Source organism: Peromyscus leucopus, chromosome 6, assembly GCF_004664715.2.
Source record: "Peromyscus leucopus breed LL Stock chromosome 6, UCI_PerLeu_2.1, whole genome shotgun sequence".
Classification (NCBI taxonomy): Eukaryota; Metazoa; Chordata; class Mammalia; order Rodentia; family Cricetidae; genus Peromyscus; species Peromyscus leucopus.
The window spans coordinates 32,132,906-32,421,263 of NC_051068.1; the positions used below are offsets into that span (position 1 = coordinate 32,132,906).

The 288,358-nt window shown below is 44.9% G+C and overlaps 1 long non-coding RNA gene across 1 annotated transcript; it reads left to right on the forward strand.

Annotated features, from left to right (window-relative positions):
• Positions 1-116,490: 116,490 nt before the first annotated feature.
• On the forward strand, positions 116,491-133,377 carry LOC119088161. Its single transcript, XR_005091755.1, has 3 exons — positions 116,491-116,959; positions 119,116-119,223; positions 132,943-133,377. It is a non-coding gene; the product is annotated as an uncharacterized LOC119088161 (long non-coding RNA).
• The last annotated feature ends 154,981 nt before the right edge of the window (positions 133,378-288,358 follow it).

A 288,358-nucleotide genomic window follows, 5' to 3' on the forward strand; every position in this document is an offset into this window, starting at 1 on the left:
AGGCCACGGAGAGCAATGGTAATGGCCTATATTGTTTGGAGGGTGTCTTTTGAATCCCCCCCAAAACTTTAATAAGCTCAATTCATTTGCCAAGTTATTTTCATGAGGGAAGAAAAGTTTCACTTTGTTTGGCAGTGGGAACTTTCCAGTGCTTGGCACATAACAGTTATTCAACAAGTTTTTATTAAATGAAAAAAAAAGCAATATTAAATGATGTGAGCTCCTTTCTAGGCCTGATATTAAAATGAATGTCTCTGTCCCCAACACTGTTGCTTACAGAGTCCTTAGAAAATCCTATTCTAATTTGTTCCTTTATCTCCTTTTCTATTTAGAAGTTAAAGTAAAAAAAAATTATGGGTCTTTTGTTGTTGTTTATTTTTTGAGACAGTTTTGCTGTGTAGTTAAAGTGGCCTTGAACTTACCATGTAGCCTGGACTCGTCTCAGAGGCACGTTAGTCATCCTGCCCCAGCCTCCGAGGTACTGGGATTGCAAGCCTGTGCTACTATGCCCAGTAGGGACTGTGCCTTGTTTTCGGTGTTTAGTCCAGTTCTGGGCATGTATTAGGTGCTCAGTGAGTAGAGCAACTATATAATTTGTTACTCACATCAGGACCCTGTGAGGATACAGGGATGCTGACTAAGATGAGAACAGGGAACCTGACACTGGGCCCTGATCAGTAACTGCTTGGGGAATGAATAGGAACACGTGAGCTGACAGAGTCCACAGAGGCATGCTGCCCTAATGCTTTTCCTTATCTGGAGATTAAAAACTGCTCTCTGAGGATTCCACCCTCTGGGCTCGAATCTATTCGACTAGACATACACAATGCAACGAGATTGCCTTTCTTTCATGTGGCATTTAATATTTGAATTCTCTGGCTGCCACTCCTCTGCTAAACTTTATCGTTTGCAGCCTAAACATCCCCTTTCTTTAGCATTCTGTTTGCCTTGGGGGGTTTGCTGTCTGCACATGGTTCTGCATGGGGGTGGGGTGGGGGGTGGTCTGTGTAACAAGGCCGGCTTGCTTACTATAAGTGTTAACTTCTAGAAACCACACTCTCCACCATTGTCAGCCTTGATGGTCTCTGAAAGCAGTCATGACCATGGACATAAAGTACTATTCACGCAGCCTTGACCTGGTGGCCTGAGTCTTGTCCACGTGCTCTGACACAGCTCCAAAATCCAACTCCCTGTTTCCCAGTTCTGGCGACTGTGCTTCTGATCCAAAACTGGCCTCACTTCCCCTGGAGGTCCTGTAGAAATGTTCATCTTGTTTTTTATTATTGTTTCTTTCCTGCTCCAAGGAGGAAGTCATAGCCTATAAGGATTTATGACTGCAGACCCAGAACCTACCTGCCTCCCCAGAAGACTGGAGCTTCCTGTTGTGTTGGAACATCTGGAGAGGAATTCTCCTAGCTGACTTGTATGCCTCCTTGGATTTGTGTGTTGTTTTGGGCATTGCTTGGATGCAGCACCATCGCCTCATCTACCACGCTGATCTTCCCTCTCCTCACCTTTGCTGGTTTATTTTCGCTATCTTTTATTTATATCTTTAGTTAATCTTGAAGAATGCAGAGAACTCTTTTTCTGTTGTTTGCTTTTGAGAGAGAGGGGAGAGGAGAGGAGAGGAGAGGAGAGGAGAGGAGAGGAGAGGAGAGGAGAGAGAGAGAGAGAGAGAGAGAGAGAGAGAGAGAGAGAGAGAGAGAGAGAGAGCAGTCTTAAGGATCCTAAGCTGCTCACACCAAAGGTTGAGTTTTATGTTAGCATTCCCTCATGGAGCTTCCCACAGGCTCCCCTGGGCTGAAATCCCAGCCATCCACCCATAGAAAGATCTATCAGTCACTTCAATAAATAACTGAGAGACAACACATTTTTAGCCCCCTGCTCTCCTAGTAGAAAAGGTTCCATATAAATGTACAACAATTATTATAAAATTGCTGGAATGCCCTGCAGAGGGAACTGACCTTTTTCAAGTTAAGCCACATTATACCCTTGAGCTACATGTTTCATAAATTCTAGAATAAAAGTTAAAAGCCTCTTAAAGGTTAATAATCACTACTGCAAAGGGATTTTATTTTTCTGACTAGGATGCTGCTTTTCATCAGCTTCTAATATCAGGTTACTAGAACAAAAATCACGTATTTAGAAAAAAAAATTGGGAGTAACTAGAACAGCATCCTATTTTGAACTCTAGGGCATAACTCCTTTCTCTGCCTTCTAGCTTAGTTGTGGGAGCCTGGGCAAGACATGTCTTCTCTGTAGCTCCTGTGTTCTCGTTTGTAAAAGAAGGTTTAGCTGGACCGCCTCTAAACGTCCCACAGTGCTAGGATTTTGCAACTCAACACAAATGCTAAGAAGCCAGTGTGGTGTTGGGCTTACAGTGCAAGTCATTGCAGTGTTTTCTGTGATGGTGTGTGCCTCGGGCGTCCTGGAACGAGCGGCTGTGGTCATAGTCTCGGGCGGACTTCTGCAGTCGGTAAGTGTCTACAGCCTTGTTAGTCGAACAAGAGGTTAATAAGTTGCAGCAGTTTAGAGCACAAGGGCTATGGTGGAGATACGGCCGAGGTGGGACGTTGGCTGCGTTACTTAGCTACTCATAAAGCTTCATGTGTTAAATGGGAACCATAAAAGAACGTGAGGAGCCGAGGCAGAAGGGAAGGATGATGTGAATACGTGTTGTGGCTTTTGGCGCATAGATGTGGTCAGTAAATGCTGGTTACCGTCCTTGCTTTATTAGTGATACCATGGACTCAGCATAGTTGACCTCTAAGGTTCCATCCAGTTCTAACTGGCTCTCACTCTATGGTTTTGTTTAAAAAAAAAAAATGGTCATTGACCTCCAGGATGTTTGGTTAACTAGAGCTTGGGAAATTAGGCCAAAGTGCACATGGGATCTCAAAGCCTATGAGGATTTTAAAAACTGCTATTCTAGGGTTATGTAACATGAGCTGCTATCATGGGCCTTTTTGTTCAGTGCACTTCTTGGAAAGATTTCTATTTTTTCATTCTTGAACTTTCTTGGGATCTGAGGGAACAGATGTCCCTCTTGAGGTGTTGGAGGTATTAACCTCCCAGAGAGGTTATAGGAGGATATAGAGCCTGAGGGGGATGCTCCCCGAGGACTGGACATGCTCACAGAGCAAAGAAGGCCGTCTCTGGTATGGGCAGAAGGTGCTGTCTCAAGCCTGTGCTGCTCAGCTCACGACACAGCGTGGTGCAGACTCCTCCAGCCTGAGGATCAGAGGCTGGATCTGCTTCAGAGAGGCCACCCTGGACCTGTGTGGACGGTTGATGTCTGGGTGCCTTGTAAGCAGACTAGGATATCATTGCAGACTTCTGTCATTTTCTCTTTCGCCAGTGATGCACTTCTGATGGTGGACCCAGCCTCACACCACAGGGCTGAGTCGGGAAGGTGAAAGGCAGCTAACATGGTGGACGGCCACGGTTGGGCTAAGCAGGCCCCTTAGTTCAAGTTGTCATTGTGTCCCACAGCGTGTCTTGAAACTGGGAGATGAAGTCACAACCTAGTAAGGGACTCTTAAGTTTTAAAATTTAAAAGTAGAGAAAAGTTACTTTTAAAACAAGGAAAATTGTGTAGCTGGGTCTGTTGGAGGGGCCCCTAGCAGTGGGATCAGGATCTATCTCTGGTGCACGAGCTGGCTTTTGGAGCCCATGGCTGGAATAGCCTTGTTCATCCTTGATTCTTGGTCCTGCCTCAAATGAATGTACCAGGCTTTGCTGACTCCCCATGGGAGGCCTTACCCTTTTGGAGGAGGGGTAGGGGTGGGTGGGGGAGGCTTCGGGGAGCAGGAGTAGGGGTGAGGAGGGTTGTCTGTGGTTGGTATGTAAAATGAATGAAAATTTTTTCTTAAATAAAAAAAGGAAAACAGTAAATTGTTGAGAAAAAATACACACCAATTCAAATGCCTTTATACTTAAACAATAGAATCAGAAATCCAAATTCAATTGTCTATGAACTGTATATAAAAGTAAACTGGAGGCTAATAGATCCAGAGCTCCTTTTTCTAGGTGGACTAGGTTCCAGGATCCTCAGTAGATGCTTGAAACCTGGGAAATGTGCTTAATGAATTTCTTTCTATGCATATATACCCTTGTTAATTTATAAATTAGACACAGGAGGTTAATAACAATTAAGACTGATAAATAAGTTTAGTACTAATAATAAACAGAACAGTAGGCAGAACACGGTCAAACAATTGTGTCATTACTGGATTTTGTGGCTATTGTAAAAATACCATCACAGAGAAACAATTGTTAAGCAAACCAGGTCACACACTGAACCAAGAGCACACTGGTCCTGGCAGGTAGGGATAGCCTATCAGAGATCAAAGATGGCTGCTAACAGGCGGGTGATGCATACAGTGTGGACACACTGGACAAAGCGTTGATCCACATCCCAGATGGGCCACACTTCATAGAATGAGACCAAATTGAAAAGTTATGAGTTGTTTTCTACTGGAGTTTTTCATGTCGAATTTTTAAGCAGTGGTTGACTCCGGGTAACTGAAACCTTGGAAAACCAAAGTGAGGCTAGAGGTCACCACTGTAGGTTTAATTGGAGACATTCAATTTTAGAAACACTTCACGTTACCTTTCTTGTTGTCAGCACAAAATACTTTATGAAAGCAGCTTAGAGAAGGCGGGCTTGTTTTGGCCTATGGTCTGAGAGTGCAGTGCGTTATGGTGGGGAAGGCCTGGGCCGGAGCTTGTCTGCCGTCAGGAAGCAGAGAGAGGCGAGGCCACTTTCGTTTGTGTGCGGTTCTGGACCCCAGCCTGAACCGAAGGTGTGTCTCCTCACCTCAGTTAACCGAATTATAAAAAGTCTGCAGAGGCTTGTCTCCCCTCTTGATAGACAATGCCAATTTTCTTATGGAAGAATGACAAAATAATTTTATTTCAGGTTTAGGGATCCATCTAGTTATTGACTTGGCCTGGACCTTCTGTTATTTTTAGAATTACTCCAGGATTTTTATAACACTGTAATCAGGTAAACAAAACAAAAGAACAAAACAAAACAAACAAACAAAAAACCCCAACCAACCAATCAACCTACCAAACCCTGAAGAGTGTTGGTTGATGAGATCAATGTCATGATTTAAGACATTGACATGAGATTTTAAAATCTGGCTATTCATTTTGAGACTATTCAGAGTACAATTAAAATAAAAATTGAGAACAAAAAAGTATGAAAGTCAAATTAATCACATGTTGACTCTCAATCCTATCAGTGACTTTTAGGTTTGTTTCTTCAAGAGCAATTGAATGTCACTTTCCTGGAGTGACATGTAAAAAACTGCTGTTCATCCATCTATCCTCCAAAAGGTGCTTGGTGGCTGGGTATGGCGCCTACTTTCTTAGTTTTGCTCAGTTTAATGTGATGTGTATGTGTATGTATATGTGTGGTATATGTATATATGTGTATTATGTGTGTTTGTGTGTGTGGTGTGTATGGTGCGTATGTATATTTGTGGTGTGTGTGTATGTGTACACGTGTATGAGGTGTGTGTGTGTAGGTGTGTGGTGTATATGGCATGTATGTATGTGTGTGGTGTGTGTGTATGGTGTCTGTGTGTGTGTATACGTGTGAGGTATTTATGTATATGTGTGGTGTGTGTGTATGTGTGTGTACACATGTGTGGTGTGTTTGGTGTGCATGGTGTGTATGTATGTGTGTGGTGTGTGTATGTGTGGTATGTGTGTGTATGTGTGTGTACATAGGTGTGGTGTGCATGTTGTATATGCATGTGGTATGTGTGTGTTTGGTGTGCATGGTGTGTGTGTATGTGTGTGGTGTGTGTATGTGTGGTATGTGTGTGTACATAGGTGTGGTGTGCATGTTGTATATGCATGTGGTATGTGTGTGTTTGGTGTGCATGGTGTGTATGTATGTGTGTGTGTGTATGTGTGTGTGTGTATGTGTGTGGTGTGTATGCATGTGGTATGTGTGTGGTGTGCATGGTGTGTATGTATGTGTGTGGTGTGTATGTGTGTAGTCATGACTGTCTCTACTGTGGTTCTCAGGCTCCCCTCTTTCCCCGGAGCTCCCCCTCTTTCCCTGGAGCTCCCCTTCTTTCTCCAGAGCTCCTCTTTCCCCAGAGCTCCCCCTTTTTCCCTGGGGCTCCCCCTCTTTCCCCGGAGCTCTCCTTCTTTCCCTGGAGCTCCCCCTCTTTCCCTGGAGCTCCCCCTCTTTCCCTGGAGCTCCCTTTCCTGGGCCCCTCTTTCCCGGAGCTGGCTTCTTTATCTGTGTGTGATGCTAAGTCTGCCACATTCTGCAGCTAATTCAATTTTGAAAAAAGAAAAGTCCTTTTTTTGGAGACAGTTTTCACAGTGCCATTTTTTAAACATGTCTACATTTAATTCACAAATAGAAATTACATACATTTCTCATGAATTGTCTGTTGTCTTGCAATTCTATACATATATCCTGGAACGGCTATGTAACTATTTAACTCACACACTACTTCACACACCAGCCATTCTAAGGAGTGGTGTGGTGTGGTGTGGTGGTGGAAACACAAACTCTTAGCATTTAAAATGACATGTTATAGTGCACTGAGTGAATGTATGCACAAGCATTGCATTGTGCTGTTGTACTCTTAAATTTATTCCTTTTATATGGAATTTTGAACCATTTGACCAGAATCTCCTCCATATCTCTTCCCCCAGCCCTTGGTAACCAGCATTCTACTCACTGCCTTCATGTGTAGTTCAGCCATGACCTCTGCAGCATGTCACTTGCCTGGTGTTGACCTTCTGAAGCACACTGACCTCTGGCACATCTTTCCCATCTTCACTATGTCCCAATCTGTCAGCATCAAGTGCTCTTGGATCAGCATGTTCTGGTCCTGGTTTGCTTAGCCATTCCTGAATTCTCACCTTACCCGTGTGCACATTGTTGCACCTCTTGGGTGACTCCGACACATGTCCGATCTCTAACTCTTCTCCCAGAATGTTGCTCTAGAATTACGGAAGGTTCTTACAGTACAAGGTATGCCGTGGCAAAACACTGAGCTAGAGATGAGGCTCAAGCACAGACTTTCCATTGGCCGGTTAAACCTGTCACCAGAAGCCCTTTGATTTCTGTAAGTCTGTTTCTTCATCTGCAAAATGGGAGTAACAATGATACTTGCATGGTCTACATTCAGAGTGATGCTAACAGTAGTGATGTCGGGCATGCATGTTCTGTGTTTTGATTTATAATCAATCTTTGGTAAAATGTCTGTTCAAACATTTTTCTTATTAAAAGTGATTGGATTAAGGCATGGGCGGGGGCAGGGGCCAGTAACAGGTGGTCAAACACAAATTTCTCTCTCTCTCTCTCTGACTGTTGTTACCTCTTCCCGGAGCACGGGGCCTGGGGCTGGGAGTTCCAGCTTCTCCTTGTGCTGTGGTCTTTGGGTGACCAGTTCCTATGCAACAGCATTCCTCCCAGCAAGAGAACAAGAGATCCTCTTCCTGCCCAGGAAATTAACGGTAAAGGATCAAGGCTAAAGATCAAATTTGAGAACAAGAACTATCATCCTTATTGCTTAAGGATTTTAAGATTTCTGTACCAGCAGCTAGGGATTTATACAGCCTAACTTTTTTTATTTTTATTTTCCAGTGCTAGGAATTGAACCCTGGTCCTTTGCATATAAGCAGGAATTTATCATTAAGTGACATCCTGAGCATGTTCTTAACATAAATAGAAATGTCATAACGTGAAATGGAAGGTGAAGTTTATTGTTGGCCATTAAAGGAACTAACCTGCAATGAGATGTCACTATGACCCTCCAAGAGTGGCTAAATTAAATAGACTTGCTGTACCAACTGTTGAAAGACTGGCACGTGAATGTTTACCTACTGAGGTATGTGCAATAACTCCAAATTGGAAAGAATTCAATTCAACTGTTTTCTACAGGAGAACAGATACCCACAATAGGATAGTAATTAATATACAGCAACATGGATGAATTTCAAAATAATTACGGTATGTGAAGGGGGACAATCCCTATATAATTATATTTATATAAAATTCCAGACAATGTAAACTATTAGTAATAGAAAGCATGTTGCTAGAGACGGTGGGGATGACATGGAGTGACTATAGAGGGCCCTAAAGTTTGTAGGAATTGTGGGTACATTCACTTCATCACCTCCTGTAGTGATGTCTTAATGGGAACTTAAATATCAAAATATATCACTTTGTACACTTAAATTTGTGCAATTTTTTGTATGTAAATTATAAGTCACTGAAGTTATGAAAAGGGAGAAGTATTAGAATAAATGTCCATCAATGTAAGGAAAATCAAAGCAAAACACAAGAAAAACAAAGAGCGTTCGAAGGCCCCGGTGAGGTAATGCTCAAGATAGCTGCCCTCTGCTTTTGAATGTCTGTCATCACTGCTATCTATCTCTGCAGCATGGAGACAAGGGAAAGTTCCAGAAAGGGAACTAGTCAGCTTCTAGGGGCTTCAGACTTGTTGTTTTCCCACTCCACCCGTTGGAAAGTGCCAAGTAAAGATTGTAACACACCTCACTGGGCAAAGGTCCTTCGTAATCTAGCACCTCCTAATCCAGGTTTCCTTTAGGGCTTGACCACGTTCCAGCCCCCCACAGCAGCCCACTGAGTGAAAGTGCCATGACTGGCCTCATGTCTGGAGGGTGTTCCCTGTGTGGCTGCCCACAGGGGTTTCCTGGGAGGCCCTGGGAAAGGGATAATGGTTGGACCTAGGCTGTATCTGGCAATTCTCACTTCATCTGTGACAGGGTCCCCGAGAGGACCACCCACCCCACCCCTGTGCCAGGTCGTCTCTTGTCTCCTCCTCATCTCTCGCTTGCAGTTCAACTAGCGGTGGCAAGCCGCCAGACAGAACCCTGACATTCAAATGGTGGTTGGTTTTTTTCTCAAAGGGTTTCTATGGGAACCTTCCGTTTCCTTATCAAGTCTTACGGACAGCATAGGAAATATGTAAGGCAGGGTGATTTTGCTTATACCATTTTTTTTTCTTTTTAACAATTATAAATACAATGAATGGGCATTTAAGGCTATTTCAAAGAACGAGTATGGAAAACTATCAAGAAAAAAAATCATCTTAAACTCAGTCTCCAACTATGATCAATGTCTGGTCCTTCTAACGCAGAGTATTATTAATTAATTTTCTTTTTAAGCAACACCGAGCACAAGCTGTACCAATATTTTGCAACTTGTTTTTTTTTTTTTAACTTAGTACAGAGTAGTCATTTCTTCATACCCTTAAATATGCTTTGAGAATAATATTTTTAAATGGCTGTTTCCTAGTCCACTGCATGGGAACACACGATTTGTTTAACTAATTTCCTATCGTTTGGCAGCTTGTTTCTAAGTTTTTGGTCTGAAATGTAACTGTAGCCTTTCTGGAGTAGCTGGAAGTCTTGTGCACCTTTGGAGGACCTGTGCATTCACACACAGGCTTTAGATCATGTTGGACAGCGACTGCACCATCGACCGTCCGACGTCCCTGTGAGTCCGCAGCAGCTCTCCTCCCAGGCGGTCAGCAGAAGGAGCTAAGATAGTGTTCACAGTGGCAGTCACGGTCTTTATGAGGGCTAGTATGTGTACCAGCCAACAGTCAAGGGCACGGATGAACTATGGAACGCCATGAAAACTAACTACCTCCAACAATACGCAACTGTACGGATGACTCCCATAAGCATGACATCGAGTGAGCAAGGCCAGCTGCAAAGGATTGATCCATTGATCCATTGAACCATTGATCCATTGTGCTGGGTGATGGCGGATCCTCCTGTAGAAGAAAGCAAAGGGGTGCTCTGGGGTTTTCACATTCTATTTTATTTATTCTGTATTTTAACTAAAAATGATTCTTTGACAGTTTCATACATATGTACAATGTGTCTTGATCATATCTGTCCCCGGACCCCTCCTCCTCCTTCCCTCAGACCTCCCTAGTATGTGCCCCTCCCCCCTTCGTGTTTTCTTCATTTGTTTTCATAACCACTGTAGGTCCAGGAGTCTTGTCTGCATGAGCATAACAACCTATCATCGGCCACAGCCTGGAAGGAAAATGACTCCTTTGTCCATAATACTCATCAATTGCCCATAGTTCCTCAGCTATGGGAGCCCCTCCTCAATCCATGCTGGGATGCTGACTGGCTTGATCTTGTATAGGTCTCCTATAGGTAACTATGGTGATATATTGTATACCCTAATAAAATTTACCTGAAGATCAGAGAACAGAACAAGCCACTAGATTAAACATAGAGGCCAGGCAGTGGTGGCACATGCCTTTAATCCTAGCAGTCAGGAGGCAGAGATCTATCTGGATCTCTGTGAGTTCAAAGCCACCCTGGACTACATGAAATTGACTCAGTCTAGGAGAGAAACAGAGGCAGGCACCTTTAATCCCAGTACTTGGGAGTCATATACCTTTAATTCCAGCACTAGAGAGGTTGATATAGGAAATGATATGGCTGGGTGGAGAAAGGTATATAAGGCATGAGGAGACAGGAGCTAGAAGGCCTTTTCAGGCCGAGGAGTCCTAGAGGTAAGACATGGCAGTGGCTTGTTCCTTCGTCTCTCTGATCTTCAGGCAAATTTTATTAGGGTACAGTATATCATCACAGGCAACCACAGCCACTCTGAGTTCATGAGGGCGACAGTGATGCCCTGTTGAGATGACGGTATGTCACAGCACTCTTCCCCGTCCTCTGGGTCTTCTGCTCTTCTGTCTCCTTCTTCCTTATGTTCCCTGAGCCTTGTAGCTGTTGATGTAGATGTTTTGTGTAGAGCTGAGCCCTAAACATTCGCTTAGTCTAGGCACTCTGGCAAGTTCTGGGTCTCTGCATTGACTGCTGCCCACCATGAAAAAACAGCTTCTCTGAGGGAGACTGAGAGCAGCAGTTATCTGACCCCAGTATTTAGAAGACAGTTGAGAACATAACCATTTAGTGAAACAACCACAATAGGTTCCCCTCCTAGGGCTTAAAACCTCTCCAGCCATGGGCTGCTGACTGCTTTTCCCAGTCATGAATTCCCCATTGCGGGCAGGTCTCAGATCTGATCAGAAAACAATTGGGTATCTCCATTAGAGTCAGGCCATTATTGTACCAGTGACACTTTGAGGTTTTAGCATTTGGTGCTGTGGGGTGAACCCAGGGCCTCGTGCATGCTAGGGAAGTTCTCCACTAGAGAGCTGCAGCTCCTGCTCTGCTTTGGTGAAAGTTTAATCTGCATGCATTCTTTTCATGAAAACTCACTGAACTATGTATTTATTTGAGAGAGAGAGAGAGAGAGAGAGAGAGAGAGAGAGAGAGAGAGAGAGAGAGAGAGAGTTTTGAGATGGTCTCATTATGTGGCCCAGGCTGGCCTTGAACTTATGATTATCCTGCTTCAACCTCCTGAGCGTTGAGATTACGGATTTGCACCACTGTGGCCAGCAGAGCTATGTGATTTTATGACCTGTATGCTTGAGAACCACTATGGGAGGAATTGCGTCCTCCCTAAATTTACCGGTTGAAGTCCTAACTCCTCATGTCTTAGAATGTAGCTGGGTTTGGAGATGGGACTTGGAAAGAGGATGATTAGGGTGAGCTTTAGTCTTTATAAGGATTGGCATCCAATCAGAAGAAATCAGGACACAGACACACACTACAAAAAGATGATGCCATGAAGACACAGTAAGACACAGAAGGTTGTTGTGGGAATTTGATCCGGTCATCCGATGGCTTCAGGGTAATACGCCCTAGGGCGTGGTCTTGTCTGTGTAAACTTCAGAGCAGAGGAAGAGGGGTTGCGCGTGAGTGCTCTCTGGGGTGGTCGTGGTCAAACACAAGTGAAGAAGAGAGGCCTTGAGGAACCCTAACTTGACAACACCCCGGTCTTAGATTTCTAACTTCCAGAATGGGAGAAGGTGGTTGTTACTGTTTAAGACAGTCAGTCTGTGGTGCATGGTCGTGGCAACCCTAGCAAACGAACAAAAACTGAGCCGGTTATTTCTTTCACTACGACACTTGCAGTGAGTGGTTGAGCAGGACTTGAACCACGGTGTTAGGCTTGTTTCCAAAGCCTACTTTTCTGTTTTTCCACAAGAGACTGGCATCAATACTCTGAGACCTCGAGAGAGCCTTTTCTGTGGGCCAATGACTGTTCTGAAGAGGAAATGTGTATGGCCGCTTTTCAGAGCGAGTCATGCTTCTCTTTGTGTGTGGTGGTCTGACAACTGTTGCTGCTTGAAAAAGAGATTGCTAGAAGGTTCTTGTCTTTGAAACCTGAACTTTTTAGTGTGTGGTGGTGGTCAGCAAATAATGCACCCTGGTCATGAGAGGTCTCGCTAGTCTTTGATATATCCGAAAAAGAAACTGTGGGTGATTGATTCTATTCCAGTTCCTCTTCTACTTCCATCCCTAGATTTAGACTCCCGACTGAAACATTATGTTTTTACATTTGTCTGTTCCCAGTGATATTGCAATTGTCTCCATGTAAGGATGTTAAAACATGTTTGTAAATAACACATGTGACTTTAAATTCTAAATACAACAAAATAAAGTGCATGTGAACCCAAATACCTTTAGGGACTCTCCCAAGAAGCAAATGTACTAAAAAATGCATGTAAGAAATCTTTTCACCTCAGTAAAATCAGTAGGGATCCTACCTGCTTTAGGATGTCCTATCCAGGGGGAGAGTACCCAGGCACTCTCTTATATTTCAAATGTGTGAGCTTCTTATGGAGGTGTGTAGAAAGATATATCTGGATATTGCTCACTGCCTCAAAGGGTAGTCAAGCTATCTCTCACTTGTATAAAAAAAACCTAGGAAAAGACTGGTGAGTTTCTTGACTTGAGGAGACAGAGTTGAGGGATCTCCATGATGACTCCAACAGCTAGACAAGCAGACAAGAGAGAAGACTGCTGCATGGGAGAAGTCCAGAAATCTTCAGAGGTTCTCCTCAGGATTATATAGCTCAGTGCTGATCAGGATGTGCTGAGGAGAAAACTACCTGAGCTGGGCAAGAACCAACCAAGGAATGAAAAAGGGCAACAACCACTGTGCACACAGTACCAGTCTGCACCCTCTGGACCTGAGGAACCCAGGATACTCCAGACACTGAGTAGAATCCAAAAGCTATCATTGCTAGCAGAATCGTAATCTGAAGCTTGAGAACTGCTCTGTCCTGACAAATATTAAAGCAAGATCCATAAAGATAAATACTTTTATAAGTAACACAGCTGTGCCGGAACAATGTAAAAAGTATTTACAGATTACAAAGAGCAATGCTGAAATCCACTATGTGTGGAGCCATCATGATAGACAAAAGCCTAGCAAACTTGTCTGCCAGGTTGTCTGGACAATGTTTTCTGAGTACACACAGAGAGACACAGACACACAGAGACAGAGACAGAGAGAAAGAGAGAGAGAGAGAGAGAGAGAGAGAGAGAGAGAGAGAGAGAGAACTATGTAATCCCAGGTGGCAGATGCAGAGAAGTGTGGATTTCTGTGAGTTCGAGGCCAACCTGATCTACAGAGTGGGTTCCAGGACAGCCAGGACTACATAGAGAAACCCTGTCTCTAAAGGGTGGGGCCAGGAGGAATGCTTAAGTCCTTTGTATAAAATGGTATAGTATTTGTATTTAAATTTTGGAGATACTTATATGTAGAATAAATTAAAGTAATGATGTAAATAGTTAATTTACTATATTGTTTAGGGAGTAATTGCAAAAGAAGTCAATGCATATTCATTCCAGATACAAATCCCCCCCCCCCAATGTTCTCAATCTTCATTTGGTTTAATTTATGATAGTGAAAACTTTAGATGTGAGAGTTGACTATATCTCAGGAAATGTCTTTAAGATATTGGTAAATTAATGACCTATTGTTGGCTATTTTACTCTTTGCTCTTTTGGGGAGCCTACCACCCAGCTCCCAAATAAATCATACACAGAGGCTTATTCTTAATTATAAATGCTCGGCCCTAGCTTGGCTTATTTCTCGCCAACTTTTCTTAACTTTAAGTTATCCCATCTACCTTCTACCTCTGGGCTTTTTCCTTTTCTTACTTCTATAATCTTATTGGCACTCTTACTCTGTGACTGGCTGTATGGCTGTGTGGCTGTGTGGCTATGTGGCTGGGTGGCTGGGTGGCTGGGTGGCTGGTGCCTGATGTCTTCCTCCTCCTTCTCTTGCTTTTCTTCTTTTCTTCCAGATTTCTCCTTCTATATATTCTCTCTGCCTGCCAGCCCCACCTATCCTTTCTCCTGACTTGCTATTGGCCAGTTTTTTTTTTTTTAAATTAGACTATCAGGTGTTTTAGACAGTCCCAGTAACATAGCTTCACAGAGTTTAACAAATGCAACACAAATGAAAGTTACACACCTTAAATTAATATTCTACAATGATCTCTTCAGAAATTAAGGCATGAGGACAGCTTATTATGCACACACTCATATTAGAATAAAATGTAAAAGAGTCCTTCATGTAGAGGGGAATGATGATGGAATGATGATGAGTGTCTGGCAGAGGGAAGTAATGGGAGCCCTTCATGCAGAAGAGAATGATGGCAGGTGGAAATCTAACTCAACCCCGAGGAGCGAAGAGCTCCAGATGGTTACAAGGGCAAATGTGTAAGGTTTTCAGTCTTCCTTATTAAAATCTCTTCAAAAGAAAATTTGTTGTTTAAATAATAGTAATAATCAAATACAGAGTTTCTTGAAGACATAAGACTAAAACATGACAGCAAATTGAAGTAAAAACAAGCCAAGAAAATAATAAAGGTGAGAACCGAAAGTCAAGAGAGTAAAAGTCAAAAACAGTGGAGAGAACAATGAAACTGAAGGGTTCTTTGAGACAGTCAACTAGACTGATAAACCTGTAGTCAGACCTAGCCAGAAAAAAAAGTGGAAGGCCCGAATTACCAACCCCAAGGAGGGCGAGGGTTGTAGCAGTAGAGATATTAAAAGGACACTGATATTATGAATGACTTGATGCCAATAAATTTGACAACCTAATTAAAACAGAGCCACAAGAAGGTAGATAACCTTCACAGTCACCTGCATGTCCATTAAAATATTGACTTTGTGAGGACAATTCTAGATTTAAATGGCTTTGAGGGAATTCTCTTCAAATCAAATCAAAACCAAACCAAATACCAATGTTGTACAAACCCTTCTAGAATGCCACGGTGAAGGTGTACCATCTCAGTCAATAAGACTAGCATTATCCAGATACTAAACCAGAGAAGGTAACTCAAGAAAAGGGAGCTATACCAATACCGCTCATGAATACGGGTGCAAAGTTATTTGAATCAAATCTTAGAAAATCGAATCCAACAATGTCTAAAGAGAATAATAATCACAGTTAAGCAAACTTTATCTCAAGTATGCCGGTTTAGCATCCAATAATCAACCAATGTAATTCAGTATATTAATAAACCCAAAAGGGAAAACCATATTATCCTCCCCACAAATACATAAAAAGATGAAACAAAAGCAAACAAAACCATGAAAAACACTGGATCTAATCCAGCATCCCATTTGGGAAAAAAACAATTCTTTGATAAGTTAGTGTTAGAATGAACCTATAGTTATCATAAAAAGTTAATTTAAAATGAATTACAGATCTCAGTGCAAAGCCTAAAACTGTAAACCACAGGAAATAGGAGAAAAACCTTTGTAGGTGACCTTAGAACAGGAAGCAGTTGGGACCACAGTGACCTCTGGAATAGAAAGGGTCAGAGGCAGTGAGAGCAAGTCAAGTTGGCATTCCTTGTGTCCCTCCTTCACAGGGGCCCTTGAAAACTAGTCAGTCATGGACAGTCATCGGGTTCTCAGCAAGGCACCCCTCTAAGTGCACGTCATCCTCAATGAGACTGTGAGGTAGAGAGAATGAGACACTGGCAGCATTGTACATGGGCTAGAGCAGACCCAGCAGCCCAGCCAGGCAATCTGCCTGTGCCCCATTTCCTGAGGTGAGACAGAAACGTCACATTTGAATCCCAAGTAAGGCCAGAGTGCAACAGTCTCCATGTGGGACATAGCACTTGGGAGGCAGAGACAAGCAAAGCCTGCTAGCCTGGTCTACAGAGTGAGTTCCAAGACAGCTAGAGATACACAGAGAAACCCTGTCTTGAAAAACCATACACACAAACAAACAGACAAAAACCAACCAAACGAACATTTCTTAACAAATCACAAATCTTCTAAATGTTTGGGGGAGAGGAGAGGTCTGCATCTGCCTATGTGAAAATACCTGGAATGTGTGGCTATGGATGTTTCTTAGCAGAAAATGTGAGCGTGGTTCCAGTTTTATCTGAAAAAATAGAAACAAACCCCCAATCAAGTGATTTATGAGTTAATATGGTGCTGGTGTTCCAAAAGGACTCGACACAAGGCTTGGAAGAGGAAATGAAAAACCAACAAATGATGCCCCACGAGAATTCTGTGACTCTCAAGAGCCCGTTTCTGATCACAGCTTGTCTTTTGGACAAGTTTACAGTGACGGAAGATGTCTCCTCTGGCATCGATTGTGAAGTTAACCGTGCCCCGCATAGAGCAGGAGCAGTCAAGTGTCGTCTTATGCAGAAGCCCGCACAGCTCCTGCAGGAGTAATGCACAAGGTCCCATGAAGTCACACCTTTGGGGAAGGCTGGCATTGTCCTGGAGTTTCCTGTGTGGAACCGCATTTGCTAATTGCTTTTATGAAGCTAATACATGAATGGACAAAAACATTTTTCCCTTATTGGATTTATCAACTAATGCATCTTGTGATATTTTAATGAGAGATTTGTCAAGGGTCTTAAATATCTTTAAACACCCCCCCTCCCACCAAACTTTTAAAAATCATTAAATCTTAAAATAAAAATGCATTAGACAGGGGTTCTATCCAGATTTAGTGATTAGTAAGATGTGGGCATATTTGTTTCAATTAGCTTCTCTTTTTTTCCCTCGTTGATAATGGGGTGAACTTCCTCATTTTGAAACCCCCTTTAAATCCTATATTAGATTCCCAGCAATTAGGGTGAGCTTTAGATGCTCACCAGGAATTTGAATCTCTGCTCATTCTTTATTTAGTTTCCTTTTATAGGTTTTTCTCCTGATGCATGCCTAGGTAAGTTCAATGTCACAGACGATTTTAATTACTTAAAGTGTTTGGATGCTCAATGAACATTTCTGCCCTCGCTCATGTTGTTCCTCAGACCTGACCGCCTTCTCTCACAAAGAGAGTTTTGCTCAATGACCAGACCCTGGGTACCAGCTCCTCTTGTATCTAGAAGACAGGTAGACTGCATTTCCCAGTCTCCCGTGGGCTGGGTTAGAGGTTCTCAAGCCACCACTGTAGGTCTTGTGCATAGAAATCCAACTCATTCATTCTTCCCTTGCTTTCTTCCTTTGTGCAGAGACTCAAAGCAAACCCAGGAGCACCCAAGCTGTGTGAGCTAGCTGCTGCTGCTGATAGCGGAGTCTTCATCAGGTCCTCTCCCTGATATGAATAGCATAGCTCTCCTGTGGTTCAGAACTTCTCATAGTCCAAAATCTCTATTGAGTCAAGCTGCTAACACTTTGGGCCTTTTTCCAATGGTAACTAGTATCATCTTAGAAACATAACTGTCCTTCAGATGTGGCTCAGAATGAATCTCTGTCTCTACAATCAGACTTCTTTTATATTTAATTTTTTATTATTTAAAAAAAATTTAAGTTTAAATATATTTTGATCATATTCTTCCCCTTCCCCAAGTTCTTCCAGATCCCCTCCCCCTTCCTACCCACTCAATTTTAAGTTCTTTCTCAAAAAACAAAACAAAATGAAACAACAACAACAATAATAATAATAAACCCCAAACCAAACAAAAAAAAAATGCCAAAACCTGGGGGAAAAAATACAGCATCACCCAAAAGAAAAAAACTCAAAAAAACAAAAAATTCCCACCAAACTGTAAGCAAATAAAAGCGTGTGTGTGTGTGTGTGTGTGTGTGTGTGTGTCTGTCTGTCTGTCTGACTGCGGGCTCTACATGGCCATACTTCTTTGTTCCCTTGAGTACAAACAACCATTTTTCTATATATTTAATTACATGGTGCGATGATTAACATTAATTTTCAATTTGATGAAGTTTAGGATCACCTAGGAGATAGATGCTAGATGTGTCTGAGAGTATTTCCAGAGGGATTTAACCAAGGAGGAAAAATCCAGCCTCAATCTGAGTAGTAGCATGCCATGGGCAGGGTCCCAGACTGTGCTCTGGTACTCATTTGCCCAGCTTCAGAATGTGGATGTACTGTTACCAGCTTTCCCATTGGCCATGCCCTCCTTGCTGCGACTGGCCATACCTTCATACTGCCAGTCAAAATATGCCGTTCCCTTTCAAATTGCCTTTGTCAGGAATTTTGTCCTCGCCGCTGGGAAAGTAACAAATACAGATGGTATTATGGGTTAAATTCTGTCTTCGGGCCCCCAATATTCATATGCTGATATCCCAACTTTCATCACTTTGAAATACAAATACATTTATAAATAAAGTCTTCAAAGTGGTGGTTAAGTTCAAATGAAATCCCTAGGGTAGGGCCTTAGCCCAAAATGACCTGTGTCCTTGAGAGGAAGGTAAGAGATGCCAGGGAGTGTTCACAGGGGAAAGCCCAGTGTGAAGTCAGTGGGAAGGCAGCCATCTGCAAGCCACAGAGGCCTTAGACAAGGCATAGTGCATGTGTCTCAAAGTCCTGCTTTCTATTCCGCCATCTTCGTCCGTTGCAAGAGTATCTGCTCTGCTGCCTGGAGACTTTGTCCTGTCCGTTAACCTCCACTCGTAGGCTCCTTTCTGGCCCGATCATCCTCATTCGATTCCTAAGCACCACATTCGACATGGTTCTCTTGTTGCCTGGATGCTAATGACTAATGTCCCCAGCTGAGCACAGGTGCGCACAGGTTGAAGGCACTGGAAACTACCAGGCCTTTTTCTACTCCGACAGGCAATTTGCTTCCTATGAAAGTCCTTTCATGCTGTATCTCTGGTTACAGAAAAGCCACCCAGCCTCTTGGACTCCAGGACCCTCTAAAGAATGTAGCCGGCAAGCTTACTCCCTCCTTGCCAAGTCTGTTCCTGGTTCAGGTTTACCTAAATGTGCTGTGTGTGTAGGAAAAAAAAAACTTTTCCACTTGTCACGCAGATGTTCCCAGATATCGTCAGATTTGTGAGCTGGGGACATCTGGACGTCTGGCTGACCCTAACCCTCCATTTGTTTTTGTTTGTTTGTTTGTTTTTTCTCCTGAGTTCTTGACTCATGGCACTCAAGAGCATCCTGAGACTAGATTACATAATACTGCTATTCCCATCCATCCATCCATGCATCCATCCATCCTTTATCTATTTGTCCAATATTTATTGACTATCTCCAGTGATTAACAATTATACTAATGTGTGGGAGTTTAATGTAAGCTTCAAGTCTAGAGGATACAGAGAAAATAAACATCACAATAGCAGGAGAGGTCTGATAGTAACTCAAATGCTCCCCACTTCCTGGAAGTGGTGTCCATATGAAGACCTAAAGAAGAGTGGACAGAAAAGGAGAATGACAGATGAGAGGAGAAGATAATGGCCGTGCTGTTGCTCTGCGTAAGACTCAGTTCAGAAAGGCTGGGTTCCTTGGAGAAATGAGTCAGAAGGCAAAAACGGCGGAGGCTGAGTGAGAGGGTAGACAGAGTATGTGGTGCCGAGGCCTAGAACCTGTTCCTGGGTGGGAGGTAAAGATTTGGGAATCACCACGTACCACATTTACTCCACGGGCAGATCTGCAGGGATCCTCCAAGTTAGTTAGGGTAAACAGGCAGTGAACAATAAAGGTTGCTACAGGAGCCGCGGGATTCAAGAACGAGGCCATCACCGACTGTGTAAACGGGGCTGAAAACCAAGATCATAACTGAAAACCAGTGCCTACTCAGCAGGTCAGGGAAGGTCAGCGACCTCTGTGAGCCGAGAGGCTTCCTGGCGGTTCAAGTGTGGGAAAGGTGTGGGGGAGTGAGGAAGAGGCGAGGCAGTCACGTCAGAAACTTGCTGAAGTGGTTTGGCCGTGAGAGCAAGATGGGAGCACATTTTAAGAAGGAAGCAAAGGCAGCATATTCAAATATGGTGAACTGGAGGGCCCAAACATTCCCTTATGGGTGGATTGGCCGGCTTTCCAAGGGGGGGCAGTGGGAAGTGCGGCCCACTCAGCTGTGATGTGGCGGCAGTGACTGACCTCTAGACCAGACTGATGAGAGTAGAATTGTACCCCTTCCACATTCTGGGTGTGACCTTCAGCAAGGGCTGAACCTCGCTGAGCCTTGGCCTGCAGCAATAGAACCTATCCCACTGAACTGTTTTAAAAGTCCAATGAAATGATTTGCCTGAAGCAACAGCCCCGCATCTGTCAATTACTAATGTGGAGTTCCTATCATACTGCAGGAGGGTGGCTGTAGTGCTTAGGTGGTCTGCTGGGAGTGCAAATGTTCCCTTCTGCTCTGATAGGGCCTATTTCCCTGCACGCCACACCACATACAGCCCCTGCTGATCTCTGTTCTCTAGACTGTATTCACCATGTGGAGAGCCCACAGCGTAGACCAGCAGCAGGGCACACCTACAGGAAACCCAGCTTGTCTGAGCGGGCGACTCAGGAAACCACAGCTCTGTGACTTCGGGAAAGCCCAGCCTCCCTTTCTCTGAAGGCAGAGCTGTGGTTGAGGACTGTCAACGGAGCTACTGGGGCATTGCATTCAGCATCTGAGATTCTTCAGTTGTGAACATCACTACAATGTTTGATGTGCTGTAAGAGAGTGTGTGTGTGGAGGGGAGAGAAGGCAATTCCTCACTTTCCAAAGCTGATGCTATGTTTTGCTTCCTACTTGCTTCCAGGGGCCATGGCTGTCCTCCAGTGGACTTTTCCCCATTGGAATTTGTTAAATTAAATTTGGCTCAAGGTGAGCCTCTAAGTAAGGAACTGAGCCCTAACTGTATTAGGAAACTAGCTGATAAGCTCACTTCAAAGCAATCACCAGCTGAACCCCATCCAGTTACAAAATGGGGACTTCCATCAATCACAGGTGGCTTACTCTTGAAACTTTGTTCAAAAATGACCAATGTCAGACTATAACTGGCCAGTGAAACTTCCATTTCTGTATTCTGTTCCTTCTGTCCTTCCGTCCACAAATGCAGTCAGACTCCCTTGCAGCTCAGGACCTCTCTGAATCTCCCAAGAGATTGTGGATGCTACAATTGCAAAGACATGAGCTCTATAAAAACAAACTGGTCATAATTTTGACTAATAACATAATAACTAATAACATAACATGTTGGGTCAAGATGCAGGTGTATAAGTGAAACTTTGTACTACATGGCCACCAGAGGGGAGAAAGACCCTCAGGGTCACACAGAAAGTCTCTTTGTGGTCAACTGAAGACTTAAGCTCAGGCCTTTTGGCCTCATGTTCGTCTCCAGTCTTTTCCCCATAAGATATGGGAGTTTAGTAGTCTATCTGCTTCTTTCACTTTCCATGAGTGTGACCTACATGTTCACCCAAGATAACTTGCATTGCCTGTGGGGTGGGGGCGACAAGTCCTTCCTAGATGTTGGAGACTTAGCAAGATAGAAATACATCTCTGTCCTTGTAGGGCTTATCAAAGTGAGGGCAGACAGATAATAAACTTATTGAACAAGTAAGATAGTTAAACCTCTGTAGGAACCATTTTCTCCATAGAACATTTCTTTTCTTCTTTTTTTTTTAGTTTTTCTTTTCTTTTCTTTTTTCTTTTTTTGGTTTTTCGAGACAGGGTTTCTCTGTGTAGCTTTGCGCCTTTCCTGGAACTCGCTTTGGAGACCAGCCTGGCCTCGAACTCACAGAGATCCGCCTGCCTCTGCTTCCCGAGTGCTGGGATTAAAGGCGTGCGCCACCACCGCCTGGCTCCATAGAACATTTCTACATTTGTATAAAATTCAACTTCATAGACTATGTATCTTTCAGTAGAATTTTTAAGCCAATAGCTACACATGAAAAAAAAATGTATATTTTTGACTGAAAAGCTCAACACGATATGAAAAGCTCAAGAAAGATATTTAAACAAAATGACTTCCAGAGATAATCTTGAGTTACATTTCTGTACGATAATAGGAAGCCTGATTCAGGCAGGTTTCTGAAAAGAAAGGCTTGCACTTGGTCTGTGTGCACTATTCATGCTAGGCTAGAAGAGCTCCAGCACATTAAATCTGACTCTGTGGACATTAGGAAACAGTGTTGCAAATGCTCTACACTCAAACACCACAGATTATTATTTATATACGGGTATACGGGCCGCTTATTGGATTGTTCCATTTGAAGAAGTTGATTGGAAGGCTCAGATGGATGGAACTACATTGCAGCTTTTTGCAAGACTCAGAGGAACCAGGCTCTCGTTTATGAACACTTCTATGCAGATGGATGACTTTCCACATCTGTGTCTGATGGTAAGAATGCCAGAGGGTGAGGAGAGTTATGAAACTCGAGGTTCTGTTGTCCCAACAATGCCTGGAGACTCTGCTTGCACTCTCCTCCTTCCCGTGGATGACAGGTCCCCTTTGTGGGGGAGGAAGTGCAGAAAATGGGTGAGTCAAAGACATTTAGGGGGGCACTGTGGCTCTGTCTTGATGATCACTGCTACATGGAAAATAACTTTTGAACAAGAAGTGTAAAATGATGCCCCATTAAGATTAAGTTCAGTCAACATGTTTGCCAGATGAGGTGGCCCAAGCATATGAGGTTTTTTTTTTTTTTTTTCCTTCTTGAATGGTAACTATGGAATTGTAGGAAGTGTCCCACAGAGGATTTCCTTTGGTCATTGTTGTTTTTTTCTCTCAGTTAAAAAAAATGTGTTTGGTGCTGAACTAGAAACGCTCTCTTTGAGTTCGGCAATGCAGAGTTTAAAAGGCCAGGGCAGGATCTAGGTCACAGCCTTGGTTTCCTCCTTGATTTGGGCCTCATGCTTCATAGCCTGTCTCTTTAAATATTGGGAACAGAGCTCGGCATTCCTTCCGGCGTCTTCATTCTTGGTTATATGAGTGAACAATGCTTCCCTCGGAGCTGCACAAGGGACATTTTACGCAGTGGGGCAACCGCAGCTCAAACTTGATCTTCATGGGGTACTCTGAGTCACCTAGTCCTGCCCTCTTTTCAAAGCTGTCTCCTCCCAGTGGTGGCTCAGTGAGGCCCTGTGGGTCCCGAGTCTGTCTGGCTGGAGGAGGTGTCACACCTCAGAGGTCACCAGGAGACAGAAACCATGGGAGGCACCGATCTATGAAAATCGTTACAGTCCGAGGAAGTGGCTCCGGGATTATGGAGGTCTGCAAATCCAAATCCCACAGGACAGACTAGCACGATGAACACCCAGGCGGAGCAGATGTTGGAGGGCAGGTGGAAGGCCCATGCTTTAGAATCCCCTCTGTTCAACAGTCTTTGCTCCCTTTAGGGTTTCAACTGCTTGTGTGAACCCTGCCAGCACGAGGGAGAACCATCTCTTCTACTCAGAGTAAACCAGTTCCTATTGGGAAATGTCATCCCAAACCTCTGTCATAGAAACATCTGGAGTCTGGTTTGTCAAAGGAACTGAGTGACTATGGCCTAAGCAAACTTGACATAAAATTAGCCAGCACTGTGGGGTGCAAGATCTAGGATGTGATATATGCTTATTAGTGTGCAGAGAGTAGACAGCTCACACACATACACACACACACACACACACACACACACACACACACACACATCCTGACACAGACTCACAGACACACACACACACACACACTAACACCAACACACATATACACACATGCACACAGACACGAATACTCACACAGATACACAGGCATACACACACATACACACTGACACAGGCATACAGACATAGACACACAGTCACACAGATACAAACAGCTACAGATACAGACAGACAGACAGACCAGTCCATGGAAGGAAAGGAAAAGCAAGCTTTGGATGAAGACATTTTCTCCTTCCTTTATGCCCTGGGAAACCAATAGGGAAAGTACATGGCACCTGGGCTTCAGTGACTCATTAAGAGAGACCCTGGCTACAGACCTTTCAAATGCTGTGAGCCAGCTTCAGATTTCCTGCATTCCTGTATTTGCGTAGGGACAGGAAGAGGCAATTAACTACTGTGTACAGATGAAAAGTCTACACATACACAGAGGAGGCAGTGTGGCAAGTTGTCAAGGTGAAATCCCAGTTTGCTGTGTAACTGGGAAAGTTACTTAACCCCTCTGTGTCCAGTTCCTTTACTTAGAAAACAAGAAATAAGGAAACCTATACTTCAGAGGTTGTAAGCACTGAATGTGGTAATTGTAAGACACTCCCTTACAAGATCACTTGGTGCCTAAGTCCTGACAATATGAAATATTACATTACCATCAGTACAATGCATTTGAACTGTGCATATGCACACATCACATATGGTTATTAAGCCACAAAAGGCAACCTGGACTTATGGCAAATAAATTAAAAGCAGGAATCCTACATCAAAATCCTATGAAGGTACCATTCAGAGCCCATGCCAGATACTGCCTATAAGAGTATCTATTTTCAATATGGTGGTGGCACATGCCTTTAATCCTGGCACCTGGGAGTGGGGTGCAGAGGCAGACAGATCTCTGTGGATTCCAGGCCAGCCTGGTCTACAAAGTGAATATCAGGAAAGCCAAGGCTACATAGAGAAACCCTGTCTCGAAAAGCCAAACCAAATCAATCAATCAATCAATCAATCAATCAGAATAATTATATTCTATGGTACTTCATTAATGGAACTTCATTGGATAGAATCCAGGCTATACCTGCTTTAGGTTAAATTAAGGCATTTGAATGTGTTACAGAAGATGCTGGCCTCACATTGCAGTCAGTTCAACATAATGGGCTTGTGAAGATGAGCAGCAGCAGGATGCCTTCTACTTGGGAGAGGCGTGTAGGTGGTCTCTACCCTCCCAGGCTCGCACAGGAGGCAATGGCCGCTTGAGGCTCAGGTGCCTGTCAGCCTGCTGGAATGAGAGCCACTGCACAGTAATGAGAGCTGGCTGGCCTGTGTGAGATCGGCCCCTTCTCTCAGATAAATGACTTCACACACGCTGCCAGCTTCATGCTCAATTAATCTCAGTCGAATTGATCACCCGGTTATAAAGAAAACCATTAGCAACAAAGCAAAACTTCCCAAAGAGCTTTTCTGGGAGGAGGAGAGGAAGTGAATTGGTTTTTTAAAGAGATTAAGATGATGAACGGGGTTTGAGGAGAACTGAGTGGCAGCCTTCTACCTGCTGGGCGGACTCGACACTCAGGGGGAGGGGCAACCAAGCCATTTCTTTTCCACCTATTTATCTCAGGAATCGTTTAAAAGAATAACATTTTTAAAGAGGCAAGTGCTTATAAAGTTTAGCCTATGCTAGACTTGACTGTAAGCTAAGAACCGTTATGCACATGGTATCAACTTATTTAGGTACCTGATGGCACATGAAGATGGGTAATATTAATTTTTCTGTGATTGCAGCATTCATTTCTTTATTGTCATTGGTATGGGAAAGCACATGACGTGTGTTTGTGTACACGTGCCATGGCACATGATGGAAGTCAGAGGACGACCATGGAGCTGGTTCTCTCTCGCACGGGTTTTGGGGATCAAACTCTGGCTCTTACCCACTGAGCATGTCACTAGTCCGCTGTTATTTTCTGGGTAAAGGAATGGAAAACAGATGAAGCAGTTGCACCCTTATTACCAATGGCCGAGCTGAGCCCAAAGCTGTGGTCGTGACCTTGACTCTGTGCTAGGTGCTGCGTGACTTTCAGGACCTCAATCCTGACCATTACCTCGGTTCAGGTGCCCTTGGCTTAATTTAAAATCTTACTTTCATATTGAAAACACCATGTGCGTATTCTTTTAAGAGAGAAATTTGGTAGAGCTCATTTATTTTAGAGTAGAAAAAGCATTAGAAGGCAATACTGAAGGAATAATACAGAAGGAATAAGAATTATTTTTACCTCTTCACCTACAGGAATGCTTTCTAGCACTGTGCCTGTCCTTGATTTCTTCTTCCATGGTACCCTTTCTTGTTAAGCAACAATAAACCCAAATGAGACACGATATATCCAACAGTGAAGTGTAAATGTCTTCCTATTTACATAGATTCATTTCCACAGTACTATATTTCAGCTCTTAAAAAGTAGTCCACCATATGGGTAAGCTACAATTTACTTCACTACTTCTTTCTTTTGGACGATTGTTTCCAAATTTAGAAATGAGAAATAGAACTACCATGCAAATAACTGATAAATATGTGGAATAATGCCAATGTTCCCAAATGTATATTTGTTTTAAAACACCATGTTGCACATTAAAAATGTATTTAATTTTTATTTGACAAAAAATAAAAATAAAGAGAACTAGGGCTGCTATAAATACCTCATAGCATAACTCGTATGCATATTAAAATATCTTAATTACATTGTTAGTATTAGTTTTTAGTTATTACTAATTTCTATTGATTCAAAGTGTTTATTTAAAAAGTATTACCATTTATCCATTCCAGATACTTATCTATTAAGGGATGTGATCAAATCATTAGGCTAATATAACTATGTAGTTATTTCTAAATTTCCCATGAACATGAATCTTGACTTCATTAAAATTCTATGCATTCAACATTGACACAGTTATGAATAACTTCCTAATTTTTGAGAAGATAATGGTAGCATACAGATAAATAAAAGGGAGACGGCATGCTCCTATACATTCTCACCAGACCTCCCTGTAACTTCTACTCAAGATGCCAGGGTTCAATGACCGCAGCACTAAAGGGCATCGGTTTCTACGTCCACGTGTGCTTCCGGCTAGGATGACACTGCTCTTCCAGACAAGTTTTCTGTCCTTGGGGTGTAAGCATTCATTGACCTTTTTAGGCAATCCTTCCTCAGTATCTTACATGGCTTTTCCATCTTCTGGAACTTCCCCTCTAAATATGTTTGCACATTGTTTGAGATTTAGCTCTCTGAGATTGCCCAGATACCTGAAAACCTTTTGCCCTTAAGGATTAGCAGTAAGAAATTAAACTACAACCAAAGACTAGCTAAGCTCCACAGTGTTACCATTCCTGGACACCTGTCTTCTTTTGTGGTGCAATATAGACCCTTGTCCCCTGTCTTTGGTTCTCAGTGGATAGGAAAACCCCCATCCAGGACAAAGGGTGTTTCTTGCTTGCAAATCTCTTTCCTGAGAGATTTGGTGGAAGTCCCCTGTGGGTGGCAGCTAATCTCCTCTGTATTCACAGACCTGCAGTCTTGACACGTGCTTGGGGCTGTCAGAGGCAGGAGAATATCCGATTCAAGGAGAGCTAGGGCTGCAGAGTGAGTTTGAGACAATCCTGAATCACATACTGAGAACCTCTCTCAGAAAGAAAGATCCCTTTCCCACGCTGGTTGGAAAGTTCAGTAGCTGCGATGCGGGTGTTTTCAATGCTTTCGGTCAGGGAGGCCAGAGTGGAGGGATTTTATAGCCAGGTCAATAGACAGCATGACACCTACCTGTCTTCTGGTCAACAGGGCCCTGCAGGGGTTTAACTTGACTAATGTGGTGTGTATGAATGAAACCAAGCCTGAAGTAGAGGGATTGATGGTATGATGATATACTCTAAGGATGGTGGACTCTGGGGGGTGGGCTTGCTTATCACAATTTTACATAGTTTACATAATGTAATTCCAAAATGCCATCCTTCTTTTTATTTCCCTCGGTTGGTCACATAGACCAGAGCATAGAGAACCTATGGACAGCATCAAAATTCCAGGGCTTTGCTCCGAGAGGCTGAACAATTATGTCAAAACAACTGAATGGAAGATAGAGGCCCCGAGTGTAGACAATCCCAAACAGCGTTACTAAAATGAAAAGCCAGAGACCCAGAGCCACAGACACGTTCCCTAACTGCTGTGTCTTTATCTAAGTCTTTTAATTTGCCTCAGAATCCAACTCTTACCACTTATATGTGGTGTCTTTTGGTAAAATATATTTCTGGGCTATTTTTCATTGCCTTTACATGTAGATTTATTTAGTGTTCTGGAGTTACTAATTAAAATGACAGAGATTAAGTTTTGATATGAATCCTCAAAATCTTACCCAATACAGACATATTTGGAGAAATGGCCTGTGGCCTGGGATTTGGGGAAACACTGGTAATGGAAGAGAAAGCCTTCCCTAAGTCATGACATTTTTCATCATCTCTTAATGTCAAACTTGTGAGTCCAGTGAATGTCCGTGAAGTAGCTTTCCAGTCCCAGAAACTTGTGTTTTTCTGAGCATCACTAGCTTTCCCTATGATATCAGATGGAAGTGAATGTGCCTAGTAATGACTTAGAATCCAGGATCCACAGTGTGTCTAGTAATGACTTAGGATCCAGGATCCACAATGTGCCTAGTAGTTACTTAGAATCCAGGCTCCACAGTGTGCCCAGTAATGACTTAGAATCAGGATCCACAGTGTGCCCTGTAATGACTTAGAATCCAGGATCCACAGTGTGCCCTGTAATGACTTAGAATCCAGGATCCACAGTGTGCCCTGTAATGACTTAGAATCCAGGATCTATAAAAAGCTATGAGGTAGAGAGCCCAGGACACTGACCACAGTTAAAACCAAAGACTATTCAATGCCATGAACATTGAATAGATTCTGAGACTTCTAAAATTTGTGCTAATTATACCTTGATTCTTTATTTTAAAAATTAAAGAAGCTTGTTTTTTTATAAAAAGGATATTACATAAGTTTGAGTGAAATAAAAGAGAAACCTTCTAAATCTAAGAAAATGAGTATGTATATGGTAATTGTAAGTCATTTGCCTTGATTGAGACTTAATTTGACTGTAGGCTCCATGGAAGGTCAGACAAAAGTAAACAAGACGTTACACCATGCTTCGCATTGGAAGAGGCAGATCCGACTGGCCCCAGGGAGGATTTTTACAGGGTGGTACTAAGCTTTGAGTCTGAGGTCCACCTGTAACCCTTCCTGGAAGAATGATCCAAGGCAAATTACTAGCCCTTTGTATCACAGTTCGGAATCCTCCTTATTGTCAAATGGGGTCCACAGCAATGCTTCTTCAAGGTTGTTCTGAGGACCAGACGGGAAGCTTGGCAGAGTGTGTATTGTGTGAGGAATAGTCGCGATCATCTGAGTTCTTTGGTCAGGGACATGGTTAAGTCAAGCATGGTTTCCACCAGGCCGTACTGTGGTCTTCCTTGGGCCTTGTCCTAGCCACACTTTGTCAATGACCTTGCAGCTCTCATGTGGTGGTGTCTTCTCCCAAACTGCTCCTATGGTAATGGCCACATGGTTTGCTTTGGCTGTGACAGACCTGTGGACAGAAGCCTGAGCCTTGAGGCTCAGTTGCTACCTACACCACCTCTGCCTTGTTATCATTGTAGGAATGTGGACCCTTGCCCTCTGCTCCGAGGAAAATACCAGATTCTGAAACAAACTGTATCCACTCTAGATACTATGGACTTCTGTGTATTTTCTATGGAAAGATACATGTAATAAGTGAGAATTAAAGTTTAAAAACAGTAATAAAGCTGAGCATGAGGGTGTTCATGTGTAATCTTAGCACTCAGAGGCTAAGGCAGGAGGATTTCTGGGATTTTTGAGGCCAGCCTGGGCTAGATATGAATACTAGGCCAGCCTGGGCTATATAACGAATACTAGGCCATCCTGGGCTATATAATGAATATTAGGTTAGCCTGGGCTATATAATGAATACTGGGCCAGCTTGGGCTATATAATGAATACTAGGTCAGCCAGGGATACATAGTAAGGCCTTGTCTGAAAGGAAAAAAGAGGTATAATAAGAATAATATAAGTTCTGGTTTTGTTGAGTAATATAAATATCTAGTCTGATTTTTTTTTGAAATAAAGAATATGCTTGCACATCTGAACATTAAAAGCATAGTATTCACATCTTTCAAAGTATAAATTTAAAAAGTATACCCATTAATATAAGTGGTATTTTTTTGTGTGCTTGTGTGCACACCAAAACCTGGGTTGGTCCTCGTATAACTGGTGGCTCTACGTTAGAAGAGTATGGCATCTCACATGGTACAAATACAAAGATGTCCCACCCTGGACCCTGGGTTGGGCTGAGGCTCAGTGGACGGTACAGGCAGTTAACAGAAGGGACACTGGCCTGGCAGGTCAAATTCCCCTTTTAGATTTTCAGACTTTTGGATTGAGTGACAGTTAGCACGTCGTCCACACTGAAGAGTGTGAGAGCCAAAGAAGCTGTTAGTCATTCTGCCAGGAACGCAGGCACAAGAGCAAGCATATGGCCACAGTCCTTGTGGAGCCGTCCAAAGGTGGATTGCCATTGTTTGTGGATTTGCATAACTTGTCTTCATTGAGAAACACCCCCTGCGGCCCCCCCACTCTCCCACCCCCCATCCCCCACAGTCTCACAGCACAAATGCAAATCTCCAGGTTGGTCAACCTCTGGCAATCTTTGCTGTGTTTGTTTCTCCTTTGAGCATTTTATAATGCAATTTTTTCAGCAAAGGAGCATTACAAAGCTATAGAATATAAATCTCTCAAGCCTTATTAGATGCTTGGCTTGTGTCCAGTCACCTATTCAACGAGCAAAAAGATAGTCATGGCTCATATCTCAGACAGTTGATGCGAGCCTTAGCTGAGATCATGCATGCAGAATGCGGTGGTAGTCTCGGGCCAGAGCAAACACCTGCATAAATTTTTGTAATCACTTAAAATATCAGTGTAATTATTGCCCAACAGTAAATGTTGATAAGACAGAGCTCTTCTTTCTAGAATCCTGGCAATGGGAATGGGGCACACAGAAATAATAAGGTAGAGCGAGATCAGTGTTAATAAAAGAATTTTTGAAAGAAGGAAGTATTTACAACAGAACTTACAAAAAAGTGCACGTTATAAGCTTGCGCACACCAAGGCTACACTCAGGACTAGTTGTACTCAAAGGTGGAAGGGGCAGAGGGGGGTGGGACACAAGAATAAGAGGGCTGATTCTTTGATTACCTTAAGCAATAGCAAGAAGCATGAGTCTTGTCTCCAAGGAAGAAATTCTTGTGTTTTGATTTTCTGTTCTTGTGTTTTAATAAGAGACTTTTTGTTTTGCCTTGAAAGAAATCTAGTACATAGATAATTGCATTCTATGACAGTAAAAGTGATAGTTATTACAATTTTTTTAAAATAGTTTATTATAGTAGTTAAGGGCCTCACTTTTAGAGCTCAGGGCCTAAAGTTCAGTTCTGGTTTTACTCTCGCTGGGGATGTGACTTCAGGGAGCTGACTTCACCTATTTGGGCCTTAGTTTCCTGATCTGTCAGGAAGCTATTAGCTCGATTCCTTCAAGGACTTCACCTGAGAGGTAAATAATCGACTCAGTGTAAGTAGCCCTCAGTAGAGCTTGGCACAGTGAGTACCCCATAAGTGCCACAGAAGCTGGGTAGCTGGGTAGTGTTGACTACTCCATCGCTCATCAGGTATTACACCAAGATGTCTGAGCACAAGAAGGAAAACATCCTTTGCGATGTGCCTTTGACCAACAGATAATCGCCAAATCTTAGCTCATCCCAGAAGAATCAACACAAATTCATCTTTGCTCACTTTGCCTGCCTGTTTCCACCGCTGTTCTATCCCTTTGGCTCCAGGTGGCATCGGCCGGCTCACGTTAAATTCTCCACAGAGTCTTGCCTGTCTTGTGACGCTACAGCTTGGTCTCGTTTCTACTGCCAAGCTTTCTGTCTCGTTTTAAGCCCTTTTGGGGAACAATCTTAGTCTCCAGTGGAGGAAGAGTCAATGTTTTCAGCGAGCGCAGCCTTCACATTTCTGAAAAGTAGTCAAGGCAACTGTCGTTTTTACCTGCATCAGAATTGTCGCACCCAGGGACCTCCAGCAAGCCAGTGGGAAAACAGTGTCTCGGCCAGCTTGCTGTGTGGCTTCCAAATCAGTGATTCTAAAGTCAACTCAGAGCAAAGGCTGAGATTTTGAGCTGCCAGATTGGCATCTGAGTTGATTTTGGGACAAACTAAGGGCATTTTATGGGGCCAGATTTTTTTCCCCTTGTCGTTGTTTGTCATTTGTGTAGCCATCTTGTGCCCACTAATTTTAGCTTATTGAGTCCAGTTATTGAGACTTCTTGGTCTGGAAACATCCTGGCCTTGTGGTCTGTCTGGAGCTCAGGGACAGCTCTGGTGAACGTTCGTTTTTGATGAGTGACTAACTGAGGACCCAGAGTTCACTCTTCTTTCGTCTCCTTGAGGTGCCTCCTCCCAGTCGTTTCTCTCCAATGCCCTTCAAACATCCACAAACACTCTGAGGTTGGCTTTTCCTCGGATGGCTCTAGAGCTCTTCATTGTGTTGAGTGGTTAATGCTGGGACTGTGACCCTCAAGTCTCTTCCTTACATGATGCAACAGAGGGTTTTTTTTTGTGTGTTTTTTTCTTTTCTTTTTTCTTTCTTCTTTTTTTTTTTTTTTTTTTTTTTTTTTTTTGGTTTTTCGATACAGGGTTTCTCTGTGTAGCGTTGGAGCCTGTCCTGGAACTCACTCTGTAGCCCAGGCTGGCCTCGAACTCACAGAGATCCACCTGTCTCTGCCTCCCGAGTGCTGGGATTAAAGGCGTGCTCCACCACCACCTGGCAACAGAGGGTTTTTGTTGTTATTGTTGTTTTCTGTTTTTTAAGGTCACTGTCTCCCACTGTCAATGAGCCATTCTATTTTCTTATGATGAAATGCCTTTTAAATGAAGTTATTTGTGTGTGTGAGGTGTGTATGTGTTGCATTTAATTGGCTGTTTTTGATGAACCAAGCTTGAAGTAGTTTTTACTTTGCCTTTCAGACATCTTTGCCTTAGCTGAGTGTGTTAAAATGCTGGGCTGTATGGTATAAGGGCAGTATTTGGCACAGTGCTTAGGCAAGCAGTGGTACTTAATTACTGCTGGTTTTTCAGAGACTCTGGTGTTCTCCTCTGTCGAGAGGCAGTTAGAATAGGGCAGAGCCAAGCCAACAGGATGTTCATTCTCTCCCTGCGAGCTTACTGTCAAGAGGCCCTCAGACAAGATACAACATGACTCTGCAAATGTAAAGTAGGCATGGTAACAACATGTAGTACATAAAGCTGTCATGAAGATGAAAAGTTTAGTAGATAAAAGCACTTACAACCGCGTGTGACATGTCAAACAACTCACTACATACATCATTGTCAACATTATTTGTGTGACAGGTACCACGTCAAGTGATTTCTGTGCAACCAACTCAGCTCATCACTGGGGGAAAATTGATCTGCTTACTTTTGTGTCTAAGAAAGATAATTTGGGGGAAAATTACTGTTTTTACTACTTAAATTTATTTCTAAAAACATTTCTTTGACACTAACATTTCACCTATCCTGTGGATCGAAATCCTTAATGCCTCTGTCTCAAGTCTTTGCTTTCTCTGATTCGTTTGTCCCCATCAGATCAAACATGTTTAGAAGATGTCGTCTCTGGGGCATCTTTGCCACCTCCTTCTCTCTATCCTGCTTCTGGCTCAGGTGACTTTTGATACAATTTCTTTTTCTCCATCCAGTCCGCTCTATGTACCACTTTCCAAAGCAGCTTCCTGTGCAGAGTTCCAAATACAGTGCTTGCTCTATGACTTGGAACTTAAGATCTTTTCTTTCTGGTCTTAACTGTGATCATTCCCTTTCTTGCTCTCCTGTGTGTGTTATTTCTTCTCACCTGCTCCAACCCTTCATTTTCACACAAATATTCGTTCTTTTCCTTTCTCTGGAAAGCTGTTTTTACTAATTCACATGACAGTCTCTCAGTAAAACATTGAAACAAATATATGGGGATACTTGGAAGCCCTCTTGCTTGTCTTCAGAGATCACCACCATGGTTAGCTCAAGTATGCTTTTCCACATCTCGGCATTTATATATCCGCTTGTGAACTTACAAAGCGTGTGCCTTTTTATTTGCTGTGGATGTCTATGACATAAATAGCATCAACTGTACATATCATTCTGCACTTGCTTCCTGTCTCTCCCACCCCCCCCCCCCCCCCCCCCCCCAGCAATCTGTCCTAGTGATCTGCCCATCACCATGCATCCTAAACACCACCACTGATTCTCCAGACTTTACAAGACCTCATTTATGGGATGTGGTTCCCTCCACTCATTGTCACCCAACCCGAACGTAACTGTGCAACTCTAGACAGCCCTCTAAAGTCGAGGCTTCAGTTTCATTGTCTTTAAAACGGAAGTGGTTATTTTTCTGCCCTTCTTGTAGAACTGTGGGGCCCAAACAAAGCAATGTGTGTGAGAGAACTTCCCTATTTGCTTATATAAGAGACTATTGAACTGTAGCAATGTAAGATGTTACAATTCAATTGTGTGGCTTCTTAGAAGTTTAAATGGTATAGAATTTAAAGTTAATGAACAAATTATTAATTAGACAAAAAAAAAAAACAATTGAGCTTTCCTTTCCCAAATTTTTCCCACATCAATTATTTGTATTTTCCTCATTATTATTGGCCTTGTAATAAAGTGGCATAGACATAACTTATACTTCATTTTTAAATGGGAAGTAAAAGGACATCAAACATTTATTAGATCATGCATGTATGGTATACTATTCCTTCCTACTATGAAAACTTTCAGATATCTGTAAAATTGAAAGAATCTACTAAGATACCTGTAAACTAGTGTGTAGCTGACATCTATGTTTTGCTGTTTGTTTTATCATAAATCTGTCTGTTGATTCATCTTCTCATTCATCCATTCGTATATGTAATTTGGGGGATATATTTTCATATAATCATATAAAATGTTAGTAAACTTTCTGGGCTGGAGAGATGGTTCATCTACTTAAGGCTAGACTCACAACCAAAATATCAAGTCGAATTCCCCTTAACTGGCCCCAAATCATATGTATCGACTAACCAGACTTTAATGTCTGCCCATAGTATATTTTTCCTTGATGAAAATGGGATTCAATTTAACATCACAAAAATCTTGGTACATTATAGTGTTTTTGCATGCTTTTCTTTTACTGAAATGGTGAAACTCTCTTTTCAAACTAATTTTCACATTAAAAAGCTGGAGTGTAAAATGGCCTGAAGCAGAGCTTCGGTGGATGAAAGGGACATGGGAGCCTCAGCTTTTACTCCCTAAGGTGGTCTCCAATAGCCCTTCCTTGGTGGTTCCAGTGCCATGAACTATTCAAATTGGGTCAGTGTGTTAACCTCAGGAGCCTTGGTGTCATCGATGAAGCAGGGCTGTATATGTAGCTCTTTCCTAACTATTTGCTCCTCTTTTCTCGTGATGCCAAAGCACGGAGTCCTTTGCAGACCCTTTCCTCTCCAGCCCCACAACACAAAGCGTTCTTTTGTTTTAATGAGTTCAGTACAAGAAGTTACATTTGAGATTGCGATATGAATGCCTGAAGTGAAAACCGCAATTGGAGGGGCCGTCTGCGAAATGGAGGAAAAGTGGAAAACAAGAATCTGACCTCAACAGAGAGCAAGGTACCGGAGCCTGGGTTAGCATGCCAGCATGCACGTATAGCTACGCTGCCCATCTGCCAGGACTCAAAGTATCCCCAAGAAATTCTGTGTCCTGTCGGGAGCAATCTGCTTAGTGCCTCCCGGGGACATGATGCTGTGTGTGTGAGAGAGGACAGAGCCCTCACTCTCAAGGGTGAGAGGGCTCTGTCCAGTGGGCTGCACCAAGCAGCCGCCTGCGCAGATCGGGGACTCTTGGGTGGGAGCTAAGTCTGGATCAGGTTGAGCCAGAATCATGTGAGCCAAGTGAACGTGTTGGAGGATAAATATTAGAGCTATAGGAAGACCACAATTAGTCATCAACATCTGAGGAGAAGCGTGAGTCTGGAAAATAGAAGGAGAAAGCAGCGCTGGGTTTGGGGTTCGGCTGTGAAGCAGAAAGAGAGTAGAATGGGCCCAGGCCTGAAGTATGAGGGGTCTCGGTACTCAGAGGCTATCCTAACTACGTAAGAAACACTGCACTGTGTCTAGCTCAGCTTTGTGCCCTTAACCTAAAGATGTGAATGGCAAGTTGCAGATGGCTACTCAGCAAATGTTTATTAAAGGAAGAGGGGATGAAGAGAAATGAGAGAGAGAGAGAGAAACAGAGACAGAGAGACACAGACAGAGACAGACAGAGACAGACAGAGAGAGAGACAGAGAGAAGACGGATGAGTTTAACCTGAGTTGTAGAAGTCTGGCATGGGTCTATTATCATTGCTGTGAGGTTGTTATAGAGAGTTTGAATGTAATTTCTTCATCAACAACTATTATTTTAAACATATTTTAACCACAATTTACACTTTAAAAAGGGAGGGGGAAGGCATTGCATGAGGATTCGAACAAACCTGTACTCACCGACACTCACATACCAAGAGTCTTCTTTTTTTTTTTTTTTTTTTTTTTTTTTTTTTTTTTTTTTTTTTTGTTTTCGAGACAGGGTTTCTCTGTGTAGCTTTGCGCTTTCTGAGCTCACTTGTAACCCAGGCTGCCTCGAACTCACAGAGATCCGCCTTGCTCTGCCTCCCGAGTGCTGGGATTAAAGGCGTGCGCCACCAACGCCCGGCCGAGTCTTCTAAAACATATTGTGTTCTAATGATTTTCATTCCATTCTGTCCCCTTCCTAAAATACTGTTCTCTAACCTCCAAGCCTAAACATTTCTAGGTCCACTCTCTTTGATCTTTCCTAGGACAGTATTTTTTGCGATGATCTCTTTCCTTTCCAGAATTCTCAGTCTGGTGTGTTCTCTCCCTCCCTCTCTGTCTCCTAAATGGGAGTTGATGGTTTTCGAGGAACATCAGACTCCTCCGGTCTCATGGGAAGCAAATACAAATCCTGCTTTTGCTGTGACAGCCCCCACAGTGCCCCGTTCACAGCAGTGGCCTCAGGAGTGCCGTCAGTCCTTAGCTGTCCCTCTTTCCTTTCTCACCTCCTGCATCTTCCTTTACCTTCCAGACGACAACCTTTCTCCATTTTCCTTCAGAGGAAAGGGTCTCCTCATGTCGCTTGACTGCACAAATCCAGAACCAGTCTCTTCCTCCTTCTCCTCTTGCTCCTCTGTATTCCTTCCACTTTTGACCGGGTATTTTTGATCTGTCCTTCCTTAATAAGAACCCCTTTCTTCATTTATTTTATGCTTGGATGCATTCATTTATTTAATCAGCCTTTTACATCTAGCTTAAGGAATGTTTTATGGAGTAAAACATAAACTCAGCTGCTTAAATGGAAAAAAAAAAAAAGACATATAATTCCCGCTCTCAAACACCTTGAGGAGTAGCTAAAGGCTTGGATTTGTCCGGTGAGTTGTCCAGGGCTCGCAATGACAAGGTCGCTGGATTGTGACGTGTGGGTAAAAGGTCAAGCTTTGGAGCTTTGTAGACCTGGAGTTAAATTTTGGCCCTACCAGTCTCCCAATGTCAGTTTCTCTTTAGTGAAATGGTCGCTTTGGTATTTGTGGTATGTGATAGTTCATTTTGACCGTAATCTTGATTGACTTGAGAAGTCCCCGGAGATGGTAAAACACACCTCTGCATATGCCTGTGAGGATTAACTAAGTGGGGTGAACCCATCCTGAACATCAGTCATATCACCTATGGACGGGAGACCTAGATGGGATAAAATGGGTAGAAGGAGAGAGCCTAGAAGCACAGATGTTCTTTTTCTGCTTTCTGGCAGCCGTGACATGAATGGTTCAACTTCACCATCTCCCCTAGCTATCCACAATGGACTGAAACCTCTGGAGTCCAAATGAGCTCTTTTGTTCCCCAAGCTCTTCCCTCTGATGTTTGTCTCCCTGGAGCAGTGGTGTGAAGGTAACACGATCTCACTTAATCCCACAAGGTCCTGTGTGTGTGTACTGTGATTGGCCCAACAGATGGGGAACCTGAGGCTCTGAGATAAGAACTCAGACATTCTCACTCGAGAGTCTGTGATCCTGCACATAAAGCTACCTTACTGCTCCGAGAGTCTTATAGAATGTGGGTCTCATCCTTAATATCACAGACTAGACCCTAGTTTTAGGGATTAGTTGCAGGAGTTATCACACACTCAATAGGTTTATTGCTAGTTCTAGAATGTCACCATGCCAATTTCCTGCTCAAGAGATGAGACTGTATCTGCATGCCACAGACAATGCAGAAACCGAGGCCGTCAACAGATCGTAATTACCATTGAGACTGGGTTCCTGCTCTGTGTGGTGAAGTTTATACACATGGGCTCCTGGTACCTTACAACACTGTGAAGTAAGTGTTATCAGTCGTGTTTCCAGATAGGATGACTGTGTACTACTGGTAGATGGTAAACACATGCTTTAGCTGCTTCTGCTCCAAGTATTCTCATTAGTAGGAGTAGCAGCAGTAATGGTGATAAAATTACTAGAAGCTAGACATGAATCCAGGTCTGTTTGGTTCCAGGGAGATTTTCATCATGAACCTAACAAAAATCTTGGGCTCAGAGCAGCTTTATACAGAGACTGGTTTTTCTGTGGAGTGTTTCATCTGATCTAAAATGCTTCCACTCTAGAAACTACAGCTCTAGTCCTTGATGCTCCTCCAGACACACTAGGTCTGTCACTCTCTTTGCAGTGGTTGAATCCAGGTGTTTCCTTCAGTGACGATGCCTCTGTAACAAGCCCCGAGACCTTAGCACAACTGATGCTGTGCTGGAGGCACCGTCCTGACCTTAGGACCCAGCACACAGGTCCCGACCCTCGTCAAAACAGGAGCAAAGACCTAATCCATAAGAGACCTGGTCCGAAGCTCCCGGGTCTGGAGCAGCCCCTGCATGTACTGACCTTGCTTTTTGGCTCTTGCCGTTTTGCGTCTTGGTAACTGTTCTTGCGAACTGAAGTGTGTCAACCAGGATGTGGGTTTTGTGCATAAAAGGCAAAGAATGGCACAGCTTGGGCTACACCATTTGGGCAAGTTCCCTGTGCAGTTGTTGGCGGGCAATCCCGTCTGTATTCGTCGTTAGGAGGGTCTATGTGTGTTCTTTGGTGGCATCCCCTTGCAGCACCCCAGTCCTGCTGCCTGGACTCAGAGCACATCATTCTCTTCTGCGGTGTGTTGGTCACTTACGTGACACAAATGATTTACAGGAAGAAGGGTTTGTTTGGGGGCAATGATGTCAGAAGATTCGGTCTACCATGGCAGGCGCAGCTCACCGCAGAGCAGAGAGGGAGTGGAGGGCGGTACTGTAGGAAGGAGTGAGGGCAAAAAGGAGTCCCTTACATGTCACCGCCTCTCAGTGACTCTGCCTTACCAGTTTGTCAATGGAATAATCCATCCATTAGGTCAGAGGCATCAGGACTTAACTGTGTCTGGGAACACCAACTCGGTCTCTCTAACTCTCTCTGTCTTTGTCTGTCTGTCTGTCTCTGTCTCTCTCTCACACAGACACACAGACACACAGACACACAGACACACACACACACACACACACACACACACATACACCTAGAGATATGCTTCATTAATGGTGTAGGTGAGTCTTAATCCAATCACATTGACAGTCAACACCACATCTGGATCTCGGATGAGCCTTAAACAATGTGAGGTGAGCTTAGAGAGTAAAAGGCAATGGACCTCAAAGAGCGTTCTGTAGACATTCTTCTTCAGGAAATCAGCAGATGCTCAGCAGGCGGGGAGCAGGGTGTCTACTCTCTTACGCAGTGAGGCTAGTCCTCTCTGCTCTTCAGGAAAGGAATGATCCATGTCTGCTTTCTGCTTTTTAAACAGTAGACTATAGGTTCTGCATCTCCAGCCTGGAACTCACTCTGCAGCCCAGGCTGGCCTCCAACTCACAGAGACCCATCTGCCTCTGCCTCCCGAGTGCTGGGATTAAAGGCGTGCGCCACTGCTGCCCGGCTTATCTTTTATTGTTTTGAGACAAGGTCTTGCTTTTTATGTAGCCCGTACTCGAACTCCTGATCTTCCTGATTCGGCCTTCCCATCATCTTTGTGTCTACCTTTGTACTTGGCTCTTTTATAATTTTCTTGCTATATATTTTACTTCATTGCTCGGCATATATGGTTCAGAGAAACCTGTCTAAGATGGTCTTCAGTGAGCTTTTTGGACCATGTGTGCTAGGTTGAGTCTCGTACTGCAGGATGTGAGGGGGCTGCGTGTTCTGTGGACTAGCCTATGTCCCTTCCCTGATTCATAAGGCGGGCTGGGGAGCTCAGCTTGCTGCTGCTTCTGCCTTTGAATCCGTGGAAATCGCTTTGGAGAGCTTGTCAGCGAGACTGGAAGTGACAGGAAGGCCCTTTAGAGGAACTAAAAGGTATCTGGGTTGAGTGGGAGGAGGGACGGCTGCTTGAGGAGCTCCTCATGGCCAAGTGCTCATGGATGACAGGTGCTTCTGGAACCAGGGAGCACTTTCAGCTCTGCCGTGCTAGGAAGTTTCCAGGGGGTTGCCAAAATCTCTTCTAGAAATGTGACTGATAAGAACGTAAGCTTCTTGGGTTGGAGAGACGACACAGAGTTAAGAGCATTTGCTGCTTTTCCAGAGGACCTGAGTTCCATTCCCAGCACCCACTGAGGCCCAGGGGACCCCTCAGGAAGATGCCATAAGGGTTATCCAGGGGTGGTCAAAGCCCTGATGCCAGGGACACTTGTGGCAGATAATATGAAGTCCAGACATACAGTCTCTTGGCAAAGGACAGAAGGGTCAGCCTTGTGTAGGGAGACTTTTTTTTACTAGACCTGGGATCGTGAGTGCAGACATCAGAAAGACACAACTTTCCATGGATGTCAGAACACACTCACACTTGAGAGCCTGGGATGCATCCAACTTCTGCTGGTTAACGACAGCAAGAGAGCCTGACCCAGGCCTCACCTGGATGTGGAGCTCAGAGCCTCCCTCTGGGGACAGGAAAAATCTCTGTCAGAGAAAGAGTAACTCTGTTCTCAGCTATGTCCATAGCCTTTATCTACACTTTGAACTTTGCTGCCTAGTGAACTGTTCTTCATTTTGCTCTCTGCTCAGAAGTCACCTCCTCAGGGAAGTCCTCCCGGCTCTGTAGGCTAGGGGTATTACTTCCTGCCTCTGGTGCTAACTGAAGGATTAAATGGGTACTTGTTGCGAATCTACCTCTACCATTGTCCTCTACCAGACAATGAACACAGTGAGGACAGGGATGTCTCCTTCTAACTATTCTCTTGGACTGTTTAGAACCTTCCACTTCCACTGTGGACGCCCACCAAGGGAACAACAGCGTCTGTTGGAGGGATGAATAAATGAGCCAAAGGCCTTCAGGACTTCAGCTAGATGACTATTAATTGTCACTTCCACAAGTTCAAAAACTGTGCGCATTTTTTTAACTAGGCTCTTGATCTCAGTCAAAAGAAAAGGGTTGGAGAGATGAAAAAAAACGATATGGGACTATTTAAAAGCAAATCGGCACCCCCCATGTCATTTGGGGCCAGCTACGTGGCAAACATGAAATGCACTTTGAACATGGTCAGCTCACGAAGCTGGACAGAGGGAGTCATCAAGCTCTGCTCTCTGCAAAGTCACCCTTGGGCATACATGTGCTGCCTGCCGCCCAGGGGTTTGTCCGTCTAGCCAGGTGGAGGTGACGGTAATGATGCAGGTGACTCTGCCATCACATCTGCGAGGAGCAATCTCCTTGATAAGTCGGCAGAGTGTGTCAAGATGCATACGGAATCCAGGTCGGTGAGGAGTAGTCGCTGTGCTGTGAGAGCTCTTTGTTTCTCTCCGGCATGTGGGTGCACAGCCTTTGATGTTAGCATTTTGGCTCATTAATAACTAATTTACATTTCCCAGACAGCAAATTGTGATCTGACACAAATTCATAAAAGAATTCCAAATGGTGAAACTCTTTCATACAATGAATCCTTTGTGGGCTTTTCTCTCTCTCTCTCTCTCTTTCTAACTTAAGGAGTTTGTGATTAAAATTTTAATGCAATCATTGAAATCTCCCGGGCTACTTGAAACTAAAGTACCATCTTCCTTCCTCCTTCTCAGAGATCATGACAACTGGCTGCTCCTCGGTAGATGCTGTAAATGGTACAATTGCTTTTTCATCTGCCCTGAGCCTCAGATAAAACAGGATGTCCTCGGTGAGCAGAGGAATAACCCAGTAGAGCGTCTGTCTGGTCTGTCCGGAGGCAGTGATAGCCAGTGATGGCACCTCCTCCTTTGACTTTGGGTGCTTCTCTCTAGGTTACCAGCAGATTGCATTTTGCATAAGATTGTCTCATTGGCTCCTGGGACTCCCAGGGGTGATGCTCACTGCTCCAGATGTCTAAAGCCCCAATCTGAATTATTCTAAAAGCCCAGCTAGGCAGGCCAGAGTTACTTACGGATCCTGTTGGTGACATTCTTGGAAGGCCACTTGCCTCATGGAAAACATGGTGGGTTTTGATAGCTAGCTTTTAACTTGATATAACCTAGGGTCACCTGAGAAGAGTCTTAATGAGGATCTATCTGGATTTGGTTGGCTGTGGGTATGTCTGTAGGAAATTGACTTAATTGCAGAGATCAATGGAAGAAGATCCAGTCCACTGTGGGAAGCACCAATCCCCTAGGCAGGGGGCCTTGAGTATTTATAAGGGCAGAGAAAGTTAGCTAAGAGAAAACTAGGAGGCAGGGATCTATGCGTTTATTCTCTTTTCACTCTTAACTGTGGGTGATGCTTTAACGGGATTAACTCCCCCAAACAATGGACTGTAACATGGAATTGTGAAGCAAATAAGCCCTTCCTTCACGGAGTTGCTTTTTATCACAACAGAAGTAAAGTATGGGTTTTACATGCCTTACTCTGGGTTTCTTCGGGGCATATGGAGGCCAAGAGGAGTCGAGCTGGCTCTTGGAAGGCAAAGTTAGATGCATCCCCCCCCTCTCTCTCTCTCTCCTCCTCCTCCTCCTCAGCTCCCCAATCACTTGTCCCTGAGAAAGACTTTGTCTCCCAGTGTGCTGATGACTAAGGGCTCAGTGGGGGAGGCAGGGCAAGGCTCCCCTTTGTGCCAGGATAAGAAAATGCCACGTTCGTCCAGCCACCTGGAAATACCTTTCCTGGATGACAAAAGGAGGTTTGTGCGCGGACAGAAAGGAGACAGACCAGAAAAATGCATCTGTCACCTGGCTGTGGGCAGGGGAGTAGGGCGGGGCTATGGAACAAGTCAAGGGGTGCTAGCTTGTGTCACCTCTGGCACAGGACTTGGTTCTGCTGAGTTACTCTTTGCTTGGAGAAAGAGTTTCTCCAGCAGCCATAGGCTTGTTGTGCAGTGGAAACAGCCAGGATGGACGGTCTCAACTGGAACCCTTGAGGTCAGACTGTAAATGGTCCCACAGCAGGAGCCAAATGGACAGCATGCGGGGAAGCAAGGAGTCACTACTGGCTCCCTATATTATTGTAATAACAGAAAGAATGCAGTAGGGATTCTAGGCAAGATTTCTACCTGGATACAGTCCCAGATTCAGATTCATCTGTGCATGTCTTTAAACAAGTCTTTCCCAGGGAGGCTTTTTTTTTTTCCTCTCCAATTTCTTCCTTACCTTTGAAGGAATCTGAAGTTTGTCCTCCCCGCTTTGGTTGTAAAAAGCAAATAAATAAATAAATAAATAAAATAAAAATCAGAGAGCCCACTTCAATGAGTGTAATTCTGTAGAGAGTGAAGAAGGTCTCATCGTCTTTGGGGGTGGTCTTTAATTCAAATAAACTTATCCCAGGAGGGGCAGGAGCCACACGGGGCCCTTTTCTGTGGCTTGGGCATGCGGGCTGGGGAACAGAGGGGGATTGGATTGGCTCCTTCTTTCCTTCTTAATTTATGCTCTGGTCTATCTGACTCTAAGTGATGTTTGGAGTCCATCTCCTGTGAGGAGGTGGCAGGGACTGATTGTGGTGTCTGCAGAGCACTTGAGACCACAGGGACTGAAGGAACAGTTTGGACATTTAAGATTTCGCACTACTGTTGTACTTATAGGTTTTATTCTCTTGGGTCCTGAATAGCTTAGGGGACACCTGGTTTTGTGTGTGTGTGTGTGTGTGTGTGTGTGTGTGTGTGTGTTTGTGCAGGTGTGTGTGCATGTATGTGTCTTTGCATGTGGAAACCAGATGTCAACTTTGATTGCCATTCTTTGGGAATCCTCCACCTTGTTTTTGAGACAGGGTCTTTTCCTGGGACACAGTGCCTGCTCCTCGGGCTAGGCTGGCTGTTTTAATGGAAAACTCCATACCTTTGGCCACTTCACTGTCTGTAGCTTCATCTTTTCAGCCTTAGAGGGTGGCCGAGTGGGAGGGGTGACTGTTGATTTGTATCTGTTTGAACTGTTGATTTGAGACCCAGGAGGGGCTGTAGTAATTAATGACAGGGGTAAAGGAACACAAGGAAAAGCTTTGGTCTCTGCATATCTGCTTTGTCCTTGACCGGTGATCTCTGCTCCCAGAAGGACCCAGACCATGGGAAGGCTCTGGAAGGGTGCCTGTGAAGAACAAACACAGCACCTGTGACTTGCCCAGTATGCTCAGAGCATGATTAAAAAAAATCTGGTGCTGTGGTGGTGACGGAAAATCTTCTGGGTGATAGCTAAAACCATCACACTTGTTGAGTTACACCGAGTACCTGGTATGTCCAGGCCTAGAGAGCATATGTCTTGCTGCGTGGGTCATTTGGTTAGTGCTGAGGAGTTGGTACCTGGAAGTCAGCCCACAGCGTCAGAGGGGCCCTTCTGCCAGACCTCTGCCTAGTGTCAAGACTGCGGAGGGTCAAGGCTGCACTTCAGGTCTCGGGGCTTCCAGGATGCTTACGGACTGTTTAACCCTGGGGTAGGTGGAGCCCAGTAGAGAATTCTTCTTGGTGCTCTTTGAAAACGTGGGGCTGTGGCAGGCCAGGCTTTCCATTCCCAGTTTGGATTGCTTTGTCAAGATAACTCGGCGCTGCAACTCCTTCTTCACTTGGGCATGTGAGGCACATGCGAGGCTTGTGTTAGCATCAGTAGCTCACCTATCTGGGGTTCCTGGTGCTCTGCTCAGTGCCTGGGCATAGCTGTATGCACACACCAGGAGATCACAGGCTAGTTCCTATGTCATCATTGAAGGGGACGCTCATGTAGCAGGGGCTCCCTTCCAGACCCTGGATTAGGCACAGACCACACCCAAACACCCATTTTCATAGAGAGAAGTGGGGAAGAAAAGTTAAAGTGGCTGCTTTCTGACTCAGACAGAAAAACAGCAGCAAATGACCTTGCAGGTGTCATTGTTAAGAGAAGAAGAAGAGGATGATGATGAGGAGGAGCAGGAGCAGGAGGAGGTTTGTGTTAGAATTTAGAATGGGCTCAGATGTGGTGGTAAAGGAGACAGAGGATGAGGGAGAAGAGGACAAGGGAAAGGGGCAGGGATAGTTGTCCTGGAGGGACAAAGGACAGCCTCTGGATAGAGAGGAGACAGATGTGGCCTGCCTCTGGATAGAGAGGAGACACAGATGTGGCACATGGGCAAATGGCGGTTTATAAAGGTAAAGGGGAAAACCCTGTGCTAGGATGCGGTGTTTAATTTTAATTGGACATGTTAATCAGGTGAACCAAAGGAGGCTTCTGATCACTGGACTTTGGTAGTCAGTCTCAAGGGAATAGACTTGGTGTCTAGCTTCAGGAATGTAATCTAATGGTTTAGCAAGGCAGACGGAATGGGGAGAAGGGTAAGGCCCCCAGAGACACATGCTTCAGTGGGCTGGTGTCCCTTCAATCATCAAGCCCATCTATGACATCAAGTTGGTTCCCTCATAATTACATCCTCATCTCCTCTTTGCCTGATATGAAATTTAGGTAAATAATCAGGCCATTTTTTTTTTTTAATTTGGTGCCTTTAAAACAAATCTGCTTAGCCATTAATAAATGGAGCATTTTGTTGTGTGGACTGGGTGTTCCATGCTATCACACAGTGGTGGGCACTTCTGTAGAACAGTGGTTGGCTCCTCTCCTGAACCTTGGGGGCCTGTGTGAGAGCCATTGGGGCTCCCCTTTATCCAGCTTCTGTCTAGAGCTATGATTTGGTAAGGCAAACTCAGGGAATGTCTAGCAGAGGCTTCCCCGAGGACTTCAGTATAGTTTTGGAAAGGCTATTTCTTCTTGTTTTTGTTATTACACCAAGTCTAGCCTTGATTCTGAAAGGAGGTTTCTGAGGTAGTCGAGAAGGACCTGATAATGATTTCTGAGTAGATATGCTTTTCCATGCAGCCATTCTGGTAGATATTCCTGAGCACCTCATGTATGGTGAGGAACAGATTGGACTGATGGAAAAATGCCTAGTTGGGAGTCACACGGCTCTGGATTTGGAAGACAATATGGTGTAAGAAGAGTGTGGGCTTCAGACCCAGATACCAAGAAACAAGTCTTAGTTAAGCAGCCATGTGACTGGACCAGCTTTGGTCTTCTTGGCTTTGAAACGAGGCTAGTGGCTGCCCCACAGACTGGCTTGTAGAGGTTTAACAGGGTCATATAGCTGTTGACGCTTTCTAGATAGGTATCTGGTATCCCTAGTTCCAACCTATCTCCTGAATTTCAGACCTCAGTTTCCACCAGCTGGCTGCATGTCCTTCCTGCCCACCATGTTTCACACTGCAGCTACCTTTTCTATCAGTCACCCTTGAATAGTCCCCCTCCTCCTCCACGCTCGCTTTAGAGAAGGGCTTTGTCATTCTCCTTTGTCCAAACCAGATGCCGCTGTCACACTCACATGTCTCTCCATCTTTCAACCTGGAATATCCTCCACGTTACCTAATCTTGTGAATTCTGCTTTCCCAGATGGTATCATTCTCTATTTCATCCATTCCATCTACGGCCACCTCCTCACTCCAGCTTTTCATTTTTTGTGCAGGTTACAGAGCTATGTACCATTTTAAATTCTATGCTACCACCAGAGTAAATTACCTTGTGTTGGAGAGCTATCAAAAAACCTCAGCATTCCTCCATACATTTCCATGGGAAGTTCGCTTTTCTTGATCTAAAAGCTGATCTGCATGTGCAGAATTCCTTCATTCTTTCTATGTTTTTGTCTTCAGCTACCCCCAAAGGAAGCACTTCATGTTAGACCAGAGAGCCAAGCTCTGACTTCTGTCTAGAAGGATCTCTTCTGTACTTGAAATACTTCCTCACACCCTCTGAACTCTTAGCAACTCCCCAGGTGGTAGCTCCGGTGTCAGCTCTTCATGGAAGAGCTTCCTGAACCCTCCAGTCTGAGTTACAGCCCTTCTCTCTGGTCTACCATTTCATAGACTTGTGACCTTTGTTTTCTGGTCTGCATGCCATTCAGGTTAGGGACTGCTTTGATCAGCTTGGCTACATCAGATGCTAGTACAGTGCCAAGCCGAGATGAACTAGATGGACATCTAGCGTGTCTTTATGGAATGAATGACCAGACAATATGGAAAGTGACCAGACAATATGGAAAGTGACCAGACAACATGGTATAGATTCTGGTTTGTGGGAGGAACTCCTTCAAAAGTTCCTTACTTCGACCTTGTCACTGAATAGCTAGCTCACTCGGGTAAGGTCCATTGTTCTCTTGACCTCAGGTTTTTCATATGAAGTAATATTCATAGATAATTTGATAAGAAAACACACACACACAGCTTCAAATAAATGCAAATCTGTAATAGAAAGAACTAAAATGAATGAAAAGTGATTTATTATAAAATTGCTTATATTCAGTAAGTAAGTACACAAAAGTATGTAACGAAGAAGCCAGCTGCTTACACCACCCTCTAGGCTGACAGTTTGGTTTTCAGAACAGTATGACAGAATCGTTTTTGCGTGCTTTCTTTCAGTGTCTCATTTGGAATACTGGGTAAATGAAAAAAATTAATTTACAGAAACCAGTTTGGCCAGAATACTATTCCCTGACCCTTGGCCTAAAGAATGGTGCTAATGACCCCCTTCCCCCTTGGGAGGAGCCATGGTGGATGAGGGCCAGAAGAAATGTAAGATCCAGAGGTTGTCGAGGAAAGAAACAGTGTCTTCAGACATGACAGGACCACGCACCATGAGCTGACTCATGGCAGCTGTGGTTACCTGCACAAGACCCGCATGAGAGCGAGCCAATCAACATTTCCACTTGTGCGCCTGGGGATTAGGAGCTCACACCTCGAGCTGAGGAACCATTGGCAACTGATGGCTTATGGAGAAGGATAAGTCAGTTTTCTTTAGGGGTGTGGCTCTTGGTGGGCCAACCACATGCCAGCAAATGGCCCCACACCCATGAGTGTGTGGCCAGCAGTGATTGGACTCAGTGGTTTATAAAGAGTAGAAAAGAGGAACACGAAGTGGGGAGCGGGTGGTGAGTGGATCTAGGAGGAACTGGGGGTGAATATGATGAAATGCATTGTATGCATGTGTGAAATGTTCAAAGGATTAATAAAATTATTAGTAAAATATTGTAACTTAATAAAAAATAAATTAAACAAGAATGGTGCTAGTGAGACTCCTGTATGGATCTCTTTACGTCTCTAAGTCAGCTTAGTTGCAATCCTGAGAACTCTTAGCATAGCCAATAACTTCACAAGAGATGCATTATCACTACTGGGGAACTGATGGAGGCAGGGGGTCACCAGCACAGCTACTCCGCGAGGAATCACACAGCTCACAGAAGCCTAACATTGGGTATCTGCTGCTTGCCCAACACCTCTCTCATTGTATTTGGTTTCATTGAATACAATGATCCGTTTTTCAGGCGTAGGATGTGGTGATGTGATTGGCAGAAGATCACAGAGAAGCCGTAGTGGATCTTCTTTTCTCTCACGCTGTGATCTCTCCCCTCTACGGCCATGTTTTTACAGTAACTCTGGTGCTGGCGAGGACAAAAACTAAAGAGAATGCCACGTTCCTGGCAAGACAGACTCAAGCAGTAAGATGGCATTTGTGGTCTTATAATCTCAGTTAAGTTTGTACACACAAGTTTATTAATTATCACAGTTTGTCTCTGACGGTCATTTCGGCCCATGAGTGAATAATACTGTGAAGTCCAACCAAGCCTCAGGGACCTTTGCAGAGAGCCACTTGCCAGAATAGCAGTATTTGTGCATGGTAATAATTCATGTCAATTACAACCTCACATTCACATTTAAGTGGAATGTCAACCTTCTTCTTCTTCTTCTTCTTCTTCTTCTTCTTCTTCTTCTTCTTCTTCTTCTTCTTCTTCTTCTTCTTCTTCTTCTTCTTCTTCTTCTTCTTCTTCTTTTTGACTATTGTGATGAACCAGAGTGGATAGTGCTTTGTTACTGAAACATGGTCACCCCATCTCTGCACTTAAGCCGCCCTCAGGGGAAAACTCGCTGTTCCGGGCAGATTATAGCGACCGTGAAGTCCTTGGAATCCTCTTGTGTTCAGGCCATGTCACTTAGGCCAGAGAGAATGGCAGAAGGGCAGCGCCACAGCATCTTTTTATGATTTTTTTTTTTGGTTTTTCGAGACAGGGTTTCTCTGTGTAGCTTTGCGCCTTTCCTGGAACTCACTTGGTAGCCCAGGCTGGCCTTGAGCTCACGGAGATCCGCCTGACTCCGCCTGGCTCTTTTTATGATTTCTAAACTTAAAGGCCCAATGCCTGGATTCACTATTTGTTTCATCTTCTTGCCAAACCGAAGTATAAACTCACGTTCTCTCTCTCTCTCTCTCTCTCTCTCTCTCTCTCTCTCTCTCTCTCTCTCCTCTCTCTCTCTCTCTCTCGACGTTTTCATTATCTTCTCTGTTTTCCTTCTCTTTTTCTCACCCTCCATCCTTCCTTTTCTCATTCTCTCTTGCTCTCCGTCTATCAGTCCAGCTAAATCCCAGGCTTCAATACTACTTTATGCATCAAATGCATCTACTTTTGTTGTGTCTATGTTGTGGTTTTTCTCCCTCAGTACTTTCTAATAGATAACTGAATTGTCTAAAAGTCATGGTTGTTATTCTAGAAGGAAACAAAGGCAAACATACAGACAGCTTACCTTTTGTAGTCATATCTACTGTATGCTGACTTATTTATTTACTTATTGGTTATTAGATTTTCATTTCCTGCAGGTATAGAAGAGTGGGAAACCAATCTGATTGAACTTGGCACCTTATGCAGCGGTTTCCCAAAATACAGATTAGACAGCCATCACTGCCATCACCACATGAATGAATCAGGCTATCCTCAGCCATAGATGTCTCCAGACTCGAAAGAGTGCTATCTACTCAGCACTGAATACACATGAATGCATTGTGCTTTTGAGCGTGCAAAAAACCCCCAGAGGCTTGCTGGGAGATGCTTCAGCTTGGGACTAAAAGGCTTCAAAGGCTTACAGTCCAATCCACAGGCTTTGAAGTGAGTTGGTGTGGTGATAAGAAGCAGCTTGGCCCGCCATGGGGTACTGTATTCTTCCAGACTTTTCATTTCCAGCTGCAGAGCAAACACAGCCCCTGGTGCTCTGACTTATGCAGGTTATCTTTGCATCCAGAGAGAACCTCATTCCCATGAAACCAAAGACAGACAGCACTGGTTCAGTTCATTCTGTATTTGGGAAGCTTCTCCCCACCACCCCCATTTATAATCACAATAACTCTTATCATTGTTTTTGTTGTTGTGAAATTGAATTCTAAGAAGTGTACTAGTGTAATTATATACTGTGGTTGAAGCCATTGAGTAGTTAGCTTCATAGCTATTTGTCCTTTCTGTTTTCTGCAGCAGATGAACTGGAAGATGTGTATCCTGCTTTACCATTCACTACCTGATTAGACAGAGTCTCTCACTGAACCTGGATCTAGGCTGATGAGAAGCAAGCCCCAGGGTGGCTCCTGTCCCATGCTCCCATTTCTACACACTCCAGGCTCACACGTTGTGATGAGGTTATAGGGGTGTATGACTATTCCCAACCCAACTTTTTACATGGGTGATGGGGATGTGAACTCAGGTCTTCATACTTGCACTGACTTTCTCCCTAGCACAGGAAGCAAGTTTGGCTTTCACCATGTGATCATGGCAAGTCATTTTTGTAAAATTTACTTGACCAATAAATATGTCTATAAAATAGGAAATCCGACTTCAGAAAAAGTGAACTCTGACCTTTGTGATCCTTGTAGGAGAGTTAATGCCTTGTTCACGAACGACGATGTCATCAAACTCTACAAGCAGGTGCTGCGTTTTAGCTGAATTCTTTCTCAGGAACTTCCAAAGAGAAGCTTGTTTAATAGAGTACATCTTCTGTCTTCTCTTTCTGGGAACACCTTTGCTATAGGAAAAGCACCCTCCCCCGGGGTTAAAGGAATTTTGTAGGAAATATTTTATAACCCAATGTTGATATTGCTGAGGGTTAGTAACACAATAAACAAGAAGCCATTGGAGCAGTCAGAGTTGCGGACGTAGACACAGTGTTATTGGGATTATGTTCAGCTTTGCTCTCCGAGTCAGAAGGGTGACTTCCGAGAGCCAGTCTCTCAGTGTCCGCTCTTCACAGTCTGGGAAAGATCTGGAGGAAATGCCAGGTTTTAGGGGAAGCTGGGAGTTGGCCCCAGCCGGCCTGCTTACTGTCTTCTCTCCCCTCTGTGTTCTTGGCATGGGCAGAGGACTTCTGCTTGTGTCTCCTTCTCCAAGGAAAACAAGAAACCAAGTTACCAGTCCGGTTTTCATTTTACCAGAGGGAAGAGAGCTTGGTTACTTTTACCTCATATTCCCAGAAGAGAAACTAAATACAATCAATGTGCAAACTTAGGAATTAAAGAAAGTAGTTTGCCAGTTTCTTCTTTTTTACACGCTTGTGTTCTGACGAACCAGTGACCTAGTTTAGAAACCAAATAATTCTCCTTAATAAGAATGAAATATAACTCTAAGGAGTTACGCACTGGTGAACAAGTTAAAGTCCGTGGACATTTATGGTCTTTTGTGATCTTATTTCCAGGGCCAAGCTCCTTCCAATGCCCTTGTTTTCCCCCGAAACCTCAGTTCTAGAACGATGTGTTTTTATTAAATTTTTTTTTATTGTGTGTGAGCTCTGCGTGTAGATGTCATAGCATGTGTGTGTAAATCAGAGGGCAACGGTGTGGAGTTGACTCTCTCAGTGTTTACGTGGATTCCAGGGATTGAAGTCAGGTCTTTAGGCTTGCACGTGGAAAGCTTTCCCGCCTGCGCGACCTCACCAGTCCCAGTTCTAGAACTTTCGTCAGGATTAAAGTTGTGTGTACATGTGCCTGCTTCCCCTTTGCAGATGATATCTCGCTAGAGAGAATGTGTGATCTCTCACCTCACTACTGCACGATTTCATTGTCATGATTCTGTTAACTCTGTGGAAGTGAGTTGTGGCCAGGCCGCAGCAGCTGTAGGCTGGGTAGGTGATACTGAGTTGCACACTGAGATGACTCCTCACTACACTGCTGAGGTGCTGTCTTGAAGGTCAGTTTGCTAAGGACACTGGGCTCTGACAATTGTTACATACTCATGGTGCGATAAAACTAAAGATAAGCCGAAGCTTGAACAGTTCTAGCTGAAGCGAGGTGACCACGTGACTCACGCAGATGTCTCTGTCCGGTTAACAACATTAAATGCACCTTTAGCAAAGGTTGCATTTTCCAAATCTGACTAGCCCCTGTTAAGACAAGCATGCATATGGGAAATTTGGATTGATGTGGATTGGTAAAACTAGGGCACTGCATTTTCCCTGTTTAATGTGCCTGTGAGTCACATGCCTATAAAGTCTAATACAAGTTTTAAAAATCTAATGATAGCCTATGACAAAAACACATAATAAGAAGCTTTTAAATTTAAAATTTTCTTTATTTACTTTGAGCGTATTATGAGGGCCTGTGTGACAAGTATGTAGGCAGGAGTGTACCTGTGTGACATTTGTATGGGTGTCAGAGGCCAGCCTCAGGGGTCAGTCCTGGCCTTCTACCTTGCTGGTCTCTGTGTTATTCACCACAGCATATGCCCGACTAACTGGTCTGGAAGCTTCCAGGGCCTCTCCTGTCTCTGCCTCCCGACTGACTGTTGGAACATGAGTATTGTAGACAGGTAGCGTTGTATCTGCCTTTTTTACACGAGTTCCGGAAATTTGAACTTGGAGCCTCATGCCTGAGCAATAACTGTTTAATCCACCAAGCCGTCTCTCCAGGCCCAAGAAACTTTGAAAAGAGGCCTGACCGAGCATGGAGACCTGGGTGCTGAGGAACTAGGAATGGCATGATACACCTGTTTGTCAGCACTTAAGATTAAATAAGACATAACTAAGCAAACACATACATTTGAAAACCATTTTGGAAGAAGACCAATACAGGAAAACTTGTACAACTTGACCTGGAGACTTACCACACAACTAAAATAGTCAAGATCATCAAAGACTGGTGTATGGACGCTTATCAGGAACAAATGTAGACTCCAGAAATAGAAGAACAGATATATGGTTAATTGCTTTATGATGAAGATACCAGATTAACTTACGTCATCCACTACTGTGAAAAGACGGACTAACGTGATGCATCAAAATTAACTCAAAAATGGATCCTGGACCTAAACATAAAAACTAAAATGATAAAACCTGAAAGAGAAGACAGGAGAAGATCATTTGTGACTTTAGACAGTCAAAGATTTCTTAGGTTAGACACCAAAATTAAAACCATAAAATAGAAACTGATAAAGTAGATTTTACCAAAATCAAAACTTAGGCTTTTAAAAAGACAGTGGGGCAGGGTGACCCAGGCCGGGAGAGCACACCCATGAGACATAGATCTTGTGGAGACATTTTGTCCAAAACTGTAGACTAAAAGAATCTTTTACCGAGATACACCAATGGCTGACAAGCAAACGTATGCTTAGCAGGACAGTCATCGGTGAAATGTCACCAAACCCGTGATGAAGAATTAAGATGGGATGATCCTAAGCAGGGGCGAAGCTCTGGGGCAGCACAGGTAGCTGGAATGTTGGGGGCGCTGTACTTACACAAGCCACACACCCCAGCAATCCCACCCTCAGGCAGGTATACAAGGGAAATTGAAACACACCCACTACAAAGGTGTGTACATAACTGCTGTGTTCCTGTCCCAGAGGTGCCATTACAAATGATGAGCAAAACAACACAAAACACCCCCGCCCCCCAAACTGATTGATTTTTGGTGGTAGATGCAGAAAATGTATACATTTGCCAAAAACTCTTTGAATTGAGAGCTACTGAATTTACTCATTTTGTGTAGATTATACTTCAATAAGGTCTATTTAAGACTATCTAACAAGTCCTTATCAATCTATGGTATAAGGCAAGCCCTGTCCTTGTGAATATGCTTACTTTCTTGTATTTGTTTAAATGAAAGTTTCCTTGTTCCAGTCACGGAAGATGTCAGTTTCTACCTTTCACCCCAGGGCATGCTGAAGCACTCCTTCATCCTCACTGAAAAAGACCTCCTCTCTTCCTTTTCATGGTAGACTGCTTCTTCCAGACACATGTCTGCGGTGACCTCCAGTTGGGATGGACTTCTTGTGTACTCCATAGTAACTGTCCTCCCTCTGACTCTGCATGGGGAATTCTGACTGAGAGGGAAGCCTAAGGGCGCTGGAAGAGTGAAGCCTCATGGGAAGGAGGAAGAGGGTGAATGTTCATAGCGTGTTGTCTCTGACTGGATATTAGCCGAATATTTGGTACCTCCTCATTCCTGGTTTTGGGCCAATAAAATAAAAGAATTTCTGTTTTGCTTAAGTGTGCTAAAAGGAATTTTCTTTTGATTCTACCCCACACAATCTCAACAAATTAAAAATTCTATTGGCCCCATCATGCTCCCTCTGGCATGCTGGGGCGGGGGGCGGGGGGGTAGAGTTTCCCCAAGAACCTTCCCTGAGCTGTACAGTATTTTCAAGTTGTCAGTGTCCCATGTTAGTCAGATTTACATCACTGTGACAAAGTACTTGAGCTGTAAATGGCTCTTAAAGAAGGAAGGTTGATTTTTGAGACCCTGGTTTCAGAGATTTCAAGTCCACTGTCAGCGTGGTGGGGCATCAGGACAGGAGCATGCAGTGTAGTTTCTGCTTCCCGGGAGTAGGCAGGAATCAAAGGGAAAGGTAGAAAGGAGACAGCATGCCTGTCAACTTCCTTCCATGAGGCCCCACCTTCCAGGGGTCCCATCACCTCCCAATAGTTCCTATCCTGGAACCAAGTCCTCAACGCATGAGACTTTGGGGTACACTGAGGATCCGAAAGACAGCACCTGTCTGTCTAAATGAAGATGCCCTGGGCAGTGGACTCCAGATGTAGGCTTGCCAGAATATGGGGACTCTGATCTACTTTCATTTGATTGATTGTCTTTGATATACTTTATTTGATTTTCTTCGATATTGATTTGTGTGGCAGAATTGGGATAGACATTTTGGTAACTACCTTGTTTCCCGCCTTATATTGACCACGAAGGCAAAAAAACATAAACCAACTTAGATTTTAAAATATAAATTTATCATCAGGATGGCTCCCCTCTCTCTAATAAATATATAAATTATCATCCACATGGCTCTACTTCTTCTAGTAAATATAGAAATTATCATCAAGATGGCTCCCCTCCCTCTAATAAATATATAAGTTATCATCCACATGGCTCTACTTCTTCTAGTGCTTTTGCTGATACAGAGGTGATTATCTCAGCACCTTTATTTATTTATATTTATTGATATTTGATTTGATTCTGTTTTTTAAAAAATCCTCTTTTGGTATTTTAGAATGTAATTGAATCCTTAGTGTGTCAACTAAAGTATACTTCTGTTTTGTTTTTACCTATTAGCTTAATAAGCAAACAACAAAGTGGGAAAATCATCCTCTTTTAAATGTATATGGTCATGGTGTGCTTTTAAAGAAACCCCTGAAGTATGGTCGATATCCATTAGGAACTTCCAAACGGAAGTGTGTGGATGGGCCATTGTCTGCCTTGCTGTGGACAATTCTCTTTCATGACCACCAGGAAACTGTTCACTGTGGCTGTTTGGCACCTCCTCCGTTCTCCAGGGTACAATGAGGACAATTAATGCTCTTCTCGATCACTCTTCAGTGCTTTCGGTGGTGATCTGGGGAGTGCCCAGAGGCTTCTCCTCATTTGAAGCTGCTTAACGTTCCCTGTGTGTCTCTGAATCTCCCCAGGCCTTCAGCTTCTTCTAGTTTGAATCGCATTATCCTTGATGCAGAAGATAGAAACAAAATAAAATCATAGTTATTAGTTTTGCCCCACATTTACACGACTGAACTCCTCCCCGGGGTGCCCTCTTCCCTTGTGGGAGACAAAATGAGAGAGCGTGGCTCCTCAGGTTTGCTTTCTACTGCTGCTATAAACACCCTGCCCAAAAGTAGCATGGGAGAGGAAAGGCTTTGTTTGGCTTACATTTCTAAGTTGGAGTTCTTCACTGAGGGAAGTCAGGGCAAGAACCGAAGCAGGAACCTGGAGGCAGGAACTGAAGCAAAGAGCACATAAAAATGCAGGCTCCCGGGGCTGGAGAGATGGCTCAGAGGTTAAGAGCACTGACTGTTCTTCCAGAGGTCATGAGTTCAGTTCCCAGCAACCACATGGTGGCTCACAACCACCTGTAATGAGACCTGGTGCCCTCTTCTGGCCTGTAGTCACATATGCTGTATGCATAATAAATAAATAAATCTTTAAAAAAAATGCAGGCTCCCAATCACTTACCTGTAATGGCTGAAGCCCACCTGTCTAGAGATGGCACTGCCCACAGTGGACCGGGCCTTACTACAGCAGTCAACGATCAAGAAAATGCCCCACAGACATCCCCATAGGCCAGTAGGACAGATGCAGTTCTTGAATGGTGAGTTTTCACTCTTTCCAGGTCTGTCAAGGTGATAACAAAATGAACCAGGCCAGTGGGAAAGACGCACGGCATCGGGTAAGACAGTCATGAACATTCGGCACAGCGCCAAGTCTGCCGTTGAGACAGGTAATCCCCGGGATGAGCATCACCAGGAGCAGAAGTTTGGGCAATGTTCAGCAAATGCTGTCTCTGCACAGGTCTCTAGCACCTGCCCTGCTGCTCCCTCCACAAGAGGAGAAGGGCAAGGCATTGTCTCCAGAGAAAGAGAATCACAAAATCCTAGAGCCCGAGGGCTTCGTGGCAAGAATTCCTGAGTGGATTCCTGGATGCCGAAGGAGTGTAAGGGGGGCATGGGAACTGAAATTCAAGGAGACCAGTAGTTAGTGGCAGGCCGTTGCACCCTTAAACAGACGAGTCTGGGTGAGAATTGGTAGGCACCGGGATAAGAATATTGAAGAGAGAAACTCCTGGAGGGAATGACTCCTTCCAACACCGGCCCCTCCCCAGGAAACTGGACCAAAGTTCATCTTGCTCAACTTCTCTTAGCAGAAGGCCATGTGATCGTTAAGCCCTTAAAAACGCTTGCCTGAGAAAGTGCAATCAACTGTTTATCTCCCCCCCCCCGCCCCCCACAACCTAGCTGTGTGTCCCTGAACTCATCCTTTCCCATCACGTTCACACAGGAACACTGAGTTGTAAGTTTTTTTCTTCTGTCCCTTTGAAGCACATCTCCTAGTCTAACAGTCTTTCTTCAGGCCCTGCAGTATAATCCTCCGGTGCAGGATGCCTGCTGCCAAGTCTCGATGGGCAAGTGAGGTCCATTAGCAGAAGCCCAGAGGGCCTAATCACACTGTCAGTCCCTCCTCGGGCCTTCCCTTCAGCCCATTCTAATGTTTGGAAGGCTTCTTGGCTTCGTTCTAGCGGAGCTGAGCAGGGTGGGCTACATGTATTTCTTTAGGCTACTGAAGTATCTTAGACGGAGTCATTCATGACAACAGACATTTACTGCTCAGTGCTCAGGAGACTCAAGGTCAAGGTACAGTAGACTCGGTGCCTGCTCAAGACTGCTCTCTGCTCCAAGAGGACACCTTTCATATGTCTCAGGTAGTAGAAGACCCAAGCTCCTTTATAACTTAGTCACTTCCCAAAGTCCTTAGATTTCAACATGAAAGTTTTAGAGGCACACAAATGTTCAACCCATAATGCTACAGAATTCCAGGACCTGATATAAGTGGAAAGTATGGGACCACAACCAGTACCAGAGAAGGAATCTTCTCCTCAGAGAAGCCCACTTCTCCAGTCCACAGCAGTTGCTGAGCTGTGGGACTGAGTGCAGATTTCACTCCAGGGTGCCTCCTGTAATTGGAGAGATAAGAGGTGAGGTGCAGTGACCCTGAAAGGCCAGGGCAGGACAGCCTCCATCTTCCACATCCTCAGTTGTCATGTGCAGCCTGAGCTGCAGCTATTGGCGGAAGGAGACTGAGGTGGGACAAGGAACCCATCTCAGGAAGTGGGGAGGAAGCAGGAAGCAGGGCTGTGGGAAGTGAAGCTCCGAGATTCTCTCTTAGGACTCACATCCTGTGGGTGAATGCATCATAGCTTCAAAAGCAAACTTATTATGAACTGCGACACTCTGGAGGCGGAGGCAGGAGGATAACAGTGAGTCTGAAGCTACACAGTGAGACTTCTCAAAACAACAACAACAACAACAACAACAACAAGACATAAAAGCCCAACAGGTGAGGAGCTAGAGAGATGGCTCATAGGGTAAAGGTGCTCACTGTGTGAACCTGATGATGTGAGTTCAGTCCTCAGAATCCATTCAAAGAGCCAGAAAAGACGGGTGCGTGCCTGTCATCCCAGCACTCTCCTGGGGAGATGGGAAGGAGACAGGACACCTGCCTGGAAGCTCACTGAGCAGCATGCAGCAGGAAACACAAGTGAGCCTATCTCCAAAGCAGGTGGAGGGAGGGAACGGATGACTCCCCAGAAGTTGTCCAGGGACCTCCGCATACGCGTTGTGGCAGGTGCTTGCCCCTCACCTACTAAATTTGAAAATTCAGAATGGGTCTGGAGAGATGATTCAGCGGTCAGGAGCACTTGGCTGCTTAACTCTACCCAGGTTCAGTGCCCAACACCCACATGGTGGATCACAACCACCTATAACTGCAGTTCCAGGAGATCTGGTGCCCTCTTTGGACCTCACATACACTAGGCATGCATGTGGTGCACATATGTAACATGCAGGCAAGGCACTCATCCCCATAATCAAATACATCCAAAATTAAAAAACAAAACAAAACAATAGTTCAAAATAGCAAACACTTGTGTAAACAGACCTCTGTGCAACGGCCCTGGCCACAGGTCCGCAGAGGGCCAGCTTCAAGGCTAAGAAATAGTGCCAACTAGGAGGAAGGAGTCTCTTACACAAGCTGGTTCGAGTAGACAGCAGATCCTGTAAGGTAGGCTGAGCACTAGCAGGAGAGGGCCCTGAAAGGCAGCCGAGGAGGCAGACATGGCTCCTGCAGGAACTGGCTGAGAGCAGAGACAAGGTGAACTTGGCCTCTTAGGAGGATTAATTTCCACTGAGTTGTCTTTCAGAAGGCGATGCTTTTCAGCTCTTCCTTTTTTGTTGTTTTTCAGACGTAAAACTTGAAGAAGCGCTCTTTTCGCATCAAAGCGGGGCCTTGCCTGGGAGGCCTCCTTCACCGGCTTTTCCCGACTGTCCCCAGCACAACATCTGCTGCTGGAACTTTTGACATTTTGCTCTTCCTTGCTTCTGGATTTTTAATGCCAACAAATTAATGTGTAAGATGTCGGCAGCAAATGACTTTCACAGGGCAGAGTGACCTTGCGTTTTTTGGTCGCGAGGAGAGGAAAGCTAATTGCTGAATTATAATGAACCTTTCTATGATCCTTTGAGGCTCTCAGAGGAATCAAAACAAAATGGAATTAGTGCAGTAATATCAAGCAGCCAGCTTTGCAGGGGCACAACAGGTGGAGACAGAAGCCAAACCTCAACTTCCCTGAAAGGATGGGGACAGGGGATGTGATTTCTGAACCAAAGGCTCTGTTCAAGATTTTTTTTTATCGGTTTTCCTCTTATCATAGCAGTTTATGAAAATGGAAATTTTCATGGGGGCACACATATGTGCAGGCATACATTCATGATCACAGGTGCGTGAGTGCACACACCCCCACAGACACATAAACACATACACACACACACACTCACCTCCACAGATGCACACATGCACAGATATACAATGAACTCTTTTTGAGGGTTATTTTTTTAATTCTTACATAATTTCCCACTTCTCTTTCTTCCCTCCAAACCCTCCCCTGCTCTCCTCACTGCTTTCTTTCCAATTAATGAATTCTCTTTCATTACGTGTGTGTGTGTGTGTGTGTGTGTGTGTGTGTGTGTGTGTATCCCTAAATATAGAAATACAATTTTCTCAGTCCATACAATGCTATCTGTATGTATATATTTTCAGGGCTAGTCATTTGGTATTGGATAATCAGTTGGTGTGCTCTTCCCCGGGGAAGGCTGTTTCTCCTGCTCTCGTCATTCCTTACTTGCCTGTAGTTTTTTTTTTTTTTTTTTATCTAGCGTTGAAACCTAGACAATGAACTTTCCCACCTCCACATCAGCATGTCTATTGATGGTGTCTTCATTCAGGTCATATTCAGGTAGCCGTATTAGTGAGACTTCATGGGTATAGCTTGTGACATTTCCAGTGGACACAATCTCTACCTATTCAATCTCTCTACTCCTTCTTCTGATACGATTTCTGAGCCTTGAGTGCAGATGTGCTGCAGCTGTGTCAGGTGGGACTGGGCTCCATCAACCTGCATTTCCATCAGCTCTGGTTTTCTCTAATGGTCTCCATCTGTTGCAAAGAGAAGTTTCTTTGATGAGGGTGAGAATTACATTTATCTTGTTATAGGGACCCACCAGAGATGACCTCCAGGCACAGTTTATGGTCAATTGAAAGTCTTTATTGTAACCAGCTGAGACTACACTCAGATATTTGGTACTAAGTGGTGTCAAGTGTTTAGGGTAAGGGGTTTTTAAAGGCAAACTCTACATCCTGATATCTTACTTGGCAGCTGCAGGGGGAGTTTTGTGCAAGCAAGCAGTTTAACATAAGCTAAGAAAAGTTAGCTGGGGCATCTTGACCTCAGGTTCCTAATTAGAGTTGGGTAATCTTCCACGGAATTCTCCATCAAGGAGATCAAATTCTAGTTAAACCCAAAATGGCCTGAGCAAGAATACAAGATGGAGGAACCCCTGCACTCTCTTACCCTGTCATAATATGTGGATATAAATATTTAGAATGTAGTTAGGAATGATGTTGGCTTATGTAGGTTGTCCTCTAAGATCCATGACTTCACTAGCCCTGAAAGTTGGCTAGGTTTCCAGTACCAGACGTGATCTCCCTGTTGTCTTAAGTTGGACTAGAGAGCTGTTGGTTAACGTCAGGTGTGTGTGCCACTACTTTACCCTTAGGGTTGTTGTATCATGCTGGTCATAGATACCATGCCTGGGTAGGTCTTTTGGTTATTTCTCTCCTTTGGAAGCTTGCATGGTACCTTGTGGTACCACAAAAGCTTGTCCTCAGAGTACACTTTCGAGCCAGAACCAGCTTGGGTTGTTTATGTCCCATATCTGACATGCATGGTGTCTTCAGCAATAGGAAAGTTACCTTCCTCATCTGGGGAGGTAACCAAGGGCAACAGCAACAGCCTACAATGTTTGGAGCACTTCTTGAACCATCTTGACTGACTCGAAAGAGGGCTTCCATATGTGCTAAGCACAACCTCAAACTCACATCTGCTCAATCACTAATACAAATGTAGATAAGGAGGCAGCTGGAGTATAGTTCATTGCTCTGAATACAGTCATAGCACTGTACCATCACCCCTCATCCTTTAGTCATTATTGTTATTTTAAGTCAGGATCCTTCCATGTCACCACAGCTGGCCTGCACCTTCCTGGCCTTTTGTCCCAGCCTGCTAGCTATTTCTTTTCTTATGCTAAGACTCTCCAGTGACCTTTCCTGAGATGGGGCATAGGGAGCTGCAGAAAGATTACAAATAGATTTGCAATATCGCTTCACTTCAGTGAGTATAAAGGGCATGAGGGATGTGTCTGGTGTAACCACACACTTTCTCCTGCCTCCATAGGGAAGAGGGGTCCCCCATGGTCTGGTGCTCAGCCCCCTCCTAGTTTCCATACTTTCATTAGTCCGTATGTGCCACCTGAATTAGGAAGACAGGAGTTCTCTCCCATACTCAAAGGGTGGCTACTGTCACCCACCTTGAGGTTTTCATCAAGATGAATGCTTTTTGTTATCTTTACCTTTATTAGTCAGGACTGCAAATCAAGACCTTGCAGGTCAGTTCTCATTGCTCAATCTTCTGACCTCAGGGTCGTTTATCTCCTTTTCTGACCTTGTCTCATATCCTAAGCACCTTCTGTGTTCTTCCACCAGGTCCTGTGGAGTTCTGACTAGTTACTAAAAAGACTGCCCATATCTCTATCACTCTAGAGTCTTCGATTTATTTCTTTACCTGGAACTTGGCTCTTTACTGGAGTCAATATTTTCTATGCTGAAGTGGGGGCTGTTTTGTCTCTGATAGCTTAGTTTTGGAGGAGGGTGCCTTCTTACTCCACGTTCTATTAGACCACTCTTACCTCTCCTCCCTAACCTACAGTTTTAGTCAGCATTTTCCAGATGAGCAGACCAAGATTCCTGGAGTCCTGCTGTTCTTCAGTCTACATTAGCAGCTGGGAGAAGCCAGTTTTAATATTGGTGAAAAATGCAACAGCAACAGTATAGATGAGCTTGCCAGCAAGAACCAAGGCAAGTGTGCAAAAAAGCAAAAGTCATCCTTCTTCTGTATCCTTTCACCTGGGCTGCCACAAGAAGGTGCCACACACATTTTAGGATGGATCCTCCTATATCAAATAACACTATCAGGAAAGCCCCTCTTAAAAGTGCCTAGTGACTTGTTTTTAGCTGATTCCAGATCCAGTCATGTTGATAATCAAGATTAGCCATCACAGCTACCTATGTGGCTGCTCTGGTTCTCACCCTTGCTTCATTTAGTCCATGTTCAACACAACGACCTTCTCCTGCTTTGAACCTTCCAATGGTGACTTCTTGCCAACATTGACCAAGTTCTTACTTTACCCAGGACCTCTCAGGCACAGTTACCGTTTCCATTCAGTTCCAACCCTACCATCAGTTGGCTGTGTCATGGACTTGCCAGCCATCTTCTTACCACATGGAAAATTTTTGTACCTGATGTTCAACCCATTCTTCAGATCATGGATTGACTTAGTCTGTCTCCTTGTAGTTTCTGCTCTGTCTTGGTGTTCTATTGCTGTGAAGAGAAACCATGACCATGTCAACTCTTATAAAAGAAAGCATTTAATTGGTGCTTGCTTACAGTTTCAGCTTAGTCCATTATCCTCATCATGGGGAGCATCACGGCATACAGGCAGACATGGTGCCGGAGGAGGAGCCAAGAGTTCTACAAACTGATCAGCAGGCAGCAGGAGAGAGAAAGAGCACTGGACCTGACTTGAGCACCTAAAAACTCAAAGCTCTCTACCAGTGACAGACTTCCTTCAACAGGGCCACACCTACTGCAACAAGGCCACACCTACTGCAACAAGGCCACACCTCCTAATCCCTCTCAAGTAGCAACACTCTCTAATGACCGTGTGTAAACAGATGAGCCTATGGGGGACATTTCTGTTCAAACCACCACACGTTCATATGCTGTCTTCTCCCGAGGCTCGGGGCAGCTCCATCTAAATTACTTACCACCCCTCATTCTCATTCCCTATTTCGTTTTTCGGACTGACACATATCTATTACACAATGTTTTGCTTGTTAACACTCTTTTTTCACCCATGAGTACAGGGGATTTGTCAGTATTATACCCCTATTCTTAGTTTTTTCCCACATGCATTTCTGTGTTCATCTCCTTAAGGATTGAAAGTATCTTCAGAGGCGTATTTCTTCTTGATTCGTAGCGTGACTCGACTACTTACAACAAAATGGTTTCCTTTGAATTGAGTTTCTACGACTGAATCTCAAACAGGACCTTTAATCAACTGGGTTTCAGGGAGCAACAAATTCCCTAATTCTTGATTCCTAAGTGTATATTAAAGTTTGAGACTGAGAATTATTTCTCACCCCTCGGTTGCTTATTGTTTGGGGTAAATTATTGGGAACATTAGCTTCCCACTGTTTCTCCGTCTGAGACGGATGCTTGCTTGCTAGGGTATCAAGTCGGAGCTCTTGCTCCTTCCTGCTCTTCTACGTCTGCTTCACACTCCCTCTGTTCACTCCCCATCAGAGTATTCTGCTGGCGTCTTCAAATCCTTTACCTTGGAAGCTGGGGAAAGAAGAGATGTTGAAGCCTGGCACCACTAGAAGTCTTCATGGATAGGGTAAACCAATTTTGTATTTTTATGGATTTGACGACCCAGTTTTCAAAGAAGAAAACTTGTGAAACATCACATATTGGAAGTGTATCGGTGGAGCCCATGACCTGTCTATGAGAGACCCCATTATTAACTATTTTACCTGGCACTTGAGGATTTGAAAGTGTATGACAAAGGTGTTCAGACCTGATTCAAGACAGTTTGCATTTACACACAGTTTAAAAGCACATTCAGAATGCCTCCCACCTTTCAAATGTGTCTGTTATTATTCTATGGTGTGTCACAGTGTGGAAAGAATGACATGGTTAATGTAATAATATGACCTTCAATCATTTTTATGAGACATTTGCATCCTTTTATGCAGCACCTAATTGACAGTTGGCCCTGCAGTCCTCTCCAACTGGAACCGCCTATTAAATGGAATTTATGGCCACGGCTTTTTAAGTGACATGAAATGAAAATCTACTTTAAATGATACTCAATGAAATCTTGCTCTGGTTGGAAGAATCACATTTCAGAAAACAGCATGCTGGCTTCCTCATCTGATGGCTTCCTCATCTGATAGCCCTTACTTCCTGTCCTTCTCTTGCAGTGTCAGCTCCAACGAGAAAGTGATCCTAGCTTGTTTGTGGATCTAGCCCTTGGTAAGCACTGAACAAATCCTGGCTGGATAAATTAATGAACCAATACACTGATTATCTTGGCCTTATTCTGACTGTGATTTTGATATAATTTTTTACCATCTGAAACCTGTCAAATATTTAGTTTACAAATCAGTGCATTCATAATGAAGCTCAAGAATAGGTGCTCATTTATGTTCAGTAAGTGACGGAGCCATTGCAGGCTAAGCACTGTCCCTCTCTGCAGCCAATTACCAGACAGCATCATCAGATACCATGTCTTGGCAGCCTCCAGGATCCTACCACAAGGTTGCTAGCAGATCAAGCCTTAGGCAATTGCAGAGCTGAATGTATTCCCATGCTCTCTGATCTGTTCATCAATAATAGATGAGGATAATGTAAGATTGGTTGTTCTTTCTCTGTATCTCTTTTTCCACATCATTTTATTTTCTGTCTTCTCACAGAAGTGAGCAATGTATGGATATTTCTGCCCCTTGTTTTCTCTCTGGCACCTAAAACCGAGTCTCTGGATTCATGTACAAGAGACTGGACTAGTTTATCCAAGTTCCTGGTTAAGCTCTTTATCCAATGCTATTCAGATTTACTGAATTCATTTGATCCGCATGATTTCAACTCTAGGTCTTTTATTTTAGAAATAGTATGGAAAAAAAGTAGAACCTCACATGTGTGGTAATATTGGTCTTAGAAATCTGTGAAGGAAGCAGAGAGGCCTTCCAGAGAACACATGTGAGTAGCAGACAGAGGAAGAGGACTACATGTTGTTGTAATGTTCTTTCTCTGTCCCTTTCTTTTTCTCCTTCATTTTATACCTGTAAGTGAAAGTAGAATTCAATGCTGTATCAGGAGGGAAATGTAAAAGGGGCCAGGGTAAGAACCCAAAGGGAAAGGAACACCTGAGTTCAGTTCTCTCGCAGAGGGGACATTACAGTCTACGGAATTTCTGGGTGGAGCAGGAATTTTAACACACATTGATAGATGAGCTATTGGGAAAAAGAAATGTCCAAGGTGATTCGCACATCTGCAGCGTGTAGCTAGAGTTTTCCTGCCTTGCCCACAGTCAGGACAAATCTTTGTTACCCGCCAGTCCCACAGCCGCTCAGACCCAACCAAGTAAACACAGAGACTTATATTGCTTACAAACTGTATGGCCATGGCAGGCTTCTTGCTAACTGTTCTTATAGCTTAAATTAATCCATTTCCATAAATCTATACCTTGCCACGTGGCTGGTGGCTTACTGGTGTCTTCACATGCTGCTGGTCATGGCAGCAGCTGGCAGTGTCTCTCTGCCTCAGCCTTCTGCTTCCCAGAATTCTTCTCTCTCCTTGTCCCACCTACTTCCTGCTGGCCACTGCCATCAGTGTTTTATTTATTGACCAATCAGAGCAGTGAAAGAGAGGGTTAAATGGAGTGCAGGGCATAATCAAGGAGATGTGGGTGAAACTGCTGTCGCGTGGGGATTATGTTGAAAAAAGGTTTAAGATGAGGGAGGGAAAATTAGATAAAAGTGATAGGTGGACTGAATACTTGATACGAGAAAATGATGTTGTGGGATAATTGTACACTGTGTGAAGGTGTAGCATTGTGATTGGTTTAATAAAGAGCTGAATGTCCAATAGCTAGGCAGGAGAGATTAGGCGGGACTTCCAGGGAGAGAGAGGAACTCAGAGTTAGAATCTAGGCACACAAGAGATGCCAGTGAGACGGGTTAATTTGAGTTATAAGAACTAGTTGGGAACAAGCCTAAGTTAAAGGCCAAACTTTCATAAGTAATAATAAGTCTCTGTATTATTATTTGGGGACTGGCGGTCCTACAAGAAAGACTCACTGCAAAGCGATATATGAGTTGTGTTATAATGTTATAATTTACTAGTTGACTAACTCTGGACAAACTACTGAACACTGGAAAATTCTCCAGCAGAATGATGGGGCAGTGCTGGAGCTAGTGGTCATTGCATTCAGGTCCAAAGTACAGGAAATGATGTTCTCCACCAATTCTTTCAAGAAATACTAATCCAGTGCCCAGATTATGAGAGTGCTGAGGGAGCCAGGGCTCTGGTCTCTCAGGCAGTGAGGGGTTCTCAACCTGTGGGAAGCGACCCCTTTGGGGGTCACATATCAGATATCCTATGTATCAGATATTTAAATTAAGATTCATAACAGGGGCTGGAGAGATGGCTCAGAGGTTAAGAGCACCGACTGCTCTTCCAGAGGTCCTGAGTTCAATTCCCAGTGCCCACATGGTGGCTCACAACCATCTGTAATGAGATCTGGCAACCTCTTCTATGTACTTAATAAATAAATAGATAAATAAATAAATAAATAATCTTTTAAAAAAAGATTCATAACAGTAGCAAAATTACAGTTATGAAGTAGCCACAAAATAATTTCTTGACCGGGGGTCACCACAACACTGTATTAAAGGGTCACACTAGGAAGGGTGAGAACCGCTGCTCTAAGAGTTGACGAGTTAGTGCCGAGAACTTGATAATACATGCGCATACCAGCCCAAAGGAAACGAGGTGATTCCAGGCAGTGCTAATTGCTGTGGAAGGGAAGAACTAGATGAAGACCAAGTAGCCGGGTTTTAGAGAGCAAGGCTGGTGCTTTAGCTATGTCAGCTCGGGAGCAGACAATGACAAAAACTGGGAGGAGTCAGGCCAGAGACGTCAAGAGCCAGAGATCTAGCCTTCCAGACAGGTGGAGCAGCAACTCCTTGTTTGTGGGGTTGTGTAAAGGCCAACATGGGTGAAGGGCCAAGAATAAGGAGCTTCGCTCTTTGAAACAGTCAGGGCAATTTAGTGAGAGGAGGGCTTTTTGCTGTATTTTTTACTTATTTTATTATTATTATTTTTTTGTCCTAAGGACAATAGGAAACATTGCCTCATTTAGAACAGGGTGGGGACGCAATCCAGTTATTCTTTGAGAAGACAATTGTTGCAATACAAGAATGGGGGGCCAGACAGGCGACGGTTGCAATGATTTTCGGCAAGCGGTGGTGATGGTTTCGCCAGGATGGTTGCTGAGAAGCAGCAGTACATTCATGATGGTATATTATGTGTAGCTATTTGATGAGAAAAGGATGCCCAGACAGTTGGTAAAATGTTCCTTCTTAGAGTGTCTGGAAAGCTGTTTTCAGGAGTTAGCATTTGAATCACAGACTGAGTGAGGAACATTGTTCCCTCAGCAATGGGCCTCATCCGTCCTGTTGAGGGCCTGGATGGAGCAATGTGGTGGACAATAAGTGAATTTCCTTCCTGTTTAATCTAGGACACTCAGCTTCTCGGTCCTTCCTGGGGACACCCCTCCCCAAAAAAAACTCCTTTAAACTCAGACTGTGACATATGCCATTGGATTTCTCTGGTTTTCAGGCCCGGGGCTCAATCAGGTCAGACCATACCACTGGCTTCCATGATTCCTGTTTGCACAGATGAGGAGTCTTCATGGCTTCTTTTATTTTGTGAGCCAATTCCTGTAATAAACCTTCCTCTTCTTTTTCCCTCTGTATTTATCCCATACACACACACACACACACACACACACACACACACACACACACACACACACACACACACACTATCTCTAGAAATCTCTAGAGATATTTAGATATCTAGATATGTGGTTCTTTTTCTTGAGAGAACTCTGACTAATTTACTAATATATGACTGGATTAGGATATTTGGAGTGTCATCATACAATGATAATTAATTACGAGAGTGATCTTAGCTAAAACGCTAAATAAAAGTGTCTCATGATTTGCAAAGTCCCAAGCACATTCATAATAAATACTAACATTTCAGCAGGGAAGGTTGAAGGTTTTGGTGTTGGAAATAGCATGAGATAGTACTCCAATAAGTTAATTAGGCCGTGCCATTTACATGGGGAGATCATGTGTGCCTAGTGCTTCTCAACTTAAATATCAACATGAATCCCCTGGAGACCTTGTCAACACAGATTGGATCTGCAGGTCATGAATGAGACATAGTAGTCTACACATTCAAGAAGCTTCTAGGTGTTTCCAGAGTTGAGTTGCTGGTCTGTAAACCATACTTCTTGTAGCAAAACATTCAGGGGAATACACCTGGAGAAAGTTAAGTGTGATTTATACTGACTGGGGGTGTGAGTATAGAGAAGGTGAACTTTTCTTTCACAGTGGAGGTAGAGTTTGGAAAACAAAGGGGAACCAAGAAAAAAAAAATGAAGCATAGAATCAAGGTGTAAAAGAAATGATGGAGTCAGTAAACTAAAGACACTAAAGTCAAGAAGGGAAGGAATTTTCTAGTCACAGGCATTTTTCCTGGGCAGGAGTTTGGTATCTGATGAGAGCTCAGAGGGTACGAAATCCCCATGACCTATTATTCAGTTGTGTCTGAAAGGATGGAGCGTCAAAGTTTCCATCCTTGACTTTTGTGTCTACCGAATGCTGGAACACAGAGTCAACAAGTATTTAAAGAGCCTCATGGTGAAGGAAGGGTGACCTATACCAGACAATGTGGTTAGACCTGAAATCAATAAATCATTTTGGAAGTGAGGAGTGTTTGTGCCTTCTTCGACCCTGGTATCCTAGCCAGTTCCTGCGTGGTTCCTCTTCTGGCTTCAGATATTAATGATTCAAAGCCCAGAGACTGGCACGCAAACTGTCACGGTACCAACAACAACAGTGGCCCACATTACTCCACATTACTGAGTATTATGTACCAAGCACTGTGTTAGGCATTTAAAGAATATCGTTCTACTCAAACTCACAATTCTGGGTGAAAGATCATATTATTATTGTCCCTCCTCAATCAGAACACCATGTCCTCCAATATCCTACTTTTAGAATCAAGGGACATGAGGGTTTTTTTGGGGGGGAGGGCAAAGTTTAGGGGTTTATCAAGGTCTCAGTAATGTGACAGACTGGATTCAGATCAAAGCAATTATTTCAAGTAGCAGACCCAGGAGGCCATCTTCCTGCAGGTCCCCTCTCCACCATTTGTAAAATGGCTTCCCAACAGAGCATCTTCAAAATCAGATACTTCTATTTCCCCTTAGTTAAAACAGTGTCTCTGGGCAGCAACAAGTATAAATGAGTGGTCTCTAGTAATATGAGTGACCTTAATCACGGGTCTTGAATGTTTGGGCTGAAATACTTCCACTTGGGGGAAAGGGAAAGGGGAGGACTAGATGAGATTAACAGAGTCTTAGTTCCAGTCAATGTTTGTGAAGCTGCAGAAGCCTCCTCCCAAATATGGATGCTTGAAGAGCCTGCAGAGCTCAGCTCACACAGGTTGGTGAAGGGCTCAGATACTGGAGATTCTTACAAAGCTTCCAAGGGATTCTGGTGAGCAGCCAACGACACATCCCCAGGTATCTGGCCGGTCCTTAAGGAAGGCACACATCTTCTTCTGCCTCTTAAGACTTCCTCATGTAAACATCCACATGACATAGTCATGTGACTCTAGTGACTACCAGTATTGTTTTCCTGGTGACTTTGTTCTAGTCATGGAACTCAAATGGGATTCTGTGGTCTGAGATACTAGCTATAAATCCACGTCTCCACGGAGGATACAAAAAACCCCTGGACTTTACAGGTGAAAAACACGAATGTGGAAAAGATGAGCTTTTAAAAACCAAAGAAAGAAAGAAAAGAAGTTGCCGCTGCGGACATTTCCCAGGAGCCTGAAGCAGGCATGGTACTCTGTGTGCTGAGAGATAACCAGGAGTTAGGAAATGTACTAAAGGCTAGCAGGATCCGCCTCAATCTGGCTGAGGAAGTGCAGTCACTAGATGTCTGAGATATTACGCAGGGATTTTGAACGCTGGGTGCAAGTGCAACATGGAAATTATTTCAACAGTAAGTTTGAGTGTCAAGTGTCCTGCTGGGCCTCTGGGACCTGATACTCTTGTGAGGGAATGTAGCAGCAGCTGGATCCCCAACCAGCCCCGCTGCGTGGAGGTGCCACTGGGACCAGTCAAATTTGCCCTAGGGTTTTGCAGCTGGTTTCTCCCCACAAACATTGCCAGTACACCTTTATTTTCAGACGCTTCAGTTGGAAGACTGCGTGCGTGTGTCCAAGCGGTCCAGATGGCGGCCAGCCTGGATGTATGCCCTTCTGATCCTCATCTTCTCTCACTTCTGCTCCTGAACTGCTGAACCCAGAGCTGTTTGCCTTTCCCTGGCAGAATGACATCAGCAGGGAGGCAGTTCCTGGGCCAAGAGAGCCAAGTCCTCAGACACCAACTCGGAAGTAGGACAAGTACATTTTGTTTCTGCGATTCAACCCAGAGAACTGCTTGGTCCCTGAGGCCTGCGCCAAATGTGTTTGCGCAACCTCGGCAGCGGTGCCCAAAATGCAGCGCAAGACTTGGCCAGAGGTTTCGTTTTGTTGTTGTGGAATGAAGTTGTGGAATGAAGTTGTGGTGAGGCTAGGTTGGTGGCCATGTCTATGTGAACTGCGGGCGCAAACCTCAGGAAAGGTTAGGGTGCTAGAAGGCATGGTACTAGGCCTCTGGCTAGGCTTGTCATGGCCCATTGCCTCAGTACATAGCCTAGCCAAGGCACACAAGCCTTGGGGAGCATTGAGGTGGAGCTGGCCAGGGCACGGTGCCATCTTGTTTTGGCCAGGAGCATGTTCCTGGGAGGGAGTGGGGGAGTCGGGGAGGAGAAAAGCTACCAGTTTGGCTGTTGCTTCTGAACATTTGCTCTGCACTCTTGAATCCTCTTAGTTAAAGTACCTATACCCTGGGCAGTGGGACAAGAATACACTCAGTCTACACATGTGAATGCATGCATACACAGAGAGACCCAAAACATCTTAGCAGATAAAAACTAGCTACCGTGTATGCGCCTATATGTGTATATTCCTGTGAGGAGAAATTAAGGACTCTAAAATATGTGTATACATAAGTGGCCAACATTTGAAGGTGAATGCTGGTATCTTTTAAAGGTTAATGTAGTAATACACTTGTATATTTTATAGGACCTTACAGACCATGGTAAATTCCATGTCTCACTCATCTGACGGGCTTAACCACGCTGTAGAGCATGTGTTAGTTTCTTCTCTAGTTTAATACTTCAGGAAATCAGGGAAATAACTTGCTCAAGATTTCTATCTTCATATTAAGTCCCAGGATCAAGATTAAAAAGCATAGGTAATTGTGGTGGTATTGTGTTCCCCAAAATATTGTGTACTCTAATAAATTTATCTGGGGTCACCCCAATAACTCTTCTCGGGTTTGATTTTATTAATAAGAACTTTTAAGATTCCTGCTACAGGTCATCTCCATCCACTTTCCTTATCATAGTGGCCCCCTAAGGTCAACAGGCCTAGAACCCACTCATCTATTTGTAGAACTAGACAACAGCTCTCAGTGTCTGCAAGAGTGGTCAAGAGACCAGCAGCAACATCTATTTCACTTGGGATTTTTAAGAAAATACCGAGTCTCAAGTCCATTCCTGACCACTTGAATCGTAATCTGCGCTTCGATAGCATCATCTGTGTGATCAACCACATCTGGGATGGTGTGGGGGGATGAGATTAGGGTTGCACTCTTTTCTGCCGTACTCACCAGCTCCTGAACACCCAAATCACAGAATCTAAGGAACAAAGAACAGGAAGGAGGAAGAGGAAGAGGAAGAAGACGAAGGAGGAGCAACAGCAGCAGCAGAACCAGCAGCTGCAGCCAGCTCACGTTAGGATCTCATACCCACCATTCCACTAGAGCATACCCACAAAGCCGGATAGAGCAGCTCATGCCTTCAAAACTCTCCAGGTAGCTTTCCTGCAGCCAGGCTCGAACACTGTTGGAATAGACCAACTGGGCAGGTGTTTTTCCATCTTCGCTGAGTCTGTGAGTCCGTCCGCAGGGAAGAGTCTACACATGTGTCACCCCTACCTCGTGACTGATGGGCATGTCAGCACTCAGAGAATGCTTGATTCTATTGATTCTAAACTTTCCTCTTGCTCAGAGACCCAACTTTTAATAAGCACTCAAGAGTGGGCCATTTGCTCTATGTGGTAACAATCCCAAGGACACAGTAAAGTTGAGTCCTTTTTCTCTTCCAGGAAAAAGAGTCAAAATTTCAAGAGAGCTGCCAGCTCCCATAGCTAACAGAGGAGATGTGAACAGCTTTATGGTGTGTTAGGAGTGTTTCAAAGCATTAGAATCCTCAGGGTAAGGAAAAATTAATAGTCCAGAACATTTGCAATTCAGGAAAAGCTCTTGGGGGTGCCTCAGGATGGCCAGGATGGCCAGCCCCTCTGTACATGCCACCTGGAGCACCAGCGACAATGTCCAGGTCTCAGGAATGACCTGGCCATCTGGAGAGGCACTGAGAGCTCTGAGGACAGTGTGTTTATTGCACCTCTTCTGATTTTTTTTTTTCTTTTTTAAAGAAGCAAAGCTCCAAACAACCTCTACATTTCCCCCGTATCCAGAGTCACACTGTCAGCTTTGGAACCATGCTCACGCTGTTGTGGAGCCATCTGTTTGAGATAGCAAGACAAATTCGCCAGGGAATGCTTACGTCTAGGTCAAGACAGGACAGCTGTGTGGCTCAGGCCACAGACCCAGCCCACGCAGGAGCTTGTAACTCTAGATGGCCCATATCCAGTGGGACCCACTTATTTACTAGGCCTGCAAAACAGTCCGGAGACAGATGGGATTTCTTGTGGAGGCCTGCCCTGCCGCTGATAGGCAAGCCTGGGCATTTGTATTGTCAGCCGACAGATCAGCTTGTCAGGCCTTGCACTGGATAGGCGAGGGACATGTGCTCCGTCTGGGTGCTACACACAGAAAATGGGCAGCTGTTGCCTTTCCTGGCTGCCTCCCTTGTGCCGGGTCACGTCCCGCTCTGCTCACAGCCTCTCCCCTCTCCTCTGCTTTGGTTTCATGGCTTAAGAGCTGCATGGCTAATTATTTTATTTTCCTTTCCCAAAACTTCTTGGATTGCTCTCATCCCTTCCTTTTCATCTGTCTCTTCCTGGCCCACATACAGGGTCCTATAGCTAATTCTCCACTCTCTCTCCCAAACAGGATCCTAGGGGAGGGGGAAGTCACGTGGAGATGGCGTCTCTTATGCCTTGGGCTAGAGATCGAGTAAGTTCTGGGTTCTTGGCACCTGAAGTAATCCACGTCCACTCGCTGCAAGTGATTGATTGGTGCTCTTGTGACTGACTACTGGCTGTCTCATGACCACCACGAGACAAGCCAGGGCTGTGACAATCCACCGAACGAGGAGGCTGAGACAGAGAGAGTTTGTGTTTTCCTACAGACCAGTGAACAGCTAGATACAGTCGATACGGCTGAGGGGCTTTCCATTCTTTTACAACTTAGAATTCTCCAGAGCATTTATTTTTATATTTAAAATTTTAAATGAATTAACTTTCAGTTTTATTTTGTATTTATGCCATGACTGATACATAGGGTTCAGTGATATTTTGAGACATGTATATGTTATACAATGATAAATTTCAAGCAATTACATGTCATCACTTCAAATATTGATCAGTGAATATCCCCGCCCTCACCCACTCTTGGAACTCTGATCTAGCTAGCGTAGGTTGAGTAGATATGAGTATATTTTACAAGCTATGGGCTAGGTTGGAAAGTCTTGCCATTCCTCTCTCCTTGAGTAAGTTACATCTTTTTTCTTTAACTATGTGTTTGATGTATGTACATGTATGTATATTCACATGTATGTGTGTGGTAGCTGTGGAGAACTCAAGTTGGCATTAAGTATATTCCTTGATTACTTTCCACTTTGTTTATTGAGACATCTCTCATTGACCCCTGAGCTCACCTATACTGACTAGCCTGGATAGTCAGCTTGCTTCAGGATCCCATGCCTCTGGCTCCTGAATGCTAGGATCACAGGCAACCACTGCCTGGTTTTTATGTGGGCTTTTGGGGGGATCCGAACTGTGGTCTTCACGCTTTGCCAGCAAGTACTTTACCCATTGATCCACTGAGCAAGTCCCACCCCTGCCCCCAATGCTTTGAGACAGGGTTTTGTGTATCTCAGGGTGGCCTGCCTATGTTTTTCTGCGTAGCTGACAATGGCCTTGAACTTCTGGTTTTCCTGTGTCTTTACCAGGGATGAACCAGCATACCCATTTTTATGAGATGCATTTGCATGCTAGGAAAGCAATGGAGTTATATCCCCAGATTGCTGGGCCTTAACTAATGTCAAACTGGCAAATCCCCCCTTCCAAGATGCTGGGCACCATATCTTTCAAATTTCCAGAATCCCTGTAAAAGAGAAGTAAGAGGGTAATCTCACATTTGCTAGCTAGTAGAGGGAAAGCGGCAGGGAAAATGCAATTCCACTGCTCCCTGCCATTCAGTGGCTTATTAGCTGCTAACTAAGTGTTGTCCTCTAGCTGTCCCGGAGGGGCTGGCTGTAATGAGCAAGGTGGAAGAATCAGGCTCATTTGTAATTACACATTAGCACCACTGAAGTGCTGTTCACAACCACCCTTTCCTTACAGGGATCTCTCTGAGGCCAGTCTCTGTGCCCCAGGGCCAAACTTTCCATTGTTTATTCAATTATGTTGTGTCCATAGCTAATCATTCTTGCATTTCCCTAATTCTTCTACAATGAACTGCCTCTGGAATGGGGGCCATTTGCATATCTGTGCCTGAGAAGAGGATGGGAAATACCATGCTCACTGCCCTGCAGCTGGACTGATGCAGGCTGGGAGTGGAGGGGCTGAGGTTCCACGCTGGCTGGAGATTGTGGAGCTCCAGCATCTGCTGACTTCCAGGCCCCCCCCCCTCTGTTTACTGTTAAGTCACAGCAGCATGTGTGTCCTTTCCTGTGGAAGCCACTTGCATTCTTGGCCCAAGAATGTACAGCTCAGTGGTATAGATAGCACTTGCCTAGCATGTGTGCTGAGACCTTGAGTTTGATCCACACCACGCCCCCCCCAAACCAAACCAAGCAAAGTCCCAAACCAAACCAAACCAAAACACCAATTCAACCTAATGCAAACCAAAACAACAATAAAACCAAGCAACAACAAAACCCTAAGCAAACCAAAACCAACTAAAGTCCAAACCAAAGCCAATTCTCTCCCCTCAAAACCAAAGCCAACACAAAAACAAGAGAATGTACCTCCTTCAGGCAGTTCCTCCAACCATGGTAATATATGGGGAAGGGAAAAACATGTTTTTTTTTTCTATAAATATTTACTTTAAAGATGTAAATCAATGTGTGAACAATGGAGCATGCATGCCGCAGTGCGAGTGTGTATATAGATGTTAGAGGGAACTTTTCAGGAGGCTGTTCCCAACTCCACCGGTCGTTATCTTTCTTGTTTCCAGTAGAGCTTGATGCAGGCTCTTGTCCTGTCTCGGCCTCCCGCGCTGTCTTAAGAGTGCTGGCGTCATTAGTACTCACCACTGCATCCAGCTTTTGTGTGGGCTCTGGGAATCAAACTCAGGTCTCCAGGATTGTGCAGCAAGAATTTCACTCACTGAGCCGTCTCCCCAGCTGCAAGAAAAGCTATTTTAAGCTGGCCCTTACAGGATAGCTTTATTATGTTAGTGAGGTTTCCCCACAAAGAAATGGAATCTCAGTGTGGAACCATCCAGCTTGGGGTTCTAATGTTATACTATGCATGTGTAGTCCTGCTGACCGGAACTTCCTTTAATGATGGAATGTTTTGTCTTCATGATGCCCAGACTGACAGCCACTACCTGTCACAAATGGCTGCCGAACACTTAAAACTGGTTATTGTGACTGAAAACCCACATGTTCCAGTGTACTTGATTTTGTTCTTGATTTTAACAATTTGCAATTACAATTAAGTCACTCCGTTTGTCTCAGGGCTACTGTTTGGAGTCAGGCAAGGCAGGGCAATGTGAGGAGCAATTGGGCCCGGAAAATCCCTAGGACATAATGGGGGCACACTGTCTGCTTAAAGAACGACTCTGCTCTGCTCTCCAGCTACTGTGGGAAACCTCAATGGACTGTGCACAGGTGTTCCTCCACTTACCATGGGTTTTGTCCTGTTGAAGACTATGAAAACTTGGAAATATAAACCCACCCTGCATTTAATGCATCCTGCCTGCAGAATGTTGTCTCTTACCTGCTCAGAACATGGAACCACGGTGGTTGCTTCCGTTCCTGATCAAATGGCCGGATGGGAGCTGCCGCTATGACCAGAAATGACTAGGAAAAGCAAATTCAAAATCTGAAGCATGATCTCTCCTGAATGCGCATCACGATCACATGATCTTAAAGTCGGAACATCATCATTCAAATGGCTGGAAACCGGGACTCCTATTCTTATCCGATTTTATCCTCTGGACATTGTTATGCCAGACTGACGTGGGAATTTCTTCACTCCTCTTACTCTTCCAGATTGCAAGAATTATCCTCCAGGCGTCTCAAATATCCCTGTGGGAGAAAAGAGGGAATCTGTCTCATGGCTTCAAGTAGCTGGAACAGTTTGTCTAGAGGGCTGCAATATCTTTAAAGTATCATATTTTATCTCTAAAAACTGCATGAAACTGTGGCAATCTATCCTTCAATATATTTGTGCTTACTTAATATTAAGACAAAATCGCCTTTAAGGAAAACTTAACAGCAGTTTCATCTCGCGGTTTCATCAGTCATCTTGCCTGTGGTCTGTTGCTGGGAGCCTCACCCCACAGGTAGACAAGTGCTGACATGTGCGAATGACTTAGACAGTCGATTTAAACTTCCCTGTCATCCTTACTTCTCACTAGTTAACAGGATATTTTTGTTTGACAGCATGGAGATTCCTAGTATTTTCTAGAAAGGAGCATATGAGTAGGTCAGGGGGGGGGGAAGACCCTGGTGCTGTCTCATTATTTTTTAATTTATTTCAAGGTGTTGCATACAGTTTCCTCCAAGACTACAACATTCTGTCCTGCAAGAAGCACCTTGCTTAGGAAAGTGAGCAACTCAAAACAGCTTCAGGAAGTCCCTGAAACTGACTAGACTCACTAGGTTCCTCCTCCCTGCTGGAGGAAGTAATCAAAGCGGAGAGTTGCTCTCAGAGGAAAGGGAGCTGAAATGCAAAGAAGACTCTGAAGCTAACCACAAGACAAGCTGCAAAGAAGACTCCGGGACTAGACGAGCTGCCTGGAAAGTATCTGGACCCGAGTCACAAGGAAAGGATGCTCCCCAACATATAATCGAGCTGCCTGCAGGCTGTGCAGTGCGCTCCAGGTTCCCAGCTTTGTGAGCTGACACCCATGCTGGGGTGGACCTTTGTGATACGGATGTTTTTGAGTTCTTTCTGCTCCGTAAGTAACCCCTCAGCCACACACACTCTTGTAAATCACCCCAATAAAACTCGCTGGTTCACCAAGCTGGACTTTGGTAGTATCCATACTTCAGTCTGTCATGGGATCCCTGTCCGGGGTGAGCAGATGGGTGTGCTGTATCTTCCCAGAAGAAGTTTTGTCACACAACAGGAGGTAAAAAATACAGACATGTGGTAACGCAGAACATACAACAAAGAGTAAAGAATTCAGCAAGGTGTGGTGGAACACACCTTCTGTAGTAGCACTTGGGAGGCAGAGTCAGGCAGATTCTCTGTGGTTTTGAGGCTACCCTGATCTATGTAGCAAATCCCAGGTCAGCCAGACCTGCATAGTGAGACCCTATCTCTGGGGAGAGGGGCTGGGAGAAAGAGACACAGTGAGAAGGAGAGAAGGAGAGAGAGAGAGAGATAGAGAGACAGAGAGATATAAATTCAAGGTCACTTGCTACTAAGAATGCCCTTGTTTTCTGGGCTACATTTGTCTACAAAGAGAAAGACACCAAGGATCTTATAGAACTTCCGAGAGAGGAACTCAACTCGTCCTGGGGATTTAGTGAATGTGGTTCTTTTAGGAAAGCCACTGTGAGGGAGGCTGCAATGGATGCTCAGTGCCCAGACACATACTTGGAATGGGGAATGTATATTATACAAGAGGTACAGATCACACAAAAGAAGTCACAGGTTTTTGGTCCTCGATTTTTTTTTTTTTTTTTTGAGACAGGATCTCATACAGTCCAGGGTGCCCCCAAACTCAATATATAGCTGAGGATGACCTTGAACTTCTGATCCTCCTGCCTGTTCCTCTGTACCTTTTTAATGCTGAGATCACAGGCATGTACCACCTTGGTCAGTCGATGTGATTGGTTGGACCCAGTGCTTCTTGAATACTAGGCAAGCGCTCTCTTCACTGAGCTGTATCCATAGTTTCCTGGATGAGTTTGGGGACTCTGGCTTCCCCACACACTACCTTGTTTTCCTTGCTTCTGGTCTATCCCATCTTTTTTGCTAAGGCTTCCAGGTGGTTGGAGGACGTCGAGGAAAGTTAGAGAATTCAGAAAATGAATTTTTAGCTGGCCATGGCTTAGTAGATGAGACATGGAACAGTTCTTGGGTATTTTTAGTTATGTAAGTGTTGGGAAAATTCAGGATTCTTTGCACATTTGCTGTTAGCCCCCGCAGGAACTATAGCAGGATATATTGTGAGTTCTCTTCTATGGGAGTGGTCTCACTGAGAGCTTTGGTTGTTTTTTGTTTTTTTGTTTTGTTTTTACAAATCTTTGGGTAACTTCAGTTTTCTGTACTTTGTGGGTTTGGCTTTTGCTTTTCAAACCTCAAATTCACTTCATTATATCCATGCTTTTACTTTTCATCTCACTTAATTTTTGTCCCATCAAACATTGCTGCTGTCATTTTTAACTGACTATTATCTTTATCCCCCACAGTGGGGTACCATAAGCACCTCAGATGTGAAATTTGCTGAATAGAACTTATGGTTTTCAAACCTACTCTCTAGATGTCGGTGAAATGGTTCCCATTGTCCCTCATGTTAGATACCGTTCAGTAGTTATCTATCTCATGAAGCTTCTCCTTGTGTATTTGCAGAGATCTATCTACTGCTACAAACAGATTCAGATCATTCTTACAGCCTGTCTAGACAAAGGCTCCAGCCTCCATACTGCCCTCTCCTTGACCTTTGGTCTCTATTTCTGAAGTAATTTTGACCCTGCTCTCCTGAAATCATGTTTTTAAAATACAGACACAATCATCTCTTGCTTCACGTTTCCTATTGACCCTTGTTTAAATTAGGTTTAAATTCATTGTAAAAGTTGCAAGTTTTGTCCTAAGTCAACCTCAGTCCAATTGCTCAGTCTACATTTCAGCTGGCTTTTACCTAGTACTTCACAATCCAGCCATCAAGCCATTCATCGCTCCTCACATCTTGCACAGCCACACATGACTCCAGGGTTGCTTACTTCCTTTCTCTGGGATGCCCTTTCTTCCTGTTTCTTAACCCATCTGCCATTCAAGCCTGCTTGAAAACACCAACCAGTGTTTTAGATTTATTTTCCAGCTCCTTCAGTCAAGATTAGCTATTCTGTCTCTTACACTTTTCATCTCGCCCATGGTTCTTTTATAGTGGTGATGTTTGTAATTTTTAGATTTGTGACCTAGGTGGGGAGATTCTGATGACGTGTGTTGTTTGCCTTGGTGTCTCCAGGGCCTACACAGTGCAGATGCTTATAACTTTTGCCTAAGTACCAATCTTAGCAGTGATGGTACCTAACTCGTACTCTTTGAGAATATTGGTTAACTACCTCTGTGTTATTGGTGCCTGGCACAAACTACGTGCTTTGTAAATATTCATGGGCCTTGTGAGTATGGGAGCCTTAGAAATCGAGTGTGGTGGTGAGTAAACACGATTCTATCCTGATGTCGTGCAGCCTTGGGAAGCTGCAAAGCGTAGTTTGTAACAAAAACTGAAGACCAACACGTCAGCCTTTTGCTTTCACTGTTATTTCTACCGAGAAAGGGGGATAGCTACCATTTACCAAGGATATGTATAATTTAACATTAAAAATTGACACATCTTTTAAAAAAATATGTATTTTTGTTTATGTATATTTGTGCCTATCTATGTGAGTGTCTGCCACATACTTGCAGGTGACCAAGGAAGCCAGAAGGAGGTCGTGGAGCCCCCAGAAGTGGAGTTACACGTGGTCGTGAGCTGCCTCGTGTGGGTGCTGGGGACCAAACTAAGGTACCCCGAAAGAGGGTCAAATGCTCCTTAGTACTGAGTCATTTCTCTAGCCCCAAATTAACACTTCATTAAAAGCAACTATGAGTGAATCCAGGCCTATCATCAGAAAAAGCCCGGAACTTATTTTAAATTACCTCGCGCACATCTGAAAAAGTCAAATTATTGTTTAAGCCCCTCAGACATTACACCACTAATCCTTTTCTAATGATCTCATCCTAAGAAACAGCATCAGCAGGGGACTGTTGAGCCTCCCCTCCCGGTAACGACATAATGAGCAGATTTGGGTATTTACATAATAACTTAGGATGATTTCAGAGCATTTTAGACAAAATATACAGCCACTTAGACTGAGGCCGTGGCAGCCATCTCTGCACTCTTAGGAATTAAACGGAGATGGAAATGGAAAAAGCGAAACTCGGGAGGGTTTGGGTGTGCCCCCGTGGTTTAGGTTCCTAAATGCTCCTGGTGTGTCGTGAGATGCCATGATTAGGAAACTGGGGTCACAGAAAACCCAGCACCGAAGCTTTGACCAAAATATAAAAACACTGGTTGAAGCGAAAAGTCACTAGGTTCCAGAAACGGTTTTGAAAACAGCTAGCAATGATCGTTTTCACCAGGGAGGCCATGGAGCCTGATTTGACGCGACTCGATGTGTTCTTCATTTCTGAGGTCCGTGCTGCCTTCGTGTAGCGATGTAAACATCGACGTCTTTTCCTTAAACTTCGCGAACCGAATGCTAGGGTTAGTTTCACCTTAAGACATTTACGCCGTGCTTGTTGCGATCGTTGTTCCTCTTCATCCTTGGCAATCATGTTCTTGCCTTTTCTCTGCTGCTTCTCTTTTGTAAGGTCCTTCACCGAGGGTCGAGGGTCGGAACTCTAACAACATGGCTCTTGGGCTTTTCCTATTTACAAGTGTGTTAATCTCACCCTCGCATTTCAAAGAGAGCGCTGCTGGCCTGGGATGGCTCTGTCTCCCTTTTGCTAGTGTCTTGCTCTCCGTGGTTGTGCCTCTTGTCTGACTTTGTTGCTCTGCAGACTCACTGGAAAGTGTCCCTGTGAACGATGGTGCTCATAGACTTCGTGAGTCACAAGAGAGCTGTCGTACATCGACTCCAGGATAGTCTCATTCGTTGCCTGAATATTTTCCTTTTGTTTTTCCTACCCGCATCTGCCACTTGGAACTTTATTATCAGATTTCTCTGAGATTTCCATTGAAGTCTATACCTCTTTATTTATATTTTACCTGTTAGAGTAAGTTCAGCCACAATCCCTTTTAAATGTAGACACAACTAGATATTTAACACACTGCCGAAGAGCTAAGGACAAGGTAACTTACTCCAATTTCTTTCTCAGGCATACTTTATTTTATGTTTTTGTTTGTTTGTTTTTTTTAACTCGAAGTGTTAGAGAGTATGTTCCTTCTCTATCCCCATGACCCACAACTAGGGCTTTGTCCACAGGATGAAATGCTTTCAACAAGGCAAAATGACCGTGTATTTTGAAATTACTCCCTTTACTTGGCATGCACAGGCTTCTTCCCAGATCTTACCAGCTAAAAATCCACCAAGCTTTTGGATTTCTATAGAAGAAAATATCAGATGTAAGTCTTCTCTTCAAGCTTGAAGACCACTGACCTAACCTAATCTGTCATTTTACAATATAATAAAGCCCTCAGGATGGATAGATAACAAGCTCACCAACCCTAGGGTCACCAGTGGGAAACTAGAGAGCATATACATGTGTGTCTGTGTGAGCACATGCATTAGTGTGGAGGGAGAGCTGTGGGCAGAGTGGGATGTGGGACACTGATGACTGCCTCCGTGGAGAGAAGACAGGGAGCATACTCTGCCTTGTAGAGATAAAGCCTGCCCAGGGTCATCTCTAGCAGAACAGGCAGGGATTGGTTCAGAAAATGCAAGAAAACTAATCTCACATCTACTCACTTGTGTTCCTGTGGGGGTCCCTATTATGTGTGGGCTAATGATCTGGAGGAGGGCGTTTCTAATCCACTAATGACTTTGAGTTACATTAATTTCGAGGGCTTGATCATCAACAGGAATGAAAAAGAATGTACATTGTGTGAAATTTCCATGGCAGCTGTGACACATTACCACAATGTAGGGCTTACCACAGCCTGGCAGGGGTTTGTTAGGCTAATGACAAGGGACAGGACAGACTGCAGCCCTTTCCCTTGTCCCGCTCAGTGTCCACTGGACACTGCTCGATCTTGCACAAAGTTCGCTATTAGCAGAGAATTGGAGAGAAATTAACAGGGGGGTGTCAAATCCCCCTCCCCCACCCCAGTGTGGCTCCCTCTCTTGACTATCTACAGCTAGGGAAACTTCTCTCATTTGAAAGACCCTCATGATTACCCAGGATGCCCAGCTCAAAGCACTGTTCCCACCTCAAGGTCTTCAACCTCAGCCATATCTATGGAGTGACATATTTATAAAATTAAGGGATTAGAACAGGAGTTCTCAGTCTATCAGTCAAATATCAGGTTCTCAGTCTGGGGGTCACAAACTCCTTGGGTCAAATATCAGCTATTTATGTTGTGATTCATAAAAGTAGCAAAATTGTAGCTATGAAGTAGCAACAAAATAATTTTATGGTTGGGCGTCACCACAACATGAGGAACTGTATTAAAAGGTTGCACCGTTAGGAAAGTTGAGACGCCTGGATTAAAATGAGGACATCTTTGCAGAAATGATAGCAATCCACCCACCACTCACATCAAGAGGTTAGAAACCAGGACCAGGTGAAACTCAGTCTCTAACTGGAATAATTGTATCAGGGAACTGCCATGGTTTCAGTGGGTCAGGAACTGAAGGGACTAAGATGTGTTGATATAGAGAGCAGAGATACCATCCAACCGCACCAGAAGCTTATGGTGTAAGTGCCCTTCTGAGTTTGGCCCAGAGAACCCATTTTGGAGAAAAGAAAGTGCCAGAGTACTTGCTTATGAGCCTATGGATATTATGTTTTTGGTTCAAAATCGAAAGTCAGATAAATTATTTCTTTGGGTGATGGGGTGTCCAGGAAGGAGATATTAAAAGAGGTGAATGCAGAACATCATGGTTAAGTGGGAACCAGGAGATCCCTAAGACTGATTGACAAGTCACATTTGTGAAAACATCGTAACACATACTCAAGGGGTCTAATGAGGAACAATGGAATAAAAGAAGTGTTGATCCATTTTGACCAGATACAAAAGTGAAAAGTATTAAGACCGGGACTACGGGAAGTGGAAGAATATTCCCTTAAAAACAACAACAACAACAACAAGAACAAACCCTAGTTCTAAGCATCAGAACCTGTTACCATACTACCTCTGACTTTGGTGGAATGTGGTGGAATATAGTATAACTCCTATGCATGAAGGAGACTTGGAAGATGCAGTGAAGGATTTGGGGACGTGGTTGGGGAAGCTGCCCCCAATCGCCTGTGTGAGATGAAAGAGAGGAAGAAGGGCACAGAGTCGGGGAGCCAGCAGTACAGGACCCACTGGGTCAGCCTTCAACACAGAGTGGGGACCAGAGATAGAGGGATGGGGGTGGCCTCCAAGAACTGAGAAGGCCAAACAGTGGACGGTGCCCAGGAGCCTCCACACAGAGTGAAGCCTTACCAATGTCACATTTGGATTTTCCCTCATAGAGGCCCAGTTGTGAACTTCTAGAGCCTTGAATGCAGCACAATAAAGAATTTTTTTTGAGACAGATTCTTTTTTGTTTTATTTGTTTTTGTTTTTTGTTTTTTGAGACAAGGTCTCTCTCTGTGTATAGCCCTGGTTGTCCTGAAAGTTGCTCTGTAGACCAGGCTGGCCTCAAACTCACAGAGATCCACCCGCCTCTACCTCCCAAGTACTGGGATTCAAGGCATGCACCACCACTGCCTGACCTAGACAGATTCTTACTAGGTAGCCCTGGCTTGCCTGGAACTTGTGAAGATCAGGCTAGACTCAAACCCATAGACATTGGCTTGCCTCTGCCTCCCAAGTGCTTGGATTCAAGGTGTGCACCATTATATCCAGAAAATCTGTGCTATTTTAAGATAGACTTGTGGTAATTTGTTGTGATAACAGTAGGCGCTGATGGAGGGTAAATGGGTTTTTGTGAGTTTGTGCCTTGTGAGGGAGCCTCATGCTGAATGACTGTCCCCTTATAGTACAACTTAAAGAACAAAAGAATTAATGAATATATAAACTGAGGGACAATTGTCTCATCCTAGGACACTTAGGATGATGACACTTCTTTGCTGCCGTAAAGCATTTCCCTCTTTTATAAGCTTCTTTTGATTAAGGAACAGATACCCACAGAACACACAAACACTCGCGGTTCCCTAGACCAAGAACAGGCACATAAACAGCTCAGGGCTGCTAAAGAACAGACACGCTCCCCCTGCCTGTCTTCTTAAATTCAACCTGGACTGAGGAAACAAGATGCTTCCCATTGGGGGGCTCATCATGGTCTGGTGGGATGGTCTGTAGGTAGCTAATGTTACCGCCCAGACTGTGAACTGTTCTCAATCAGGTGACCTTAGACTCTTGGTGCAGGCTAATTAAGCCTCTTCTGCCTGTACGGAATGTTCTGCTTTGCGGCCGCGGTTGCGTAACTGTTTAAACTGCACACCTTTGCTCCAGGGAGCTGGTGCGATGCCCTCCGTTCTGCTATTGTCTGTCTGTGAAGCATGCAGTAAAGCAGCAGCTTTAAATGAATAAGGATATCACGCGCTCCATTTTTTGAAACTTCCGGTTTGCGACCACCGAAGGGGTGAATTTTGGAGGCAGGCAGTTATTAGAAACAGCTAATGTTATCACTCAGAAAAACAGAAGTTCTTCCTTCTCCTTCTGGGGCGAGCTTTCCTCTATGTGCTGTCCAGTGAGCTGGGGACGGGAGCCTTAAGGAGCTGAAACTGAAAAGGGACAGTGGGGAGGTCACTGGAAGCCCACAGGAGAAATGCCGACTGCGGAGTTCTGTCGCCAGAGCTAGTGTGAGAAGGGCAGAAGCTGGCTAGGCTTTATGCTATTTTATTAGATGCTCTTTAGTCATGAACTGGGCCTAATGATCGGCCTACGCAGCTTGACTGGGATCCTCTGTAGGGCAGGAGAAACAAGAATGCCCCACTGTTTCAGCGTTGGCTGGGACTAAGGTTTTCCTAACCTCCCAGTCCTAGAAATGATAATGAAACTTTTCTCTTTTCAGATTGTTTAACCTATAGTTTGCCTAAGGTGATGGAGTTTTCAAACAGAGAATGATGCTTCCACTTGGGGCGAGTTGCTCAGCTTGTCTGTGACTCAGATTTTCACCTGTGAAGGGGAGATGATAATTCAGTGCTGCACAAAACATTTGTGCGTGAGGGCTTAGCAAACTGTACATGCAAAGTACACAGGGTGTTGCTAACCCCAGAGTACACTTTCTATAAAAAGCTTCTCTTGTTATTGGCAATACCCCCGAAGTAAGATTACATGTCAGGAATAAGGCTAAATGCTCCAGGACAAAGAGTCCTGCCTGGCATGCTGCTGCAGTTTCTCAGGGGAAAGACACAGAAATAACTAAGAATAAAGTTAAGAATCTCCGAGGCTGTGGCTCCACGATGGAGCAGCTATCTAGCATGTACAAGGCTTGGTTTTCAATTCTACTACCATAAAAGAAACCCAAACCCAAACCATGGATGCTGCTGAGACTATGAACAGGGTAGAGCATGTTGCCCACTGGACCTGGGAAGGTTTGGCTCATCAGGAAGGAGTTCTCTGTCCCAAGTTCAGAGTGAAGAGATGGAGGGTAAGTAGGTGTGCAGGAGACAGATGGATGGGAAGGACATTTCAGACAGAGTCACATCCAGTTCCTCCCTGCTCTGTTGCACACTCTCACAGTGGGGACTGACCGACCACAAAGCCTGACACACAGACGTGGAGGACTGATAGACCTAAGTAGACTGTTTCCAACATCTTAGCTGTGACCATACTTTGGTTCACTCGAAGTCGACAAACAGAGGCCTGGGCATGCCTAACAGAGAAGAGAGCATCTATCAAAACTAACTCAATGTCTGCAGGCACAGGGTTTACCAGGAACGCGGGGAGACCCAGCATCCCAGTCCCGCCTCCCCTAGTCATCACACCTCTGCCAGTCCCTATCAGGGACTATGGGGGTCCAGCCCCTCGATAGTCCCCTCCCAGGGTCCAGGAAGAATCTACAACCAGCTGATAATTAATCTTTAATGGGAAGAAATGAATCTATGTACACGAAACTCCTTAGTTCATACACTTTATTATTCTGTGATAGTTCTCTCTCTACACAGCTTCTATTCTGCTGATTTCTCTGTATTTATCTACTGTCCGCTCTAGGTTCTATCTTAATTCCTTCATCTAGTTCTGTCCCTTCTAGGTTCTCATCTATCTAGTTCTTTCCCCTATCAGCTCCTCTCCCGTCTCCTTCTCTCTCATCTCGTTCTTCCTCAGCTTGTTCTTCCCCATCTGGCTCTTCCTCATCTTCCATCTCGTTCCTCTTGTCCTCTCTTCTAGCCCTTCAATCTAGTTCTTCCCCATCTCAGTTCATTCCTCTCAAGTTCTTACCCATCTAGTTCTTCCATTCTCTTTTCTCTTCTCTTCCCTATGTCCTGGAAGTCCCGGTATATAAAGGGAGGGTCCGAGCTAAATTGTGTAAAGCTATTACTTAACGTCCACCTCTCCTAGGCGGTGTCTCCTTGTGGAATTTATCATAAGTCAGGAGACTTGCATGTGGGCTGTTATCATTGTTAGTCCTTGGAAGTTGGGCGCCCCCTGGGCGGTGTCTCCTTGTGGAATTTAAGTCAGGAGACTTGCATGTGGGCTGTTATCACTGTGATCCTTGGAAGTTGGGTGCCCACCTGGGTGGTGTTTCCTGTAGTCCTTGAAAGTGGCTAAGGGAGATAATCTGATTCCAGAGAAAGCCTTTCCTGAGGCTGTTCTCCAAATACCTGGAATGTGTATGTCCAGAGAGTGATCAGTCCACACTGTTAGCCCTTCTTAGGGAAAGTCAATTGGGAAAACTATGAAGGCACACACGATTTTCATAACAGAATACAGCTGATATATAACAAGCCAAGTAGCACCAAAAACTCCTTGGAATTTGGCTTCCTCTGGAGGAATTCCCTGATTCCTCCAGGTAGTGACTTTGCCGTAACCAGCTGAGTTCTTATGATAGATTCCTGCGGCCCGCAGCAAGTCCCGCCTTTACTTACAGCGATGCCAGAGGCAGGAGAAGCAGGGAACCCAAGGGCTCTACTGCAGATGTGAGGGATGAGCTCCGGCACGTGCTCAGTTGTGGTTCCTCCGTGCCTCTGACAAGCCTTTGCCTTCCTTCGGTGAAAGCTGCCGATTTTTGTGGACAGTAGGTAGCACATGGAACATCAATTACGGTGTAACTCTGTGTCTATATGGTGTCTATGAGTCTGTTTTGCACGTAGTAGGTATTCAATAAATGCTAGTTGAACTAAGAAGTGGTGTCTTGCATGAACAGAGGCTCTTCTTGGGATTGATTTGGATTGTAAGTTATCTGAAGGGAGAGTCCAGGCTTGACCTGCCCATTAGGGTATTCTTGGAGGTAGTGGTCAGGAGGGGCTAAATGTAATTTTTTTTTTTTTAAATCACTTACACCCAGGTTTTGGTATCTTCTTTCTCCTATTTCTAATGAGTAATGGGTGGTAAATATGACGGTGCTTACTCTGTGTACTAAGTACAAATGGACATGGTGAGTGAGTGGATGGATAGATGAATGCTTGAATAAATACATTACTGGATGAGTGAGTGAGGCGATGGATAGGTAGGTGGGCTGACAGATGGGTAGTGGGACGTGTGGGTGGGTAGATGAATGGGCATGTGGGTCTGTGAATGAATGATGGGTGAATGAGTGATTGTACATATGTATGTATTAATGAATTGGGTAATTGCTGAGAGCCGTTTGTCTAGGGATGTTTTCAGCTGTCATGACATTCCCACAGCTGACTTTATCTGTGAATGTGTGTATCATACAGTAAAGCTAAACACACAGCTGCAGGTGTGTCTTTCTTATTTCCTAATGCAATGAGGAAATGCTTATGAGGAGAGGGGCTAGGTGAGGAATAGCTCCTTCCAGGTGTATAATGAGATTCCGAGAAACTACCCCGCGTACACGATCATGTTTAATCCTCACAGCAATTTTGTGAAACAAGTGTTCTTATTACCACCAAATTGCAAACACTTAATGAAGTGGAATGACTTGCTCAGGCAATTGCAGAGTGAGGACTTGAACCTGGATGGTACTAATTTAGAGGCCTGGGCCCTTGCCTAATAGACGGAGTCAAGAGATATTAGTGTATGGTCGACCAAGAGGCCTCAGAAATCTGAGTGGTTACATTTGGACCCAGCGAGGCCACTAATTTCTTGCCTTGGCACATCACTTAATTTGCCTTCTCCGTTTACTCCGTATTTTAATGGAGGTAATCAGATCTTTGTGGCAGGAGTGCTGTGAAGAATCAGTGGCTGCATATGGAAAGCTTTGAGACAAAGACCTGAGCGGAAGGAGGGTAGAGTACTGTGGAGCAGGAGCGACGAACCCCATCTTGTTCTGTCCCTATGAGCTGGCTTGAAATGTTCTGTGTTTTTGTAGAATATTTAGTCTTTACCGCAAGAGACTCATAACCGGTCGAAGTCCTAGACAAAGTGACTGTTAAGTGCTTAGCGTTAAATGGGACATCTATATTATTCCTTCCAAGGCTCAGGGAATATTACAGGAGGTGGGGCGTGTGTGGGGGGTGGGGTAAGAAAGAGCTGAATGATGGATGAATGCTGCCAAGTGCTGTCTTCTGGACAGGCTTATCTCTGTGCTCATGCACTGTAGTGCCTGTGGATACTTGTAGAAGACTTGCACAAGACTGGGCCTATCAGCATTCTCTCCTAGGTGTGGGTGTGGCTCATGAGGCCTCTCCCCATCCCAAAGAGCTATTGGTAGTTAATGGTTTCTGGGAAAGGAGAGTCATTTTCTTAGTGTTGCGTCCACTGTGAAGTTGACTGCATTCCATTAAATAACCCTCCACGCCCGAAGATCATGCAATCAACCCCAGTTAAACTCAGTGGGTCTTTCTCTCTCACACACAAAAGACATGAGGGTCTGAAGGGATGACTCACGTGGTTAGGAGCAGAGGACCCAAGATCAGTTCTAAGAACCTCTGTGGGGTGGTTCAAAACCACACGAAACTCTAGCTCAGGGTTCTGATACCTTTGGCCCCTGAGGGTATCTTCAGTCACACACACACACACACACACACACACACACACACACTTAAAATTTTTAAGAAATGAATCTTTAAAGACATGAAAATAGGAAGGAAAATTATTAGGAAGAAGGACTTCAGCAGCAGTAGGAGGGTCTAAGAAAGGATGGGATTGTAGTGAATATGACCAAAATATATTATATACATGCACGAAATTGTCACAGAATAAATACATGTATTCTAAAAATGAAACCAACATCCACTAATGAACTCTGGAGAGGAAGTGGAACTTAGTAAATAATTTCCAGATTTAGTTTTCATGTGCTTGTTAAGTAGTGTTTTTAGCACTGTTATTCTAAAAGAAAACCCCTGTTATGAATTGATAATGGTGGCGTTTCAATACTGCTGGGAAGTCAGGAAAGAAAGCATGTCATAGCCACCACCTCTAGGGTGGTTTGTCCTTTCCATTGGCACGCTGGGCATGGCATGATTTTCTGCAGTGAATTGTCTGAAGCCACAGGACATGGACAAGATGTGGGAAAAGAGCATCTCTCTGAGCTTTGGATAAGTCTTTTCTTTCCAGATGGGGTACCTTGGTGTGAATTTTAGAAACACTTAATTTTTACTGATACATATAAGCGGTGCGAATTTATGTCCCACACCTCTTCTGTCTCAGGCAAGGGCTACCATACATTCATAAGCTCTCTTTCATCCATTCTTGGACTCGTCAACTATTTATGGAGCATTAGTTCCGTGCCAGGTACTGTTCCAACAGTGAGACATAATAGATAAAACTCTACCTTACAGGGAGACTCACAGTGAAGAAACCACATTGCTAAGTGGTCCAATCATGAAAAATGGTAAGAGAAATGAGAAAAGTGCCGGGACATGGAGACAAGCCAGGAGCTTGTCTAGGGAGACCGAAGACAAGAAACCTGATGGATTTAAGATGAAATCTGAACACCAGGCAGGAGTGAACGAGGCTTTCTGTGACGGAGGTCTGTGTTCTGTGGGACACAGGGATGAGTGGGATGAAGGGCAAAGCCTGATCCCAGGGCTCCCGCTCCGGCCAGGGACATGGACAAACACACCTAACAGTGACAGTGAGGAGCTCCTGGTGCTGCAGAGGGGCGCCAAGGAGGGTGAGCCATAGGACACATCCCTGGACAGGTCCTAGGGAAGCAGAACTGCCTTGAGAGGATTACAGACAGAAAGCAGCAGCAGAGAGGGTGTGGTGAGGGGGTACCTCCTGTGAAGGCCGAGGTTGCGGAGGAAGAGTCTGATTGACCAAGCAAAAGGCGCATTTCAAATCTTGAGGAGAGTGGGCGTCTGGGAGAATGGCTTTGCATCGTGAGGTTTAGACCCGAGAGACTCCACACTGCAGGCAAAGGCTGGAAGTGGGCGGGATGGAAGGCCGAGAGCCACATCAGGAACGGACACAGAAGCGGCACAGGCTGGAGACACAGGCAAACTTGAGAAGAGAGCCTTAAGGATGGGGGGGGTGTGTGTGTGTGTGTGCTGGTGACTGGAGTGGGAGGTCACAGACGACGGTCAGAAAAAATCTTTACCTTGCTCACCGGACAACGACTGCAATATTCTTCCGATGATGACCAACTGCCCCAACCTCGAAACTTCACATCCCACCCTCAGTGTCCTGGGAAGCACCGAGCATCAAAATGTAAGAGTGGATGGTTAAGATTTTCCAGATATCAGGCTATGGACCATTTTTTTGTTTTATGTAACATTTATAAACGCCCAGAGAAATCTTCCCGAATTAAAAGCTGAGTGACTTTTGGATGAAGTTCAGACCTCTTGTCCCACGCTCCTTAAGTCCTTTCTTCTTCTAGAGCTTGGTAGAAAGCACTCTGAAGGATTTAGGGTGACTGTGTATGATTTGTCTTTTATGGAAATGTCTTTTTACATCTTTTGCCTATTTTATTTTATTTTATTTTATTTTTTATGGTGAGGAGTCGTAGGTGCCACTTACATCCTTCAGACATAAGTTTCTTGTCACATATTTGTTAAGAGTCCCTCTTTCAGTTTGTATCTTAGACCACAGGAGTCTGTGATGGCGATATTTCAACCAGGTTGTATTTGAAATGCCAAGACACCTCTTTGAGATTGTTTTGGTTGAATGGCTGCCCTGTCTCTCTGCCTCTGTATCTCTGGTTTCTCTTCGTCTTGTCTCTCTCTCTCCTGCATGTCCGGTGTCTTTGTGTGTGCACATGTGTATGTGGGTGCACTCCTCTGTGCAAGCACATGTGGAGGCCAGAGGTTGACCTCAGGTGTCTTCTTCAACTTACCTTTTTCTACCTTACATTTTGAGACAGGGTCTCTCACTGAACCTGAAGCTTGCAGATTTGGCTAGACTGTCTGGCCAGTGAGCGCCCGGGTGTGGCTGTTTCCACCCCTCAGCCCTGGGGTTGCCAATGTGTGCGACCACACCCAGCTTTACCTGAGTGCTGGACATCTGAATTCAGGACCCTTTGCTTTTGTAGCAAACATTTTACCCACTGATCCCTCTCCCCTGCCCAAGTTTCCACATTTTCTTAAGAGGACAATACTTTGGCTGTAATCAAGACTTAAGCATCTGGACCACAACTGTACTCTACTGTCCACATTTCAGGGTGCGGCCAGATACTGAAATTTGTAAATGTTCTGTACCCTCCTGTAAAGAACTTGACAGAATCTTTCAAAGTAGTTTATCTGAGTAATTTGCAGCAGATATATATTTCTTTAGGCATTGAAGTCTTCACTTGTACTCAATCAGACCATCAACTCATTCTATGCTGGCTGTGGTGTTTTGGACTCTGACACATATGTTTTATTGTGTTATGCTTTAGGGTAATGTCTCAGCTTCATAGACAACTGTGAGCCACAGACATGTGGATGCTGTTGTTGATTCTAAGGTAGAGAAGGAGTCAAGGACTCCCTCCAAATGATCACATAGGTGAGTTCCAACAGGAGAAATCACCCTGGGAGCCTGAAAGAATGAAAGGAGTTACTTCTCTGGAGACCTGGCTTGCTTTTATCTGACAGATTTGCTGAATGCAGAAATGAGCATATTCTCCTTTGATAGGTCTTAGATGAAGCTTGGAAATACAGGGGTATGTGGACTTCCTCTGATTTGATGACTTTCCTGTCTAGACTTTCTCATTGATGTTTAAATGCATCATGAATAAATATATTATGACCAAACTCAGTTCTGTGGAACAAAGTAAGGCATACATACTTAAGGAAAGCTCAGTGAAATTGTCCTGGGCGACTAGATATAACAGCTGGGATGTAGGGAAGAGTTTCTATTTGGAAATATGGATTTGCAAGTTATAGGACTATAAATGGCAGTTGATGCTTTGGTGGTAGACAAAGCCCACGTGAGACAGTGGCAAAAGCGAGAGACAGAACCCAGGCATGCACAGCAGAGGAACGCAAGCAGAGGCCGCGCAAGGAAGACTGGGAAATATCCCTAGATGAGGGAAGGACGCGTGTGTGGCAGGCTTACCACTAAAGACGGGAGAGGGAAAAATAGAGGGGGGAGGCTCACACTGTCCGCTCTCACGGAATGCAAGAAAGAGGATGCTGGAGGCGGGCTTGAGGGGTTGGCTGGTAGCTTTAGGAAGTGAAAGATTAGTTGGAGGACAGAGTCCAGACTATGAGGAAGAAACTTAAAATACAGAAATGAGAAGAAGGAATTAGTAAAGAGTTAACCTTGAAGAAGTGGGAAAAAAGGAGATTCACCGTGGAAAGATAAAGGTTTAGCCTTGAATCTGAAGAGGACACCCTGTTCTGCTCAGTGTGGGGGAGAAGGCACAGCAGAGACTGGACCACGGTTCACCACACCGTTTTCCTATCTCCTTTAGACGTAGCTAGATGATGTTTGTACGTGTGTGTGTGTGTGTGTGTGTGTGTGTGTGTGTGTGTGTGTGTGTAGAGCTTTGCTGTAGCACACAGCCATGTAGTTGTGTACCAGCCATAGAAACATGACTAGAAATGGTGGCGTCTCTTATGAAAATCCCCATGCTCATTCCAGCAGACTTTCATACTCCAGCAGGTAGGGAAGGTGACCTTCAAAGAGACTTTGGAGGTCATGTGGTGAAGGCTGTGGAGTCCTCTTCAGCGTGGATTCCCGATTGACTTTACTGAGCTACTTCCTCTGCTTCCAGACCCCTCATCTCCTTGTTCTCCTTCAAAGGCTCGAGGTGAAGATGAGGCTAGAAAAAACACAGGAAAAGACTTTGAAGACGCCAGAAACTGCCACCTATAATTGTATGTGTTAAATGGAGACTTCGGGTTCCTGACCACTCCACTTTCCGCCTTCCCATCTGTCGCTTCTTGACATTTCCCTGGCTTGCCTTATGCTCCTGTAAGTTACAAGCCTACTGTCCTTCACTCACTGTTCACCAAGGTGATGACTGTATTTAAAATGAAGACCTAGGCAGTCTGGAACGTGCAAGCCTTTTGGCCCTGTATTTGCCTGTGTGTTGGTCATATCTTCATTTATTCACTCAGCCAGTGAGTAATTACTGATTTGTAACTCTGTTCCAGATCCCTCACTTAGGAAGAAACAAGCATAATCTTTTCCCTCATGACCTAAAATCGTTAATGGGAGTCAAATAATTAGATGATCATTAGAGAACAGGCCACAGGAGGCCTATAGAATCATAGAAGAGTGGGATCTAAAGCCAAATTTGTGACGTCTTTGAAGGTTCCTGAGAGATGGAACAGAAGGATCCTCTTCCACAGAGAGCGCCCCTTCCTTATACATGCATCCACAAAAGGAAGCACAGCCATTTTCACCTTCTTTAAAGGTTTGCTGGTGGTGGTGGTGATGGTGGGAGACTGCAAAGACTCGCTTTCTCCCCTCTACCCCTTTGCTGAAATGACAATGGATGGCACAGAAAGAGCTGGTAAGTGGAAGAAGAAAAGCTGCTAGTCTGTTAGTGCGGACACCGACCCTGGAAACCGACTCAGTGACACAAATACTTACAACAAGGGCATCTCTCATCCCTGACCCAACCCAATACTCAAGATCTTTCACAATCTCTTGCACCAGAAGAAGAGACAGAGTCTTGAGCCTCTAGTCCCCGTGAGGCTCCTGGGTAGGTCGGAGGGGCTTGTGACCATGGGCACCCTTATGACCAGCATCTGAGAGCAGGACCCTGGCTGACGCTCTTGGCACTGAGCTGCCTTGCAGCCCGGCTCCTCGGCCTCTGGCTGGATTGTTGGGAACACAGAGCAAAGAGCTATTTGTACCCAGAGTATGAGTTCAGTTGAAAGCTTTTGTATGGGCTTTTTGTCCCTGAGTCCTCGTGGCAACCTGGGCACACTCCCAGATGTGAGGGGCCTGTTGTCCAGATGTTTCTCTGGACAACCCTCAGAATTGGGTGAGCCCAGACAATGGCCCACATAGAAACATCTGTCAGTTTTCAGTCACCTGTTGTACAGAACTAACTGGTGGGTCTCTCCAGTGTAAGAATAAAAGAAAGGAAGGAAGGAAGGAAGGAAGGAAGGAAGGGAGGGAGGGAGGAAAGGAAGGAAGGAGAGAGAGACAGAAAGAGAGAGAGACAGAAAGAGAGAGAGACAGAAAGAGAGAGAGAGAGAGACAGAAAGAGAGAGAGAGGGGAGAGAGAGGGAGAGAGAGGAAGAAAGTCAGCCAAGGATTTAGTGAAAGCCTGGGAAATCCACATAGTGTGTTCTTTGAGCAATGGTACTTACTGTTGCTGGGGTGATTCTCCTGGATGGACCACAAGGCCTTTGGTTGCTTTAATGAAGCATTTTACATGAAGATGCCCTTGGCTGACAAGTAGAACACTGCCCCACTTTAAAAGACACAAAGCTATTACTAGTAGTTCTTTATTTTAACCACCAGTACTCTCTTGGAAAAATAATAAAAAGAATTTCTCCTTGAGGGAATGTACAGTTTATTGTGACTAAATTTATTACTTGTCAAGGGTCTTGTTCAAAGCTTGTCGCACAGTAGAGGCACCTGTTGGTCCCCCTCTCTCAATTACTAATAAACAATCTAGGCCTCCCCTCAGGCCTGCAGGGTTTGAGGAATCTGCAATAAAGTGGTCTGGTATTGGAAGACATAACCCCCTGCCTGACTGTCTCTCCATGTGAGTAACGTTTGTGGAGACCCGTTTGTGTCCTGTTTATCTTCTTCGTGTAGAAACTGGAAAAGGAACCCAGCTTCTGCGTGTCAGAGGCAGCCACTGTTTCTGACGTTAGCTGTCCCTAAGCCAAGCGAAGGTGTGCTCTTTCAGTCTAGGGCTGCTCGATCTGCGGTGGACTTCCCGTCTCCTGGGGCCGACGGCAAACTGCAGGCTCCACGTGGATAGCTTGGCTCTCATCTGAAATATTTAGAGCAGACTCCCCTGTGTCAAGAAATGTCATATGCAAGCCAAGAGTTGATGACTGTGAACGCTGACAGGGAAAAGAGAGGCCTGAGAATATGAATGAAGTGGACTGCCGTGTCCTCTTGCCTCTGTGCATTGTTATTCATTCAATGGTCCAGGTACCAAACGCTAAGTGACGTTTCTTTCACACATACCAGATGATGGATTCCCTGTACTGTGTTTTAGGAATTAGGAAAGATGCAAGAAATAGCTCTCGACCCGAGCAATGCATAGCCTAATGGGTGAAAGCAAACAGACAAATGTAGGTTAACTGTGAGGTATGGAGATAAGTGGTGGGCTAATGTATTCTGAACCCACTGCAGTTAAACCTGATGAGTCACGACATACCAGGAAGGAAGACCAGCAGCCAGCTTGATTGAGTAGTTAATGCGCCATGGTTCTTGTCTGACATTTACTATATAAATTTATCACACCAGTCCTCTGAGATGAGAACCAGGACTTTGGTTGTTGAAAGATTTTGTGCAAAGTTGTCCAGTTAATAACTAGAAGAACTGTAATGTCATGCCTGTGGCCTTCCTAATAGCAATACCATGCAGTCTTTCTGGCAGGAAAATCCCACACTCACTGGACACCGGCTACCTGTGGAGCTCACTTAATTGAATACTCTTAACATTTCCAAGACAGCCAGGACCCGGGAAGGAGGACCTAGGAGCGCTCACTGGTCACACACGCCTGTCTGGATCCCACCACTCCATCAGTTAGCCAGAGCCCACGTGGGGAGCAGGTAGTGGCTTCTGCAGCTTTCTTGCTGCTCGTCAGGACTTGTCTCTTCTAGCCATTGCTCCCTAGTCAGTTCATCCAGAGGATGAACACCCATGTGGAGAACAGTTTGTCTTGACCCTCGACATCTGCCTCTGTTGACAGCTCATGTTGTAGAGGTGACCGTCGTATCGGTCCAACAGTATGACGGACTGCTACAGTGTACATTTCCACCCGTTATCACCTGTGATGCAAACAAGGTTTTTCAGAAAGCACTTTTGATGGCAGACTCTGAGGAGGCGAGGTAGGTGCTTGGAGAAGGCAGCTGGCTGGTGGAGCAGGAACTGGGGCTTCTCAGCACTTCACACTCCATTGACCAGCCCTCTGACTCACCCAGCACACGCCCTTCTTCACTTCCTTTCCTAAAAACAGTTCTAGTTTGTGCCACCAGAAGCATGGTTGCTCCAGCATTGGCCGTAGTTCGTGGGTGGTCCTGGGCACCTTGACATGAAAAAGGATTGATTAAGACAGAGCCGTAATCAGAGCACAGTTTCTGTGATAGAAATTACTTCTTGGTGTCAATTGCAGGTTTCTTTTTCTTTCTTTCTTTCTTTCTTTCTTTCTTTCTTTCTTTCTTTCTTTCTCTCTCTCTCTTTCTTTCTTTCTTCTCTCTTTTTCTTTCTTCCTTCCTTCTTTCTTTCTTTCTTTCTTCCTTTCTTCCTTTCTTTCTCTCTTTTTCTCTTTCTTCTTTCTCTCTCTTTCTTTCTTTCTCTCTCTTTTTTCTTTCTTTCTTCCTTTCTTCTTCTTCTTCTTCTTCTTCTTCTTCTTCTTCTTCTTCTTCTTCTTCTTCTTCTTCTCTCTCTCTCTCTCTCTCTCTCTCTCTCTCTCTCTCTCTCTCTCTCTCAAGATTCTGTTCCTTTTACTAGGTCTACCAAAAACAGGAAGTCAAACATATAAATGCTCTTCCTGTGAACCAAGAGAAAAGCCAGTCTCTTCTGATCCCAAGTTGCTCTCCAGGGCCACGTGTTCCACACTCCTGTGAGAAAGAAGTGTTGGTTGCTGGACCCTATGGTGTTAAGGAGGCAGGAATGAGAGCTGGGTCTTCTCCCGACGGCGCTAGAGAGCTAAGCCTCGGAGGCCCTGAAAGGTAGCACCCACAGTGAACTGCACTGGCAAAGAGTGAGCTTCACTCTAGGGCTCCCTGACTCAGAGGCAGGAGGTGCCGACGAGCAGGTGATGCTCTGCACGCTTTAGTGGTGGTCAAACGTGAACCGCAGTCCCAGGACTTCTGGAAAGTGAGAAAGGGCGGGCCCGTTTTAACACCTTGTGTCCAACCCCAAGCATATGCACAATGGTTCCACAGATCATTCAGCCTCTCTCACGGGTTACTAATTTTCAACTGTTGATGCGTATACTTCAGTTTTTACCAGCGAGTCATGAGTGTGGAGGAGAATGGGGTTCCAGATTGTTTCATGATGTCACTGGGGTATAGAGAAAGACACTTCTCTGAGTGTTTGGGAGACAGTCACTTTCCAGTCAAGCATCACTGCACCTACTCGTGAAGATATACTAGTGTGACTTCTGGAACCCCTATATGCCTGGTTCTCCACAAGGAAGAGCTAGGATGAGTGAGGTTGTGTGTGCGAAATGTTTGACAATCTGGGGGGAAATCCCCTCCAGATGGAGGAGGTATTCTACCTTGATCCTATCCCCCAACATGGCTGTTCTACCATTGTTCATGGACACTGAGAACTCTTGCTCTGGCAGCTGTGTCCAAATGTGCCTAGTGGCCTGGTCACTCTTAGGCCAGGCTGAGTGGTTCCTTTAGGGGCATTCTTGTCTACATATAGATTCCCTCTCTGCAGCACCCTAGCTCAGGCACCAGATCTCCTCAGCATTAGCTCTTTCACGCTCTGAGCCGGCTCCCGTGGGTGATCCATGTGGACCAGTTCTGTTCTGCTGCTGCATGGGTAGTCCCTGGCTGTGTTTCTCTCTTCATGTTTTCATCCAGAGTATATGGGAGGGCCTACTGCATGCCACGCACTACGAACTGAGTTGGAGACGTAGGAAGAAAATCTATACGTCACCTCCTTCTGCAGCTTTGAGTTCAGGATGGGAGGCATTAAATCAATCTATGGCACAGATGCACTTGACCAAATGGCAAGTATGAATCAATGTAATGATCTCACACTGCAGGGAATTCCACCTGCCTAAACGGCTTGCTTTGTTCACCACCAGATTGACTAGTTATGCGGAGGCCAGCTCTGCCTTCCTCTAAGTCTCTGCTGTTCATCTGGGTCCCCCCATTCCCAGAGCTTCAGCCCCTTGCCTATGTGGACATGACTGTCTTCTCTCTCTTGCTCTTCTGAGGCTGCGAGTGGCTGCTGGGTCCCATTATCCCCCTTCAGATCAGACCTGACCTTGAACCAACCACTCCCTTCTGGATCATTTCACTTTCTCAATGTTTTTATTGGGTTTAGGGAAGGGGCTCTAACCAGCTGGAGCAGGGCAAACATGGCTCTGGCAGGCCTTGCCCCTCCCCCATGTTCCCTCTGCCTTGCTACGAAGTTAGATTACATTCATTTGTTTTGTTTTTTTTTTTTTTTTTTTGCTTTTCAAGACAGGGTTTCTCTGTGTAGCTTTGTGCCTTTGCGCCTTTCCTGGAACTCACTCTGTAGCCCGGGCTAGCCTTGAACTCACAGAGATCCACCTGCCTCTGCCTCCTGCGTGCTGAGATTAAAGGCGTGTGCCACCACTGCCCAGCTAGATTACATTGTTAAAGCTAGCCACCAAGGTCTATTCTCTTATGTGGCCACTTCCTCCTCCTGAGGCTGACTACCAGGGCCCAGCTATCAGAAATTCCCTTTGACTGCCCTAATTAACACGCCCAGTTAAGATGCAACACCTCATCCTAACCTTTCACCTTTATAGTCCTCCATTTTCCTATGTACCACTTCTGTCTCCTCTCTGTCCAGACAGGACGAATGCCCCAGCACCCTCTCCTGTCCCCTTCCCCTTCTCTTTGGTCCTCTCTCTCCTGTCTTTGTCTCTTATTCCCTGCCCTTTGTCTCTTTGTGGCAAATAAACCTCCTTTGGGTGAGAACTTGGCCTTTGGGTATCCTGGGCCTGGACCGTTCCTTGTAGCTTGAGTTTTTCTGCCTTGCCCACAGTCAGACAAACCTCTGTCACCTGCTAGTCCCACAGCGCCAGACCAACCAAGTAAACACAAGACTTATTTGCTTACAAACTGTATGGCCGTGCAGCTTCTTGCTAACTTTATTATTCTTAAGTAACCATTCTAGAAATCTATACCTCCGTGCTGTGCTTATCGCTCTTACATGCTGTGTCATGCGCGCTGTGTGTCTCTTCATTGCGCTGCAGCGTTCTTCTGCTTTCTGTCCTTTTATTTCTCTCTCTGTTATCCGCTATCTTTCTGCTAGCACGATCAGTTTTATTTATTGACAATCAGAACAACTTGACATACAGACATCCCCAGACAGCCAAGTGCAGACCATCTCAAACACCTGCACTCAGGCCATGTCCTAATCATCCTCTATATGACTGCTGGTAACGCCAAAGAACCAAGAAGCTCCACAGACATACAAATCATCCACAGCATTTCAGTGAGAAGGCCAGAATTCAAAATAATATTCTGTGCTTAGCTGGAGAGAAAGTAATAAAGACAAATAAATGATAAATGATAAATGTAATGACTATAAAAAGATACAGGTGTCACTGTCCTAGAAAAATCTGTTAGCTAATGGTTTTTAGGTCTCAATATCCTTGAACCTCTGGACAGGCAGGACTCATGATTGAGTCCTGTCATTGGTACTTGTGAAGCGGGGAATGTGAAGGCAATACAGACCCCATCTAAGGGTAGGGTCACCATCTTATACCACCTGCTGTACTCAGTTCCAGGAAGGACCTCAGGAATGTGCCATGACAGCTTGAACAGATACAAAGCAGTATGCTCCTGCAGACATTCAGTCTGTGGTTTATGGCCCTTGAAGATGTCTAGATAATCCTGCTGAGCAGTCCAGACAATCCTGTTCAGTGGGTTGTGGTTCCTGCCAAAAGTCTAACCCAATGGTTTCAAATGTGGTTTCATGCCCAAAGTCTAGACCAATAGTTTCAAAAACTTACCTTGCCCCATATTCCTTCTACCCAATCCCAAGCATGTAATTCCCAGCTTGTGGTTTCCCCCTATAAAAACTCTCTACACCTGGACTCGTGGCCGTCGCCACATTTTCTTCCATCTGCTGTGCAGTGGTCCAGGTTGAACCTAAATAAAAGGACCCTTATGCGCTTGCATCGGAAACCGGCTCCTTGGTGGTCTTCTGGGGGTTTCTCGAAACGGGTACAACACAAGTAGGTTCCTCAGCTGCATGCATTCATTCAGTATTTGAAGACAGGACTGTGAAAAGGACCAGCCTTCCTTAGCTTTGGTATGGTTGTCAACAAGCAAGGTGCTTTTGTGTAGCCAAGTTCCAGGAGTGCATGGCCACTCACTGGCTTCGCGTTTCCAGAGAAACAATTCTGACACGGGCAGTCCCCGGACCCTCAACTCTGGGTCAGTGCTCTGGAACTCGGAAGTCCTGTGCCGCTCTGCTCTTCTGACTGGAGTAGAGGGATCAGCCTGCTTAAAGAACAGTCCAGCAGGGTATGCCTGAAGCCGAGTCTGGAGGACTAGCCCACAGCCTACTTTCCTGTTTTGTGAGCAGTTTTCCTATTCGAAATAGCTATAATGCCTTCTGTTTCCTGCCGCCAAACTCCGATAGACACACTTTTTAAATGGTAGTACATGAATGGTGATTTCATTTTTTACCTTAATTTAAAAAAAAATGTCCTAGGATTGCTGCAATTATACACAATCTGGAGAATACTGCATGAGTATTCAAGTTCCAATTCTGTACCCTATGGGTACCTGTGCATGTGACTGTAAAAATATTTTTTCAATCTAGAATTTCATACAATGTCTTCTGATTGTTTTTATCCTCACTCCTTCCTCTCTGGGGCCAGAAAATCTTAAACAACATCTCAACTTTCAAAGTCCTTTTCCATCGCTGTCAAACGGGGCCCACCCTACTTGCTCTGCCCACGTGCCCTCAAATGCAGAGGACATATATGTAGCTTTGAGTAATGAAACGTGACTGTTCTCTTTTCTCCTTGGTACAATTCACTCTTACCCTATAACACCCAACTTCGTCCTTTAAGAACGTATGTTAGAAAACTGAGATTCAACGCCAAGTGGAAAATGAAATCAAAGGTCTGGTCTCACGTTTTATTCAGGACTCCCTAGGGGAGTTTTCAAAGCAAATGTTCTGGAACGATGTAGAGCGAGAGCTGACATGTGTGCAGACTAATGAAGAAATGGGAAGGTGGTGAGATCAGGAGAACTTTCCAAGCCAGGTGCCTCTCAAGACAGCCCTTAGTGTTATCTACCACGTCAGTTCCACGGCTGATAAAATGTCCTGTGGAAGGGGAGTTAGATCACAGCATCGCATCACAGCGGGTTGGTGGCAGACCGTCAGGCTTTCTGACCTGCCAACTCTTTGTCATGCGCAAAGCCTTTCTGTTCCACTTGAGCTCGCTCGTGCAGGTGGTTAAAAGTAAGTATATTAGGAAAAATGTTATCATAAATAAATTACATGCCCTTTAATATGAATCATTAAGAAATGAACCACAGAAATAAGTACAATGACAGTTTTTTTTTTTATTCCTAACAAAGCCTGTTTGTTGGTGGGACAGACTCAGCCTAGCAAGTTCAAGCCTTTGTGCAGACCCTTGCTCTTTGCCACACCCAGGATTGCACACACACACACACACACACACACACACACACACACACACACCCAATGCCCATTGTTCTGTGTGGGAGTGCCTTCCTTTCCTCCACACTGTACATGTTCAGATCTCTAAGCAAAGGCCCTGTACTCCAAAGAGAAGAACTGAAATTAAACACCTCTCTTTGCTGGCATAGAATCTAAGTATGACCATATTTTCTGTCCCATAGGAATCAATTATGTTATTACTTTTAGATTTTTATTGCCCAAAGCCAACTTCCCCAGATAGCCTCCACAGGTGTACTCAAAGTCGCAAAGCAGGCCTCATTTGTTTAATCTGCTAGGTTAGGAAACAACCTTAGAAACCAGTGTTCCTTAGGTATGTTCATTTTGTTTATTTATTTGGTACTGGGGAAGTAAGCCTGGACCTTGAGAATACTGAAGTTCACTTAACTCTGAGCTCTATCCTCTATTTTAGTTATTTTAACTGGCCTTCTTCGTTCATAGAAACAGGAATAGAGTTGCAATAGGAAATGAATAAAGTTTGATGAACTCCATTTGAATGGATCCAGCATCTATCTTGCTGTTAGAGGAAGCCAGTGACAGATGCTGCTGAGGCCTGAGTGAAAGCAATAGTGTGACACTCTGTCTTCTCTGCTGCTGCTTCCTGTCTGTTCTGTGTCTGCCGCTTTCCACGTGAGCAGACACGTTCATCCAGCGTGAAATGCGTGGCAGGGTAGGCAAGGGCAACTCAAACAACAGGAAATGACATCACCTTTCTGGCTGTAAGCCATTCTACATAGTGTCAAGTGCATGGTATATCTTGGCGGGGGTGTGTTGAGTGTCTCATTTGTTCTAACCCTGATTACGGTGAGTGAGTGGAGAGCATTGGTATATCTGGAAGGGGTTACCCTTTGCATACATCTGAATTACCATTAGCTAGAGGTCGTGTTTATATCCTTGGAAATAAAGAAAAGGGTGCATATAGAACAGTAAAACGGAGAAGAAACATTAAAAATTTTATATGTTTTTTTCTTAATTTTAAATTCTATTTTTAAAAATGTATCAGATTTTATTTTGTTTTGTGTGTAGGTGTGTAGTGTGGGGGCAGGTGTATGTTCCATGTACATGTAGTGGTCAGAGGACAATTGAGGAAATCTCCTTCCACCCTGTGGGTCCTGGAGACTAAATTCAGGTCATCAGGCCTGGTAGCAGGCAGCCTTTTCCTTATGAACTGTCTTGCTAGTCCCCAGCATATAATTTTTATATGTCTTTTTAGAACTTCATGGTAACCCCATGTAGTAGGTAGACTATTACTCTTGGTTCAAGTTTATGTATAGAGAAATGAATTTAGAATTGAATTGAGCACATAGCTTAGTGTTTGAACACTTACCTGAGCGGTGTGAAATACTGGTGACATTTTTCACCCAGCTCCACAAAAAAAGATAACAAGAAAGATTTGGCTCAATAATGTCTCTTTGACCTGTGGACACAGCAGATTTCATTATAACTGATTTAGAGAAGTTTGCTTATCTGAATAATTTATTAGCCACTATTTTGTTTCAAGATGTCAGACTATCACACTAATTAATTTAATGTCACATGAGAATTAGAATCAGCCAGTGTTAGCCTGGAGCAGACAGAAACATGGAATGACCGTGTCTGAAATGAGAATTTTGCTTCTATGGGCCATCATGTTGGTCTGGCTGTGTATTTATTCAGCTCAAAGCGTGCACCAAGCAAAGCATGCCAGACCTTTGTAGATGTTTTCCACACTCTGCCTTACAGAATCTATCTACCCTAGCTGATGATGTGGCTCAGTGGACAAAGGAATTTGTTTCCAAGCCTGTGCCCTGAATTTGGCTCCTTGAATCCACATGGTAGAAGGGAAAACCAAACCTCTCGGGTGGTCCTTTGTTCTCCACATGTGCACTATGCCATGCATACGTGCACATATATACCACCCCCCATAACTTGGTAAATATTAAAAAAAAAAAAGAAAGTTTGGGGGCTGGCCCAACTAGAAGTGATTGTCCCAAAGACCTGATAATGTAAGTCCAGTCTCTGGAACATACATGGAGATGGAGGGTTAAAATCAACTCCATAGAGCTGACCTCTGATCTCCACACTTCTACTATGGCACACCACACACACACACACACACACACACACACACACACACACGTCACACATCATATGTCACACACATCACATACACGTCATACACAGACACCACACACATCTCCATCACCTGTTACATACACATGCCACACACATGCCAGATACACACACACTAATGATGATAATAATGATCAAATAATAATAATAATAATAATAATAATAATGACAAATTAAAAATGTAAGAAGACTATATCCATGCCAAAGAACACAGAACTGAAAAAATAAAGGATAATATCCAGAATGTTCTGGGTTGCTTACAGGTGACTGAGGACCAGTCTGGTCCCTTTCTAGTTATCTGTTCAGCTGTGGTGTAACCAAATAGAAATCAGCCAGAAGTCTCAGCCATGTGATCATGTGAAAGGCATTTTTCTGCCCTTAGAGTTAATTTGATTCATTAGAAAACTGCTGTCCTCGGGGCTAGAGATGACATAGTTTTCATCCCTGAAGACACCATGATCCAGTGGGTCAAATGGATAGGCCCCCAAACCAAAGCAACAGTTAAAACCATCCGAAACAACACAATCATAATGTCCACGAGAATGCGAGGTAGCAGTGAAACCTGTCTGAAGGGATGAGGAAAGCTTCTTGGAGGAAGGAATGTTGGAAGATGCAAAAATAGCTTCAGCCAGCAGAGAGACAAATATTCCATTCAAGAGAAAGACAATCGCCAAATCTGCAGGATAATTTGTTGACATGGACAACTCATAAAACGTGCAAAATTCCAAATTAAAATAAAAAAAAATTCATAAAAATAGTTTCTGATCAGATGCTTCTGTACATACAAGGCTGTCTGTGTGTCTTCCTACAGCAGCTCAGCTCCAGAGCAGTTAAGTCTTAGGATTTCCCATGCCCAGGACTTGAACAGGAGTCCTATAAAAATGCAGAGTGTGATCAAGTCTGCTTTGGTGGCAGGACCTGAGAGTCGGTATTTTTACCATGCTCCCAGGTGATATGGGGGCTGCTGGTCTGCAGACCACTTTGTAGAGATGTGAGTGGGAGAGGAGCATGTGCTGGGCTTAGCCATCCAGGCACCATGTAGATGCTAGTAGGGGGAGCTTGTGTGCTGTGGGCTAGAAGGGATGCTGTTAGGCAAGAGGCAGCAATGTTTTTAAACAGAGTGGTGGCAAGATTCCATCTGTGTCCGGTGACACTGTAAAGAGTGGCTGGAAGTGCAGGGAACAAGCCGCAGGGTGAGAGCCTGCTGCCACAATCCAGGCACTGTTCTAAAATGCCTGACCATCACCAGTGGTAGCAGCAAGTACAAAGCAGAAAGAATAGATTACAGGAATGCTCAGGAGGTAAAACAGCCATGGAGAAGAGGATGATGCTTAGGTACCAGCTGTGGAAGAACAAGCTTTGGCATTGTCATGGTGATATCTAGAATACAGACAGAGGAACTGGTCAATTGGAACAGAAAGAGGCCTCGGTTATGATCCAGAACTAAGGTCCAGGAAAGCTAGACCGAGATGCGCCAGAAAAGTCACAGAAAGATATGAGGATGAGATTCCTTATGAGATGGGCCGACACATAGGAAGCCAGCGGTAGTCGTATCTCAGCATGCAGAAGCACAAAATCCTGCAGAAAGGTTCCCTAGCAGTGGGACTTAGCATCTGAAAGTTCAAGATGGCTTTAGGGAAGTCATTTCAGAAACACTGCAGATGCAGGATCAAGTTGATTTCTCTTTCATGATTCTTGATCATTAAAATACTTATTTGATAATTGGAAACAGGTTGGCAGCAAAAATTTGGTAGTCACTTTCTTTGGAGTAGGAGTTGGGATAGGTCGACTAGAGGTTTGCTGTTGGATGTTACATCCCTTCCCTTCTTCATCAAGATGAAAGTCATGCATATCTAATATTTCGGGGACTATTATGTGTCTCTTCCTTACCTTTGAAATGTATCTTTCAAAATAGCTTTATGTTTACAGTCAAATCAAAGAGACGGTTACACAGACACCCCAGGTTTCTTCTTCCCTTTTACACCCCCTTTACTGGCGTCACGGTCTTGCACCAGACTGACACATGTCTGATGATAAAATCCAGGCCAGCACACCAATGACTGTTTACATTAGGGTTCTCTTTCGGCATCACTTGTTTTGAAATCTAAAAACAGAGGGGATGTGCCACCAGCCCTTCAGCGCTCGATCTTCTTTGGCTTTCACTTCCCTGCTGTGAACACTCTGTCGACCATGGACGCTCATGCCGTGGCTGGCTACAAGTGTCCTTGTGCAAAGCACAGCACCGTTAATGCTTGCCTGCTTGCCGCTCAGCCGTCTTCGGCGGCTCTCCCTCGGTGGTCTGGCTATTACAGCGAGTTCTTAATGTGTGCTCTATCATTGTGGTAGCATGTGGATGATTGCATGCTCGGCCGACACTAGGCAGGGGCGGCAGGTGCGCTGCAGGCCCGTTGTTATGAGTCGGCCGAAGGTTCGGCTGAGGCGGTGGCGGTAAACCTCAGCTGTTCCCCTGAGACACTAGCCTGTTCCAGCTCTTTCCTCAGCGTGTCCCTTGGTCTCATGCTCTGTCCCTCCTAAATGCTTTTCTCTGTGGTTTGATGCAAATGTGGGGCCCGGCTGCTTTTATAGTCTTGCCGACTCCCTAGGTTGGTGAGGAACGTAGAAGTAGCCATTGTCGAGGGCATGGCTGCCGGCTTTCAAATGAGAGGTGGTTCAGGGCACTGTGGTGATGGGTCAAGAATGGTTTTAATCATTTAAAGAAGAACGATACACATTTCAGTGCAATTAAAGTTTCCACGGGTACTGCGGTTCTTCCCCAGTGTTCAGAAAGAGCGCTGCAAGAGGGCCTGGAGAGATGGCTCAGCAGTTAAGAGCACTGGCTGCTCTTTCAGAGGACCCAGGTTCGATTCCCAGCACCTACATGGCAGCTCACAACTGCCTGTAACTCCAGTTTCAGGGAATCTTGAACCTTCACACATACATATATGCAGGCAAAACATGAACGTGCATGAAATAAGAATAAATAAATTATGAAAATAAGCTGTCAGAGGCATGATATTGTTGTGCAATATTTCTTTACACTGTGTGAAGATGTGTCATTGTGACTGGTTTAATAAAAAGCTGAATGGCCAATAGCTAGGCAGGGGAGAACAGGTGGGACTTCTGGGGACAGAGAGGAACTCTGGGAAGAAGAGAGGCTGACACAGCCAGTCATTATTTGTGGGCTGTTGGTCCAGGGAAAGTTCATCAAGATATGTACATATTTAATATAAACTAAGTGTGACCCAAGTATAGATTCCAATGGCACACCATCAGTTTCTTAACACCAGTAAAGGTTACAAACACAAACACACCCTTCCTTTACCTTTTCTGGGCATCTACAGCTTTCTTTGCTGTCCACCAGAGACACAGGATTGTGATTACTAAGCAGTTTTTATGGTTCTTATCCAATCTAATTCACAGACCCTTCACAGAGCACAGAAGACAGCACCCATCAAAACCCAGCTGTCACTGAACTTCTGATGACAACGTTCACGGGGCTGGCTGCTCAGCTCGGGTGCTCTTTGAGGCTCGGGAGGTATCCATGGACATAGGCTTCCCTGGACATACACTCCTCCCCAACAGAAAAGCACAGAGCTCAGCCTATAACTTCAGCTCCAGGAGAGTTTCCTTGACTCCAAAAGGTATAACTGAGGAAAAGCGTGGTGGAGGCCCCATTCTGTGAGTTGCTTATCCACCTAGTGAGGCCCTCTATTGTGTGTTCTTCCTGTTTGACGTGGGCGGCCTTATCCGAGGCCGTAGCTGGGGTGCTCTTTCTTTCAAGCATATGTGGCAGTGTGGGTCCCGGATAATGCAGGTGAACTCATGAGTGATTCCTTCTCTGTATTTGCTCTGAATCTTTGGGCCCAAGTCCTGTGGCCTCCCCTTCCCCCCACCGTCTTCTTACTAACGACACTAACCTACTACCTCTCATTTCCTTTAATCCTGTCCTAGAATTTATTGATGGCTTTCTGATGTTGAGTCTGGAGAAAATTTATTCATGTGCCAGTTCAGCAGCTAGCATTTATTAACTACTACAAAATGAGCGTTTTACCACACAGTGAAGATACTTAGTTGAGTAAGGCATTTGGTTTGTGCCTAAGAGCCACTTAGAAATGGGGGAGGGGGAGTCATCTTTATTCCTTTTAATCTAAAAGGCTGACATGTCCATCTGGCTGCATTTGGATAGCCTTGGTTTTGGGCAGCTTCACCTAGTGTCCAGCTCTCTGTGCACCCATGGGTAGGGGCCCTCCCTCCTTCACATCTGGGACTTAGAATACGCCCATGGAGACTGGTAATGATTTCCTTCTTGGCTCGAAGAGTTTCCTGGGTTTTCTGACATAGCTTTTCATGGAAGAGGATTGGCCTGGCTGTGAAAACATACCAGTACTTGAATGCATTCTATTGAGAAAAGAAAAGAAATACATGCCCACATGTGTGGACACAGCAGCTAACGCGTCCAGACCTACCTTCCACAGCTATTGTTCAGCCCTCAGAATGGCCTGTGCCCTGGGCAGGAAAGGAAGAGGCCATCCAGAGAGGCATTTCCTAAGGCAAGATTAAGCAGAGCCAGGGGAGACTGGACTTGGTCAAAAGGAAATGGAGAAAAGTGCTCTGCCTCCCACAGAGTGATTCCGGCAGAAACAGACCGACGGGAACCTAACCATGCAGCATCTCAACATAAGCACAACTCCGGTATTAGCGCCTAGCCAGCCAGGGGCTTCTGCAGGCCTGCAGGCCTCCGCCCCCCACACACCTCAAACAGCCAACACAGTCCAGCTCAGGTGGTGCTTCAGCATCTCTTTCCGGGGGCGCATTGCAGGGCTGAGTCTTCCTGCTGCTGGAAGATCTTTCTCATGTCTTACCCGGATCCCTCATGCTACAGCTGCAGCTCCATCCGGCTTGCACAGCTGAAATGGAGGTGGAAAAGACACGGTCACCCTTTTCTGCTTCTGAACCATTCAGGCATGTGATGGCTTCGAAAATAAGCATTTCCCCCCTTCGGTCAGTAGAACATCTCTCCGAACTGGTAAAATCGAGAAAAACTTTGTCAAATCTCTACACTCCAGGGAACAAGTTGTAGTTATCCAACAGATGAAAAGTGCAGCCACAGTACTCTCTCCCCATCTGGTTTGTTCGGGAAAAATCTTTTGCTCTGGACTCTTAATTTCCACCCAGAACACAGCTCACTGCTTAAAGAGCGTTTTGTTTTCTGTTTCTGGAAACCATTGTGTATTGCAGCAGAGACAATGAGCTGGTCATTCAGCTGCAGCCACCGAGTATTAAACTATCCACACAGGTCCACATGAACTCTCAGAGGGAAGAGAAACCCGAGCACGGAGCGTGTCCTGCTGTGTATGCACTTGAGTGACTGGGGCCCAGGGCCCACTCTGTTCGTTTGACCATCCTTAAGCATTCGTGAGCTCTCTCTCAGCCCTGGAGGCTGTCCCCACAGCCACCCTTACACAGTGCGCAACTGTGGATAGTCGTTGGCATGGTCCAGGGGACAGCGAGCCAGATTGGGCGGGGAGAGCATTCCATTATTCTAACACAATGCCATAATAGGATACAGAATTCTTTTCATATTAATTCTTATACAAGAGGAATCTTCAAGCTCAACTCTCACACTGAGGTAGAAGGCAGGCAGCTCTTTGTTGTGTCTTTTGAAACCAGAGTTACCGTATTCACCTAGCCGAATGGCACGAAGCTCTCTCTCAACCAGCCAGCTCAGAGCATCTCCTGGTGGTCTTGGCTGCGTGACTCTGAACCTGGCAGCCGATGCTGCTCTTGGGAAACTGGCCCTTCTGGAAGACTGGCTTGTTCTTCTTGCCCCATGACCAGAGTGCTTTTGGGTGTGGAGCCAAAACATCACCAGGCCTCCGACTCGTGCAGCAGGCCGAGCTGATGGGCTGCCAGTTGGTCTCCAAGTGAAGTGTCCCCTTGTAGCCCCCAGCCCCCCACTGCCAGGGTGTGGGTGAGAGGCTCTCTGGCAGGCCGGAAGGAAGGCAGGGTACCCTCCTCCCTAAGCAACTCTTCCCAAATCTAGCATAGCCTTCTGAGTCTCTTGCTGACAGGCCACCTCATAGACTGGACATGGGTGCTTCGGCCCAGAAGCCTGAGTGCTCTTTCAAACCTGACTATGACCCCTTGGGTTTGGTTTCTTGCCACAGAGTCTGGGTAGACAAGCTGTTGGGCGTGGACTAAGCGAGGTGGCAATGTGGAGTGGACGCCAAGAGAGGGGCGGCCTTTTGTCTTCCTTAAAGTGCAGGCAATGAGTTTATCGGTCTTTGTAGCCTACTCCATCTCCGTTCAGTATGATATAGGCAGCGCCATGAGTAGAAGTATATCCAAGGAAATCCCCATGAATTCTGATATGCCTATGATAGCAATTTATCTTTAATTCATCTATTACTTATCCACAGAGCAGACATTTATCTAGTCTATATAGTGATAGCACGAAATCGCCATGTATTTTCAGGGGGAATAAGGAACATTCTCCAAGCCTGTACCCCGCCCCCTGCCCGCCCCCCCAATTTCCCAGAAGCACCTTTCAACTATTCTGCAAGCAGGAGCTTCCTGGACATCATTGCAGCCTCTCTTCCTGCTCCAGGGAAATGATGACACTTTTTCCACTTCCTCTGAGTTTCTATTTGCTTCTAATGAACGAGACTCCATATGCAAATGCAATTATTTTTCTCCAGATTTCATCTGCACAACTTGAACACTGGAGTCTATCGGGGTTGTTTGTACAGGAGCCAGGCCTGAATATCAGTGCTGAATACCAACCAAGGAAAATAATAAAATCTATGAAAAATTACCATGGCTAAAGAGGATTATAGCATCCCCTCTCCTCAGGGTACGACTCTGAGGGTCACCAGCAAGTGACCGTGATTTAATGAAGTGGCACTCCCTCTGATTAGGACAAAGTGGGCCTGGCATCTTCCACGGCACAGCTACCCTGTGGCTGAGCATGCCAGGCAAATGCTGAACGTTCTCCCAGCCTGAGGGAGCTGGCAGTGGACAGTGAGGACATTCCACTGGAAACTGGGCCATCAGGAGCTGGAGACAAAGGCAGCTGATTCAAGTGCACCAAATTGGAGTTTCTCTAATCAAATATATTAAGTTCGCCATCATTCTTGATTGTTTTAATGGGAAGAAGGGGCAGCTGTGCCTTTCATTTTCTGAGCATTTTATTTTGTGCCACAGGGAAAGAGGAAGGGGAGGGGAAGGAAAGTCAGCTGGAAAGGGAAGGGGAATCGAGATGGCAAAAGAAAACGACAGGAAACTGATGTCCTTTGTCTTAAAAGTAAAGTGATTTTGCATGCTCTTCAGCGCCACATGGAGAGTTCCCAGAGCTGTCACTCACCGGCAGTGCCCCAGATAGTCCGCTTATAAAGCACTCTTACACAGGGGCAGAGAAGGAGCCCGTGAGCACACTCAGGGTCAGAGCACTCAGCAAAGAACCCTGGAGACTGGGGTTAAGCAGCTTTGCTTCACTGGCCACATGGAAACCTGCTCAGCAGAATGTCTCCCCTTGACAGTTGTGCTTTGTACCAGAATTCAGTCTCAAGACACTTAGGGGAGACTCATCTCCACTCCTTTTGAAACCTTTTGGGCTGAGGGCAGAATCCACAAAAGGCCCCTTTTAACCTTTGGAACATCGAGTTTAAAATCCCACTGAAGAAACCTGGCCCAGCTCTCTACTGTTTAAACAGCTTAACAGATGGGCCAGGAGAGGCTTCCTGCCCGAAGTGAGCAGTACATGCACCGTCTTAGTGTGCACCTTCAGCTTCAGAGCACAGCCCTGGGGCGTGACGTCACTTCCTCAAGTCTGCTGGGTTGCTCACAGGATGAACCTGAGTAAGATAGGAACCGAACGCTCTGCTGTGAAGTCATTTATGTGGGCCCGTGGGAGGCAGGCGACTCCAGTAGACACCATGTTGGTACTTGGAGCGGCTTACACCTGAATGCAAGTCTCAGAGGGAGCAAAGGTCCGTGGCTGGCAGCTCTGGGCTCACAGACTTTCACAGGCTAACTTGAGTGATCCAGACTTTGGAAGCTCTCGTGCCTGTCACAGCCTGAAGGCAGCCCGTTTCTGAGCTGGAATGTGAAGGCAGCTGACTGTGTCAAAGGGCCAGAGAATAAAGCCACAGTGTAACACGAAGGCCTGATTCACCAGAGACAAGATGCTATTAAATCAGACTCTGCTCCTCCAGACGCTTCCTTGGAGACCCCCTTAGACACAAATGAATCTGTTCCTCCTCTGAGAAAGAAGGGTGGGGCTCCTTTCAGAAAAAAGAAAATGTTACTGGGCTCTCTTTAAATGTCCTCATTTGAGGGGAATTAAAGGGAAATGTCAGAAGGCAGCATCTCTATACTCAAGGGCATTGTATCAAGTGACACAATGCAGGCCAAATGAAGTTCCCGTCCTTTGGGGGAATCTAATAACTCCATCAATCAGCTCGGGCCTCCTGTCATCTACAGTAGGCCTCCAGCCTCTTCAAGCGGGTCCTGTGATTTGTCCTGAGACAGCTGGGTGTAGCAGCAGGCTAAGGGGAGGAAGAGATTTGCCAGTGTATGTAGTCTTTCCTACTTCCCTCCCTCCCTCCCTCCCTCCCTCCCTCTCTCAGGCACAATCAATGCCCCTTTGTCCTCAGGGCCCCCCTCCCTCTAGGCATGGCCTGAACAGACACCACGGCAAAGGCCAAAGGAGGAGTTCAGCTCTCAGCCTGTTCCTCAGCAGTCCTGAGGGGCTGAGTCTCATCCGCAGCCTGGGAGTCACATCCAGAGCTGGCAGGCTCCAAAGAGGTGTCTGTTGTTCTCATCCAGGGTGTGGGTGGTGCTCAGGTGGCCGTCTCTCCCTGTCTGTGGCTGGTGCTTGGGTAGTAAGGCAATGCAGAGGTGGAGGGCTGTGAGATCAGTGGAGAATACACAGGGCTGAGAGCAGAGCGCCTGATTCCATCAGTGTCCCTGATTCCATCACCAAATTTACCCAGCAAACCTCTGGCAAGTCCCTTAGGCTCCCCGTGGCTCCTTCTTCCGGCGGAATGTGAGGGTGGATGAAAATGATGGACCCAGTGTCTTTATGTCTGGGGATGGAAACGCGATACTACCAGTGACAGCTGAGGACGTGGTACGGGAGACACAGGCTTCCAAGTGAGACAGCCTTCAGCTGAATCCTGACCACACAGCCATATGGTTTTGCTCAAACTGGAAAGCTCCTGTTCCTCTTTTGAGAAAGTATCAGGTTAATTCCTATCTACCACACAAATATATTGTGAGTGTAATGACTGGACTCAGAAGAAAGAATGTGGATGGATGCCAGCACATAATCCATCTAAAACATCAGCCTTTTTCTGTAACCTGTCAGCGTTGACTTAATAAAAAGCCACATTCATCCAAAAGCCTCAAAATTTGAAAGAAATCATGTTGCCAATTCATGTCATAAGTTCTAAACACTAATTTTAGAGACAAAGCTGGAAAAAAAATCATTTACTGAAAGATGGGATTATAGATTGGTTGATCTTGCCAAGTAAGTTTGTTAATACACAATACCCACTCTCATTTTCTCTCGGTTAAAAACTGGTGTGCGTGCACATGTATGTGAGTGTGCGTGTGTGCATGCGTGCGTGCGTGCGTGCGTGCGTGTGTGTGTGTGTGTGTGTGTGTGTGTGTGCGCGTGTGTGTGTTCCTGTGCATTCCTGTGTCTGTTTGCATGTGTGGAGATCAGAGCACAGCTTGCAGGAGTTGCTTCTCTCTCTCTACTGTGTGATCCAGGTTCGAAATCAAGGTATCAGGCTCACATGGCAATTACTTGCAGTCCGTGGGACATCCTGCTGGCCTTATCTCATCTTTTTTTTTTTTTTTTTTTTTTTGTTTTTGTTTTTTCGAGACAGGGTTTCTCTGTGTAGCTTTGCGCCTTTTCCTGGAACTCACTTGGTAGTCCAGGCTGGCCTCGAACTCACAGAGATCCGCCTGCCTCTGCCTCCCAAGTGCTGGGATTAAAGGCGTGTGTCACCACCGCCCGGCCTTATATCATCTTTTAAAAGGCTAAAGGTCATAATGGTCATCATTCTTTACTGGGAAAGGACCCTTATTAAGCTGACATATGTAAAGAACACAGGTTCTTTAAGGACATATAGGTTCCTTTAAAAAATTATTTACGTGTGTGCATAACGTATGTGTATGAGGGGGTGCCCATGCTAAGGTGAGCCTGTGGAGGTCTGAGGACAACTTTGTGGAGCTGGTTTTCTCATCTGTCCTTTACATGGGCTCCAAGGATCAAATTCAAGTACCCTGACTTCTGAGCCACCTCATTATGCCAGCCCCAGGTTCCTTTAATACATAAAACGAACGTTTCCTGCATTTTTAGCCTAGTGTGGGCACGGGGTGGCTTCTCTGCTCCGTCACCTGTACAAGACTAGGCTTGAGAAGCCTCTTCTGAGGAGTAGTTAGCTAGCCCATCTCTAGGTGGCTGTGTTGGCAGGCTGCAACATTTTGCTTTTTCCCCTCTTTAACACAGCACCTACACACGCATGTCACCTTTGTGGCATGGGCTGACACTGTGAACCCAGAACTTCCCAGGAGTGAGCAGAAAAATCTATAGGATCTGTGCCGTTCCGTTCCACACTCCAGCTGCCTCCATACTTGGATCCATGTGGAAAGAGCTCTCCTCTTCATATCCCTGAAGAGCAAGCTGAGCTCATTTCTAAAAGGTGGGCTCCTCCTTTCATTGGTCTCCATGGCATTTAGGGGTACCTGGGCTATCTTGACTCCTCGGCGCACTACCCACACAGAAGGACCCCTGTGAACTCACATGGTGTGGGCGTCCTTGAGGCTCATCAGATTCTCCTGGCTCTCCAGCCACACTTCTATCTTGGCCCAATCTTGGAAGAGAAAGGAGGCCATCTGAGTTCATCTGTCCCCTTGCTCCTGTCCTTCCCTGGCAGGATTAGCGTGGGCCCCCAGCTTAGAGAGGACTATTTCTTTTGAGCAGGCGCCCGCGCCGCTCTCATCAGCCGGGAATCCAGCCATTCTCCCGCCTCCACCCCTGCCCTGGTGGAGTTGAGGGCTAATTGGATAGGCTAGATAGGAGAAGCTGGACGGCTCCCCACCTCCTACTGATTTGGGTTCTTACACGGAGGCCCCATGTGTTGTGAATTACAGAAATGCCAGCCACACCCACAATGAAATACAAGCACCAAAAAGCCGTCGAGAGCCAAGTGTAAGCGACTCTGAAACGCCGTCTCCGGCTCTCTGAGGCTGGCTTCCACGAGGCCCATGAGCCAGGCTCCAGGCCTCTGCCTGGCATCAGGCTGCCTCGTTTCTGATGCTTTTCTTTAACTTTCTGCTGCCAGCAGCTGCGGCTGAGCCAGTGTCGTTCTCTCCCTGCGAGGGCAGGGACCCTTCTCCAAGTGAGGTCTCTTGACAGAAGAAACACACAGACAACCCCTTAGGCCGAGTGTCAAATCTTGCTCTGGTAAGAGATGCCAGTGCCTCTTGGTGGAGTCTGAGTCACAATCTGCAGCCTTTTGGAGCCTAGAGAGTGCTTGGACTCCAGGGTCCCTCCCTCGGGCCAGACACAGACTTAACACTTAGCAGGTGTTAAGTCCCATGCTACCTCTCTGCTCATCTGGGCCTGGGTCCTCCAACCCAAAGATGGCATCAAGGACGGCTCCCTGCTTTCGGGACCTGTGCTGGTGAGTGGAGGAAGGCAGTGTGGCAGGGTAGCCGTGTAAATGGGCTTTGTCTTTTGGGGTTTATGAGTTTCTTTTGAAGGTGATTTTGACTGCAAAGAACACTGCTTGTTTTCATCCGGGAGACTTCGGTTCTACCCGGGCACTTGTCAAGTGCTGGGATCCTGCTTGAGGTTGAGGTTGTCTCTTCATGTGGTTCCACGTTCTCAAGCTTCACTTGTTTCTGATGTGGCGTCTGTAGCCAATGAAAGCATTTCCCTTCCACTCCTTGCTCTGGCCCCTGTGCAAAGTTATAAAGTGAGAATTTTTTTTTGGGCGGGGGAGGGATGTCTGTCTTCAACATTTCTTCTCTCTGAAATCTCTTGAGGGCAGAGACCACTTCTTCAGTCACTCCTAGGAGCAGCAATGTTGATTTCCTCCTTTGCTCAATAACGGGGGTGTATGTGAGGGTGGGGTGTGGTAGGAAGCCTGACAGGGGAGCCTAGGTGGTGGGAAGAGGTGGCCACCTTCCATGGAAGTATTCCTGAGTGAACACTCATTGTCCGAGATATGATGAGAACAATACTTGTACAAACAGGAACCCAGCCCGCCCTCTACCTGAGGACCTCCATCTACTTGAGGATGAAGGATTCCACCATCCTCTTTGGTAAAATTGTGTGTGTGCATGCACACATGGGAACACGTATGTGTGCATACATACTTGTGTATGTGCACATTTGTGGGTCTGTACATGCATATGCACGCGCATACATGCCTTTTGTTCGAGACAGGGATTCTCACAGGCCTCCCTCCAGGTGGACTGGGCTAGCTGGATAGCAAGCACCAGAGATTGCTTTGTCTCCACCTCCTGTCCTGCCCCTTGTTGAGACCACAAATGTGTGCTACTGGGTCTGGCTTTTAACATGGGTTCTGGGGAGCTGAACACAGGTCCTCACACAGTGAAGGCAAGGGCTCCACCCACTGACCGACGTCTTCAACGCCCCAGTAGCCTCTCTTAAAGGCCACCTCCACCCTCTCAGATGCCAAATCTGAAGATCCTAACCAGTATTCAAGACTGTCACCTCCCTCCAGTTCTGGGTCCTATTGACCATCACACCTTATTTTATTCAGCAGAGGCCGCTGAACCGGTTAATGCCATGGGGAGTGGTACCATGCCGTGGTTAGAAACAGTTCTTTTATCCTAGCATTGGTTCACATTCTGTTCTGATTTGTCATTACTTTGTGACCCAGGTCAGTTATACAGTCTCTTACCTATTAGATGGGGAAAATGTCCGGAAGCCAAAGTGGCATAATTTTCAGGCCATCAGGGAAGGGGGAGGGATCTCATCAGCTACTCTTGTTTAAATGATCAGAATGCTTAGCAGAAAAAGGTGTGTTGAGTCACTGTGTAGATTTAGGCAACCACATAGCAGCTCTGGGCTCTAATTCCCAGGATCGGAAAACAGGGTGTGGAGGCTGGGACTCCAGGCAGCTGGAGTCTGAGGTGCTAGGTCTTCAGGCCGTCAAAGGCTACAGCTAACTGGACTGGAAGCCAGATAGGCCTTGTCCTAAGATGACTTACGGAATCCAGCAGGAGGTTCACAGCTTTTGAAGAGGGGACAGATTTCACAAAAGGAAGAAGCATTCTAAAACAAGGAAATAAACCAAACGGAATCATGCCAGCCACATCTTCCTTGTTTCTGCTGGCAAAAGGCAGTCAGTGGACAGTCCTCCACAGCTGTGGTGTCCCATTGGGGTTGACAGCAATTTCCAGGTGCAACAGAGATGCTGAGGTTTTGCCTAACAAATTAAAAGTACACAGAGGCATACAGTCTCAGACCTTTGGTGGTGTTGAGTTTCATGTTTGTGGTGACATATGGTAATCAATGGAGGTCTTTCCCTGATCCAATTAATCTCTGAATACACCAAAACTTTCCAATAGTGCCTCATAATTAATGAGTGACTTTCATAGACTCCTTCGCATGATTGACTTTTGGGCTATAGACAAAATGGGCTACATGTTTGGGTCCTTCTCCTCAAATTTCTATGCTAAAATCTTCACCACCAAAGCCAAAGTAACCTTTGGGAATTGGCTAAGTCATGAGGTCTGATTTCTCATGAATTAGACTAAGATCCTATAAATGAAACCTCAGAGAACTTTCTCCTTCCTTCCACCATAGGAGGACACAGTGGCAAGCTTACTGGGTGTGGATGAAGAAATGGTCCAAGCCGGATACAATATTTCCCTGACTCTTCAATCTGGGACCTCCAGCATCCAGAACTTCAAGGTATACATTTCTATTGTTTCTAAGTCAGCTGGTCATGTGGTATGTTACCATCATAGCTGGAACAAACTGACATGTTGTTCTGTCTCATGAGCCCCAACTTGGAACATATTATTTCCTCACGCTTTTACTGTGGTGATGTATTGTGTACACTAATAAAATTTGCCTAAATATCAGAGAACAGAACAAGCCACTAGACTAAACATAGAGGCCAGGCAGTGGTAGCAAATGCCTTTAATCCTAGCATTTGGGAGGCAGAGATCTGTCTGGATCTCTGTGAGTTCAAAGCTACTCTGAACTACATGAGATTGACTCAGTCTAGGAGAGAAAGAGAGCCAGGCAGTGGTGGCACACACCTTTAATCACAGCACTTGGGAGTCACACGCCTTTAATCCCAGCACTGGAGATCTCATGCCTTTGCTTGGGAAGCCCACACGCCTTTAATCCCTGCACTGGAGAGGTTGAGACAGGAAGTGACATGGCAGGGCGGAGAAAGGACTGTAAGGCGTGAGGAGACAGGAACTTAAGGCTCTTTGGCCGAAGTTTCTCCTTCAGCTGGAGGCTTTTTTGCCTGGAGCCTTTTGGGTGAGGACTCAGAGACATTCAGTCAGATGATGTGTGGAACCAGTGAGGTGAGACGTGGCAGTGGCTTGTTCCTTTGTCGCTCTGATCTTTCAGCATTCACCCCAATATCTGGCTCCAGGTTTTTTATTATAAGACCACTGGAAATTCAAGCAACAGCTACAGTTTGCGCCTACTCTACCTTGAGCCTTAGCTGTTGCCTCTTTTATCTCTTGGAGTGGTTAATCTCCCTCCTTATCAAGAGTCTTTTTGTGATTGCATCTTCTTGAAGAGCTTCCCACTATTGTCTCAAGGAAAGCTCCTGTTGGGTTCTTACAAAGCAACCGGTGTCTATCTTTGTAATTGTGACTTTTCCGAATCCCACAGTTGTTGACTTAATGTGCCTGTGAGTTCCTGGGGGCCAGAGCTTCTCTTGTCTTACATCCTTAGTTACATAATATGGATAATAGAATTGTTACTGAATTGGAAAAAAAAGCAATTATACAAGCCCAAAATATATTGTTTGCTTTAATAAGGTATTAAGATATACTAAAAGACTGGAGACAGCCCCTAACCTTGAGGAGTTAATCTGAAAGAACTGAAAGGATCCATCTGGCAATGCTTTAAAAAAGCATTCAGGATTTTAGAAAATGCCAGGTTGACCTAGGCAGCGAGCTTATGTGGTCTTAATTCTCTATTCAGAACCAACGGATCTGCAATGACAAATTCAGATCCTTGAGTTCCTACCTATGTCTCCCAAATGAAGTTCTGCAGGGTGGGACCTGAAAATAAACACCATTCCCATGCTGGCTTGGTCATTCTGAGAATCCATGTAAGGCTGCGGAGTGGAGGGTGGCAGCCTGTAGCCACTTTCCTCACTGCTATGATGGAGATGCATTCGCCTGGCAGAAACAGTTCCAGAGGAGAGCTGTATCTTGAGCTAGGATTTAAGGGGGTGTAGTCTATGATGGTGGGGAAGTTAACACATAGTGTGGGGAGTTTGTGGTACAATGTGTCACACTTCTCAGTGGACAAGGGAACAAAGAGAGCTAGGGCAGAGTTGGCTGGGCCGGGACCCTCAAGGCTCACCCCCGTGGGGAGCCACTTGTTCTGACGTGGGCCCCACTGGCTAAGGGTTCCACAGCTTCCCTCTGCATCATCACTAGCTGGAGAGCAAGTGTTCAAACATAGGAGCTTGTGGAGGACATTTCACGTTTCAACCACAACACCGACCGGAAGATTGAGCAGGAGAGAGGAGACTCAAGGAAGCAGTTTTTACAGCTGAAGAACGCTAAGCTGTGCACAGCACAGGCCGTCGTCGGAGAGCAACTTGACTTTCGAATCGAACCTCTCTCCTGCTTCCTTCCTTCTGTGATATTTGAAACATTTGGAGCACAAGGAAGAGCGCCAAGAATTTCTGAATGTCATAGTATGCCACCTGGATTTTGGAACAAGGGCCATAGACATGAGCAGTCACCACAGCTTGATGGGAGGGAGGGTGGATGCTATTAGAATGTCCTCACTGTGGAAGGAGGAGGAAAGGCCCATGTCACTCAGTCTGGGAACAGAAATAAATAGACCACCCTGCGGGGCCCTGAAAAAACTGGCCTCCTGGGGTTTTGTCTCTTTTGCTACTAAAAGAAAACATAGACAATAAATAGACAAAATGAATTCTGGGCCTTCCAAACCCAGGGCCTCCGTTAGCTTGGGGAGACCCTTCAGGCTGGAGAAGTAGGGAAGGATGTGAGGCTGTTGGAGCTTTGGGGTCTCTCAGGTGTTGGAAGGAAACCAGTGTCTTCTGTGGAAAGCAGGGCTCAGAGGGAGATAAGACATCTGGCAAGACATTACTGTTTTTTTTTTTTTCCTCTGGCCCCATGAGAGGATCAGCCTGCTCCTGCCCTGGTCCCCCAGCTTACAGTTTTCTTCCCGGGATGAAATGTGGTTGAGTTATTGTAGAGTGGGAAAGCTCTGTGTGGTAACTGAGGAGAGAAGGAGGGGAGTGGATGATCAGCCAGTCTTGTCAGAGTGGTCAGCTGATGGGTGACTCATGTCCATCTGGGTCCAAAAACAGACTTAGAGGGAAAAGCTGTCCAAGGTACCGAGAGGCAAAAAATCAACAAATATGGGCGGAGCCTTCATTGTTTTGAGGCAGTTTGTCTCACCTCTGAGAAGAAAGGCAAACAGGAAAACTGAATATATGGGACTAGCTGGCTGAGGAAAAGACTGAGGGATGTGTCTCCAACGCAGAAGGAAAGAGTTGTGATCTACTTCATTTTATTTATTTACCTTTGTATGTCTTGAAACTGACAAGGAGACAGAAAAATCTAGGAAGCAAAGGGGGGAACTGATATCATGTGTTGTTTTCAGTCATTTTTCTCAATGCTAAAGATGAATTTGACAGATTCTTTGTATTCATGTGTGTGCACGCGCACACACACACACATATGCTCACTGCACTCACACACTCACTCACACTCACCCACACTCCTTTAAACCTGTCCTTGAAATTTAAAGTGACTTTAACTACTGCAGGATTCTCCTCACCCTAAGGCCATCGTGATGAAATTGTAACCCCTGGCGATGACACTTGTAACGGTGTGGCAAGATGCAGTGATTGGTTAGTATTTACTGCACAAGAGCTTTATAACTCATTTGCTCTGAAATAACTTGTGATAAAGTTCTGTATATGACACAATTTTCAACTCTCACTTGCCTTCCAACACCTTTATATTCAAATCAATGCAATCTAGAATCCAATTATATGTTACAAGGAAAGCTCCTACATAAACTATGTTTAGCTCAAGTAACCTCTGTTTGTGTTTTCCAGTTATAATGTAGTAGAGAGAGACCCCAGAAAACAAAAATAAGGAGTGACTAGTGATATTGCTAAAGTTTTTCAGATTTTATGTGGGGTAATTTAAACTAAACATTTGTAATTTCATTTCTGTTTTTCTGCACAAACTTTTAGGGTTAGAGTTATCACACACAAGTTTTCCAGGTGTGTATTATTAGCTATTTGTTGAATCAGTGCATTTCTTAAAACCAGTTCTTTAAATAGTCAGGTGTCCCCTTTTTAGCTGGTGCATAAAAAATATAAACATTGACACCAGACAGGTCTTCCTGACCCTGGAGGATTGACAGCCGAGCTGTGCTGTGTTTACACTCAGATAAGAACAGCTTACCTCTCTGACGTGCTGTGTCTGGGAGTTTGAAACCTAACCCATGACTTGGGTTTTCTAGTATAGAAAGACTTAATGTGCCTGTGGCCACTCTGACCTTTGTTCACACACAGACAGGTGAGAGCATCCCTTTTGGCTCAACTATTTTGTTCTGCTCCCCTTGGTACCATGTTCCTGGATCTGCCTTTGATAATGGCCTGTTGTATTTCTAGCGGCTATTCCGGAGTTCTAGGGCTTCCCATAATATTTCTACTCTGGACATATTCTGGATTGAATTGTGCTTCCTTTTCCCCAACTCATATGCTGAAGCCATGACACCCAATGTGGGCACATGAGTCGCTTTCTTTTTCTTTCTTTTTTTTTTTCTTCCTGTTTTTGTAGTGATGGGTATTGAACCTAGGCAAGTGTTCTACCACTAAATAATACCCACAGCACTTTTTTCTCTTTCTTTCTTTCTTTCTCTCTCTTTCTTTCTTTCTTTCTTTCTTCCTTCCTTCCTTCCTTCCTCTCTCCCTCCCTCCTTTCTTTCTTTCTTTCTTTCTTTCTTTCTTTCTTTCTTTCTTTCTTTTCTTTCTTTCTTTCTTTCTTCCTTTTCCTTTCCTTTTTTTTTTTTTGAAACAAGAGTCTTACTAAGTTTCTTAGGCTAGTCTTGTATTTATTCAGCTGCCCTGTTTGGCCCTGAATTTGTGATCTTCCTGTATCAACCTCCTGAGGTGTGGTGCAGAGAAAATCCTTAAGAGAAAATTTAGACTAACTAAGTTCTTAAAGTGAGGTCTTAATCTGAAAGGACTATGGGCTATAAGAAGAGCAGAATGGGGCTGGAGAGATGGCTCAGAGGTCCAAAGGTCCTGAGTTCAATTCCCAGCAACCACATAGTGGCTCACAATCATCTATAATGAGATCTAGTGCTCTCTTCTGGCCTGTAGGCAGACATGTAGGCAGAACACTGTGTAAATAATAAATAAATAAATAAATAATCTAAAAAACTAATTTAAAAAAAAGAATAGCAGAGGGCAGGACTTGAGAGAGATGACTCAGTGGTTAAGAGTACTGGCTGCTCTTGCAGAGGACCTACGGATCTACACGGTGGCTCACAACCAACTGTAACTCCAGTTCCGGGGGATCTGATGCCCTCCATGGGCACTATACACACATATCTACTCATACATATAAAATAAAAATAATAATAAAAAAGGGGCAGTGGTTCCCCTCTTTGCTATGAGAACATAGCAAGAAGTTACTGTCTGAAAACTGGAAGCAGCACCCTCGCCAGCATCCCATCTGCGTGTGACCCAGGTCCTCCAGCATCCAGAGCCATAAGAAAAGAAATCTCCATTGTCTAAGCTACTCACTGTGGTATTTTCAATACTAATACAGATATGAAGTGCTGTCAAAGAACTGCCAAGGGGCAATTTCTTTGAGCAGAACGCATCTTGTTCCTTTCTAGTCAATCCTTAAAACAGCATTCTCTGCTCCTTCTTCCATGTATTGGTATTCACACAAACACTAACATTCTTTCTGTTACTAATATAGAGCATTTATCAAAGTCTCACAATAGGCTCAACTCTGTACTCATGGTTTCTGTAATGCTCGTTTCTTGAGAAAGACACTGGTTTGAGTTAATTAAAATCATTAATCTTCATAACAACTCAGAGAGGTTGTTAATATTACCACCCCCATTTCATATCCACTACAGTGATGATTAGGAAAATTCAGTCAGACAGGTAGCAGAGGGCAGATTTGGACCTCGAAAGCTTGGTTTCAGTGCCCTCGACGTTAGTCACTTATTATGCTCCCACGAGGAGCCTGTGAGACCTTTTAAACCACCGTATGCACTTCCAAAGTAGGTGATATTAATCTTGCTGGCGGAGAAACTGAGGCACAAAATGTCCATGTAATATTCCCAGCTTCACGCTTCAAACCTAAGCTCTCCAGCCAATGCCAGAAGCTTCTAGCCTTACCATCTGCATGGGTCCTAATTTATAGGCCGTAATGCTGGAGATAGTTTGTTTCCTGCAGATGATGTCTAAGAAGGAGTTTCCATGAAAAGGCCAATGCGTGTGAACAGCTCCAGGAGGTTGGGGTGCATGCTTGCCGGCAGTAGACAGGGTTGGTTATGCTCTCTTGGCTGTTGGCCACGGGTCCCACATCTACACCCGGCTGTATTCCATGTGCTTTACCAGAGATTCCCATCTCAAAGGCAGGGAGGGGACTTGCATCCCTGGGCTCTGACTCAGACAGAGTCCATGTGTTTGGAGTCAAAGCGTCTTTGTCTGACACTGGAACAACTTCTCTCGTTCAAAGTCTGCCATGCACCTGCAGATTTCCCATTAAACTGCCTGCCGAATCAGGAATAATGATTCTCAGGGGGAAGAGATAGTATTTGCATTTGAATTAATGTTGAGTTCAGAGTCACAGATTCCTCATCAAGAAGGATTTAGAGCAATTGCTGATATCCTGGGGATCTGTGACCAGCTCATTATTTTCATCTCACAGGGTAGTACTAGAATTCTTAATTTTTTTCAAGTCTCCTTTCAAAAGTTTGGCTCTTTTTACCCCCATGATCATAATTATAATAATTTTGAAACATCAGTCTGCTCAGATATCAAGGTGTTGAATGGATAATTTCACTTTAATGAATTTGTCTCATATGGGCTTATTTTTCACATCTGTCCTGAGCTGAATAGCTAACTGGTTAATATGAGAACTGTTCCGTTTCATTAGCTTCTCCCTGTTGATTTCCTTGAGGTGGAACTGATGCCCTGCCAGTTGTGAGCCCTGTCAGCGCTTTCCTTTTAAGCAAGCCCGGATCCAAGCTCTATTCTAAGATACTGATGCCAAGGAAGAGTAAAAAAGGAAATAATCTTTTCATCTAGGCAGACTGCAGGATTCCACATACCCAGTGGCTTCTGCGAGATTAGCAAGTGTTTGTTATGGACGTCATAAACTCTGTACCTGAGACCATCGTGGGCTAACTGTTCAGAGAAGGACACACATCCCTGACAAGGACGGGTGTGAGTGGAGGCAAGGGGAGGGGAGGAGGGCTAGCTGGTGAACTTGGGAAGTAAGGGGGGTAAGAGAAGAGACTAGGGCATCATGGGAACTTGGAAGCTTTGTTTAAATGGTTTCCGTTGAGTTGAAAGCTTTGCAGTATCTTATGGAGACTGCATCTTGGCTATCGTGTGGCCCAGGAGAGTATTTTGGAACATAGTTTCAAGTAAGACAGGGTCAGGCAATGGTACAGTGTCCTGGAAGAAGAAGAGGAGGTCGCTTGCTTTCCTGGACCTCTCAGTTCAGCCCAAATGGAGAAATGATCAGTTAGGACACTCCAGGCTGTGAGAGAAAACCTAAGCCGTACAGGAGGAAGGAGCTGTCCCATCCCTCACAGCAGGGAGGACAAGTGTACTTCGGTGGTTCTGTCATGAAAATCTATCTGCTCTGCTGTCCTTTGTTTCAGAAAATCCTTAGTCTTTGCTACTTGGGGTTGAATGATGAGCACTGATAAACCCTGAGGTGGCGTTTTGGTTTTATTTTTTTTGTTATTTGTTTGTTTTTATCACACCCCCAGCATGGGTAGAGCAGGAAAGTCTCTACACATGACAGAAACATTCTTCACCTAGGGTTTGGTTGGCTGAATAGGCCTTGTCTTGCATTGGGACCTATAATTGTTACCAAGGGAAGGTCATGAGCTTCCTAAAATCTGGGCTTCAGAACCAAGTACTAGCAAGAGGTATGGATAAACTTCATCCTGATGGGCCAGTCAGTGCCAGGATCATTATGTTGTAGGCTGTTTGGGCTGTGGAGAGCCAGGATGGTAATTAGGGAAATGAAGGAAGGAATAGAGTGCGTGAATCAGCTTTCTGTCACCGTGACAACATGCCTGAGATGATCAACCTAAATGCAGAAAGGGTATGTTTGACTCACGGTTTCCGAGGTTTCATGATCACTTGGCTTTGCCGTTTAGGGCCTGTGTATAACACACCATGAAGGGAAAGAACAAAGAAGGTGGTCTGTTTACCTCGTGGTATATAGGAGCCAGGGGTTGGGGAGAAGGGAGAAAGAGGCTTTGGGACCGATATCTCTTTAAAAGTCATACCTTCAGTTTCCTAACACAGCTCTCCTGGGCCCCACATCCTAAAAGGTCTGCCATCTTACAGTAGCGCCATGGACTTGGTTCCAAACCTTCACCACACAAGTCTTGGTGAAACATGAGAGGAATGAACTTATCATGGAGGTAAAGATAAGGAGACAGTTGTCACTCTGCTAGTCCTGACTGGAGAGTGTCACCAGAAATGCTTTGAGGTGATGAGATTATCTGACATCCAGTAGGACCAAACTAGACCAACTTCCCCTCCGGTGTTCATGATGCATACAACCAAAACAATGAAACCAACCAGAAAATAGAAGGCAACACCGAGAACTCAAGCTCTCAGAAAGATGTGGGGTGTACACGCATCTGCACACCAAATCTATTCTGTGTGTGCCCTGCCCCCTGTCCTCCAAGCCTTCAGAGGGCTGGATCCCTGCCACCCCAAGGGGTTCAGCCGGAAGAAAGTGAAGCATGAGCATCAGCTCCTGGGTGAGGTGACTTCCTGCCTGGGCGAACCGACTCTCCGGCAGGCACAACCTTCTCTGTGCTCTTTGTTGACTTTTATGTTCTTTGTGTCAAATATGCTTCTTTTTTTATTACTCTTAATCACCAGGGAACATTTCTAAGTTGTCCGTTTCACATACTTTTCAGTTTACCGGATGGTATCAGCGATGGAATGTTCTCTTTCAGCGGAAGGTTTGGAATGTAGGCAGAAACAGCCACTCTCCCCCAGGTTATGGTGTATTGGTGTTTCGGGTTTAAGTTCTAAGTAGCTGTGAAATTGATGACAGGTGTTGGAAGATAAGCTCGATGTGGGCAGAGTTACAGGGTGGGCTCCGGCGGGACGATCTCGAGGCAGGCCTTCTGTCCAGGAACAGATGTAACACAGGCTTTCTGAAAATCCAAACTTGAACCTGGGATTCAGAAGACAGTAATGTTGAGGAAGGAGGTGGCCATGATGGAGCAGGAGGTGTCGCGTGGCCTGCGCTAGATTTGAAGCCCGGCTGAATAACAGATGGCCTCGAAGGAAAGTCAAGAGCTCCGATATCTGAGGACAGGGGAGAAAAAGATGATGCTATTGTTTCGACCTCATGACCCCAAAAGGTTCTTGGATTAGAGGTTTCACCCAGTCCCGCTGCTGGGAAGTGTGGAATTTTTAATTGCTGGGTAACCCCACCTTTTTCTTCTGAGCCACGGGTGAGCGTTGTTGCTCTGCCATGTTACCCCCATGATACACTTTTTCTTACGAGACCCCCAAAAGAAATAACGCCAGTTAAATATGGACTGGGACATGGAAAATGGTGTGCTGAAATCTATCTTTTCTCTATAAATTGGTTGTCTCAGGTGTGCCAGTTAATTTGACTGGGTGGATTAGTGAATCATGTCTTTAGATGTGTCTATGAAGGTATTTCCTGTGGCAATTAAATCATGAGACTGTGGCATAGTGAATGTATGGATCCCTTGATGGATTCATAGCATGATGATAATGTGTGGTGGTATTGTGTTCCCCAAAATATTGTGTACCTTAATAAACTTACCTGGGGTCAGAGAACAGACAAGCCACTAGTTAGGCAGTGATAGCACACGCCTTTAATCCTAGCATTCCAGAGACAGAAATCCCTCTGGGTCTCTGTGAGTTCAAGGCCACATTGGAAATAGCCAAGCGTGGTGACATACGCCTTTAATCCCAGAAAGCCAGCCTTTAATCCCAGAGAGTGGTGGTAGAAAGCAAAAAGATATATAAGGCGTAAGGATCAGAAACTAGCAGCATTTGGCTGGTTAAGATTTTGGCTGGTTAAGCATTCAGGCTTTTGAGCAGTAATTCAGCTGAGACCCATTCCGGATGAGGACTCAGAGGCCTCCAGTCTGAGGAGACAAGACCAGCTGAGGATCCGGCGAGGTGAGATGGCTGTGGCTTGTTCTGTCTCTCTGATTTACCAGCATGGACCCCAATAACTTGCCTCAGGTTTGATTTTATTATTAAGAACTTTTAAGATTCCTGCTACAATAATGTGGTGATATATTGTGTACCCTAATAAAATTTGCCTGTGCCATTGTTTGGTGGTGGTGAAAAACAGGATTTGGGGTCTAGCAGGGGAAATAAGGTTACTAAGGTGTATTCTTGGGGGGCAGTGCACTATCTGACCATCATCCCTTCCTGCATGCTTCCCCTCTTTCCGCTCCCGGGTGGGCTAGGAACAGGTGAACAGCTCTCCTCTGTGACTTGCTCTTGACTCCATGATGTGTTTGCCCAAGTGAATGAGTGTAAGAAACAGTGGACAAGGACCCTCTGAAGCCTGAGCCAAAGTGAATTTCCCCCACGTGTCTGTCAGCTATGCTGGCCCAGCAATGACAGAGGGAAGTCGTTTATCAGGTGTTTGTCACAGTGATGGGAAGCACACAGCAGAATGGGTCACGTGGGAAGTCTATGAGGCCTCGGGCCTTGAATCCTTGTGTATCTTCCTTGTTCTAAAATGGCAACCAAAATCCCGTGGCATACCCCATTGGCCCTCCAGGAACCCACAAAGTCGTTCCCATCATGAAATATGTGAGGATGGCACCGTGACCATCAGCAGCAAGCACCGAGGCATCCCGGGGTGACGGAGCTCCTGATGGCACAGAAAAGGGCTGACAGAGATTGGAGGACCTCGCTGAAGATTCGGAGAATGGTGGAAAGAATGGAAGACCCCAGTTAGTGGCACAGAGGCTTCCAAGTCTAATGCTGCTCTGGTTAATCTCAACTTCTCGACTAGAAACATCCGGACGCTGGACACGGCTTTCTAAGGTCTGCCCTGTGTACTGCGGCACTGTGGCACGTCTCTGGCTGTGACTTACTAAGCATCTGTCGTGTCCTCCCTCTCTCAGTGAAAGGAAGGAGCTGGCAAACAAAGCTAGCTCCTGAAACGCATCAGTCGGCCTGTTGAGATGTGTCATCCTCCACTGGGGACAGCTAATAGAGTTAAATAGAGTGCAAGTGTCGGAGTCACAGGTTACCAGAGGGGCCAAGCAGCCTCATCCTGAGAGCCCCAGGCGGTGACTTACCGCTGAAGAACGACGTTTGGACCCAAGTGTAAGGAAACTTGAAGAAGTGATTGCAGGACAAAGAAGCATCTGGATTTAAAAGTTTAGCCTCTTTACGAAAACCGCAAAACAACACAGCAGATTGAGAATTGAATTGGATGGAACAACTTATAATAAAATAACAGCAACAGTGGCAGCACCAAACCTCAAGGATCGATCTGTGTGTTTATTGATAGTAATGCGGATGGTGCGTAAGAGCAAGCAGCTTCTGTGGACACCATTTATATCCACTTCATCATCCCACACATCTCCTGTAAGAATCATCTTCATTTTTTTGATGAGGAATCTGAGCAACTGGCTACTCTTCACGGTAGAGGCAGGCAAAACCCATTTCTGTCCAGTTTGAAAGATTGTGCCACGTCCTCCATAACCCATCTGTCTTAGTTAGGGTTTCTGTTGCTGTGAAGAGACACCATGATCAAAGCAACTCTTATAAAGAAAATATTTAATCAGGGCATCTCACTTACAGCTTCAGAGGTTCAGTCCATTATCATCATGACGGGGAGCATGGCGGCATGCAGGTAGACGTGGTGCTGGAGCTGAGAGTGCTCCATCTTGCAGGCAACAGGAAGTCGACTGAGACACTGGGCATTATCCTGAGTATAGGAGACCTCAAAGCCTACTCCCAGTGACACACTTCCTCCAGCAAGGCCACACCCCCTTCAACAAAGCCACACCTCCTAATAGTGCCACTCCCTATGAGACTATGGGGGCCAATTACATTCAAATTGCCACACCATATGAGAAGAATGTGGGGTGCATGATGCACAAAAACTCCCATGAGATCTGACTTATCATATGTGATACTGTGTGTATTATATATGTGTACAGATACCACATATGTGTACAGAGAGATGGTAACATATGGGACCGTGTCACAAGGCCGCTGATATTTCCATGGGTCCTCTGAATGCCTCATTTCTGTTTTTGTTTTTTGTTTTTGTTTGTTTTTTTGAGCCTGGGCATCTCCAGCAGTTTTGTGTGTAAGCGTGTGTGGCAGCAGGCGGCAGGCAGGCAGTGTGCTGTGACTGGGAAGGGTCTGCGGATGGGCAGGTGCTGGGAGCTCTCCCACCTGAGACAGGTTCTCTGCAGCAGCTCCCTTTCATCTTTGCTAAAGTGCAGGTTCTGATCAGGAACCTTCCTGGGAGAAGCACTGCAGCTTCCAGAACGTCCCAGTGTCCATGGCCTGCCGGCAAGCCGTCCTCCCCACAGGAGTCTACAAGCTCCAGGGAAGTTTTCACTGTCAAGAAAGCCAATTAACAAATAAGCTGGCTATAGAGGAGCTTCAAGTTCCAGAGAGCTGAAGAAATGGTGCTAAGATAACCTCTGCCCTGGCAGGAGGCAGGGAGCAAGGATCAACAGGACCCTTCCCTGCCTGAAAACAGAGAGAAGGCGTTAGCAAATAAGAGAAGGGTTGTGGAGAAGTGTGTAAGATTTATTTCCTCATGCAGAAAATGGCAAACATATGGAACCTATTGCTTCTAAACACTGGTAGATTATAAACCCCAAATGCCATAAATAAAACAGCTCATCATATAGTCGAAGCTCACTGTGGATAAGGAGTCTTATCTTAAGGAATCCACTCTAACTTTTGACACACATGTGAGCTCAGTTTTCTAAGACAAAAATGAGGACCTGCAATTCACAGAAAAGTCTCCCTCTTCCCCTCTCTTTCCCTTCCCTTCTCTCTCTCCCTCACCACCCCCCTCTTTTCCTGGAAAATCCAGTGTGGACGCTAGATTCCTAGTACTTCCAGGGGTCTGGGGTGTTTTCTGAGAACCAAGTGTTGACTGTTTGATGTGAATGCTGTACTGGGAGGCAGAAGATCAGTCTGTCTCTTTACATCCTCCACTGGACAGTTCCCGACTCACCCTGCTAGGGGCCCAGCATAGGGACGAAGAACTGCTGTGCTGTTCTGTATTCCTGAGGCAGGTGTTTAGAGTCTCAGCCCTTCATACCCTCAACGCTCAGTCCACTCTGTGTACTGACATCACTCTTGCAGTCTACAAATATCTGTAAATGGTCCTATGTGGTACCTGGGTAAAGCTTGTATTTGGAGAGGTGCTAGGAAGGATGCGGCCCACAACTGGGGAGCACTCAGGTTGGATGGGTCATGTGTAGAGGAAATTTTAAACCATCTTATTTAATAAGAAACACAGAGCCAAATACAGATCACTAGCGAATAGCCTTTAGCTTACCACTCACTGCTGTCCTTCCCCAGAGAGAGAGACCTTCTCCTATGTGACTTGTCTTTTTATTGCCTTTCTGTTCTGCCTTCCCATTGGCTCTAAACCCACCACATGACTTCCTCGGCACTGCCTGTCTATACAGACTTCCAGGTCTCTATGGTTGGTACTGGGATTAAAAGTTCAGGTCACCTTGCTTGGCTGTGTCCTTGCTTTCCACATCCAAAACATCTGACATTCCTCAAACCTCTTGAAATTGCTTCTCCTACCCACATATCATCATGGCCATGAGACTCAACATTAATTGTGTCTCTGATCCAATTCTCCAAGGGTGCAGATCTTGCCTTTAATGGCCTGATTATTCTCTTGCATGCTGCATTCATGTTCTCAAAAGCCAAAGATTTGATTATTATCTGGCTAGCTTCTGAATTGGGGACCATTCTATTTATTGCTGAAGACAATCTTTGTAAGAAATCCATGAAGGATTCTTTTGGGCCCTGTATAACTTTTGTGAATGACTCAATTTTCTTTCCTGCTTCCTCAATTCTGCCCCATGCATTCACGGCTGCCATCTGACACAGAATTAGGGTTTGGTTATCATATAAACACTGTCTTTGTATTTCAGCATATTGGCCTTCTCCAAGAAGCCGATCCTGGGAAATTTCTACACCTCTAGCCCTCCATTGACTTTCTATGATCTTAGCCTCATCTTGGTACTATGTGCACCACTGCAGCTGTGCTCTGGGTTCCAGGACAGCGGCTGTGCCCCGGGTTCCAGGACAGCAGCTGTGCTCGGGTTCCAGGACAGCGGCTGTGCTCCGGGTTCCAGGACAGCGGCTGTGCCCCGGGTTCCAGGTTCCAGGACAGCGGCTGTGCCCCGGGTTCCAGGACAGCGGCTGTGCCCCGGGTTCCAGGACAGCGGCTGTGCCCCGGGTTCCAGGTTCCAGGACAGCGGCTGTGCCCCGGGTTCCAGGACAGCGGCTGTGCTCCGGGTTCCGGGTTCCAGGATAGCAGCTGTGCTCCGGGTTCCAGGTTCCAGGACAGCGGCTGTGCCCCGGGTTCCAGGTTCCAGGACAGCAGCTGTGCTCCGGGTTCCAGGACAGCAGCTGTGCTCCGGGTTCCAGGACAGTGGCTGTGCCCCGGGTTCCAGGACAGCGGCTGTGCCCCGGGTTCCATGACAGCGGCTGTGCCCCGGGTTCCAGGACAGCGGCTGTGCCCCGGGTTCCAGGACAGCGGCTGTGCTTCCGGGTTCCAGGTTCCAGGACAGCAGCTGTGCTCCGGGTTCCAGGTTCCAGGACAGCGGCTGTGCCCCGGGTTCCAGGACAGCGGCTGTGCCCCGGGTTCCAGGACAGGCTGTGCCCGGTTCCAGGACAGCGCTGTGCTCCGGGTTCCAGGACAGCGGCTGTGCCCGGGTTCCAGGACAGCGGCTGTGCTCCGGGTTCCAGGACAGCGGCTGTGCTCCGGGTTCCAGGTTCCAGGACAGCGGCTGTGCTCCGGGTTCCAGGACAGCGGCTGTGCCCCGGGTTCCAGGACAGCGGCTGTGCTCCGGGTTCCAGGTTCCAGGACAGCGCTGTGCTCCGGGTTCCAGGACAGCGGCTGTGCCCCGGGTTCCAGGACAGCGGCTGTGCTCCCGGTTCCAGGTTCCAGGACAGCGGCTGTGCTCCGGGTTCCGGTTCCAGGACAGCGGCTGTGCTCCGGGTTCCAGGACAGCGGCTACAAGTTCTTTCCAGTCTTAAGGGATATTACAAGTTCCTATTACAAGTTGACCAGGAGTTTAACATTTGCTTTACAAATAGGGAATGCAGGCCATAAGATATTATTGCCTCCTTAAGTCTTCTTAAATCTAACATTTCAACTGGAGTCCAATTAGTTTGTACATGCACTTGATCAGGTAGCTGCTGTATGCTTACTGGATAAATTAAATTTGATTGTTTGAAAACAGACTTTCTTTCTGTAACTTTATAATCCAATCCTGAAATAATTTCACCCTTAAATTCTTCTGTCTGAATCTGAATTTCTCTATAATTCATTTTCACAGGTTTTCCTAAAGCTTTTATCCTGGCACTTAAATTGAGTACCAACCATAGAGACCTGGAAGTCTGTATAGACAGGCAATGATAAGGAAATCATGTGGTTGGGTTTAGAGCCAATGAGAAGGCAGAACAGAAAGGCAATAAAAAGACAAGTCAAAAGGAAGAAACTCTCTCTCTCAGGAGAAGGATGGCAGTGAGTGGTAAGCTAAAGGCTCTTCGCTAGTGCTCTGATCTCTCGGGCTTTTCACTCTGTATTTGGCTCTGTGTTTCTTATGTGATAAGACCATTTAGAATTTTGTCTACAATCATGGAAATTCTAAGGAAATGCAACTTCAAAGTTAAAATCCTTAAGACCAGTGAGAGTTAGCCTGACAAAGAGCAAGGAAAGGGGCATTCTAGAGGTAAAGATATTAGACTGGGGTGAAGGTTGGAAGGCTCGTGCTGGGGATGTAATTGGACTAGAGGCATTCTGCCTGCAGAAACTGGAGAGACAGAGGGACTTCTAGCCCAAGGTAAGTTCATCTTCCTGCTAGATACACTGGAAACCAACCAGGAACTTTGGAGCAGGAGGGAGTATGTCCTCATGGGTTCTAGGGCCCGTTCCCATTCCAGATCTCAAATGCATATGGTACTGTGGACGTTGTCTGGGTCTGACATCAAAGGATGCTGGGTAAGAACATTGTGTGATGGGCAAGAGCAGCTTCTGGCTTCTACCTGATGTGTGTCTTTATCACACCAGGAGAGACAGACTGAGTTAGTGACAGAAAAGAGGCTTGGCACAGACACGTGAAGGCACATGACCAGACAGAGCGGTCTATCCCCATCACCCAGCCTCACAAGTCCACACGGAACTCCCCAGCCTGGGTCATTAATTCTGCTTTGTACTTAGAGTCTCCTGTGAGGAATCATCAACAGAGTGATGGAGAAGCCTCGAAAACCACTTTATATTCCACATTCTGTCACCTGCACACAGTATTCCCCCGGGATTAAGGGATAATTTAGATTGCTATCTGCTACGATGATTAGCCTCTTAGTGGTAGCTGGTAAATCAAGCTGGGAAAACATTTTTTTTTTAATGGCCTACCATGATGAATAGAAAAATCCATTTGCTTTGTTTCTTTTTTAAAATATATCAACTTAGGATGAATTTAGTTTGAAGCAAATGAATTCATATTATTATCATGTATCCCAGCCCTGGAGCTAGAAATCTCTCAGTCTATAGAAGAGAAAGAAACTTTCAGCTTTTCTTCTGCCCATGACATCCCTCGGAGATGAGGGAGGGTTTGAATGTCAAGCCAGGAAAGGGAAATCTTCTGGTTTTAGCCCCTCGGTTTTCTAGGTAATTGCTCAGGGGGTTCTCTTGTCAGGTGGAAACAAAAGAGACAGAACTTGGAATTCTGCTGAACAGTTTTCAGAGAAAGAAATAACTTTCTTACACCACTCTACGATGAGAAATTTTCAGAAAGAAATTCCCACATGAGTGCTGCCTCCCACCTATTCACTTCCCCAACGCATCTGCAAGGTGGGAATTCGTGTTTGTCTCCTCACAGGAGGTCACAGAGCAGACCGAAGAAGCTGAGCTTCCAATGGCTGTCACTGTGTGGCTTCCTGCCTAAGGGCTGGCTGCCTGTGTTTATCTGTTTACAAAACAGTTTGGGCAGATATGGAGGTGATGGTCTTAGTCTAGCTTTTTGTTGTTGTTAATGTAAGAAACTTAGTAGTAACATTGTACCTCTTTTAAAAAGAAGACATGTATTTTCTGGCATGCTTTTTAAAAATCACTTTTACCAGCTGGACAGTGGTGGCACAGGCCTTCAATCCTAACACTGGGGAGGCAGAGGCAGACAGATCTGTGAGTTCAAGGCCAGCCTGATCTCCAGAGTGAGTTCCAGGACAGCCAGGGCTACACAGAGAAATCCTGTTTTGAAAAACAAAACCGACAACAGCAACACAAATCATTTTCACCGACTTAGCTATTTTGATGTGAGATTTTTCTCCATCATAGGGAACTTCACTAACTTGAGTCCCAGCTTGGAGGTGATGGAGAAATAAATGGATTCAGAAGGTTTGCATGTCACATCCTTAGGGCAGCAACCCGTGATTTGACTTCTCAGGCCCCCATTTCCCCATGCCACTTCTGCTTGGGAGGGAAAACACAAGCAGATGAACAGATAGTATAGGAGCCCAGAAGCAAAGCTGAGTCTGTGATACTCAGAAGCAGGGTTATAGGAGAGCTGGGCTTCATTGTCAGTGATAACAATAATTAAAGGGCTCTGGAACCCCAGTGGTCACCCCTGGGATGTTTAATAGTAATTATTGGTAATTACATATTATTATGTCAGAGATATATAATTATATAATTGTTATTATTAAGTATGATGTTGGCCATTGAGGTTTCAACCTCGTCTTCATTTGTGGGTCCTCTTTTGGGCTGGTAATTGAGATAATAGGGGTTAAGGTAGAGGAGAGGGAAAGTAATTGGGTGAGGGCATGCTTGCTTGGCTCCTCCCGAACCCCAGGAGTCATCGGCCTCTGTACCGGAGTGGTTTGGTTGGCATCTCTGGCTGACCCAGGAGATGATTATTCTCAAAGAATTTCTGGCACAGAGTATTGTGTCTTCATCCCTACTCCCCTTCAGCCCGAAAGAACTGTGGCATTGCACGTGAGCAGTTTGTATGGCAGTCCGCCTTAGCCTTCACTTTGGGTGGGTGCCTGGGAACAGCAGGAGAGCTGGCAGGGAAACGCCAGAAGGAGAGAGATCAGAAAAGACAGCATGGGCCCCGGAGGGCTGTTCCCTAACCTCCTGACCTTGTGTTTTGATCGATTCTCTCAACCATCCTCTGAGGGGAGGCAAGAGAGACTCAGAACATCTTCAGGGACAGGCAAGAAATACCTAGATGTCTTGTGCTCTGTGGCCCCAGGGCTAACTTCATATGGTCTGTGGGGAGAGCAGGGTCCTCCTTTGGAGGAGGCTGAGAAGACTGGACCACCTGGGTAAAACATTCCAGCAGGGCCTGCCTTGTGAAGTGTTCAGTGAATGAGAACGCTTGTTAGAACCCGGGCCACCTTTCACTCACAAGGGACCAGGCCCCAGAGAGAGCAGGGCGCTCACTCCACAAGGATTGTAAGCAGCAGCGAAGCAGACAGCAGCCTGGCTCCTTCCATATTGTCGGGAACGCTCACCAAGAGGCTCTCGTGGCCCTTCCCAGGTGCCTCTCCTGTGAAATGGCCTTTTGGGAGGCGGCGGGGAACAGCTGAGCAGCCTCAGTACTGTTCTGTTTTCAGTGAAGCCCAAGACAAGCCGAGGCTTGTTTGCCTCCGTCTCTCTAGAGTGTTGCCCAGGTCGCAGGGAGGGAGTTGCTAGGCAATGGCTGGGAAGCTTTCCACAGAACAGTGGACTAGCAGAGACGAGGGCGGGTTTGTGGGAAGAGCAGAACTGAAGAGGCAAAGGCAGAGCCATGGGTGGGTGTGGCTGGACACTTCTCACCTGGAGCAGCTCCGGCTCCAGAGGGGTGAGGTGAGCCTTAGGAAGAGTTACAAATAGAGGTGATGCCCCCAAGTCGCAAACGACTTGGTTGCTTAGCTTGTTCACGGTATCCTTCCAAGTGCTCGAATGGACCCATCCCCCATGACGTACAAATTTCGGGAAAGAATGAACAATGCCGATCGCTGCAGGCTGAGCTCCATCCAGCTGATAAAATCTCTCTTCTTGGAGAGAAAACCATTCAAGATTAGACTGATAAGTGCAGAAAAATAAAGGATAACCAGACTTGTATTCTATTACTTTGGTCCTTTTTTTCTTGTGGGGGTGGGGTGGGGGGGACTTAAGAGTATTCTCAAACATTTTCATTTACTTATTAATGCTCCCTTCACTAGAAGTACAGGCAGAGGTAGAGCTAGAGTCTTGTACTGTGAACAAAGTCACCTTTGAAAGTCTGTTGGCCTTTGTGTGCATGTGTGTGTGCGCTGCTAAGATTGAACCTGGGTCCTTACGTGTGCTGCCAAGTGCCCTCCCACTGAGCTACATCCTTATCTTCCTTCTTCTTACCTTTCATTTTGAGACACTATTTCACTGAGTTGCCCAGGCAAACCTTGAACACACTCCATAGCCCAGGCAGGTCCTAAACATGTGATCTCCCTTCTACCGCTCAAGTATCTGGAACTAGAGGTCTATACCACAAGACCCAAATATGAAATAAGGTTTTTAAATCATTTCTATTATCTCTCCTAAATAATGCTTCTATCTCTATGTGATGAACCAGACTAATTTTTGGCTTAATATGTATACATATTTTTCAACCTTCCTGAATAAGAACAATAAGTTAATGATTTTTCTTATTTTGCTGTTTGAAAAAAAAGGAAGTTTGTGGTGAACAAGAGGTAAATTTAGGACTGGTATCTGACATGGATGCTGGGAACCGAACTCAGGTCCTCTAGGGAAAAAAAAAATGAGACACATTCTTAGTGCTGAGCCATCTCTCCAACCCCAGGAGGTAAATTTAGAATCGAAGTGAGTAACCTGGGAACAAAAACAGTTGAAGGACAGAGCCATCATTGTGAGCAGACTAGTTTGTCCAAAAGTGGTGAACACCAGGTACTCTTAAGTAGCATTTGACAGTTCGGGCTTTTGGCAAGTCTGGGCTGCGCTGGCAGCATTGAATGGCACTGTTAAGAGGAAGACTGGCATTTGGAGTGACCACCATCGCCAGGCAGAGGTGCTCTGTCTCAGGTGATCACGCCTGACTTGGTATGCCACATGATACATCCATGCAGGAGTCAGAGGAGAATGTGCTTCATTGTACTGGCTGGCTGCCGGAAGCTTCTGGGACTCTATCAGAGGTGTGGCCATTAGCCTGGGAGCAAGAGTTAGATGGCTGGCTTTGGACCTGGGGCTATGGTTCATTCTTAAACTGTCAAGAATGGTCATTCACACTGAGTCTTTCGACTTTTGAGAGTCAGGGTGGTGGCTTTAATGGTGACTGTGGGACAACTGATCTATCCGGTTACCCTACATTGAACTTTGTATTAGTTATGTCTGTGACCAAATACTTTAAAAGAAGGTGACTTAAGGGAGGGCGTTTTTGTGGTTGTTGCTGCTGTTGTTTGGGCTTGATGGTTTACTGGTGGCTGTGGTTTCAGAAGGGCTATAACCCATCATGGTGTGGGAAGTATGGTGCCGAGAACATGAGACTGTTTGTCACGTTGGATCAGCCAGGAAGCAGAGGGACGAAGCCTGGGGCTCAGCTTGCTTTTTCCTTTCTTTTTCCTTCCGTTCAGGATCCTGGCTCGTGGATAGTGTCACTCACCTTCATGATGGGTTTTCCCTCTGTAGTTCAGCCTCACTGGAAGCACCCTAACAGATACCCCCAGAGATGTGTCTCCTAGGAGATTCCACCCTGTCAAGTTGGTCACCAAGATTAACTATTATAGTCTTGGTAAATCACTTGTAACCTCTTCCAGTCTCATGTTCATCAATTTCAACACTGCAAAATGAAGCAGACCTGTGTTGCCTGTGCAAAGGCCTGGGGGCTGATGCAGAAAACAAGTGTTTGAAAATAAGAAGTCATTCACTGGTTGCTTCCAGATTTCTGAAAAGGAACCCAAAGGCTTAGTAACCTCCATCACACTCTGTCGACAAGTTCCAGGAAGTTCCAATACAAAGAGAGTGATTCCTCGTTTTCCTAGGCCAATGTTCGTGGAGCCAGTGCTGTTGGTAGATTTATATTTCCATGTAAGCAAGAAAAGTGGACAGCCACCATTAGCCTTTTTTTCCTCTCTTGGTCAGGAAGTGGGGAAAATATACCTCTTGCTGGTGCTTTGAGACTCCTAACCGGCATCACAAAAATGAGCCAAGGAATGACATCCAGGTTGAGGTTTTAGTGTGGTTTTGAAAATGTTTAGAGAATGACTAGCTGCCCAAGCTTGTCTATTTTGCTCTCACTGTTGTGGTGGTCACTAAAAGGAGTGATTGAAATACCATTGCTTTTGTACCATATAATGTCTTTATAACACAACTCTAAATATGTTCCTCTTGCTTCATTGGAAGTTTGTTGTTACGAGTGTGAGTCATGTGATCTCCCTCATAGAATGGGGGAGGTCCTTTAGGATATCCAGGGGTCCCAGAGCCTGAATAATTCATATCTACAGATGTTCACTTTGAGTCAGAGACAGAAGCTAGGATTTAAGGTCTCTCTCTGTCCCTCTTACACACACACACACACACACACACACACACACACACACACACCGGACACACACGGACACTTGTTATAATTACATGGTAGAAGTATAGTGTGTTGGGGATCACATGTTGATTAACGTTAATTTTAGGATAAACAGAGGAGGAGAAAGACAGGAAAAGCCAGTGGACTCCAAGGATAAAAATATTCCTGAGTTGAGACTCAGCATCTACGGCTGCACAACCCAATAATTACTTCTGAATCGTGATTACCTGTTCTTATATAATTAACCCTGAGGTTCATGTGGATGGTTAGAACCGCTGTCCTGGAATGTACCAATCTCTGTGGTTCACAAACCACTGAACCAAATTCAGAAATGCCCCCACACTCCACACAGCCCATATAGAGCAAGTGTCGTCTTTTTCTGGAATATAGGAGGGACAGAGTTCATTAGAGACTTAATCTGCTGGGAAGGTAATAGCAGCAACATTGTAGGTACTTGTCAAGGTGATGTGCTGTGGAAAGGAGATTCAGAGATACTTGCAGCTTCATTTAATTAAAGCCTCCCATTCTAGAGTCCCTCTCTCTGCCTAGAAAAGAACATGTTAATCAGCCCTTCAGCATTCCAACACTGATTAGTATAAGCTGTATCCAAAATAGAGAGAAAGTGAGAGACCCAGGAGATTAAAAGAAAGATCTTTCAGTCTGTGAACATGAAAGGAGTGGTAAACGCTTTAAACTCAAACTGGGCTGAAATGAAATGGCACTGGAGGGTGGGGTGAGGTGGAGAACCATGTGCTTTCTTCTGTGGAGACGGAGGAGACCCTGTCCCTCATCATCTAGAGAAACTAGATGATGGTGAAGTTAGTTGTTCATCAACAGCCATACGGCCTTCCTTCCATTGTACCAGAACTGTGTCTGTATTCGGAAAATCTACCTTCTCCCACACCGTCATCTGCCTCAGAAGACAGTCTTGGTTGCTCATGCCCTTGGTAAGTATTGGTTTAGGCAAGACTGTGTGGTCCAGTTTTGACACGTGAAGGAAGGTTTTCTGTGGGATGAGGTTCTCTGGAAGGTTTATTGTATTTTCTTATGTGTGTGGTATATGTATATGTGTGGCATATGTGCACATGACTGTGTAGGTATGCGCCGTGGTGACCAGAGGAAGATGTTGAATGTTTCCCTCTGTCACCTTCTGCCTTGTTCCACTGGGATGGGCTATGCCCACTAAACATGAAGCTCAACACTGTTTGTCTAAACGGGTGACCTGTATGCCCCAGAAACTTCTCTCTCTGCCCTACATAGTGCTGGGGTTACAGGCACTTGTGCAGCCATGATCGACTTTTTTTGTATGGGTGTTGGGGATTCAAACTCAGGTCCTCATGCTTTGCTGCAAGTATTCTTGCCCACTGAGTCATTTTCCTATCCCTGGAAGGTCTATTTTATGTTTTATTTCCTTGCTTAGAGAAGAGATCACGACGGAGAATTAGGACCCTTTGCTTCTGCTGACAGTAGGTATCTTATATGGAGGTGGAGTTGGCTGCCTTACTTCCAGGAGATGAGCTAACTGACGTATAGCACAAACGATGAGGAGGACAGAGCAGCGAGAGGGTCAAGGAGCCCATTAACTTTCCTGGGAGCTCTCCTGTCTGGGAGCTTCCGACTTGTTGTTTATGGCAATGAAGTCAGGGTTCTGTTACTAGCGGGGTGAGAGCATCCCAGCCAATGTAACACTTTCTTCCGTGAGTTGTATCTCTTTTATAGCAAATATGCTTTTCTCACCATGTAGGGAGCCTCAGATCCTAAGAAAGGCACCTTCTGATTAGTAACAAGTGTAATAATAACCCGTGCTTGTTTAGACTACATCCTCCATCAAATACTTTTACACTGATCCTTCACGACAACTGAAGAAGTCAGACAAGGGAGAGATTATTATTCCTGTTTTTAAGATCAGGAAACCAACACAAGGAGGTAAAATACCTCATCTGACAAGCCCAGTGGTGTGTTGATACGAAAGCTAGGCAAAGAGAAATATTTTATAAGTTAGGGACAGTAAAAAAGATGAATAAACCTGGACTTCAGACACTGCCAGAAATGGGTTTAAATTCTCACTCAAACCTCTTTTAACTCTGGGGTCTTAGACAAGTTCTGCAAATCTCTCTGAACTTCAGCATCCTCTCCTAAAAGATGACAATGATAAATTCATCCTACCAGGACATTTCAAGAGTTAGATGAACAAATGTCTTTGAAGCACAGAATCCAGCAGTTGGCGTACAGTGGACTTCCCTCTCCTACATGTTGATCAACATTAGGCAGGCATTGTGGTAACTCTGTCCTTGCAAGCATTGTTTAAATTAATTTTTTAGGTTAAGCATGCATAGCAATACGTTTCATCACTCAGCTTTTTAAAGACGAGATGCGCAACACTGAGTGCCATTCAAAGCAAAAGACTCAATAGAAGCCATTATATCTAGAAACCATTCAAACCATAAGAAAAATAAAATAAGACAGAGGGTGAGCATTGAAAGTGTTTCTGGCTGGTGGGTAAAGGCAAGTGATGGAAACCAGGATCCTGCTGAATAGAGAAAAGCCTGGCTAATTTATGTGGGAATGAAAATAAGGACATAAAAACAGGCCAGGAAGAAACTGGCGATGGACAAGTATGGAAGAAAAAGAGCTGGGGGCTGTGGAGGCATGCAAGTTAAACGGAAGTCAGCTGCATTTTGTTCTTGTTAAGAAGAAGGCAACAGCATCCTTGGAATTCACAACCAAGCACCTGGCATGTGGGAGCTGAGAGTTGATTCTTCTGCCCTAACCAGGATGCAGAAGGCCTCTTAGATTCTCTCTCTCTCTCTCTCTCTCTCTCTCTCTCTCTCTCTGTGTGTGTGTGTGTGTGTGTGTATGTGTGTGTTTTAACCCTACCTTTTAAGTGAGACTGACTAACCGAGGAGGGGTTTGAAGGAAATACAGGGACGAGGAATCAGCATGATTAGGATAGGCAGACAGGACTGAAGGATTGGGTGCAGTTCCTCCTGGAGGTACAAGGGCGAGCAGTGAGCCCAGCACAAAGATGCACAAAGGGATGGCCAGGAACTGCCGTCTTTTTTTTTTTTTTTTTGTATCTTCCTTTCCAACATACCACTTATCAGGTGCTGAGGTAGCCACTTGCCGATGAGACTGATGATGTAAGTTTTAGATGATTCTAGATATCAAGGTGGAACACGCTGCAAAAATACTCAGGAATATAAATCCTCGAATTTTCTTTAAAATTTTTATAAGGCACTTGTATTAGTTACTTGTGGTGATATAATGTTCCCCAAAATATTGTGCACCCTAATAAACTTATCTTGGGTCAGAGAACAGAACAGCCACTAGATATAGAGGCCAGAAAATGGTGGCATACGCACCTTTAATCCTATCACTTGGGAGGCAGAGATCCATCCAGATCTCAGTGAGTTTAAAGCCACACTGGAAACAGCAAGGCATGGTGACTCACGCCTTTAATCCCAGGAAGTGAGCCTTCCTGGGGGAAGTGATAGCAGAAAGCAGAAAGGTATATAAGGCATGAAAACCAGGAACTAGAAGCTTTTGGCCTGGTTAAGCTTTTAGGCTTCTAGCAGCCTAGCAGCAGTTCAGCTGAGATCCATTTGGATGAGGACTCAGTGGCTTCCAGTCTGAGGAAACAGGATCAGCTGAGGAACTGGAGAGGTGAGGTAGCTGTGGCCTGTTCTGCTTCTCTGATCTTCCAGCGTTCACCCAATACCTGGCTCTGTGTTTGATTTTATTAAGAACTTTTAAGATTCATGCTATAGTTACTTTTATGTAACTGTCACCAAAATGCCCAACAAGAGGAAAGAAAGGCGGACTTTCACAGTTTCAGAGAATTTCAGCCCACCATGATAGCGGGGAAGGTATGACAGGGCATCTCTGTCTCTGATGGTGAAAACGTGGTGGGAAAAGTGTGTGGCAGAGACTCCTTACACCATATGGACTAGGGAGCAGACAGCGGCTAGAACTGGAAGACTGGCTGTGACATTCAAAATCCTGCCTCAGTGACCCACGTATGTCATTTAGGACTCACCTCCTAAAGGCCTCCCAAAGCAGAGCCACTAGCTGGGAAACAATTTGAAAATGAACCCTTGGGAAAATGTCAGACTCCAGCTGTGCTAGCCTGCCACTGCCCCTCCCCCAAGGGCTCACGGCAATCTCATAATGCGAAAGTCATGCCGCTCAACAGCCAAAGTTCCTGTAGTATTGCTCAGAAGTCCAAAGGCTAGAGAGATAGCTCAGTGGTTTAGAGTATTTGTTGCTCTTGCAGAGAACCTGGGTACAATTTCCAGGACCCACATGGTAGCTTATAACATCCATAATTCTAGTTCCGAGGGATCTGATACCCTCTTCTGGTCTCCAAGGGTACCAGGAACTCACATGGTGGACATACATGCATGTAGGCGACACATTCACACACATAAGGTGAATATTAAAAGGTCCAAAGTTCAGAGTCTCCAGGCAATATTTGAGCTGGAAGTCTTTGTAAAATATATATATATTTCCTATACACAATGGCACAGAGTAAACCTTCCCATTCCCAAACTGGGAATAGCAAGGAGAAACTGGATCAAAGCAAACTGAAGCCTAAGACAAACGTTAGCTTTGTGTCTGGGATCTGGGCACACGGTGACATGATGTAAGTGCTAACAGGCTTGGACGGCCGACGCCCCCACGGCCCGCCGCCCCCACGGCCCGCCGCCCCCACTGCCCCCTGCCCCCGCCCCACTGCTCCCCACTGCCCGCCGCCCCACTGCCCGCCGCCCCCCTGCCCCACTGCCCGCCGCCCCCACTGCCCCCCCCCCCCCCCACGCCCCCGCCCCCCCCCCCCCCCCCCCCCCCGCCCCCCCCCCCGCCCCCCCCCCCCCCCCCCCCCCCCCCACTGCCCACCGCCCCCACTGCTCCCCACTGCCCGCTGCCCCCACGCCCCCCCCCACTGCCCCCCCCCGCCCCCCCCCCCCCCCCCACAGCCCCACTGCCGCCGCCCCCACTGCTCCCACTGCCCGCCGCCCCACTGCCCGCCGCCCCACAGACCGCCGCCCCCACACCTTGCTGCCTGGAGCGCCATAGCGTTTCTTTTGGATCAGCTCTACTCACGGCCGTAGCTTTTCCCATTTCATATCCTTGTTCCTGGCACATCAAACATCTTGGGGCTCTTATACAACTTCAGTTTCCCACAAGGTTTCACACAGATCCTACATAGGGCTTCACTTCAAGGAATCTGAGTCTGCTATATAATGCTTGGTCTCCAAGACTTTCTTAAAAATCTTGATGGAAACTTCTCCAATCCTGTAACTCTTGGGTTCTATACCCCTGCAACATCAACACCACATAAAAGGCACAAAGTTCTGCTGCCAGCAGGAGAGTCAGCCAGACTGGATCACGGCTGAAATGGCATCCTCTGAATGCTTCGGCAGCTGAACTTAGAAAACACTTCTTCAGGTGGCCACTTTGGGTAGAGCACCCGGATGGCTCTGTTTTCAAATGAAAATCTTTCAAACGTGTTTTCAGTTCTATATGCTGTATCTTTGGATGGAGTAGGGAGGGGTCCTTCCAAAACACGTTCCCTGTTATTCTGGTGCAAAGCCTGTTCCTTCCCCTTGGGAATGTTAATCTCCTCAACATGGATGACGTCTTTGTCTTTGCTTGTTTTATACAAAACTTTAAATATGTATACATTATTTTTCTGGCCAAACTACATCCTTTCACTACACGTTTCTACTTCATGTTTTGATTCTGTGTTTCACTCTAAACCTGGCTAAAAGTAGTCAGCAATAACCATGCTACTACCTGACTGTTAAACTATTGTGAAGTTTCCTCCATCAAAGAAATTAGTCCATTGCTTCACAATTAATTAAATTACTCAAATTTTCAGGACATAAGTAGAGCATAGACAGATCACATCAGCATCAACAGCTCTTCCTGTCTTACTTTTTTGAGTCAACAACTGTACATCTGTGGTGGTTTGAAAGAAAATGGCCCCTAAAGGGAACGGTACTCTTGGGAGGTGAGGCCTTGTTGGAGTAGGTGTGGTCTTGTTGGAGTAGGTGTGGTCTTGTTGGAGTAGGTGTGGTCTTGTTGGAGTAGGTGTGGTCTTGTTGGGAGGTGAGGTCTTGTTGGAGTAGGTGTGGTCTTGTTAGAGTAGGTGTGGTCTTGTTGGAGTAGGTGTGGTCTTGTTGGAGTAGGTGTGGTCTTGTTAGAGTAGGTGTGGTCTTGTTAGAGTAGGTGTGGTCTTGTTGGAGGAAGTGCGTCACTGTGGAGGCGGGCTTTGAGGTCTCATATATGCTTAAGCCATGCCAGTGATACAGACCACTTCCATTTGCCTGCTGATCAAGATGTAGGACTCTTAGCTCCAGCACCATGTCTGCCTGCGTGCCTCCATGTCCCACCATGATGATAATGGACTAAACCTTTGAACTTAAAGCGAAACACCACAATTAAATATTTTTTCTTTATAAGAGTTGCTGTGGTCATGGTGTCTCCTCACAGCAACAGAAACCTTAGGACAATGTCTTTGTTAGAGATTTGGTTCTGAAATCAGCATGTGGGACAAAGACTGAAAACATGCAGTGTTCATATTAGAGTCTCCATATATCATCCTGAAGGGGATAGTGTGAGTGAGGGTTTTGTGCAGAAACCTGGTCTTTAATATGTGTGTCTCTGTGTCTAATCATACATGCAGTAATGCAGAGTAGCTGAAAGTTTTAAAGAAAGTTAATTTTCTGCTTCCTCTTTTCCTACTGTCTCTGTTTTGCTGAGCACATGCCACACTGACTTCTTGTGTGTCCTGATCTCAGGTGTCCCAAGCTGGGGTAGGGTGGTTGTCAACTCTCATCTGTGTGTAGAAGGTCCTACGCTGCTCTCTTCTCTTTTGGCTCTTTCCTTGAAGACACTTCCACAGCCCTACAGGCAAAGATACTCATCTGAGACCTAATCAGAGAATGGAAAGGAAAACTCAAGAGCGAGGAAAGATGCTTAAAACACCAATTAGCCACCCAGGATGCTTCTTCCTACCTCTCCTGGCAAAGCCAGATTGGGAGAAGGAGGGGCAGAGCGAGGGCATTGCAGTGAGGACCTCAGCAGCCTGGAGCAGCTCACCTGTGGCCTGGAGCGGCTCGCCTGCAGCCTGGAGCGTGAGTGTTAAAACAAGGCAGCTGGAGCCTCTGGTTTCACCATGCATGGCTGAGTTTTGTATTGGAAACTGGCACTCCCTCTGAAAACTTCAGATTGACCTGGGAAGATAAATAATGACATCCCCGGGAATGAGAATGTCCTTGTGTCCAAGAGAGCAGAATGACTGACTGGGTGTGCCTGTAAGCCTTGAATTCAGCATGACTGACATTTTAAATAAAAATCACCTAGCCTGCTTCACCATATGTCTGAAGAAATACTGTAAGAATGAAGTGTGGATCTTTGCTATTCAGTTTGGAACAAATGCATCTGCTGTCGCGTCTCTGAGATATTTATTTCTCCTTATTTTAAGTGTGCCCATTGCCATCCTTCCAGATGCATGTCAGATGCACAAGCCAAAAAAATGGAAAATAACTTCTCAATTATTTGAACATGAAGCAGATAAAAAATGTTCTGGAAAAGAAGAACAGAAAAATCCAGAGAAAATGGGTGAAATACAGATATCCCGATAGGTGTCGGAACCATTCTTCAGGAGACTGGAGATACCAGTCTATGCTGTGCCCTTTGTCATTAGGCAAGCTGTGGTCCCACACGGTGACCATGTCCCTGAGAGCAAGCTGGGTACTTCTGGCCTGGCTGTTTGCTCTTGTCATAGGATAATGAGACAAGAGAGAAAACCAATGCAGAACAATGAGGAGAAGTTGAAGCAGCTCAGGGAAATCCTGGGAGCCAGGAAGTATTCCTCTTGGGCCAAAGGTGCAGCAAGGCCCCCTTTACTCCACCGAAGCCGCTGTGTGATCAGAAGACTCAGACTTACCACTTCTTCGTGTCTGGGCGGGGCGGGGGTGGGTGGGTGGGTGGTGGTAATGGAGCCTGCTTGGCCACAGCAAGTCTTCAGCTGCTCTGGTCTCACACTAGCTTTCTAACACCCTGGCTTCCTGTGTAGCCTGACGGTATCTGTGGAGAGGCCAGGATCTCCGTGTTCCTGGAGGCCATGGACTCTCTGGAACAAGGCAGAGGGCCTTCACACTGCCAATGCCACACGATAGACTTCTCCAACAGCCAAGCAAACAGTTGTCCTGGAGTTGGACCTAGTTCCACGAAGACTTGGAAAGACAGGAAACCACGATTCAGTAGATAACACTGAGGCTGTCTCTGGTTCCACTAGGTACTGCTGGCCCTTAGGCCAGTATCTGTGCCCTCCTCAGAGTTTATGGGGCAATGAAACGTAAGGCCACCTTGCCATGCACTCTTCTAGCAAGTAGACTCCCTTTTCTGCTACTGTGGAAATCCTTGAATTCCGGATGAATAGACCTCAAAAAAAAATTTAGTCCTCTTTTCAAGATGTCACTAGTAGGCCTAAGGACTTGATGACTAGTAGTCTATCAGGTTGGCCTTTCTCCTGCCTACATCCAGTGGTGATGCCCGTGGCAGAGGGTGGTAATAGCCCAGGAGTCTGGAGTCCTGGTTCTGGGAGCTGGTGTTAGCCTTTCATCTCCCCACAGTTCCTGATCTCCTCTGTTTGGAGGTCACTATCAGATTGGATTAAGGCCCAGCCTAAGGATCTCACTCTAAGGTTTGTCTCTGAACATAGTCCTATATTGGGGTTATATCACTAGCAATCCACGGAGTCTATTTAATGAGCAAAGGAATTTATTTGGGGGTTAACTCACAAGACAGAATAAAGGAATTTGTAGCAGGGTCTTGGAAGGGTGAGGCAAGGTCCAATGCAGTTCTCTGTTGAGCTCTGCCCTGGTCCATTCCAGCATCCAAAACCATGAAGAGAGGACATCCCTGGTCTTCAGGGTCCCCCAGTGACCATGCCCCAGGGGCATGTACCTCAAGGTCACAGGCAGGTGGAACAGTTACCTGCTACCTCACTAGGGGCAGTGCTTCAGGGCATGGCTCCAACAGCTCCCACTACAGTCCTATCCTGAGTTTCTGGGAGTTAAGGCATCACCATCTGAATTCTGGGTGACATAATTTAGCCATAGCACCCAACTTACACTTCAGTCTTCTATGATCCACTGTTCATCTTTCAGAGAGAGAGAGAGAGAGAGAGAGAGAGAGAGAGAGAGAGAGAGAGAGAGAGAGAGAGAGAGAGAGGTGTCCAGGAAATTATTGACTCAGCTGGGCATCAGGAAGAGGTTCCAACCTCTGCTGACTCTCCTGTGGGTGTGGACAGAGGTCCACATGGAGGCAGAGTCTCCCCCCACCTCTGCTTTCCTCTCTGTCCTAAGGGAGGTGCAGGACCTGGAAATGGTAAAGCAAACCCCCAAGTTCCCTCTATCTGTGTTCTTTTGTCTCCTTTATGTGTACTGAAGGCTGGTGCCCGAGTGTTGGCAGTTCCTCTCTTCATTGGTAACCAATTACCTGCCACACTCTTCAGTCACCTAGTCACAACAGTAGTTCCCATTTGTTGAATGTTTGGCATGTTCCTTAACAGGTTGGTGACACCATCTTAATGTAAATGTTTAACGGAGTTTCTACAGCAGTTCAGTTAGGTGTTGCCATGCCTCCCATGTTACAGGTAGAAAAAGGAAGACGTCAGGAAGGCTAATGGAACATAGGCAGGGATTAGAGGAAGCCAAAGCTGAACATAGGTCTACATGACAGACATACGTTACTGGAACAACTGGAGGAATTTGAGTGTGGAATTGTTATTAGGTAATGATATGGTATTACTGTTAAATATCCAGAGTGTGGTCAGGGAATTATGGTCATAGAGGAGAATATCGTTGTTCCTAGGAGACACATGCTGAAGTGCTCAGGCAGGAAAGGTGCCAACATCTGATCAAATCCTCAACTAGTTCATTTTGCAAACTAACACAAGACAAGAATGTGGGCGTGCTTGCACAAGTACCCAATGGACAAGTGAAAGCAGATGTGATTTAAAAATAACGAGTGCTCCTTGTACACTTGTAGTTTTTCTGTAGTTCTGAAATTTTTCATAATATAAATGTTGTATGGAGCCAGGCATGGCAGTGCATACCCATAGTCCTGGCACTGAGAGGGTAAACGGGAGGATTGTGAGTTCCAGGCCAATCTATGTTCCATAACATGTTCAAGGCCATCTTGAGTGATGTAGTGAGACACCGGCTTGCAAAGACCAAGGGCTAGAGCTCTAGCCCGGCGGGAGGGTGCTCCCCAGCACGTAGAAGATCCTCCCAGCACCTTAGGGTAAAAACAGAAAGTGGGAAGGTGAAAGGACCTCACACAGACGGCAACAGATTCACACAAGCGGGGTCACACAGCACAATTGGAGCGTTTTCTCCCGGGTTCTAACACATCCTGCCAACTGCCCTCATTCGGGCTGGAGACTGTGTCTTCCTAGACGTACAGATCAGCTGTCCCACTGCCCAGGAATCTGCTGGGCCAAGGCAGAGCCTATCTGCTTCCCCATGGGGTCTCCAGTTAGCGCTTTGGAGATATTCCCAAGCTTGGATGGAAGGGTTGGCACATGTAGAAACTGAAAACACAGAGTGCCTGGTCAGAGCTTCAAACAAGCAAATTACTTTGAAATTTTAAGAATGTTAAATGTTGTAGCCAGACATAATTCTATTAAAAATTGATCATTGTTTATCTCAAATTTAAATATAATTTGGTATTCTGTATTTAACCTAACAGTATTCTGTGTTCCAGTACCCCACATACTAGAAGTCATGGTTCCCTATGAAGAACGAATTTTAGGAGCAGAATAGAATATTAGACACCCCACGCCACCCCCTATGACCTTGGACTTTATGTCCCCTAGCAGCTGGCTGAGCAGAAAGGGATGGTCAGGTATAGAAGGAAAAAATGCCTCAGAAGCTTAGGGAGATCTGGTTGACCCTTGCCCTGTGATGTAGCACAGATGTGCTGGTGTGCTGCACATCTTGTTTTTTGCTTTTTGGCTCCTGGCTTGGCCATTGGCCTCAGCTGTGACCGTCTCTCCCACCCCACCCCCCCATAGCCCGAGCAGATATGGAGCTGACCTGGTAGAGTTTCAATCCTAGCCTTACCCCGACTGACTGTGCACATTTTCTTCATCTGTAGAATACAGATAGTAACAGTACCCTTCTTATGCAGGAATAATGGGGCCCATATTTGCCAAGTGTTCAGGGTGGGGCCCAGTGCACAGTAAGCCTTGTGTAAGTATTTGCCAAATAAACAAAGCATTCATTGGTAGAGGAAGTTAGGATTGCCATGGGCAAGGCCTATTCGTCTGAAACCCCTGGAGCCTTCAGCAGCTCTGACCTGGAGTATCTTTGGTGACACGGGCAATAAGGCGTAGTTCTCTGGGTTCAGGTCCTGCTGGGTACTTGGAGTGAAGTGGAGAAGGGGATATAAAGGCAGGAAGGGTAGCAGCCTGCAGGAGCCGCTATCCCCTGACCCAGCTGGTTATCACCGTTTGGGAAGGGGGTTGAGGATCAAGGAAGACGTCTCAGGCTGGCCTGCTTCGGAAGCAGCGGCTTGCCCTCTCCCATGGATGTGACACTGGATCTGTAGTGTCTCCTTTGGTCTTTGAAGCTCCTTTTCTCACACCCAGGACCTCTTTTCTTCCCCTGAGCTTAGCTCTTGTCTCACGACTTCCCCCCTCTGCTCTCACTAAATTCCTTCACCTATTTTTGGTTTCAAAAAGGAAACCATCACTCACACAGTGGCTAGTGTTATGATGGGAGAAGTTGGCTGGTACCTCAGTCAGCCACACAAGAAAACATCCCTGAGCCTGGCCGTCTCAGGGAAGATGAGACTCCAGATGTTGGCACGGGATGCCACCGTGACTCACAGCAGGGGTTCTCTGGGAGAATGGAACTGCACATAAGAGTTGACTTTCCCAAAGTGCAACGCCAAATCAAATCGCCGTGTCTCTGGTAGATCATCTCCATTCCTTGCAGTCAAACTGTCGACTCACAGCTGTATCTTACAGTAAGTCACGCTGGCCCTTGATAGACTGAGCCGTGCATCTTGACACCTGGGGGCCACCTGCCACTGGTCTACAGGAGGATACAAAGGACAGAGGGCGTGAACCAGATGGGGCAGGGCGCAAAGGGACCCTCAGACTCTCAGGGCTTGCGTGAAAGGATTACATTAACACAGAAGTGCTGACACAGCAGAATGGCCACGGCAAATACCGCAATCATTTTTATTTTTAAAAATGTATTTATTTATTACTGCTGTGTGTATGAGTGTGTGATAGTTGTGTAAATACAGGTATATATGTCATGGCATGCGTGTAGAAGTCAAGAGGACAATGTGTAGAGGTCAGCTGTCTCCTAGTGTGTGAGTCCCAGGGAGTGAACTAAGGTAGTCAGATCTGGTGGCCAGCACCTTTACCCACTGGGCCACCTTGTGTTAGACCTAAAATGATTTTTCTTAGTGAGCACCCCGTTTTCTATTTATCCTTTTCTGAATTTCCCCAGCTCCTGTGTGCAGTTGTTGGTTTGGATTTCACAGGTCACATGACACGCAGTGGCATGATGATTTGCAGGGCAGAAGGCACCTGTTTCTTTGTTAGCTCCCAAGAGTAAAGGATCATTTTTTTTTTAACTTGACAAAATATTTTTATCAAGACTTATCAAGTGACAATGTCAAAATGTCATGCCCCAACTTTGCTGATTCTAGGGTCTCAGACGGTGCTTGTCACTGTGGTTATTATGTAAGACAAAATTAAAATACAACCAAGCCATGGCAGAAAGCCACTCAAAGAGCAGATTCCTGACATTGGCTTTTGCTCACAGTCCTGACCGCATTTGATTGCACGACCTGTCTTGAGCCAAGAGTAAATATTTTTTTTACTTGACAAATATTTTTATCAATCAGTGACAATGTCAAATGTCATGCCCCAACTTTGCTGATTCTAGGGTCTCAGACGGTGCTTGTCACTGTGGTTATTATGTAAGACAAAATTAAAATACAACAAGCAGGCAGAAAGCACTCAAAGAGATTCCCTGACATGTGCGTCCCTCCCCTCCATTCCTTTCCCTTCCTTCTTCCTATCCCCACCTTTTACTCTCTCACAGGTCGAAAGACCGAGGAAAAACCAAGTAAACAAAATATTGAAGTTGGCCTGTTGTGCATGCATTTTAAATCATGACAGCTTTGGTTTAGCACTCAGAATCTAAGGTTTTGTTTTTCCAGACTAGACCCAAAGGAGAGCTTTGCCTTCTGAAACTCCATGTGTGCCTTGTGTGAGTTTCTATTTCATGGGGGACAGTTGAGATGGACGGCCAAAGGATGAAGGGCATATCAGAATACACAAGTTACTCTTTGCAAGACATGTTTTGACTGGAGCTTAATTCACTCTGGAGGAATTTAAAATAGAATCTTTACCTACAACATGTATTTGACAACACTTTGGATTTTAACGTGAACCTGTGTAACGGAGATACAACTTACTCTGGCAGTATATTAATGTCACTGAAAGTGCGTTTTATTTATAGAAATCACCATCTCCCCAGTTCCCAGTCAGAAGCCCATACACAGTAATTAAGCCATTATAAAAACACAATAGGATATAACATAATAGAACCATCCTGCTGTCAAGGCACACAGAGTAGGGGAATCAGAGGGACACAAAAGAACACAATTCATCCAATTTAGTCCTGCTGTGGAAATGTCACAAACCAGTACCCTCCAAAGGGTAAGTAGGAGAAAAAGTAATTTCCACAGACAACTGGGCATTGAGTCTTCATTTTCAGAAAATGGAAGTCCAGCCAGCAAGCTGGCCAAGCAATCCACCAACATTAGTCAATTAGCAAGGAGCAGTGGACCCAAGGTGCCGTCCGTGCTCAAGGGGTCCACAGTCATATTGAGAAACAGGCTAAGAACAAAAATACACTACAGCAGTAGCCCAAGAGATGCCACAAGGAGGTCAGATTAAGCAAACAACAAAGAAGTCGACTCTGTAAAAGCAAAGGGAAGCAGCTGTGCCGTTCCAGAAATGCGGCAGAAGTCTGTGTAAGGAGACGAGCAGGAAGTTCTCTATAGAAAGAGAAAGGCAAAGAGTGAAATATTGGGAAGCCAAACACTGAAGAAAGCATATGCAAATATTTGGAGAAATAGTTCCCAAAATAAAACAATAGTTAAATTATGAGTACATTGTTTTCCTTTTAAGAATAATAAATACTCTGTATGTAGTAAAAAAAAAAAAATGAAGGGTAGGATGTCTCTGTGGGTAAGGTCACTTGTTGCCAAGGCTGGCAACCTGAGTTTAATTTGATTTGGAGTTTACATGATGGAAGGATAGATCTAACTCCCCCGACCTCCACACGTACACTATGACATGAGTGTCCTTCACACACACATACACACACACAAGTAGTGTAGCAAACTGTTTTAAATAAAGATATATGAAGTGTTTATAATATGATACAGTTTTAAAAAATCACATTCAGCAGAGAAAAAAGACTGGGAAGAAATATATCAAATTTTATACATTAAAATAGTCATATACTTTAATATAATACATACACACACATATACATGTACATATATTTTACAGTATGATAGATGGAAAGTAGGGCCTCATCCATGCTAACTAAGTCCTTTTCCCAAGTCCAACTTGTAGTAGTTTTTTAAGTGGGTATTAAGAATGTGGTAATTTTATTTTTTCTTTTGATATTTTCTGTTTTCTAATTCTAAAATAAATAATAAGATCTGAACAATGAAGCAACAAATAAAATACACAGAGAAACTTAAAAAATACTTTTTAATGCACCCATATATAAATTTTATATAGTACCATTTTTCATCTATAAATTACTGGGCAGAATACATTAAGATTTTCCTGTGTCGTCTGGGCAAACTCAGTTGTGTTCCTGAAAACCTATCAATGTAGTTGTGTTTTTATTCTCTCATGAGTTAACTAAGGCTGAATAAGGTCATAAGGGTGAAGTCCTAATCTTCTAGTGATGCCCTAGGAACAGAAGAGGCCCTAGAGATGAGCACAGGCCGGGCATGGCCCAGAGGGACACAGAAGACAACCTTTTGCAAACTAAGGAAAAACTAAACCTGCCAACATTTTGATTTTGAACTTCTAGCCTCTGGAACTTTGAGAAAATGTTTCTTTAGTTTAAGTGGATCAGTTTCTGGTATTTTGTTATAGTGTTGCTAGCAGACACTGTGTTTGCCCATAATTTTTTTCCAAAAAATTAAGCTAATCGTGTCTGTGTACTCAAAAGAACTGTCCATTCCATTGATGTCTCTTATTTTTGTCATTTGTTCTGATGAGCATCACTAGAATATCAGCCATGGAAGACCAGGGGCCACCCATCACCCAAGAAGCAGTAGACTGTGCTAGAGAGACCAAGGATGACTTCCATGTTAATCAGGTGGTTTTTCTTTCTTTCTTTTTTTTTTGTTTTTTGAGACAGGGTTTCTCTGTGTAGCTTTGCGCCTTTCTGGACTCACTTGGTAGCCCAGGCTGGCTCGAACTCACAGAGATCCGCCTGGCTCTGCCTTCCGAGTGCTGGGATTAAAGGTGTGCGCCACCACCGCCCGGCTAAGGTGGTTTTTCTTTCTTTTTAATTTTTTTTTGTATGTTAGGCTGTTTTGTTTGTTTTTTTTTTTTTTTGTGGCTATGATAAATACTTGAAAGAAGACTTATTTTGGCTTGTGGTTTCAAAAACTTCAGTCCATACATAGTAGATGGCGCCATTGTTTCTTAGCCTGTGGCCAAGCAACCTACTACAGCAGAGGACCTGGTGGGGCGGGGGCGGGGGCGGGGGCTCACTCCATAACAGCCAGAAAGTAGGAAGAGCAAGGGGCCTGAGTGAGACATACTACACACACACACACACACACACACACACACACACACACACACACAGAGTGATTGTCTGTGTCCACTCTCTACACCTAGAATTGTTTTCAGTAGGAGCTCATCAATGGATTAGTCCATTGGTGAAGTGCCTTCATCATCCAATCACCTTTCAATGATTGTCTCCCTCTGTTGTGGGGACCAAACATTCAATGCATGAACATTTCTGGGACCTTTCCTATACAAACCATCAGCCTGTCCCCTGTCCAGTGCTGATGAGTGCTGCTGGTCCCTGAAAGGATGATGCAGGTAGAATATCCTTTGTGCTTCTGAGAGACTGAGCAGGTCTTTCTTCGGGGTGATGACTTGCTCCCCGACTTCTGAGCCTGTGAATGGCTAGCAGCTCTTTATTGCCTGCCTTTCCTGGAAACTGCCCCTTCTGAGGATAATGTTCCTACCCAAGAGCACTGCCCACTTACAGGAAGCTCTGCACCATGACACACTAGTGGACATGGATAAGAGTTTCCCTCCTGGCCCTGATGGTCATTTCTGGAAGGCCAGCTCAGCTTCAAAACCTTCTGTGCAATGAGCTGAGGCCTCTGCTGAATCCAAGGTATAATTTTTACCCTCAGGCTAATTCTTCTTTCCTTCTCCGAGTTTGTGCCCTAATAAATTTGTATGCTAGTCTACATTCCCAGAGTTTCTAGAAACCCAACCTGCAAAATATCTCAATTTACCCAGACAGCCTCTTCTTGTCAGAGAAACCATACTGCTTATCTATGCCGTCTGAAATTGATCTGTCACCAAAGCTTACATGTAGATGTAACCAATCGTCTTATTAAAATAAGAAACACAGAGCCAATGTAAAAGAGAAAGCCGAGAGGTCAGAGCTCAGAGATAAAATCTTACCTCCTGCAGTGCTAACTTCCCCGAGAGAGAGCTACTTCCTGTTTGTCTGTGTTTAAATAGTCTTTCTGTTCTGCCTTCTCATTGGTTCTAAACCCAACCACATGACTGCCTCATCACTGCCTGTAAGTACTGCCCTCCAGGTCTTAAAGGCATATGTCTCCAATACTGGCTGTATCCCTGAACACACAGAAATCTACCTAGCTCTTCTAACCATCACGCTCTTGCTATGGCTCTAATAGCTCTGACCCCATGGCAACTTTATTTATTAACATAAAATTAAAATCACATTTCAGTACAAATAAAATATCACCATACTTACACTTGACATTTTATGAAGCACCCACAAGTTAGCTCAAGAGTTACTCTTGAAGCAGGGCTTGGTGGCACACACTACTATCTCACCCCTTGGGGGGATCAGGTGTTTGAGGACATCCTCGGCTATATAATGAGTATGAAGGCAGCCTGGGCTACATGAAACACCACCTCACAAAACCAAGAAAACAAACAAAACCACCCAAACAAACACTAAGACTTAAGACTTTATCTCTGATGATTTCCTACTGAAGCCTGCCTCTGTTTGCCCTTCTCACTGGGCTACTCTGTCCTCAGCTGGTTACATGTGTCTGAAACAGGAGCATAGGCATGCTTCATGTGGCCCTGAGCAATATCTTTATATTAGTACTTCACAGTATAGACTGTCGACTCTGGAAAGCCCCTTTAAATAGTATACTTTAAGAATGACTGTGTTGTGACTCGGTTAGATTAGCATTAGCTATCGGAGAGGTGTCATGACCAGGACTGACTAATAGGAATGCAGGGGTTAGCTCTGGGTATCACATGATGGTATGGGGTGGGGACTGGTAGCTGCCACCTCAATATCCCTGATCGTTCCATTCTCTCCCTTTACAAAATGGACCTGGCTCAAGGCAGGACTTGTCCAAGGTTGTACGGCAGTTAGAGTTCCAACTGGAACCGGTAAGTCCCACTCACTTCTCTGTCACAGCATACATTGTGTTGAGTTTCACTTTCTAAATCGTGTCTGTTCCATCCCTGGTCTCCTGGAGCTCATAGGTCTGGAGTCACTTTCAAGTCCCCTCCTTCCTCAACTTCCATTGCTGTATGTGAGCACGATTCCTGGGACCAAATCTATAGAATTAGCTTCTGTTTCCTCCATGTCTAGCTCATACAATGTCCTTCCAAAGATGACAATGCTTCATCTGTGAGTAAAACGTTTATGTATTTACTTCTGTTCATGCACAACTGTGCCCCTTATGTAGGCGTGGCCATTACACAGCAACAGGGACTTGGTGGGTGGAATCAGGATTGTCGATTTTAAGATGAGGCTCTTACTCTGGGCATTCTAAGTGAGCTCAGTATAGGCACACAGGAACTTGCAAACGCAAGATGAGGGAGCAGAAAGTTCAGGGAACTACAGTGACAGAGAAGAAGTAGTTTGAATCATGTGACAGGCTTGGCATATCATGGATGGCTTAGGAGAAGAAGAAAGAATATGGAAACCTTCAGAAGCTGGCCTACAGATGAAAGCCAGCAAGGAAACAGGAACCCCAGCCCTATAAGAACAAGTCTGAAATCTGTCAACCAACTGAGAAACCAGGTTCTCCCCTGGAGGCTACAGAGAGAAACAACCTCCCGATACCTGGGTTTGGGTCTGGTGAAGTTTTTATTGAAAGCTTCTGACTTTCAGAAACACACGATTGAGGTGTGTATCCTGTTTTAAGCCATTGTATGCATGGTGACTTGTGGAAAATGGACCCACTAGCCAACAGGGTTCTTCCCTGGCTGCCTACCCTCTTCTGTCACAGAAGCCAATGAGTCCTTTCCTCCATTCAAATGCACTTCAGTTGATCTGTTGATAATACACCAGCCGTGCTTACTCCAGCCCCTTCAAAATGCCACCCCCTGGTCTTCCATTCTTAACTCACTTCTTGTATTAACACATTTCCCCTTGAGAGACTTGGTACCTAGGCAAAAATGAGTTTATGAGATGACCTGGACAACACGGGCAATGGCAAAACCTAAAGGAAACAGAATACACAGTTAGGGGGTAGGAATAGGAGATGAAGATGGGTAAATGTTTGGAGTATGGGCGAAGCATACTGGGAAGGGTACAGTACTGGGTGAATGAGGGAGCACGGTGAAACCATGCCAACCCTGGCATTGAGAGAAAAGCATGTGTATGTGCACAGGGTGGGGGTGTGTATGCTGTGGAGGAATGACAGGGTGGAGAGAATCCTTAACTCTTCTTAGGAACTCATCTAGGACCTTACAGAACCTTCACTCCACCTTGATTGTCATGCTTGATACTACGTCACAGTGACCATTCTCATAGCAGGTGGACCAGCCGTGGACCCAGCCCAGAGCAGGACACCCGTTACTGACTGGGCTCCACGGACTGCCAGCTTTGAGGACTTCTGCTGCTTGACTTCACCAGCCCAAAGCGAGACTGCCGGAGAACACTCAGGGAGACCATGCTGGCCCAGGCAAGGGCAAGGACAATGTTCCCACAGCCTTCCTAAACACCACAAGGTAGGAAGAGGAATGCCGCGGGACAGCCGCCCCGAACAATCTCCTTGTGTCGTTCCTTATTGTTAGAGTTTGGTATTCTGCCAAGGAGTCATATTTCTTCCTCGTCAGCACTTCAGTCAGGGACAATAGGGAGAACAGCTCTTTTAGCCTCCCCTAAACTTTGGCACGGAGAAGAATCGCTTTTGAAGTTGAACTTGAATGGTCTCCTCACCTCATTTGCCCTGACCCTGAGTTGCACTGGGCGAGCTAGCAAGGAATCTAGAACACGGGGGGCATGGAAACTCTGTGTTTACGAGAGGAGAGCAGAGCTGCCACACTCTGAGTCACAGCCTGCAGTGGTGATTTAGTGGGGGTGTGGGAGGGGAGCATTTTGTCAACGGGAGAACCACCTTCTCGGACTGGGAATTTTAACCCAACTTGCAAGCCCCAGTCTCAGCCTTGAGAGTTTATTTTCTCTTGGAAAATGTCTGGATCCTTTTTTTTTTTTTCCTTCTGTAAGAAGGGAAGAAAAAGCTAAGCATAGAGATGACAGGTTTACTTGGAGATGAATTCGCTGTCGGAATTTTTTTTTTCTGAGTTTATAAGTGCCAAAAAAATTCTGCAACTTGCTGAATAAATTTCCCTGAAATTAGACAGGGGTAGATAATTGAGAGCAAACTGCTTGGGTTGTCTGGCTGTGGTGGCACTGCCTTGATGGGAACATGGGTCCCTCCCTTCCCAGTCAGAGCTCCTGGGCAAGTTGATTATTCTGAGCACAACCGTTCAAATCTCTCATTCCTGGTGTTCCTGAGGTGCCTTCACTTCTGGGCAGCCATGGGGTTTCCTTCTATTTGTCGGTAAGATGGGCAAGGATTCATTTTTATGCTGTCACTCAATGCTTTGTCTGTGACGCTCAGAAAACCTATACAGAAGTCAAGTCTTAAGTCTCCAAGAGGACGGGGTACATAGCAATAAAACAACCAACATGTCTGTGTCACAGTGGGCTTTGTAGCTTAGAATGAGTCCTCTGGAGGCTGGAGACAAGTCTCGGTGGTGCAGGGCGCTTACTGCCCTTGCCGAGAATCCTGTTTCTGTACCCAGCACCCATCTGGAGTTTACGACTGCCTGTAACCCAGTTCCAGAAGATGCTATGCTTTCTTCTGTCCTCCTAAGCTCCTGCATGCATGTATCACACATATACTCAGGCTCACAATGTACACATCACCATCACCATCATCATCACCACCATTACCATCATCACCATCATCACCATCACCATCATCACCATCATCATCATCATATTTTTAAAGAAGAAAAAATAAATGTACTCTCTGGAGTTTTCTATTTTGGCCTTTGTGGCTTCTGACCCATGGCTACCTTACCACCTGGCTGCTCCCTCGTTTGGATTGGTACTTGCAGGTGTTATCTAGAAGCTGAGAAAAGGCCATGAAATTACATTTCATCACAGAAAATGGCTTCTCTATAAAGTCTTTACAGAACATGGCTTTCTTAATTAATATGCACAAAGTTTTCTTCACTCTACCTGTTTATTCGCATATAGGTGGGCATTAGGACTTTATACCATCATTAATCAACATTAAAAACATTGCTTGATATCCACATAACACCAACTCTAATTAAAGGCCCTTCGATAAATGGTAACCAGTCACGTCAGGAAGAGCATAGGGAAGGCGATCTCTCTTGAGATGCCAGCTTCTTCCTCTTGGTCTAACCACGTCACAGCCTCTGAGTGTTTAAGAGACAGTTTCTGGCATTTGGCACCAAGCTTCCCTACACAGCGTCTGATGGTATAGACAGTTAAGGGTTCCATCCCACATTGCTGTAGAGACAAGAACGGGATCCACATTGAGCCCCCCAAAAGGGAAGGTTTTCTGATCACGGTATTGTGAGTAAAGAACACCATGGGGGAATTTCAGTCCTCCGATAGCAGGCTGGCTATGAAGAGGCAGCAGCTCCCCAGTGGATAATCTTCCCTCAGACGCTCCTGACTGAAGTGGAAATGATGTCTGAGAATGGAATAAGCCAGTCGATGAATTTCTTCTTTGAACTTCTCTGGGAAGTGACTCTGAGACTTTGAAAATCTTCAAAGACCTCAGCCCGTGAAAGCAATAGTTGATTTTTTTCCCTCCTCTGTTGCCAGAGTTAGTGCAAGGTGCTCAGAAAGGAATAGGAAAATTTTCCTCACAAAAGATCTAGATAGTAAGAGGGTGAGTGAGACAGGAAAGCCAGAGTCTGCTCTTGAGGAAGTGCCAAGGAACCAATGATGATCAACTTTGGTCATTGTTTGTGGAATCAGAGGGCAGCAGGAGGGAGGGGCCAGAGTGGGCTTTTGGGGTTCTGGGTGGAGAAGGAAAGAAAGGGACAGGATAAAAGACTATCTCATGGAAGTTGGGGAGCAATGAAATGCCCTGAATTGTTTCATCTTTGTGCATATCCTGAATGCTAGTTTTGAAACCACAACAGTGATATTAAAGGCATAATACTCATTCAGTCCTTAGTAGGTTTCAGATATTATGAGTTTGCCTGGAGTATCATGGCTTAAAATCTTCACTCTGCATCCTGTGTGATTTGGTCAACAACTCCCCATTGCTTTTCAGAAGGAGAAATAGACTCAGAGAAGTCAGCTACCTTGCTCAAGGAACCCCACTGCAGTGCTACAAGAATCGGGAGGTAAATCTGGGTCTACCGAACTCCAAGGTCACCCTTTGAATCATCTCTTGTCCCCTTGATCTCTTGCTTTTGTTTGTAAGGTCCAAAGAAGAACCTGATGGCATTAGATTCTGAGAGTCTAACACACTTGGGTGGGGGCGATTTCTTGTGTTTCTGGTGTCCGGAGTCCTCAGTTTTCTGTTGCAAAGTGAGCATGGGCTGCTTCCAGTTGTCAGGCTCTGGGGATGAGGCCATTCCATTCAGTCTTCTGCCAGGGCCAGGAGACTCCACTGAGCTCTGCTCAGTGAGAGTTTTGGATGCTTTTCTCTCTCGGCTATGCTGGTTCCTTCATCCATCTGCCCCACTGGCACTGGAATTGCTAACAGGAAGCAACTGTGAAAAGGGAAACCGTGCTTCCAGGCAAAGGAAATGCATGGTCCTTGAGTCAGTGCAGCTCCGAGAAAGGGAAGGAGATGTAGCCAAGGGGGCACCACATGTGCCTGTGAATCACTGGAGCCCAAGGCCTCTTGTCTGTGAGAGTGGATTGTGAGTTGTCGTCCTCAGCTGCTTGCAGGATACCAGCTAAGCCCAGAGCACTACGGGGTCAACAGTTGACTCAAACATATCCGGGATGAGAAGGTTCAGCTTCCAGACAGCACCAAGCTGAGGCCATGGTTGCTGAAAGCTTTTGATATCGGAACCCTCGTGCTTCATCTCCTCACCCACTGCAGGAAGAGCTGCATGATAGACCTGGACGCTGTGTGTCAACAGCAGGTTTCAGCAAGGTCACTTTGGGTCTTGAATCTGCTACAGACCCATTCACGAGCCAGTCTGTTGCTCTGAGTGAGTAGGCAGTGTGGCCTGTTCCCTTTGGGTTACTGATTAGGATGCCAAGCAAACAAGGAACCTGGAGACTCCAGCTAATCTTTTGACTCAGGAGTAACAGATTGCTACTGCTTTTCACTGGAAGAGACCAGACTGGATTTTGCATTCCTTTCTCTCTTTCCTCTTTCTTTCTTCCTTCCTCCTACCCCACCCCTTCTTTTTCTTTCTTTTCTTTTTTTATGGTGCTGGGAATTGAACCAACAAGGGACTCCTGAGTTCTACTATCCCCATTAATTACATACTTTTTTTACTTGAATTGCAAAATCATGGGCTCCCAAGTAGCCTTTTTTCTGCATATTTCGGTTTGGTTAAGCCTGTGTGCCCCGTTTCTTCTTCCCGATCACCCACTGCTTGCTTGAACCCTTCAGTCCCCAACATCCCCTCTGCACTTTCGTTTCACCTATATCTGATTATAGCCCCTCTCCAAATGCATCGTTCCCGTCAATGGCCTGTTTCCAGGTTTCTGCCTTCCACGTGTACTTCCTGTTAAATATGCAAAAGATTTGAAGCTAGGACCTTCATATGAGGGGGAACCTGTGACATTTGTCTTTTGGTGTCCGGGTGACCTCACTCAATACAATTTCTTTTTTTAGTTTCATACTTAATCTGCAAATTTCATGATTTCATTTTTCTTTATAGCTGGGTAAAATTCCGTGTGTTTATGTACCACATCTTCACATCTTTGTTGGTTTCATTTCCTAGCTATTGTGTATACAGCAACAGTGAGCATGTTCGTGCAAGTGTCTCTGTAGTAAAATAGAAAGTCCTTTGGGGATATGCCCAACAGTGATGCAGTTGGGTCATACGGCATTTCTATTCCTAAGCTTTTGAGAAGCCTGCAGACTGATATTCCTGGTGGCTTTACTAGTTTATACCCCAACAACAGCACATAAGGCTCCCCTTTCACCACCACATCTATGCCAGCAATTGTGTTCTTGATGGTAGCTCTTCTGACTGGGCTGACATGGTGCTTTTACTCAGCATCATCCTGGTAGCTAAGGATATTGAATAGTCTTTGAAGTGTTCACTGGCCATTCAGGTGTCTTGTTTTGAGAACACCCCGTTCAGTTCCAGAACCCATTTTTAAAATTGGGTTGTTTGTTTTCTTGACGTATAGCTTTTCTTTTGTTCTTAGTGTGTTCCAGATGAATCTTCCATCAGATGTATAGCTGGCAAAGATTTTTCTCTCATTCTGGGGGCTTTTTCTTTACTTAATTGACTATTTTATTTGCTATACATAGTTTTGTGAGAGTATGTTTATTGATTGTTGGTCTTATTTCTCTAGTTAAAGCATACCCTCTATGTTATCCTTAGAAGTTTCAGGTACAGGGTCTTATGTTGGGGTCCATGATCCATTTGGAGCTGAGTTTTGTATAAAGTGAGAGTTAAGGATTTAGTATCATTTTCTGCATGTTGAAATCTGGGTTTCTCATCACCATTCATTGAAGATCTGTCTTTTATTCAATGAATATTTTGACATCTTTTTCAAAGATTGGGTATTCGTAGTTATGTAGAGTTATATATAGGTCCTCTATTCTACTCCATTGATCTAAATGTCTGTTTTAGGTTAGTAGTTGTTATGTTCTTGCATTTTGATTATGACTTGTCACTTGATGTCACTTGTGGGGTTTCCCAGATGTGGACTAATCTGTCATACAAAACATTTTTTGTATTCGGAACATTTCAAATGTCATATTTTCAGAGTAGGGATGTTCAATCTGCAGAATGAAAAAAAATGTGCACAGAACACATTTTAATACAAGCTAAAACTTCAAAACAGGCTCTATAGCTGCTGTGTCAGGATGCAGTAAGTGCATTGGAACCCTGTGGGTATCCTGGCAATTGATTGAGGTAGACCCCATGAGACAGAATTCAATCACATCAAGGTGAACAGTGTGAATGGTGTTGTAGAATATTATTTTAAGGTGTGTTACTTTTGTTTATGTTACATTTGTTTAACTCTGTGAAGCTGTGTTACTGTGCCTGTCTAAAACACCTGATTGTCTAATTAGGAGCTGAATGGCCAACAGTGAGGCAGGAGAGAGAAATAGGTGGGGCTGGCAAGTAGAAAGAATATTTAGAATGAGAAATCTGGGAGAAAAGGAAGAAGGAGGAGTAAGAGAACAAGGAGAGGAGGACCAAGCCAGACATGGAGTATGAAGGAAAGAAAAGGTATACAGAAATAGAGAAAGGTAAAAGCCCAAAGGCAAAAGGTAGACAAGATAATTTAAAGCTGGCAAGAAACAAGCCAAGCTAACACTGGGCATTTATAATTAAGAATAAGCCTCCATGTGTGTTTTATTTGGGAGCTGGGCAGTGGACTCCCCAAAAGAACAGAAACAGCCAACAATGAATGGAGATGATAGAGTGGAAAGAGAGGCTGTCGTAGCGTGAGACTGAGAAGCCCCTGGTGACTGGTACAGCACATCAGGCCAGGGGAGTGTGGCGAAGGAAACTGCTCACTTTGTGGCAACCAGGCAGCAGAAAAGAGAAAGACTGGGGTCCTGTTTTCCAATTTAAGGGTATACCCCAATGTCCTAGCTCCATCCCACAAAGCTCTGTCTCCTAATGGTTTCACTGCTTATCAGCAGTGTCCTGAAGTGGGCATGAAGCCTTTAACACTTGGGCCATTGGAAGCTAATCTAACTAAACCACAGAATCTAGAATTTGAAACAAAAGTAACATTCCCTCCCTCCACCCTTTATGTCTTTTATGAAATTTGACAGTTTGGTTGAAAGTCATTTTAGATGCTATTCCAGAATCTCCTAGCCTTTTATATAATGGATTTTGCTCATGATTTGACCTCATATTGAAACACTTCTATGGTTCCTGGAGGCCCCCAGGGCTTAGGTTAGCTGGAGTTGTCCTCCTGGCCTCTTCTCTGCTTATCTAGAGCTGGTCTGGCTCTATCTGATGCTTTCTGCCCTGCTTGGCCTCAACACCACACTCTGACCAGGTTTATCTGTCTTCCCACCCAGCCTTGTACAGCTCAGCTTTCAGTGTGCATATCACCTTACAATGATGCTATGAGACACCCAGTGTTGAGTGCTAGACATTTCGAGGAACCTGTTCTCATAGGCCAGTTAATCGTCACTGCAGACCCGGGGACATGTTGTTCTACTTCCGACAGAGAGCACAGGGCTTAAGTGTGCAGTCATCAATCTCTACACACTTGCAGACTTGAAAGTGGAGCCGGGATTGGAACCCACAATCCAGTCCCAACCCTGCTTCTTTGGGGCCAAGAAGTACTGCTTGTTGGGTCGGGGTTGGGCAAGGAGATTGCTTGATCTCTTCACCACGGCAAAGCACGATGAGTATTTCTGTCTACACGACCACTAGTTCTTACCGAGTAGTGAGAACAGTGAGGGACAGTACTCACATATCCACGAAACCCTGCGCAATAGTTTGTAGGGAGCAAGGGGACTAGAGACAGGGTGAGCCCAGGTCAAGCCTTCCATTCCCACCCACTTGCTTTGTGGCTTTAGAGTCATTCTAGTGCCCAGTTCATTGCGCTTCTAGGAGAAAACGCGTTCTGTCTTACAGTAAACAATGGCCATAGTAGTTAGCTGTGTAGTTGATAATAAGTGACAATAGCAAGGGCAGCTACCTGCATGCTGACTGCTACTCTTAGTCATTTATGCATATGTCACCCCCCAGGTTCACATCCACCCCTGAGAACCCGCAGCTTTTCCTCCCTATGGGTTGAGGCCAACAGGCCAGGTAGAGTTTCTGAGAGCTCATGCCTAGAAAGTTGTAGAGCTTTGACCCAAGGTCAAAGTCTAGTGGTCTTGCTGCAGTGCTGGGGACACCCCACATCCCCACAGGGCACCTTTCTCCCTCTCCAGGCATCCCCATACTGGTTCTGGCTTTGTGTGACCTTCGCCCACCTTCTGTCCTTATTTCTCCCCATTCTTTCTCCTTCTATCTCTCTGGTCTTCTTCTATGGTTCCCCCTTAATCTTACTATCTTCCTGCGGTCCCCAGGTGGTCTCTGTTGCTTCAGCCTCAGTTGCTTAAAGGCTAGGCTGGCTGCAGGTCCTGGGGCCCTTCCTGACTTTCCGCCACATTCACATTGTCCTCTGGCACATGCGCACTCTCCGGGTGTCCGCAGCTGCTCTGAAGCATACAGGCTGCAGTAAGGCCCGAGTCTCCACCTTGCCATCAATTAAGCCCATGTATCATAATTGTACATTTTTTTTCCACTGGAAGCTGAATGATGAAGCTAATAGGGTTCATGCTGGGAACAGATGTTCTTACGTCGGCCCAGATGCTCCACATGGCACCGATCTGCTGGAGCTCATCACCAGTGAGATTCTTTTGTACTTTCATTTGAAGTGTTTCTGGTTGAAGGGTTCTTGGGAGGGCTAAAAAATCATGCTGTCCTTACATCAAGAACTGGGCACCAGTCTTGAGGGGGTGTTAAGTAGCCATTCTTGGCACTTTGTGATCCATCTGCTTCAAAAGGACATAATCCTGTTCCTATTTGAAAACTGTCTTGGTTTGCATTTTATAATTAAGCATTCAGATGCTTGCTTCTCTGGTTGTTTCCCCCTCCAGTTAATCTGGCAGCTAACAATTCTATTTTCCACTTTATTTTCTCATCTGTCTCTACTTGGAATGCATGGAAACCCTTCCCCCATAAAGGAAATTTAAAGACTATGATTGTATCATTTATCCAATTAATATTCAGGGTGTGCCTTCTTTAAAAATCTTTTTTAAAGATTTAGTTATTTTGTTTTATGTGTGTGCATGTTTTGCCTGCATGTAGGAACCATTTGTGTGCCTAGTGCCACGCACCAGGTAGAGATCAGAAAATGGCATCCCTAGAACTGGAATTAAGGACGGCTGTGAGTCACTATGTGGGTTCTGGGGATCAAACTCTGGTCCTCTGCAAGAGCAGCAAGTGCTCCTAAAAGCTGAGCTAGTCCGCCAGCCATTTATTCTGAGCCTTCTGCGGGATGATCTTCATTTTAATGGGACTCACATTCAGGCCAAGGGAGACAGAAAAAAAATACTGAATAATCTTGCTGCTGCTCAGGGGCATATAACAATGGAACAAAACAAGATGCTAGGAGAGACAGAGACTAAGAGAGTTACCATGCATAAGGTAGTCAACATATGTCTTCCCAGAGAAACCTAAGGTGTGGTGGGAGAAAAACATTCTAGAAAGGAAGACTGGCAAGGGTACTGTCCCCGAGGCAAGGAGTTATTGGAATGTCAGAGGCTCAAGACAAAGGCCGTCGAGGCTGGGCATGCTAAGCCCGGGAAGGTAGGCACAACACGATGCGGTCACAGAAATGGACAGGGATCACATCCGGTAAGGCTCTCGGGGTTCCTTCTGCTCCTGGAAGAGCAAGTCAGAAAGGAAAGTCTAACTCCAAACATTGCCTGCATGTCGTCGTTCCTGAGCTCAGGACCCTTTCTGGACCTCTGGGCCCCACCCCCACTGGTTTGTTTGATGTCCTGTCCCCTGCTGTCCTTGGCACACTTTCTCCTAAGGGCTAAAATGGAGAAGGAGACTGTAAATGGTTTTCTGTGAGTTTCAGCCTGAAGACTCCATGTGGGTTGAAATGGACTGCAAATGTAGCTGGCATCTCAAGGCACCATGCAGAGAGGCATCAGTACCAAACTCTACTTAGCATCCTGTTGTCTGGAGAGAGAGAATTTGCAGCTTTCCTCACATATACATTCCAAAGATAAATGTATGCATGAACTTGTATTTTGTTTTTTGAGTCAGGGTCTCACCAGGTAGCCCTGGCTAGCCTAGAATATGCTATGTAGCCTCTGATTCAGAGATCTGCCTGCCTCTACTTCCCAAGTACTAGAATTAAATGTGGGCACCACCATATCCAGCTTCCAGTCCACCATCTTTCTCTTCATGGTCCTGACTGCACAATCATCCCCCCCCTCGATGCTTTCCTACTTGTTTTACAGATCAAGACTCCCTGGGAGATCTTTTGCTCAGGTCCTTCATGTGGTGTCTTGTAGAGTGTTGTGGGTTTGCTCTTTTTTATTTATTTATTTTTTTAATTATATGTATGTGGGTGGGTAGGTGCATCTGAATGCAGGTGCCCACAGAGGCTAGGGGTCCCAAATCCCCTGGAGCTGGAATTGCACGTGGTCATGAGCCACTAATGTGGGCCTGAGAATCAAACTCAGCTCCTTGGGAAGAATGCTCATGACCACCGAGCTGTCTCTTGGGTCCTGGTTTGCTTGTCTGATATTCTCATTTGCATTCAAACCCTTCCATCATATAAACAAGATCCCTGGAGGTGGTGCTTCCTCATCTCTCTACAGTTCATGTCGCCCTGGGGATCATTTGTAGATGACTGGTGTCATTCTATCATTGTCTAATACCCTAATAATCGATAGCAGATACTGTTGAACACTTAGTTGGTCTTAGCTACTGTCCTAAGCCCTCATTTAAAAAAAAATCTACCTTCATAGCAAACTTGAAGGCATCTTTCTCATTCCTATGTGGAGAAATCAAGAATTAGAAAGCAAGAGCATACACCTTAGGCAGACAGAGCTCTCTGAGTCTGAGGCCAGCCTGGTCTACAGAGTGAATTCCAAGATCAACAGGATGGATACACAGAGAAACTCTAGCTCTAAGTAAGTAAGTAAGTAAGTAAGTAAGTAAGTAAGTAAGTAAGTAAATAAGTAAATAATAAATAAATAAATAAATAAAGGCAATAGAATGGCATACATAGTTTAAAGGTGGTGGATCTGTAATCTGAAGCCAGTTCTTTCAGATTCCAGGGCACAATTGTCTTGATCATTGTATGCCAGTCAGTCTGTGTGCCCATCAGAGTGCCTGAGGGCTTTTCACCTGGCAGGAACTTGGTCTGTGTTAGTCCTCTGATGTAAAGCACAGCGACAAACAAGGGCTAGTGACTGGATAAGGTTTATGATGATGATTATCTTTCAAGATAGACCCTGCCTGAGGCACGGAGCAGAAAAATGACTTCGAATCCAATCATGGAGTTGGAATATTTACTTTCTCACTTGATGCGCAGCATGGCACTTCTTTCTTTATTAACCTGGAAAATATGGGCCATTATTACTCTTGCATAGCTTATAATGAGGGTAAGGCAAGAGAGCGTGTGTGTGTATAGTATAGAGTGCCTACTTTAGATAGTATTCACTTAAAGATATTATTATTATTATTATCATTACCTACTGCTATTCAACGATGAAGCTCTACCAAAAGAAGCAACGTGAGTTGGGTTCACTGTTGAAGAAACACAAAAGGTTCTGAGAACAACGTCCCCATACTAAGTAGGGAAGCCAGTCATCAGAGGCTGGTGTTGAATGGTTCTGTTTCCAACAACCAGAATAGAAAACTGTACCAATAGGAAGCCATGCGAGTAGTTTGTTAGGGTGAGGAAGCTTATGGGGAATGGGAAGAGAGTGCTGTGGGCATGGAGTTTGGGCAGGAACTGCAGGAACAACAAGTTCTAATACTCCTGGTGTAGTGATGGTTGCACAACTTTGTGAGCATGCTAACCATGGAATCATATTTAAATACTGCTGTTTTTAGAGAACAGGTTTCATTGTGGCGTTTTCAGGCCCACTTTGTCTGGGCCACCCTCCTCGTTGCTCTCACATCTCTCCTCTGCCACTCACTCACTTCTGCCTCTTGTGTGTAACACTCGTGATCAGGTGGGCTCAATCCCGGATGCATGGCAGCACGTCCCCTTTCGTCTCTCACGACTTTTGTTACTCTCAAATCATAGGCTTTTAAGGTGAGTGAACTGTTGGGTGCTGGGATTCTATCTCACTGGAGTTTTTGTGGAAAACACGCTTCTGGTGCATGCTAAGAGAAAAGACAATGAATACCATGTTGTCTATCAAGTCAAACTACGTGTTTCTCCAAACAACACGTACTCGTTTCTCTGTGAAAAGACTCAGAAGAAAGTACTAAATTTTTGTTGTTGTTGTTGTTGTTAAAAATCTAAAGGCAAAGCAAACCCAGTAAGAAAAGTGAGACAGAAAAAAGAAGAAAGCCAGGAGCAAGGCTGCCTGCATGTCTACCCAACTCTGCCTCATGTTCAACAAAGCAGGCACTGGCGCTGTCTGGGGACAGAGTGAGCAATGATTTACTATGATTTGCTCATACAGACCTGTGGAGACTCCATGAAGAAGGGAGTTGACCTTGCTCCGTGGGCCACAGATGTCTGAACACTTATGAACTGAGATAAGAAGAGACCATGTGGCTTTTGTGAAGTAAGCCATGGTACCCACAACTCAATTTCCTGACCTAGTCAACAGCTCCTAGCGTGTAATTCCCAGTGTATAAGACCCATCAAGTTATGAGATTGTAAGAAGATGGAGAACTAATGGGCCCATAGATACGATGATATGCTATTTCTGAGAAAGGAAATCTATGAAAGGGCCTGTCAGGTGTTAAGGACCTTCAAGGATGACTGTTAGATGTGTTGTTGCTGAATGAATGTGACTGTAAAAGATTGTGTCTACATGACTCTTACACAGTCAGTGAGCTCAGCAGAAAAAGAAAAGCATTGAATTGTTTTTTTGACATATGATAGTAATTTTTTACCACTTGGTAGTAGCCTGTAGTTTATAGAAAGCTCTTATATCAATAGCTGGTTTTGTTTTGAAATGGCACCGAGCAAGACTCAGATAATGAGCAGTTTCAAGGCCACCTAGCCAAGGCAGAGGACCAGACCTAACATAGGTCTTGTCCCCTCCCAAGTGCATGAGTTGAGGTTTCTAGACTTCAGTTCCTCAGCTTAATATTTCACTTTTAAAGAAGTCATGTATTAGCTGAAGAGAGCGTTGCTGCAGAAGATACATGGCACTTGGAGGCGATATCAATCAGGATTTCAGGTATTCAAACTCCTGTCTTTGCTGGCATCACATGGGGGTTTATAGCCTCCAGATAAGGAGGCTGACCCTCACTGCATGCCAGGGGGAAGCATCGCACTGTGGAGGGGCCTAGGCAAAGCGACCGGCTAGAGCACAGGAGACACACCGGGATGGAAAGGGTACAGTTCCTTCAGGTTCAATGGCCAAAGGTCATGTCCAGGAGGGCAGAATTCAGAAACTGGAGACCATTCATGAGAGTCTAGATCAGTAGTTTTATGGTTTGGGGGGATCATCATAACATGAGGAACTGCATTAAAGAGTTGCAGCATCAGGAGGGTTGAGAACCACTGCTCTAGACTTTCAGATAGAACTCGGAAGGATAAGCCAGTAACCTCACTGGTGACTCTACCAGGTAACAAACATGACTGAGAAGGTACAAGTGGGTGTAAAATCAAGCTGTAAGTACTTTAAAAAAGTGACCTGCTTACTTTCATTTTTTAAGAGAGATTTTCTATTTATTTTACTATCAACCACAGATTCCCCTGTCCTCCCTCCTCCCATCCCCCATTCCCACCTCCTCCAAGGCAAGGTCTCCCATGGGGAGTCAGCAGAGCCTGGTACGTTCAGTTGAGGTAGGTCCAAGCCCCTCCTTCCTGCACCAAGGCTGTGCAAAGTGTCTCACTATAGGCACTAGGTTCCAAAAAGCCAGCTCATGCACTAGGGACAGGTCCCGGTCCCACTGCCTGGGGGCCCCCTATTTGAGGAGCCTCCATGGTACTGGACTAGGCCCCCTGGATAAGTGAGACAGTTGTTTAGCTTACTTTCATTTTAAAATAGGGTTTCCCATATAGCCCAGACTGCCCTTGAAACTGTCTCCCAATTGCAGGGATCATGGTGTAAACTACCATGGCGGGCTTCAGGGTGGCTCCTTAAAACCCTGCTGCCGCACCTTGCTTTGCCTCTGCACATCTAAGGATGCTTCAGACAGGTTCAGATGTTCCACTTACAGTCACAAATAGTGTGTGGGATCTTATTTGGAATATTGCTAATTGGAAAGCCATGAACTATATCCTATTGAGGTTCTTCTTTTATACTTTGCCTGCCTTTCCAGGCCTGGCTTTTGGCCACTGGGTTAATCTAATCATGCATCTGAAACTGGGGAAAGTTGAAATGGCTAGTTCAATATCCAATTTGGGTAAGCATCTCTTGGCACAGCTGCGGTAACAATTGATCATTTATGCACATTCTTCCTTGCCATACCCCTCAATTTCCATCTACACCTCCAGTATGAACATGGAAGCTCTGCACTATTCAGATTCCATATTTTCTGAAAGCCCTGGTGTCAAGGGAGAGGGAGACTAAGTAGAATATGACATGTAAATTGCCACTGAAGCCTTGAAAGGTATGGTCCTGGGCATGGCCAGGGGAGGGAAGTTTCTCTAAATTGCTATTTCCTACCTCGGGTGCACATCAGCATCACTGGGAGCTTTCTGTGATTCTATATGTTCAGGACATAGAATTAGGATTTCATTATCGGGGATGGGACTCTTTGCCATCAGGAACCCTGCATCTCTATGCAGCATCAGTTCTGAAGACAGAACACACATGTTGCACTGCACATGCCACTGTGCCAGTGAATGCTGCCTGAAACAGTGATACTCAGATTGAGACTATTGTACAGTATGAATTGTAGTGTTTTTTACTATATATACAAAGTTTTCTGGTCTTATAGAAATGTAATGCTTTCATTAAAAAAACAAAGACTTTCATAATTTCACACTCTTATTCCTCAGCATATAAGTATCAGATTAGTCTATCTTTGTGAGTTGTGTTATGTTTGAATGCTTTGTTTTAAAAATTACTGTTTGAGTTACGGTATTGGTCAGGGTTCTCTAGAGGAACAGAATTTATAGAATGAATCTATCATCTCTCTCTCTGTCTCTGTCTTATCTATCTATCTATCTATCTATCTATCTATCTATCTATCTATCTATCTATCATCTATCTACTTACCTACCTATGGAATTCATTAGAATGGCTTACAGGCTGTGGTCCAGCTAGTCCAACAATGGCTGTGTTCCAATGGAAGGACCAAGAATCCAGTTGTTCAGAACTCGAGGCTGGATGTCTCAGCTGAGTTTTGGTATATGCTGGAATCCTGAAGAAGTAGGCTGTAATGCCAGTGAAGGAAGGACTTGCTAACAAGGCCGGAAGTAAGCAGACAAAAAAAGAGAGCTTCCTTCTTCCATGTCCTTTATATAGGCTGCCAGCAGAAGGTGTAGCTCAGATTAAAGGTGGATCCTCCTACCTCAAAGGCTTGGATTAGAAGTGGGTCTACTCACTTAAAATGATTTAATTAAGAAAAAAAAAAAAAAACCTCTCACAGGTGTGCCCAGCCATTTGGGCTGATGCAGTAAAGTTGACAAACAGTAACAGCCATCACAGTTACTGATTTGAGTTTTATTTTTAAAAATAATTAAATTATTTTTGGCCTGGGATTAAGATGGGATTTCCAATAATTTCTGAAGTGGCCCCAAACATATGTCTGTCATTTTATACTATGCATTTTGTGGCACACACCTTTAATCCCAGCACTTGGGAGGCAGAAGCAGGTGAATCTCTGAGTTTAAGGCCAACCAGGTCTACAGAGTAAGTTCCAGGACAGCCAGGGATGTTACACAGAGAAATCCTGTCTCTGAAAACAAAACAAAATGAAACAAACAAACAAAAAAACTACCACCACCATCAACAACAACAGCAATAAACATCAAAATAAGGACCTATTCTGAAAAACATTGGCGAGACTCTAAATCCCCCTGCAGTATCAAATAGTCAGCCAAGGTTCAATTATTTTTCTAAAGATTTTTAAGAAATTATGTGCATTTGTGTATCTGAATATATGTGTGCATACCCCATGCATGCAAGTGTCAACAGAAGCCAAAGAGGGGGTCTGAGCCCCTATTTGTATATGGAACAGAACCTGGGTCCTCTGCAAGAGCAGCAAATGTTCTTAACCTGTAATCTGTCTCTCCGGCCTCAGATTTAATCCTTTGAGTAAAAATAAATAAACCCATTTGCCTTAGGAGTATGCAAATGTACTTATAAAAATGGTAAAAATATATATACCAAAGAATTGTTTGAAAATAATGTTTATTAATTATCAGCAAATGTTTAATTTGTTTATCTATTTATATACATACATACCCCAAATCACATAAAAAAAAATTCTCAGGCAAAATGGGGTCGTGTGTGGGAAAAGTTCAAGAAGTCATTTTCTTTTAAGCCAGTTTTACTAATGAGACCTGGGCTTTAGCACAGCACATTTTGTGTGATGCCCTTTAAACAACCACGAGCCACATTAAGGCAGGATGGAAGCTGCCCCTTACGGAAGACAGACTTTCTAGGAAGCTCTAGGCTTACACAGTTTATCTCTAAAAGTGGCAATCATGAACCTAGGTGAGAGAAGAAAAAGAAAAATCAAGTTTGGAGTAACAACACAATTCCAGACAGGGGACAACAGAGGACCATTCAGAACATGAATCAAAGATTTCAGCACCAACAACCGACTGCCAGGGCCAGCACACCCCAGGATTGTGAGCCAGCTGGGAGGTGGGGAGCTCAGATACTCTCTCTATGCCTCACGCCCTGGGTAGGTGTGGCTAAATTCACCTGGGGTGTACACAGTTGGGGTGTACACAGTCGGGGTGTTTACCGTCTAGGAGGCATAGGAGAATGCAGAACGGAGGAGCTAGGCAATAAAAAGTACAGAGAAAACCAAGCCAGTCTCTGTGTTTTATTCTACCGAACGGACCAAATACTTCTGGTTGCAAAGATGCATCTTGAAGCTATGGGAATCGAATGACATGCATTCACAAGGAGCATAAGGTTTCTAACTTTAATATCTCACAGAACGCTCTGTCTTGGTAAAATGCTGATTCTAATTCAGCAGGTCTGAAGCAAGGTCTGTGGTTCTGTGATCCTCATAGTCCTCTAAGTGATTCTAGTCTGAGGAGTACTTGTGTGGAGCAAGGACTTAGGGACAAGGATGCCATATTCTTCCTCCCTTCCTCCTTTTCTTCCCTCCCTCCTTCCTTCTCTCTTGTTCCTCTTCCTCTCCTCCTTCCTTCTTTTTCTTCTTCTTAAGACATGGGTTCTCTGTGTAGCCCTGGCTCCCCTGGAACTCATTCGACAGATCAGGCTGGCCTTGAACTCAGAGATCTATCTGAGTGCTGGGATTAGAGGCATGCACACCACCACTACCCAGCAACTGCATTCTTAAAATAATTGAGGACCTTGGGGAAAACCTGTCCAGTTGTCTGGTTCTTCCCCATTCCTTAGCTAATTTAAGGGGGCTTATTATATTTGCAGAACGGTTTGATGCCCTTTAGAAAAGTAACTTTCCAAAGATGTAAAGGTCATGTCATTCCACGTCACCTCAGTTTTCCCCACATCCTGTCCTATAGAAAGGACTGATATTCTAAAGACAGAAATTAGGCTTGCGTTGACCTAGTGAAGCAAGAAACGCTAATAAGTAACCTGTTACCTGGGAACAGAACAGCAATTCTTTCATAAATGAATGTCAATGAGGTGTAATTTTCTGCTGTAGCAGAATTTCTACACCTGACAGTGTTCTTAATATACTTTAATTAAGAGGTTAATCTGTTGTAGAAATTGCTTTTCTCTGAAGCCACCTGAAATCAATTTAAACTCAATTACAAGTGGTTAGCTATTGTTTATGTGGTTAAAGATTAGAGAATACATTTTTGCTTGTCAGGAGCCGTCAGAGCAAATTTTGAATGTCACGATCAGAGGACAGCCGAATAGTTGAGTGCTCTTTAATGGGCATGGAGAAACCATTAGAAAATGTAATCAGTCATACTTGATGACTTGACCTTGGGACTCAGCTAGAAAAGGGTCTAATCATGTCTGTCCCCTAAGTGCCACAGGATTGCTCTGCTGAAATTAATTGATCATTACGTGCTTTCTGAGAGTCTAATATACCCTATTTGATGGAATATAAATTGCAAAAATAATCTGTAAATTATATAACAAGCTCCAGAATACATTTGCCCTCTGTCTCCTTAGCAGATATTAAATCTGACAGCTAGCTTCAAAGTGATCAAAATTGCTTAGTTCTTTCAACAGTTTGGAATGCTTGAGTTTCACAAAGAAAAGAAAACTACATTTCAGCGCATGTGCCCCGTATATAAATTTGAATTTTACACCATTTTCTATCAATAACTTGGAGAGATAAAAAAGGAGGTCTGGAAAGCTTCTCTAGGGGCTTTGCGTGTATCGTTTTATTCTAAGGCTTAGTAAGGTACTCAGTTGCTATGAAAAATGCGGATGCTTGTCGGAGATAAGGAAGCTGTTTTGAATCCTGTCTGCTTCAGTTCTGAGTAGATGAAGGGATTACATGCCTCTTGAACAGGCCAGTCACTGGGCTAGTATGATAACCTGTTGCTCAGTCCAGCCATTCAAAATGATAGTGCTCTCCGTTGGTTATTGGTAGGTTAAAGGTCACGCTGTCAGATATCAGAGTGATGACTCTAATTATTGCCTCTGTTTGCACACACTTCTCTATTGGACACTATCATGCACACATTTCATGACATTTGGTTAAAGTTGCCGGAAGCCTCTCTCTAGAAGTCTTCTCCCAGGGAGGGCAAAAAATTAAAAAGAAGCTTCCTTTGGGCTGACACATGTTGGAAATAAACCTTCCAGGATTTTTTCCACAAATGTTGAATGGGTAACAACTGAGGAGAACTAGACCATCTGTTCTTGCCTAATTGGCATCAGAAGGGAAGACCACATTTTTGGAGCCTCGAAAGAAGAGTGTGGGATGAAGTGAGCTCAGGATGGTGTTTTGCAGGAGTCTGTTCCTTACATGCCAGAACAGAGGAAGACTTTCCAGGAGAGACATTCTGGGAACTGGACCCTAGAAAGCTAAAATCTTGGAGCTTAACTAGGGGGGAAGCTTACCTAGAAGGACTATAGTCATTGTATTAGTGCTCTCAGTTATACTAGATCTAAGTCTCGGCTCTATCACTCACCAGTTGTGAGCTTTGAAGTGGATTTTTGATCCTCTTATGATGGTTAATCTTCATTGTCAACTTGACTGGGTTTAGAATTACCATGGAAATGGACTTGTGGATGTGTCTCTAAGAATGTTTCCAGACAAGTTTCACTAAGGGCGGAAGACCCAACTTACATGTGGACAGTACCACTCCCCGGGTTCTGAACTAAATGAGAGAGAGAATGGCAATGAAGCATCAACATGCCCCTGCCTTTGCTTCCAGAACATGCAGACAGTGTGGCCAGACACATCACACTTCTGTGGTCATGCTTTCTCTGAAAACCATGAGCCAGAATAAACACTTCCTTTCCTAAGTTGCTTTTGCCAAGTATTTGTTCCAGCAATAAGAAAAGTGACAAAGATAAGTAAAATCTCCGTTCTCCCAACTGTAAAATGGAGATGATAATGAAGATTACAAAAAGAAATGTGCATAGAATACATGGTAGATGCTAAGTATGTATACTTTCTTTGCTAGTTTCTTATCACTGTGACAAAATACCAGAGCCAAAGAACCCAAGCTCCAGGCATGAAGCACATGCTTTTAGTCCCAGCTCTCAGGGGAGTAAAGTCAGCTTGAGTTACATAGGGAGACTTTCCTTCAAGCTAACTGATTAACCGACCAATCAACTAACCAACCAAATGACTGACCGACCAACCAACCAACCAACCAAACAACCAACCAACCAACCAACCAAACAAACAAACAAACAATACAATGTATGGAGTGGGGGACCTCAGAAGTTTTGCTCTCTCATGGCTAGCAAAGTGTGGCTGAATAGAGTAGCTTACCTCAGGTAGCCAGGAAGCAGAGAAAGACGGGTAGGGAGAGAGGAGAGAGAAGAGAAGAGAAGGAGAGAGAGAAGCAAAAAGAAGAGAAGAGGAGAGGGGAGGGGAGCGGAGAGGAGAGGAGAGGAGAGGAGAGGAGAGGAGAAGAGAAGAGAAGAGAAGAGAAGAGAAGAGAAGAGAAGAGAAGAGAAGAGAAGAGAAGAGAAGAGAAGAGAAGAGAAGAGAGGGAGAGAGATCACCGCATAGTAGACTTTTTCCCTTATCTGGGCCCCATGCATATGGGATGGTGCCACCAACATCCAGGGGTGATAAGTTGGAGAATATTATTTTAAGGTGTGTTACTTTTGTTTATTTTGCATTTGTTTAACTCTGCGAAGCTGTGTAGCTGTGCCTGTCTAAAACACCTAATGGTCTAATAAAGAACTGGCCAATAGCAAGGCAAGAGAAAGGATAGGTGGGGCTGGCTAGCAGACAGGATAAATACAAGGAGAAATCTGGATAAGAAGTATCCAGAGAAGGAGAAGTTCTCCAGGCTCCAGAGGCCAGCCACCCAGCTACACAGCAAGCCATGGAGTAAGAGTAAGATTTACAGAAGTAAGAGAAGGGGAAAAGCCCGAGGTTAAAGTATATGGGATAAGTTAAGTTAAGGAAAGCTGGCAAGAAACAAGCCAAGCTAAGGTTGGTTATTTATAATTAAGAATAAACCTCTGTGTGTGTGATTTATTTGGGACTTGGGTGGTGGGTCCCCCAAAAGAGCAAAAACAAACAACAACAGAGATATTCCCCACTTAGCTAATCTTCTATGGAAGTGACCTCACAGATACCTAGATGTGTGATTTATTTATCTTCTAGGTGCTTCTTGAGCTACTCAAGAAGACAATCATGATTAACCATCACACTAGCTAAGCTTTTCATTCCAGCAAAGTAGCACGGGGTGCTTTGGTACCTGTCTTTTCTGAGCTCGTTTGTATGCACATTCTGGGAAGTGATTTTTTTTTTCTGGCTTGCAAAATTTTTTATATGAAGACTCTTACAAAGATACAGAAATGAAACTGAATTTGTTTCTTCACAAGTCTTCTACATGATGGCTTCTCTAGGAGTAGAATCGGTGAGATGTAGAGAAGGGTAGGAGAGGTCCAGGTTGTGTTCTGGCCTAGCACAAACCAGCTCTGTAGGATTAAGAGGAAGAATTCCTCCCTTCTGTGGGCACAGCCTTTTGTACAATAACAGGGTTGACCAGATGCCTAACTAAGATAGTTTAGGGCACTGGGAGTGCTGACCTTCCTTCTCTGTAAGACTACTTACTGTCTCATCAGCATGATGTAATCCATGGACAGAGGGTGGCATGGAAGGATATCTGTGGCTTCAGTCTAAACCTCCAGTTTACAATATATGATCATGGATCCATGATAGTATTTTAATGGTTACTTCCCAGGGCAGGACTGGAAACTGAGCTTACATTTCTTCTCTTCACTCTTTCCAGAGAGATGCTGACACCCTCAAAAGCCCTTCTCTACTCTACATGTATGATTTAAGGAATGTTACTTGGCCTCAGTGCACCCTATCCCTCCGGGATCCCCACCTCCCCAGAGATGGCTCTCAGGCCCATATCGTAACCACTCACCTGAGACCCTTTAGCAAAGATGTCCTTTGGAACACCCCACTCCTTCCTTCTTGGCTTGCTTCATTCCTGTGAGTAGCATTGAGTTACTCCTCCTTCTGTTAGATTTCTACCTGGAGTCAACTTTTATGAGACTTAATGCTTGTGACCCTTAAATCCCAGGAAGGGTTTGCAGTTTGAGCTTTTAATAATTTGGAAGTGATAAGACAAAAGACTGAGTATCCCTTTTGCTAAGACCAAGGAAGAAAGAATTCGAGGACAAAGCTGCCAGGTGAAGGGACGGTGGGATGGGAGGGTGGGACGGGACTGAGCAATGGATGGGTGGCTATCAGAATGTTTCCTTGACTAATACTTCTAAGCTGGAACAGGACAAATGTGGGTTGAGGGGCCCTGTCCTGATGCACAACGATTCTTTTCCTGGACTGCATATGTACATTCTCCTGGGGTGGGGGCAGCTTGGAGGGTGGGGTGGGGCTTGGTGCTGTCAGCCCTCTGCTGTTTGCAGGAAGAAAAATCATTCCCAGAGCACCAGAGAAAAGTGGAGTGGATGCTTGCAGAAGTTTGTAGCAACTTCTCCGCCACTCATCTTAGGACAGGAGAATGTGTAAATGGCCTTAGTGCTCATTGAGCTGACTTTCCACGGGGATAAGTTGCCATATACTCTGGGTTTCTACAATTCCAGGCTCTAGTGTCCTACTAGAAGAATTGTGTCTTTCACATCACTAGCACAAGTTTGCAGGAGACTTTGCATAATCCGCTGTGGTTTGCTTGCTAATAAGGAGGCCGCAGGTGAGTTCTATTGGAGGCAACCCCAAAGAAACTGCATGCTGCCGAAGTCAGTTAGAACCACAGCTCTCAGCGGGTTAGGTTCTGTGGGATGGTGGCTTGGGTGTCTGAGGTCAGCCCACAACGCTGAGTTCAGTGTGTCTTGCTTGTCAATGACTGATCTTGGAAAAAGTCAAAGGCTGTATGTGTAACTTCCAGACCATGTTCAGCATTACCTTTCTTCAATGGAGTCACTCACTTCAGGACTTGGTTACTGAATCAGAAGTAAGAATAGAGACACACAGTGTACACATGCAGACAAAGGAAATTCTGACTGAAGAGATAATCTCCATTGATTTAGTGACACAATGCAAGTTTTTTTTTACTCCTGTGCAAAATATTGCAACAGCCAAAAGCTTTTTGCTTTGTCCTCTAAAAGCACTCTGTGACTCTGTTTCCCTGGCAATAGCAAACATATTCTATCTCATTACATTCCCTCTGTCAGTTGAATTGTCTGGCACGGAATTTGGGGGCTGAGTTGTTTCATCCAAAATTTTTCTTTGAATGGGCCATTTGCTCTTTCTCTTCATAATTCTTGTATTTCTTCATTAAGTACATCAGCCAAATCCCACTGAAGGTATAAACTGATGTAAGTATATGACTCATATCGCATGCAGATAGAATATGAGGTGTGGGTTTTGCAAGGAAGCCATCAAAATATTTTACAAAAAGCAGTTAACATAATTGTCTTCATTCTTATGCAACTATTATATCTGTGTTTCTTTACTAAACATTTATATGCCTGTAATAAAAATTAACTCTGTTACTCTATTTGTGTGTGTGTGTGTGTGTGTGTGTGTGTGTGTGTGTGTTGTTTAATCTCCGAAGCTTGCTACTTGGGTTTTTTTTTTTTTTTTTTTTTGGTTTTTCAAGACAGGGTTTCTCTGTGTAGCTTTGGTGCCTCTCCTGGATCTCACACTGTAGACCAGGCTGATCTCGAACTCACATAGCTCTGCCTGGCTCTGCCTCCGAGTGCTGGCATTAAAGGCATGTGCCACTGCCCCTAGAATATGGCGGCCATTGTTTTGGCCAACATGATGTAATGGAACCAAATGCCTCAGTTCCAAGCCTGTGCCTCAGAAGTCTTGCATATTTATTGCCTCCCTGGAACTCTGCTAAAGACAGATTCCTATGATGAGGAAAAGCCAGCTTTGCAGTCATCAGAGGTATGCCTTCCTGAACCAATCAGCTTCCAGTTGCCATACCAGCTTCCTTGTATGAAAGAGTCTAGCTGAGACCAAAAGTTCCTCTAGCTGTTATATATATTGCATTAAAAACAAACAGCTCTGGAAAACAAAAAACAAACATTGACTTCCTATAAAATGTATTCTTCTCTCATACAATACATCTCAACTCTAGCTTCCTTTCCCTCCACCCCTTCCAGTCCCCTCCCAATCTTCCCTCTCCCCCAGATCCAGCCCCCCTCATCCACTCCCCCCAGAAAGGAGCAGGCTTCCCAAGGACATCAAATGAACATGGAACAAGATACAGTAAGACTGGGCACAAACCCTCATATCAAGGCTGAGTGAGGGAACCCAGTAGGAGGAAAGGGGTCCCAAGAGTAGACAAAAGAGTTAGAAACACCCCTACTCTCATTGTCAGGAGTCCCCCAAGACACCAAGCCAACAAGCATAACATGCAGAGGACCTAGCACTTACCCATGCAGGCTCCGTGATTGATGTTTCAGTCTCTGTGGGCCCCATGAGGCCCACTTAGTTGGTTCTGCAGGCCATGCTCTCCTGGTGTCTTCACCCCTCTGGCTCCCCCAATTCCTCCTCCCCCTCTTCCAAAACAAACCTTCACTTTTTACTCCAAAGGATGTTGGTGGTGACTTGCTATACAGCAATAGCTAACTAATAAAGGTATTGATCTTATAACTGTTTTTATTTCTCTTTCATTCAGATTTTTTTAAGCATTCTCTATTATAGAATAATATTGTGGTGTCATTGTGCAAGCAGTGTTACGAAAGTTTCTGTTTAGTTTGAGGACACCGGCAGTTAGATTATATGACCTATAAACTTCTCAAAATACTGTGTGAATACAATTCAATTGAATACAATTCTGGGGTCATCTTCATAGAATAATTATTACCAAGAATGAGAAAGCTTTGCAGTTCTGTAGTTGATTTATATCTCTATAATTGTTTTATATGTAAATGCACTTAGGAACAGCAAACATTTCCTTGTGGAAATATTTGTACAAGGTCCTATCCATTCCCAAGCCAGGCAAGTGCTAAACAGTGTAAGCAAGCTGTTTCTCTGAGGTGCTTTGATTCATTACTGTTATTGCCATCATTAGAGGGATTATTTGTTGCCATTGGGATCACATTAAGAAGAAAACAGCTCATGGTTTCAGAAGGTTGGGTCCTTAGTCACTTGGACCCATGCAATGGAGCAAAACAGCACAATGTGGACGCATGCGGCAGAGACCTAGTCTTATTATTGCAGTTCTGTGGGCAGACAGCAAACTCAGGACCAAAGGCCTGGCCCTAGTGGCCTACTTCCTTCAGCTCTGTCCTATCTCCTTACAATTCCATAATGTCCCCCAAATAGCGCTACCGTCAGGGGAGCAATCACCCAGGTTGAGAGCCTTTCAGATCCCAGCCTCAACAACCCCTTCCACTGAGAAGTAAACTTAAGCTTAAAAAAATGCATGTTTGAAAGCTGTTCACAGTGATGGGAGAGTGCTACAAAAGTGTCTTTCAGCTGAATATTTATGTCCATCACCTTTATTAGCAATGTGGAAAGGGACCCTCTATGGTTTTTCTCAACATAAAGGGCTCACAATGAAGTGGAAGACAGTAGACGTATTTTTTTTTTCTTTTTTGTCTCAAATTAGTAGAAGTTGTATGTTTCAAGCATTTCTAGAACCTGCCCTTCTAACCAAAATCTAAATAAGGAAGTCCAAGAGCCTGGTGAGATAAAGCCTGGTGTAAATTTTAATTTCTATTGTGTCTTTAGTCACTTATATAATTCCAGATTCTTGAACCATATTCACTAAGAACCAAAGATCTGGGTCATTAGGCCCAAGAACCTGCCTGTCTCTGCCCTGTCAGTGTGTGACCCCAGCCTGGCAAACTTACACATCCTCCTATTCTCCTAGAGACACCTGTTATCCTTGTATGAATCGAGAGTGTGAGCAAATAAGATGGGTAATACCTCTTCTCCCGGGCACTTTGTACTTCAGGATAGGTTCATGGTGATGAGAAAAGGAGGTAGAAACTGGCCATGGAGGACAGAGATTTCTGAAAAGGAGTTCTGAGGCTGTCTTTACTGTAGGGCAGGAATACTAGAAGTGAGTCCTGGTTCCCTGGTCCCTTAGTTATCTATTACCCCAGCCTGAAGCTATGTCTGAGGGCATAGGAAAACAGAGGGAAGGCACTGGACACTTTCTGGTTGGCCCAACTGGACGGACTAGTTCATGCTTATCCCAGTTTATACCATCAGTCCTAGAAAAGCCCCCAGATTAGCAGTTTGATAGTTCCCCATCCCAGGAAACCCCTGCTCTAACCGGACTCTGCTCTCCTTCTTGCTTTCTCTGAAGCCCTTTATAATGAAATACTTCTTCCTGAAACTCCCCCTCTGTGGTCTGTGGATTTCACTCTTTGAATTCCCAGGACAAGAACCAGTAGGCACTGACTCATCCTGTCCAGCCCCCTAGGTGAGTTCAAGCCCACCTGAGGTGAGAAGAAAGGCCTCCCTCAAACTCAAAGGCACTCCACATTCCCTGTGTTATATAAACAGGGTGTGCACTTGAAGGATAGGGCCTCTGTTTGTGGACTTGGTCAGAAGTTTGACAATGTTTTTGATTCTTTCCTGGTCATAGGCCAGAGATGCCTGAAGAAACTTCAGATTCCTGGCTTGGATTCTTATCTCCCTTACCCTAAGTGAGCATCCCTGCCTAACATCTACCTCAGGGTGGTACCCAAACTCCAGTCCAGATGCTAATTCCCTCTTAATTTGGGGATGGAATCTTGAGATTTTCATGGTGTAAATGGATTGTACCCCCCAATTCAGACCCTCTCCGAATTGACTTTAGGTTCTCAGCTTTTGAGGAGGCACTGTTACAGGAATTTGTAGTCTTGGAAGCCATTGAGGATGGAAATCAGGACTATGTTGAGGCTATTGAGGGAAAGCTGTTTCCTCCTGGTTGAAAGAATGGAATACTTCTGGGTAGAGACATGACATTCTGATCTGCAGTAAAGACTAGACACCATTACATATTACTGTCTCTTCCCTTAAGAGCAAATCCAGCCGGGCTTGTCAATCACATGCCCAGGAGTTTCCCCGCTCCAGAAAAGCTGGTCCATCTGAAGCCATGCTAAGGAGATTGGAGGAACAATTATTCCCTTAATGAGATGATGTCCTTGTCTTCCTCAAAGCTACTTGCTGCTGTTCAACTGCAGGTTTTTCCTTTTCCTCCTTCCTACTCCTATTTCTTTGGGATACTGATCAAAGCCTGAGCATGTTTTCCCTGACATTCTGGGCTTTCTTGCTCATTTTCTAAGCTCCCCACACTTTCCAGTGTGCTGGTCTGCCACACAGCTGCTAGTCATCCTCCTTTCCTGAATGTGCCTTTTTTCTTGGACCTTAATTTCCAAATCAGGGCTTCTCTCTTCCTTTTCTTCTTCTTCTTCCTGGCAGAAATTTACATTCTTTTTGGCTTTTTTTTTTCAAGCTCATAAAATTGTTGAGTCCCCAGTTTCTAGATTCTTTTATCAATAAAACTAAGAGCCCCAAAGAAGGAACCCCAATTCTCCTAGTAACAGTGTGATATAGTGACCACCAAAACAAAAGGCTCCTTGTTCCTCTCTGCACCACGAATGATCCTCTACATCTGTTGGTCCACACATTTCCAAGACTTTTCCCCCACAGCTGTCCCATGAGATCTGGAGCTATTATGCAATCGAGGCTGCTTGGGCAGGGTACCAGTCAAGGTGATGATGTAAACTTAGGTAAATTTGTAAAACTGAATAATTTATAATGGAGAAGTCACCGTATATCAAAATTGGGGGTCCTTAAAGAGGTTACTAAACCATCATTTCATATATCTTATTAACTGTAAGAATTTAGATGAGCTCAGATAGTGTCAAATAGGAATCAGTAATTTACTACACTAAAAATCTTTCGCTTTTTTTTTTACTTGCTTATTTGAAAGTGATGTCTAGTGAAGCATCTCAAATTAGACAGATTCGCAAATGTGTTTTATTGAAAGAAATTAGACTCTCAAGATGTTCTCTGAAGCAATCAGCTTCACCAACTCCTTCCTTCTTGTTGCTGCACGGTCAGAGGTTCCTCTGGCAGTAAGGTCCCCTGTCTTGCTGCTGCTGCCTGGCACATTCACTTCCCAGGCCTTTCCTGTGCTGCCCAAACAAAGAGATGACGTGTGCAAGGCCTGCTGCAGGAGAACTGGTAGGGAGCCCCACGTGGAAGCTCCGGGGTTCTGTCTCCGTGGCAGAAGATCATCTAATAACACAGCTTATCGCTCTGTGAGGAGACACTCTGGAGGTGAAGGGTGTGGGCAGAGAGAAAGAGTTAATCTGAGAGAGTCCGAATCATTAGAAAGAGCGTGTTGATGTTAACAGCTGATGGTAACTGAGATCCGTTCCTTCACCCACTGCAACGTGATTAGCTTCCCTCACATCTCCTGGGAACCAGGCAACAATCTCTGTGTTGGCAATAGAGCAGCAAAGACAGACAAATCCCTCTTCTACAAGGGTTTGCGATCTTCCGTGGGAGATGCAGACAATAAGCACATATATATCGTGCCAGATGGTAATAAGAGCCCAAAGTAAGAATTATTGTGATAAACAGAGGAGAAAGGGGAAAAAAATACACGTACACACGTATGTGGTCAGAGCATAAATATAAATTTGGGGAGTGAAATTTTGAGATTGGTAACTTTTTGGGGAAAACAATGCAGACACTAAACGGTCTTTAGGGCAGCAGCTTTGATCTTTGTGTCTCAGCTTGCTGCCCCCCCCCTGCCGCCCCCACGTATTTATACACCATTAGAGATGGCACCTGGGAGAAGTGGCATGCAGACTGTGACCCTGGAGGTCACCTTGCCCTTCACTTTTGGGGGCGGGTGACGTCAATCAGCAAGGCTGACAGATGATTCAGCGATGTGTTCCTGTCATTTGGGTTCCGGCCATTGTTTTTCTCCTCACACTCTAGTTAATCATTTGTTTGAGTTCAACTCACCTGCCTCAGTAAGTCTCTCTCAACAGTTTCATGTCTGCCAGCTTCACTGGGGGGAAAGGGAAGTGTACATTTTCTATCTATTAGCAGTCTGAGGCCTGTGTCCTGTGCTTAAGAAGCCAACACCTTGGACTGGGGGTCCAAAATGACTGAACACAGTCTGGGAAACAGATCCGAAATATCTCTAGGCCCAAGGGCAGATGTTATCATTCGGCATAAAATTGTAACAGCTTAGCTCTATGAAAGTGTTATGAGGTTGAAGATAGTTCCATACTGAGTCACTAATTTAAATCCACACCATTAGATAACGGCAGAGAGGAGGACACACAGCATTGGAGGAAGGATGCCCAGCACTGGAGGTAGGATGCCCAGCATTGGAAGAAGGATGCCCAGCTCTGGAGGTAGGGTGCCCAGCACTGGAGGAAGGATGCCCAGCACTGGAGGAAGATGCCCGGCATTGGAGGAAGGATGCCCAGCACTGGAGGAAGGATGCTCAGCATTGGAGGAAGGATGCCCAGCATTGGAGGAAGGATGCCCAGCACTGGAGGAAGGATGCCCAGCATTGGAGGAAGGATGCTCAGCACTGGAGGAAGGATGCCCAGCACTGGAGGAAGGATGCCCAGCATTGGAGGAAGGATGCCCGGCACTGGAGGAAGATGCCCGGCACTGGAGGAAGGATGTCCAGCACTGGAGGAAGGATGCCCAGCATTGGAGGAAGGATGCCCAGCATTGGAGGAAGGATGCCCAGCACTGGAGGAAGGATGCCCAGCACCAGAGGAAGGATGCCCAGCACCGGAGGAAGGATGCCCAGCATTGGAGGAAGGATGCCCAGCACTGGAGGAAGGATGCCCAGCATTGGACAACAAACACACAAAGAATACAGAGCAGGAGTCACCGGGATTTCAAAGGCTCCTATCTGCTTGAAAATTGCTTTGCAGCCTAAAGTTTCTGAGTTGAAAAGTCATTTCCAAGATACACAGATGTGAAGGAGATAGCTTAATAAAAACTTGAGGTGAGGCACAGACAGCAGAAGGCCCTGAGCTAGGCTTTCTTTTCCTCTTGTTTCCCCCAAAGGATCCTTCTTAGCTTTACGGCAAACAGAGCAACCCTTCCAGACCTGACTGGCTCCTTCCAGATGGAGAGCCTTCTTTGCAACTGGCTCTTCAGAGGAGTCTGCCCTCCAGCACAGAGAAAGGCCCGATCTTACCACCATCCACTGCCTACTTCTGACCAGACTCCAAGGGAAATTTCAGCCCAGGCTGGAGTCTTTCAAAGCCAGGCAGAGCCAAAGCTGGGCCCCACTTGCAGGAACTACTAATGACTTGCTGGTAGCTACCCAAGTCTGAGAAGCCTACAAACACTTGAAATAGGAATTGGAAAAGAAGTTTCTTCTCTTAGTTCATCTCATCACCATCTGGATAGCTTTTATAATCCTTATTGCACTATGATTATATTTTTATGCCATAGAGTCTGCTAATTAATTGTAATTACCAAGAACAGGAAATTTCAGTATGACCAGATCATGTTTACCCAGAATAGCCAAGTTGGGGAACTGTTCTTTATAAGACATGCTTGGAATTGTAGGGTTTTAAAAGCTGGGTGGAACTTCAGGAATGAGTGGGTTCAGATATCTCCTATCATAGTTTTGGAGACTGAAGCGAGTGGACTTCGGTGTCAGGACGAGGTAAATATCTGTGTAAGGAAGCAATGGCTTCCAGCTTCCTAGTCCAGTGATGGCCTCGTGTCCCACAACCTGAGGACTTAGGGGCACCCAAAAACGCCACACCCCTGCGCCTGGGTGGAGTCGTCAAAGCTAGGATGGAACTTGGTCAAAATGTCTCATTGCGTCATCTTGTCTCTGTTAGATGCCAAGTTCTTTGGACATAGCGTTCTTGTCTATGTGACCTGAACCAATAAATTCTCAGGAAGAAAAACCAATCCAAACACTTAGCGGTGTCTTAGAGAAAAAACAAAAATCTGGGTGACTGAATTTTAGAATGAAATTATGTAGCTGTTCTTGCCTCCTGTGATACCCACAGTCATGTCTAGATGAACCTGTCCCGTGCCGGGATCAGGACCGAGAATCCTCTGGAAATTGTGTGGCAGAGCCCTGTCATGTGACTTACAGTGCTTAACCTCATTTCTAGAGTTAAGGAAAACTTTTCTGTTTAGTCTAGTTTTTAAACTGTTAGTATTTTAAATAGTAAATTTTCATTTATTATTCCAAGTGAAAAAAAAATTGTGCATGAGATCTCAGCATGTAGAAGAGACTAGGGTGAAATTTTATGTTCCCAGTGATAGCTGTCCTCTTACCACGAACAATAAGTGTGGAAAATCAAGTCAGGCTTAAAACATCGTCACCACCTAACTCGTTTCTATGTGAGTACTGACTGGCTCTCCCACATTCTCGCACCTGGAGCATCCAAGGCTCAGCCTACAGGCTTAGACCTGTGCATACGTCAGCAGTGTCTCCCCTGTGACCTGGTAAGACACATGCTATGTTTTGTGTGTGTGTGTGTGTGTGTGCACGTGTGCCCTTGACTCTGCATGAGTGTAGAGGCCGTAGGTCACGTTCAGGGGTCTTCTTCTGTTGCTCTCTCTTAGTTTTTTTGTTTCTGTGTTTCAGACAAGGTCTCTTAGTGAATTTGCTGCTTACTGGTTTGGCTAGACCAACTAACCAATAAACCTCCAGGATTTGCATGTCTCTGCCTTCCCCAACACTAGGCTACAAACGTGCAACACCATGCCTGGCTTTTTCACATGGGTACTACATAATCCTACACACACACACACACACACACACACACACACACACACACACACACCACAAAATTTGAACAGCTTCATATTTCAAAGTCCTTTGAAGGACATTAAAGGCTTCACTACCTGCCTCCTGGGACCTTCACTTCACTAGCTTTGAGGTCATAGTTCTCCTGGGGTCTCCGTTTCTTTCCTTGTGATTTTCTGCCTGAAATGCCCTTGAAAATTCTGCTTTATTTTTTTTTAATCTGTCTCATGGTAGATGGCACTTCCCTGCAAAGTCCTATATCTGTGGCTTAACATCTCATCACCAGAATGAGAACCTGCCACAAATGCGGCATTGAGTACTTATTTTTTTGAATGAATAGAAAAAATTTTAAACAGATTGATGAACGTGATTTGCATTGAACTAAAAATCAAATTTGCTTTCGTTAGTATGACGACTCTGAGTGCGAGTCATTTTAGCCTCATATGTAGAAGGACACACCACGAGTCACTGACGTTGCCTGATGCTTTGCAGAGTCAATCAGAAGTAAGCAGTGCAGCTAGAAGCTGTGATAACCAGAAAGGGAGAATGCTGTAAGAGGTAAACTGAGGCATTAATCTGTTCCTGGATTTCTTGTCTTTTGATATGGCTCTTTCAGTGAAATCCGGACCTATTTCTCAGATTTATTTTCTTAAGTGCTCTTTTGGACTTATCAGTGCTGCAAATCAAATGCCCAAAGATCCTTGCCACGCACACTTGAATTCCAAACGAACTATCCAAGTCATCCTATCCAAGTCTTCCCAAAGGATGTAGTCTGTGACTGTTAAGATCTGCCCTTGCGGGATTCTGTCTTACTCAGGGGAGCCTCTTCCATCCGCTTGTCTTTATTAGTCTACTCCAGGAAGAATGCTAAGAGCTATGCTGTAAGGCGATAGCTATCCCTGGAGCAATCATTCCTGCTGGGGCAAGACACCTGGCTTGTCTGCATCCTAGGAGGCCGGTCCTGGTGGTTCAGATAGAACTCCGTTTCTCACACGCGCCCCCTTCACTCCCTACCCCCCCCCCCCCCCCATTAGACAAGCCTTTGTTTGGTATTATACTTCAGGGCTGTTCTGCCTCCTGGTGCCTCCAGAAAACTCTCAGAACTCTCTGTCCTGGATTCTCCTTGCCCTAGACTTCCAGATTCATCATAATATTTGTCAGTTTAACTTCCATTGTCTCCCAAAGTCTGTGCACTCACTCCTCTATGATAACATCTAGTATTTATAACTTAAAAGAATCCACTGTGAGGAGCAGGCTATAGTACGGGTAGATTTCTAAGCTCATCGTTGAGAGCGATGCGTTTTAAATCAGGCTGCTTCACTGACTATATTCAGAAACACTTGGACTGTAATCATCAACAGTCCTTCAGCATTCATTCATTCGTTCATTCATTCACTCAGCCACACACACAGGCCTTTCTTTTACATCAAAGCTTTAGTAACAAGAATTGGATTTGACAAGAGCAATTGATAAGAACAGTGGATTATGTTTACTGTTATTAGTTATAAACTATTGCTTTTTAAGCCTCTTAAAGGATAAAAAGAGGCTCATGTCTACCCTATATAGCTCTGGGAAGCAGCTTGGAGTGAAAGACTGATTTGGCTCACTACTGGGTAATGAGGAAATGTGGAGAAATTCTTCCCTTACACACTGATAGAAAAAGATATGCTTCTTTAAGTTAGATGTGTGCCTTTGCTCAAAGATGTTTTTCTACAACTTGGACTGTCTTGCTGGTGTCTTCTTGCTGCCACATAGAAACATGGCAAAAGCTGAACCCTGTCCGTATTGAAGGCTGATGGGCTCAGCCTCTGCTGAGAGCCAGAGGTCTGAGCAGGTAGGATCTCTAGGACTCCATCCTCAACAGTAGGTCTTATCTCCCCCGCCATCAGTTCTCTGTGGTCCTCTGACTCACCCATCTTGTCAACTTGACTGAAATACAAATGTCAGACCGGGCCCAAGTGAAAAAGACCTCCCTGAAGGCTTGTCCCAGTAAAGCTAAGAGTCTGTGTCCTCCTAGAGCCCCATTCTCAAGACCAGTACAAGCCCTCTAGGCAACACGTTTAGTTGTTGACTTTTTCCTGTGCAAGTTTGATAGCCTTGTGCGTGCGCTCTATATAGCTCCAGCTCTCTGCTGCCCCCAGCAGGCCCTTCACATCTTATCTTAGCCTAGCCTGCCTGGCCCTACGGATGCCAGAAAAGATAAAGGTCTTCCCGTCTGAGATGGTCGCACCTTTTGTATCATGCGATTTGTGTGTGTTTGGCCATTGACTTTCGTTCTGGTTGTCAGAAGGTGCTTTGCACTTGACCTCTCTTCCGTTATTGCTGGCGTGGTGTGGTCCTTCTTCCCTAGCTGGGCACCATCTTGCTGATCTTCTACTTAAATCAACCATACTCTAAGATAGGAGAAGTATGCTTTGGTAGAGACAGAATGATCTAAGCACAAGCATGTGAAATTTGGAGTAAGATAGGTGTGGATTTTGATCCTGACTCTCCTAACCACTGGCTCTTTGAACTTGAGTAATATTTTTTCTGTTTTTCTCTCATTATGGAATAGCAGGCCAACAAAACTGAGTGGTAGATGATGCTCCTGAGGGTGTCTTTTCCTTCCTCATGGAGTGTTTGGAGTTTGAGCAAGCAGCCCAGCAGCAGCTCGCTGCTATAGGAATTAGCAGTCACTGTGTTGGGGGTGTTTCTTGTCCATGTCTTCCCTTCTTCTGTGTGTCTGTCCTCCTTCTGTGGTCTGTGGTCTCTTACCTTTAAAAAAAATTACGATAGGCAGATGTTTAGTCAGTGAGAGAAGTAATTAGTTCTCCCAGTCTGGCGCAAAGGCTTCCGCCGGCCTGCAGGCTTTGGTAGCAGCAACTACACACTGTGAGCTTCGAACCTCATAGAACCTCAATTATATGAACACCAGGCAGCTCAGTCCTGATAAATAACCCAGAGTCTGGAAGGTTTCTTGGAAGACTTCTAGTTTCTAAACATAACAGCTAGCTAAATACCTTTCTGTTAGCAACATGGCAGGTCAGGGCCGGTTCCGTCTTTAATCTCATTTGTTGGAGCCGTGCTTGCCAGACATTTTGTGCATGATGTCATGTGACTCTTGGAACGAACGGCCTTGGCTGTCAGGCTATCACCCCCTGAGACCTCGCAAAGTCAAAGTAACTCACTTCAGGTCACACAGATAGCGAAGGTCACAGCTGCAATCTGAGTCAAGTTCCGATTGGACACAAGTGTGTGCTTGTGTGGGTTGGTTCTCCTGTCTCTGGGAAACGATGGAATCCCAAGGTCTGACCAGGCATTAGAGCAGCCTGCAGGGTTGTAGACCTCTGTTTGGATCTGTCATTGCCCTATGGGGGCTTGTAAAGGGTGAGTTGAAGGCGGTTCTGACTATGACACCATAAAACAGCAATGTCAGACCATGACCTTTGTCTGTTGCTGTTCCAGTGTTGATTGATAGATTACATTTTCAAAGATTACATCAGTAATTCATGCTTTATTACTCCTGAATTAGTATAATGCTTCAAATCATCTTGTTATAATTCAGCATAATTACCTGTAATTAAAAATAAATTCCTGTAGGGTGAGATTATTAATTCCTATTCAAATCTCTTCATTTCGATGTGGCTGTGAGTGAACCAATGCCCAACTCTTAGGTAACAGTGCTGAGCGCATCTTGGGGAGGTAAATTTGCTTAGTCCTATGTGTTTGTACTTTGTACTTTTTCGTGAGCCTCCAACACACCTCCAACTGTTTTGACGTACTTGATGTTCTTACAGGTACTGGCTTTTTTGTGTTGTTCTTGTTGTGTTTGATTAATTCACTTGAAGATTCTGATGAAAGCTGTGAAGAGTTTTCAAGGGCAAAATTCATCCCGGCAAGTACAGCTAGGCTGTACACAGAATTTCCAGAGAATCAGGCTTCCCCCAGGACGGGGCCTCACCTGCCTGCAGCAGCCACCCCGCAGGGGCCTGAGGCCTAGCAATCTGGTTTTAACCAGGCCTTCAGCGTTTCTGATGGCTGGAAGTTTAACAACTTCTCCCCAGGGAGGGATGGAGAATCCGGCCCTGGCAGATGCTCTCCGATATGATGTCGTAAGCTCTGACTGCAGAAAGGGTAACAGATCCTGGCAGCTCTGAACTTGTTGCCTCCTCTAGGTGTTAACACCTGCTTCCAGACCAAGTTATCTTTTTGCTCCTGTGGGAGCAAGGAGGAGGCTGGTGGCACTATCACCTTCCAGGTGTCAGGGTGGAGCACCAGCTGGGGACGCCCCCAGGGAAATGCTCCCAGGTGTCTGAAGACATTAAAGCCGATTCAGGAGGTGCTAGCAGAGGGCGGCTTCTCTCACAGGATACATACCTGCAGTGAGCTGGCAGTGCAGCCCACTTGTCCCAGCCTGGGAGGCCTTCTCTCTGGAGGCCACCACTGAGGAGCCAGAGCCGAGCTAGCAGATGATGACAGATAAGGCAATTCGGTGTTCAGAGTGTCTAGAAATCCACCTCCAGAGTTGGTTTCTAAGTGTTTCCATGTAAGAAGCTTTATTTCTCAGCCAGATCATTAAAGCTGGTGTTTTAGCTACGTTTCCATGCTGAAGTTTTATTATGTGAGAAAGACATTAGTAAGATTCATAAAGAAGTTCTCACCTAAGCCCGGATCCCCCTTGAGTAAATGTTTCAGCACACATGTTTAACTGCCATAATTAATCACCACGTGGCCTCCGCGAGGGCATGGTTTTTAGTGAGTATACTTTGGTGGTACATAAATACGTTATAAATGTATTATCTCCTTGAAATCTTGAAGCAATGCATAGAAATCTAACTGTAAATAGCAGGGCACCAGGCACTCCTTTCTGAGCCACACAGTAAAAATTCTGGTCCTTTCATCTTTACGTAAAAAAGGAATGTCTGACTGCATCAGCCAAGGTCGGGAAATGAACTCCTGTGACTGGGCACACAGGCTGTGATGCTCTGCTCTCCGCCTGCTTGTTCTAAGACCCACTGGGGTCAGTGGAAACAAATGATTACATTCTGAATGTTAACAGTAGAGTGACCTTCCTATTTTCTGGGTACATTACCTGGGGGCTGTTTGCTGATGGGTCTGCTCTACCCGGCCCCCCAGGCTAGCATTTTCTATCAATCTGATAGCTGGATTCCCTTCTCTCAGATCCCTTTATTTCCTCGTGGGTTTACTGCTCTGATGCTGAGGGTCGATGCTGTTTCAGATCCTTACAAAAAATTCAACTTTCTTGGATTTTGCCTTTCCCGGTTGCATCATTCCCATAATGCCTTTGTTCTCAGAGCAGAGCAGGGCAGAACACTTTCTGTTTCTTCCGAATCCTAGACAAACTCTTACTGCATCCTTTTCTCTCTGGAATGCCTGCCCTACTCAAGCACAGGTCGGCCTCTAAGATTCCACCATTTCCTAGTGGAACCAACTCACTGAGGGCATACAGACTTCCTGTATTATCCGCCGTGTGGCTCAACGAGGCTCATAATGAGACAGCAGCAGTGAGCATCTGATCAAGCTCTGCTCCCACCACCTGGTCCCTCCACTTCCCAAGGCAACTAACTCAGCAGACCTGGGGCAGGCACGGGGCAGGAATCCAGTATCGACCGGGCTTGGAGCCTATGAGGTCGCCTGACAGAAAAACTGTGGCCCAGGCAGGTCGGGAAATGGTTAACTAGACCAGCAAGAATTCATCTGTGAGGGAATTGAAATGCGGATGTTGGCCAGTGCCCACTAACTTGGTAAGCAGAACCCAAGAAGAAAGGAGCATGAAATTGCCGGAATCTGACAGCAGATAAGACTTCTTAAAGGAGAAGCAGCATGGGGGGGGCGGGGAGCTGTGGGTTGTTCGGTGGATGGTAGGTGGATGGACTAGCTTTGGATGCCCTTGAGACACCCCCAGTACTTTCGGGAACCCAAGATTTTCCTTTGCCGTCAACGGGCAGAGCCGGCACTCACTCTCCAGGGTCCAGGGTCCTTTCCTTCCTTGGTCTGCAGCTCTCTTCCGTTTCGTCCTCAGCTCCCTAAAGCACTTTCCTGCAGTCTTCCTTAGCATAAGCCACACACATCTCCCTCACGCACCAAGCAGCTCTGTGGACAGCCGGGTTATGGCCAATGTCGTGTAGGAAGGTGTGGCCTCAGGATCCGCATCGCCAATGTGACTGAAGAGAAGCAGCAGCGTAGTCAGGACTGAGAAGCATCCAGTTCATCCCCAATCCCAACCCTTCCATGCATCTGGTTTCCTTCACAGGCATGTGTGTGTGGTGGGGGGAGTGCTTCTTTTTAATTATTGGAAAGGAGGTTCCTCTACTGCTAGAAGTTACACTCGTTGATTAAAGCTAAGGAGGGGCCGATCAACTCACGTCACTGACGACAGCCTTAGCTCTAGTCCCTCCCTGGCCAGTCTTTGTCACTGGTGCTGCTGTCTGACCCCTGACATCGTTTGCTTTTATACTCACTGGTAGACACAGAATGAAGGAGCCAATGCTTATGAAGGATCAAAATGTCATCTATACAGCCAGAACTAGAGAGAAGATTCAGAAAGACACGCTAAGGACGATTACCCGGGGGTATAAGTGTACTTGACTAGGAAAGGACCGTTGCTGGTCTCCAGGAAGCCAAAGTCAGAAGGGAAGAGAGGGAAAGAGCAAACAGTGATCGTGCTGGGTATGGAACATTCTCAGTAGTCAACATGAGAAGCCTAAGAGCACTTCAGCAGCTTTAGAGATGCAAAACTGTGACTGTTGCCCCATCTTCAGAATTACCGAGAGCTAGGAAAGAGGGTGTTCAAGGGTTAAGCTGAGAATGAGAGAGAAAATAGGCGAGTTCAAGTGGGAAGGACAGATCCGTGGCAAATCCCCATGAAAGGGGAAACGGAGAGTTCTGACTGCTGGGGCACAAAGCCAGGCTTTCCCACTGCAGAGAAAATGGCCTCTGAGATTTGTGAGCTCTGAATTTTGTCCAGATTTAGGCTTTTCTTTCAATGTGGACAGAATCTGAAACTTTAGACTTACCAACAGTAGCAGTAACCAAGTCCCCATGATAGTTTGGGTTTTTTTTTTATTTGTTTGTTTGTTGTTGGTTTCTCACATGTGGTCTTGTTTTCTTCTTCTCAGTGTCTTTAGGAATACCACTCATGAAATGATCACTTCAAGTTTACATGAAGAAACTTGAGTCCCAGAAAATCACATGTGATCGCCACTGAACATTATTTGTGAGGTCTGCACATAATCACTAAGAATCATACCTTCTGTCTATAAACCCCATGCACCTCAACCCACAACTTTGGATACTGAACTTCATCCAAGACCTCAAGATCTACTTTGCCCATGCTCTGCGTCCTAAGCTCTTAAGGAGTCTTACTAATGCATCCCCTTCTCTGTCTCCCACCCTTCCCGGCTGGACATATTTCCTGTTGAATGACTACTTAGTCACTGAGCAACCCTTGAAGGAAACAAGGAAAAGTTCAGACCCCCTCATTTGAAATACCACATCTTCTTTCTGTTGCCTTCAGGTCCTTGCCTCCTACAGTTTTGAGTTCCAGAAGCTAGGTGGAATTTTTGCCTCTCTGGCTTACTTTCTCTTGAGAGCACCAGAATGTCCGAACTCCCTTGAGTTACTTCACTGGGGGCGGCCATTTTGCGTTTAGCCCCCAACTCCGGCATGTCTCCATCTCTTCTTGCTGGTCAGCATCTTCTGCCAGAATCAGCCCCCTATGTCTGTTGCACCTCCTATAACACTCGACTGTGCAGTTTCTCTGTTTACAGTTTACCATGTGTTCGTCATAGTTATTTGAAGGGGAAGGTTTCAATTATACTGCAGCTGGCTCATTCTTCTCAACTCCCACTCACTACCTGCTTCCTCACCTAGACTTCTAAATCTTAGTCAACTGCGTGGAAGGAAGATAATAAAAGGTCCTTCTGGGTTGGACTAATTTGTGACTCTTTGCAAATAAGAACTAATTGTCTAAAAGAGAAACTCTGAGGGTAGTAAGGGATTAGTAGTAACACTGCATCAATAGCCTTTAGAGTTACAAAGAGGTTGGCAAGAATTTAACTTCCCAGATGAGGCCCGGGGAAGGGAAGTGATTTTTCTCAGGATCATTTCATTAGCTAATGAAGGTCTTCTTCATTCCTAGACAAGACCCTACATGCAAACCTTTCTCCTTTGGGTTTTGGTTTCTACTACAACAATGTAGACATCCCTATGTAGTCATATCTATGTGGAATGTAGTCACGTGTGTGTTACACAGAACTCAGTGTTCTGAAACAGGATCTCTGAGGCTAGAGCAGAAAAGACAAGGTCCTCAGTTTCTCCCTTGTCAGACACTGCACCTTCTAAGATTGGCCCCATGTTTTGTAACAGTGAAAAGGGGGCCCTACTGGTTCTCTTAACATTTTTCACAGGAGAAACAAAGGCTCCATCTGGAAAGGAAGGTGTGCAAGTACCAGGCTGCTGCCCTCAGCTCCAGGCCTGTGTCTTTAAGAAGAGCTCAGTACACTTAGTAGCTGCCTTTGTTTGTGTTTTGAGGTGGAGGAGGAGCCTGGCTTGAAGCAGTACCTGGAGCTTGTGGGCATTCTCTGGGAACTGTGAGTCAGGTCTGCAGCATGGCCAACTGGAATCCTTGATGTAGTTGGAAATGATTCAGGGCCACAGCTGAGACCTCAGAATGCCAGGCTACGAGAGGAAATCACAATCCCTGGCACAGAGCTGGCCCTGTATGGATGGCAGGAGGTCGTCTTAACTTGAACAGCGGCAGAATCACCACTACCAGCAAAAGAGATGGAGGCAGGATTTCTTTCCCTAGAATCAGCCCTATGTGTGAGCACATGGAAAGCTCTGGCAGTAGGAACCAGTGGTCCCGGATAGCCACTTAAGGCACTACCAAGACTTCATTATTTGGCTAGGTGTACTGGAGGGTGGCTACTTACCTGTCTGATACACAAGGTGGCAGATCTAAATCCTCGACTATGTTTAGAGGTTGGACAAGTTGCTTATGTAGTTAAGGTGGAGATTGTAGCTGGAAGTTTTCCTGTGTCCCACCTGGACCTCAGCTGCTCAGACCCAAGTAAACACACAGAGGCTTATATTAATTAAACTGCTTGGCCATTAGCTCAGGCCTACCTCTGACTAGCTTTTACACTTAAACTAACCCATTTCTGTTAATCTATATGTTGCCACATTTTCCGTGGCTTTGTGTATGTGTCATTACATGCTGCTCCCTGGATGGCGGGCTGGCATCTCCCTGATTCAGCCTTCCTCTTCCCAGAATTCTCCTTATCTGCTTATCCTGCCTATACTTCCTGCCTGGCTACTGGCCAATCAGCGTTTTATTAAACCAGTGTACAAAAGCATTACCCCACAGCAGGAGATCTTAACTACAGTCTTCTTTGAAAGAAGAAGAACTAATACCAGAGCTGTCTCCAGCCTCTCCAGGGGAGGTTATCCATTTCTGAGTCCAGCTCAGGTGTTCCTTCATCTTGATCCTCCCAGAGAATGAAATATCAACCTCTTTCCCCTGCAGATGCCCGAGGTTGGGCAGAGCTCATGACAATGCTGATTTCATATCTCTGTTTGCACTCAAAGCCATGCTGTTGGGCAGACAACACAAATCGGAGTAGGTGGAGAAGCAGGGTGTCATTCAGAATTTTCAGACATCTCAGATTGGGGAGCGTGCTTCTGCATCTGCACACCTGTGACTCATGTAGAAACCAGAGTCAGAGAACAGAGGGTGGGCTTTGTGAATGGCAGAAAGGCTCCTGGAGGAGGTCAAAAGGCAGGTGCAGACAGCAGAGTTGCCTTCCTCCAGGTAGGCCAGGGAGCACAGTACACATGATAGGGAGCGCTTTTGCTGGCCTATTTGTTGTCTTGGGTCTTTCAAGCCTTCTTGTTGGGAAGCTAATACTGAGAGAGGGTGTCCTTGACTAAGTGGCCCATCCATCTAGAAGGGGTTGCAGTGAGATAAGGACCAAAAGGCGTGATGCCTCAGCAACACTTCCTGTCGTTATTCTGTGGTCCACACTCAGGAGGGAGCAATGGATGGGTGCTTTTTGAGTTGCAAGAAACAAAGCACACAACAGAGGGCATTCTCTCAGATGAGGACCCCCATGATTAGAATTGGAGGAGACTGGAGCTGGAGGTGACTTGACTCTCAGGACTTGCGGTCTCCATGTGCAGGCATTGCTTCTCATGGTTTCTCATGAGACTCCTCAGCCAACTTTGGGTCCTGTCGCTCCTGGTCTGGGATCTTTAGCTTCTTCTCTCAACATCTTTGCTTTAATAGACTTCTCTCGGGTACATTTTCTGCTTAATTATAGTTTTTGCTTTCTAACCATTCCAGCTTGCCCTTCACTGAGGATGACTAAGGCTACCCACAGCCTTACCAGTGTACCTTTCAGTCTTGGTCTCCATAGAAAACAGCTGGAGTCTTTGTGTATTTCTCAACTAAAAGTCCCACCGGTGGGAATATGACTGGCACAGTGGATCCCTCTTTGAACTCACCTCTTCACCAGGGGCGCCTGATCAGTCCAGGATGTCAGGCCTGAGGCATGTGTCTACTTCTTGTCAAATCATTTGAGGACAAAGGTAAAGAAAGTTTCTACAGAAAACTTTCACCTTGCCAAAATACTTTGGATTTTGTATTCCCTTGAGACCCAGACATTTCTTACATATGCCTTAGGATTTCTGCAATGCTGTAACTACGAGAAACCACATTGGTTTGCACACACTGCGGTCTGAATTGACGTTGCCATGGCTGCTTTCTCACTTGCTCATGGTCAGCAAAGCTTGTGTTCCATCTGGACCCACTACCTGAACTCTGAAATTTCCCTTCTCTCTGGTCTCTCCCCCTCACTACCATCTTTGAATCTATGTCTCATTTGCTTTACCCCAAAATTTACTATTTGGATTTATTTATTGATTAACCAATTTATCCTTCATTTTAGAAATATTGTATTTTATCCTGCATAGTTTACCAAAGCCACTTCAAAAATGTCTCCATATTCTAAGTGCCTACTCACAATTACTAAATGTATGACATTTGCCTATGATTAGAACTGCTGTTTTCCCCATTTTAACTTAGCTTTTAAGTCTTGACTACCCATGATATAACAAAGTTCAGCCGAGTTCTTTCTAAGTAACATTCTGCCCAGAGTCCTTATCAAAATAGCAAATCTAGGCATCTCTTTACTGTGCTTTACTCTGAATGAGCAGTGCTCAGTCTTGAATTCTTATGCTATTGGCTAACACAGTGTGGCCGGATGGCTTCTAGGAAAACAGGAGACTTGAACATATATTCCAATTTCAAGAAATGCTGACCCAGGAGGGATTTGAATCTCTACCAAGTAGTTTCTTCATAATTTCTCTAATGGCGCTTTGTGTTATTTGACCCTTTAATAGGAAAGGCAGGACATTTTTGTTGACACTTCCCACAGTCTCCATATCTTTTAAAGGAGATGGGAATAGGGAATAAATATCTTTAAGAGACTTGGAGACGAGGGGCAAAAGGAAAGAAATACAAGAGATGTAAAATAATAGTTGGATTCCTGCTAATTCCTTGAAATTTAGAAAAAGAGGGCTGAGGATTGACTTTTAAAATCAAGCCTGGAAGTCCAAGGCAGCAGATGGATGGACCATTCCTTTATTCCAATGCTACAATTAAAATCAGAGAGAAAAATGGGGTTGCTGAAACTATTGGCAGGTTGATTGCCAAGCAACCGATCGAATTGCCAAAGGCCAAGCCGATTCACTTTCCTTAACAACAAAATAATTGGGCTCCGTCTGAACTATGTGAAATTATCTCCATTTTAAAGACAGCAAATGAGTTTGATTACTCAGTCATGAATGCACTCTCAACACTAGCTTGTTATATCAGCTGAAGTAGTTGGTTTGGGCCCCAAAATGTCATATCAGGGGTACCATGAAAGTGTAGCTTCAGGCCCCAGAACTGAAACTCTAATCGCTGCTTTACCTAAGGACACCCCTGCCATGAAAGCCAATCATTGAGCTTGCTTGGAGAGTGTAATAGCAGAGAGGTGGATGGTAGCTAGCTTTGACCTTGGGATCTGTAGGAGATTCAGTCATTCATTCAAAAATCCACTCTACTGTTCTCTGATGGTAACTACTGAGGATGAGCATGGATTTCACAGGCCCGGGGCACCGTCCTTCACAAGAGCCTCCCTTGCTTCATGAGTGGCCACAAAGTCCATCAGGTCACCTGATCTCAGACCCAGTGACTCTACGTTCAAGGAATCAGGGTACTGTCCTCTCACATGCAGTAGCTTGCTCGGGAGTATTCTACACGGATTACAGTCATATGCCGAAGGATGCCAATCGTGACCAGGATGTGTGTGTGGGGGGGATGTATGGGAGGATGGGGCAGAGAGACAGACAGAGACAGAGAGGCCGGGGCCAGGCTTTCCCCACAGAGCACTGTGCCAGTCTTTCAGCACAGCCTGGTGTCCATCCACTAGGAGTCCCGTCGAAGCTTTGCGATATGGAATTGTTTGCTTTTGCTGGTCTTTTTGGCCTGTGTATGTATGTTTGCATGTGGGTGAGCATGCATGTAGAGGTAAAGGTTGACATTTGGTGTCTCCCTCAATCACTTTCCAGCTTCTACACTGAGGCAGAGTCACGCCTGTGATGCGGCCTAGAGGCCTTGATCGCATTCATTTTCTCTTCCAGTTAAAGCATTAAAAGGCAGGAAAAGTCTTGAGTGTGACAGGTAGCTGCAGAGAAATCTCAAACACCACAGACAGAACCAGTAGTTGGAGAAAGAGGAAACATACACAGGAGGCACATGGAGAAAAAGACCCTCAGCAAAGCTGATGGGGTGGGGGTAGGCACACAGGACTCAGGAAGCAGAGAACTCCAGGCCCTTCTCAGGGGTGGAGATGTTTGACGCTCTGAAGAGTCCCCGCCCCCAGTTTAGCATTGGTCAGTTTGAAGAACGACAGGATGGTTGATGGCTCACAGCTGTTGTGTACCCTGTCCTGGGTGGCCTTGAACTTGTTGAGTCCGTCCATCAGCAGGGGGCCTGCTGGTGGGAGACAGAAGCCTGCAAGGCTTTGTTTGAAGCTGCCTCAGATCCCCAGGATGAAGATGCCGGCTGTCTTGGGACTTTGACCCCGTTATTACCTAGCTTTGGCCCCTCTCCCTATATGTCTCCCAGGGAATCCTTCTAATTCCCAGACTTGAACCCAGAGCTCACCAGTTGAGCTGGTCTATCTATCCAGCTTGCTGTGGACATTCTCTCTCTCTCTCTCTCTCTCTCTCTCTCTCTCTCTCTCTCTCCACATCCTGAGCACTGGGATTATAGGAAGATCTCAACCCTCTTTCAGCTCCAGTGTTTACACGGGTTCTGGGTGTCCAGACTCTACTCTCAATGCTTACATAGCAAACCTCCTACCTGTTGAGCCGTCTCCCCAACCATTGTGCTGAGTATTGGGACTTCATTCTGCGCATGTGATGTGATGATGGGCTGGATCACTGGCTAGGCTGTGGTCATGATCACGTGGCTCAGAGCCCCAGCCCTCTGATTACATGGCTGTTTTTATTTTTATTTTTTTTTCTTGCATGACCAACCTCCATCCAGATCAATGGAGGGGCTCAGGGATGCATCACCCTGTTGGTCTAAGCCCAGGAAGAGTCTGAGGAGCCACTGCCTTCCACTGAGGCTGGAGCTTCCCACGCTGCTGCTGTGGTGGCTGTCACAGCGAGGAGCATAACATCGTGCGGTGTCTCCTGATCGGGCTCTGAGTCATTTGCCTCCCCGCTCTGCCCCTAGCATTCTCTTTCTCCTACCAGGTTTCCCTGTAGCCCTCGCTCCTTCCCTTCTTTGCCCTTGCCGTGCCTGGATTTTTGACTCACCTGATCTGTGTCTTCCCAGAGACAACAGTGAAGTATTTACTTAAGCCCCACCCAACAAAAACCTCCTCCCAATACTCCATCCTGCCAAGGTCCAGGGGCCACTTGCTTGTGCCTACCTTTCCCACTGTCCCCGCACCGTTATCGTCGAGACCCAGGGACAGGTGCCCAGCAGTGCTCGTGGGAAGCAGCCCTAGGCATGTCCATAGGGAGGAGGGGGAGACACAAGCTCAGCCGCTCAGGCAGGAGTGACCCCCACTGTACCGTGAGGAAGGGGAGGAGCAGAGAAGAGGCAGGGTATGAGACAGGGGCCTTCCGGCAGACCTCCGAGAGGCCAGGCCACCATTGGCCAGCCAAGAACCAGCTACAGTGTGTCCTTGTGGGGAGACCAGTGACTGTGACCAGTCAAGGTTAGTGTTCAAAAACAGAATTGTAGAGGAAAGAGAGCCACAACGGTGACAGTCTGCTCCCTGACCTCTCCCCTCGGCAGATACACGGAGCAGGAAGAGCCCTGAGCCAGAATGGGGGAACACACAAGCTCAGCTCTCGCTGAGTTGAAGTGAGTCTGTCGTCATGGAGACAGGGGCAGCCCCTGCTTCTCCTCTCAGCCTCTGAGATGCCGTCCCGGGGGTTCACTATCAGGTGGACTTGGGTGTGAGTCCTGACGGTCAGTTGTGAGCTGTGTGATGCTGGATGAGTTGCTTGACCTTGCCGGGCCAGTTCATCAGGCATCCGATGAAGATAACACCACCTTGTGCCTCTGTTGTGAGGCTCCAGGCGGCGTCACCTGGAGTATGGAGAACACTTCTTACCCCCATCCCTTTCCCCTGCCCCTGGCATCTCTGCTCCTCCAGTTCCCCATGGTCGGTCTGCACCCTGACCATTGCAGGATCCCTCATCCTCCAGAGTCCGAGACCTAGAGTGAATGACCAGCTAAGGTCATTCAGATGACTACTGGCATCTTGGTTCTTTGTTTTACAGCGTTCCCCGTAGTAAATGAGTGAGTTTTCTTAGAAGTCATTCTATGTAAGACTTGTCAGAAATACTTGGGAGCAGAAGTGGTTTGAATTTCAATATTTGAAATTTGGGATTTTTACATATCCATAATGAGACGTCTTGGGGCTTAGACCAAGTGGAATCCCAGACTTCACTTTCAATGTTCCATGTACACAGCTTGCACAGTCTCGAGGTCCCTTTCTGCGATATTTTCAGTGCTCTCCTGCTTTCCCGGCAGCCTGTCATGTGAGGTCAGGTGTGGAATTTTCCATTTATAGTGTCCTGTCAGAGCTCAGAAGGCTTTGGAGTTCAGAGTTTGGGGTAGGGGTAAACAAACATGTTATGTTCTCTACCAGCTGAGGAGGCAGAAGGGCACAGAGCTACCCAGGAGGCTGGTGCTGCCCCCTGCTCCCCTGGACCGAACACATCTGCTGTGAGCCTGCTTCAACAGTGGATGTGAAATCAATTCCTCATCAAGACCATAAAAGCCCTAAGATCGGCCTTGGAGCTTCCTCCCCCTCCAATAGCCCCACTTCCTTCCAGTCTTTGTGCATGCCACCCCTGCAGGAAGCAGAGGAAGGGTTACGGAGGCCCCTGTGAGGCAGTCCAGAGGATGACACGTGTCATGTCATTGGAACCGCTTTTCTGCCCTGGCAGCCAGTGGACTCGATCAGTCTGGCCTCTGGAAAGAAGAGGTAAGACATTGCCCCCAGACACTGAACCTGTAAGGGGAAGACGCTAAGGCGTTTTCATTAAGTGGTCTTTGCTGCTGGCTCTGTCCCTTTGATCCCAGTGGCCCCTTTCCACGTTTGGAAACTTCACAACAAAATTCTAGAGAGAGAATAATGTATATCAAACATAAAATAGTCTATTGCAAAACATTTCAACATTTCCAAATGGAAACTCATGGAGCCCGTGAGATGGCTTAGCCGGGAGACGCTCTTGCTGCCAAGCCAGCGTCACCTGAGTTCAGTCTCTGTGACCCTGAGTGAGGGAAGGAGAGAGCCGACTCCCTCCGAAACGTACCCTTGCCCTCCGTGTGCATACGGTTGCATGGGTGTTCCCTCCATGAATAACTACATATAAAAATATCCTAAAGATTCTTTTAAAAGGTAATTTATAGCTTTATGGATTGTGTACAATCACCTATTTGTATAGGTTAACAGGTAAAGAGGCTTCAACAAACAAGTGATTTGAAGAACTCTGGGAGAAAGCTTTAGACCAAACAAGCTAGGCTGAGAAGGTCTTCAGAGCCTTCTGACAATCTTCTTCCTTAACCCCCAGTGCTCAGAGGCTTCTGTGACTTGATTCTTAGTTAACAGGGATCCTGAAGCCCCAGTGAGGGCTCACTATGTGTCAGACACCCAGTGATTTACAGAGGGTGGCTATGGAAGTCTCACAGTGTCCCTTTGGGCTGGACCCAGATCCCACTGTCCCACATTGCAGAGGAGGCTACCATTCACAAACCCACTAGCTCAAGGCCACATGGCCAGCCAGTGTTGGGGCTGTAGCAGACACCTAGGCCACAGGGCTCCAGGTCACAGTTTGCACACTCAGCTTGTCTCTCCTGCTTCTTTCCCGGACGAAACGAATTTGCATAGCATAACCTCCAAGTGTCACATTCCCCGAACGTGGCCATCTCTGCGTGCTCTACCAGCCTCTTGAGATTCTTGTATCAAATGCAAACCGTTTAGAATTCTCATCTAGGAAGGATGCAGTGTTTCCCTCAGGAGTGGGGGATCGTGGCTTTGGACTTCCAGCTCAGACATAGACCATCCTACTTTCCACTCCTGCACAGGCTCCTCACCAGGCAACCCGCAAAGAGGCACCTGCAGCTCCCCTTGCCTACCTTCACTTGGTCCCACCCACTTTTTTAAAGCAGCATGGAGATGGCTCATCTGTGAAGTTGCATACTCAAGTCCAATTACTAACCTCAAGCAAGTGGGAAGACAAGGAGACTCTAGTCCACGGGAGAACACCAAGACCACTGGTTAGCACAGGGAGATCCTGCAAGGCAAGCGGGGATAATAACAGGCAAGGAAAGGATCAGGAAACGTTGCCCACACCAGGACCCCATGAGTCCCTTTCTAGGGGAGTGCATCCTGCAGCACATGACAGTTCAGCTTGCATACAATGTAGAAGTCCGAAGGTCAGCCATGCAAGCCAGGTGCCTATACCTGGTCTGCTCCCAAAGGAAAGAAAGCGGATGCCTTGCACTAGAAAGACAGCTGAGGTGGTGTGGAAGCCTCCAGGGTAGCCTGAGAGCATTGGTGAGCAGGGCACCCCCATACCAGGTTCTGTCCTAATGCCGCAGGCTCATCTTTCAGCAGCTCATGGAAGCAGCCTCATCTACACCACTCCTCTCTCTGTGGAGTCCAGGCCCACGGACAGTGCTGAAGCACCCAGCCTCAGGACCGGGGGGCCTGCTGCCCTTCACCTGACTCTGCCTTCTCAAGCGGGTCTTAGGGCCAGTGCCCCGGTCCCCTCTCCTCATCCGTGGTAGGAGACCACGCTAGCACTTATTTCATAAGGTGGTGGTGAGGATTAAGGGGACTGGAACGTCAGAAATGCTTACACCTCTCCTCAGAATTGGGAGGCATGGATGCAGAGACCCCAGTGGGGATGCTGCGTGGATCCGCGTCCAGGTTGCCTCTGTTGCTATATGACTTTCAGCTAGAACTCAAAAGTGTCTCCTTGGCTTTACTTTCCTCCTGTGCATTAGGGGAAATGAGAGTCACACCACGGGTTGTTGAGAGGCTTAAATGATCTAAAATTACACAGCACTTAGAACGGCCCGCATTGAGCCGGGTGAGTGCTCAGCAACGCGATGGCATCAGGCAGCTGCTGTCCAAGCCTGCTTTATCAGGTCGACATTGTACAGAGTGATCCTGTAAATGAGTGGGGCGACCCGAGGCACTTGTGATCCTGTTCTGTAAACCGATAACATTAGCCAGAAAATGGCCACTTCTCCTTATTATGTTCCCATGTCGGCCAGGACTTTCACTCATGTTACCACATGTCCTTTCAAATGTCGAGCACCAAACACCTCACCCAAGACCCATCCAGGCTACTTCTCCTATCTGAGTCCTGTCCCTCAACGTCTCCTTGACAGGGATATGGCCACAGGAAAATCTCCTGTGACCAAATCACAAGCTTCCCCCCACCTCCCCCGGTCTGGGTACACAACATTGTATGGCTAATCATCAAGCTTATCACATGGAAAACTTAACCACAAATAAGCTGGTTTCATCACACCTTGTAAGGGTGTGTTAACTGTTCCATTTGGTTTGACTTGATTCCAGCCCCAAATCTTGCAGGGTTTTCATAGAGGCAGCTACTATTTATAGCTTACATCTTCGTGGGCATTTCCTAAGAGTCGTGGGCACTCTATACACGTGTTGTCTGTTAGTTCTCCCTTGTTTAAGCTACCAAAAAGCCATGAGTGCTATGGTTTGAATGTGTGGAGAAGGCAGTCCCTAAGTTCACATGTTAATGCTGTCTGGAGGTGGGGCCTATAAGCGGTAATTAAGATTAGGCCAGATTATAAGGGAGGAACCCCATGATACGATGGCATTTGTGGCTGGATGACAAGGGGGAAGAGAGACTTGATGTAGCATGCTTGCTCTTTCACAACATCCCATTCTTTCTGCTCTGTTTGAAGGTGGCGAGAAGATCCCCATGAGATGCAAAGGAGAAGCCAGTGCATAACTTAAACTTCCGGGGGTCTAGAACTGTGATCCTATAAAACATCCGGACATAAGTTGTTCCAGCTAAGATATTGTGTGGTAGCAACAGCAAAGGAGCTAAGATAGTAAGAATGTGAGCTCTTGTGATCTCGTTAGCCTATGGGCCAGCAGCTGACCTGGGTGTTTTTGGAAATGGAGACTCCAGAGGAGAGGAGTCCAGTCACTTTGCTTAAACTCCTCTATGGAGCACTGGATTGTGTGGTGAGCTCCACAAGCTTGTCTAGAGAAGAGTTCAGATGTCATGGGGAAAGATTGCGATGGTCTGAACGTACCAGACGAGGAAGAATTAGCGTCCCTGCTTTGAGTCTGACATAGGGGAACTGCTGGAGAGACTGACTTAAAGGAGGGAAGAGTGATTTTCGCTATGGTTTCAGAGGGCTCCAGCCACCGTGGCGGGGAGCAGCACCCACCGTGGTGGGGAGCATTTGGTGGAATGGAACCATTCCGTGGCAGTGAAACAGGAGGGGTGGGAAGAGTCACAGGCTTAAAGAGAATTAAGATACCTATACCCTGTTAACTGAGCACCATAGGAGAAAGATGTAAACTGTTCAAAGAGATCATAATCTTCCCACAGAGGCAAGAGACAAATATACCAAGACCTGAATGAGAAAACAGTTGATTGGTTACAAGGAAGTCCAGGCTGTGAAGAAGGGCTTCGTGACCCTAGAGGATTAGTTCTGTTTTCATGACTCTCCAGATGGAGAGGGGAACCAGGCTGCAGATACAGCATGCTGTCTGAGCCGCATGGAAAGCGCTGCTAAGAACCGCAAAGGTGGAGAAGCTGGGCGAGACAGCACAAGCCAGAACATGGAGGCTGAAAGGCCAGGGGCAGGGCAAATGTTCACGAGTGGTGTCACGGGAGGTGATCAGTTGCCTGAAAAGCCGAAAAGGTAGATTAGCATCTAGAGCCTCCGTCACTGTGCAAGTTTTCACAAGTGACTTATCCTCAATCTGACCCAGTTTCCTTGAGCAGAATGAGAATCATGGAAGTGTCTACTAGGCGGGGTTACCATGTGGACTAAATGATGCCAGGCCTATGCACAGATCATCATCCTAGTGCCTGGTATGTGATGAAAACCCACTAAATAATCCCTGCTAAGTGATTGATGGTGATGACAACGGCGATCACCAGTGTCTTAATGTTTCTGGAAATGTGGAAACTGACTGTGGAACTCCACTTGTTGCTACAACTGCTACTCAGATATATACATCACAAAGAGGAAAGGTCTATTTTGGCTCACAGTTTTGGAGGATCAGTTGCTTGGGCCTTGTAGTTAGGTGGTGTATCATGACAGGAGGATGTGGTGGGGAAAATCCATTCACTACTTCACCAGGGAGCCGGAGAATGGAAGAAGAGGGGGCAGGAGTCTTTCTAGACAGTCTAGGGGCGTATCCACATTGATGGGAAGCTCTGTAACAAAGCCTCAGCTCTTCAGATCTCCACCACATCTTACTGGTGCCAACGGGTCAAACCATGAACCTTTTGTAGACAGTCAGCACCCAAAATATAGCAAGATACCATAGTAAACTATGAGGCCAAGGATTTAGACAATTAGGTGAAGTATTACCTTGAGGGGCAGGAAAGAAATATAATAAGAATGTGCTGTGTGAAATTCTCAAAGAATTTCAAATACAAACACAAATTCTCAAATAAAAATAACGACACAAAAGAAAACTTACAGGGATATTCAGAGGAATAAAAAAATAAAGAAGCATTACCACTGGTTTTTATTAGGGAGATTGTTTAAAAAAGGGTTTAAGCATGAGGACAATATGACCGGTTTTGCAAACCAAATGGTTCTTTGGGGGTCACTGTAGATTCTAGGAAGGCAAGCCTGGGCAACAAGGTTGGATAGGTGAAATTACTACTTCCTGGGTGAAAAGTGGAAGGCCCTGACGGAGCCCAGAAGGTGACAGTTCGAAGAAAAGAGCATTTTCGGAGAACTCTGGGTAGTGAACGTGGAAGGCATTGGGGAAGAAAAAGAAAAACCAAGGCCATGCTCAGGGTTCCTAACCTAGGTGCCTAGGTAAACAGTGACTCACCTACTGATATGGGAGATCTTTAAAAGAGACGTGTGTAGGAACGACAAAGACAGAGTTGTTTAGATATGAAAAGACATGGTATATATGGCCTCCTTGAAGCCTCCCAGGAGATGGCAGGTGGAAAGACTCAGATGCCGCCAGCATGATGTTAAGATGGACAAATGAGAATAGGAGGTGTTTCCTGGGAGAGAATGCAAGGTGAGAAAAAAAAGGGGGGATCAAGGAAGAAACATTCAGAATCCCACCATTTAAGGAGCAAGAGAAGAAACATCTCAATGTATACCAGAGGGGTTGAAAAGGATGGAAGTGTGAGGTGTGATAGAAACGAGAATAGAGTCTGAAGATGCGAGTGACGAGCCATCTCGCAGACCATCTGTCCATCCACTAAGCGAAGATAGAGAAGGGGCTAACTGATTTAGCAAGGAGCAAAGAATGTGAGACAGGAAGAGGAGTCGGGGATCCAGACTTTATCTGAGATATTTTGAGAAAAGGAGAGCCGAGAAGGAAGGCAGCGGAAAAGAGTTTTAGAGAATAACAGTGAATTGTATTGTTAACTTGACTGGATTTGCAGTCACCTAAGAGGCACATCTCTAGGTACTGGGTGTCTCCAGGGAAGTTTCGACTAAGGACAGAAAGATTCATCCTAAATGTGGATGGCATCTGTGTTCTGGACTGGGAAAAAGCACAGGGGAGGCAAAGGGACCATCAACATCCATCTCTCTCTGTAGATGCAGTGTGACCGGCCTCTCACTTCAACCTCTTCCTACCTCAGGGTATCACTGCCGCATCTCCCCTACTATGATGGACGGCAGCTCTAAACTGAGTCCTTCCTTAAGTGGCTCTTGTTAGGTATTTTGTTATAGCAATGGAAAGGGTGACTAATACATGGGGTACTCAATATGAGTTCTCCTCTGGCAAAAATCAAAGAATGTTTACTGTGGTATTATTGTTGTTGTGTGTGGTGTACATGTGTGGGTATGCCTGCTGCAGTGCGCACGCGGAGGAGGTCAGAGAACTACTTTATGGAGTTAGTTCTTTCTTTCACCATTGAGCGTGCTCCAGGGATTGAACACAGGTCATCAGGCAGTATGGCAAGCATTTTACCTGCTACATCATATCAAAGTTAACAGGAGCTTTTGATTGGATAGAAATGAACGTATAAAGAGGAGACAAAAGGAAAAGAATGGAGCTGATGAGTTAGAGTTCACAGGGAGACAGATGAGCACAGCGCCAAGGGCCTGTGCAGAAAGAAATTTCGATGGACCAGAGCAACCAAGCAAACAGAACCGACCCTTTACCCCCACTTTGTGAACTCTGCCAAGAAAGTAAGTGTGTTTCAAGGTTTTGTAGATGGGCGACCTCAAATTTTGCAGGTACTAATAGCAAGCTTTTAACGACACAAAAACACAGGCCGTGTACCCTAAGTGAATCGTGGTGATTGTTAAGGCCTTTCTGGAAAGTTGTGAAGATTTGGGGTTCCCACCAAAAAGATGCTGAACAAGGACAAAGGATGGGTGAAACATCAGACCCAAGGTTTGGTTCAACAATATACGGATCTGTGGCAAAGCCCATTTTAGTTACTGGGCAATGCTATTCCTCTCTCTTTTAAGAGGTTAAATACAAAATGAGAAGTATGGCTGGCACATTCTTTCAGGACTATATCTTGGCCTCCTAGACTCAAGGAAAGTCAGAATGTAGGACAATTAGGGATGCTAGGTAAACACTACTTTCAGGAAACAACCAGGAACACAGGCTCATGATACTAACAATGATCCTTTTTGCCTCCTTGTTTATTCTTAAAAGGCTCGAGGGGAAAAAATGACCTCAGAAGCAATTATGTGTCTTCTAATCATTATTATTTAACTGAATAAGACCCCAATTTCATTTTAACTGTGCTTCACAATTATGAAAACCAATATGTTTAACTTTAATTGTCTTCTTTTTGTCCTGGGGTTATGTATTAGTTTTAAAGCTTTGGGAACCCTGCCCCCACCAATCACTGGATGACCTCCCATAGCAATCGAGCAAAGATATTATGTACTCTTAGTAAAGGAGTAAACATTTCCCCAGACCCGCAGAGGCAAGGCCTTCCAACTCTCAGTAGAAATGACCAGAAAGAACAGGGGTATCATTTAATAAGCTAGTTTTAGAACATACACTAGGAAATGAACCCAGTCAGCACCCTAATACTTGTGAGGTGAGAGGCATAGAGATGATTTTCTAAAGAAACAGTCTATGGCCTAAGAGAAGCTAGTGGGTTGGTTGCAAAGTTTCAGGACATAGTCAACAAGGTGCTACCTTAATCAGTCCAGCTGTCCATCTAAGTTGTTGGCAACACACGAGCAGTACTTATTTCCTCTCCCTGGCTAGGGCTGCTTCTCAGTGCAGAAGGCAGAGAGGGAGTCCACCACTCTACATGAATGATTGACATTTCTTCAGGACTTCAAGGAACTCTGGGCATGCTCCCTGGCTTCTCTGACTGAAGTTTTAGGAGAGTTCCTTCTATTTGGCAACTGCAGACTATAGAACTCTCTTGGTGGCTTGTCCCATTTGATATCCACACAGACAGGCTGGGTATCACCCTGACTTTGGACAGGTGACTGATTTAAATGTCACAAGGAAATGCTGTTAAAGACAGCATTGCCTCCATAGGACACAGTGCACAGTGTAGCTGACAAAGGAATTCCTCTTCTTAGCATCTTTGATCATCAACATAAAAACTCCATGTGGTGGGTTGTTATTCTTTCTAAAAACAATCCCCCCCTTTTCATTGTATTGATTTGATTGCCTTTCTCTGGTGCCTTCCATGGTTTTCAAAAGTCATGTTAACTTCAACCTCCTACTCCTAAAACCCTCAGCAGTTTTCTAGAATTAGATATAATCCCTTGCTCGACGGTCTTCATGTTTAGGCTCATCTTGGTCTTCCAACGGCGGCCTGCACTGGTCTCCCTGGAGCTCGTCGTCTGTGTTGTCCTGCCCTTCCTTCCCTTCTCCTGGCTTCCCTCTTGCCCTGTATCTCCATCCTAAGCCTCAGTCAGCTCCTAAAGACTCACTTAGTTCCCATCTACCTAATAGAATCCTTCTTCCCAACTTTCAAATTCCAGCATGACCTTTTCCTTTCCAAGATTCTCATATATTTGGTGTCTTTGTTTTTAAAAACCTCTACCATAGAGTGTCTTAGTGAAGTCTCTTGTCACATGAAAAGTTATGACTTTTTCATTTATAATTCAAAGCCTGGATCAAGCATCATTTCCAGAGTGAATTCTTTTCCATAGGCACATAATAATTCTCATAAAAATTCTCTCCTCATGGTGTGTGTGTGTGTGTGTGTGTGTGTGTGTGTGTGTGTGTGTGTGGTTCCACAGTGGGTCTGTGGAGGTTAGAAGACAACTTTGTGATGTGTTTCTCTCTTTCCACCTTTGTGTAGATTCTGGAGGCCAAAGGCAGGTCGTCGGAGTTGAGCAGCGAGCACCTTTACTTCTAACCCATCTTGCCAGCTCTGTTTTGAATGCAAGTGCTGCTTGCACTGTGTCGGAACGGTTGGCTTTGGTGTTTGGGGTCAGCAGTTCGAATTTCAGCTCTGCTGTGTAACCTTAGGTAAGTTACTTAACCTTTCTGTGTGCTTCTGCTTTCTTACTTCTAAAATGGAAATAACAATGGCATCTGTCTTAAACAGTCCCCGTGGGGATTAAATGAGTTAAGACATATAAAATACGTGTCAGATCGTGTGCCAGCATCATTTCTATGTTTTCTCATCCTTTGTACTTTTATTGATGAAATGCTTAAAAAAAGTAGAGCCATGACAGCTGTTTGTCAAATAAATAAGTAAACCAGGAAAGGGACGTTTGATGCTTATTTATAATAGAGTCTAAATTAAAAAAAAATGGAGATTGTCCTTCATTATAGCTTTCCCACGCAAATTAACATGAGGTTTTTAACAGGTAGTCGATAAACACATTCAGAGCTTTGCAAATATTAATTCAGGGACTGGCAGATGGAGAGCAATATAAATAAATTTGCAATGTATTATTTTCATATCAAATCAGTAGCCACCCAGAATTGTACATGACGTTTGGGAAACACAGTCCCTTTGTTTTAAAGCCCCCCTGTTGGGAAGATTATTTAATGTGCGCAGTGGTTTTTAGCCAGTCTCTTATGCTCCAGTACTACCCAGCAAATCTTCAAAGCAGCTATGAGTTTGGATGGTGGAGGGAGCTAAGGTGTGCAGAACGCCAAGAGAGATGTCATGAAGCCCAAAGTGGAATTTGGACCCCAGACCTTGTTGCCAACCAGGAAAGTGCAAAGATGTGCAGTAGCTTCTCTGTAGTCTGGGACTCTGAACCCCAGCAGATTGCTGCCCTACGTTGAAGCTTTTTGTCTGGTCTTCCTGAGTCAACTGAGGCAGGTATGGGCCTATGGTACAGTCCAGCAGACATCTGTCACATCGGGGACCACACTGCAGAAAAAAAGCCGCCAGCGGTTTGTTCAGCTAGAAATGCTTGCACTGGCTCCCCGCCCTCCCTCCTTCCGCTCCTCCCCCTCACCCCTGCTTTACCACTCATCTTTCCTCATCCTGTACAGGAGAGGGCTCTCCACCCCCCACCTCAGTGCTTTTTAAAGTAACGCCAATGGAACAGCTAATGAGGCGGTGGAAAGCAAGCTGGTCCCTTCAGGGCTGCTAATGACGCCATGCCTGGGAGCCTAATCAAAGATTTGTCCATGTAATTGCTGTCAAGCCAGCTCCAACCACCTGCCATTTCTGCAGCACCTGAGCTCCCAGCTCGGTAGCCCCCGATTCGAAATGAATCCATCACTGCTTCTAATGGCTGGGAAGCCAGGCTGCTGGGCAACCTTGAACCAGGTTTATCCAGGAGGGCAGAGATCAAGGGGCCTCCTGGAGGGCAGGCGAGGGGGTCACTTACCTCATGGGCTTGGCCTGCTCTTTTTAGAATCTGACTTCTGCTTTCCTGGGGGAAAATGAAAGGTGTGCGAGGGGGGGGGGCATATGGATAGGAGGAGAGGCAGGGAGAGGTGGCATTGGACCACATTCTTCGGGGTCTGTGGGTCCGAAAAGAAGAGTCAGAGACAGCCCCTGCTCCCACCGTTAGGAGCCCCACAAGAAGAACGAGCTACGCAGTGTCGCATCCATGCAGAGGGCATAGGTCAGCCCCATGCAGGCTCCCTGGTTGTCAGCTCAGTCTCTGTGAGCCCCTGTGAGCCCAGGTTAGTTGATTCTGTGGGTTTTCTTGTGGTGTCCTTGACCCCTCTGGCTCCTGCAATCCTTTCTCCTCTTCTGCAGGGTTCCCTGAGCTCCGTCTAATGTTTGGCTGCATACACTGAATCCTAACCTTGCCCTCTTTATCAGTTATCGGTTCATCAGGGACACCAATTAAATCTGATTTTTCTGACTTAGTTCCTAGGATGGCTGTTTCAGATGTGAGCACACAGTCAGATCATTGGGTAGATGCATTAAACACACTCCTAGACTCTAACCCCAAGGGTCCTGATGTAGTTGGCTTCATTTTTGGTCAAATGATATGCCGGTCAAACAAACTCCCAGTTCTGCTAATCCTATTGCAGGGCAGGGATAGAAAATGATCTAAAAGCCTCAACTTTTTGTGCCTAGTTCGGCACTGGCAGGAGGGTGAGGTAACATACACTGAGAACTTAACCAGCTGGGGCTGCCCGAGTTGGCCAGGGAAGAGCCTCTGGCCCTGAGAACATAAGTAGAAAAATTGATGGTCCCTTTCTCCTCCCAATCCGGGCCAAAACTCCTATGTAACTAAAGGAAATGACTCATCCTGAGCCAATGGCTGGGCAGGAAGTATGCTCTGCCAGAGAATCTCTTTGGAAATTGTTTGAGAATTGGTTCTTCTCTAGGGCGACCATGCCAGGGGTGTCCCAGGACCCTCATTTCTACAAAACTGGCAGGGTTCTCATCCACAGGAACATTTGTCTATCTGCTGTTCCTTCTGCACTGTAAGAGGCATATTATTAATTCAGATTTACAAATAAAAATAGAGGTGACTATCTCATGTGTTTTTTTCTGTGCCCTTGACAAAGAAAAGGAAAGAAAGAGAAAATCAAAAGCAAAGCAGAGGGAGGGAAGCCATTTAGGCTGTCTGTATTCATCATCCGGGATCTTATGACATCATGGGCAAGTCTTTGAAATAACGGTGGAAATAGACCTCTTCCTTCCTTCCTTCCTTCCTTCCTTCCTTCCTTCCTTCCTTCCTTCCTTCCTTCCTTCCTTCCTTCCCTCCCTCCCTCCCTCTCTCTCTTTTTTTTCTTCCTCCTCCTTCTCTTCCTTTTCCTCTTCTTCCTCTTCCTCCTCTTCCTCCTCCCCCCTCTTCTTCTAATGGGCAGCATTTCTTACACCTAACCCAATTTGTAAAGTAAGTTAGAAGTGATAAACATCTCTACCCTTTTACAGAAATCTACTGAAGCTGTGTAGCCTTTGACCTGAATCGCCAGCAGCATGGTAATGTGGGATCAACTAGTTGGTCTAATGAAGAACGTGTAGTGACTGGCCATGTCCTAAAACTTTCTGTTGCTTGTTGCTTCCCTGTATCTATTTGTCTTCCTCTGCTCTTCGTAGCTTACACCACATTCCAGACAAATGCACACTTGCTTTGGCTTCCTGTGGCTGGCTTGACTATCTAATCAGGGGCCCTGGAAAATGTGCATGATAACCTTCCTGGAATGCAAACACCGTCTGATCGTCCAATCAGATGGAAAGATACGGTTAATTGTTGTTCACTTAGGCCTCTAAATCTTTCCCCAGAGTGCTTAAAATCGCAGAAATAAGGGGCATTCATTCTTTAGTCACCTTTGGAATTTAGGTCTGAAATTTTCTGTGACCTGGGAAAACAGAACAAAAGGATAAGTGCTATCCACCCGATAAGACCCCAAATAGCAAGTATGTATATGGGTAAGTTATGTACTTTCATGGAACTGTTCAACTGGTAGCCTCCTAGATGGACAAGCTCACACGCCTTAGTTCTCCAGGAGTAAAATGCCCAAAAGAGACTTCGGGCAATAGATTCCCTTGAGTGATGTCATGAGGATAGAGTGAGACGCCACACCAAGCTCATCTTGAAAGACATTTCTGGGACTGTCTTCCCTGGCCAGAGCACTTCCCAGCTGCTGGAGCTGTGCTTTCCTCCAAAGTGGCAAAGACGTTAAGGCCAGGATCTAGGATGCAACTGAGCCCTGCCGCCTCATGCAGAGCCTGGCCTCTGGTAGGTACTCCGTAAATTCGTCTTGATTGAACAGACACTGGCTACAGCAAAAGCACTTTTGGAGATCCTACACCCAGCCCTGGCCCATACATTCTGTAGAATCTGTTGTGCTTTTAATACTGTAAATTAGATTCGAATCAAGTCAAGAGATTCTTACTGCTTTGCCCTTATAACATGCAGTCGAGGCACAGACATGCCCACAGGTTAAATTGCTAAACTGCTGCTTCTTGGGAAACAGGATTAGGTCATGAGGACAATTGGACTGCTGTGTCTCCTCGCCAAGTCCATGGGCTTCCCTCCTGTTGGCCCCGTGGAACCCAGCACTATGTGAAATCAAAGCACCAGGAAGCACATCTCTCAACGGGGGCTTGCTGGTTTCTATCTTCATGTGAGTCGGACCATCACCTCTGATGCAGAAGGAATTCTGGCCCAGAGACGCCTTTGTTTCCACCCTGCAAGTCTTCCCAGGAGTGGTAATGCTGGGCGGTTCGCTGGGGCTTATGCAGAGGGCTGTACTCAACTCAGCTTAGCTCTGGTACCTCTGCACTCAGCTCATCTAAATGCAAAGGACAACGGTGGCGTCAATGGAGAATGTTCTCCGAAAAACCTTGGCTTCATCCCACTGTCCCCATCAAGTGTAGCCCAAACGAAATTACACAAAAAGTCACACTTTAGGAACTCTAGTCACGGCCATGCATGGTGCTATATGACCGTAATCCTTGCACCCAGGATGCTGAGAAAGGAGGGTTGTTAACTCAAGGCCGGCTTGGGTGAATAAGAAGTTCTCCAGTTTGGACTAAATAGCAAGCATCTGTCTCAAAAAGAAAAAAACAAAAAACAATAAAACAAGCAAACAAGCGCGCACGCGCACACACATACACACACACACACACACACACACACAAAACCAATCCAACCAAACAGAAAAACTACAAAAAAAAACCTAGTCAAAAGTATAATCTAAAGTGTGCTTTCAAAAGGCCAGGCACTCATTGGAGGTATCAGAGGACTTAGAAAATATCCCAAGGGCCGGTGCCAGCAGCCACCCTTGGGTTTGCTCAGCGGACACAGACATACGTGAAAACGGGTGAAGATCAGCTCAGACACAGAGCACTGAGATGCATAATTGGGGGCGTGGCTGGCATCTTCTGGGGCTCCAGAAGCTCCCCAGCCTCTTTGCTTTCTCTTGCACTCCCCTGGGGCCTCCTCCCACCCCACCTCTCTGACTCCTTGCCAGGCTTCCCCCTCGGAAGGGAAGGAAGACGGGCCTTCCACATCTCCTCATTTCATTCCGTCGGTCCTCCTTCCGACATGTGAGCCTCCTGCCAGCGGGGACAGCAAAGAGGAGGTTTGTGCCAAAAGCCAGGGTGAGGACGAGGGAGATGCAGGCATCAGATAAGAGGGCAGATGTGGACAGATGTGAGCCACTTCTGTCCTTTCTTCTGTGCCCTAACACGTGTTGGTCTGCTCCCACAGGGAGGCTGAGCATGGGCTGCAGTGTGAATAGACCCGTGCCTCGTCCCGTTTTCCTCTGCCTTCACTAACCCTGCCTTTCGTGTTCCCGGGCCTCGGTTTTCCCTGCAGGCACTATGGAACATTGGAAAGCGTTCAAACGGGGGCGTGTTGCAAAGATGCCATATGTTTTGTGTGACTATCTCAGAACTACACAAGACTCCTAGGCAGTGTGCCAGAGAGAGAGGAGAGGAGAGGGTCTAGCCAGGACGTGTGAGTTATCAGCAGTCACAGCAAACGTTGTCTCCACTGTAAATGTCCCGACCTTCTGCCCCGGCTACTCTGAAAATTTCCAAGACTGTTCCCATGCCAACCCCAAACATCACACGACCTATGCTTCTTGTGCAATACAGCGGTGGGGTCTGTCGGACCAGGAGGATGTGTGTGACATTTGATTTATTGCTCATTCTTTTATATGGGAAAATCTAGTGGTTTCATAGCCGCCAACAGAACTTCATGCGACCCTGAAGTGCTTATGCAAATGCCCAACTTTTGCATACCTTCACTGCCTCACTGACGTGTGTGCCATCAAATATTTGTGAGAGCCCAATACACATGAGGAATATCGGACAACTTATCTAAAAATTCCAAATACCTACATAGTTTCACTGTGTGGTCCAAGCACCCCAGTTCCTCTCTGGAGCATCCCATTGTGAATCAGATGTTTGGTTCTATGTCACCGAGCCCGACCATTCTAGTTTAAAAAAAATAATAAAATAAAATTGAAAAACCTGATATTTTCTTTCTGTTTCTTTTTCAGAGATTTATCATTTACCCCAGTATTTGTCTTTATCGGGAGATAAAAGCATTCTCTCTCTAGTAGTTATTTTGTTCTGGTGAGGGACTCGAAGGAAGGGTGGTGAGCTTCACCATCATCTAGACGCCGTCACCAAACCAGCAAGGGCAACATTGGAAGCCTTACCCCCCAGTGCTGGCCAAGCTGCACCCTGGCCAAGCCACACCCCCAGCATAGGGATGCCATCCCAGGTAGGACATTCTTTAAAAGGTCAATCACGTGGAACCCCGAGCGACTAGCTGTTGCGTCACTATTGTGCATGTAGAACGTACATTGTTCCCGACTTCTAGAGATCTAGTTCGGACCTCTGTTCTGACAAGTGCCGCCTGTGGCTTCAGAACATCCATCAGCTTGCCTTGCTCGGTGGTATGATCCAACCCTGACCCCCTGTTCAGTAACCAATTTAATCATTCCCCATCGAAAAAGCTACCTGAATATTATAGGGGTTAAGAGTGACTATATAATCTCAGCCATTCGAACTTTTTCCTTCACTTAAAAAAAAAGATTTATATATACTAAAATGTATTCTTCCTGGTATATAGATATTAAAAATTTAGTCAATCTATTATTGTGTGAACATTGGCGCGATCAAATAACAGAATACTTCCATTTCATTCCCAAATCCCCTGTGCTATTTTAGGTCAAGATTTGTGGCAGCCATTTGTTCTGGCCACTGGTGACTCCTGATTGGATTTCTACCTTTCCTGTTCCCCTCTCTGTGAAGTCACACAGTGTGCAGAGTTTTGTGTCGCGCTCTTCTCATTTAGCATAGCACACATGAAATCAACCTGGGTGCAATTGGTAGTTCCCTGGGTATGGCTCCGTTCCATTGCACGACTGTGCAACAGTCTGACTGTCTTCCATCCACCAGTGGAAGGAAACTGAGCCCTTGCTCATTTGGGGTGGATATTAACAAAGCTAGAAACATTTGCGTAGAGAATTCTGCCTGTGCATATACTTTGGTTTTAAGACATTTTGTCTAGGAAGTATGTGAAAGTTTAGCTCCTGATGAGTACTTGGATCCTGAAAAACTTTGGGGACCCCTGGGAAGAAGAAAGAGAGTGTTTCCTTAGTCATCAGTCAGGCCCAGGCCTGTCAGTTAACCATGGGCTAGTTGCAGCAAGAGGCTGTTATTATTGCCACTGAGGGCATTTGTGGAGTAGAAATTAAAATTAACTCTCTTTCTCCAAAGCCCTGGGGAAGAACATAAGTACAGGATGGCAACCATCAATTTAGTGGGGCCTGAGGTTATCCAGGTGGCTACAGTAGTATTTTCATCAGCTGTGGCAATTCCCAGTACAGGTCACTTGTGTGTGCTAGAAGAATTCCTCTTCAAATCCTGGGTAAAGGCTCTGTCCTAGTTTGGGGGGCTGTTGTTGTGATGAAATGCCAAGACCAAAAGCAAGTTGAGGAGGGAAGGGTTTATTTGGCTTACACTTCCATATTGTAGCCTATCACTGAAGGTAGTCAGGACAGGAACTCAAGCAGGGCTGGCACCTGGAGGCAGGAGAGGATGCATGGAGGGATACTGCTTACTGGCTTGCTCCTCATGGCTTGCTTGGCTTGCTTTCTTATATAACCCAGGACCACCAGACCAGGCATGCATCACCCACAGTGGGCTGGGCCCTGCCCTCCCCCATCAATCATTAATTAAGAAAATGCCCTACAGCCTGATCTTCTGGAGGTGTTTTCTCAGTTGGGCTTCCCTCCTTTCAGATGACTCTAGCTTGTGTCAAGTTGACATAAAACTAGCCAGCACATGTTCTTTAATAGCTAAGATGAGTAGAGAGCCTATGAATAGTGTTTACTAACAAACTTCATCTTCATTAAGTTTCAATAAACTTTTCTCACTAACTTTGGTGATGGGGAGCTACCCATGTTTCTTAGTTAACATAGTAAGTTGTTCTTTCCTCCTCTTCCTCTTTCTCTTTTGAAACACTGAGGCTTGAACTCAGAGTCTTATGTGTACCAGGCAAATGCTCTGTTGTTAATCTAGAACCCCACGTCTTTTTAACTTTTTATTTTGAGACAGGCTCTTGATAAATGGCACAAGCTAGCTTTAAACTTACTGTGTAGCCCAGCCTGGCCTTGAACTTTTGATATCCTTGCTTTAGGCTGCTGGATCACAGGTTTGTAACACCAGGATAATTCAAAATCCTTATTACAAATTTCAGGTTTATCATCAATTCAACCTGCCTTCTCTCTGTACTCATAAAAAAGCAGGCACTCTCTCAGTGAAGGTCAGCATAGCCCTGTATTATGATTTGAATAGGAAGCATCCCCCCAAAAGGTTCATGTGTTAAAAGCTGGGTTTCCAGCTGGTGGGACTATGAGAGGTGATTGGATTGTGAGGATACTAAGCACATCAATGGATTATATAGGCCTGACTGAAGAAAGTGGGTTGTGGATCGGAGTGGATTTTGAAGAGTATGTCTTACCTTTGTTTCCCTCTCTTTCCCAGCAGTCTGAGGTGAACAGCTTTGGTCTCCTGAAAGCTCTCTTGCAGGCTGTTGCACCTCACTCACAGCCATGCTGTCAAGAGACCTTGAACTGGAACTTCTGCAGCTCGAGTGTTGGCTTTCTTAGGTATTTTGTCTTAGAAATGAAAATGAACACACTTTAGAATCTCATTCAGCCTTTCCCACCATTCTACCTTATCACCCCAGGGCGTAGAGTTCTGTAACATCTCACCACTAAATGCTTTCATTTATCTATGGTATGTCTATTACGCGCGTGCCTAGTAATAGATGAATGAAGATGAACAATAATAATAAAGATGAATGTATAAAATGTTGAAAATGTATAGAAAAGGAATTATTGGACCTTGATAATGCATGCTTTCAATATGGATGTGCCCTAATGATGACATGGCTGTAATTATTTTTGAACAGAGTTTAAGAAGGAAGAATGTGTAGGTAAAAGTGAGTGCTGTAAATTTATAATAAGCTTGGATTTTACTATGACAATTGTATGTGTGGAATATTTTTTGTGATATGGTAATTTTTAAAACATTATTTCAGTGTAGAAATGTGTTTGTACTGAACAACCAGCTTATAAGAGCAGCACTGAATAAACCCATGAGGAATTTGAGAATTTGTGTCCATCAATCACTGACTTAACAAATTTGATGGTTTAGGGTTTATTAGGAGACATGTTGGGAGGCATTGGATCATGAAATAGTCAACTTCCTCTGGACCACTGATGAATGTTGAGATCTTAATGAGATGAACAACGTAATAATCCTAACAGTAGTGCCAAGAACTAATGTTTCATGAACATGGTGGTTAAGAGAGACAATGTTGGATTGGCCTTATTTATTTAGGGGGCAAATCATGACTGGATTTATTGCTACTCTAATATCTTTTAGCTATGTACCATTTTCAAGCCATAAACATATAAATAGTGGGTCTTTATCTGAAAATGTGAATAACTGAAAATATAAAATTCTAACAATTCCAAATTTTTAACAATTATAAAAAATGATTTATAAATTATAATGCTATTATAAATTATAAATAAAATGAAATAATAACAATTAAATTAATAATTGTAATTACTATTCAGAAATTCATAACATAATGGGGTTTACATGAGATGTTGTAGATATTTAACTTACAGCCTAACACAGAAAATACAAAGCAACTATTTCCTGCAGTTATAGCTATGTTGTGTGTGTGTGTGTGTGTGTGTGTGTGTTTGTGTGTCTATGTAGTCAGAATTAATGAATTTTTAAAAGTCGAAGAATCCTTATTTTCAAGGGCATTTTTAAACAATAGAGTTTGGCTTGGTAGAGCTATTCCTGGTTTTCTGCTATGTGAAAATGAAAATAAGATATAGAGTAAAGGCTTTGGAAAACAAAGGGGTGTAATCACATACGTGGGTTAAGCCACATGTAAGAGGGCAACTATCCTTATTCGTATGTGAATGCCATTTTCTTCAAACCCAAACAAAAAAGTGATTTTTAGATGAAAAGAGATTTGACCAAGATAAATAAAAATGCATGTTGAAAGAACAGGAACTTGTCTAGATAATTAGATAGACAATCTGTAAGTTTTTGAAGATACCAAGATAAATTGAGAGCTCACAATGGGTTTATGAAATCCAGGTTATGCCCTGCTTCCTTTTCCTTCTTCACACAGGCACTAGCCTAAAGAGTTTGAGGTATATTGCTTACAAGTAGGAAGAGAGACATTATGAGATATCAATCTGAAATTTTGAGGCTCCAAAATGATGAAGAAATAAACAACTAAAATTGATGTGAATAAAACAAAATAACAATTCAAATCAGTAGAACTAGGGATACCTTCTTGTTTTCTGAAGCATAAAATTCAGCAGGTAGGCCAGGGAGGCGGCTCAGGTTGTAAAGTGCTTGCTCACACGAGAGGATGAACTCCTGGGCACAGCAGTGTCTGTCTGTCTGTCTTCCAGGGCTGTAGAAGGGGAGGTAAGAGGGTCCCTGCACATTACTAGGCAGCTGGCCTGGCTGAATCGGTGAGTTCTAGGTTTGGTGAGAGACCCTGTCTCAAAAAACAAGGTGGAGAACAATTAAGGAACACACATAATGCTGACTTCTGGCATCCACGTGTGTGTGAATATGTTCGAGTATATCACGTGCACAGTGCAGTGTGAGAGTCCTGAGTGAGGGTCCATGGCTAGTGGCTGTCTAACTGGAACAAAACCCAAGCAGAAAAGCCAGACTAGGCACCAGGCAGCCTCCATTGTTCTCTTTCTTTCTCCCACAGAGTCTCCATTTCTCCTCTTTCTGGTTGTTCATTCACAATTCCCTTCTCTCTCTAAACTGACTTTCTCTACTCATTTCTCAGCATGAAAATGGATGAAATGTTTGCCTCAGCTTTAGTGGATATGACTTATCATTTATACCCCACCACCATCTGTATGCTCTGGTGACCTAGGCCAGAGCTGGAGCTGAGATGACAACCGACAATCCAGTCACTTGAAGTTCAAAGAGGAAGGCCCATGTGGACAGAGGGAGGGCAGGCAGCGGAGTTCTAGAGGAGGAGATACATATCCAGAGTGGGAAATCATGACATCTAAGCAATTCATGAAAAACAAACAAACAAGCCTGCCTGGGTGGGTGGGTGGGTGTAGGTTTGGCAATGTCACCAAAGAGAACAAAGACTTGACTTCAGGAACATTCCGATCATGGCTACATACCATGGATGGACACGTAGGGCATACGTCATTCAGAACTAATATCCAGGAGATCACGGTGTCTGCAGCAAGTTATCTTATGATGACTGAAGAATCGTTAACTGCAATACCAGTGTTCAAACTTCAGGGTATGGCCAACTGTTTATCAATTGTAATGGCTACATCATGGAGAATATACCTATTTCCCTCATTCATTCCTTTCCCTTCCCCTCCTTGCACTGTCTCCTCTCTTCACCACACCTCCCTCTGCCCTTCTTTCCTGCAACCATCAGGTCAAGGCCAGCTGAGTGATGGTGCAGCATCTGAACTTGGCATACTGCTAAATGGAAAATATAAAGGAGGAGCTAGTTTGACAAGGAAGACAGGTTTCATTTCTATCAGATATGGGAATTACTGGGAACGTATTCTGGCTTGATATAAGAAAGATTTAATCAACATTTAGCTGTGTAGAGAAGTGAGTTTCCCATCACAAGGGGTATTCAAGCAGGCGTATAACCACCTAAGTTTGCAAAGGAGGGGATTCTTGTATGTGCTTAGAAGCTAGAGCAAATAACCTTTAAAGTCACATCCAACTTTAAGATTCTATGGTACTATAATAGGGAAAAAAGGCTATTTATTTCAATAATTGTTGATGTCTCTTGGCAAATTTTAAATACCACTGTGACATATACCAAGAGATGAAAACAGGTTCAGAAAGAGAGTTACTGCACAGTTTTCTGTGTATATCGATAGCCATGTCTTTGGCTGATATGCATTTTTATGGGAGGCTGTTTATATCTGGAACTTCAGTTGCCACTTCACAAATCAACACGTAGTATTTGACGTAGTTGAAAATGTCAGGGAGTCTGACACAGCCAGCTCTTGTGCTTGTATATAAATATGGGATGTTGTGTGTGTAAATACAAAGAAAGGGGCCCTGATTTGCAGCTGAATGATTACTATTTTCCATTTAGTTCGACATCTATTCTATTACTGCAAAGTAGTCATTTATAAATCTCTTGCAAGGCGATGGCTCTGAGAGTCAAATATCAACCTAAACATAACATCAGTATGTAAACAGATTGATGAATTGCTCGATCGCAAGCACATGAACCATATGGAACTGCAAAGAACGCCGGGAGGAGCCGGGGCTAATTTTAGCAATTTATGAAAGCCGAGGACGAGAAGAAGCAAGACTGTCTTTTGATGACACTTCCCACCACTCTTCGGGTTTTACTCCGAAGGCTCTATGGCGCAGTTAGGATTCTGTACATTTAAAAACATGATTTGATAGATGGCATCTCTTCTAACGCAGGATTAATGGGCAACCTGGATCTTCCTTGGGGGAAGAACAGAAGACATACCCTAGGAAGCGTTTGTTACCTGAGGGGCTCCCTCAGCCATTGGATGGATGTGAGTAAGCCTATGAAAGCTGGGGGATGGCAGAAGTAGGTGGAGGGGCCCCTGGGACACTTTGACAAATGTCAGGACTTTTAGAGTAAATCTGTGCGCCTGTAATGAGCCAGATGAAGCCCCATCTGGCTGACACTGAGCAGCCCAGGTACACTGTGGAAACCACTGAAGCTCTCACTGAATTTGGGTCCTGCAAGGCTGACCTGAATTTCCAAAGAAGAAGTAATGTTTGGGGAGTTCTCAGAGGGGACCCCCAGAAGTATTCAGTCAAGAATTCTTAGGAAACACTCAGGGTGTCAATCCTCCACCAAGTAGACCCGACTGTGGCCAAGTCCACATATCACCATCACCTATGGATGAAGTTCCTGGTCTCTGAACTTGACTTCGAAAGGGAGAGAAAGGCTACCAGTCATGGCCAGCTCTGCAGATCAGCTTCTGGGGAGCTGACGGTGGCATGGCTTCCACTGGGATGAACAGATGGCTGGCTCTCCTCCAGAGACACTTGTCCAGGAAGAACAAGAGAAGCACACACACTCCACAGAGGGCAGAGGGTCCCTGAGCAGGCCTGGGCTCAGGCACACATAGGCTGGGTGCCAGCCCCTTCTCTCCCAGCCTCCGCTCTTCCAGTCCCCGCCTCTTCCAGCCCAGCCTTTTCCAACCGGGCCTCTTCCAGCCACCCCTCACCCTCACCAGCACCCTCCTTCCCGTCTCTTCTGGCATCAGTTCCCAGCTGACTCCTTGTTCTCTTTAGAATTTCCAGGTGCACAGAAGATCAGGTAATGATGAGAGCCCTAGACAGTGAGATGTCAACATTTTATTGCTTTCCGCTCAGTGTGGAATCGTTTTTTATAGCGTTAAAAATAAAAGCATTAGGGCAGGCAAGATGACTCAGCAGGTAAAGGCACTCGCTACCAAGCCTGAGGACCTGAGCTCAATCCCCAAGACCAACAGGGTAGAGAAAAACAGAAACAACTGCTGAAAGTCGTCCTCTGAACTACACACACACACACACACACACACACACACACACACGCACGCACGCACGCGTACACACACACAATGTAATAATTAAAAGGAATACAAGTATGTATTTAATGAACAGTTTAGGTGTTCTGTGGAAGCCCACAAAAGCTTCCTAGTGAGATCTGAGCTTGCTTTACACAGCAGAGCTGCATTAGGGGATGGCTTGACCATGGGCATGGTCACCAGGTGGCTGAGATGGCCTGCACTTGGCTGTGCTGGGGGGGAGGTCTTTTGCTCCACCCCTTGGCATTTCTTTAAAAGCCCTTTAGTAGAGACAGAAGGGGCTGGTGGGTTTTGACCCAAGTCCTCCCGAGGCTGTCCTGTGTTTCTGTCTCTCTCCTCTATATTTCTATCTACATATTTCTTGTTTCTCCTTCCTCAAGAGTACCCTGGGGGAAAAAGAGGGAGCAGGTCTCCCTCAGTGTCCCCTCTGAAAAAGACAAGATAAAGCCCAATAAAAGACTATGATCTGAGGGGCTGGTCCTTGAGAGGAATCTTCAAATTTTGTGTAGATGTGTGAGCAAGCTGCACTATTAGCACTAACAGTGAGTGTTTGTGTGTGTGTGTGTGTGGGGGGGATTCTTGCATACCATACGACACCAGATTGCTCTGATTATAAAGTGCCACTGTGTTTTTGCTTTGGGTACTAAACTAATCGTCTCCTATCACTGGTCATGAACTTTTATGACGGACGGGGTATTTATTCCAGATGTATGGCTTGAACATTCGTCTAACTCACTGAACTATACAAATCACAAGGAGTGTTCATGGTCAGCATCTTGCTGGGGTGACACTAAGAAAATGCATTTTCTAAGAGTCAGTATTTAAAACAGGCAGAAAAACGGGAGCAGGTTACCTTCAGTAAAAGTGGGAGAATTGGTGGAGGGGTATCTGATGAAGTCTTGGTGAAAAAAATAATCCTAACTGCACAAAGCAGAATCAATTTTGAATTAAACCATCACTGTTTTGTAAGTGGATGGATGCTGAGATAGAGAAGGGAGAGGGAACACAGCACAATGGCATTAGGCACCATTCTGAACTGTTAAGGCACAGAAGCCCATATGGAATATTCCCGTGTCACTGGCTACCCAGCCAGTGGTGCTGGTCCTCAGCGAATGCCACAGTCCCAAGTGGCCCTGGTTGTGCCAGCAGCTCCCCTGGGTGTATAAACTTTGGGAGAAATAGGATGTTCTTACTCATGCCTGAATTTCAGGGCCAAATCTCCTTAGATAAAGCCCCTCTGGGGGCCACCTACCCCCTGCTAGGCTCTTAGGGGTGCCTTTCCTGCTCTGTGTACTTCCTACTGAAGGTGAGGGAGCACGAACCACACTCTGACTTCTCAAGTCTGTTTGGCTTTGCTTCCCTTTGAAATGGTTATTGAGACACTCTCTTGAGCACTGACCTGCAAACACAGACATGGAGAAGTCTTGGGTTCAGAGTTCAGACAACAAGGATAAGGATGAGGGAGTTGAATGGTAATGAGGTCTGACGTGTACTGCGGCGGTTTCTCATCCTCAGGAGCAGCCCTTCTTGATCCTCAGTCTCTGGAGAAGGGGAAAGAGCCCAAGTGTCTGAAACCTTGGAAATGAAAGGAGCTGTATTTGAGCCTCCATTTTGGTGTTGACCACCTGGGAGAACTTAGATGGGCTGGCCATGAAGCTGAACGCTTCTTCATGAGATTAAAAAGTGGGGAGCATTTCCTATGCAGGGCTTGTGAGGGTTATATGAAGTCATAACATTGTAAAGTGCTTTCCAAGTAGTCTGTTTTCCGTTTTACACACAATAAAGCAGTAGTACAAGGGTTTAAGACATTCATCCAAAGTAACATAGCAGTAAATGCCCATCCTAGGCTTCGGGACACATGGTCAGGAAATACCCATTTAATTAGATTAGCGGCACACTGCTGTGGTCCCGTCTCTCTCAAAAACCTGCTTTTGTGACAAGAACAGCCGTGGTGTTCTTCAGCTTCATCATACACTCTGTCAAGTTCACGGGACGTCTGGAGTTTGTTCTTGGACATACAAAGGAGCAGAGGCCACTGCTGCATCTGCCCTGGGGTTTTTATAACTGAAAACTGATAGCACAGATGGAGCCGGGGTGATAGATGACACATTCAGGAAGACACTGACAATTCAGTCTCTGTAATGCAGTCCTTATGAACGCCCAGTCAACCGAGGGAAGGGACAGGAACTGTGTGCAAGACACTGAAGACTGTGCCCTTTCAGCAGAGGGTCATGTTCCCGTCAGTGTCCAGAGTTAGGACAGCAGGGCTGGAGCTACCACACCGAGCCAAGGATTACGCCCAAGCTGGTTATTTTGGCAAATGGAGCAGATTTTAGACACTTGCTACAACACCAGATGATGTTGACTTGTACAAAAAAAAATGTAGCTAAATGTATCTTTGAGATTGAATTTTTCCTTTACAAGGAAATTATATCAGATTCTGCTAAAATAAAGCAATGGTGACTCTGTCTTTATTTCGCATGTTCAAAAGCACACCTATTATCCATCTTTACACATGTCACCCTTTGCACTTGATCCTTGGGACCATAAGGAACAGGAGCTCTGCGACCTCTCTGGAGTAGGGTTGGAGGCTGCTGCAAGTATCTGACAAGACACTGATAGAAGAGCTCTGTGGTCGACAGTGATTCGTGTGCCAGGCACTGGGCAGTCAATGACCTGCAGCCATAGGGTCCAACCCGACTGGGCGATCTGTGGAAGTACCACCCCCAAGCCAAGTGATCTCTGCTGGCACTGAAACTCATCGGGTCCACCTTTCTTCTCTGTTGTGGGGAGCTTGCAGGCAGCTCAACTGGTTAAGCTCATATGGTAATTATAAAGACTGCCTGGGTTAATTCCTGGATGGCATTTGGAATAGCATTGGTATTCATAAAAGTTCAATAAACACCCGGCACATATTTGCATTCATCTTTAGATAACTTCTCAAGTCGTTTGAGGAATCAAGATTGGAACTCAGAATGCCTGACTCGAGATTCTGTGTCTCTACACCCTATTTGATTTGGAGGAGTTACCAAATAAGTGAAGAAATAGCCTGGAGTCACATGGCCAGATAGCGGCAGGTTCCAGGCCTCCCATCACTCAGTCTACAACTTGACTTTCCAGGCTGAGCTTTGTGTGTTCATTAGCTGTCCAGTACTGTGACAAAATTCCCCAATTAATCAACTTACAAAGAAGAAAGTTTTGTTTTATTTTGTCTCAGTGTTATGGAGATTTCAGTCTGTGACCAGTTGGCTCTAACGGTTTAGATCAGTGGTAGGGAGAGTATGGTGGGATAATCTGTTTACCCCATGGCTGGACTGAAAAGGAGAAAGAAGGGCATGCCCCTAGTGGTCAGCAGAGGTCCCTACCTTTTAAAGATTCCACTGCCTCCCAATGGTATCATGGGATTATTTTTCCAAATCATAGCCACACCCTCATGTCCAGCTCTGCATCCATACAAAAGAAAACAAGGGTGCTCCCCCATGTCCACCTCTGCACCCATACAGAAGAAAACAGGAGCACTCCCTGACCTTGGTTCCCACACTCTTGGCTCCTCTTCAGACCCAACCTTCTTCCCACCCCTTCCCGGCTGAGAGTCTTCTGATGCCCTTTCACAGACTGGTGATAGCTAGTCCATCATGGTGGTGCATGCCTTAAATCCCAGCACCCAGGAGGCAGAGGCAGGCGGATCTCTAACCTGACTGAGGGCAGCCTGGTCTAAGTTCCAGGATAACCAGGGCTACACAGAGAAACCCTATCTCGAAAAACCAAAATCAAAACCAAACCAAACCAAAACCCCAGACCAAACCAAACCAACAACAAAACCAGATTGCTGTTAAAGGGTTGCATTCTGTAGCTTATGTGGGAGGAGAGTCGGGATGGGGAGTAAGAGGGGGGAGGGGGGTTATAGGCAGTGAGAGGGGGTGACCACAGCTGGAGCAACAGTGAGTAGGCTTGGAGGGCACTGTCAGTCAACAAAGCACTGTCTCGTCTTTTGGCACTTTTGGTCACTGTGACAACCCTGGGATCTAGGTTATTTGTGTTCTCAGAATGGGGAAGGAACAGAACTCCAGTTTGCACCAGAGCCTCCTGACTGTGAATTCCACGGAGCCCATGTGACAGAATATTTGATGCTGTAGTCCGAGCACCCTCGGTTCTTGACCTCAAGATTATTTTATGACTTTTCTAGTGTAGATTTTGATATGCTTGCCAAAGTTTGGGTTTAAATCTTCCTCAAAAGAGAGAGTCAGGACAAGCTGACCTAAATTATGTCTAAAGCATGGGGTCTTGTGATTCCTTTCCTGGATTTTATGAAAGAAATGAAATAATTCACTTGGAATATTGCTATATGAAATATGAGTTACTATTGAGAGTTATTCATTCAGAACCTTCCAACCATGGGCTCTGATAATTATTTTATTCACTTCAGATATTATTGTCTTAGTCTGATGATATTTTATCTTAAAACATGTGTTTGTAGCACCCTGCCACATAAATCGGTGTTCTCTCCCTCCTCTCCACATCATCATACCCCATGGAGGGACTGTTTTTCCTTTGGAACCCAATTGCTTCCTCTTTGGTTCTGTAGCAAATTGACCGCCCAAGTGAGCAGCCTAATTACTTCCATGGAAATGGGCTGAAGTTAGAGACAGGCCATTATGCGAGCATTATCAGGAGACTGGAGCAGGGCTCTTAAAAAAAAAAATAAAAGAATAAAAAAATAAATAAACCCCACAACCACTAGCCTTATAATAGCAGGACAGAGGGAGAAAATTACTAGCATTGATTTTTTGAAAAAAGGTCATAATCTCTGTCTTCTAAAAGGCTGTGACACAGTCTGGAAATCTCTCCACACAGTTTTAATTGTAGATAATTTTGTGAAAGGCAAAACCTCCCTATGAAAAATGGTCTGATGAAATGCATTTAGTTGGACTTTGGCAAAGCTCCATGTCATTCTGAATGACTGCTTCAAAACAGACACAAACAGTATTCGCTATTACTTAAAAGTATGAGATAATTTGCATCTGAAGAAAAGGAGGAGATTGAGAAGCAAAGATTGGGCCCTGGGTCTAGCTCCGCCCTAAGGAAGTGTGCTGTACTGCAGCACGTGGGGAGCCACGTAAAGACTAGGGGCACCACAGGGCCCAGCCTCACCTATCTGGAAGACGGACACATGGAAAAGGGCAAGAGGACTTCAGTGTTGCCAGAGCACCTGCTAGAAGAAGACATCTTCGAGCTCGAATGGCGCATCTCCACAGGGATGGAGCTCAGTGGTAGCACATGTCCCTAACAGGCACAAGACTGTGTTCATGCCTCAGCACTATCAAGAAAATCACATCAGAATGCCCCATCTGCATCTCATTTATACCGACCTTTGGTATAATTCTAACAAGCATTGCTCCCAAGCGCCACAGCACTTTATAATTAAGTAATTAGAATGTAAGAAAGAAAGGAGATTTAATGGGCCAGGCATTTCATGTGTATTTCTTTTATTCTGACACCAGCCAGTGGTTTACTAGGGTGACTGATCCACGTTAAAGATTACTCACCGGTATCAGAGGACTCCAGCCGGTATACAGTAGGAGCATTTGAAATGGTGTTCAAGACTCATGATCTCTCAGCTTCCCTTCTCGGCTTTTCCAGTGACAGGCCTACTGAGAAACATGCTGGCTTGGCAGTGACAAGAGAGACCACCGGAATCAGTACCTGGACATCCAGTAGACTCTGGGACCATGAAATGTAGAGGACTAAAGTGTCTGTTCCGGTGGACAGTTCTCACGCCTTTGGAGGAACCAGGAGGTACCCAGTTTCCCGTGTGGAGGCTTCTCTGGGTAGAAAGCAGCCTGTGCTCTGGCAAGGACACACAGCAGAAAAGCTCCTGGGTCCAGTGTCACTTTCCCTTCTTCTAACCATAAACATTCCATCAAGTGACATCACTCAGTGTGTTTCTTTTTTTTTTTTTCTTGTCTGAAAAATTATCATGACAATTACATTACCCACCTCCGGGAGCTTATTTGAGGCTAGATGAGGCCATTCACAGGACTAGGGTAGCTCAGGAAGCAGTAAATACCAGGCATGAATGTTTTGAGAGCTGAATGCTTAAATTCATTAAGGACTGAATCCCAGTTGTTATTTATACCGCTCATTTGCTCATTCATTCATCGGTCACACATTTATTTAGTAGATATGATGGGCCTGGCAGGGAAGCTGGAGTGGAGCACACAGGAGAAGGGAGGAAGCAGGAATGTCCAGGGACGGGGCTACGGAGGCTGAAGAGACAGCAAGGACTGTGGGGGAGGGGCACTGGATTGCTCAGTATGCTCTGTGGTTATTAAATTTTCTTTAGAACTAAATATTTTTCCCCAAATAAAATACAGTGGAGAATACCAGCATATGAAACAGATGAAAACATCATTTTAATGGGAGACATTTACTTTGTAATTTCCAGTTGGTGGCAGTTACAAAATCAATGAGTGAGAACAGTAAACAGGTATTAATTAATATACAATTTGTGGTTGTGTACGATAAATTCAACTGTTGAGGAATATTATTTTAAGGTGTGTTACTTTTGTTTATGTTGCATTTGTTTAACTCTGTGAAGCTGTGTTACCGGGCTTGTCTAAAACACCTGATGGTCTAATAAAGAGCTGAGTGGCCAATAGCGAGGCAGGAGAGAGAAATAGGCGGGGCTGGCAGGCAGAGAGGATAAATAGAAGGAGAAATCTGGGAGGAAGAAGGAAGTAGCCAGAGAAGGAGGAGGACTCCAGGGGCCAGCCACCCAGCTAGACAGCAAGCCACGGAGTAAGAGTAGGATTTACAGAAGTAAGAGAATGGGAAAAGCCCAGAGGCAAAGGATAGATGGGATAATTTAAGGAAAGCTGGCTAGAAATAAGACAAACTAAGGCTGGGCATTTGTAGCTAAGAATAAGCCCCTGTGTGTGATTTATTTGGGAGCTGGATGGCAGGCTGCCCCCAAAAGAGTAAAAAAACAACTAACAACATTCAACCTCTCTCTCTCTATATATATATATTTCTAATTAGATGATATTGAAAGTTCTCTGATTCATTATGAGCTGAAAAATGTAGCTTTTTTTTTTAGGATTGCTAAATTGATATGGAACTATAAAGAGAAGTAGTAAGCTTGTTTTACTTCAGCACCTTATTTTTCTGATCATAAATATAAAAGCTGGATGACAAAGCATCCAGTTTGTTCTTAGTATCGTTGCTAAAATGATCCATGACATGCTATTCCCGAGGTGTGAGCTGGTCCGTCACTCTGTCGGTTAAGCTGTAGTGGGAACAGATTCTGAGGGGTCATGCCTGAGCCTGGCTTGCTCTGCATGAGGAAAGCATCATAACCAATCGGGACTGGTAAATTTAAAAAAAGCAACTTGTTTCTGTTGATTCTATAGGCTGAGAAGTTTGTGGTCAAGGGGTTTTCAGGAGCTGGGTCTGGTGAGGGTCCAGTTTCTGCTTCCAGGGCGGTACCTTCCTCACTGTGTCCTCTGGATGGGGACATGTCTTCACGTGATAAGAGAAGGAAAAGAGAAAGAGGGACACAGTGGTTCCCCTAAACCCTTTCATATGGTGGCTGACCCTATTTACGAGCATAGGTCCCTTAGTCATCTCCTAAATACTCCCTACCCGCCTTATAATGTCACATTGGAGTTTAAGAGCTAAAACGAATTCAAACTGAAGCGTCATATGATGCATGTTCTGGGGGCCAAAAGGCATTTTATACTAAGCATTTGGAATGAAGTAATTTGCTCAGTTTCCAACAAATGGTGGGTGGAGTTTTAACAAGTTATATTGCTGTTATTATCACTACAAGTTGGAGTGAAAAAATAAAGTCAGAAGTAGACCTAAAATCCTCCCTGAGCCTCGTCAGCCAGTGCTGTTTTCAGACTTCCTGGGTCTGGTTCTCGGTTGGCTTGGTCAGGGCCTGTCACGACGCAGGCTCTCTATCAGTGTTTGTTGAGCAAAGTGATGCTTAGGAGGGACTGTTGACCTAAGGATCTGGAATTGGGCATTTGTAGACCGTGTGTATGGCAACTGAGGCCTCCACGGCTGTGAATAAGCCTCGGTAGGGAGTGTGTACAGAATGAGGAGGTCACAAACATCATCTGTGGAACACCATCGTAGACAAAGAACACACAACTCCTCCCTTCAGGCACCAGCTCAATTCCACAGCCAAGTCTAGAGGTTAAATGAGGCAGTCAGTGCCAGCCTGGACGGTAGGATTCCTGCCCATGCCACTGACCCTCGGGCCTACTTATCTGCTGATCTAGCACCGGATGCCCCTTCCCTTTCTTTTAGTTTGACAGCATCCACATGGTGGAGAATGAGCAAAGGTCACACGATGAAGGAAGCCTCATCAAAGAGCATGAATGTGTACATCGGAAGGTCCAGTGGTGATGTCCAGCAGCACGCAGATGCTTAGATGAGAGCCCCTTCGGTCTGTTTCTCTGCTCCTTCCTCATCCTAACCTATGACTGAATCCTACTTAAGACTGTTCTTCATGGTTCAGCTATGACTTGGTCTCTTTGCTGTGTCAACCCTGCTACAGTGATTCATCTGTCCTCCTGGGACAGCCTTTCCCTGGAAGAGATATTTTGACTCTAGAGGATTATTAAGTTGGGAACCAGTTTGGCACCCATGGAGGGCACTGGACTCTCTTCCTAGGTTGATGATTCATGTGTCCTAATGGAAACTTTGCCCATCTGGGGAGTCATTAATATGACTTAATTCATCATTTAATAATTATGGAGTGTTGAAGACTTCCTTTCTCTCATAGCCCAGGGATGCACTGCCTCATATTCCAATGGAGGCTTCTGAACAGAAGGCAAGGGGCACCCACCCACACCCCTCTCCTGCTGTGATAGCATGTGAATACACACACTAGTCCAAGCTTTTTGATAGGACAATAACTTTACCCTAATGACTTCTGGCACCTGGCTGCTCTTTACGGTCCTCCAAATCTCAATGTATTTTACTTCCGGCAGGCTGTGGGTGATAGTTAAAGTGAAGAACCCCTCACAGATGGGCATCTCAACTGCCCTCCAGCGACCAAACAGCAGGGAGTCCTCCAGAGGGGAGGGACAGGGGTCCTGCTCATCAGAGGGGGAGGCAATCTTCAGCAGAGTTGAGTTCCCTGGTGCACTTGACACTCCAGCATCCCTTGGTTTCTATGCTGACCTGGTGGGATTATAAAACCGAGGGACTGAGAGATCAAGGCTCTGCAAAGGTTGAATGTGTGAAATATGAACAGAGGTCTCAATGGAACCATCGTCAAGGCACGCAGGAGGAAAACAGTTTTGGGGTCTAACCCCTTCTACTCTTTATCGTTTCCCCGTTTCACGTCCTAGTGGTGCATTAGATGCTGGGGCCAATATTTAATGCTATCAAAACCTTTGCATGGCCATAGGTTTGATTATGTTTCGATCAAGCTTGGCTTCCAGCCAACTCTTTTGAGTCCCCCAAATGCCCAGATCCTCTCCTTCCTTCCTCAGCCTATGAACCCCACCTCCCTCTAGAAATTTCCACTCAGTGTCTCCCGAGTATGCACTGGACTAGTCACAGGACAACCCGAGGACATCTAACCGCTCAGCTCTTTCCTGCCTGGAGCTCACCGAGGCCCAAACTAGCTCAGGCCGTTTGTATAGTCAGAATCAAATGCCGGCCAGTTTAACCCAATTACTCCTCACCACAAGAGAAAAATAGAGTTATTACAGAGACTGGACCTCCATGAGGGAAGCGGGCTCACAGCCAGAGACCTGTCGACACGTGTCCAAGCTGTGAGGAGCGGATCATCGGTGCAAACGACGAAGATTGGAAAGGGCAAGGCAGGGCTGAGCTGTTCGACAGGCAGAGATAGAAGCGCTGGCCATAATGTCCCCCCGGCACTTTCTCCACAGACTGTTGCAGAAGAGACAGAGGGAGAGAGCAGCTGGGAGTTCAGAGCCGAGGTATGGCCTAGCTAGGTTCCCCGGTAACTTGATAAATAGGAATCATTTACCAAATGCTGGGGAGGAAAAGACTAAGCAGAGAGGACAGCCGCAGTCCACGGAGAAAAAGCAGCTATTTTTAAGCAAATTTGAAGAAGAATTTCTTTCTGTGGTTTACGAGTTTCCGTGACAAACACGATAATGTTAAATCTTCCTTTTGAACTTAGGTTCTCCCTTCTCCTAGTGACCTCGTTTCACCAGACACTCGGCATTTCTATTGGTCAGCCACTGGTCAGTTCTGTTTCTGTGAGTCAGCTCCTCGAGAATCCTGGGAGGCACGGACTCCCGCGTTTTATTCTAAGGATGTCGAAAATGAAGCTGGAGAGGCTGAGTGGCATGCCGAGTCACCATCACTGGAAACCGAGCCAAGACGGTTGGTCACAAGGCCCTACTCCCCAGGGTCTTATTTTCTCAAATTATCTGTCCTTGTATGGGCCTGTCCTCAGGTCACTGGAGAGTAGTCCTCCCAAACTCTCAGAAGTCCACTGGCCGCACAGGAGCCTGTGTCCACAGGAAATCACATCCTCATTTCCTCACTAACACAGTGGTTAAACCCATGCGACTGTAGGTTCATGGCCCTGCTCTGCCATATCCTAATGGTGTGAAGATGGTGGTTCTCCGAGTCTCTGTGAAATGAGAAAAACCATTTCCTCATAGGGGTGTGTGTCAAGGTTACCAGGGCGCTTTACGGCCCTTTCCAGCATTTTGGAAAAAGTACAAAAAATATCATTTTCTCCTGAAAGCCAAGCTGTTCACTGGTGTCATGGGCGATTTTGTTCCAGGATCCTGCTCAAACATCCAACTCTAAGATCAATACCAAGTCCCTTATATAAAATGTCACAGTATTTGCATATAACCTACATGCATTCTCCCTATACTTTAAATAATGTCTATATTACTTATAGTGTATAATATAATGTAAATACTATAGGAATATTACCTGCTGTGTATTTGTTTGGTGAACGAAGAGGAAGAAAGTCTATATTTGCTCAATACAGATGAATTTTCCGAAATAGTTTCGAAACACAGATAATCCTATGGCTGACTAATGAAAATATTGAAAACAAAGGACACTTTCTTGGTATACCCGGAGGCATACATCTGAGACACTTTTGGAAGCGGGTTGGTGTGTGTTTATAATACACATATCAGGCAGGCTGAAGCTGAGCCCTGTGGTCATAAACAGTCATCCAGCCTCCTTGGGGCGACTCGCCAATTCCTTCGGAGGTCAGGTGAACTTTTCCTTTAAGCTTTGCCCCTTCGCTCGGGAGCACAGAGAGTGGAAGGCGTTGGAAGACTCAGACGAGGGGAGAGGGCTCTAGCTTGCTTTCCATTGCTGTGATAAACACCATGATCAAAATCAAGCTGGGGAAGAAAGGGATTATTTCCTACTTCCGGCTCACAATCCATTCTTGGGGGAAATCAGGGCGGAAGCTCAAGCAGAAACAGAAGCCGGAACCCTGAAGCAACAGTGAGCACTGCCTTGCTGTAAGGCGCATGCTCAGCTCCATTTCTGATACAGCCGGGGCCCACCTGTTTAGGGACGACCCCACCCACAGTGGGCTGGGACCTCCCACATCAACTAGAGATTAAGAAAACGCCCCGTAGACACGATGACAGAACAATCGGATTGGGGCAATTCCCCGACTGAGACTCCCTCAAATGACTCTAGGTCGTGTTGACAGCTGAAGCTAACTGGGAAAGATGGCACCTCCAACCACCTTGTGTAACTAGCTCACATTCACTCGGGGCTCGCTTCTCCTTCCTTGGGAGGCAGAGTGGTGCTGGGACTCTCCTGCAGTCCAACTGTTAGGCTTGGTCTAAGTCGAATGTCCCTTGACATATGCCTTTTGCGTTTATAGCAGTTTCCCCACATACCGTTTTTAGATGGAGTGCTTAGCAGTTTTGTAGAGAGTTTGAAAAACTCCAGAAGCCCAGCAGAATACTTCCGAGGCCTTATCACATCTGCCCAGTCATCACCATGCACTCTTACGAAGCCAGAGTGAAGTGTCTTCAGTTTAAAAGAGTGTAGTGTGAGTGTTTTGATCACTATCAACAACAATTCTCACACTTGGATTTTTTAAAGATCAGGGTCACCTTTTTTCAGGTACCATAAATCAAAACAAGCATATGTATATGTTTGCCATGTAGTATGAATTTGACATCCAATGTTGCAGTGGGCTTTTTTTTTTTTTTTTTTTTTTTTTAAACAAGAGGGATGCCTGAACTAAGCATGCAGTTGACTGTGTTTCTCTTTCCAACAAAACTGTCATGGCTCCATGTTAGCCATGATTCACCACAGTTGACGCCTTGTTGTGTTCATTTACAGATCTTACCCTGTGTCCTTCACTTTGAGAGCCTCTATGGAGAGTACAGGCCATCCTATCAGAAGCCAGAGCTCTTCGCCTAGGCTTGTTCTAACTTTATGGAGTTATAATTCTACAGCAGCGTTCCACAACACCAGGAATGGCTTGCTGTCCTAACTAGAAATGGCGTCTCCCCGTAAGGCTATAGCTCCCACAGCTGGATGACACCAAACAAAAGAACAGGGCCTGGCTTCTCTTCCTTGCTTGACACTTTGCAGGAAGTCCCTTGGCTTTCCCCCAGTCTCCCCAGTCTCCTGGGTCCTTGATGCTCTGGGCTCTTCAGTGCCATCCCTACCGTTTAAGTTAGGATTACTGACAGGTGAAAAGCTTCCATCTCAGAGGAATAGCTCTGACTGGAGGTGGCGAGGCAGGCAAACCTCGCCTCTTGGGTCCTCTGTGGGGAACCTGGGGAGACACATGGCTTTTCCAGGCAGCTAACTGTTTCATCCTAACAAAAAGAGATGTCGTCTTGATTTCCGTACCAGCTGAACACCTGAATAATGATATTATAAGCAACACAGAACATAACACAAACTCATCTAGCATCCAGGTAGTCAACTGTACCCAGGCTTGCCCAAACTGGCCTTCCTGTTTGCAGGGTGTGGGAGGACACGGGGCTTTGTGGGTCCCTGGGGGTGTGCCAGGCCCTGAGCTGTTGCTCAGCTGTGGGACGCACGCCAGTTCTCAGGTCTGCTAATGAGTGGTGTGGTGTCTGGCAAGGCTCTTGCCTGTGAGTGAGTGTGACTAATCATGAATCTTTCCAATAATGCTGACAATTCATTCTCCTTGCTCTCCTTCACCCGCTTTCTTTGCTGGAGCTGGCTGACATAGGAGCAAATTAGTCTGATTCTGGAGAAGGCAGGGCATGCACAAAGCCCCCCCCCCCAAAGGTCTCCAGTGCTCTGTTCCTGGATGTTTGGCAGTCAGTGTAATTATCTGACTTGGGTGAGCGCAAGAAGCAATTTCTGTTGTTGTTTCCCATATTCCATAGCGGGCCTGTGAAGACACCCTGTGTCTGTGCCACTGGCCTATTGAACATGTTTGCATTTGACACCTGGAAAAGCAGTGACATTATTTTCCTGTGAGTGCTTCAGCTCTGGAATGGAGGATCAAACGCTTTACTTCATCAGATATTATTTCTGTCCCCTTAGGAAAATGTGGCAGATCTTAAATGCCCCAAGGCCCCTAGTTGGGGTGAAAGGCCAAGAGAGAATAAGGATTTCCTCAGATTTAATCTTTTTGCCTGCCACTCGCTTTGTGCTCTGCTGGGTTCACTGTGTCTCTATGATCACAGCCGAGCTGCACGTTCTCTCCCAGGGAAGGTGTGGACCGATCTTGGGGAGTTAGCACTGGGGTCTGTTGATGGGTTGGGAAGCTTTGTGCTCCCCTGCTGCTGCTGGTTCAGAACTTTTAGAGGGTAGTAATTTTCTCTTTTTATCCCCCCCTACCCCACCCCCCCCCCGCCTGTCCGGGAGCTGAGGACCGAACCCACGGTAAGTGCTCTACCACTGAGCTAAATCCCCAACAACAGGAGCCCTGATCATGACCAGATCCCTGGAAATGACCCAGGTACGATTTCCTAATAATCCAGCCAAAACACTTATACTTTGGGAGGCGCAGGCAAGTGAAAGCCGAGGAATCATGGGTCGAGATTTGGAAAACAACGAAGCAGTTCATCACTCTCTTGGTTCTTTAAAATAAACACCGAGTTGCTCAGTCTGAGTCCCTCCCTTGAACATGAACGCCTCTTTCCTCTTTGATTCTGGGACTTGGGGGACTACTATCTAAGGCAGTCTAAAGTGGCAATTAAATTAGAAGTATCAAAACTGTATTTTCTAAATTAAAAATTGGGACATGTGTTCCAACAGGCACTAGAATATTTTCAGGAATGATAAGTAAAAGTATTTAAAATTAGATTTTTCCTTGAGTATTTTGACTACAGGACTCCCTTTGATTTTCTGTATAATTTCTCTTATGTTGCCTGGCTGCCCAGGGATAGATTGTGTGTTACATTATCTTGTGTTTCGCAAACTAGGCATTTTAATATAACGATCTACATTTACAGCTTTTCTTTAAGAACTGTGAGGTCTGGAAACAGTGGAGCAACCGGTACAGTGCAGAGGCTGAGCAAGAGCATCCTCGGGATCCTGCGCCGCCTTGCTCCTCCATTCATTTCCATATTCCATGTTTGCCTCCTTCCTCTATATGAGTATCTGCCTGGCCTTTCTAAGCATCTCATTTTATACTTGTTCCAATCACACAGTCCACAAGTACATCCCTACTTGGGGCTCATCATCAGAGCAGGGAGGTAGACACGTGACTCTCGACACGTTAGGTCCCAGCTCAGTGCCAAGTTGGTCACAATGTGGCTGTCTGTACCTGAGGAGTTGGAGCCCGACGCTTTGCTTCTCTGGCTACAGAAGATCAAAGAGTCAACGAGGAATATGTGATTTGGGACAGTCTCTGAGGATGCAAAAACGAGAGACAGGCCCCTCCTCCACCACTGTTCTGTGCTTGTCTTACTCTTTGAAAACTGATTCTGTAACTTTAGGGACTGAGACTTGAACATAGAAATGTATTTGGATTTCAGGAAATGTTAGGATTAATTATAATGCATTGAATAAGTTACTAAACCTTACAATGTTTTGGACTATTTTTTTTAAAATATGGAGGTTGTTTTAGACAACACTTTGAGAACAATATTATGATGGAATATTTGAAAACAATATTATGAAATATTATTTTGTTGTAAAACAATAACAACAATCTATAGATAAAACCTAAAAGTTTATCAAAGTGCAACTGAACAATGAAAAAGGGATTCACGTGTATTCAAGTGAAAATTCTGGGGTTATTTAATATTCATTAGGCAGTATAGAAGTTCAATCCCTCCTTCAATAGATTTCTACTGAGTACCCATTCTAGGTCAAACTGTGTAAAATTGTCCATTTCTACAAAAGCAGAAGTTTCAGGAGTTTAATCAGAAGCATCCCTGGTGCTGATAGCATAAGAATAGACACAAACAGTTATGCAAATGGCTGCCAGGAAGGGTTAGAAGTACCACGGCAGGTATGTGGAGGCCCCATTGGTACCACGGCAGGTATGAGGAGGCCCCATTGGTACCACGGCAGGTATGTGGAGGCCCCACTGGTACCACGGCAGGTATGAGGAGGCCCCATTGGTACCACGGCAGGTATGTGGAGGCCCCCAAGGAATGGAGAGCCGATCTTTTGTGAGGATAGGGCTGATGCACATCAACTGTTGAACAAATGGATTTGTGGGGTCTGGAGAGATAGTCCAGTCAGTGATGTGTGTGCTGTACAACATGAAGACCTGAATGTGATCCCCATCATCCCCATAAAATACCAGACAGGGTGGTGCATACTTGCAATCCCAGCACTGGGGAGGCAAAGACAGGTGGGCTCCTGGGCTAGCCTATGCAATGAACCCCAGCAAAAGAACCTGTCTCAGTAAACAAGGTGCATATTCCTGAGGAACCACACCAGAGGCTGTCCTTCGGTATCCACACCAATTCTCCCACATGCATAAGTGAACTTACACACACTAGTGCAGGCATGCACACTTGTACGCAAGCACAGTGTGCGAATGTGTGAAAGAAATTCTGCTGGGGATGCTGTAAATGTGTTGCTCTGATTAATTGATAAATAAAACGCTGATTGGCCAGTAGCCAGGCAGGAAGTATAGCATAGGCAGGATAAGGAGAGAGGAGAATTCTGGGAAGTGGAAGGCTGAGTCAGGAGACGCCAGCCTGCTGTCCAGGGAGCAGCATGTAAAGGCAGCAGGTAAAGCCACAGAACACGTGGCGACATATAGATTAACAGAAATGGGCTGAGTTTAAGTGTAAGAGCTAGTCAGTGGTAGGCCTGAGCTAATGGCCGAGTAGTTTAATTAATATAAGCTTCTGAGTGATTATTTTATAAGTGGTTGCAGGGTCCGTGGGCCTGGGCAGGGCTGGAGAAAACTTCAGCTACAAAATTCTAATGATATCAAAGCATCCTCAAAGGTGGTGAAGGCATCGTAGGTTTGAATGGAAATTGAGGTCAGCATTCAACCCAAGAACAGAGTAACCAGAAAACCGTGCTACACATCTCACAGAATTTTCAATAGTTTTAGCAGGGGCCAAAATGGGCCCTTCGAAATGCAAGGCTAGGCTGGTGGCCTGGTCTACCACGCTAGTATCTTCTCCTTGTGTCAGAGAAAAAGAGGTATGGACACGACCCCTGTGAAAAGACAATGTCTTTTCAGCATGGGGCAGGAGCTGAACACCTGCAGATGTCATTGGTTTGACCTGGACAAGAACCTAGAGACAGGTAAGTGAGTGGCACACATCTGTTATATCAGTCCATGCTCTGTCAGAGATCTCTGGATTACTCAGTCTCATTAGAGACCTTCTGAGATGAATGCAGTCACCCTAGATGACTATAAACTTATTAAATTCAGTAGATAATGCAATCTTCATTTTACTAGTAGCATTAATTATTAGTAATATCAATCAGTACAAATTGATGGTTATTATTACAGTGATTTATCAAGGAGTTTAAATTCTTTTCATGTTGTCCTCATAAAACCTTGTGAGGAAGGTATCATTGCAACCCCCATGTATCAGAAGAAGAAAGTGAAGCATAGAGAGGAAAATTCTCTTTCCAAAATTGTACAGCAGGTAAGAGTTGGAAGCTGGACCCACTCGGGGGCATTGTAAGCACAGTATTGCTATCATCCTCAAACAGCAGCCATAAGAATAAGGGCCCTCCACTCCTCATGTCAAATCCTTCCACAGATCTGTAACCGCATGAACTCAGCTTGACATGACAGCAGTCCTCTTGAACCATAACCAGGATTGTCAGGAGCAACCTTGCTAGTTGTCTCACACAGTTTCTCCGTAAATTGCAATAGACAAGGCCACTGGATGGGGGATGGACCCTTTCACCAGAGCCAAAGCCCCAGGATTTGGCTCACTCTGATATCAGCTGGAGGCAGAAAGTTCCTCTTTCTGACCCAAGTCTGGGAACTCACCTGACATTGGTGTTGCCAGGGACCAAACCTCCACCAGGAAGTGCCCGGTAGATTGTACCCTGAGTGATTTGAGATCTGGATGCCTCTTTCTTTGGTGTTACAGCACCTTGAGACTGGTCTTCAAGCACGGAGACGAATTAATAACCAACCAGGCTTTGGTCCCTAATATGCAGGGGACCCCTCTTCAGGGGCTGGTCTAGATGACTTGGTATGAAATCAGCTAGGAACACAGCAACATGTACACTCACCTATGTGCTCGCGTCACCGGAATTATTTGGAGCAGACTCACTTCCTTCTGAACCTGAACTCAAGGGCACAAGGGAAAAGCACCAGCGTGGATGTTTTCTCAAGCAAGTTTCCTATTAACAAAATGGAGCTCGAAAGTTGCTACAACCCCGATTCCAGGGAGATTATGCGAAGGGCCGCTGCCCTGTGTGCAGTGTTTGGCTTTGCTTGGAAGAATAGACGTGGTAGCTGTTCTGTTGCACAACCTCAGAAAGTGTCAGGGGTGGCCGGGGGCTCGGGCGCACTTAGACCTCTTGGAACCCTTTGTCAGCAAACACAGTGAAGTTGCTTTTCCTGCATGGTCTAAGATCCCTCTGTGCAGCAAGCCCCTCCCTGGTGTGCTAGCCTTTCCCCAAAGATGCCAGAGCCGTTTCTGCAAAGCCACCTCCCCCTAACCATCGGGGAACACTGGCAAGCCTGGGAGTGTGCCCCCAGTAGCCCTGGGGAGGAAGAGTGAGGATACCATGGGATGGAAAGGGCGCCTTGGTGGCTCAGCTCAGTCCCTCTCAGTAGTCACCTCTCTAAGAATCACAGCCTCCATCACTGAGGGATTAACAGGTGACTACAAAGGAGACATGATTGGGAAAATGCAAAAAGAAAAAGCATAAAGAGCAAAGGAGTGAAAACATTTTTCTAAAGAGTCTTCTTGTGAATCTCTGTGGTTGAAAGGAAATCTTGGCCCTATCAAGGGGAAGGGGGAGGCTCATGGTTCCCCATAGCCGGCCATGCTAATTAGGTACAAGATAAATGTAGAGATAGTGGAAACCCCAACTTTCAGTGATACAGCATAATTTTTTCCCCACAAAGATCAGTCTCAGACATGTTTGGCAATCTATCATGTGTCAAAGAGCCATGATTAGTCTCTGCTTTGATTTCTCCATCTCCTACCTCTATTGTTCCTTCAAGCCTGAGCACAGAAGACCACCAGCAAATTTCTGATGTGGCCAAGCCTCTGTGGCACACATCATGGCTACCCACACCACTCTATGTAGGAGTAATCAGAGTAGACCCACCCACAACTTCTTGGTCACAACGCCCCAGCGCAAGTGGAAAGCTATGACTCTGGTAGGCCGTCCTTGCCTCTGCTACTTTTGTGCTGATTATAAAACAGTAGAAATCCTTCAGAAATGGTTTTCAAGGTTCCTATAGCTGTAATTAACGAGGAAATTCCACATAATTTATCTGGTAATCAGAGAGGTTTATTTCTGGGGTAACTTACAGCCAGTAGGGGTTGGTTGCAGGATCCAGGAGAGATGAGGTACCATCTAGCTTCCAGGACCACGAGGTATCTAGAAGGGGCCAGCACGGATGCACCTTGAGTCTTAAGGGGCTCCTTCTCAGCCACACCCCAGGGGCAGGTCATAGGCAGGTGTGGCAGTTACCTGCTATCACACTTGGGGCAGTGTTTCAAGGTCAAAGCTAGAACAGCTACCCACTACAGGTTCCTTTCTCCAAATCACTCACTCTTTCCCAAACTTCTGACATGCTGTGCAGTTTATGGTGGGACCCAGGCTTGGACAGCTATTACGCAACACAGAAGCCAAAATGTGATTTTGTCTTTGGGAGATAAACATATGCACTATCGATACCATTATTCTTTTGCTGGCATACTTTTCAAACATTTTCTGTTAAATTCCATGTCCCTAGGAATATTATTATATCAACTGCTGTTGGTATTAGCATTATTGTGGGAGATTGAATTCTGTTGGTATCCTTTATGATGGTAGGAACATTTTCTTTCTTTCATGTGTATTATAGGAACATTACAAAGAGATTTACAGACACACCTGTGTTTTTAAGAAGCTTGGTGTTTAGAAAGAATTTGTTAGAAAATCTTTTAATGATTTATTTTCTATCTTAGGGAGCCACCTCAGTAACTTTCCAGTTAAGCTGGAGATGGAGGTACCAGGTGTTAAAAAGAGGGACCACCCACGTCTGGCTCAGATCCTGTTAGTTCCTGGACAGGGTGTCTGTCTGTCTGTCTGTCTGTCTGTCTGTCTCTCTCTCTCTCTCTCTCTCTCTCTCTCAGAGATGGCTGGGAGCAGAACATCCATGGCTCTTGGTGTCTCTAAAGGGGGGACCAACATTTCCCTGGCTCAGCCTTTCTGAGCATGTCAGGGATGAACATGTACATGAAGACTCTTGTGAATAGACGAGACAGGAAAATGACAGTAGGAGTCTAGTTATAGACACCTGTCTTGAAATGAAGTCAAACTGCACATTAACACACATTAACATATATCTATTGTATATGTGCCTTGTGTCTATGTATGTTTCATTCATTTTCTGTTCTTATGCCTGCCAAGTAAGTTTTATTCACATCCTGACTCATTTCGTGTTAGATACTGTTTCTTTTGTTACATTTATAATCTTACAGTTGCCTTCAAGTGTGCCCACGTGTACCCATGAGTACACACAACACACACACACACACACACACACACACACACACCACTGCTGCTTGAAAAAGTAGTCCTTGACTTTAAGTTGTTCTTGATGTATTTTTACTAAGGAACACAGAGTTGAGATGAAAAAAAAAAAAAAAAAAAAAAAAAGCTATAATTAGGTAAATGATGAGGGTGCCAGTATTTTAGGCAGCAAGCTGGAGTGAGGGAGTATTCTGGGAGTACCACAACATATTTTAGCTTACATATTACTTATCAGAATCTCTTCACAGGTTCATAATCAGCTCTGGGAAACAGAGGCCTTGGCTGGCTGGTTTGTGCTTGGGGAAACGGACCTTTTCAGTAAGGAAAAAGGGTAGCGAGGATTGCAGGCAGACAGGCAACTCATAGGCTACTGCAGGCAGACAGGCAACTCATAGGCTCCTGCGAAGCAATGTCATGCGTTGGGGTGATTCTTAGAATGGAGCTCTAAAGGAAAATAAAAACTATACAATGGAAAAACAATGATCAATTCTGTCTTCCACAGTCTGAGCTGAACTATGGCTGTCTCCTAGGCTGCCTGCTGTGTGCTGCTGTGATGCTTCAGCTGTGAGTGGAGTGTGCAGCGAAGACAGAGCCCAAGGGCGCTCTTCCATTTCCTGGACATCTCCGAGAGTCCCCCCGGCATGACAGACAGGTGGAAATGCGGCATCGGAAGACACCCTACTCATGAGCAAGGGTCTTGGTTCCCAGAAGAGCTCTGGAGAATCTCACGTAGAGGGCAGGAAGCACCAGCTCTGTGAAACTCTCTCGGCGACTTCTCTGTGTGTCTGGGTGAGGGGGTGAGTTAAACCTTACCACGGGTCTGAGAAGCAGGGCAACTGAGCGCTCACTGTGCCCGGAATATCACAAAAATTCAGTCGGTTCTTCATTGCTGTGTTTTTCTGCTTCTGTGGATTCAACCAACTCCAAGTGGAGAATATTTCTGGATAAATTACATTCGTATTGACTCTGTATAGGCTTTCCCTCTGTCGTTCATCTCTAAGCGATACGATATTTATAAAGCATTTGCATTATGTAAGGTCTGAGAATGCATCTAGAGATGGTTTAAAGAGTCCAGGAAGACTTGCACGTGCCTAGGTTAAATGAGAACACTTTGTGTAAGAGACCTGTGTGTCTTCGAGTTTGGTGTCTGGGGGCTGCAGGACCTATCTTCCTGCAGATGCCAAGAGACATCCGTGCCTTGATCTGTGCTGCAGATGCCTTAACAGACACACCAATGCAAGCAAGGCGTGGCGCTTTGCCTGCTCCTCTCTTTTCCTCCTTCCTCTTAACTATTTTTGACCAAAAAGTGTGTTCATTGCCGGAGCAGAATTAGGTCAGACCCAAGCTGAATATCAAGCTGACAGAGGGGAACCAGTGCCAGCGTAGACTAAATGAGGAGTGAAAAGCAAGTCTCACTCTGAATCCAAATATGGGAATTTAGAGGGAAAAGGCTAATATTAGACTGCTCAGGAATTAGTACGAAAAGGTGTGTTTATTGCCAGGAGCCGGGGAGTTTCTACCCATCTCCTAATTTTATTGTATAAGAGTTATACTCTTGCCTGGTAGATGTTAAAGACTCAACAACATTCACTACTAAGATAAAAAGTATTTTTTTTTAAATATAGAAGGTCTCGAAAAACTGCCCACATCATTTCTCTTCAAGTACATGACACGCCACACATTGTAACTGCAGGGTCATTTCTCAAGAGTCTTAAAGGGTCTGCCTCTCTGAGTCATCATCACGGGAGCAGCTTCTAACAGTCTCACTTTCATATAGAAATAACAATCTCATTAATGATGCTAAGTTTATATTGTAAATACATTATCACCACTCTCACACCAACTGCTATGTTAAAAAATAATTACTAATTGGTTTCAGCAAGTGCATTATAAAAAGGTGGCTAATTTTAACTATTTTCCTCCTCTCCATTTTAGAACAACAACAACAAAAAATTTGGAATGATTCAGAGAAAGCAATCTGTTACCTGGAGGAATCTAATAGTTTTCAAAAATGATCTTTGATCAAAGTTTTATATGCAAACAGTGACTCGGGTAGCCTGAGGACTGAGTTGAAGCCCACAGTCTGGATCTTTCTCCTCAAATGTCATAGTAAGGAATCAATCAATTTCACTTACTTCAGCTTTGTGCCTAGGTTATTTCTAGGAGACCTTGTAAAACAGCCTGGCCCTCCATCATACTCTCCGAAGCATCCTTCTAGATCTTTCCCTCTCTGGTCCCCTAATACCTGTTGCCCAGCAAGTGCGTGGCCTCTATTTCCGTACTTGCTCTCCCTAGACCCCGCCCCGGTTCCCACCGTCACAGCCTCCTTCCTCCGCCTACACCACCCTCTCCTTGCTTATCTTCTGGCACCTTCCAGCCAAGCACAAGTCCAGCATACTCGCTCGTGCATTCTTTCTACTCTTAACCAGAGCTGCCGCGTCTGAGGTTTTCCTGCCTTGCTTCACGTACAAGTGTGTGGCCTTCAAAGTTGCTCCTTCCTTTACCAGTTCAAAGTTCCGCCGGTCCCCCACAGTGGCTGTTCTTCAGGATGTTGGCGCCTCTACCATCCTGAACTCCCCAGCTGGGCCTGGCTTTCCCCATCACCTACCACGGGCAAGTGCTTGCCAAGTTTCAGCACCTCCTCTGTGCTGAGTCGATATTAATCACCACAGAGAGGATTCTGGAACTCAGATCTTGGCGTGGTGAATTATTGGCTGTATTTGTGGCAATTTTATTTATGCTCCGAGTTTCAATTTTTCACTTCTAAAACACAGAGAAGAGGGAAGAATAAAAATAATTGTGGGTAGAATATTGAAATTCTAATCCAATTGTCTTTATCTTTTAATATTGTTATTAAATATTAAATATAATTGCTCGTATAGTGATCCTACATTTTCCATTCATTTGTTTTATGTTTCTTAAACACCCTCTTTGTTGATTTTAATTTCATTCTTGTCTTCTTTTGAATTATTCAAGCATTTTTGTTTCTTGTATTTTTCCCTGTTGCAGTGGTTTGAATAAGAATGCCCCTCCCCCATTGGCCCATATATTTGACTACTTTGTCATCAGGGAGTGGCACTATTTAAGAAAGATTAGGGGGTGTGGCCTTGTTGGAGAAAGTGTGTCACCTTGGGCTTTGAGATTTCAAAAGCCCACTCCAGGTTCAGTGTTGCTCTTTCTACCAACAGATCAGGATGTAGCTCTCAGCCTGTCTTCATGCGGTCTCATCCCTCGCCGTGATGATAATGGACTCTGACTCTGTAAGCAAGCCCCCAATGCTTTCTTTCATAACAGTCGCTTGGTCACGGTGTCTCTTCACAGCAGTAGAACAGCGACTAAGACTCCTATTATCATTATTAATATGTTTTAGCACAGGTTATGGTGCCATCCTGACATGTGGATTTAAGGATTTGTTTGAGAGAAAAAGACAAGAATAAGATTCATCATCCAGGTAGTTCATTTCTTTTCTGAGTTCAGATCAAGGCTCTGGGAACAGGGAGAGACTAAAAGAAGCAAAGTCTACCTTACACAGTGTGAAGCCTAAGGGAAATAGCATGAAGTCTTAGAGCCAGAGAGTCTTGGATTCTGGGGTGTGTGCAGTTGTTAAAACTGTATGGCCACAGACAACTGCCTACATGTAGTTTCTTCAGCCAGAACACTGGGGGGTGCTCTCTCTGGGGGCTGAAGACTAGAGATGATGCACAGGACAGCGTAGCACAATCAGCACACACAGGGGATAGAAACTGGTACTATAATTAATCACCAAATTCACCAAATTCTGTCTGATCCCCTCGCCACAAACCAGTATAAATAAGTATGCCAGATGAAGATTGCTCTGTTACCACTGTGCTTTGCTTTCTTATAACATGAAACTCTTGTGCGTGTTTGAATGTTTGTACTTGTCAATGCTCTGGTTTTCAATTTTGTGAACATGATTCAATGAAGAGTACACATGTTTGCACTAATTGTAGGATTTGGAAAAATAATGACCATGTGTATCGTATGGTGACATTTGCCATTTTCCTTGTAAGGCAGATGTTCAGCATTAGAGTTATATTATTCCTATTATTGCTGCTAAGTGCTCCAGCATAAAGCATAGTTAAGAAGTCAGGACTATTACCTTAAAAGAGTACCATCTACAAACGTACCTGGAGCAGCACAAATAATAAACATAAAAACAACTTCCAAAGTCCTTTGTCTTGTGACTACAGTCTTTCAAGTTAGCACTACTACAAATTCAAACTCTTTGTAATTACTTTTATGTCAGTCTTTCTTGGAACTTCTGTATGTGTCCTTCTGTATATGTCCTGTATGTGACCTGGGCACCAGTCTTGTGTAGTGGAGTGAGCAACCGCATTTATGGCAAGGCTCAGCAACCTGCCCCAGGGACACCTCCCTCCTTTCTCTGATTTCCCACAGGTACCACGGACTAAATCACTCCATATGCTTTGTGTTACACATCACCTGTAAACTTCCTTGAAGTTAGCTGTACGTTTGAAAAGAAGCATTCATAACCAAGGACTGTAATCCTCATGGTGTACATGATTTTAGGTCTAGATTCACTTATTTCTACAAGTCTAGATCTAAATGTCTAGATCTACATGTCTAGATATCAAGAAATGGATCTTGACCAGAGGACCACAATGATGATGTCAGTTATGACATCGATGGTGATGATAGTGTTGACAATAATATTTGGAGAAACTCTTAGACTCTGGATACAGTTTTCCATATTATGATACTTTTATTCACCTAGTGTCTACTTCTTCTCCTCCTCATTATATTTTTTCTCCCCACATGAGGAGGGACTGTGTGACAGAGGAGCCTTGAGAGGAACTGCACATGCCCAGTTCGTTATTCTTGGCTCTGTTTTAGCTTTGACTTCCTGCAAGGCAGATGTCTGCTGCCTGTGATAAACAGCCTGCTTGCTCTCTGAGAAAACTGTCATGATGGTCTGGTGATGTCTGCAGAAGGAAGGACACAGTGTGTCCTGGGATAAATACTAGCAAGGTTGCAGATCTAGGGATTTTTTTTCTAATTGCCTTTACCAATAATAAAGGTAGTATTTCAAGTGTCGCTTGCCTTCTACATCTAAAATTTGTTATTAATTTGTTAATTCATCCTCTGGACTTCCAACAAACGAGTAGCTTTTCTTTCTTGTCTGTAAGATTGAGGAACGATAGTACTAACTGAGTTAAGATATATAAAATGTTTAGAAGTTGACTTGCCAAATACTAAACACTTAATCAATGATATATATATATATATATCATATATCAATATATATATATATATATATATATATATATATATATATATTGGTTTTTTGAGACAGCGTTTCTCTGTGTAGCTTTGCACCTTTCCTGGAACTCGCTTTGGAGACCAGACTGGCCTCGAACTCACAGAGATCCACCAGCCTCTGCCTCCCGAGTGCTGGGATTAAAGGCATGTGCCACCACCGCCCGGCTAATGTTATATTTTTAAAAATTAAATCTTAGCTGCATTTCAGAACTGGGTTAAAAGCTCTATATTGGACTATGTAGTGTAGCAGTTGGTAGACATCTGAAATAGATGCCATGATTGATGTCAGGGGAGGAAACTGACGTTCAGGAAGGTCCCACACTTGACACGGTTGGCTTCATGGTACGATGTGCAACTCTCTCTGCTGCGCACATCAGCCATTGGTAATAAACAAGCGAGATGGGAGAGAGAGAGAGGAAAAAAAAGATTCATGCTACTAAATTTGTCACTTTTACGTAGAGAAGGAATTGAGAGTACAGCTTTTCCTGATCACCGACCGAGAGCTTAGCCCGAGAAATAGCAAATTCATTTTGGCGTTTTAAAGGGCCCCATTTAACAAACATCAAGTATGATGTGAGACTATGTATATGCTATAATTTGGGTCTTCAGTATTCCTCAAAGCACCGTGCACTAAAGGACTGGTTCTCCAAGAGGAGCTCTTAGGAGGCAGCAGAAGAGTTGGAACCATGATGTACTGCCTAAAGCAGCAGGCCAAGTGGGCATGGACTGGAACTCACAAAACAGAGTCACAGAGCTGGCAGAGACGGCTCAGTGTTAAGAGCACTCACTGCACTTACAGAGGACCTGGGTTCAGGTTCATGGTTCAGGTACAGGAAAGCTCATCACCATCTGTAACTCTGGTTCCAGGGCGATCCAGTGCTTTTATCTGGGTTCCTCAGGCATTGCATGCACCTGGTATATACGAACTCAGGCACGCACACAAACACAAAAATAAAAGTAAGGAAATCTGGGGGGAAAACACTGTGGGTCACAATGAACCTTTTCCCTTTGCAAACAGATTATTCAGACACTGTGTTACAGTGATGAAAAGCTGAGTGCACAGTATTCATGAAACTCCAAGTGGGTCTGAGAGTATTCATTGAAATCTGTGTCCAATACGATCTCATGGTGTTTTATGTCCTCATGGGAAAGTCTCCCTGATCATTGGTACACCAATGAGCCAGAGGACTCCATGACTACCAGTGGTGCACAGTTACCTGCCTTTCTGGCCTGTGGTGGTTTGAAAGAAAATGGCCCCCAAAGGGAGCAGCACTATGAGGAGGTGTGGCCTTGTGGAGGAAGTGCGTCACTGTGGGGGCGGGCTTTGAGGTCTGTTTTCTCAAGCTTTCCTCACTGTGACAGTCAGTTGACTTCCTGTTGCCTCTGAGTCAAGATGTAGCACTCTCAGTTCCAGCATCACATCTGCCTGCATGCTGCCATGCTCCTTGTCGTGAAGATAATGGACTGAACCTCTGAACTGTAAGTGAGCCCCAATGAAATGTTTCCTTATAAGAGTTGCCGTGGTCATAGTGTCTCCTCACAGAAATAAAAAACAAAAACAAACAAACAAAAAAAAACCCTAACACAGTCTCTCACAATGACCCCCACTAATCAAACACTCCCTTCTTCTAAGCATCAATAACCTTGCAGTTAGGCTTTACCACCCAAGCTTTCCACAACTATTCCAGCAAAGGACCTGGAGAGATCACTTTTAAAATAAAGGTATGATAGCTGAAGCAAATTTTGGGTCATCGCTTGGTAGGAAAAACACGATTCTTCAGACAAAAACATAGAACTCTTGAAGCAGATTTGGATCTTGCTGACATTCACAGATGTTTGGAAAGCCATGGATTTTTACATCCTGAATCTGGGCCAGGAACTAGAGAAGTGGATATGCTTCTTACAGCTTAGTGAAAAAAAATAAATGTGAAGATGGACTCTCAAAGCTGCTCGCCTTTCTGAACCCCAACTGCATGTTACTGAGAAAGGAGTGATGAGCTAAACTTCAAAACACTCTACAAATCAAGCCGAGTTGTCCAAATATCTCGGGTTAGTATGTTAGCCAGTATTCAGAGCATGTGAACAAAACTGAACACACTTTGATTTTTTTTTTTAAAGAAACATGCAACATTTATGTGAAATCTAGTTTTTAATGCTGGATTTGATTAGTTTTAATGATGGGTGTTTTAGAGCAAGTACAAGTCTATTCTCAGGGACCTCAGTTTCCCAACCCACAATTAGGACGAAATAAAGCACACTGGCAAGATTCTTTATAAGGCTTAACTTCACTTTGACTTTCCTGGATGTGGCAGCTCTAAACCCATAAGTATCTGAGCCAGAATTTCTTTATGACTTCCCCACCTCCCCTAGGAATAAGTAAAGCACTTTGCAAAAGAACCATTAGCTCTCTTGAATCACTGTTCCCTTGTATTACAGGGTACCCACGTGGCTTTTAAGTGTTGATGCAACATCTTTAAAACAGTCTCCCATTTCCAAGGATTAACTAAGGCACTTGGAAGGTAAGAGCTGCTCATTGTTTTAACATTTTGTTTATCTTTTTCATAAGGCATATTCAGTTAGGCCACCCACAGTTTCCATTTTATAAGAATGTCCTCTCCCAACCAAAAAATTTTTGAAATTAACATAATAAAATGGTTTAAATGGATAATTCAAAATTAGCATTAAGTAATGAAAATAAATATTGGTTGTGTGGGAGATAAAAATTCTACTTTCTATATCCTTGCATTTATACCTAAAAGGCCCAGATTTTGGCTGGGTATAGTGGGACATGCCTTTAAGGCTGGCACTTAGGCAACTGAGGCAGGAATATCTAGAGTTGGAGGTCAGCCTGGAATACATAGCTAACCCCTGTCAGAGAGAGAGAGAGAGAGAGAGAGAGAGAGAGAGAGAGAGAGAGAGAGAAAGAGAGAGAGAGAGAGAGAGAGAGAGAGAGATGAGAAAAAGACATAACTCAACAACCCCAAAACAAAAACACCACACAGACAAGTACAAACAGCACCAGAAGTCTGCTCCCTGGTTCCTTGGGTCCCTTACCCTTAGATGCTGTATGTGATAACCTGGTTGAAACTGAGAGCAGACATCTGACATCTGGGCCAACTGTGATGACCAGCTCATCCCTTGTCCCCATGCCTCACCCAGCTTCTGTCAACTTCAAGACTAACAACTCAATGGCACCCCATCTCCGGGGACTGTGCCTACTGTATACATCTCAGGGACTGCATCTACTGGATACAGAAGAGCTCTGTCTTCTCTTGCTTTTTAGCTTAATCTGTAGTAGACATCTCCTAAGACTCGTCCTCCATGCTCCCTGGATTTCATTCTTCAGTTATGAGACAAAAACCAAAAAACCAAGGACTCGGTGTGGCTTTGTCAGCTACCAAGTTTTCCAAGACCCTAGGCCCTCCAGATGAGCTCACTCAAGAGCTGAGAAAGGCTTCATCAAACTCAAAGACACCTCCAAAGTTGCAATACTAAAAGGTTTCCTTTAATTAGCTTTTTAAAAGTTAGCATACAAAGTAATGTGCCTCATGACAGCATTTTTGTATGGACTTTGTTCCCATTGACCTGCCTTCCCCTCCCCTCTCCTGCTCCCTCCCTTGCCCCCTCAAGTCCTTCTGCTGATCCTCCTTCTCTTCTCAATAGCCACCCCACTTTGCTTTCAAATGTCAAATGTTCTAGGAGCTTTTTTTTTTTTTTTTTTTTTTTTTTCCATCCCTGCCTTAGATTCCCTTTTGCCCTCCATGGTTCCTTTCTTAGTTTCATGATCCACCCCCCCACCATGCACACACATGAACACATATAAAACCTGAAGCTGTGAAACTGCCTAGAGGAAGGGCAGGTATGGTGGCACACACCTATAATCCCAGCATTAGGGAGGCAGAGGCAGGCAGATCTCTGTGAGTTTGAGGCCAGTCTGGTCTATAGGGTGAGTTCCAGGAAAGCCAGAGATATATAGTAAGACCCTGTCTCCAAAAAAAACGAACACCCCCACATACACAAAAAAAGGAAGAGAGAGAGAGAAAGAGAGGAAGGAGGAAGGAATGAAGGAAGGAACGAAGGAAGGAAGGAGAGAAGTATATGCCTATAGGAATAGACTTCAAGGCATTTAAATGGGCAAGAATTTTCTGAAAAAGATTCTAGAATCACAGAAATAAGCCCAACGATGGAAAACTGGGATTCCATGAAATTAAAAAGCTGCTGTACAGCAGAGAAAACCATCAGCAGAGTAGAGGAAACCTGCAGACTAGAAGAAAATCTTTGGCAAAGAGTTTGAATGGATCTCACAGAATCTTACATTTTACTGGTGGGTGGGGCACAGTGAAACCACAGCTTTGAAGTGCTCAGGATTGCACACCCATCCTTCAGCAGATGATACATGAAGATGTGCTCAAGGCTTTCTCTAAGGTTATAACTGCTTTAAATGTTGTTGAATCCAAGAATGTTTGTGCCTCCAAATAGGGGAACAAAAATGACGATTTAAAAAGATAGCATTCAGCCAAGCAGTGGTGGCACACGCCTTTAATCTCAGCACTTGGGAAGCAGAGCCAGGTAGATCTCTGTGAGTTCGAGGCCAACCTGGTCTACAGAGCAAGATCCAGGACAGGCACCAAAACTACACAGAGAAACCTTGTCTCAAAAAACCAAAAACAGAAATAGTATTCCTTTTGCATATCAGCGTGTTCATACATGATAGGAAACTTAGGGGATTCATATAAGCAAAACAAATAAGCTAGCATTTAGAAATGAAGATGGCCATGGCATTTTATTCCACATTCTTTTCTTTATCATTTATGATGGTCTTGTGGTGTCAGAATTGAGTTATTGTTATCTGTGAGTTATTTGAGTTCTTATATACAGTGTGGATATTAGCTCCTAATGGGACACATGGTTTTGATATATTTTATCTTATTTTGTAAGCTTTCTCTTTACTCTGTAAAGAGCTTTGCTTGGATGCCACCTTAAGAAGTGATGTCAATTTAGTGCTACAATGTTATAGAAGGAGAACCTCCCTGGAATGAATTTACACAGTGGCATAGAATCAAAACACTGGGTTGTAGGGCACCCAAATACCAAAGCGAGGTTCCCCAGCTTACTGGAGGTTAGACATATGTCCTTGGCTATGTGATTTGTGGGCATAGCATCCATGCACAGTGCATTAGACAGGGAGTTTCCTGGAAGGGATGTGGGGGGGGGGCGGTCAGTATCTCAAGGATTCTCTAGGGAAAGTCATTGCTGAGCCTCATGTAAAGTATTTCCAAAGGACAGGCCTGCAGTGTGTTCATAGTATTTCCATGCTTGTGTTCACGATGGCTGAACGCAGGCATCACTGGTGTTGTTGAACTCTATTTGAACATCACACAGATAAGTACTCAGAAAGTGTGTTCCCTTGGAAGTAAGGTTGAGAAGCGCAGAGGTGTGCTGCTTCTGAGGGGAATCCTAGAAAATTGTTTTATGATATTCAGACCTTAAAAAAACAACAACTCATCTTTCTTAAAAAGTATAGGGGCTGGAGAGATGGCTCAGCGGTTCAGAGCACTGGCTGCTCTTCCAGAGGATCCGAGTTCAATTCCCAACACACACATGGCAGCTCATAACTGTCTGTAACTCCAGTTCCAGAGAATGTGACTCTTTTGCACTAATGCACATAAAATAAAGTTAAAAAAAGAAAAAAAGCCAATAAAGGCATTAAAAAAAAAGTATAGAGGTATCTTAGACAGAATATAAGAGCGCCACAAGAGGAACTAGATTCGGACACTATTCATAGTCTTCAGATGACAGAGGCAAGGGAGGCAAATGTTTTTATTTTGACTCTATTTTCTGTATATTTTAAAAATTACTACTATTTGCATACTTGCTTTAAATAATGAAAAAAGTCAAATAAGTGTAATGATACAACTTTTAAAACTAAATAGCCTCAGTGTTTCAACCCTGGGCTCTGTCTTGGCATCCAGGGCTGTTAAGGAAGCTGCCTTGGTGGTCTAGGTAGCACTGAGTTACTGCTGCAGCTGTTCAGTGTCTATTAACCACGAAACAGTCCCATATACAATAAACACTAGACATCACATAGCCATTTCTTCAAAGATTTAAACATCAATGAAAGTCAAAGAAAATAATCTGGCCTTAAAAACAGTCTTCTACATTTTTATCCCTGCAAATCAATTTTTAAAAAAAAAAAAATTCCTCTCAATTAAAACTATCTATTTTTGCAGCTAAATAATTTTGAAGTATTGTATAGAATAATAACACCAAATAATGGTTTACTAAAGGAACACCCTAAAGGAAGCATCACTGTTTGATTTTATTGCATTAAAAACCCCACTTTCCCATTATCTGACTCAGGTGACAATCCACAGAGAACTTGGTTTATTGTTCCTTGTTTCCTTGTTATGAAGCTGTTTATTAGTATGGGACCAATAAGACCCTTTAAATGGAATGTAATTCGATAGAATTAGTTAAAAACAAATTGAGCATATGTGGTTAACTTTGCTTTTGAAATTAGCCTATCAGGTGCTGATCTCCATAATTAAAGAATCCTAATTCATAATTCTCTGAATCACTGAATTTGGCAGGAAAATGCCAGTAATTTTCATTTCACAACACAGTGCCTCAGACTGTAATAAGCCAGAACGAAACACATGCAGGTTTAATCAGGTAGCAAAGCTTGTCAAGTACCCACTCTGAAATATGGGAGTCTGGCGCCTCAAGTGTGAGCCTTGGAAAACTCCCTCGGGGGATGTTATATTCTCTGATATGTACCTTCTCACAGCTTCTGCTGACACCTTTGAGAAAAGGAAAAAAAAAAGTAGCACCCAGACGAGGCATCAGTATTCAAAACAAAGCACTCTCAATATGACTTCTTCGAGCCAAGGATACAAACATTCCTGAGAGTCCACGGAGCACACACACACACACATATAAATGCAAGCACACACACAAACATGGACACACGTTTGCAGCTGTCTAATGTAGAGGTGTAGATGCAGAAATACAAGGTACTTGAAGGCTGAGCTTATCTTCAGGTTGTTTTAGTCCAAATACCAAAAGAAGAAGGAAGAGGAGGAGGAAGAAGAGGATGTTTTTCTTTTAAAACTTGTGTAAAATTTTGACTTTAGTTTATGTCGTTCAACTGCTATTGTAGGCCAGAAAAGGAGCCCCTTAGATAGATAATAAAGATAAAGGTTAGAAAATCTTCGGTATGGTTTGTTGATGTTGCTGTTTAATGATAGTTCTAGCATCTGTCACTTAAGGTCCATGATAGTCAGAGCATCTAGGGAGCTAGTAAATAGAAAATGATGCAAACTCCATCTTGCATAACTCAGTTTTACAGGTAAGTCGTGTCTACTAGCAGGCCTATCCTGCCTGTCAGTCCCCTAACACTGGAGGACTACTGAACCTGTCTCCTTTGTGAACAGACCCAAGGAAAAAAACGCATTCCTAGTCCTGCTCACCGAGATCTACATGTGGGATCTTCAAGGCCCCCAGCCAGCATCCTTTGACTCTGTCTCTAAGGTCCTTGCTGTCTTTTCCTTGAGTTCATTTCCCTGAGAATAGACATCACTGCTAGGACTAAGAGGTGGCCAAGGGCTGGCAGTTGAGGTGACTATGGCTGGGACCTTTAGGCCAAAGTCCCCGTAGGCTGTAGGTATGAGCTCAATGCATTTGACGGGAGTAGAAGAGGCCAAAACTGGAACAAAATGAAAATGAGCCCTGGCTAGGTAGGAGTGGATTTGTTCACAGTCCCCAAACTCCACATCTATCAGAGCAGGGACCTACCTACTTTCTGCAGACAAGCTCAACTCAGACAAACCTGAGGCCTCAGGGTCTCAATAGAGTGTCTTGCTTAGATTTTATTTTTTCATTTTCCTTTCCAGTGATGAAAACATTCAACAGGGCTTGTCATCTAGGGATAGTTATATCTAATTATAATCATTAAGTGAAATTTTAAAAAATCTGCTAAAGAAATACAGGGAAGATTTTCTGTCTTGGCTAACGGTGTGTGTGTGTGTTAGAAAACTTAAAAATAACAATACAAGAAAGTAACCAAATTAGTAGTGGATACTATGTTTCAGTTCAACAACTATAAATAAAAATTCATAGAGAATAAATGAATTTAAAAGAATTTCTCCAGAGGCAATATTCTAACTTAGGTGTGAACTAAAACTTCATCTGTCCAACAAAAATAGCACTCTCTGCACTTTGTACTTTATTACTTAGTTTTAAATTTTACACAAAATACAAACACTGTACAATCACGACAAGTAACCATTAACTGAGCTTCTGTTTCTCATTCTTTACAATGGTGATTTGGTATGAGCTCTGTGTCTCCATCCCCACAACGAATGTACCGCAGTTGGCTGTATTTGGAGATGGACCTTAGAGAAGAAAGTAAAGGTCGAATTAGATCATAAGTAGATTCCTAACCTGGCAGGTTTGAGTCCTGGTAGGAGGGCCAGAGCTGTCCTCCCAGATCTCCACACACAGAGAGAAAGGTCGCGGGGCTGTAAAAAAGAGGAAAGCAAATCACGTGCTGAAGACTGAGCCGTGCTAGAAACCAAAGCGCTGACAGCTTCCAGAACAGTGAGAGTTCACATTTCAGTTGCTTAAGCTCCTCAGTGTGAGCTCTTTTGTTATGACAATCCTCTCTCATTGTCACATTATCACCTTGAATGCATCATCGAATGCATCATCGTCGCCGTTTAAGCACAGGGATGCACAGTACTGCCGGAGACGGAGACTGAGCTGTCGAGGTGAGTTTGGGTGATTCCAATCTGTCAGCCATAAGCTCTGCCTGAAGGACCACGGACAGCTGAGTCATCACGGCTTGGCCTGGCTGGGAACGTGATGTTTTTCTCCATAACTGCTACAGAAACTACCACGTTCATTAAACAGTCTGTAATCAAAACGTGCTAATTTGAAGCTTTTGTAGGTATTTTACATGTAAAATCAACTTGTATTTATAAATTCAGCAACTACTCTATTAGAGCATAGACAAGAAAACAAAAAAAAGCCCACTTGTTTCAGACAGGAGTGTTTAGTTACTAGCGTTCAGCTCTGCCAGCACATGCGGACAGCAGAGAGCAAAGGCATCGCCAACCCCTTTTCTCTTTGCTTTCAAAGTCTCAGCAAACTTAAAGCCTGCGCCCTCGCGCCCGCCCGCCCGTGTGAGGACCACACCTTCCGCAGCTCCGCCCCTGGTGTGTACCTGCCCTTCCTTAGTTAGATCTTCAGAGAAGATACCATTTGCCTCCTGGGAGAGTAACCCCAGTCACAACACGATCGTTCTCATACTGAACTACCCAAAGGAAGGGGACCCCCTCTTTGACATTGAGGCTTCAGAGTTAAAGCAGAAACAGCTTCTTAGAACTAAGACTTAAGAAGAAGCCCCCTTTCTGCAGGCGGAGACAGTTTTAGAAAAGGCACCAAGCCTGTGTCCAGCTATGAAGCATTTCTTGGACTTCTCAACTCACAGATACTAAAGAGTGCTTTAGGGCATCTGCTTTCCTGGGGGTCCCTTGACTCAGGTTATTAGAACAGGAAGTGCTGGTCGTTATAAGGCCAGGATCCTACTATGAGATCTATATGAATGTAATTTCTCTCTGCGTCTTGGCATCTCTAAGTGCTATTTACAGCTCTCTTGGAGCTTGAAATTTCAGGCAGTTGTGAAACTTCTACCATGGCTAGTCAGTAGTGACCCACGGAGAGGAAAGAAAACAACGTGTTAGTTTAGGAGTCTCTGGGGGAAGTCTGGTTGCTAAAATGGAGGGAAAGTGGGAATTTTCAGTTCTTGTAGGAGCCTCAGGCAGATCTGCTGCTGAAAGCCTGGCTATCGGTCTCTGCCCTGGTGGGCGTATCTTCTGAGAGCTACCCTGGCACCACATCATGCACTAGGAGTGCCATGCTTACCAGCTGTCGCCTTGATGTGGAACACAACTCCATCCCACTGACCTTGAAGAGAAAATTAGGTATTGTGTTTTCTCTGACCCTGACCTTGGCCAACAGACTCCACCAAAATAAACCACAGGTTGTGGAGGAAGTGTGTGGCATGGAGAGAAGCAGCAAGAGGAGAAACACACACACACACACACACACACACACACACACACCACGCAAAGATGGAAAAAAGTGACAAGTTGCACTAAAATGAGATTCTCATTCAGGGGAAAAGCTTCGTGTTCTATTTTCCTTGGATCCACTCTTTAAGATTTTCAAAAATAGCAAGGTGACAGATTTTGAGGCACAGGGATTTTTCTCATAGGAATAGTGTCTTTTGATCTTGCCAGTTTTTTTTTTTTTCCAGGAAGACCACCTGAGCTACTCTGGATACAAATTAAATTCTGCCCGTTAGATCTCAATGTATGAAAACTTGAGAGAATGTCAGTTAGCCAAGAACACTCTCTCATACCTCCATGATGCATGGCTGGTATCTGCACCACCACCACCCCCTGCTCCCCTACCTCCCACCCCCACAAATAGATTACTTTTTCTCCCATAATAGACTCTGATTACAGTTTCTCTCCCCTCTACTCCTCCCAGTTCCTCCCCTCCAGATCCACTCCCTTTCTGCCTACTAGGAAACAAGCAGGCTCCTAAGGTATTATAATACAATGTAATAATATAAAACATATAATATAATATAAATAACACAATGCTATAACATAATAAAAACAAAAACTAACATATTGGAATTGGACAAATCAAACAGAAGGAAAAGAGACCAAGGGAAGGTACAAGAATTGGAGACCCACTTGTTTGCACACTCAGGACTCCCATAAAAACACTAAAGCTGGAAGCCATAATATATACACAGAGGACCTGGTGCAGACCCATGCAGGCCCTGTGCATGCTGCCTTGAGTTCATAGGAGCTTTGCTCATGTTGATTTACAGGGTCTTGTTTTCTTGGTTGCAGGGCTCTCTGTGACCACCAAGGCCAGCAGGCTGTGGATCCCCAGGAGAGAAGGTGGCAGTTTGGTCCCACAGGACTCAGTAGCCATTGTGGTTTCAGACGTTGAAGAGTCTGACCCTGAGTAGTTTATCTTAAACATATTTAAGCGCAGCACAATCCGGTGAAAGAATTCCCTGGAATAATTAACTCAATCCCATATGCACAAGAAAGCTTAAGACATGACTGCATCGAAACTCTTTGTAAAATACATGTCACACCTTTCATAAAGACGGCTGCTATAGATTGACCACATGTGACCTCTTCCATAAAGATAACTTCTATAGACTGACTGAGAAAACAAGCTCATGATAAGGCTTGGGGAAGGATCTGGTGTGATCTTGGTCATACAGATAGTGCAAAGGTCACCAGGCTATTAACCACCTCCATTCCCAGCCTTCTGGTGGAAGGCAGGTTCTCCATCTCCCCTACATATTTACCATTCCTGGTTCTGCTAGTGCTCATTTGTGAGCACATGAACCTCTGTGCCTCCCATACTTGGTGTCCTCCATCCCCTCCGGCTCTTACACTCTTTTTACCTCCTCTTCCACAGGGTTCCCTGAGCTTGAGGGGAAGGATTTGATGGAGACATCCCTTTTAGGATTGAATGTTCCAAGGTCTCTCTTTCTCTGCATGTCTGGCTGTGGGTCTCTGTATTTGTTCCCATCTGCTTCAGGGGGAAGCTTCTCTGATGATGGCTGAGCAAGGTTCTGATCTATGAGTATAGACGGATAACATTAGGAGTCATGTTATTGCTACATTTTTTTGTTTTTGTTTTTCAGAACAATAGTATTTAGTTTTACCCCAGGTCCCTGGTCTATCTAGTCTCAGGTTCTTGATCATCCAAACAGTGTCGGTAGGAGTTCCATCTCATGGTTACATTTCTCTTTTGGTAGCGTGCAGAGCACCTTCCTGTACCAAAGATGCTAGAATGTGGGGTGGCGGCTCTATGTAGTCACCAGCTCGACATTTCCGTGTTCAATGAGTTGTTTAGGTAATGTTTTCAGCAATGGGGCCTTGCTGTCACTTTGTGAATAGTAACCTGTAGTCTTGTCAGCAGCCTGTGTTGTTTGGGGATTCCCACAGGACCCCCTTGGCCAACACTCAGAGGTACTGGAATCCTCATTAGCAGGCAAGAGATGACCAGCTGGGGCTCTCTCTCCCATTATTTAGTAATTTCATTTAGATAATCTTCATGTAAGTATATATTTTAGGAAGCTTCTACTGTTTTAGGTTTCCCACTACCTCTAAAATGCTCTTAATTTTAGCTGTCTCTCCCAGTATTTCCTCCCTCATTACCCACACTCTTCCCACTTGATACTCCTGTTCCAGTCGCTGCCCCCATTCATCCAGATTCATAACTATTTACTCTATTTCCCTTTCCTAATAAGACCTCTCTGTTCCCTCTAGTCCCTTATTCTATAACTAACCTCTGTGGCTGTATGAGTTGCAACTTGGTTATCATTGACTTAACAGCTAATATCCTCATAAAAGTGAATACATACCATATTTCTATTTCTGGGTCTGGGTTACCTCACTCAGGGTGATATTTTCTAGTTCTATCCACTTACCCGTAAATTCCATCATTTCATTTTTTTTAACAGCTGAGTAATATTCCATTCTACAAATGTACCACATTTTCTTTATCCATTTTTCTGTTGAGGGGCACCTAGGTTGTTTCCAGTTTCTGACTACTGTGAATAGACAGCAATGAGCGTGATTGAACAAGTGTCTCTGTGGCAGGATGAAGTGTCTTTTGGGTATATGCCCAAGGGTGGTCTAGTCAGATCTTGAAGTAGATCCATTCCCATTTTCCCAAGGAACTAACTGCCATATTGATTGACATAGTGGCTGTACAAGTTTGCACTCCCGCCAGCAATGGAAGTGTGTTCCCCTTACTCCACATCCTTGCCAGCAAGGATACTTGTTTTATTGATGTTAGCCATTCTGACAAGTGTAAGGTGAAATCTCAAAGTAGTTTTGATTTGCATTTCTTTTACAGCTAAGGAAGTTGAAAATGTCTTTAAGTGTTTCTCAGCCATTTGCATTTCCTCTTTTGAGAGTTCTCTGACTCATTTTTAATTGGGTTATTTGTCTTCTTGATATCTAGTTTCTTAAGTTCTTTATATATTTTGGATATTAGCCCTTTATTGAGTGTGCAGTTGGTCAAAATCTTTTCTCATTCTGTAGGCTGCTGTTTTGTCTGAGTGATGGTGTCCTTTGTCATGCAGAAGCTTCTCAGTTCCATGAAGTCACAGTTATTAAATGTTGATCTTAGTGCCTGTGCTAACCATGTTCTGTTCAGAAAGTCTTTTCCTGTGCCAATGAGTTCAAGGTTATTCCCCATTTTCTCTTCTATCAGGTTCAGTGTATCTGGTTTCATGTTGAGATCTTTGATCTACTTCTAATTGAGTTTTGTGCAGGTGATAAGCATGAATTTATTTGGATTCTTCTACATACAGCCATACAGTTTGACCAGAAATATTTATGCTGTCTTTTTTTTTCCAGTGTGAATTTCTAGCTTCTTTATAAAAATCAGGTGTCCATAGGTGAGGATTTATGTCTGGGTTTTCAGTTCAGTTCCACTGATTAATGTGTCTGTTTTTGTACTGATACCATGTTGTTTTTATTACTGTAACTCTGTAGTACAACTTGGAAATCAGGGGACAGTGATACCTCCTGCGGTTCTTTTATTGTTTAGGATTGTTTTAACTATCCTGGACTATTTGCATATGTGTTTCCATATGAAGCTGAAAATTGTCCTTTCATGATCTGTAAAGAATTGTGTTGGGGCCGGGCGGCGGCGGCGGCGGCGGCGGCGGCGGCGGCGGCGGCGGCAGCAGGCAGCAGCGCAGCGGCACACGCCTTTAATCCCAGCACTCGGGAGGCAGAGGCAGGCGGATCTCTGTGAGTTCGAGGCCAATCTGGGCTACCAAGTGAGTTCCAGGAAAGGCGCAAAGCTACACAAGAGAAACCCTGTCTCTGAAAAAAAAAAAAAAAAAAAAAATGTGTTGGAATTTTGATGGGATTACATTGAATCTGTAGCTTGCTTTTGGTAGGATGGCTGTTTTTACTATATTAAAGCTACTGATCCATGAGTATGGGAGATCTTTCTACCTTCTGATATCTTCAGTTTCTTTCTTCAGTGTCTTCAATGTCTGAAGGGGGGGAAAAGTTTTTATCATACAAGTCTTTCACTTGCTTAGTTAGAGTTACCCCAGGATATTTTATATTATTTGAGGCTATTGTGAAAGATTTTGTTTCTCTGATTTCTTTGTTTGTCATTTTTATGTAGGAAGGCTACTGATTTTTGTGATTAATTTTGCATCCAGCTACTTTTCTGAAAGTACTTATCAGCTGTAGGAGGTTCCTGGTGGAAGTTTTTGGGTCATTGTGTCTACTATTATATCATCTGCAAATAAAGATACTTTGACTTCTTCTTTCGATTTGTAACCTCGATCCCTTGTACCTCCTTCAGCTGTCTTATTGCTTTAGTTAAGTCTTCAAGTACTAGATTTCATGGAGAGAGTGGACAGCCTTGTCTTGTTCCTGATTTTAGTGGAAATGTTTTGAGTTTCTCTCCATTCAAATTGATGTTGCCTATGGGTTGATTGTAAACTGCCTTTATTATGTTGAGATGTATCCCTTCTATTCCTGATCTCTCCAGGACTTTTATCATGAAGGGGTATTGGATTTTGTCAAAGGTCTTTTCTGCATCTAATGAGATGATCATGTAGTTTTTGTCTTTCAGCTTGTGGGTCACTGTGATGGGGAAACTGAAGACCAGAGTAGCTTATAATGTGTTCAACGACATACAGCTTGTACAAAGGCCACAAGGTAAATTCTTCAGTGATCTTTTTGAAACAGTGTACTTGATTTCGCTTCGTGTGTGTGTGTGTGTGTGTGTGTGTGTGTGTGTGTGTGTGTATGACAGAGAGAGGTGGGAGGCCTTGGATGATGTGATGAGCCAGGTACCACCTACAGGCCTGGGACTACTTATGAGTAAAGTCTGTCCTTTCTTTCCACCACCATCAGCCTCCAGTTGAGCAAACCTTGATGGCTGGATAGGGTTTCACTTTCAACCTCAGGCTGACAGAAATAGTCATGATTCACTCAAATTTCCTGCGAACGGCAGTAACCCAGCTTCTCACACTCCAGGGAAGACTAGACTGTGGTGCTCATGTCTGTTTCAGGTTCTTTTGGCCCGTTTGACAGCGCAGTCTGGATGGGCCATTGGTAATGCAAACGGCATTTTACATGTGGACATGGAGTCATCATGGCCAAAGCCAGAGTTGCACCTGTGTACACACAAATTTTAAGTAAAGGCCTCCAAGGCCAGTTTAGTCTCTGAGTGGTGCAAAATGGATCATCACCCAGTGTTTTGGCAAAAATAAAAAAATGTAGTAAAACCTGGAGCCTAGATTCTTGTTCAGAATTTCTACTCAGTTACATGTTAAGGTAAATTTTCTAAATTGATTAGATCTTAGCAGATAAGAAACCCCAAAAATAATGGAGCTGGCATTTTGATATGGTACGCCAAGCATAAAAAACTGCATAGTGTGAATCTTAAATGGTCTTATTAATAAAATCAAACCGGCGTCAACACTGGAAGATCAGAGAAGCAGAACAAGCCACAGCTAGGTAGCTTGCCAATTCCTCAGCTGATCCTGTTTCCTCGACTGGATGCCTCTCAGCTGAACTGTGCTGCTCAAAAGCCTAAAAGCTTAACCGCCCTAGTTCCTAGTTTTCATGCCTTATATACCTTTCTGCTTCCTGCCATCACTTCCTGGGATTAAAGGCATGAGTTGCCATGCCTGGCTGTTTCCAGTGTGGCTTTAAACTCACAGAGATCCAGATGGATCTCTGCCTCCCAAGTGATAGGATTAAAGGCGTTTGTGCCACCATTTTCTGGCCTCTGTGTCTATCTAGTGACTGTTCTGTTCTCTGACCCCAGATAAGTTTATTAGGGTGTACAATATTTGGGGGAACACAATATCACCACAAAGCTGAGTTCAAATCCCAGAATTCACATAAACGTTGGGCATGTCTGTGCTGGTCTACAATCCCAGCATTGGTGAGCTGGAGACAGGTGGATCCCTGGAACTTGCTGGCCAGACACTCTAACCACATTGATGAGTTCCAGGTTCAGGGAGAGACCTGTCTCAAAAATAAGGTGACAAGCAGCTAAAGGTGATACACAACCTCAACTTCTAGCCTTGCACACTTGCGCTCTCTCTCTCTCTCTCTCTCTCTCTCTCTCTCTCTCTCTCTCTCTCTCTCTCACACACACACACACACACACACACACACACACACACACCCCTTTACAAATCCTTTCACATCTTTGACAGTAATAGCTTTTCCCAAACAGGTGTCTCTGAGGGTCTGATTTCAAACTGGTAGGTTATTTGTTTCTAAATGAACAAGACTCATTCCAACCAGCATACACTAAAAAGGGATCAGTCGAAAGGATGTGAGGTTATCTCTCAGAATTTGAGGGCAGGAAAAGGGGTTGCGGTATGTGCATGCTTGGAATGAGGAATTAGCATGTGGGCTGGGACCAGCAGACACCTCGTAGCCACACCCTCTTCCAAGTCTCTCATCTTTGCACTCTGTCCCTGATCTTCCAGACCACTGTCAGAATCCTAAACAAAAGTCTCAAGCTCCCAAGTGGTAATTCAGATTCTGTTTCCTCTGGAGAAGATGCTAATACATTCAGCACAATCTGAGATCGGCTCCCCTTGTCTACCTCGCTTCAGCTAACTGTTCAGGAGCCCGCCGTCACAGTGAGCAACCTGTCTGCTAGGGCCCAGTCATGAGGGCTGAGAGCAAAGGAGGCAGTTCGTAGGAAAGGTGTCTTACGAGAGACACGCACGTTTGAAGCGGCCTCCGACAGTTACCTCCAACAGTTGATTCACAGGTATTGTAGAATATTTTCCCCCACATTGTAAATTTAGCCGAATGAGCAAAAATGTTTCACAGACAGGAAAATGGAGCTAAAGAGTTGTCAGTAAGTCGCTTAAGGCAACTTGAAACCAGAGTCACTGGCTGCCGCCTCGGACTGTGAGACATCAAAGGTTCCTTGCCCTCCAAGTTGACGGGCTGTGGATGCTTCTGTGGTCTTCAGGAAGGGGCAGTGAAATCTGCCAGATGATGTGCAGTGAAACCAGGCAGAAAATCTAGTTGATGTGTGGTTTGTTCCAGACGGTCTCACAAGAAACCATCTCTCCTCCCAAGTGCAGACAGGTCTACCAGGGTGTGGCCTGGTCCCTTGAGGACTTGTTCAGTCCAGATCAAATAGCAGTGGCTCAGCTCAGCCTGGGTGAGCCTGGCGCTTTTTCACCAATAAAAAGGACTTTTAAAAATTAATGCTGAAATATTCTTCCATCATCCTGAAAATATGCACTTCGCTCATCTGAAAAATACAACCATCTTGCCAGTTTCTGGCAGAAATTTGTGTTTACTGCCTAGAATAACATTGACTCAGTATTTCTTTCAACACAGAGCTTTGGTAATGCCTCCCATTTTAGTTCTCCTCTTCTGTGTCCTCCTTACAGTCTTCCACACATAGGCACACACACACACACACACACACACACACACACACACACATGCACACACACACACACACACACACAGATAACGCACACATATGCACACCACACACACACACAACACACACACACACACACACACACACACACGGAGACCTCAGCATGCTTATGCTCCGCCTATCACGAATTACGAAGATTTTTAAAGGGAGGTATTTTGTGCTGAATGACATCCTAGAGCTGAACTCCATGCCAAGGGCTAACAAGACAAGGATTCCTTCTGGGGGCCTTGTTTCTCCCCTGCAGAGAGAGTCTAAAGATCACACTGGTTGGTTCCTGCGTCATCATTACTGTAGGAAGGCTCTGACAGCATGTGCAGGTTGCAGCCAGTCTGTCCGTTTGCAATGCACCTTTCCAGGAAAGCAGACCACCTTAGTTACAGTGGAGTCAGACCATTGATCTGCTGAGAACAGAGCTTATGAAAGACCGGTGGATGAGCTGCTAAGAATTCTGAGGAACCCCCCGGGGCTCTGAGGAGGAAGCATGGTTCTGACCAGCGCCATGATGATCTGAGTGGGGCAAAGTGACCCACTTGCAGGCCCAGGGCAATCTGCCCCAGGCTCCGAGGAGAAAACGCGTCCCACCAACACCTTGCAAGGCCCGGGACTATCATGGTGAGCAAATGTATGACGTGGTATGGGAGAGAGAGACAGATCGTTCATGTCCTGAGGACAGAGGCATACTGAAGAGGTGAAAGCACTAAGGAGTGGGCTGGGGTGGGAGGCTTCATTGCTACCCAGGGCCATGGTGATGTCTGGGCCTGGGCTGCTGCCGGGGCCCATGTCTGGGCTCATGGCTCTGATGAAGCCATGGTCCCTGATGATATCCATGGCTCCTGATACCACCAAAGGATAGACAGGGCTGTACAGAGTTGGTGGTGGACCTGACCCAACCCCTCACGAGCCACAGCATGTGAGAGATAGGATCCTACCTACGCCTTGCCTGAGCATCCTAATAGAGGTAACCCTGTAGACAGGGGTGCAAGTGAGCCAACCATGAGGGTGTGAGGGCGCAATAGCTAATACTGTCTCCTTTGTCTGCTGTGTGGTGGTTGGGAGTGAGGGAAAGATGTCCTCCTTCTTTACCCTACCACCTCCAGCTGGCAAAGCAGCTGACCCTACCCTTTATCAGCAGCAACACTGGAAAAGCCGGCCCTGCACTTGGTCTGGGCAGCACAGCCAAGCTGACCCTGTTGACTGGGGCCCAGATGAGCTCCCCTGAGAAGCAAACCTGGGAGATCTGGCCCCGCCCCTCGCCGCCTGAGGTGGGTGGGAGAGCTGGCCTGAGGTCATTAGAGTGGGAGAGCTGTCCCTGCCCCTCACCAGCTGCAGCACTGGGTTGTGGAGGGGCAGGGAGTGGCCCCTGCACCTTGCCTGAGCAATACAGTAGAGCTGGCCCTGAAGGTGTAGGTCTGGGAGAGACGACCTTGAGGGAGTGAAAGTGGGAGAACTGGCCCGTCCCTTGCTCATCACTGTGTGTGTGGGGGGGGGGGGGGGGGGGGGGGAGCACTAGCCAAGGCAGTGTTGGAGAGCCCACCCTGGTGGTGAGTAGTGGGGAGGGAAAGAAGGGCACTGGCAGGCTGATCAACCCTGCAACTACCCAGGCCTAGAGCCAGATTATGAGCTGGCCCACCCCAACATCCACCCTGTTTATGATCTGCTGGACTGGTCCCGCAGACCCAAAGCTGCAGGATCTCCACCACACAGGGCAACAACAGGATATCCAAGAGGACTCGCAGTGGTGGACCAGCAGTGATAGTGTAGCAGAAACCAGAGGCCCCGAACCAGACCAATGACTCTTTGCAATGAACACTTGCAAGTAAAGACATATGAACAAAAGGGTTTACTGTGTGAGTCACTGTGTCACATTGCAGCTTCCGTGAGAATTCTTTTCCTTTTGCTTTTTCTTCTCTTAAATTTTATTTTATTTTATTTGGGGTGGGGTGGGGGGTTGCAAGGACAGAAGGTGGGTAAGAAGGGACCAGAAATAAATGACATTGAGATGCATCATGAGAAAGACACAAAGAATAAATAAAAAAAAAAGTTTTTCTTTTTTTTTTTTTTTTAAGAAAAAAAGAATTCTGAGACCTGCCAGGAGGTGGTGGCACATACTTTTAATCCCAGAGGCAGGTGGATCTCTGTGAGTTCAAAGTCAGCCTGTTCCAGGACAGTCAGGACTACACAGAGAAATCCAGTCTTGAAAAACAAACAAACAAACAAACAAATAAAGACTTCTGAGGGCAGAAGCCAGATTCTTTATTATTTTCCAATCCTAAACACTTTGTGATGTGATTAATCTTTGTGAACTCCATCATTTCCCAAACACACAGAAATAAAACCAGGACTTGGAGAAGCAACGTTATTGTCTCAGTTCAAAGAGTTCTCCAACCTTTACTGGTCACATTTGTGCTTTCTTCCATTGCCCCTGACCCACAAGGCCCCACAGTCACCTCGTTCCCACACAACCTATGCCTCTGGGAGGGCAAAGGTCTACCTGGGACACAGATAACACAGGAACCGAGAAAACCCACAGTTAGGATTTCCGAGTGCCTTCCTCGGACTGCCAAGTGTGCAGCAGATATGACTAAATTTACCCTCACACAGTTCTTGTAAGATATGAAGTCAGCTTCACACACACTAAAAGAAGATTTTATTAGAGTTCTGGATTAGAGACAGAGGTTTTATTACACCCATCGACAGCAAAAAGTAAATTTCAGTTTTTCTTGTGTTGGTTTTCTAAGTTCCACTCCTTCTAGGGTCTGTTCCCTCATTTTTTGTAGTCTTGATTCAGATATCACTAATTAGATATTTTGTTCTCCATGATACTTAAAACTCACTACCTTGTTTAATATTCTACTTCTTTATTTTATATCTACTTAATGATAATACTATATATCATTTCTTTACAAAAAAATGCAAGCCGCTCAAAGTCAGAAAATTTTGTGTGTACTGGAGAGTTTAAAACAGCTTCAAACATATAAGAGGAGACCAGATCTATTGATTGAATATGATAAATGAATCAGGCAGATAAGCTCTACAATGCCATCGAAATGCATGATGCTATCTATAGGCAGGCCCGCCTTCCAAAGGGTGTAAGGATTCTAGCTGTACAGTCACAGCAATTAAGATGTACTTACTATGAGTAAACATTCCCCAAGGAGGCAGCAAGTAGAGTTTCTGCCCTTGAGAGATTACAAGCCAATTGGAGAGGCTGAGCATCCACTGCGTGGAAAATAATAGTGTAGATCCACAGAACAGCAGAGCAGCATGTGTGATGAGGGCACAGGGCTACTTTTTAGAAGTGGTGAGTCTGGAGTTCTGGCACAGAGGAATCTGCCAAACAGAAACAAATTCATAGGAACCTAAGCACTACCCAGTACTTAAGGGTACTCTTATACGTGTGGTGTGTGCACATGGAGACCCTCTATCACATACATATACAGAAGGTATGGTGTGTAAAGTGCACAGGTACAATACAATTTCTCAACAAATCCTTTGTTTCCTGAATAAACACAATTCCACGGAGCAGCAGCGCCAGCAACACAAGCCATGGGGAGAAAATTGAAACACTTAAGAACATTCTGAACAAGCAAGAGATGATCATTGAGCTGGGGTCTGGTGCCACCTGATGAGAACCAATTCCATCTTGCGGAGGTGGTAAGTGACAGAGGGAAGTCAAGTTGACTGGCAAACAGCCTGTCCTGTTTTCTGCTGACCCTTCTCCAGCACCACCCACTTCTTTTCTTGTTACTGACACCCCCCTTACATTTTAAAACTCTCCCTTTAATTACTTAGATGGTTAAGTGATGCCTGCCCTCAGAGGAGAGCCCCTAAAGGTGGTTATCAATTAAAGAAATTGGAAGGAACGTGTGTCCCTCGTGGGGTGCTGACTCATGCTGTGATCTCGGCCACAAAAGCTTCACATTCTCTGGAAGCAAAGTGCCGCACAGAACGGAGGCTTGTTATGGTGGCATCGGCTGCTGCTTTGTCTAAAAATAATCTCAGCTTTACTTCTGATGACTTGAAGCTGCTGCTTCTCCCCCCATTTTCTCTGTTTCTATTTTCTCTTCCTCCCACTCATTAAACCTTCCAGTAAAACAATAAACTAGTTCATGGAGGTGGGATAAATTGAAGTTCCAAAATAGAAAGTCATGCCTACATAAATCTGTCTCTTAAGAGTCCAGCATGTTTAGATAGTAAAGTACTATGCAAACTGGAAGAATATTCCATTTTTCCCCATTGCCCAAGAAGGCATTATGTGCAATGAAACGGCTGCTTTACAGGACTCTTTCTGAGGCCAAGCTATGTATGACCTAGAACACAGTGAACTTGACCCTACAATGAAACCATTCATGACACTCATTTCTCTTCATTTTGCAGTTTAGGGGTGAAAATTGTTACACAGAAGAAAGAAAACTCAGAATGAGCTTAATGATGTTAATATGTTATACTCTGTGTTATAGTATATAAATACATAAAAATAATCATTTACTCATAGCTACGCTATATTATAGTGCATCAATACATGACTATAATAATTTACTCATACCTATACAGAGTCTGTATTATAGTATGCAAATATAGTTATTTACTCATATATCCATGAGCATATACACATTTTTATTCATAAATTATATATTGTTTGAAACAGTGTATACATTGAAATCTTTGAAGTGGAATATTTAAAAGATGAACTAGGGTTAAAATAAATATCCCCTTTAAGTTTGTTGCTAATCACCAGGACTCCAAGTTTCACAGCTCAACTTAGGCATTAATTAATTAGGAAGGCCACCTTTAATGGCGATGAATCCCTGTGCCAAAGATTCTTCTTTATAATGTCAAAGTTTTTTGTCCAATTCTTCTTGGGTGAGATTAGACCTCTCATGTCCTATGTTCAGTAAATGCTGTCACAGAGTCCCCACTGGAGGGCTGATGATCTTGCTGCCACCTTTCCCAGTGCCCCTCACTCTCTGCCATGTGTTTATGGCTTTCGTTGTGGCTTTACTGTATGTGCTTTGCAGGATTAGCTCCAAGTATTTTTGTGACGGTTGGTTCATTAAAAATATATTGTATAATCATTGAATCTTGTCTACAAAGGCACTAGTAAGCATTACAAAATGCTGAAAAACATTGAATTAAAAAGATCCTTGGGATTCTGGGTGAAGGTGATTCACTCTCTTTATATATTTTCTGACATGCAGACTCACTGGTGATAAAACTGTGCAAGTTTGTTATATGAGACATCTACTTAAAATCCAGGAAGACTTTCAAATGCAACATTACCTCATTTTTGAAAACAAATATGGCTGATTTATAGTATAAATGTTTATTTTCAGATACCCGCGTTCAAAATATTAAGTGGGAAGAGAGCTGTCCGAATAAGACTGGCTGACCTTGCCTACTGAGCTGATGAGAGTCCAATGTCAGATTTCACTTTCATCATGGTTTGTTCTCATTTCTGCCATCTGTTGATATCGATCCCTCACTGGTGACATCTTTTTTAAAGAGGTGAAAATAAGATACTTCTTTGGTGCATGGTGTATGCAACTAGTGAAGTCCATGAAATAATGTATTGAGGAACAAAGGACAAATACATGGATGAGTTTAAAATGTATGATCCTGGGTGAAAGAAATCATCCATGAACGAGCACACACTCTAAGATTCTATTTATACGAGGCTCTGGAAAAGGAAGACTAACCCATAGTGACAGAAGCAGGGTAAAGGCTGCTCTTTCAAGTGTGAGGAGGTAGGGCTGATGGGAGTAACACAGGAACTTTTTCAGAATGAAGAGAACATTCTGTTTCTTGACAAGGATATGGATTATGTGGGTTATGCATTTCCAGAACTCATTGATATTGAAGAGTTAAGATAGCTGGGCGGTGGTGGCATGCACCTTTAATCCCAGCACTTGGAAGGCAGAGCAGGCAGTTCGAGGCCAGTCTGGTCTACAGAGTGAGATCCAGGACAGGCACCAAAACTACACAGAGAAACCCTGTCTCAAAAAAACAAAAAACAAAAACTGATTTATCATGGTCTCTTATTCCTTGTTCTCCCTCTCTGTTCTTGATCCAGCTGGGATCTCCCGCTCCCCTAAGCTCTCTTTCCCTCGACCCTTGCCCTCCATTACCCCCACTCACGTCCATGTTGTTCATGTAGATCTCATCCATTTCTCTGTTATTGGGCGATCCCTGTGTCTTTCTTGGGATCCTGTTTTCTAGGTAGCCTCCCTGGTGATGGGAGTAGCAGTCTAATCATCTTTGTTTTACATCTAGAATCCTCCTATGAGTGAGTACATACCATATTTGTCTTTCTTAGTCTGGGTTACCTTACTCAGGATAATTTTTTTCTAGATCCATCCATTTGCCTGCAAACCTCATTGTTTTTCTCTGCTGAGTAGTATTTCATTGTGTATATGTATTAGCTTGATCTGTTTGGGAGGCATCCAGGCAGTGGGACCAGGTCCTGTGCTCATTGCATGAGTTAGCTGTTTGAAACCTGGGGCTTATACAGGGACACTTGGCTCAGCCTGGGAGGAGGGACTGGACCTGCCTGGACTGAGTCTACCAGGTTGAACTCAATCCTCAGGGGAATCTTTGCCCTGGAGGAGATGGGAATGGGGGGTGGGCTGGAGGGAAGGCGGGGGTGGGGGTGGGGTGGGGCAGGAGCGGGGAGAACAAGGGAATCCATGGTTGATATGTAAAATTAAATTATATTATAAAATAATAATAATAATAAATCAAAAACTGAACTGAGAGGAGAGCTCTCATGGTCAGCAGACAGACGGGAGTTGACAACTGTAGATCTTGGCTTCATTCTTGCATCTGCTGCTATGGGATGTCTTTCTGTACACTGTGAATATATGCTGTTTCCATTGGTTAGTAAATAAAGATGTTTTGGCCTATGGCAAGAAAGCTTACAGCCAGGCAGGAAATCCAAGTAGAGATACAGAGAGAAGAGTGGAGGGAGGGAGACGTCAGCCGCTACCCAAGGAGTATACCAATATCATCACCGCCACGTGGCAACTTATAGTGTAATAGAAATGGGTTAAGTTATAAAAGCTAGCTAACAAGAAGCTTGAGCCATAGGCCATCCAGTTCGCAATTATTATAAGCTTCTGTATGTTTTCTTGGGTCTGAGCAGTTGCAGAACCAGGAAGGACACGGGAAAACTTCCAACTACATTTTGGCATTCACTGTTGGCTGCTGCCACCTGTGTGAAAGGTTGTATACACAGTAAGGGACACCTGGGGCACTTCAACATTTGTAGCATTAGAATTGAACTACTTTTCTTTAAGATCCAGTCTCATTCTAGTAGTCTGTAAGTTGAAATCAGTTTTATATGTTAAAATCTGTGAGTCTCTTAAGTACCTGAGAAGACCCTGAACTGTCATGTGATTAATAGTACTATGTTGAAATGCAGAAGGCAAATATACAAAACAGTTTATTATTCAATGATATTTTCTAGGGAGCCTAGAAATTCTACTCATTTATAAACAAAGCGATTTGCCAGAGAAATCCAGGTCTTCGTCCAGTCAAGAAAAAACTTAATGAATTCAACAGTGCTGTACTTCATACCTAACTGTGTGAAATCTACAGCACTGCACATCTGCTGATGTGTTCTGTCAGAGTCCTGAAGAAGTCCTACAAAAGACCATCATCCATGTATGCAATCAACAACAACATTTATTATTCCAGCATGCTGAGGCCGACCATCCTACGCAAAGGCAAAATGGTGACAACTCCAAGAGAAGCTCACAGGATCCTGTTAAGCATAGCTAAGGGGAGGTCCTAGGGCAGTTAGGTCATCTCAGAGGAGTGGCTTATGCTAGTGGCAATCATATTAGTATGTTCTGTTTGGCTAGGGCTAGTCAGGGGCTGGTTAAGGTTACAGGTTTCTCATTTTGGGGCAGGCCTGAACAAGTCCAGGCTTTGTCCTTATTTGCTTATTACCTTGAGCTATTTAGACTGTGGAGGCTGGCTGGCCTGGTACGTGCTGACTGTGGAGGATGGCTCAGTGGCCCAAGCTTGGGACATGCTATCTCCCTCATCCCTGCTGTCACAGGCATTGAAGATTAATTGTCCTTTGTTCGTGGTTTCCTCAGAAATTGCTTGCTCAGTCTCAGGAAACTGAAATTGGGGCCTGATCTCGTACAGAAGACTGAGCAGCTCATTATGGCGTCTGCTTGGTCCTCTTAGTTCAAAAGATGCCCTGTGCCTTCCAGGAGATGCCACAAGACTAATTGTAGATGGCCAGCAGAATTCACACTAAGTACTCATTATATGCTCAGGGAGTCACAATGTTGGGGGTCACTACTCTTGGGACACCTACATCTAACTCAGCAGAATGAGTATTGCACTGTCACTAACATCATTCTTTGAAAATGCCTCACAAATAAAGATGGGGACTTTAAATGTGGCTGTGTCATGTAGCTGGAAGTTTTCCTGTATCCCACCTGGTTCTGTGGCCACTCAGACCCAAGTAAACACACAGAGGCTTATTTCAATTACAAATTGCATGGACATAGCCCATGGCTCATTTTTTTTTTTTTTGCTAGATATCTCTTATATCTTAAATTAATACATTTCTATCAATCTATATGTTGCCCCATGCTCTGTGGCTTTACCTGTGTCCCATTACATGCTGTTCCCTGAATGGCAGGATGGCGTCTCCTCCACCTCTCCTTTCTTCTTCCTATCTCTCTCCTGGATTTCCCACCTGCCTCTAAGATGCCTTGCCATAGGCCAAACAGCTTTATTTATCAACCAATCAGAGCAACACATATTCACAGCATACAGAAAGACATCCCACAGCAGTGTTAGGTAACATTGAGAGAAAACAAGAAAAATCAGATGATGTGTCAAAGTGGGAGAACAAGCACAGATGTGAAGTGGGGGTTGGGGGGAGTACAGAAAAGAGGGTTCAGGTAGTGGTGGAGAGGTGGAGGAGCCAGGAGTTCCAGAAATTAGCTTAGCAGATTCGGTCTACTCCTACCCTTTGAAAGGACTGTGTAGTTCTGTCTTCCCTGAAATGTCATATAAACAGAGCATGTAGCATGCAATTTCTTGTATACAGCTATTAATGTGGTCTGATTTTTTTGAGATTCATGCTCACGGTTTGCAATATCTCTAGGTTTTAAAACAGCATGGCTCTGTGACACCAATATTACTTGTATGTTTTATTTAATTATACAACTTCTTTTCTACCAACATGTTGCAGTATCCAGATCACCAGGGGACAGATTTCCATTTGTCCCCCTGTTGTGTAACGGTTTCCGCAAGAATGAAACATTCCATCTTGCAGGGGAGCACCTTAAGCAAGAAGGTAAACAACCCCAAATAGCTTCAGGAAGTCCCTGAAACTAACAAGATTTGCTATGCCCCGCCCTCCAAGAGTAAGCAATAAAAGCTGAAAGTCACTCTCAGACAAGACAAGCCGCAAAGAAGACTCCGAGACCGGACCAGCTGCCAGGAAGAAACAAAAATCAACCCAGCTGCCTGGAAGAGATTTAGACCAACTGAATTACTTGGAAAGGACACTATCCAACCTGTGTGTTCCAGGTTCCTGGCTTTTATGAGCTGTCACCCATACAGGGGTGGGCTTTGGTGATGCAGGTGTCTTTGATTCATTTTCCCTCCTTTAAGTAACCATCCACCTCTATTTCTGTAAATAACCCTAATAAAGCTCATGGTTCACCAAACTGGGCTTTGGTGGTGTTCATACTTTGGTCTGTCATGAACTCCCTGTATGGGGTGAGTAGACATGTGTGCAACGTCTCTTCAGGAAAAGTTTTGTCACACAACATCTCTCATGTGCCCTGTCCTGCTCCTTTTGTATCTTCTCCTAGGAAGGGGTGAACCTTGAAGAATGTTAAAGGGAGATGCCTTCACTCTTATCTCAGTTCCTTACTGCTCTGCCCATCCTCTTTGAAGTTAGGCATGGCCACCTGACTGTGGGGGCTAAGGAGTTGAAAATGGTCATGATGTGTATGTATTTCTTCCAGAGAGATATCTGGAGGGATCTCCCTTTCTTCTTCCTGATTAAGTGTTTCCAGGAGGGTTTGCAAGGGTAGGTGCTGATCTACAAGTGGGCACAATTAGCAGATAGTTGTGCCAGCTTGTGCTGAGCATGAAACACCAGCAAGAAATGACACATCATAGCCATTTGTGATGGCTGATCTTGGTTGTCAGCTTGACTAGATTACATCTGGAATGAACTAAAATCTCTGGACACACTTGTGAGGGATTTCCTTGGTTAGATTATTTGAAGTGGAAGGCCCACCCTAAACCTATACCCTTTGAGGTCAAAAGACCCACCCTGAGCCTGGACCTTCTGGTGGCAGCCCACATAAAAGGAAGAAGGAAGCTTTTGGTTTTTGTTTGCTTGTCCTCACTCTTCACTGGCAAGTTCATCTACTCTGTTCCTGAGCCATTCCTTGGCTGGTATTAGAACCTCTTTCTCTGGGCTTCAAATGTGGACTGAAAACTTGCAGCTCCCTAGGACTTCCCTGGGACTTTAGCACCAAAGGGAATTGGGACTGCTGAGACATCCAGTATAGTGGACTGAACAACTTGGCCTTTCCTTCAGGAGACAGCTATTATGTGTGTGTGTGTGTGTGTGTGTGTGTGTACACACACACACACATATATATGTATATATATACATATATGTATACACACACACACACACACACACACACACACACACACACACATTTCTTTCCTTTAGAGAACCCTGACTAATATGCCACTGATATATATATATTTTGGTTTTTCGAGACAGGTTTTTTCTGTATAGCTTTGCACCTTTCCTGGATCTCCCTCTGTAGACCAGGCTGGCCTCGAACTCACAAAGGTCCACCTGCCTCTGCCTTCCGAGTGCTGGGATTAAAGGCATGCACCATCACCACCCAGCGCCACTGATATTTTAAAGTTGCTATATTATATAACTGAAAGAACAAGCAGGTAAAATGGCTGTATGAATGAAATTGACATATTTTATGCAGAGGATTATTTTTCTTTTTTTCCTGACTTATTCTAAGACTCTTCCTTTTAATCATTTTCTTGAAATTTGTATTGAATGACTAAAATGTATTTATTAAGCCTTTGATGCACTGCACTGTATTTCTCCTGTGACAAAGACTGCCATTCTTCAAAGGGGTTGTGTCCTTTTCTAGATAGCATTAGATTTCAGACTGAGCTAGACACATAATACTTCCTCCACAGAGAAATAAAATAATTAGCAATATTTGTCTGTAGCTGTGACTTCTTGGGCTTGTTACTCTATTTGATATCCTCTTCTTCATGATGTTCTCTTCAAACATATTTGGGCTACATCTTCCAGCCCTTTTGCATTTCGATGGAGCTGTGGCCAGTTGTTGCCAGTGACAGTAGAAGAAGAGATATAATTTTCAGATGAACATAGTGAGGGACAAATGTTTGCTCATATGTTATCTTTCCCTTGTTTCAGTGGTTGATTGAAATGGAGGACAAAGCCCTAGAAGAAGACAGAGCTACTAAAGCGAAGGAGCCTGGGTTTGTGAATGACAGCACAGAAGCCCATTCACTCACTTCCTATTCCACTGGTTGGCACCAGGATCAAAAAGTAACCCCCCATTTTTTTTAAACCGCTAAGATTGTATGTCAGTTTCTCCTAACAGATAATGTTAGCTACTCTGAATAATATGAAACCAAGTTTCTTAACAATGCTATGAGATCATTATTTTAAAGTGCCATAGGTCACTCATTTCAACAATCCCTTAGCATACATATGCCACAGGCATCTGCTCAGGGGACCACAGAGTTATGGTCATAAGGAAACACATCAATGCTAATGCTTCCAAAAGCGTGGCTAGGTGTGGTGGTTTGAATAAGAATGGCTCCCATGTGCTCATATAATTGAATGTTTACTTTCCAATTGATGGAACTATTTGGGAAGGATCGGGAAGCATGGCCTTGTTGGAGGAGGCATGTCACTCGGAGTGGACTTTCAGTTTTCTAAAGCTCACACCATTCCCAGTTGACTCTCTGCCTGTGCTTGTGGATCAAGAGGTAAGCTTTAGCTATTTCTCCGGTGTTGTGGCTGCCTGCATGCTGCCATGATGGATATGGTGGACTCTAACCCCCTGGAACTGTGAACCCTCGGATTAAACACTTTCTTTTAAGTCGCCTTGGCCATGGTGTTTTGTCATGACAATAGAAAGGTAATTAAGGCAATAGGCAAAACTGGATGTAGGGTTGAAATGATGCTGGCATTTTCATAATTATATCCTTTAAATATATATTTGAAGCACGTGGTATTATAACAAAGCAAAGGCAGTGACTGAACAAGCTTTGTTTTAAAATGAATATGGCTGTTTTTAAAAGTGAGCATTTTAAAATTACCAAATAAACAATAGGGGTAGATATTAAAACATATTAAGTAACTACTTCTGCAAACAGTTCATCAGTGTGTCGACAACTGTGAAGAGAACCGAGGAGACAGCCTAGTCAGTAAAGAGCCACACAAGCATGGGGACCTGAGTTCAGTCCCCAGCATCCACGGGAAGAAAACCAGACATGGCACGTACCTGCCATCCCTGTGCTGTGGAGGTGGACATGAGAGAATCCTGGGAGCTTCCTGAATAGCCCAGCTTAGCCAAATTGGTGAGCTTCAGGTCCAATATGAGACTCTGCCTCAAAATAAATGATGGAGAGCAATTGAAGAGGATCTATCTCTTGCATCCACATGCACATGTGCTCACACAGGAATACACATACACCAATTGTTAGAGCAGAACAAAGCACTGCTCTTTGAGGAAAGCCTGATGTTTATGACATTGTACATGCAGCCTTACTTCTAAACGTAGCTCATAGACCTATTTCCTCAGAACCTGTTTTCACACTGCATCATCCCAGGTTCCTCCCAAGCAGAATTTAAGCTTTCACGATCCTGTGCCACTGTCTTGGTGCTGTGGGATGTTCTGTATGTTAAATGTGTTGCTCTGTTTGGTTAATAAATAAAACACTGATTGGCCAGTAGCCAGGCAGGAAGTATAGGCAGGACAAGGAGAGAAGAGAATTGTGGGAACAGGAAGGCTGAGAGAAGGAGAGGCTGCCAGCCGCCGCCATGAGTACCAACATGTTAGATACTGGTAAGCCACAAGCCATGTGGCAAGATATAGATTAATAGAAATGGGTTAATTTAAGATAGAAGAACTAGATAACAAGAAGCCTGCCACGTCCATACGGTTTGTAAGCAATATAAGTCTCTGTGTGTTTACTTGGTTGGGTCTGAGCGGCTGTGGGACTGGCGGGTGAGAGAGCTTTGTCCTGACCGTGGGCAAGGCAGGACTGGAGAAAACTCCAGCTTCACCAAAGGTTTGGTATTTCGTTTATGCCACTTTCCAAATGTACTTTTATTGCAAAATCTATGAAGTCTGTAGCCACTCTTTAAGAGGTGTTGATTTTGATTCACATATACCCATTTTTGAAGTATTATATAGTAACAGATTTTCAGTACCTTTTGGAAACTGTCTCATTAGAAGAAACTACCCATCTCTTGACATGTCACATGCTTCTTCCACATGAAAAGGCTTTCCTTGAGACCTTCATCAATGCATCATTTGACAATAATATTCTAACTAAGCCTTCTCTCCCCACCACTTTGGATTTTCCCATTTCCCAACCATTGGTTTTTACAGTAAAGTCAAAATAGCAATAGAGCAGCTGTAGCAGTCAGCATTCTCTAGAGTCACAGAACTTATGGAATGAATCTCTCTCTATGTATAAAGGGGATTTATTGGAATGACTTACAGGCTGCAGTCCAGCTAATCCAACAATGGCTAGCTGTGAAAAGAAAGCCCAAGAATATAGTTGTTGCTCAGTCCACAAGGCTGGGTGTCTCAGCTGGTCTTCTGTATATGCCGCAATCCTGGAGAAGTAGACTCCAATGCCAGTGAAGGGATGGATATGCTGACAAGGTGAGGGCAAGCAAGCTAAGAACAAGAGTTTCCTTCTTCCATGTCCTAATATAGGCTTCCAGCAGAAGGTATGACCCATATTAAAGGTGTATCTTCCTGTCTCAAGATCTGAATCGAAGGCTTGTGTCTTCCAGCCTTAAGATCTGGATCAAAGAAGTATGTCTTTCCATCTCAAGGGTTTGGACTAGAACTGGATTTGCCCACTTGAAACCAAGAAGAAAATTTCTCACAGGTGTGCCCTCCATTTCTGGATTGTAGTTCATTCCAGATGTAGTCAACTTGACAACCAAGAATAGCCATCACAGTTTCAGAGGAAAGTTTGAGTGTTTGGATCTATTTCTAAGTTATAAGTCCTACACTATACCTGGCATTTACAGCCTAGCTAATAATAACAGGACAGATACAATATAAACAGCATACTTGGCCCTAATCAGTAGAACTAGGAAGAATAAGAGATGGCCACTTCATGATCTAGTTAATAGTCTCACGTATTTAATTATACCAGCAAGATAACTGTCATGATGGCTAATTTATGTCACCTTAACTAATCCAAGGATACCCCAATAGCTGGTAAAACACCATGTCTGTGTAAATATGCCTATGAAAGAGTTTGTCTTAGTTAGGGTTTTTGTTGCTGTGACAAGACACCATGACCACAGCAACTCTTATAAGGAAAACATTCAATTGAGGGGGCTCACTTACAGTTTCACAGACTCAGTCCATTATCATCACGACATGGTCCTGGAGCTGGGAGTCCTACATCTTGCAGGCAACAGGAAGTTGACTGCCTCACTGGGGGGTATCCTGAACATAGGAAACCTCCAAGCCTGCCCCCACAGTGACACACTTCCTCTAACAAGGCCATACCCACTCCAACAAAGCCACACCTCCTAATAATGCCACTCCCTATGAGATTATGCGGGCTGTTACATTCAAACTACCACGGAGTTTCTAGAAGAGACTAGCCTCTGAATTAGTAGACCAAATGAAGAAGAACACACTCCATGCCCATCCCCAATGTGGCTGGGCATCACCTCTCTCTCATTTTACACTGGGATATTCATCTTCAGTTGTTTGAAAGCATCACAGCTTCCAATTCTAGGGCCTTCAGACTCTGACACTTGCCACACCCTGTCACTCCCAGCAGCCCCTCCCAGGAGGCCCTCCCTGATCTTCAGATGTCTAGACTCTTGCTAAACTACACCACCAGTGCTGTTGTCTGTAGCCTGCACACAACATGTCTTAGTCCTTTCAGCCGCTAAAATCATGGCATCCATCCATTCCTCTCATGTATCTGTGTATATCATGGAGGTTCCTTCTCTCTCCACAGTCTTGAGTGGAACACCTGGCTTCTGAGTGTCAAGACTCTGTCAATTACGAACCTGTGAGCGGTGGAGCACTCTGCAGGCCATGTAAGCAGGGGAGCACTCTGCAGGTTGAAAACATATAAGCAGGGGAGCACTCTGCAGGTCTTGTAAGCAGGGGAGCACTCTGCAGGTCATGTAAGCAGGGGAGCACTCTGCAGGTCTTGTAAGCAGGGGAGCACTCTGCAGGTCATGTAAGCAGGGGAGCACTCTGCAGGTCATGTAAGCAGGGGAGCACTCTGCAGGTCATGTAAGCAGAGGAGCACTGCAGGTCTGTAAGCAGGGGAGCACTCTGCAGGTCTGTAAGCAGGGGAGCACTCTGCAGGTCATGTAAGCAGGGAGCACTCTGCAGGTCATGTAAGCAGGGGAGCACTCTGCAGGTCATGTAAGCAGGGGAGCACTCTGCAGGTCATGTAAGCAGGGGAGCACTCTGCAGGTCATGTAAGCAGGGGAGCACTCTGCAGGTCATGTAATCAGGGGAGCACTCTGCAGGTCATGTAAGCAGGGAGACTTTGAGAGACCTGGATTAACAGCTGCCAGAAAAGTAGAGACAGGAAGAAATCTCTAAGCTTTTCAAAAGTTACTTTGCATGTGCTTCTCTGGTGAACTCTCATATTCTGGAACATTGGTATATTAATAGCCTACATCACTTTAAAAGTTCATTCTGAATAAAATTCTCAGAGAATAAATTAAAAAGAAAACCTTCAAAGTTTTCGGTTAGTGCTTCATTTGGGGCAATAAGATTCATCCTTAGAAGTTACAGATAAATCCTGCAGTAGGTGAGCTTAAAACATAAATGTGCTTTCCAGGTTCTTATTTTCTACAACCCAGCAATGATTCGTCTTAGGGTGCTCCCCTGTGAATAGACTTGAGGGAGAAAATAGGCTGACGGGTGAGGTAAGGGACTAAGGCAGGTGAGGAGACAGACTAGTATGAGCAGGACAGGCTACAGGGCACAAGGAGACAGAGAAGAAAAAGAGGGTTGTCCCAGTTGACCTTGGCCATCTGGAGTTGACCTTGGCCATCTGGAAAAGCTACGCTTTCCTCAGCAATGCCGTTGTTCACAAAACAGCATGGACACTCATGTGGGCATGCTTGGATGAATTGCCTGAGGCTGTGTGGCTCACAAGGTGTCTGGGTTGTTGAGTGACATACGACTGTAGACTTAATCTAAATTGGGAAGCGTCTCTTCTTGAGAGATGTCAGATATAACACACACGATGATCTTCCATTCAGCCATCCAACCCTCCCCCTGCGCATTACACACGCCTCCCTGAGGAGTCTGCCAAAGCATTTTTACCCAGAACAAGAAAGAAATGGGCCTCAGAGATAATTTTAAGATTCTGTCTCTGAGGAGGTACAAAACTACTTAAAATTTCTATAAAAGTATAAGAACTGAGCGACTTTAGAGTCTGGTCTGTTAGACTTGTCTTGAAAGGACTGTACCTGACAAGTGGAATAACTCATGAGGGCTGGGGAGAGGGGAGCAAGAAGCTCCCCTCTGGTCCAGCTGACCACTCTGTAGCTAGACCCCACTTTGGCTCTAACACCCTGAAGAACTCAATGGAGCAGTCACTGCGCAGCACAATTTCCGGGTTACTGTGATAGTAAGTGTAGTGTCTGTAGCAAAGAGAACTGGTAATAGCACACACCCCAGACAGTAGTAAGAAATAAATTGAATGCTATATGGGAAAATG